At 47.0% G+C, this 250,435-nt stretch overlaps 3 protein-coding genes across 11 annotated transcripts; 2 read left to right on the top strand and 1 right to left on the bottom strand.

Moving 5' to 3' along the window:
- Window positions 1–7,057: 7,057 nt before the first annotated feature.
- LOC137438670 (uncharacterized) lies at window positions 7,058–69,393 on the top strand. Of its 2 annotated transcripts, none has more exons than XM_068133908.2 (9): window positions 7,058–7,164; window positions 28,627–28,676; window positions 31,278–31,352; window positions 31,709–31,846; window positions 43,764–43,858; window positions 46,245–46,605; window positions 47,983–48,072; window positions 52,310–52,399; window positions 68,654–69,393. In XM_068133908.2, exons 2-9 carry the CDS (start codon window positions 28,643–28,645, stop codon window positions 68,695–68,697), a joined length of 927 nt encoding a protein of 308 aa, XP_067990009.1. In that variant the 5' UTR covers window positions 7,058–7,164; window positions 28,627–28,642; the 3' UTR covers window positions 68,698–69,393. The 2 variants fall into 2 exon arrangements, with proteins under 2 accessions (XP_067990009.1, XP_067990011.1); XM_068133910.2 differs by having other exon boundaries at window positions 7,088–7,160.
- Window positions 69,394–72,522: 3,129 nt separating this feature from the next.
- On the bottom strand, window positions 72,523–218,028 carry LOC137438666 (F-box only protein 32-like). 8 transcript variants are annotated; one of them, XM_078767137.1, is made up of 11 exons: window positions 217,774–218,028; window positions 173,847–173,947; window positions 168,064–168,296; window positions 155,252–155,355; window positions 144,035–144,084; window positions 135,736–135,828; window positions 123,800–123,893; window positions 122,263–122,447; window positions 118,411–118,593; window positions 118,146–118,289; window positions 110,763–113,909 (listed from the first exon to the last, which is right to left on the bottom strand). In XM_078767137.1, the coding sequence occupies exons 3-11, from the start codon at window positions 168,165–168,167 to the stop codon at window positions 113,820–113,822; spliced, it is 1,047 nt and encodes a 348-aa protein (XP_078623263.1). In that variant the 5' UTR covers window positions 168,168–168,296; window positions 173,847–173,947; window positions 217,774–218,028; the 3' UTR covers window positions 110,763–113,819. The 8 variants fall into 8 exon arrangements, with proteins under 8 accessions (XP_078623259.1, XP_078623260.1, XP_078623261.1 ...); XM_078767136.1 differs by having other exon boundaries at window positions 118,411–118,596; window positions 217,774–218,017; XM_068133905.2 differs by lacking the exons at window positions 110,763–113,909; window positions 173,847–173,947; window positions 217,774–218,028 and adding exons at window positions 98,333–99,943; window positions 103,236–103,291 and having other exon boundaries at window positions 118,411–118,596; window positions 168,064–170,894.
- A 6,688-nt stretch (window positions 218,029–224,716) lies between these two features.
- On the top strand, window positions 224,717–241,807 carry LOC137438665 (epidermal retinol dehydrogenase 2). The gene is made up of 6 exons (XM_068133901.2): window positions 224,717–225,142; window positions 229,442–229,573; window positions 232,417–232,516; window positions 238,337–238,481; window positions 240,923–241,045; window positions 241,250–241,807. Exons 1-6 carry the CDS (start codon window positions 224,813–224,815, stop codon window positions 241,338–241,340), a joined length of 921 nt encoding a protein of 306 aa, XP_067990002.2. The 5' UTR covers window positions 224,717–224,812; the 3' UTR covers window positions 241,341–241,807.
- Window positions 241,808–250,435: the final 8,628 nt, after the last annotated feature.

Here is a 250,435-nt window from a genome sequence, read left to right as displayed (position 1 = left end):
ATCTCTACCACCTCTGACATCAACTCATCCTGGGAATTCTTCCAAAGTAAATTGCTCTCTCTCATGCACAGATTTATCCCATCTCGTCTTCAGTTGTCATACCCTTCCTCCCGTCCATGGTACACAGAATCTTGTGGTGAGGCTGTTGCCCAGAAACAACTTGCCTTCGTCTCCTGGAAAGCAAATCCAATGGAAGGAAATCTCATTTCCTTTCACAAAGCCCGAAACAAGTGTGTGTCCACCCTCAGGAGAGCCAGGAAACAATATCTCTCCGTTCTCAAGACCGAACTCTCTTATCTGTCTCCCTCTTCCAAATCCTGGTGGCGTCTGGTCAAATCCGTTTCTGGTGTTTGTTCCCCCTCCATCCCCTCCCTTACCTCAAACGGCTACACAGCTGACTCCGCACGTGAAAAAGCTGAATGCCTCAACTCTGTGTTTGCCTCTAAATCTTGTGTCCCAAACCCATCCCTCTCTGTACCCACCATACCCAGTCGTACCCTGCTGCTCCTGGACGCCGTGTCCTTTCCCCCTGACAAGGTGGAAAAGTTTCTGTCAACCCTCGACTCTGATTCTGCAACTGGACCCGACGGCATCAGCCCACGGGTCCTAAAATCCTGCTCTGCTGCTCTATCTCACCCTCTCTCTGTTCTCTTCACCCTCTCTTTTGCTCAAGGTCAACTGCCATCTGCTTGGAAATCAGCCAACATCACCGCTTTGCACAAAAAAGGTGCAAAAACAGATCCTAGCAACTACAGACCAATCAGCCTTCTCCCAATTATCAGCAAAGTCATGGAATCCATCATTGCTTCGGATATGAAATCTTTCCTCTTCTCCAATGGCTTGATCTCTGATCATCAATTTGGTTTCAGACCAGGTCACTCTACTCTGGACATGCTGCTTCTGCTGTCTCAACAATGGATGGAGGTCCTCAATGCCAAACAGGAAATTAGAGCTGTCTCCCTCGACATATCACGTGCCTTCGACACGGTCTGGCACCCCGCTCTGCTCACCAAACTCTCCTCCTTTGGTATCCATGGAAATCTCCACGCATGGCTGGCGGACTTCCTCTCTAGTCGTCGTCAACGTGTGGCCCTGAATGGGTTTCTCTCATCTCCTCTTCCTGTTCAGGCTGGAGTTCCCCAAGGCAGTGTTCTGGGCCCCGTGCTTTTTCTGGTCTTCATCAATGATCTCTCTGACTCTCTCGAAAATCCTCTCTATCTCTTTGCTGATGACTCCACTCTCTGCCGCTCCATTCCTCTTCCCTCAGATCGGCAGTCTGCTGCCTCCTCACTCTCTGAAGACCTGGACAAAATCACAGACTGGTCAAACAAGTGGAACATGTCTTTCAATCCTGACAAATCTCACACTCTTACTATGTCTCTCCGAAAAGATCGACTGGACAACCCTCCCATCTACTTTCTCAACAATCCTCTCCAAGAAGTTCTGTCGCTCAAGCTTTTGGGTTTCACTATCTGCCATGATCTTTCTTGGGAAAACCACATTTCCAAGCTGGCCTCCAAAGCCAGTCGCCGACTGGGCATCCTCCGTCGTGCGAAGTCCTTCTTCGGCACACCTGAGCTCCTCACCACATACAAGGCTTTCATCCGCAGCTCAATGGAATACTGTTCTCCCCTATGGGCCGGTGCTCCTGCCTCACACCTAGCTCGGCTTCACGCTGTTGAAACCAAAGCTTTCAGAATTATTGGAATCTCCCGCGATGAAGCTATCTCTGAGGGCCTTTCACTCACTCACTGCAGGCAGGTAGGTGGTCTTTCTGTCTTCTACCGACTCCTCTCCGGCCTTGCACCCCCAGCTCTCTCTGTGCTCTGTCCCCCAAATATTCCTACAGGTCGCACAAGATCTGCCAGCAACCCTCTGATGGTTAAACTGCCGAAATCTCGGCTCTCTGCTCACCTTCACTCTTTCATTCCTCTTTTCTCCCGCCTCTGGAACAAACTCCCTCACTCCCTTCAATCCCACTCCTCCCTCCAGGTCTTTAAAACAGCTGTTCACCACCATCTCTTATCTTCCCCCATCCAAAACCTTGATCTTTTCTACCCCCGCTAATTCACCCCAGATCCACCTTGTTTGAAATTCCAACTTCTTTCCTGGAAGTCCTGGCAGTGTCCATATGTTTTATACCTCTCCCACCGCCCCCTTCCCATGCCCCCCCCCCCCCAAAGCCCTCGCCCTCTCTCAGATCTCTCGATGTTTCCATGTCTCTCGGTCCCTGCTCTCAAATGTTGTGTTTGTGTCCTTCCCCCTCTCTCCCCATCTTGTCTACCGCTCCCGATGTTACTTGTTTTGTGTGTCTGTTTGTCTTTCTGTGTGATTAATGTTCGCTCTTTCACGAGCCTCGATCTTGTATAAAAAAATAAAAATAAAAAAAAATCTGTTCAGTTCGTGTTTGTTGTCAAGGGAGACATTTTCAGGCCCAACCATTTATTCAAAGAATGTACGGATGGTTTCTTATGATAGTTTCCTGTGGCCATCCATCCCTTGATGACAGATTTTTTTGCCATAACATCCCAACACCTTTTTACATTTTTAAAAATGTTTTTATTTATTGTTTCTTTTATTTTATTTTGATTGCACTATGAAATACCTCGTCATTAAAACTGCCGGTTGAACATGGACATAAGAACACAAAGGATGTGAAGACTGAACAGTAGACAGACTTGGAAATGGTTTTCTGTTGTACGATTGTTCGTACCCAGCTAACGCAACACCGTTGGGCCAACGTTGGCATTTGGTAAATTGGTCGCAAGCGCATTGTTGACGTCGGGGTAACGTTGCCTATTGGTTGTCATCGCGACGTCTATTTTTCCAACGTATGTGCTGACGTTGCTCCAACGTTGGCCCAACGGTGTTGTGTTAGCTGGGTAATATTCCACCGTTACCCACACACATGTAAGAGTGATTGGCTCTCAGTCAATTGTCACCACAGGCCCACCCTCATCAGGCTGATTGATAGGCATTGTCCTGCCCACCCCCTCTTGACCCTTCATTTCCCTCCACGTAGGTATGCAGAAATGCCTACTTTGTGGAATCCTTTAAATTGTGAAAAATTAGAGTAGTTATGAGCCTCCCCACTATAAAATGCAATACATTTGTGTTTAATTCAAATACTGAACTTGAACCAATTTTGAGTTAGGCTGTCTTGACATTAAAAAAAGAAGAAGAAGAAGGAGAGGCGGAAGCAGAATGAGAATTACAATTGGGCTGTTTTGGGTATGTCAGTTTTGTAGCTCAGTGATGCTGTCTTCATTAGTGTTGTTGAATGTGAAATCCTGCGCAGACACCTGCTAGGTACTTTATAGATTCATAAGTTTGTAACTTGGGAGATTTTTTTTGAAGATTTCTGTAGTAGTAAACATACGGAGTATCCATGCTATCCTTGCATAGGAAATCCTACCAACGATCCTTATAATGTTAATTGTGAGGATGGCATATACATTTAAAAAATGTCTTGTTACAGGATAGGGCCTGGGGATTCAAATCCCACTCCGAGGATACAATTGTAGGATTGACCGAGCGTTAGGGGCCTCACTGCAATTGAGTTGAGGTTTAATGAATTATAAATGTGGATTGAGAAATGGACAACAGGAAATGAGGAAATGCAACGGCAGGAGAAATGCGCTTATCTGAAAACCACTCGCCTTCTCGTCCTGAGCCAAATCTGACCGAAGGCAATTTCAATGCTTTCCAAAAAGTCCGGAACGCGTGTGTCCACTCTCAGCAGAGCCAATAAACAACATCTCAAAACCTCAAAAAAGAGCTTTCAAACTTGTCTCCCTCCTCGAAGACCTAGTGGTGCCTTGTTGTGTCTGTCTGGAGTATGCTCCCCCTTCATCCCTTCCCTCTCTTCAAATGGCACTTTTAAGGTGGAGAAGGTTCTTTCAACCCTCGACTTTGACTCTACAACTGGACCGGACAGCAACAGCTCACGTGTCCTAAAAACCTGCTCTTTTGCTCGTGCACATCCTCTCCCTGCCCTTTTCACCCTATCATTTGCCCCAGGTCATCTTCCATCTGCTCAGAAATCAGCATTACATAAAAAGGTGCAAAAACTGATCCCCTGAACTACAAACCTATCAGCTTACTTCAAATCATTCGCAAGGTCATGGAATCCATCATCACAGTTTACATGAAATCCTTCCTTTCTCCAACAACCTCATCTCAGATCACCAATTTGGTTTCATAACAGGTCACTCCACTTGGATATGCTGCTTCTACTCACCCAGCAATGGATGGAAGCCCTCAATATCAGACATGAGGTCAGGGCTGTCTCTCGTGCTTTCAATACAGTCTGGCAACTCGCCTCACTCTCCCACCTCTCTGCCGATGGCATCCAAGGCCAACTCCACGCTTGGCTAACTGACCTCCGCCACTCTTGTAGCCAACATGTGGCACTCAACGGAATCCTTTCATCCCCTCTCCCTGTCAAGGCTGGAGTGCCCCAAGGCAGTGTTCTGGGCCCAGTCCTATTCCTCATCTTCATCAATGATCTCTCTGACTCTCTGGAAAATCCCCTTCATCTATTTGCTGATAACCCCACCCTCTTTTGTGACATCCCTCATCCTTCAGACAGACAGTCTGCAGCCTCTTCTTTCTCTTCAGACCTTGACAAAATCACAAGCTGGTCAAACACTTGGAATACGTATTTCAATCCTGACAACTCTCACCATCTCACTCTGAAAGGATCATATAGCAAACCCTCTGATCTACTTCATCAACAATCCTTTTGAGGAAGTTCATTCATTCAAACTCCTGGGTCTCACTATCAGCCATGATCTTTCTTGGACAAAGCACATTTCAAAGTTGGCCTCCAAAACCAGCCGCAACCTGAACAAATTATAAATCCTATCTAAAGATGCCGTATCAAGCGATCTGGTCTTTTTGGGTATTCCTGATCACCAGGTTACCCTGCTTTGTCTCTCATTTGGTGGGGCTTGCCGGAATCAGCACCTACACTATAAACAAATACACACACCCAGGTGTTCCAATGTCACAAAGAAACGTCGTCTTCAGCAATGAAGGGCATTCAAAACAATGCCCTAATCTGGGAACTCCATGAAGCAGGTTTCTTACAGTATCTCATATAGAAGTGAAAATTGCTGGAAAGAGATAACAATGTGCAGGGTACGGGAGGCAATGGTGCGACTGGGCATTGTCCGTCCTTGGCACACCTGAACTCCTAACCACTTCCAAAGTCTTCATCCGCAGCTTGATGGAGTACTGCTCTCCCCTCTGGGCGGCGCTCCAGCTTCACATCTTGCTCAGCCTGACGCTGTGGAAACCAAGGCCTTCAAGATCATTGGAATCTCCCTATGGTTCTATCGCAACACCATCACCGACAGATTGGTGGTCTCTGTCTTCTACCGCCTCCTTTCTGGTCTTGCACCCTGCGCTCTTTCCATGCTTTGTCCCAACTCCCTCGCCCCCCAGCTTTCTACAAGGCTCACGCAGTTCACCACCAACCCCCTTCTGGATAACCCCCATAAAATCCAGGATAATTTCTCAACTCCACTTATTCATTCCTCTTTTCTCCTGCCTGTGGAATCAACTTCCATATTCTCTTGAATGTCATTTAACCAGCTCGAGCTCTGCAAGACAGCTGTTCAACATCTCAGATAGCGACCCTCTCCTCCTCCCCCTTCCCCTTCCCCAAGTCCCCTCGCAAGGAAGAAAATGCCAAGATGGGCAAAAAAATCTTCTTCTTTTTTCCAAAACTTGATGGAATCATACAAAACTTACACAGGTACAACTTCAGTGTGCCCCATTAATTCTTGAGAGTTTCAGCTTTCTAGGTCAACTCCTCTCGGAGCAGTAGTTGATACTTGCATACAACATACTCTCCCTTCATTATACAAATACGCACACCCAGATGTTCACGTCACGAGGGAACGTCTTCTTATCGACTCATAGATGGATATTTTTCCAGGAAATCATAATAGTTTTCAATCTGAGAACATATACATTCTCAAAGCTTGCCCTCCATTGGCTGTCCCTCTCAGTTGTCTGCAGGATGCACACGGTCTTCCGGTAACCTGTAACCCTCTTCTTGTGAAACTCCCAAGATCCAGGCTCACTGCTCACCACCACTCATTTCTTCCTCTTTCCTCTCACCTGTGAAACCAACTTTCCCATTCTGCCAAGGCTTCAATACAGCTGTACACCTCTATGTCAGGTCACCCCCCATCCTTACTTGTGATCTTTTCTACCCCAAATTACCCCATTCCCAAGCACTCTTTTCCAGGTTATTGTGACTCTCCCTGTCTCACCTCTTTTCGTTTGTCAGTTATCGATTGATTCGTTCCTTTAATGTTTCATCCCCACGTTTCCCTTTCTCCTCTCACTGTGTTTCATTCACCTTGTGAGGAGCTTGTTCACCCCCATATGTCCTTCACCCCTCCGCTTGATCGCACTCTCACTTATACTCTTCTGTTCCTGTTTCCTCACAAGTTTTATCAAATAGTTAAACTTCATTTTGACTAGATGTGCAGTCAAAAGGTTGAACTCTGATTGCATGGTTAACAAGGAATCTTTTTGATTCCCTTACATGGAAGTGTCCCCTCTTCAACCTTTTGAAAATGTTAGGGAGAACTAAAAACGTCACACCTGGCAGGTTTGGAAACCTGCACGATATGCGCATGAGTGGCTCATCTTAGAACTGAAGTTGCCTCACTCTACCTGCGAGACACCAGGATGGCAGTTTATAGCTGGGCCGAGATTTGAGTCAGATTCGAGTGTGCCCACCTGGAGGCCATCCTGCCATCCTCTCCCAGCATATTTCTTGATTAGACACTGCTCGGCGGTGACGATGCTCCGTAAAGAATATGGTATGTTGAGGATGTTGTTGAAGATGATGTACAACTATATTGTGACATTAATGGAACCCCAAACCAATTACATGCATTCTTGGTAAAACCGAGGACATGTTCTGCACAGTTGGCTAAGATCCTTCCCTTCAGGGGTATTTTTACTCAACAATCTGCAAGCAGGGACGTCACCAAAAATGATGCGTTGGAGTGGAGGTGCAAAGTCTACTCGAGGTGAGTACGTTTAACTCTCAGGTTTTCTTGGTTGATAATAGTTATTTCGCAACCGCAGGCTGAACCGAGCAGACCTCCAATCTTGTGTGTGAATTAGCACTCAAGGCAGGTAAGTTATGTCCCATATGTTTCCCCGTTAAAGTGTGAGGGTTTTTTGTTCTCATTTTTGGCGGTTTAACGGTTGATTAGCATGTGAGATGAGGTTTCGTTTTATATGTGTGCTCCATTTGCATGTGGTCCTTCCCAGAGGTCACTGCTAATGAATATGTGTTTGTTTTTTTCAATGGGCTTGTTTGTGCAATATCAAACAGCATTTGGTGACAAATTGCTGCAGTATTTGGCACTTTTCTTTTAAATATTGTTACGTTTATGGGGGTAGGCAACGAAATACCTTATTCCAGGTAGATTGTATAGGGTAGTGTGCTCCGACTGTCGCAAAGAAGAAGAAACCTTCCTGTAACTAACTCCTCAGTCACATTTGCTCTACGGCTAGGATACGGCGGCCATACCCCCCCTAAATTGACAGAAACGTGCGGCGGCCGCAGAGTTTCTGAGGTGGCCTCAGAGTGGCCCTAGGGCATATGGCTATCTTTTACAGGCCGTAGGGGTCGCCGTGGAATTATAGCGCGGAGTTATAACTTTTTTCATTTCTAGGTTGGCCGTAGCAATTCGACAAGCCATAGCCATGACAACTGTAAGTGCTGTTATACATATGAAAAAGAACTGGTATATATACCCACTCGTTACCGTCCGTCTGGCCGCACGTTCGCCTTAGGGCCCCCCTGCGGTCGCCTTGCGGGCACCTTGAGGCTACCTTGCGTCTGTCTTGAAAATTCTATGGCCGCCGCAGGGACGCCCTAAGGTCACCGTGCGACATCAAATCAAAGACCGTACGGCACCCCCACGTTTTCGGTCTCCACAATTTCTAAATACCCCGTGCGGCTACCCGAAAAATAAAAACATATGTGACTGCTACATTGTGTGACCATGGAAATACTGCGGCCACCCTATAATTGCTAGTGGCCGTAGATTTTTTAGACCCTACGGCCGCTGAGCCAAATGTGACTGAAGCATAAGTCAGGCCCGGATGTCGCATAAGTGTATATTTGTCTTCATGTGAGGGGTGGAACTATGCTAATTAGTCAGGGTATATGGGTAAATTCCCTGTGTGTAAATTGCCTCTGTGGATTTCCCTTTGTTCTTATAAAACACTTACAACACCAGCCATGCGATCAGCACCTACAATTAAATAACACAATCGACGACCTATATGTAAAGTCCTATATGTGTGGAATGGGGTAACAGTTTGGAACGACCACGTTGTTTAAGGTCTGCTAATCCCGCAAGGACGCCAATTCCCACGTGTCCTTTTGGGTATCATGCGCAGTGGTGAAGCCCACCTGCTGGACGATGGTCTGATGATCCCACGTTGTAACATTTTGTTATGGATCTTGCCTCTTGATAACTCCAAGAGTGCAGCGTGTCCCAAGAGACCACAAATTCCGAATGCAACCCTTTACTCGGGCCAGATCCTTGTGCCCAAAGTCACTTTACCATGCCAGTGAATTAAGCGTGGCAGACAGAGAATCGTGCCTGCGACTACACGGTGGATAATTATTTGACCAGGTAAACCAACGCCACATGCCGCATTATGTGAGCAACCATCACCATTAGGAACTCAGACCATTTGCCACTGTGAATGCTGTTCGGTCAGATGAGGCACACAAAAATGGCGGAAGTACAAGAAACATGCAGAGCAAGCAATTTAAAGTATTATAAACACTTTTTTTTTCTTTCTTTTTCTTTTTTGTATACTGAATCGAGGCTCATGAAAGAGCTAACATTTACTTCACAAACAAATCAACCAGACAAACAAAATATATAAAAAGAGGGAGCAGAAGGCAAGATGGGGAGAGAAGGGGAAGCACACAAACACAACATTTGAGAGCAGGGAGATGTGTGGAAGGGAGAGGGCTTGGGGGGAGGAGGCGTGGGAAAGGGGGGGGGGAGGGAGAAGTATAAAACACAAGGACACCAAGGACTTCCAGGACAGAAGTTGGTATTTCAAAAAAGTGGAATTGGGGTTAAATTAGCGGGGGTAGAAAAGATCAAGGTTTTGGATGGGGGAAGATAAGAGATGGTGGTGACAGCTGTTTTAAAGACCTGTAGGGTGGAGTGGGATTGAAGAGAGTGAGGGAGTTTGTTCCAGAGGCAGGAGAAAAGAGGAATGAAGGAGTGAAGGTGAGCAGAGAGTCTTGATTTTGGCAGTTTAACCATAAGAGGGTTGCAGGCAGATCTTGTGCGACCTGTAGGAATATTTGGGGGACAGAGCCCAGAGAGAGCTGGGGGGGGCAAGGCCAGAGAGGAGTCGGTAGAAGACGGAAAGACCACCAACCTGCCTGCGGTGAGTGAGTGAGAGGCCCTTGGAGTTAGCTTCATCGTGGGAGATTCCAATGATTCTGAATGCTTTGGTTTCAACAGCGTGAAGACAAGCTAGGTGTGAGGCAGGAGCACCAGACCAGAGGGGAGAGCAGTATTCCATAGAGCTGCGGATGAAAGCCTTGTATGTGGTGAGGAGCTCAGGTGTGCCAAGGAAGGACTTCGCACGACGGAGGATGCCCAGTCGGCGACTGGCTTTGGAGGCCAGATTTGAAATGTGGTTTTCCCAGGAAAGATCATGGCAGATAGTGAGACCCAAAAACTTGAGTGACAGAACTTTTTGGAGAGGATTTTTCAGAATTTTTTTCTTACATTTTCCCTTACTGTTTACCGATCATTCCTGATCCAGGAGCTTTGATGAACAATTACTTATCACGAAATAAATTAATGGATCCAGATGCAAAGAGGGATACATAGAGAAGGGTTAAGGGAGAAGAGAATGTAGAAGTCAATAATAAAATTAATGGGACTTTTTGTCATGTCCCAGCACACTGTCAACAACTTCCAGCAAGGTTATTGCCCATGGCATGATGGGCCAGACTTAGTGCTTTGGGGTTGCCCCTCACGGTTCCTCACTCCCTCCTGCGGCAGTGCCCCGGTCGTATAGGGAAACTGCGGGAGTTCCGGTCGCCCAATGTGATGACCTGCGTGGCTACGGGTATCTCGTTCCGAGGGTGAGAGATGACGGCGAAGGATCGTGAATTGTCTTTTGTGGTGAAAACAGTGTGCCAGGCCGTTTGAAAGTCAGGAAAGCCACGGAGAAGACAAACAGAGGGAATTGTGAAGAGGGGTAGGGTTGGTATGAGGATTAGGCCCAGGTAGGAGAGGATGGTTTTATTAGGAGAGGATGGTTTGTCGTTTGCTAGTTTCTGACTCACAAATTGTTTCAAGAGAACCGCACTCTGACTTTCTCTGTATTTTGTCGATTTAGTAACCATTATGATCAATCTGCAGTACTTCTGTGTCTTGGCCCGATGATTGTTTCTATCTGAGTGCGCTGTACATACGTCATCGTGAAGGATCCCAGGCTCAAATTGTCAAATCTCTCAAGTAGTCAAATTTGTTGTTGTGTTCATTTATCCATTGTCTACTCACATCCTTTATAATTCATGAAGAAGTCAATTGATGTCGCCTAATGTCCTCATCTTGTAAGATTAAATATACAAACTCCTTTCTGAGCCTCGCACACCACAATATGGCCAACATGGCGGACAATGTTATTGTCAGCATTTGCCTGAGGGCTGATAGGACAGGTACTAATAGGGATGATAACTAACATTTGAGTTGTCTGGTCTGGGTTCGATACCAGATGCCACCCACTCTTTCAACACGAGGAGCACCCAAGAGGTTGAAGTCCAGGAATAGTTTCCCTCTTGCTGTTCTGCAATTGCATCGTAACTCCACACGTCCACAGCTGCAGGATCGATTATCATAGTCAACACACGTGCAATCAAGACCCCACAAGCTGTCACTTGACCCTGACGAGGGAGACATCATGGCCAACCTGGCTCACAATAGGAGTTGGAGCCCTTGTGCAGAATTGGGGATATTGTAGCGTGGTGCTACGCACGCAACTTGTTTGCCAAAGAAGGTAAGCCACAACGCATAGGATCAAAAGAGTCTTTATTGTAAAGCTCAAACTGTAGCACTGACTTGCTCGGGGCTGCGAGTCCCGTGTATATCCCGAGGCCACGCCTACCCCTCGGGCGTGGCCGACACCCCATTGGTGCGCGGAATGATGTCACCGCGCCAGCGAGCCATCGTGTCCGCCACACGCCCCCCCCCCCCCCCCCCCCCCAGAATTCCCGCGCACCTGAAGGGTCAGTTTGCGGGGCAAACGGATGACCCGGCCGAAGCGCCCTCTGGCGACTGGCGGCGTTTGGGATGCCGGGATGCCATCTGGGATGCCTCTGGCGGCATCTGGAATGGGTGCAGGACAGGGGGGTGGCGTGCCGGCGGGGCTGGGCGGTGCCAGGGGTCCGCCCGCCGGGGGGCGGCCCCGACGCGGGGGCCGAGCCACTTGCGGGGGGTGGTCCACGTCGAGGTGGGCCGGCTTAAGGCGGTCCACGGAAACGCGGTCAGGAGTACCGCCGATGTCTAGGGTGAAATGCTTCGCCCCGGTCTCCAGCACGCGGAAGGGCCCGTCACACGGGGGTCGCAGCGGTGTCCGGTGGGCGTCGTGGCGGACGAAAACGTACTCCACCATATGAAGCTCCGGGGCGACGTGCGTTGGCAGGCACCCGTGGTGCACCGTCGGCACCGGGGCGAACCTCCGGGCGGTCTCCTGCAGTGCGGAGCACTGCTGCGCCGCGGACCATGGTGCCGTGGAGTCGGGTAGGAACTCGCCCGGCACCCGCAGCGGTTGTCCGAAGACCAACTCCGCCGCGGATGCGCGCAGGTCGTCCTTGGGCGCCGTCCTGAGGCCCAGCAGCACCCAGGGGAACCTGTCGACCCAGCCGCCGTCGCGGAGGGTGGCCCGGAGCGCGGCCTTCAAGGAGCGATGGAAGCGCTCGCACAGGCCGTTGGCCTGGGGGTGGTAAGCCGTAGTGCGGTGCAGCTGGACGCCAAGCCCCCGCGCTACCGCCCCCCAGAGCTCTGAGGTGAACTGGGGGCCGCGGTCGGACGGGATGTCCGAGGGGGCGCCGAACCGGGCAACCCAGGTGGCGATGAACGCCTGCGCGACGTCCGCCGCCGTCGTCGCCGCCAAAGGCACGGCCTCCGGCCATCGGGTGGTGCGGTCCACCATGGTGAGGATGTGGGTGAAACCCCGCGAGGGGGGCAGAGGTCCCACCAAGTCCACGTGAACGTGGTCGAACCGACATTCGGGCACAGTAAACGGGGCCAACGGGGCCTGGGTGTGGCGGTGCACCTTCGCGCGCTGGCACGCGAGGGCACGTCCTGGCCCATTCACGGACGGCCTTCCGGAGGCCATGCCAGACGAACTTGTTGGCAACCAGCCTCTGGGAGGCCTTCGTGCCCGGGTGGGACAGGCAATGGATGGCGTCAAAAACCCGGCGCTGCCAGCCCGCGGGCACGATGGGGCGAGGCCGGCCGAGGAAGATGTCGCACAAGAGGGCCGTGCCCGCGCCGTCGAATGGCACCTCGGTGATGCGGAGGCCCGTGACGGCAGTCCGCAAGGCCTGGACGTTAGGGTCGGCGGTCTGGTCCGCCACCATCCGGGCATAGTCGATCCCGAGGTGGACCGCGTGGGCGACGGACCGGGAAAGGCAATCCGCCACCGGGTTGTCCTTCCCCGCGACGTGCCGGATGTCCGTCGTATACTCGGACACGGCCGAGAAGTGACGCTGCTGCCGGGTCGACCACGGCTCGGCGACCTTGGCCATCGTGAAAACCAGGGGCTTGTGGTCGACGAAGGCCGTGAACGAACGGCCCTCGAGCAGATGGCGGAAATGCCGGACCGCCAGGTGAAGCCCGAGGAGCTCGCGGTCGAAGGTACTGTACCGCCGTTCATGCGGGCGGAGCTGCCGGCTAAAAAACGCCAGCGGTTGCCAAGCCCCCTTCACCCATTGCTCGTGCACCACGCCCACCGCGTAGTCTGACGCGTCGGTGGTGAGGGCGATCGGTGCATCGGGCGCCAGGTGCGCGAGCATGGTGGCATTAGCCAAGGCGAGCTTCGCGCCCGCGAACGCCGCGTCCATCGGCTCGGTCCAAGCAACGTCACCTTTGCCCGGCTTCCCCCGGAGGGCCTCGTGCAGGGGGTGCAGGAGCTGGGCGACACGGGGCAGGAAACGGTGGTAAAAGTTCACCATGCCCAGGAACTCCTGGAGCCCCTTGATCGTGCGGGGGCGCGGAAACCCCCTGACCGCCTCCACCTTGGCCGGTAAGGGGATGGCCCCGTGCCTGGTGACGCGGTGCCCCAAAAAGTCGATTTCGGCGACGCCGAACCGGCACTTGGCGGGGTTGACGATCAGGCCATGCCGGCCCAGGCGTTCGAAGAGCGTGCGGAGATGGCGGAGGTGCTCCTCACGCGACGCGCTTGCGACGAGGATGTCATCCAGGTAGACGTAAACGAAGTCCAAGTCGCGCAAGACGCTGTCCATCAGCCGTTGGAACGCCTGAGCCGCATTCTTCAACCCGAAGGGCATCCGCAGGAACTCGAAGAGGCCGAATGGTGTGATGACGGCCGTCTTCGGTATGTCCTCCGGCCTGACGGGGACCTGGTGGTATCCGTGGATGAGGTCCACCTTGGAGAAGAGGGACATTTTCGCCAACCGGGCGGAAAAGTCTTGGATGTGAGGGACCGGGTAGCGGTCGGGGGTGGTAGCATCGTTGAGGTGGCGGTAGTCTCCGCACGGCCGCCATCCCCCGCCAGGCTTCGGCACGATGTGCAGCGGCGATGCCCATGCGCTGTTGGAGCGCCGTACGATGCCCAGCCGCTCCAGCGTAGCGTACTCCGCTTTCGCCACCGCGAGCTTCGTCGGCTCGAGGCGGTGTGCCCAGGCGTAGACCGGTGGCCCGACGGTGGGGATGTGATGGGCCACCCCGTGCTTGACGGCCCCCGCCGAGAAGGTGGGCCGGGAAGCTGGCGAGGAGGCGGGTGAATTCGTCCGCTGCCGGAAGCGCCCGGGCACGCCTCACCGGCGACAACACGCGCTACTGCCACGTCGTCGCCTCCCTCGGGCCCGGCACGGCCGCTCGAGTTGTGTCCATCCTTCGCCACCCACCGGACGGCCACAAGTACGAGGCACTCAAGCGGCTGCTCCTAGCCACGTTCGGCCTCACGGAGGACGCACGGGCTGACCGCCTCCTGGATCTCCCCGAGCTCGGCGACACGCGCCCGTCGGTCCGAATGGACCATATGCTGTCACTGTTGGGCGACGAAGCCAATGGTTCTCTATTCCGGGCGCTTTTCCGTCGCCAACTTCCAGCACAGGTACACCTCGCGTTGGCCGGGACCGTGCTAACGGAACCCCGAGCATTGGCCGCCGTGGCGGACAGGTACTTCGCGGCTTCGGACACGCGGGCGAGAGTCGGTGCGGCCCACCTCGTGGATCCCAAGGCTGATGCTGATCCACAGCATCAGCTTCCACAGCATACACAGCATGCTGATACGCACCTCGTGGCCGCCGCCACGCCCCGCCCACCGCCGCGGCGAAAACCGCCACCGCGGGGAAAACCACCGGCTCCACCGGCCTGGCGGAGCCAGCCGCACTCCTCCAGCTCCACCACCTGGTGCTGGTTCCACGCCAGGTTCGGCCACGAGGCTCGACAGTGTCATCCGCCATGCTCCTTCAACAGGTCGGGAAACGCCCGGGCCGGCGCTCAATAGTGGCAATGAGCGCCGGCCGTTCAAGCAGCCTGCTGTTCATAACGGACACCTTATCCGGGCGCCGTTACCTGTGCGACACGGGAGCGCAGGTGAGTGTCGCTCCTGCCGGTACGTCGGACAAGCACGCCGCGGGCGGGGGCCCCGTGCTGCTTGCCACGAACGGGACGCCCATCCGTACGTACGGAAAACGCTGCCTGTCTGCGGTTCGGAGGGCAGGTTTTCCGATGGTCGTTCGTCACCGCCGACGTGCCCATGGCATTGCTTGGCGCGGACTTCCTGTGCGCCAATGGGCTCCTGGTCGACGTAAAGCACAGACGTCTTGTCCAGGCCGAGACGTTCAGCTCGCTCGCTTGTGCGCTGCCCAGCTCGTCGAGCAGCTCACCGAGCGGCTTGCCATGCAGCTTGCCGAACGGTTCGGTTCCGGCCACGTTGATCTGTACGCTTCCGGCAGCGGACGAATTCACCCGCCTCCTTGCCGGCTGCCCGGCCCTCACGCGGCCCACCTTCTCGGCGGGGGCCGTCAAGCACGGGGTGGCCCATCACATCCCCACCGTCGGGCCACAGGTCTACGCCCGGGCACGCCGCCTCGAGCCGACGAAGCTGGCGGTAGCAAAAGCGGAGTTCGCTACCCTGGAGCGACTCGGCATCGTTCCGCGCTCGGAGAGTGCTTGGGCGTCGCCGCTGCACATCGTGCCAAAGCCCGGCGGGGGATGGCGACCATGCGGGGACTATCGCCATCTCAATGACGCCACCACCCCCGACCGCTACCCCGTCCCCCACATTCAGGACTTTTCCGCCCGTTTGGCGGGAATGTCCTTCTTCTCGAAGGTGGACCTCATACGCGGCTACCATCAGGTCCCCGTCAGGCCGGAGGACGTCCCAAAGATGGCGGTCATCACGCCATTCGGACTCTTCGAGTTCCTGTGGATGCCCTTCGGTCTGAAGAATGCGGCTCAGGCGTTCCAGCGGCTGATGGACAGCGTCCTGCGCGACTTGGATTTTGTATACGTCTACCTGGACGATATCCTCGTCGCCAGCGCCTCCCGCGAAGAGCACCTACACCACCTCCGCATGCTCTTCGAACGCCTGGGCCAGCATGGCCTGATTGTGAACCCCGCAAAGTGCCGGTTCGGCGTCGCCGTAATCGATTTTCTGGGGCACCGTGTCACCAGGCACGGCGCCGTCCCCCTGCCGGCCAAGGTGGAGGTAGTGAAGGGGTTTCCGCGCCCCCGCACGATCAGGGGGCTGCAGGAGTTCCTGGGCATGGTGAACTTTTACCATCGGTTCCTGCCCCGTATCGCCCACCTTCTGCGCCCCCTGCACGAAGCTCTCCGAGGTAAGCCGGGCAAAGGCGACGTTACCTGGACTGAGCAGATGGACGCGGCGTTCACGGGCACGAAGCTCGCCTTGGCTAACGCCACCATGCTCGCGCACCCGGCGCCCGATGCACCGATCGCCCTCACCACCGACGCCTCGGACTACGCGGTGGGCGCGGTGCACGAGCAATGGGTGCGTGGAGCTTGGCAACCGCTGGCGTTCTTTAGCCGGCAGCTTCACCCGCCCGAACGCCGTTACAGTACCTTCGACCACGAGTTGCTCGGGCTTCACTTGGCGGTCAGGCACTTCCGCCATCTGCTCGAGGGCCGTGCGTTCACGGCCTTCGTCGACCACAAGCCGCTGATCTTCACGATGGGCAAGGTCAACGAGCCGTGGTCGGCCCGGCAGCAGCGTCACCTCTCGGCCGTGTCCGAGTACACGACGGACATCCGGCACATCGCGGGGAAGGACAACCCGGTGGCGGATTGCCTTTCCCGGGCCGTCGCCCACGCAGTCCACCTCGGCATCGACTATGCCCGGATGGCAGCGGACCAGGCCGCTGACCCCGACATCCAGGCCTTGCGTGGCCAGGTCACCGAGGTGCCGTTCGACGGCGCGGGCGCGGCCCTCTTGTGCTACGTCTTCCTCGGGCGGCCTCGCCCCATCATGCCCGCCGGCTGGCAGCGCCAGATGTTTGACGCCATCCACGGCCTGTCCCACCCGGGCGCGAGGGCCTCCCAAAGGTTGATCGCCGACAAATTCGTCTGGCATGGCCTCCGGAAGGCCGTCCGCGGCTGGGCCAGGACATGCCTCGCGTGCCAGCGCACCAAGGTGCACCGGCACACCCAGGCCCCGTTGGCCCCATTTACGGTGCCGGAACGCCGGTTTGACCACATCCACGTGGACCTGGTGGGACCTCTGCCCCCCTCGCGGGGTTTCACCCACGTCCTCACCATGGTGGACCGCACCACCCGGTGGCCGGAGGCCGTGCCCTTGGCGTCGACGACGGCGGCGGACGTCGCGCAGGCTTTCATCGCCACCTGGGTCGCCCGGTTCGGCGCCCCCTCAGACATCTCGTCCGACCGCGGCCCCCAGTTCACCTCGGAGCTATGGGGGGCGGTCGCGCAGGGGCTCGGGGTCCGGCTACACCGAACCACGGCCTACCACCCCCAGGCTAATGGCCTGTGTGAGCGATTTCACCGCTCATTGAAGGCCGCGCTCCGGGCCACCCTCCGCGACGGCGGCTGGGTCGACAGGCTCCCCTGGGTCCTGCTGGGCCTCCGGACGGCGCCCAAGGAGGACCTGCGCGCATCCGTGGTGGAGTTGGTCTTCGGGCAACCGCTGCGGGTGCCGGGCGAGTTCCTCCCCGACTCCACGGCACCATGGTCCGCGGCACAGCAGCTCTCCGCTCTGCAGGAGACCGCCCAGAGGTTCGCCCCGGTGCCAACGGCATTCCACGGGCACCCACCGACGCACGTCGCCCCCGGAGCTTCGCACGGCGGAGAACGTCTTCGTCCGCCACGATGCCCACCGGACACCACTGCGGCCCCCGTACGACGGGCCTTTCCGCGTGCTGGAGACCGGGGTGAAGCACTTCACCCTGGACATCGGCGGTACTTCTGACCGCGTTTCTGTGGACCGCCTCAAGCCGGCCCACCTCGACGTGGACCATCCACCGCCAGTGGCCCGACCCCCGCATCGGGGCCGCCCCCCTGCAGGCGGACCCCCAGCACCGCCCAGCCCCGCCACCACGCCGCCCCCCGGTCCTGCACCCATCCCAGGGGCAGCCAGAGGCATCCCAGATGGTATCCCTGCATCTCAGACGCCGCCAGTCGCCAGGGGGCGCTTCGGCCGGGTCATCCGTTTGCCCCGCAAACTGACCCTTCAAGTGCGCGGGGATTCTGGGGGGGCGCATGTGGCGGACACGAAAGCACTGACCTTGGTGACATCACCCCGCACACCAAGTGGGGGTGGGCCACGCCCGGGAGAGAGGCGTGGCCTCACGATATACACGGGGCGCGCAGCCCTGAGCAGCTCAGTATTACAGTGAGCTCTTGAATAAAGACTCTTACAAGTTACCGCGTTGTCCGCTTCCTCCTTGCTCACAAGCAGCGCGCGTAATACCGCGCTTTAAGATAATGTTAAAAAAAACAAAGCAATTTCACTTACATTTTCGGATTCAGCGTTCAATTCTATAGAAGTGAGTGTATTTTGAGGCATGTGTGACTTCAAATAAAATTGTAAGCCAGGAAAACGGTCGTTTCATTCCTTAGGGATACAACTTGTAAAACTGGCCCAAACGGCAAAACAAAACTCGCTCATTTGAAGTCGTACAAGCTAATGCGACCACTCATTCTTCTGGGAAGAATCCCGTGCACATGCTGGTCACACTTATAACTCACCTAAGTCTTTATAAGTTCATCAAATACTGACACCGCGATTGACATTCGCTGAGGTAAATGTTGATATCTCTTCGTAGGGAAAAAAAAAAAACCAAAAAAAGCAGAAGAAAAAACAGTTTTAAAGCATTATACGTAGCAAACGATAGATTTTATGAAACAGGGAAACGTAATACACACTTTTGTGGTTTTAAAATGACAGAATATGTCTTTTTTAGGGGGGGAAAAAAAGAACCTTGAACACGACGCTGCTAACTAAATACACCGCTCTAACGCATAACCACGAGTTTAAACTACATTTACAACAAATATGAAAACTATTTTCATATCACAATGTTAAATATAGAATATATAGAAGATAATGTTAAAAGAAAATGAGTCCTGTCTTCCAATGGTAAACAATCCTTCAAAAAATTCCTGGATCCGGAATAATATCCTGAGCTTCACCAAAAACTAATCAATTCTTGGTTATCCCAAGGGCAATCATCCCACCAACTTTCATCCATATCCGTTCAGAACTTTTCCAGATATCTTGTTCACAAACACACGAACACACACACGCACGCACACACACACACACACACACACACACACACGCACGCACGCACACACGGACACGATCGAATGCATTATTCCCTGGCGGGAGTAACAAATCCTCAAACAATGGATAATCTTCTAGAATGCCCGAGATGCTGCCAGAACCTGTTTTATCGTGGCTGGGAAAAGTTTAGCAACAAAAAAAGAAGAAGAAGATCAGACCCTACAACCACAATCTCTCACCCTGGTACCTTTCTGGAAGGTGTTTGCCAAAGGAGCACACCATGTGTTTTCAGGAGAGGTTGAGGTGATTCCCCTAACTCATGACAGCATTTTCTTGTCCATCGTAAAGATCCTGCAGTAACCATTTTGAAAATAGTAAGCTGTTGTGTGCTGGTGTTGTTGTCAATTCCTTTTGCCAAACTCTGCTGATTTGTCTGATCTGGGACCAGAAGAGGGATGCAAACCTGACTCACAAGAGCTAGAGACAGCACCGAGCTGCAGACAATAAATAACCCTTTACTGATATTCATTCCGACATGAAAACTTCACACACCGCTCTCCATCATCTTGCATTCATTCTTCTCCTACACTACAATTCACCACTCCTTTTGCCTTGTCTGCACTCACTCCACCTCCCGCCATGTATACGCAGTTGCAGCATTTAAATATTAACTACACATCATTACAAAGTGATTGTTGTCTCCAAATAAATAACAAATCCTTGTACCTTGGATAGGGGCACTTTGTATGATGTTTATGGACCCCATAGTAAATGGGCAATGAACATTTTGTCAAAAACTGTTTGTCTTATAACACTTAAACCTGGAGGTGAGTGTTATCTAATGTATAACTAGAACCGCACTTGGTCGAGCGCACACCTCCACCTCGCTGAACAGGTTACGTTTTGTATCCCAATGATAGGCCGGATCTGGATTCGGACCTGAACCAAAATCGAATCGGCTTGTTCTTGTCACCGACCCAACTCGTCCACCAAGTTTAGTCATAAACCGTCCACAACTCTTTTAAATATCATGTTATTTATCGCTTTTCACCCGATCTCTCAATGGTGAAGAATCACTTAAAAATTAAATAATTCTCCTATCCGAATCCATATTCAGATCTTCACCAAAATCGAATCGATTAGTCCTTGTCACACACACAACCGGTCCACCAAGTTTCGTCCAAATCCGTCGATAACTTTATGAGCTATCCTGCTTTGTATCATTTTTGGCCATATCACTCAATGGTGAAGAATCACTTAAAAACTTATACGAGCCGGATCCCGATCCGGATCTTCACCAAAATTGAATCGATTCTTCATTGTCGCACACCCAACCTGTCCACCAAGTTTCGTCCAAATCCATCCATAACTTTTTGACATATCCCGCAATGTATCGTTTTGGTCCTATCTCCCAATTGTGAAGAATCACTTAAAAAATTAAATAACTCTCATATCCGAATCCATATACAGATCTTCACCAAAATCGAATCTGTCTGTCCTTGTCAGACACACAACCTGTCCAACACGTTTCGTCCAAATCCATCCACAACTTTTTCAGACATCCTGCTATGTATCGTTTTTGGCCCTATCTCTCAATGGTGAAGAATCATTTATCTTCCGAATCCGGATCTTCACCAAAATCGAATCATTTCGTCCTTGTTACACATGCTACACACTGCCTTTCATTATTACTTTCGACAACAAAGGTGGATGGAGGTTATGTTTTCACCCCTGTCTGTTTGTCTGTCTGTCCGTTTGTCACACATGCTATTTCGTCCGAATCCGTCCACGATTTTTTGAGATATCTTGTTCACAAACGGACAAACGGACAGACAGACAAACAGACAGGGGTGAAAACATAACCTCCATCCACCTTTGGTATCGAAAGTAATAATGAAAGGCAGTGTGTCTGTCAATGTATGTGTGTCTCTCTCTCTGTCTCTCTGTCTCTGTCTCTCTCTCTCTCTCTGTCTGTCTGTCTCTTTCTGTCTCTGTCTCTCTCTGTCTGTCTGTGTGTGTGTGTGTGTGTGTGTGTGTGTGTGTGTGTGTGTGTGTGTGTGTGTGTGTGTGTGTGTGTGTATTAAGCATAACATATCGTTCTCTTTGCTAACCTCCGTCCTTTCCTCCGTTTTTTTCTCTATTTCTTCCCTACCCATCTCTGTCTCTCCCCATTTCCCCCCTTCTTCGCTAACCCTTCCCCTCCCCCTTACCTACCCTCTCCTCTTCCTTCCCTCCCACTCCCCTCCCTCTTCTCCTCCCCCTCTCTCCTTCTCCCTTTCCCTTCCCTCCACCCCCTTCCACTCAGCATCCCCTCCCCCGTCCCTCCCCTCCACTCTTCTCTCTCTCTCTATCCCCCCTCTCTTCATATCCCTGGTACAAAGAGTGTTGCCCAGCAATGCCGGATACCTTTGCTAGTACTATATATAAAACAGAGCGGTGTCTCTATGTATGTTTGCATGTTTGCCCAGTAACTATTCCAAGATCCTTGGGCTGATCGACACCACATTTTCAGGGTATACGCAAGGAGTCCATACTTAGGTTTTCCAAGAAATATGTTTCAAAAAATTTGGAATTTTTTTCTTTTTGCATATTTACTTTTTTTTTTCAGATTTCTCATAGGTCTTATTTGGATTATTTCTCCATCGTGGAGGACCAATGGGCCAAGAAGGGCACTCCCGTTTGGGAGGCAGAAGTACCCACTAGTCAACTATAAAGTACTCAGCTCCTGAATCGGTGCATACGTACTTATTGCAAATCCTTTAAACTTCAGAATTTTTTTTTATTTATTTTTTTAAATACAACATCGAGGCTCCTGTAAGAGCTAACATCAAACACAAAAAAAAAACGGAAACACAAAACATATAATAAAGGGAGCGTGAGACAAGATGGGGAGAGAAAGGGAAGCACACAAGTACAACAGCAGAGAACAGTGACATCGGGAGATCTGTGGGAATGAGAGGGCTTGGGGGGAGGAGGCATAAGGTGGGGGGGGGCGTGGGGGGGGTATAAAACACATGGACACTACTAGGACTTCCAAGAAAGAAGTCGGTATTGCAAAAAAGGGGATTTGGGGTGTATTAACGGGGATAGAAAAGATCAAGGTTTTGGATGGGGGAAGACAAGAGATGGTGGTGAACAGCTGTTTTAAAGACCTGGAGGGAGGAGTGGGATTGAAGAGAGTGAGGGAGTTTGTTCCAGAGGCGGGAGAAAAGAGGAATGAAAGAGTGAAGGTGAGCAGAGAGTCTTGATTTTGGCAGTTTCACCAGAAGAGGGTTGCAGGCAGATCTTGTGCGACCTGTAGGAATATTTGTGGGACAGAGCACAGACAGAGCTGAGGGAGCTAGGCCGGAGAAGAGTCGGTAGAAGACAGAAAGACCACCAACCTGCCTCCTGTGAGTGAGTGAAAGGCCCTTGGAGTTAGCTTCAGAGAGGAAGTCCACAAGTCATGCATGGAGATTTCCATGGATACCATAGGAGGAGAGTTTGGTGTGCAGAGCGGGGTGCCAGACCGTATCGAAGGCACATGGTATGTCAAGGGAGACAGCTCTGATTTCCTGTTTGGCATGAAGGACCTCCATCCATTGTTGAGACAGCAGAAGCAGCATGTCCAGAGTAGAATGACCTGGTCTGAATCCATATTGATGATCAGAGATCAAGCCATTGGAGAAGACGAAGGATTTGATATCCGAAGCAATGATGGATTCCATGACTTTGCTGATAATTGGGAGCCGGCTGATTGGTCTGTAGTTGCAAGGATCTGTTTTAGCATCATTTTTGTGTAAAGCTGTAATGTTGGCTGATTTCCAAGTAAATGGCAGATGATCTTGAGCAAAAGAGAGGGTGAAGAGAATAGAGAGGGTGTGACAGAGCAGCAGAGCAAGATTTTAGGACCCATGGGCTGATGCCGTCTGGTCCAGTTGCAGAATTAGAGTCAAGGATGGACAGAAACTTCTCCACCTTGTCAGGAGAGAAGGACGCAGAATCCAGGAGCAGGTGGGTTCGACTGGTTAAGGTGGGTACAGAGAGAGATGGGTTGAGGACACAAGATTTTGAAGCAAACACAGAGTTGAGGCATTCTGCTTTTTCACGTGCAGTGTCAACTGTGTAGCCGTTTGAGGTAAGGGAGGGGATGGAGGGGGAACAAACACCAGAAATAGATTTGACCAGACACCACCAGGATTTGGAAGAGGGAGACAGGTTTGAGAGTTCAGTCTTGAGAGTAGAGAGATATTGTTTCCTGGCTCTCCTGAGGGTAGACACACACTTGTTCCGAGCATGGTGGAAGGAACTGAGATTGCCTTCAGTTGGATTTGCATTCCACGAGGCAACGGCAAGTTGCTTCAGGGCAACTGCCTCACTACAAGATTCAGTGTACCATGGACGGGAGGAAGGGTATGACAACTGAAGACGAGATGGGATAAATCTGTGCATGAGAGAGAGCAGTTTACTTTGGAAGAATTCCCAGGAAGAGTTGATGTCAGAGGCAGTAGCGATGGGAGACCAGTCCAGATTATTGATGGCTGCTTGAAGACCCTGCCAGTTGGCCTGAGTGAAATTCCAGACTCGTCAGCGCTGAGGAGGCTCTCTGAGAATGGCCAGAGAGATGTCCACTTTAACAAGGAAATTATCAGAAGAACCGATTGGAGCAGAAGAAGAGCAGCAGACATTTGCAGGGAAGAACTTTTTCTGGAGCAATACTTGGTTCCTCCTAAGATCACAAGGGTAGTCCAGCATGCACACGATATTTTTTCAATGTCCCTTATTTTGTATTGTTTGGCATTTTCTACAAACTATGGAATGTCCCTTCTTTTCTATATGAATGTCCCTTTGTTTGCCACATGGCACATCCCATATAAAGGGGCCTTCTCTATGCCCCTGGCGTTTTCCCCAAGAATGTTCTTCATTTTCAAATGTCCTTCCATATAAAGTGGACATCACGGATGAAAAAATCCAAAAAATACACGAGACAGCACATACATCAATTAAATTACACTAATTAAAAAGCCAACCTATTTCCCTTGGTTTTTATACTGGGTCCCGCCCCTAATTTTTGGGGTTTATTTTGGGGTTGGGGGGGGGGGGGAGTTCTCCCCTAAGAGCCAAGCAAAAACTATGGCACTTCGGTGGAAGTTGTTTCGAAAGCCATTAATTAGACGTACTGGCCGATGTATATTCCAACTTTGAGCTAGTTTCAATGTATAGACTTTGAGATATGGGTGCTGACACATTTTTGGCAGACGGACAAACAGACACCAACGCTGATTCGAGTGTTTTCATCAATAAAACCCAAGAATGCGGAAACAGGTGTTGCTGAAATTTGGAACTTTTTTCCTCAACGTACAAAGGATTTACTTCTGAAATTTGCAGCCGATTTTATCCAGTAGAAGCCGAGAAACGAATTTTCAGTCCCCATGTTAAAGTTGCATTCAGAGAAACGATCCCATATATAAAGGGAGGGGCGCTATAGACCGATCCGAATAGGACGATCGGGCCCCCTTCGCCGATAGGCGGCGCTCTTGCGTCCGCCATTACTGGGAGGCGTCCCGCTCCAAACCTAACTCCAGCTGGCTGTGCCAGCACAACTATCATCGCGATCGTACATGAAAAGTGTCGGTGATAATCGTTCTCAAGTGTTTCTCTATACGTGTGGAGCGGTCGTGGACACCTGGCACCAGAAGGCACACGATACAAACCCCGTTTTCGGCGATATCGCCGGGCGCCGAAGGTGCACGGCCATGCCGCCCTGAAGGCACCTGGCACCTGGGGGTACCCGGTTTCCACTTCCACCTGCACCAAACCTATTTTGTTAGCAACTGCGTACCCTATGCTACGCCATGCCGAGCCCCCTTCCGCCTTAGCCCCGAGTTTCTCGACCACTACGATAACGACTCCTCTGACCGACCCGACTAGGTGCCCGTCCCTTCTTCGACTCCTCCATACGGCCAGGTCTTGGCGGCCGTACCAAAGCCGCCCCGCATGGATTCCTCCCTCAGAGTCCACCTCTGCCCAGGCCGGCCACCTCTGGCAACTATGGCTAGGCCCCGAGTGGCCGCTGCCGAGCCCCAAGTTCCTTCATCACTAGGGTCGTGACTCGTCTGGCAGACCCGACTGGGCCTCCGTCCCTTCGCGCGGGCCGCCTCACCGGCTCCTTCTCGCTTCATCGACCCTTCCATACGACCAGGTCACGGCGGGTGTATCACTGCCGCCCCGCATGGATTCTTCCCTCAGAGTCCACCTCCGCGCGGGCCGCCACACCGGCTCCTCACCGGTTGTATAGCTCGGTGGACCGGTCGTAGCGTCCACGATTCCATCTTCTCCGATGAATCTAACAAACAAATATATTTTGTATCGATATTCTTTCGGCAAAGTGAACTGAGACCGGTAACTGCATGTAATCTGAACGCTGGAGAGCAAGCCGAATGAAGCGGACGCCTCCCAACTATGGCGGCGTCTATAGAGGGCGCCCATCCATTGAACCCTCCGTTGGATCGGTCTATATGCACCTCCCTTGATATAGCTCGGAAAGATTCCAAATGCACTTCATACCAGAGGCCGTGATGTATCTTTATACACCGCCCAGGTTCAATTTCCAGGTCGATTGAAAAAATATAATTTTCCCGTAGGTTTGGAATAATTTCAAAGCAACTTTTACCTTGTAATTTTTTTCTCTCCGAGGAGTGTTTCCGTGTTTCAGGGTGGGACAGACAGACAGACAGACAGACGGCATTTATCTAATACAATAGTAATAGTACTATTATAATGTGGCCTGGCAGGATAGCCGAGACCTAGAGTGTTGCGTTCTCACCTCTGAGGTGTCTAACTTGGGTTCAAATTTCAGCATCTCCCTGGTGTTTTACAATCAGCGCGATACATCATTGTGTGCGCCGTCCTTGGAATGGAAGGTCATCTGGGTGTCCTGTCTGCTAGTATTAGTTGGTGGATGTCAAGTATCCCACGGTGTCCTTCATGAAGTCTAGGCGAGCTATCACTGACACCAGGCCTGTAGCTACGAGAAGGTATGAGGGTGAATCGCCCCCAAAGGTATAATTTTGCCACCTCTGGAGTCTGACCGACCAAAAACAACAATGGTTAGCATGAGAAAAAAAATCCTTGAGCCTTTCATAAGGACTGAGGCCAAACCATGGTCTCAGATATAAAACCTTAAAGTTCATTAACCTGAGGGAGTAATTTAATGTGATATAAGTGGTGTAAACTGTACAAGGTATCATCCTTGACACCAAGTTACACTGCTTGCTATCTCACATTGTGGTTGCTGTCTGGGCTGCAGTTTCCCGCACAATCAACAAATGGATCAAGTTGTTTGCATGTTTCATGTAAACGTCCTTTTTCAGATACAAAGGGCAAGAAACACACTGCACATGCATTGTATATAACATTGTACATAATCTATATATGCATTATAGGCTATGAGCCAGACCCCCCAAATTGACCGGTCGGTACCATACAGATGGAGTAAGGCTCATTGTGATTTTTAGCAAGATATATGTCCCTAGATATGAAAAAAAAGTGATAGCAGTGTATAACTCTCGGCCATCTCTGTGTTATCACCCGAAATATTATTATACGCCCGCTTCGCTTCGCCAAAAAATGTGATATTTGCTAAAATTGGAATAAATATGTTTTTAAGGACCACAGAGTGCCAATAATTTGCATACTGGATGCCAACTAATATAGTAATAGAAATATAGAACATTTGTGGGGGTTATTTATCACATTTTTGATATAATGACAAAAAATATGTTAAATTTAGTGAAAAGGTGGTCGAAATCGCTGCGAGTTCAGAATTCACATTGTACATTTTTGTCAATATTTCAAAAATGAAAACTCCCAGAGTAACATTTGACCCCTCAAAATCTTCGCAAGGAACCTTCAGTCAAGATGGTTGAACGGTTGGTTGAACGGTTAGGGGGTATGGTTGAACATATTTTGAACTTTGCCAAAATATGTGCCCCAAACAACCACCATATTACAAAGTAATGATATATTCCAATGCAGTGGTTCCTTGCGAAGATTTTGAGGGGTCAAATGTTACTCTGGGCGTTTTCATTTTTGAAATATTGACAAACATGTACAATGTGAATTCTGAACTCGAAGCGATTTCGACCACTTTTTCACTAAATTTAACATATTTTTTGTCATTATATCAAAAATGTGATAAATAACCCCCACAAATGTTCTATATTTCTATTACTATATTAGTTGGCATCCAGTATGCAAATTATTGGCACTCTGTGGTCCTTAAAAACATATTTATTCCAATTTTAGCAAATATCACATTTTTTGGCGAAGCGAAGCGGGCGTATAATAATATTTCAGGTGATAACACAGAGATGGCCGAGAGTTATACACTACTATCACTTTTTTTTCATATCTAGGGACATATATCTTGCTAAAAATCACAATGAGCCTTACTCCATCTGTATGGTACCGACCAACCCCCTTGGCTCATAGCCTATTACTATTAGTACTAGCAACGGTACCCGCCCTATGGGCGGGGCTTCAATTGGGAGGCCCAAATGAAAAGGCAAAATATCAGAAAATGAAGGTTTTTTTTATTTTAAACGATTCATATAAACATCAGTTGAATCATATGACACGCAAATCATCAAAATCTAAAAAGTATCTTTAGAATTTCAATAAAAGCCACATCACTGTTCATATCGGTAAATATTATTCCATCGTGTTTCAAATCGTGATCGATACACTATGATCGTGATGATCGTGATCGTGAATCGTGATCGATAATCGTGTTCACAATCGCTATGTCGTATGTACTCCCGATACGTGTACCAAATTCCCGATACGTGTAACTGTACCAAATCAACAGTTAAAAGGATTTTGAGCCGATAGGTGTTACGGCCTTGGCAAGATCGATGGAGACAGCGATCTGTTAGCGATCGATGGAGACATGTTGCTTTCCCGGGTGCCGCACAAACGGCTGCACCGATCGCGCGGCACCCGGGAAAGCAACATCGTCACAATGAGAACAATGAACGTTATGTGAACGCGAATGTTATGCGGGAGTCCAAACCTGAGAATTCTGGAGACTAAAGCTGAAATTGGGAAAACTAAATTGCCTATTTTACTCTTGGAGATCCCAGGATTACCCACCCAAAATATCTTTGCGATCGGTTCGGCGGTTTTTACGGTACCTTCGAACAGACAGACAGACGGATGGACATTTGGTGAATTATAGTAAGATTACTATTACTATTATTAGTAGGTCAACCCCTCCTGGTTAAAAAAAAAAACCACCTTTAGAGGCCATTTTTCCCCGCACAGCGGGGGTTGGCCTTTTTCGGGGACCGTGGTTGTTGTTGTTTTTCGGTCCCCTTTTTGAAGCAATGTTTTACGGCCGGATGCCCTTCCTGACGCCAACCCTTTTTGCCGCCTTTTACGACAAGCAGGGAATTACCAGTGAACTGGTACTCAATTGAACTGGTTAAACTCAAGTGAACTGGTCACTCAAGTGAACTGGAACTGGAACAAACCCTCCTGGTTAAACCAGGAAATTCCAGGCTTACCACACATCTTCACTCTTTTCCTCTTTTCTCCCATTTTCAGAACTACCTTCCAGAGGATGTTCAATCGCATTCTTCACTCCAAGGCTTCAGGCAAGTGGTGCAGCCATTTCATGTCATATCCAATCCTTTACCCCAAATATTTTCTACCCCCCATTAACCCTATCTAACCAACCATCTTACTTGCAGGTTATTGTGTTCCTCCTTGTCTCTATCTCTCTGTTCTACTTTACTGTTCTTTCTCTTCCTTGCTTGTTTTATCCATATGTGGCCCCACCATCAGAACATTGCCTTCTTACCCACTGTCAACTAGCTCCCTCTTCTATAAGTCTAAGATTTGTAGACAAATAAAGTTATAAACAAGCACACAATCCATCAGTCTTAGTTCGCAGCACAATGGATGTGTTGACCTCTAGAGCTCAAATAAGAAGTTATTACCTTTGCCACCTAATGTGGATGGAGGTTATGTTTTCACCCCTCTTGGTCTGTCAATTTGTCTGTCTGTGAGCAGGATATCTAAAAAAAGTTATGCACTGATTTGGACGAAACTTGGTGGACAGTTTGGATGTGTGACAAGGAAGAATTGATTCAATTTTGGTGAAGATTCGAATCTGTATCCGGATCAGATAATTTTTAAGTGATTCTTCACCACTCAGTGATAGGGACAAAACCGATACGGTGCCTTCGGAAAGTATTCACACCCCTTGACCTTTTTCCCATTTTCTTGTGTTGCACCCTGAATTTAAAATGGATTAAAATTAGATTTTTTTGTCAATGATCTACACAAATACCCCATAATGTCAAATTAGAATTTCCTTTTTAGAATTTTTTTACAAAAAAATGAAAATGAAAATCTGAAATGTCTCGAGTCAATAAGTATTCAACCCCTTCGCTATGACACTCCAAATTGAACTCAGGTGCATCCAATTTCCTTTGATCATCCTTGAAATGTCTCGACAACTTGAATGGAGTCCAGCTGTGGCCAATTCAATCGATTGGACATGATTTAGAAATAAACACACCTTTCTATATAAAGTCCCACAGTTGGCAGTGCATGTCAGAGCAGAAACTCGACCATGAAGTCCAAGGAACTGTCCATAGAACTCCAAGATAGAATTGTGAAGAGGCATAGATCTGGGGAAGGGTGTAAGACAATTTCTAGAGTGTTCAAAGTTCCCAAGAGCACAGTGAGCTCCATCATTGGAATATGGAACGACCCAGATTCTACCGAGAGCAGGCTGTCCGACCAAACTGAGCAACTGGGCAAGAATGACCTTGGTCAGGGAGGTGACCAAGAATGCAGTGACCACTCTGACAGAACTACAGAGTTCCTTGGCTGAGATGGGAGAATCTGCCGGAAGGACAACAGTCTCTGCAGCACTTCACAAATTTTGGCTTCATGGGAGAATGGCCAGATGGAAGCCACTCCTGAGAAAAAGGCACATGACAGCACACCTGTAGTTTGCATAAAAGGCACGTGAAAGACTCAGAGAGTATGAGGCAAAAGATTCTGTGGTCAGATGAGCCAAAAATTGAACTCTTTGGCCTGAATGCAAAGCGCAATATCTGGTGGAAACCGAGCACAGCTCATCAACCACCTAGCACCATCCCTACCATGAAGCATTGTTGTGGCAGCATCATGCTATGGGGATGCTTTTCAGTGGCAGGGACTGGGAGACTTTTAGGGATAGAGGGAACAATGAATGGAGCCAAATACATGTAAATCCTTGAGGAGAACCTGCTTCAGAGTGCAAAAGACCTTACACTGCGGCAAAGATTTACATTCCAATAGAACAATGATCCAACCATCTTGCTCGTTTCAGTGTTTCCTCCCCTCCTCTCTTTCCTCTTATCCTGGCATTCATTCTGCAGATTTTGGCCCACTGTTATATCTACCTTGATTTTCTATGAACCCGTAGCTACAGGAAACGTTAAGCGATTGGGCATGACCTGCAGAATTCAGTGTTCATTTGGAATAGTTATCAACACGTATGATTATATCGACTAAATGGCTTTTTCTGTTGGTTCACGAGTTATCAAACAGAGTGACCACTATATTCGTCATGGGTGTGTGTCTGTGTGTCTGTCTGTCCGCAGCATAACTACCCGATGATATCATCCGATCTTGATGAAACTTGGGTGGGAGGTTGATATCATGATCTAGTTGTGTATTTGGTTAGGCCAATGTCATGTGTCTAGCCCCACGGAGCTCGATTTTTCATTTTCGCCCCAAGATCAAGGTCACAAGGTCACAAAATTTAGAAAAGTCGATTTTTGATGGTTTTATTACATTGTTCGCTTCCTGATAGGGTGAAATGTCGTACATGATCTTATATTATCACATACATCATGAAATACAAGTTTTCAAACAAATTTCAGAATCTCCGACCTTTGACCTTTGAAGGTCACAAAGGTCAAATTTTCAAAGTTGTCGGAATCGAACCGAATTTTCGGTATTGTGTAGCTAACTAACCTCATAACTGATTATACATTATTTTCTATCTCATTTCAAGGTCAGTAACCTTCGTTTTGACATTTCCGGGCCTGGCCTGTCCGGGCCTGTTTCGGTTATAGTCCGTCCTTTGTCATTGAATACCGCTCGATCGTGAACCATCATCGTTATTTTATCTTTGTTATTAAATAAATTATTCAACTGAACTTTGCAGTTATTCATTATGAAAGATTTGTCTCCAGAAATGGCGAAATGGCAGAAGGTTGAGTGTGGACCAGAGGATGACAATGGGACATCTGCTGTAGCCTTCTTCTTTGGTAACTTCCCAATCACAACTTCCTTGTAATTTACACATTAATTATTGTTCTTGTTGTCAGGAATTGATGCATCTTGTTTAAGGTGTCGACAATTATCCTCTGTATTACCTAGTCTCGATGCCATTTTTTGTTATGTCACATTTTAACCTTCCTTGATTGATTAATTGACCTTCATGTGTTGATCCCCCTTGAAAACCTTGTTAAGTTCATGAACTTTTCACATTAATTGCCATGTAGCAAGCAACTGGGCTTGTGTTGATTGAAAATGTGACTGCGTTACAATAGTGAATGTTTTTTCTCATACCACATCGCCCCACTCCCCTCCTGACTGCCATTAATTATTTTCCAACTCGTAGCCTCCCAAAAGAACCGCAAAGGGGTCAGCACATCCATCCGACGACGTTCCTGCGGCATCACCTCCAGACCAGTGAAGATGGCAATTGGACTTTTGTACCTCCTTCTGCTGCTCGAACTACTTCTGTGGTTCTCATTTAGTAAGACTTCTCTTTCTGACATATTTGTCAGGAATGCTGAGAAAATAAGTAAACTTGGTTGACTCAACTGTTATTATTTAAATTAAGAAACAAAATCACTTCATTTAAGCAGTCCTTTACATAAATCACTATCAACAGCATCAGAGGCCATGTGACTTTTTTTTAAATAAATAAAAATAACAAGAATCATCGAGGACACAGCCCTCAACCGTACCTTAAAAATGGGATGCATAGATATTACATTTAAATACATGTATAAACAAGTCAGGAGCCGACGATGGTTCACGAGCGATCGGTATTCAATGACAAAGGACGGACTAGAAACGAAACAGGCCCGGACTAGGTGATGGGGGGCCCACGTAGCAGGTGTCGGCCCCCGACATGCGGTATACATGCCTATTTACAAAGGGCCCCAATGCGCTGCGTGCGCAGGCCTTTAAGAGCCAGCTGTATGTAATTGTGTGTGGTGCTGGCCTGGAAATGTCAAAAGGAAGGTTACTGACCTTGAAATGAGATAGAAAATAATGTATAATCGGTTATGAGGTTAGTTAGCTACACAATACCGAAAATTCGGTTCGATTCCGACAACTTTGAAAATTTGACCTTTGTGACCTTCAAAGGTCAAAGGTCGAAGATTCTGAAATTTGTTGTAAAACTTGTATTTCATGATGTATGTGATATTATAAGATCATGTACGACATTTCACCCTATCAGGAAGTGAACAATGTAATAAAACCATCAGAAATCGACTTTTATAAATTTTGTGACCTTGTGACCTTGGGGAGAAAATGAAAAATCGAGCTCCGTGGGGCTAGACACATGACATTGGCCTAACCAAATACCGAAACCCCTGTCATATTCCACCAAACCCCTCGGAGAAGATGTAGCTTGAACTCGATTACCCCCCTAAAAATACATCTTTTTCGAGCGTGGCTCCGCCCACAATGTGTGCAATACGCCCACTCTAGGCAGGACACAACTAGATCATGATATCAACCTCCCACCCAAGTTTCATCAAGATCGGATGATATCATCGGGTAGTTATGCTGCGGACAGACAGACACACACATGACGAATAAAGTGGTCACTTGATAACTCGTGAACCAATAATGACGCACTGCTAGATGGCCCCTCCGGAGCTTTGCAGGCAATGCGGACATGCGTGGCGATGACGTCATGACGTTCGCTCATTAGGTTGGCGCACCAAATTACAGATACTAATTAGTATCTGTAATTTGGTGGGCGTATTGCCCACCATGGGCGCTGCAGCATGACCTTTAGTAACTCCCAACCGCATACAGGTCGACTCCATATCGTGAGTGGATACCAGAGATAATGTTACCGTGTGGCAGGCGGTGCTTATCGCTCCCAGTAAGGTGCAGCAATAGCTGTATGGGACACCTTACTGGCGGTTCTCCACTGATGGTATGAAGTCGCATAATGACTGATGTGTGTGTGTGTATATATATATATATATATATATATATATATATATCAATTTAATGTTACATCAATATAATGTTACATCAATATAATGTAACATCAATTTAGTGTAACATCAATGTAATGTTACAGCAATATAATGTTACATCAATATAATGTTACATCAATTTAATGTTACGTCAATATCATGCGATGTCAATTTAATGCTTCGTCAATTTAATGCTACATCATTGTAATGTTACATAAATTTAATGTTACATCAATGTAATGTTACATCAATGTAATTTTACATCAACATAATGTTACATCAATGTAATGTTACATCAATTTAATGTTACGTCAATATCATGCGATGTCAATTTAATGTTACATCAATATAATGTTACATCAATGTAATGTTACATCAATGTAATGTTACATCAATGTAATGTTACATCAATGTAATGTTATATCAATGTAATTTTACATCAATGTAATGTTACATCAATGAGTTCACTGTCCATCAAATGAGCCATTTAGCTAGGATGTGTTTTTTAGCAGTGATGGTGGGTGCATGTTGAAGATCCCATGGTGTTTCTTCACAAGAGAAGGCAAGCAAAACAGAACAGATATATGAAGCAAAACTAGCATGCTCGTAAACAGTTGATTCAAAGATTATATGAATTACTCATCATGTAGGTTTCTATTCATGGATTTAGTACCTATTCCTCAGATTATAGTTGATGTTGTACAGTTCCTATAGAAAGTCAACAAACCTTTTAAAATGTTCACCTTTTGTTCCCTTATAGCCTGGAATTAAAATGCATTAAATCTCACTTTTTCCACCTTTATTTACATATCGTAACCCACAACTTCCAAGTGAAAAACAGATTCTACAAATTTCAGAAAATTAATTTAAAATACAAAGCAAGAATATCTTGGTTGGATAAGTGTCCACCCCCCAGAGTTAATACTTGGTGGAAGCACCTTTGCCAGAAATTACAGCTGTGAGTCTGTTGGGATAGGTCTCTACCAACTTTGCACACATTGATTGGGCAATATTTGCCCATTCTTCTGTATAAAATTGTTCAAACTCAGTTTTTTTTTGTTTTTTTTTGGTTTTTTTTGTATACAAGATCGAGGCTCGTGAATGAGCGAAGACCTTTCTCCCACAAGTCAAGTTGCATGGGGAATGTTGATGGACAGCAATATTCAAGTTGTGCCACAGATGTTTCATTGGATTTAAGTCGGGGCTCTGACTGGGCCACTCAAGGACATATATCTTTTTGTTGCTTAGCCACTCCAGTGCAGCTTTCACTGTGTGCTTCGGGTCGTTGTCATGATGAAAGGTGAACTTCCATCCCAATTTCAGCTTTCTTGCAGAGGGCAGCAGGTTTTCCTCTGGGATTTTTCTGTATTTTGCTCCATCCATTTTCCCTTCCACCCTAACAAATGCCCTAGTCCCTGCTGATGAAAAACATCCCCATAACATAATGCTGCCACCACCATGCCTCACAGTAGGGATGGTGTGCTTTGGGTGATGTGCTGTGTTGGATTTTCGCCAAACGTAACGTTTTTCATTCAGGCCAAGAAGTTCCATCTTGGTTTCGTCAGACCATAGAACTTTTTACGACATGACTTCAGAATCTCTGGAGTGGTTTTTTGCATACTTCAAACGTAATGGCTTCCTTATTGCCACCATACCATACAGGCCAGACGTGTGGGGTGCTTGCGATATTGTTGTCACACGCACACAGTGACCAGTCTTTGCCATAAAGGCCTGTAGCTCTTTCAAAGTTGCCATTGGCATCTTTGTGCCCTCTGATCAGTCTCCTCCTTGCTTGGTCATCCAGTTTGGAGGGACAGCCTTATCTAGGCAGGGTCATGGTGGTACCATAGGCCTTCCACTTCTTAATGATTGTCTTCACTATGCTCCAAGGGATATTCAGGGCCTTTGAAATATTTTTATACCCATCCCCTGACCTGTGCCTTTCCCAACCTTTCTCCCAGAAGCCTTTTGAAAGCTTCATGGTGCTCATGGTTTTAATGGCCTACACCTTTTTTTACGGCGTAGCCCATAGGGCAAAGCCATCTGGAACAGTGTTTGTCCGTCTGTATGTATGTATGCATGTATGTCCCCTCAAACATATACCAATCAGAGCTGAGAATCTGGTCACATGACAGGGTGATGTGATTACGTCTGATGTCATTACGGTGGTACCGCGGCTGACTCTCCACACTCCAGCATTTTGATTCCAAAAAACCCATTCAGGCCGAACATATCGTCGAACCTGTCGTATATCACAATCGCCATGCTCTACCTTTATGTTTTTCATTCAGTGTGAAACACAAACAAACCGATTGTCAAAATGATCATCAAATATCGAAAGCATCGGCGTTACGGCTCTTGCAACAATAAGGTATGTATAGGCCTTAGGCTTCATGCCTCACCTTTGGGCTGCTTTGGACAAATTAAACCCAGGTTTCTTAATACAGTAATACCCCGGCCTATGTCATTAATTGGTTCCATAAGCCGTGACGTAACTCGGTTTTTGACGTAAACCGGGCGTAATGCCTTTTACTCTTTCACGAGCCTCGATCTTGTATACAAAAAAAAAAAAAAAAAAAGCCTTAAAATGAAGACAAACACCGTAAAACTAGAGTAACTAACTCGCGAAAGTATATAACTATCGCTAAACCTTAAAGAACACTAAAAACACATTTTAGTCATATTCTTTCATGAGTAATGAACACAATTAATAAATGAATTTGTAAAGAATAATAAATAAAATTAATAAGATTATGTTATTCACCTTAAACATGGCATCTCTTCTGAACACAAACACACATTTTAGCAGTCTTATCCGGCGGCGCTTTTTCAGTGACGTATGCGAGAATACGTTCCCTATCATGAATGATGGTCGATACCGTCGACCGTGGCAGCCCTAAGGCATAGACCTTATCGCGAATCGGCAAATATCAACAGAGGGCGCTCCACCGCAAAGCATGATGGGATCGAAACGGGGGCAAAGGTAAACACGAACCCAGAAGAGGAAGCGTCTATCTACGATCGACGCTGTGTTTACGGAAAGGAAGATGGCTAATGTGAAAGAAATTCAGCGTTTTTTGGCATTAAAATCCAGCGATTTAAAGAAATATTTGAGGGAAAGGGGGGGGGGTTCCCATTGGAGAAGAGAAACAACCTGCTTATGCAAGGACAGTTCCGGAATGTTGAAACCTCGATCGGCCATACAAATATCGCCGGGCTGGAACTTGTCTACAACGTTCGTCATCTTTACAATTTTTTTGTCCGACGTGTTTCCCCCTGTAGGTTTGGAAATGTATGAAATTGTTCCGCTAGGTGTAATACCAACAAGGCACTTGAGAGTAGGTCTTGACTTATATTGGCTGTGCACTTGCGAACAAAACTTGCAGCGACCGCCGGCGGCGCTATTGCCCCTTTCCGATCCCATGATGCATTGCGGTTCCAAATCGCGATAAAGTCTATGCGCTATCACCGACACTTTTTCACCTTTTTCACACCTTTTAATCAGATTTAACTTATCTTCCATCGTAACCACATTACGCTTGGAAACACTAGCATTATCCTTCTTAGGACCCATGGCTAACACAGACACAGTAAAGGAATACTGTACGTCACCTCTGTTTTGAATGAGAACCAGCAGCTGCGTGTACATACATTTTTATATTTTTTTAATGTGCTTTTTATTGTATTTTAAATTGTTTTTTTTAGCTTCTTTTATTGTTAATTTATGTACTATTTTATTTATTTTAAATCTATTTTTAAGGAAAAAAAATTTTTTTCACGTCCGTAGGAGTGACGTAAAGTCGCACATAATGACGTTCGCTGAACTGAAATTTACTCTAGAAGAGTGGCGTAAAGTCGGATTTGACGTAGGTCGAAATGGCGTAAAACGGGGTATGACTGTACAGTAGTGTATCGTTTCAATAGTATCGTTTTCGTAATAATAATAATAATAATAATAATAATAATAATAATAATAATGTAGTAAATATCACCATAACACTTTAATCCCAATGTTGTGAATACAAAGTTAATGGATTGAAGCGGTGTATGGTTCATGAATCAATGATAAGCGGTGTATGGAATAACAACCGTGGAAGTAAGGAATTCGCCTCGGTTTTTTTTTATAGCAATATCATTTTCGAAATAATGACAACATAACGTTAATATCATAGTAAATCTAATCGTAACACCAAGCAGGAAGGGTCATTCCTCTTTGGTGTATACAGATTACAGTCGGTCTATTGTCGGGTCTCAAAAACATTGGGTGTGTTCATTTACCAAGTTTCCTGTGGAGAGATCGCCAAGTGGTTTAAGCATTTGAGCAAGCACTCCATTCAAAACTGTTAAGGAATGGCTGGCTTGGCAAGCGCTAGCTAGCAGTTTGGTAAATGAGCACAACCCGGTCTTCCTCCCTTTCAGTTTCGTGTTAAACAGCATGAAAAGTGGGTTTCAAAACAAAACCTTAATTGGTGGGTTTCAAAAGGCCGCTACGAAAAACGATACTTTAGCGACAGGAAGGGCCGTTATTTACCCAACCCTTGTGAGGTATATAGATTACAGTAGATCTACGTTCAGTTCTGGAAGTAAAACTTACCTCACTGATGTCGGGATTCCTCAAAATTTCTTTGTTTAATGGTATAAACGGCATTAGCAACTGTTAAAAAAAGCTAATCATATGTTTGTGGTTTATAATATTTTACAAACCCGGCTACGCCGCTGTTAGACTTTCAGTCTTGTTTATTACAAAAACAGGTTTAAAAAACCCAAAACATCAAAGCCATAATCAATACCAAATAAATGAAGAACAATTATCAAAGAAGCAAATAAATAAAAAACGAACAAGTAAATAACTATAAATCAAAAACCAAAATCAAGCAAGTAAATAACAACAAGTAAACAAATGTCCAACCATCAATAAATTGAGCCCATCAAAAGAAAACCCCAAAAGTCACTTTTCCCCCGTTCTACCCCTTTCTGTCTGCCATCCTGAGAAGGTTGGGAGGCACAAATGGGTGGGCCGGGAGTCTTTTCGCGGGAAGAGAGAGCAGAAGCGGGAGCTGATAAGGGAGATGGCGGCTGAGGGGACATGTTCCGCAGAACAAAGCCACGTCTGGATCTCCTCCACTGAACATCTGGAAGGCACGGAGCCTTTTGTCACCTCCTTCATAGCTATCGTACGTTTTTTATACACCGGGCCGGGGCCTTGGCTCTTCCTCAGGGGGGGGCTTTCCCTTGCCTCGGCCCCTCCGGCGCTTCACAGTGGTCCAGCCACGTGTGTCCACAACCACTTGTGATTGGTTACACCTGAGCTAATTTGCAATTGATATTATAAGGGAGGTGGACACATATCCAACCAAGATATTGTTGCGGATCTCCCGAAGCCCGTCCAAGTTACAAAGGGGGGGTTAAACCCCTTTTTCCCCCTTGGGTCTTCGTGTCCACGAGGCCGAATCACCACTTCCGCAGCGAGCGTGAAAAAGGGTATCGGGTCGACGCCGCACGTACCTTTGACTCACGCTGCCGCGAAAACGGGGACCGGACCTCGCACAAGACACGCTAATTGAGTACGCCCGAGTGGTGTGCGTATCATGTGACTCGTGGTGTGCGTATCATGTGACTCATGCCGTTACTTTTATTGAACCCGATTCGAGCAGTTCTATTCGTACTATGCTTGGCCAATGGATGGAAAGGACGGGAACGATCAAATAAGAGGAAGAACACAGGTTTATTATTAATGTACAGTGATCAGGCTAAAGGAAAGGGGACACAGAGCAGAGGCTTAACAGTTTTAACTTATCCCCAAACAAAGGGCCCACTCACTCACACGGGGAGAAGAAGGAAGGAAGTTCGCTCGCCAAACGCGCCTTGCCGTCGGTCGCTCCGGGACAGCTCGCCCGGCGTGGCCCTCTGGTGGTCACGGCACGTATGCAGGAAAATGCAGGCAGGAGGAGACCGCGCGTCTGTGGCCCGGAACGGGTCGTCTTCACAAGCACGATTTAATACAGGCAGCAGAGCGCAGGGCACAGGGCACGGGGGATTCGTGTACAACGAGGCTATTTGAAGCAGTTCAAGTCCAACACTCCGACTCGTTCTCTGGCTCTCGCTGGCTCTGACTCTCACAGGGGCTCCGACTCAACTCTCACTCCAGCTCAACTGAACTGGCTCTCAACTCAACACCAACTCCTCTGGCCTGCACTGCGCACGAACTCAACTCTCCAACTCCCCACGCCGAGTCTCAACTGACTCTCTCTCCACTCAACTTCGCGCCAGGGATGCAAGTGCTCTCGACCCTCAACTCTACTCGACTGAAAATGGCGTCCGGCCTCCGCTAATATCTCCGGCCGGTGATGTCAGCTTTGGCGCACTGTCCTCCCATTCGGTCTCCTCCACCGACTCGCCGGCTCGCTCAGGGGCACGCCCATTGCGTCACTCTCACTCTCGTCCTCTGTTCCTTGTTCATAGCACGTGCTATGCAAGGTGGGTAGGCCTCGCGGAGGTGCAAATGGTGGCGGCCATTATCGGCGGTGTCCTAGCCCGATTTCTTCCTAAGTCATGTCAGGGGGGAAGGGCGTCATTAATGTTGTACTAAGGGATCCTAACCAAGTGTCTGTGCGGTCTGCAGTGCCATAAGGGACAAAGGTTTGATTACCAGGTGAGACATACAAGGGCTCTACTCATTAACCCCTACACTACCTATCACTCGAATCTCCTGGTAGATTCACAATTATACACCTTAACCGACCAAAACGCCTACACATGGACTTATTACAAGGTGTTCCTTACCGTGACATCCCGAAGCATGGTACCTACTCAGATCTACTCTGCCCTACATATATCACTACCCAAATTCATAACAATAATCTAGTTTTGTATTTTTAATGAATTTTCTGAAATTTGTAGAATTTGTTTTTCACTTGGAAGTTCTGGGTTACGATGTGTAAAGAAAGGTGGAAAAAGTCTGATTTAATGCATTTTGATTCCAGGATATAAGACAACAAAAAGTTAAATTTTTAAGGGGGTGTAGACTTTCTATCCACACTATGTTTTGCAGAAATGCATTCAACCATGTCACATTGCCTTCAACTGAAAAGCACTTAATATTTTTAATTTATGGATTAAACTACATTAAAGGAAGAAATTATATTTGAAGATGATCAACAATACATGTCAGTTGAGTCAACAGCTCATTGTACCTTGAAAAATAAATTGGTATATGAATTATTATTAATGGCATCTTACGAAATGTATTTTTCCGAAAGTAAGGCCAATATTGCCATGATGTACGTTAAACAAGATATTATTACAACTGTAAAGGTTACGCCATGTTTTTTATTTTGAATACAGTATACAGTGCCCTCCATAAGTATTGGAACAGTGAAGTCAAATTTGTTATTGTTGCTATATACGCAAGAAATTTGGATTTAGGGTTCAAAAGATGAATATGAGGCAAGAGTACAGAAGGTCAGTTTTTAGTTCTTGGTATTTCTATGTATATATGTTTTTATGGCGTAGCCCATCGGGCAGAGCCGTCTAGAACAGCGTTTGTCCGTCCGTATGTATGTATGTATGTATGTATGTATGTATGTATGTATGTATGTATGTATGCATGTATGCATGTCCCCTCAAACGTATACCAATCAGAGCTGAGACTCTGGTCACATGACAGGGTGATGTGATTACGTCTGATGTCATTACGGCGGTGCGACTGCTGACTCTCTACACACCGCCATTTTGATTTATATGCCGTTCATGCCGAACATATCGTCGAACCTGTCATATATCACAATCACCATGCTCTACCTTTACGCTTGTCATTCAGTGTGAAACACAAACAAACCGATTGTTAAAATGACCATCAAATATCGAAAGCATCGGCGTTACGTACCTCTTCCAACAATACGGTACGTGTAGGCCTTAGGCCTCATCTTCAGACCACTTCAGACAAATTAAGCTCAGGTTTCTTAATGCAGTAGTGTATCGTTTCAGTAGTATTGTTTTCGTAATAGTTATAATAATAATATAGTAAATATAACCATAATACTTTAATCCCAATGTCGTGAATTGAAGGTTTATAGATTGAAGCGGTGTATGGTTCATGATCAGTAATGAGCGTTGTTTGGCACTAATCAGAGACTACACTAGTACTCTCTATGTAGGGATGGGCAGAAAAAAATGTCGGTCCATCTGCTACGTACAAAGCTAAAGTTGGATTATTATTAATAACCGAGGAAGTAAGGAATTCGCCTCGGTTTTTTTATAGTAATATCATTTTCGAAATAATGATAACGTAATGTTAATATTATAGTAAATCTAATCATAACACTAATCCCTTGGGAGTGACTGCAAACTTACTGGAAGTTAAAATATATCAGTTTTGCGTCCGTTATGTCATTACGTCTATGATGTCATTACGACGGCTGACTGCACCGAACGACATTTGAATTTACAAGTGGGCCTACATCCGCTCACTACGGGAGCTGCAGAAAGGGTCATTCCTCTTTGGGGTATATAGATTACAATCGATCTATCGTCGGGTGTCAAGAACATTGGGTGTGTCCGCTTGGTTCATTTACCAAGTTTCTTGTGGAGAGATCGCCAAGTGGTTAAAGCATTCGAGCAAGCACTCCATTCAAAACCGTTAAGGAACGGCTGGCTTGGCAAGCGCTAGCTAGCTGCTTGGTAAATGAGCACACCTCCACCCCTTGTGGCATATATAGATTACAGTAGATCTTCGTTCAGTTCTGTAAGTAAAACTTACCTCATGGATGTCGACATTCCTCCAAATTTATTTGTTTAATGTTATTGACAGCATTAGCGACTGTTTGAAAAGCTAATCATACGTGTTTGTGGTTTATAATATTTTACAAGCCCGGCTATGCCGCTGTTAGACTTTTGTTCTTGTTTTTCTTTGTTAATTTATTTTTTTTATGTTGAAGGCTCCAGTCACGGACTACATAGTCCTCATCGAGGCCAGTCATTTAAATAAAATAACTGCATTGATAAATGTGAGGAAAGAGAAATAAAAGAGAGAGAATGTAAAGGTGAGAAGTGAAAATGAGTAAGAAAATTGTATGATGGAAAGTGTATGATGTTTGTTTGCAAGAAAGAGATTGAAGCTTGCCCGGTAGATATAGTTTGAGTGAGACATAAAGTAAGACTTTGATTGGAGTTTTAGATTTGGTGGCCTTTGATTTTTCCCTTGGGAATCTGCCTTTGGAGTCAGTTGGCATAAACAAACATGAAAACCAGAGAACTGTCTATGAAAGAAAAGCAAGCAATGTGGAAGCTGGAAGAACACAATAATTCAATTAGAACCACAGCACAAACATTGGGGATAGAAAATACAACAATTTGGAATATCTTGAAAAAGGAAGAAATCACTAGTGCTGATTTGGGGGTCCCACCTGAGAGCCTCCATAATCCGAAATCATAAAATCGAAGCCTGCGAGATTGTGCGGACCATCGAGTAGAAGGTTTGTATCGGGTTTCACAGCAATTGGTTGATAAATAAGGGACGAGTAGGGATCCAAAGTTTCCGTTGGTAAACCGCTGGGAGCCTCCATGTTCAGAAAATCAAAAAATCCAAACCTGAGTGATTGCGTGGACTATTTTCTTGTATTCATGTGTCAAGTTTCAGAACAATCAGCTGGGAGATAAGGGAGGAGTTGGATTGAAGAGAGTGAGGGAGTTTGTTCCAGAGGCGGGAGAAAAGGGGAATGAAAGAGTGAAGGTGAATAGAGAGTCTTGATTTTGGCAGTTTAACCAGAAGAGGGTTGCAAGCGGATCTTGTGTGACCTGAAGGAATATTTGGGGGACTGAGCACAGACAGAGCTGGGGAAGCAAGGCCGGAGAGAAGTCGGTAGAAGACAGAAAGACCACCAACCTGCCTGCGGTGAGTGAGTGAAAGACCCTCACAATCGACTTCATTGCGGGAGATTCCAATGATTCTGAAAGCTTTGGTTTCAACAGCGTGAAGCCGAGCAAGGTGTGAGGCAGGAGCACCAGCCCAGAGGGTAGAGCAGCATTCCATTGAGCTGCGGATGAAAGCCTTGTATGGGGTGAGGAGCTCAGGTGTGCCAAGGAAGGACTTCACATGACGGAGGAGGCCCAGTCGGCGACTGGCTTTGGAGGCCAGTTTGGAAATGTGGTTTTCCCAGGAATAACCTAAAATATACAAATTGGTGCTCTCTTGAAGCATATTGTATCACTTTCAAAGAACATTTTGAAAGGCCATCGGATTTGATTCACAAAGTTTGATCAAAACATTTCTCACATCAATTTCAAATTGATTCAGCGCAGGACATTCAACAGGCAAAGATTCAAAAGACATACAAAATTATTTGACCAATTTGGGACGATTATTTGCAATGGACAATGGTTTGCAGATTGTCCCTAGAGCATTTGAAATAATTTGCTAAAATGGCAAATGAAATGGTGTGTTTGCAGCAATGTACAAGTGGACCCAACGTGAGGATCGAACTTCTAAGGTAGAGTATGTTACAGTCAGAGCAATGGATGAACTCAACAGGACGTTGTTTGAGGTATGTTTGTTCTTCATTCATTATTACAACCACTAACCTTAACCAGCAAAACTAGTTCTATATTTTATGTTACAGCCAACATGTGCATTGTACAGTGGCCTGCAAAAGTATTCACACCACTCCAAAGTTTTCACATTTTAATGCCACCTAAGCTTATTTCATGAGTTTTCAAATGAAACTTAATATATAGTCTTCACAAGCTAATCCAAAGTGATATAAAGCTAAAAGAAAAATGCAGATAAAATATGAATAAATTAAAACAGTGCCTTCAGAAAGTAATCACACCCATTGAATCACACCCCTTGAATCACACCCCTCCGCACCTCTGCCTGTGACTTACCATCCCTGGTCACTGTTCCCCCCAGATATTCAAAACGATTTCCTTGTCTAAGCTCCTTCCTCTTCTAACCTGATATTCATTTCCTTTTTCTGCTGCCAGACCCACATCACCTCATCTTCTCCATACTCATCTTCAGCCCATGTTTCCCAAATACCTTCTTCTACTTCCCTAGTATTTCCTGCATCTCCCACCCACTCTCCACCACAACCACCAGATCATCCACATATATCATCCTCCCCGTAATACCCCACATGTTTACTTTTCTGCTTACCATCACTATGGTAAACATGAGTGGGCTGGGCATGCTTCCTTGCCTCAAAGCGATGTTCGCACTGAACTCCTCCAGGACCAACCAAAACTCTTCCCTTCGTTCGCTTGCACATCCCTTCCACCAACCTAGCTTCTGCTTCCAGCACTCCCATCCATCTCAGTGTCCAGCACTCCCATCCAAAACACAATTTGTCACTCAAAGTCCAAGGAGATCCTCTCACCGCCGCTCACAAGACCTTGGTCTTTCAGATCCGAAGGCAGGAGAAGAAACCTTATCCATGAAAAGTGCAGATCAAAGACTCTCTCTCACTGAGACTGACAAGGCAGAGAAGTTTGGCCAGAAGGTAATCTTCTTCAACACATCCCAATTCTCCTAAGTTTTCCCGATTCCCAGGCCTCAACCCGCTGAACTTCTTGCTGTGGGGCTACGTGAAGAGCCGCTACGTGAAGGACATCCTCGTAACATCCAGCAGCTTGAGAGCTATTGACGAGTGTGTAACATCCACCTCACCTCTAACATACAAGAGGGTGACATAGAACTTAAACAGCCAAAACATCTCCCAAGTCTCCACTTTATGATGGGCGATTGTTAATTTTGAAACTTGTATACCTTTTACAAAATAAAGCATTGCAATAGTATCAATACTTTTGAAACACCCTGGTATATTTACAAAACAAGGGAGGTACCCGTGCCACACACGGGTGGGAGGCCAAAAGCAAACAGACAATGCAGAAACGGCGAATGCTAAAGCAAGAAACCAATAAATTCCACATTCCTGTAGCACCTTCAGTCGCTCGTCAGACATGGACAGCAAGTTCGTGAAGGACTTCCATGAAAAACGTACCCGTTTGCAAACAAACAAGTACGTGTGTTCCATTCCCAGTCAATGGCGAATCTGCATATGATGATCCGTGAATATCACGCTTAGAACGTAAAACCGTGACGGCATGTCGTCATTCACTTGAACTCGATATCTCTTTTTTCATTCCAAACAGCATAACTCCAATCACAAATTAAATAACATTAATATAAAAAATAAACTTTTAACAACATTCGTGACATAAACAAATATTTAAATCCTGATGTGAAGTTCCGACGGTTGGGTGAATACAATTACGAATTCAAAATCGTAATTGTATTCACTCAATTCCAATCATCAATTGATACTTTAACAAAACGATTAACACGATTAACGTTTAACAATTTAACATTACGAATGAATGACGGTTGTATTGGGATATTATCAAACCCGTGCATTGCCGTAATCTGTCCACTTCTGCATTCGCTGCAGGTTCGTAATTCTCATCAAAATCTAAACAGTATTTGTAGAATTTCAATAAAAGCCACATCACTGTTCATATCGGTAAATATTATTCCATCGTGTTTGGAAAAACTGGAAAATTGGAAAAATTGAAAAAATTGGAAAACCAATATGGCCTATTTTACTCCAGGGGGTCCCAGGATTACCCACCCAAAATATCGTTGCAATCGGTTGAGCCGTTTTTGCGGTACCTGGGAACGGACAGACGGACATTTGGTGAATTATAGTAAGATGGAGTATGTAACTGTGACACGTGCTTATTTTGGATAGCTCTCAACTTTCTAGATCTTTCTACTATATTTTGTCAGTTTCTGAAAGCCATTCCCACAGATGATGCATCACTCGATATTTTTGTGCAAGGGATGTATGAGGGATTGATGATGCCAGGATTACACATGAGTGTCTCAGCAGTGTGAGACTGGTGATGTGATGGTAATGATGTGAATTTGTACAGGTTGGTGTTCTCGAAGATCGAAGTGAATACTTGTACATTGCAACCAAGCAAGGACAGGCATTACTCCATCAACAACAGAACCGGCTGAGCCAGCTGGGCCTTGCCTCGCAGCAACTCTACTCTGTGCTGGTCTCCATCAATGAATCGCTATTTGGAAGTAGTATTAGCACAAACCAGGTAATACGAATGCTGCATGAGAGACTGAGGAGCCTGCGTCAAGAGGTTCAGGAAGCCGAGCGACATCAGCAAGGACTAGCACGTGGATTTTCCAGCCAACTGCGACGAGTCACGGCCATGATGGAGGACCTAAGAACCGCTTATTCGGAACAGATGTCGGGGCACCACGGCCTCACTCTTGCAGGTCTCACATCACGCATCTCTCCCAAACATATATTTAAGTTGTAATTATTACATAAGGTGTGCAAGTCAGGTTATAACGTACTCGAAACTGGTCACGCCAGAGTTAAACTCTGCAGAATAGTTTAGGATTAATATGTGGCAGGCCATGATTGGTGAGGAGGGCTGATGGACGTCTCAGGGGTGGGGAACTGGACAAGGAGGAATGTTCTCCTGGGCATAACAGGAAAAAGAGAGGGAGGCAAGAGAGGGACACTTTCTGTGTGGCTGTGGAGCTCTTGGGCAAGCGTCTGCCCCTGTAACGGAATGGGAATGTGACATCTTCCAGCTCCATTCTATCTTGCCCAGTTGTTGTGTGTGTGTGTGTGTGTGTGTGTGTGTGTGTGTGTGTGTGTGTGTGTGTGTGTGTGTGTGTGTGTGTGTGTGTGTGTGTGTGTGTGTGTTTGGACCCTTAGAGATTTTCGTTATTTCCCTGTTATTTAAATTAGTGTTTATTATTTATTACCTCCACCACCTAAGGTGCCTAATTTTCTAATACGCGTGTGTCTGCCTGCCATGCTTCTCGCCAAAAAACGGTTCCAGCTCTGTTGGTAGTCCCTGGATGGTAATTCAATTGGGATAATTGTAATCTGATCATGTTGTGTTTGGACACAATCGTTAAAACGTGGGGCATCCACCACCGCTCTGGATGTTCCGCATCGAATTCAGTCTTTAGGCGGCCATCTTTGCAGACGACAAACTCAACTTGTGTGATTTCCCCCTCAACATCACTTGCGTTCTTGTGTGGGGAGTGTCCACCCGACATTATATTCTGAAAGGTTTTAGGTGTTCACCCTCTAAAAATGCAGCAAATTGTCCTATGATGCGACAGGACTTTTCAAGTTAACTGAGGCTCGGAGAGTCCTTCATCATTGCTATGGGAACAGAAGGAGAGGTGCTGGGTGCAAGCTTTCTTCTCCTCCTATTGGAATATCCCATTACTTATTGGGGGATAGGAGAGTCCACTCTTTTACATCTGATTTATCATTCCTAATCAGCTCTCCTTTAACTCCTTTCCTTGGGACATGATGCTCTAAAACTGAGCAAGTCAGACTATTTCCTGTGTATACGTAACATCTTTTGTTGATATTCAAGGTCACCTAAACAGGTTCATGTCTGAACAATTCTCACAACTGGAAACAGGTGTCCCAAGATTATTGGTAGGGTACTGTAAAATGCTTAAGATTTCATCCTATCTATTGCCCCAAATTCCTACCCTGACCGGCTATGCAGGCAGTGGGGATCGACCCAGTGTAATGCTCACCTTGAGATTCCTTCTGCAGCAGATAACCTGTTCTCGGGCAGACTCCGAACAACAATAACAACCTTTGCCATCCTGCAGGGCTCTCTGGTCCCAAAGGAGGAAAGGGAGAACCTGGAGATGTTGGCCTGAAAGGATGGACTGGCAGCAAAGGAGAAAAAGGAGAGCCAGGTAAATGAGAAGTTGTCAATTGCATTTGTGCAATTTGTGCAATTTGTGCAACAACAACAACAACATTGTAATCTAGAACTATAAAAGTCTCGGTCTCGGTCTCTTTCTCTCTGTGTGTATGTGTGTGTGTGTTACATGCAAGGCCACATCTTAAAGTTACAAACTCCAAACTTGGGGTACAAATATAGCTATGTGTGTGTGTTGGAGGGGATGGGGGTAACATCGGCTATGTGGCCTCCCTCTCCCCCCTGATGTCCCCTCCCCTTCTCTACCCCCCCTCCCCCTCCATCCCCATCCCCTCTTCTCCTCCCCCACTCTACTCCTCCTTCCCCCCCCCCCTCTCCTCTCCACCTCCTTCCCCCCTTCTCTTCCCCATACCCCTTCCTGGCAATGCCAGGTACTTCAGGTAGTTTGACAATGTATGATATTGTCGCGCGGACCCTTCCGGTTAACACCAGGGACCGCGGATGGACCAAAACGGACTTACTTGAGGCGACGACTAAACACGGATTGTGCTATCAAACGCGGGAAGAGAGGAAGGGAAGAGGAAGAAGCGGGAGCACGTAACTGTGGAAGGGGAACGAACTCAAACGGGCACAAGATTTGCAGGGAATGGAAAATAATACAAGGGTTTATAAAAATAAAAGGTAGGGACAGGTAAACGCGATACTAATTCTAATTCTAAATTGGGATCCCACACACCAGACTGCAGATACGAGACGAGGGAATGAGTTACCAAAGAAACACGTTCGTCGTGCATTTGTGAAATGGTGTGTCCTTATCTGTCTTGTCGTCTTGCGTCCATCGACCAACGCGGCTGGTGTCCGGCCCCCGCTCATGCGCCACCAGGCTTCGAGCGATCCGAATGAGTGGCCTTGTCTGTTCAGCGGCACACCATGAGGTCCCTCGCTCCAAGTTCAAAAGCACCGAACACCGCTCCAAGCACCACGCGTCCAACGCCCTAAAAGCACCACGTGGCCCAAAGCACTGCCAGCGATCTCCACACGAGGACCACCACGAGGAGAGACAGGAGAGAGAACAGCGTCTTGACGAGGAAAGCCACAGGGAGGAATGCGACTGCACCGCTAAGAGCCAAGTCCAAGTCCAAGTGAGCTGCTGCTCCGAGCCAAGCGCGTCCTTTTTATAACCTTCCCGGTGACGTCAATCTTGGCGCGCTCCCCAATCAGCGTCGCGTAGCTTCCCGCCAGCCACCGAACCTTCCAGCGACTTCCCTCCAATGAACAACCTCCTTCTTAGTTGCGTCTTAGTGCCTCCCACACTGGTTGGCTGGAGGTTCGCGCCTACCGCGCTGACCAATCACAGGCCTCCTGGGTATGTTGCTATGCAAGTTTGTGATGCGACCGGCGGCAGCCATCCTCGGCGGTGTCCTGGCCTGGTTTCCTTTTCGTTTTCTTCCAAAGTCATTGTCAGGGAAGGGAATTTAATTACTGTGTGCAACAAAGGGCCTATCTAAGTGTCTACATGTGTGCGTTGCCATAAGGGACAAAGGTTTGATTACCATGTGTGACACACAAGGGCTGTTATCTTTAATCCCTACAACTACCTAGCACACGAACATCCTGGTATGTTCACAGGTATACTCCTTAACCGACAAACCGGACGAAACACACAGGACTTATTACAGGGCAGATTCCCTATCGTGACAGACGAAGCATGTTACCTATTCAGATCTACCTGACTCTAGATATTGCTCTACCCTACCGACATAACAATATGTTTGCGATGTCATATGAGTGCAAAACTACCACAATGAGTACATCTCGTGATAGAAGTATATAAATCATTTCCCCCTTTATTTAGTGGAAGTGATCATGAGCATGGATGAGGGATGACCTGACGTAGTGATTAGCAGTGGTCTTGAAGCCGTAGAGGGAAGAATGGATCTGACCTAACTGGCGAAGTTGGTTCCACATGTGAGAGAAAAGAGGAACAAATGAGTGGAGGTGAGCAGTGAGCCTGGATTCTGGGAGTTTAACAAGAGTGTTGCTGACAGACTGTGCGTGCCAGGCAGAAACCTGGGAGGGGCAGAGTCAAGAGAGGGCAGATGGTGCAAGACCAAAGATGAGGAGCTAGTATACCACAGAGCCAAGAGAGGGCAGAGGGTGCAAGACCAGAGATGAGGCACTAGTATACCACAGAGCCAAGAGAGGGCAGAGGGTGCAAGACCAGAGATGAGGGGCTAGTATACCAGAGCCAAGAGAGGGCAGAGGATGCAAGATGAAAGATGAGGCACCAGTATAGCACAGCGCCAAGAGAGGGCAGAGGATGCAAGACCAAAGATGAGGCGCTAGTATACCAGAGCCAAGAGAGAACAGAGGCTGCAAGACCAAAGATGAGGAGCTAGTATAGCACAGAGCCAAGAGGTGCAAGACCAAAGATGAGGAGCTAGTATACCACAGAGCCAAGAGAGGGCAGAGGGTGCAAGACCAAAGATGAGGGGCTGGTATACCAGAGCCAAGAGAGTGCAGAGGATGCAAGACCAAAGATGAGGTGCTAGTATAGTACAGCGCCAAGAGAGGGCAGATGGTGCAAGACCAAAGATGAGGCGCTAGTATACCAGAGCCAAGAGAGGGCAGAGGATGCAAGACCAAAGATGAGGCACTGGTATACTAGAGCCAAGAGAGAACAGAGGGTGCAAGACCAAAGATGAGGCGCTAGTATACCACAGAGCCAAGAGAGGGCAGAGGGTGCAAGACCAAAGATGAGGGGGTATACCAGAGCCAAGAGAGTGCAGAGTGTGGACGACCAAAGATAAGGCAGTAGTATACCACAGAGCCAAGAGAGGGCAAAGTGTGTAAGACGAAAGATGAGGCGCTAGTATAGTACAGCGCCAAGAGAGGGCAGATGGTGCAAGACCAAAGATGAGGCGCTAGTATACCAGAGCCAAGAGAGGGCAGAGGATGCAAGACCAAAGATGAGGCACTGGTATACTAGAGCCAAGAGAGGCCAGAGGAGGCAAGACCAAAGATGAGGGGCTAGTATAGCACAGCGCCAAGAGAGGGCAGATGGTGCAAGACCAAAGATGAGGCGCTAGTATACCACAGAGCCAAGAGAGGGCAGAGGGTGCAAGACCAGAGATGAGGGGCTAGTATAGCACAGCGCCAAGAGAGGGCAGATGGTGCACGACCAAAGATAAGGCAGTAGTATACCACAGAGCCAAGAGAGGGCAAAGTGTGTAAGACGAAAGATGAGGAGCTACTATACCAGAGCCAAGAGAGGGCAGAGGATGCAAGACCAAAGATGAGGCACTGGTATACCAGAGCCAAGAGAGAACAGAGGGTGCAAGACCAAAGATGAGGCGCTAGTATACCACAGAGCCAAGAGAGGGCAGAGGGTGCAAGACCAGAGATGAGGCATTAGTATAGCACAGAGCCAAGAGAGGCCAGAGGAGGCAAGACCAAAGATGAGGGGCTAGTATAGCACAGCGCCAAGAGAGGGCAGATGGTGCAAGACCAAAGATGAGGCGCTAGTATACCAGAGCCAAGAGAGGGCAGAGGATGCAAGACCAAAGATGAGGCGCTAGTATACCACAGAGCCAAGAGAGGGCAGAGGGTGCAAGACCAGAGATGAGGCATTAGTATAGCACAGCGCCAAGAGAGGTGAGAGGATGCAAGACCAAAGATGAGGTGCCAGTATAGCACAGAGCCAAGAGAGGGCAGAGGATGCAAGACCAAAGATGAGGGGCCAGTATAGCACAGAGCCAAGAGAGGGCAGAGGATGCGACACGAAAGATGGGGTGGTAGTATACCATAAGGTATTTGCTCCTGCATGCACAAATAGTGATGTAAACACTGAAGGTATTTTTATTTTTTTTGGATAATCTTAACATTACATAATTAGTGAAATCTCACGAGAGTTTAGAAACCTGCAGTATCAGAACAATTTCACATTTGGAAGACTCTCCCAAAATACCTGAGCAGAGCATACCACTGTGATACATAAAAGATACAGTTGTGGCTTGAAGGCCTAGATTTTCCTCCCACAACTGATACATTTGCCATGGATGGACCACCAATGTCTCATTTTGGGATCACTTGATGAAAATGTTAAACTTTCTGCACAATGTAAGATTATGATGAAACCACATACTCCAGACTATGTATAGTAAGCATGTTGATCATTAGAAATAAGATGCTATTCTAAAAGTCACCATTTAACCTCCATCTTATAACATCATCCATTTATAACATGGTGCCTCCCTATAACATCCACACAGGTGATGGTGGAAGAATAGGAATCCCTGGAATGAGGGGATCTGTGGGGGAACCTGGAGATATTGGCTCACGTGGAATGAAAGGTCGAGAAGGTGAGACCAATCGATCTGAAATGAACTCCAATTTTTGCGAATGTATGAGGAGCAATGATAAATTGTCAGCAATGATAAATAGGCATGTTCGGGGTAAAGAACAATATGCTGATCTCGACAGGACTGGAACCCGTTGATGCCGGAGTTAACACTTCGTAAGAAGGCCTAGGTGTTGAGGCCTAATTTAAACTGAAGCGCACAAAATGGCGACTCGGGGATAAAGTCCTTACGATAGACGTAAACGCACTGGATATAAACCATAAACCAATGGACACACTGGATAAAGTCCTTACGAGGTTAATGGCATCATAAATGGAGCGATTCAGGGACACAAAGCAAGCGAACAAACAGCGGTTTATTCCCGGAAGTCAAGACACCGGAAAAAGCACTCAGGGTGCCCAACGGGGGGCGGAGCCCGGAAAAAGGATATGACATCACAGTATGTTAAGCCTAGGTCACACAACACACATAGGCGGATTTGTCGGCGACTACTGGCGACTGGAAAAATCGCCACCACCCGCCGACAATCGTAATGAAACCGTAATGGACGGTCTTCTGTAGTCGTGGTTATCCTCCCCAGGTCGGCTGCAGTCGGCAAGAGCCGCAAAGGGGCCAAATATTTTTTTTAATGTTTAAAAACGGCGCGCTCAGTCGTCCTCGAAAAAAATCCGCCATGCTGTCATGATGGAACCGCCATGCTGTCGTTGGTATCCGTAATAAGACCGTAAAGCAGCCGCAACCCAGTCGCTCATAGTCTTCCGCAATCGCCCCAGCATCGCCCCACCAGCTAGCACGGCAGAGATGCGAATGCCATACGGCCTTCCTGCGGCATCTTCCCGACTACGGGCCGACACTGTTGCGGCTGCATATCGACTACAGAAGAACTGCCACGTCTCCCCTGCGGCTATGGGAGACTGACGACGACAGCAGTAGGACTAGTGGCGGCCGAGTTATGGCCATTGGCGACAGAGATACGACTGCCTGGCGACTGCATTACGACATACCACGATTCCATGGCAAGACAGGATGGTGTGAGGGTCTCCGTGGAGTGAGGTCCTGTGGTGCCGATAAGGATATGGCTTTATTGTTTGGACTTGGGACTTTTGGGAACTTTATTTTTGGGACTTTGGTCCTTTGGAAACTTTATTTATGGGACTTGGGACCAGTGGAAATAATTTGTTGGACTTTATTTCCATTCTCTCTCCCTGCAGAAAAGTTTGATTATTACATTACAATGATACATCTTTATTAACTTTCTTATTGTACATCAAACATCTTTATGCTTCATGTCATACATCATTGAAATGAATAAAGTGAAATGTAAAATAGAGAAATAAAGATTTAAAAAGTTGTGTGAAACGTCTCCAATCGCCGGCGGTCTTATTGCAGTCTTGCGGACGTCGGAGTAAACCGCCACCCGGGCGCAATGCAGTCGCCGCGATCCGCCATCGGTCGTAATCTAGCCGCCAGACTGTCGCCACGCTGCCGCCGTGCATCCGCAATGCAGTCGTCGTCGATCTTCAACAGTCGCCATCCCACTCGGGGCGATGTCGGTGCTTCGTCGCAATGCAGTCGCAATGTGGCGCCTGCAGTCGCCATACTGCCGCCTGACCATATTTGACCGCCCGAAATCGCCAGTAGTCGCCGAAAAATCTTGATCGCCGGCAGTCGCCAGTAGTCGCCAAAATATCCGCCTATGTGTGACTTAGGCCTTACAATTCCCGCCTTAAAGATCAAGGCGCGTCGGCGCACGACATTTGCGGCTCGAACGTCTACCAGCAACCGGTGGTTCGGTAATAACACCGCTCACAGTGGCTGATACATCCTCGACTGGAAGGCCATTGGTTGGGGACGTTTCTGGTAAGGGTTCTACAGGTACAGGTGTGGTTGCGAAGGGCGATAATTCTCGCGGAACAGGTAGCGGTATAAATACAGGTGGTTCTGCTGGTTTGGTATGACACAACCTGAATTGATCAAGATGCTTCCGCTGAAGTCTACCATCAGATAGTTTGACTAGGAAAGTCTGACGACCAACACTCTCGATAATTACCCCAGACAACCACTTCTCACCAAGGTCGGCATTGAGAACGAACACAGGATCATTTACATTAAGTTCACCATTCACAGACGTACGGTCGTGCTTCTGCTGGAATTTCTTCAATTCGACATCGGCCACCGTATCTGGGTGCACAAGTGACAACCTTGTCTTCAACTCGCGGCCCATTAACATTGATGCAGGAGAAAGACCAAGAGCATGATGCGGTCGTGTGCGACAACTCAATAGGACTCGGGCCAAGCGAGTTTGTGTGGTCCCTTCTGTAACACGCTTTAGTCCACTCTTCACGATCTGAACGGCCCTCTCAGCCTGGACGTTGCTGGCAGGTTTGTACGGAGCAGAGGTATAATGCTTGATGCCATTTTGCTTGCAAAAGCTCAGGAAGTCTGCATTGGTATAAGATGAGCCGTTGTCCGATACAATGCAATCAGGAATACAATTAATGGCGAACATACGGCGTAGGGCTTCGATAGTAATGACCGAGCCTGTAGGGTGTCGAGGGTACAACAACAGCCTCAATCCACTGAGTGGGCAGCAACGACGACAAGGAACACCTTACCTAAGGTCCAGCATGATCAATGTGTAACCTCGACCAAAGCTTAATTGGCCATGACCACATTTCAAGTGGTGCTTCCGGTGATGTATTTATGATATATATATATATATATATATATATATATATATATATATATATATATATATATATATATATATATATATATATAGACACACTACATGTCCAAAAGTATGCAGACACCCCTTCTAATTAGTGGATTCGGCTGTTTCAGCCACACCTATTGCTGACAGGTATATATAACAAAAGCACACAGCCATGCAAGCCGAAGATCACCATGCGCAATGCCAAGCATTGGCTGGAGTGGAGTGAAGCTCGCCGCCATTGGACTCTGGAGCAGTGGAAACGTGTTCTCTGGAGTGATGAATCACGCTTCACCATCTGGCAGTCCGACGGACAGGTCTGGGTTTGGCGGATGCCAGGAGAACGCTACCTGCCCGAATGCACAGTGCCAACTGTAAAGTTTGGTGGAGGAGGAATAATGGTCTTGGGCTGTTTTTCATGGTTTGGGCTCAGCCCCTTAGTTCCAGTAAAGGGAAATCTTAATGCTACAGCACACAATGACATTCTAGATGATTGTGTGCTTCCAACTTTGTGGCAACAGTTTGGGGAAGGCCCTTACCTGTTTCAGCATGACAATGCCCCCGTGCACAAAGCAAGGTCCATACAGAAATGGTTTGTCGAGATCGGTGTGGAAGAACTTGACTGGCCTGCACAGAGCCCTGACCTCAACCCCATCAAACACATTTGGGATGAATTGGAACGCCGACTGCGAGCCAGGCCTCATCGCCGAACATCAGTACCTGAACTCACTGATGCTCTTGTGGTTGAATGGAAGCAAATCCCCACAGCAATGTTCCAACATCTAGTGGAAAGCCTTCCCAGAAGAGTGGAGGCTGTTATAGCAGCCTAGAGGGGACCAACTCCATATTAATGCACATGATTTTGGAATGAGATGTTCGATGTTTGGGTGTCCACATACTTTTGGTCATGTAGTGAAAAAACAGTCACGTGAAAAAGTAAGTACACCCCATGTAAAGTTTTGACTTTTTCAACATATTTCAACATACAGCTTCTTGATCTTTATTTCAACAATATTGATTGATAAAGGTGATATAATATAACAAATATCATGAAACATTTACATTTTGTAGTCCATTGTATAATTTAAATAATCATAAATGCAAATTTCGCATGTGGAAAAAGTAAGTACACCCCTACATTTATCACTACTTCAAATACCTAAAATTAGAATCAGGTGCACCAGCTCAGGTGCAAATGATTAGAACATCGTTAGAGAGGATCTTGGAGGAACCTGTCTTATTGAAACCTCAGACATTTAGTTTGGTTTGCTCTTGTTGTTGAAGTGTGCGGCATCACCATGCCTCGATCAAAAGAGCTCTCTGAGGCCTTCAGAAAGAAGGTTATAGATGCCTACGAGTCTGGGAAGGGATTAAAAAATATCCGCAAACAATTTGAAATCAATCATTCGACTGTCCGGAAGATCATCTACAAGTGGAGAAGATTCCAAACAACTGCCAACTTGTTCAGGCCAGGCCGCCCCAGCAAGTTCAGCCCGAGAGCAGACCGCAAGATGCTGAAAGTAGTCTTTAAGAACCCCAGAATGTCATTACGGGACCGACAGCTAGCTCTTGCCACTGTTGATGTCAAAGTGCATGAGTCTACCATTAGAAAGAGGCTGCACAAATTTGATCTACATGGGTGGTGTGCCAGGAGGAAACCTTTGCTGTCCAGAAAGAACATCATGGCAAGTCTAAAGTTTGCCAATCGACACCTAGGTAAAGACCAGCACTTCTGGAACAATGTGCTCTGGACAGATGAGTCAAAGGTAGAGTTATTTGGCCACAGTACCAGAAGACATGTTTGGCGAAACCAAACACAGCATTTGACCACAAGAACCTGATACCAACTGTAAAGCATGGTGGTGGAAATATTATGGTTTGGGGCAGCTTTGCTGCATCAGGGCCTGGGCAGCTCACCATCATATAATCCACTATGAATTCTTCATTGTACCAGAGGGTGCTTGAGGATAATGTAAGGCCATCTGTCGGAAAGTTGAAGCTCAACCGAAGGTGGACCTTGCAACATGACAATGACCCTAAACATACCAGTAAATCCACCAAGGAATGGCTGAAAAGAAAGAAATGGAGGGTTCTGGAATTGCCAAGTCAAAGCCCGGATCTAAATCCCATCGAGATGTTGTGGAGGGATTTGAAACGAGCTGTGCATGCAAGCCCCTGGTGTTGGGCTAGCGGCTAGGGTGCCGGCTTAGGATCCTGGGTTCGAATCCCGGTCAATCGCTGAATTAACGCCAGGGGGGTTGACTCAGCCTGTCATCCTTCTGAGGTCGGCAAATTGAGTACCAGTTCACTGGTAATTCCCTGCTTGTCATTAAAAGGCGGCAAAAAGGGTTGGCATCAGGAAGGGCATCCGGCCGTAAAACATTGCTTCAAAAAGGGGACCGAAAAACAACAACAACCACAGTTCCCGAAAAAGGCCAACCCCCACTTGCGGGGAAAAATGGCCTCTAAAAGTGTTTTTTTTTTTTTTTTTGTGCATGCAAGAAACCCCTCAAACATCGCACAGCTGAAAGAATTCTGCTTGGAGGAGTGGGCAAAAATTTCTCCCAGTCGATGTCAGAGACTGGTAGACAGTTATAAGAAACGCCTACTTGAGGTTGTTTCTGCCAAAGGGGGCAATACCACCTATTAGAGCCAAGGGTGTACTTACTTTTTCCACATGCGAAATTTGCATTTATGTTTATTTAAATTATAAAATTGACTACAAAATGTAAATGTTTCATGATATTTGTTATATTATATCACCTTTATCTTTCAATATTGTTGAAATGAAGATCAAATAGCTGTATGTTGAAATATGTTGAAAAAGTCAAAACTTTACATGGGGTGTACTTACTTTTTCACGTGACTGTATATAGTGGCAAAAGTAACTATAAAGATTTTGGTCTCATCTAACTTGCTTTATCCTCATTGACACAGACTCACTCAAGAGGTACTTACACATGCGGAAGGAGAAAGATGGTTAGAATATGCCAATGGAATAAAATAAATAATGGGGTGGTTCAGGTCTGGTCGAGCTGAGTCTGGTCGAGAGGCTTTGCCTAGATTCGATGGGATGAACAAGCAGTGTTTTCTCCACGCATGCCGTTCTGTGAGGTGAGTCTCCGACCAGTCTGGAAAACGTGCAGCTGACGTTCCCAGAATCATGGGACCATTCCTCCTTTCCACTGAGGGTGGAGAATGGGGGATGTTAAAAATCCTTCGTGATGCTCCGATATAGAGTCCTGGTAACGACTTCTGTGGAGAGGCTCGGAGAAACCGTACGCGCGCCACACTCTCAAAACTGCCATTTCTCCCAGAAAACCCGGTTCAAAACTGTCCCTTACATGACGTCATCAGGCGTGATCATTGGTCGTCTGGCTCGAGCACACCATTGATTGACGTCATAAGACATACGTGTTTCCTTCGGCTCGATAGCCATTCATGGTTCGGCCGGTGAAGAGAAAGGGGAAATAGTATTAATCAAACTAGCGGGCAGTACCCTCCTCATTCCACCTGCAGTGAGCAAAGTGCTGTGGCACAGTCTTGGAAATTATCTTTATCATTTTTGTCATTTTTGAAAGAAATGTTATTGATCACAACACATTATACTCCACATCATTTAAGATAAAGGAAGAAGATTTGTAACACCAGCTCCACCGAAGGTGCCGCAATTTACGCAACATGTAATTTTGCAGTTTCGGTGCCATCCACGTTTGCTCCATTAATGTAAAGATAATTAAATAAATGAGAAATTAGGAAATATAACATTGAAGAATACAAACGGATGGAGGGGAGACAATGTTCTATTAAACACTGACTTGACAAACCTAAATTGGGATTTTCAATACATCTTGGTACTGAAAACATGTGAATTACGATATAACTAATCAAGTAATAAACCCTTTAACCTTTAGGGGTTAATTTTCATTACAATATCGAGTAAATTTTATTATTATTTAATATCGGAACAACTTTGTCAGCAACGGAAAATAAGGATGTTGCGGCATTAGCAAACGAATTGTAACAATTCACAAGATCATTTTACATAATCATAATACTGTCGCGCCCCCGGGGTTAAGACCCCTGGGTGAAGTATGACCGAACCGAGCTTTACTCCGTCCGAGGCGTATTTCGGACTTGGCGGTAGTGACCCACGTGGGAAGGACGGCAGCAACGGCTTACCTGCACGGAGTTCACTGGGCTTCCTCAAACCCACCACGAATAAACAAGACAGAACACAAAGTAACATGCAACAGGGTTTATTGAAATAATTGCAAGGGAACAACGAAAGGTAAGGTAAACTATAATTCCTAAATGAGGGTCCCTCCACTCCGACTCAGATACGAACAAGGGGAAAGTAAAAGTAAAAGAAAATAAATAATGTTTATGTCATGCAGCCACTTAGCTCCGGTCTCAACGAGGGCTTGGTGGGCATCACAGGTCCGGTCGGTCAGCGAAATGGCCATGCATCGACCTGCTCAAGATGGCGCCGAGCCGCGCTTTCGCCACCCCACGAATGTGAGGTAATTCGGGCCGGCATTCCCCTCGTGCTCTCCACTCTGTCCGAAACGCCACGAGCTCCACGAATCGCCGGCATATTCCCAGAAATGATGCAAACCCACAGCCATGTGCTGTACATTAATAAATGAATGAATTTGTGACCATTGTACCAAGCAGTCGATTGGCTTGGTAGTGCAAAATGAAAAAAATACTTTGACATCGAATTGTGTAAAAAATCAACGGGAAAAAAGGCATATCGAAATGCAAAGTCGACTTCTGCTTTGTAATCAAACTAAACTTGAAGAAAAAAAACGGCTGTCTCACGCAACACAGCGGTGGACAGGGGAAGGCCTATTTCTCCTCACTGTGACGCTGCTCTTTGACATTTTTTCATAGTTATTAATAATTTTCTAATTAATGAATGAAAATTTGACGACAAAAGCTCAAACGGCAAAAGGTTATGTCCTGGACACATACACACACCCACAACACACCAACGCATACACAACAAAAACAGAAACACAAAAACACACACACACACACAAAAATACACACACACACACATACGCACACACAAAACAAAAACAGAAACACACACAACAGCACACAAACACATACACACACACATACACACACAGCCACATATACAAAACAAAAACAGAAACACACAAACACACAACAGCACACAAACACAAACACACAACAACAAACATACACACACACAAAAACAAACACATACACACACACACAAAAAAAAAAACACAGACACACACACACAAGCACAGACACACACACAAAAATACATACAAACACAGACACATACACACGCACACGCACACATACACAAACACAGACAAACACACCAACGCATACACAACAAAAACAGAAACACAAAAACACACACACACACACAAAAATACACACACAAACACATACACACACACAAAATACACACACACAAACGGACACACACATACACACACACACACACACACACACACACAACACACACACACACAAAACAAAAACAGAAACACACACAACAGCACACAAACACAAACACATACACACACACATACACACACAGCCACATATACAAAACAAAAACAGAAACACACAAACACACAACAGCACACAAACACAAACACACAACAACAAACATACACACACACAAAAACAAACACATACACACACACACAAAAAAAAAAACACAGACACACACACACAAGCACAGACACACACACAAAAATACTGTTACAGACGCGGTTGTGGATGTTGGTTTACCGAGCGGTTTGGTATGACCACGTCTGCACAGTTTACCCGATTCCACCCGAACGTTGACTAAGTCGCGCTATGCTAAATCAATGATGGAAAAGGACACAACGGCTGGGACTAAAATGACACGACACCAAGGGTTCAGTTCTCAAGACCTCCGGAGGAGGTTATATTAGGGCGGAAGATTAGATTACAGGAATGAGAGGAACAGCATAGAAAGACAGGCACTTAGACACACTTATCTTATTCCCTGACAGACGACAGATAAACAGGACAAAAACTGACTCACACGGGGATTGATGGCAAGGAAAGCGGGCAGTCGATGGCTCAAGGTGCACCGTTCTCGGAGGGGGTGCACCGTTCTCGGAGGTACTGCAATACCAGGTCGATGCGTGGAGCTCGCTCAGCGCTTGGAGGTGGTGACTGGCTCTGTTCAAGCTGGGGGCGCATCTCACGTCACATCCGGTCAGTCGCTGCGTATATCCGGCGGGGAGTGACACGCCCTCGGCTCGTTAGCTCCGCCCCAGATGGAATCGGTCCGCCCTTCTTATTGGGTGCGGGGGGGTTACCAGGCTCCGCCCTTGACGAGGAGCTGACAGCCAGCCCCTTCGTGGTAAACCCGTGGAGCGCATGGGTAATGGCGGCTAACCGAGCCGGAGTGAGGACGCACTCTCCCCGCGCGCGCCGTTGTTGTAGTTGTTGTAGTTGTTGTTGTAGTTGTTGTTGTAGTTGTTGTTTGGGGAAGAAGATGGGAGGAGGTATGGGAAGGTCCTAAACTCACTACTGGTGCCATATAATCACATTCTGGTGCAACGAAGAGTCAGAATTAATGGAAACGAGTCCTTAACTGACATAGACTAAGAATAACTAGCAAGATGTCCGAAAGTTGTCTACGTGAGATGCGGTGGACCTGGGCACGACATTTAATGGGGGAAAAAGGGGAAGGTCGGTTCTACAGAGTGTTGTTTACAGACAATGGGACTAGGGAATGGGGGATTGGGGATAGTTGGGGAGTATTGGGGAAATAGGGGAATATTTACAAGCGGATATGGAGGCCAAATTCCATATTCGCAACATTGCACCCTTCTCTACCCTCGGGGCGTCCCGACCCGATAAATTTTTACCTATTTTAGTGTGGCACTCAGATGTAGTTCCCTCTACTATTAACTCTACCCTGAGTGCGACAGTTTTACAGATATTCACAAATGAGTAAATATGTCCCCCTGCGACGTTGCACCCTTCTCCTCTCAGAAACACACCCACAGGATAACCGAATCCGGAAAGAATTCGCAAACTAAACATACAGCCGGTAGGGAGCATTATTTACAAGACTACGCTGATATTTACACTACGATCCAGGACCTGTTTTTGGAGGAACACATGCTGATGTTATGCATAGAGAGAGCACGCATGCCAGCATCGATACACCAACCCACGAGTGCTCTGTGGCCTTACGGCCTTTAATAATGTGCAGAGCACCCCATCCAAGCACCAAAAGCACCACCCCAGCACCAATCGGTGCAGTCACCATTGTTCAATGAATAAAAATAATTCAACAACCCCTAACCCTGCAGGTGTCTCTTGCTCTTCGTGTGGTGCACTTGGCCTTCTGGCTTCTTTCAAAAATAAAGAAAGGCGCCAACCGCGTCCATTTCTGTATTGTGGCCTTCAGTGGTGTCAACTAAAAGTGGTTCACCTGTATGGCATAGGTGCCACGTTGACCCATAGGTCCATCCACGGGTGGTGCTTGGCCGCAAAAGAACTGCGGTCCATTGTGGGTGGCCACAAACATTGCGGTCCATATGGTGTATCGATCCCAGCAGCAAGCAGCGAAAGTGCAGGCCCACAACTGCGGAGCCAGCCCCTCTCTCTCCTCTCTCTCTGCCCCAAAGCCAGATCCTCGGAGGTGGGAGACAAAAGAAAAGACAAGTGAGTAAGGTGGTAAGGGCGCAAAAGTGCACTCAATGTAAGGTAATGCACACTGGGGGCACTTGGGAACCAGGTGAGACAGGTACGTTCCTATCGTACGCTCCCCCCCCCCACCAGGTAACCTACATGGCCCCTCCCTTACCCCTTACTGTATCCACAAAACACAACACTACCCATAAACATCTATTTTACTAATCAACAAACGTCCCTACTGTCTTCCCCGTTCCTCCCATAAACCAAATTCGTCTTCTCTCCCTCCTAACCAATCAAATTTGCCATTTTCAACTCTCATCAAAATTTGCCATCTCCAACTCAACATCAAAATTTGCCATCACCAATTGAACATCATAATTTGCTATCACCAATTCATCATCAGTCCCTCCTAGGGAGGGAGAGATGGAATCACCCCAATGTCTCATCCACGTCGTGATGCGTCTCACAAATCCACAGCAATCTCATTTCCTGCAACAAAACAAAGAAAACACAGGTGTGGAGTCATCATCATCACCACAGGTAAGTGGCTGCGTATGGTGCGACAGGTTCATCAATCCTAACTATTTCCTAAATGACTTTAACAACTTTACACTACCCGGGGTCTTTCTCCGGCCAAACCATTGGCCCTCTTACACTATGGGTTCTAAAAACCAATTCCCATTGGCCAAACTGTGGTGCTTTTCAATTTGGGGTCTCACTCCCCCGATTCATCTCCCGGTGCCCTCGCACAATTTCTGGGCTGTGGCGTGTTCCTCTCCCAGCGGGTCTACCCACCTGCACACCTCCACCACTGCAGTTGCCTCCGAGCTTACCTGCTCCTTACCCTAACCTAACTACCTGGGGAAGGCCCTCTGGCGCTCTCCCCACTCGGTGCCCTCTCTGGCACTGGGCTGCCCGATCCACACCCGGGATCCTCAGGCACCCACTCACAACTACCGGCTCCCAGAGCCCACCTGCGGCCTCACCTGGCCGACATCCTCACAGTGGTGGAGTGCCCAACCAACTACACACACTAACAGGCTACACGCCCAGCCATTTCCACAACACTAATGCACCCATTCACAACACCATTCTGCAACCGCACCACAGATGCCAATATCCAACCACAATTTACCTATACCCTCTACCTAACACTTACACTACCCGCCCCGGGTACTCGTGAAAGGGGTCCACTCTTCCCCCATCCACACCTTCGCACCATGCACACCACTCCGTACCACTTACTCCAACTCTCTCCACACACCTGTACTTGCACACCTGTGCTCTCACACCTGGTGCCACCTGCACCCTTCTCTCCCCAAGCGCATTCACGCTGATCCACACACTCACTACTCACACACTGCTCCACACACCTGTGCAATCACACCTGTTCAATTCTCACACAGCATCATCTCATCTAACTACTCCCCTCTGAAACTTGCGCTTCCCAGTCGTCCCTTTAAACTATTGCGCTCCCTCGTCATTATCATCCATACTAATCTACCTGCGTCCCCACTACAGGTATCAGTCACTAACTAAACTTAACGTCACCTAATGTCATCTTCTAGGGCCCTATCAATATAACCTAACCCACCCGGGCTAGTTTTCACTGCCATACACCCCATAAGCTATTGCTCCTTTGCCCCCCCCCCCCCATGGGAAGGATGGTGGATTTGCCATCCCACCACATCGGGGGTCTCTCACTACCAATTTTGCACATCAAATTTCAACAAATCAAAAATTTGGCCAATCCTACTCATCATCTGCCAATCACTACTGCCAATCCCTTGCCAATCATCAAATTTTGTTTTTCTCTAATTTTGGGGCCAAAACACTAACCTCATCACCCAGTCTACCCACTACTGCCTCTCGGTGCGCCAATTCCCGTCCAAAGCCCGGCTTCGTAAAGCCAAGCCATGAATGCGGGTTGTTCTGTGCCAGCGGCTGGATGCGTCCAGCACTCGGTGCAGGGACGGGGGCTTACCCGGGCCGAGATCCCACGCACCATCTCGGCGTGGAGCCATCCAATGTCCCGATCTCGACCTGCCGGAATGCCTCAACAAAAAGTGGTCGCCATGACGACTCTTTCTATCGGGCCGCCCGCTCCGCCTAGTGGAGCACGGACGCGGCCGTTCAAAGCGAGGCCCAGCACGCACCGAGGGCCCGATTCGGCTATAAGTCGTTCTAAACTCTACCCCGTCTAACGTCGATGCTTCACCTGGACGCTTACACCCCGCAGCCCGTTCCTTGCTCACACATCCAGCCGTTTCCATTCTCCTTGTACCGTTCCTTACACACCCAGGTACACCCATTCCACTCACAGCCTTGGTCACACACCTGACCACCGAACACTTTGGCACACATTCGTTGGTCGCACACCTCACCAACACACCTCTTCGCGCCCCCTCCTCTGTCACCTCCTCTGTGACAATCACAGGTGTGCTCTCATTCGCACACCCAACCACGTGCCTCACTACCAACTCCAGCGTGCATTCCCACTCACGCTCTACCATTCCAGGTGTGCATCCTTCCATCCCAGGTGTACATCCTCGCTCACCTGTCACAACCAACTCACTCTCCTTGTCACTCTCACTACTCTCACCTCCATTCTTGACAGCGCACTCACCCTTACTTTTGACAGCGCACTCTTTCCCCATGCACCTGTCCGTCACACACCTTTCTCGCGCACACCCTTGCGCACACTCTCCCGTCACACCCTCTGTAACACTTACCACACCGCGCTTCCATGTGCTCCCTCGCACACGCGCTACGACCGACTCACTCTCGCCAGCACCCTCACTCCTTGGCACGCACTTTTTCCTCACACACCCCAGAGTCGGACTTTCTCGCACACCTCCTTTTTCGCACACCAGACCTGTCGCACACTTCACCAACGGCCTCTCACGAACACCCGGGTCCATCTCGACCCCCAAGCTTCTTAAATCACCTGGCGCATCATACGCACGACCATATTGGTCACCACTTACACCGGGTCCTCTTCCTCTTCGCTTCTCCTCCATCACCTGCGAATCCCTCATCCGGTTAATGAGCACATCATCACGATCCAAACACAGACTTTGGACCAATTCTTTTATCTCCTCTTTTATCTCTTTGTTATCCCCTCTCCGTCGCTTCTTAATTTCGCTCACCCCTTCTTCCACTTCTTCTAATTTCTGCTTCACCTCTTTTATTCCCCGGTACGTCTCCTCAAGCTCGTCCTCCAAGGCTACCTTGACCGTTTCCATGTGCGTCCTCACCTGCCGGTCCGTCGTCTCCATTACCTCTATCACCTCGTCCAACCTCGTTGTCAGTCCCTCACGTACCATCTGACATTCCCTCTTCGTCGCTACCAAGTCATCTTTTAGTTCTTTCTGTGTCGCTTTTAACCCTCCTAATACCGCAGTGTTCCTTTGAACCTGCTCCGTTAGTCCTTTTTGTCCCTCCGTCAGCTGCTCCACCTCCTGCGTCAGGTCCTCTATGCCCCCTTGTAACTTTACAGTCCCCTTTCTCACCTCCTTCTCCATGTGCTCCTTACAGTGCCTCACCTCCTCGCGCACTCCTCCGACCTCCTCACTCACTCCTCTTCTGATCTCCTCTCCCATCACTTGCATCTCCTGCCCAGATGCCACCCTCATCTGCTCCATTTCCTCCCTGTGAGCATCCAGTTTGGTTTCTACCCCCATTCTGACCCCCTCTATCTGCTGCCCCATTTGGTTAACTTCCCTTTCCGCTTGGTCCCTCATGTCCCTCAATTTGCCTTCCATACTGTTTTCTAACCCCTCTAACCCATTTTTCACTCCCTCTATCTGATTCTCCTGGGCAGCCATTCTATTTTCTACCCCCTCTAACCCCTTTTGCATCCCTTCCATTTGATTCTCTTGAGCGGCCATTCTGTTTTCTACCCCCTCTAACCCCTTTTGCATCCCTTCCATTTGATTCTCTTGAGCGGCCATTCTGTTTTCTACCCCCATTAACCCATTTCTCACCTCTTTTATCCCGTTGTCTAACCCCTCAAAATTATTGTCTAACTTCTCACCGGTACCCCTCGCTTCGTCCCTCATTACCCCCATTTGGTTTCCCATTACCCCCAATTGGCCCTCCAATCGCTCACTCTGAGCATCCATCCGGTTCCCCATTACCCCCATCATTCTGCTTTCCATTTCTTCGCTATTCTTGTCCATAAGGGCCTTCATTTGTAGAAAAAAAAGGTTCAAATCCACCAGGGGCGCTGCCACGGTCGCGGGCGTGGGCGCCGTGGCCATGTGCGAGGCGCCATTTTGCGCCCCCGCAATGTCGGGCTTAACGACGCTAATTTGTGCGTCTGCTACCCTCGCTGCTTCGCTCTCCTCGCGTCCCTCAATTTGGTCCTGGACCGACCCTGCCTCACTCTCCTCTACCGGACCCCAGCTGTCTTGGTCTGCCATAGCGCGACTTTCAAAATTCGGGTTTTTATATTTTGTAAAACACAATCAAATTTCGCCTTTATAATTTTTGGGCGCGTGAAGCGCGCTCCGGGTCGATCTCACTCCCCGACACCAAATGTTACAGACGCGGTTGTGGATGTTGGTTTACCGAGCGGTTTGGTATGACCACGTCTGCACAGTTTACCCGATTCCACCCGAACGTTGACTAAGTCGCGCTATGCTAAATCAATGATGGAAAAGGACACAACGGCTGGGACTAAAATGACACGACACCAAGGGTTCAGTTCTCAAGACCTCCGGAGGAGGTTATATTAGGGCGGAAGGTTAGATTACAGGAATGAGAGGGACAGCATAGAAAGACAGGCACTTAGACACACTTATCTTATTCCCTGACAGACGACAGATAAACAGGACAAAAACTGACTCACACGGGGATTGATGGCAAGGAAAGCGGGCAGTCGATGGCTCAAGGTGCACCGTTCTCGGAGGGGGTGCACCGTTCTCGGAGGTACTGCAATACCGGGTCGATGCGTGGAGCTCGCTCAGCGCTTGGAGGTGGTGACTGGCTCTGTTCAAGCTGGGGGCGCATCTCACGTCACATCCGGTCAGTCGCTGCGTATATCCGGCGGGGAGTGACACGCCCTCGGCTCGTTAGCTCCGCCCCAGATGGAATCGGTCCGCCCTTCTTATTGGGTGCGGGGGGGTTACCAGGCTCCGCCCTTGACGAGGAGCTGACAGCCAGCCCCTTCGTGGTAACCCCGTGGAGCGCATGGGTAATGGCGGCTAACCGAGCCGGAGTGAGGACGCACTCTCCCCGCGCGCGCCGTTGTTGTAGTTGTTGTTGTAGTTGTTGTTTGGGGAAGAAGATGGGAGGAGGTATGGGAAGGTCCTAAACTCACTACTGGTGCCATATAATCACATTCTGGTGCAACGAAGAGTCAGAATTAATGGAAACGAGTCCTTAACTGACATAGACTAAGAATAACTAGCAAGATGTCCGAAAGTTGTCTACGTGAGATGCGGTGGACCTGGGCACGACATTTAATGGGGGAAAAAGGGGAAGGTCGGTTCTACAGAGTGTTGTTTACAGACAATGGGACTAGGGAATGGGGGATTGGGGATAGTTGGGGAGTATTGGGGAAATAGGGGAATATTTACAAGCGGATATGGAGGCCAAATTCCATATTCGCAACAATACATACAAACACAGACACATACACATGCACACATACACAAACACAGACAAACACACAAGACTGCAAAATCCTGTCTCCCGCTGTGCGAGGGACGGGCTAGCAATATTACTGTTAGAATGCTTGAGATGAAATACATAACGTGTGTGTGTGTGTGTGTGTGTGTGTGTGTGTGTGTGTGTGTGTGTGTGTGTGTGTGTGTGTGTGTGTGTGTGTGTGTGTGTGTGTGTGTGTGTGTGTTGTGCAGGTGGCAAAGGTCCCCTCAGCAGGGCATCTTCACGGTGGGGATAAAGCGTTCCTGAAAGTTGTCGTTTGTCGTGGTTTGTCTGACATGTCCAACCACGCGGTGTCCATAAGAATCGATGGTAAATGTTCCCGTGTAAATATTCCTTCCGAAAACATTTTCCTCGATGTTAATTATTCTAATTGGTGTGGGAACGTAAGCACTCCATGTTTTGATTTTTCTTTCATCACCAACCATATACACCCTCCACTTCCTCATACCTTTGATGTTTGTGCATTTCATAAATTCCTGAAATCTTTTTGAAATGTCTACGGACGAGCATGGATTTACAGTTTCCACCATGCAATTCCAATCACATCAGCAGCTCGGATGTAATGTGTGTGCGAGAGAGAGTACGTGGATGTAATCATAATTTTCACCAGGAATCAATAGCATCATCATTCCTTGTCAGTTACCCTCCTAGTGTTGGCCTGAGCTTCGCCTTCAGGTTTATTACTCTTACAATTCCACCTTTCATTGCTTTCCCAAATGCTTGCACATCTCATCATAACTGATCCACCTGGAACTTGGGAATGTTGATAAAACGAATGCACTATTTCACATTCCTGGTAATTCTGTTTCATATGTACAAACAATGTTGGCATTTCAGTAAAACCAGTGAAGACCATGAGGTTCAGCAGCTGTTGGAAAATCAGGAACAGCAGTGAACGTTTCTGCACAAAATTAAAGCTTTTATTCCATAACCGGTGTCCGTCTGGTTGGGCTTATCCGTGCGGAGTCCTGTCCATGTGGAATCCTGTCCGTGCGGAGTCCTGTTCGTGCGGAGTCCTGTTCGTGCGGAGTCCTGTCCGTGTGGAATCCTGTCCATGCGGAATCCTGTCCATCTGTGCGGAGTCCTGCCAATCCATGCGGAGTTCTGTCCATCCATGGAGTCCTGTCCGTCTGTGCGAAGTCCTGTCCGTCCATGTGGAGTCCTGTCCATGCGGAGTTCTGTCTGTCTGTGCGGAGTCCTGTCTGTCCACGTGGAGTCCTGTCCATCCATGCGAAGTCCTGTCCATGCGGAGTCCTGCCCATCCATGCGGAGTTCTGTCCATCCATGGAGTCCTGTCCGTCTGTGCGAAGTCCTGTCCGTCCATGTGGAGTCCTGTCCATGCGGAGTTCTGTCTGTCTGTGCGGAGTCCTGTCTGTCCACGTGGAGTCCTGTCCGTCCTTGCGGAGTCCTGTCCGTGCGGAGTCCTGTCCATCTTGAGTCTCTACTCCAAAATGACTGCATTTATTTCTTCCATACATTGCATTTGTATGCAATATCTGACCATGGGACAAATTAAGTTATTTTGGGATTGAAGCCAAAGTCATGGGGCAGACGATCTTATTTCCCTTTTTGGGACTTAAAAAAAATATATATATATTGTAACGAATGTGGAAACGTTACAATGTGAACGTTACAAAAGTACGGTGACACCCTGATAATGTAAATAATGGTCGCAGTCGGCGTCCTAGTTAATTGCATGAAACTTACACGCAGGTCACGATATATCTTTTAAATAGTGTATTTCCTTATTCCATGTAGGCTAAATATGTGTTTTCCCACTAGATTGACTTTGCATTGTATCAAACAAAATAAGCGTAGGCCCTTCCAATTTCCCCAAAACCTCCCTTCCAATTGCCTTCCGCATTTTGGCCGGTTTTCTTCAAACCACCATTGGCCACGAGGTAGGGTTGGGGAAGAAAGGCGTGTCTCCACCTCGTCATAAGAGGGAAGGAGTGAACCAGCCCTGACAGCCAATCAACACCGCGGTGAGTGACCTGGTAGGCGTGCCCTCGGAGCCGGCGGCTTGATTTCGCCCGAGGTGATAAAAGCGACTGTAAGGGACTGCTTTAAGAGATGACCCTGGGAGAGGAGCAAAGAGGCTGCACCAAGAAGGAGCGGTGAGATGCGAAACGCTCCGAGCAAAAGAGGAGAGGTGCTCGGCAAGGAGACCAGCTTTGGAGAGACGCGCTGAAAGGAGGGAGACGGCTCCACCCCCAAGAAGAGGAGCAGGTGTGCCGAACCAGCGCGTGACGTCTACCGCGGCGGATACACGACGGAGGGTTTCCCGCCAAAACCACGAGGAATTGCGAACTGCGGCCTCCCGACCTTGCCTCCCTCTCAAGCAATCCACCTCAAGCCTTACCTGCCTGCATTATCCCCTGTGTAAGTGTGAACGTCCTGTCCTACTCGTTGTCTTGGGGCTAAGTAAAAATGAATAGTGTAAGTTAATGATTCGCTGTGTTACTGCTTCTTCCATCCATTGCTTGTGTGTGTATAATAAAATCTGTTCTTCCTCCGTATTCTTCTTCTTCTTCTTTTTCCTTCTCTTTCGGTCGCTTTAGAGATTTCCCGATTGAATATCTGTGGGGCGATCTGGTCAACGTCGGGTGGAATCGGGTTTTAATCGGGGAGTAACTGTTCGGACGCGGTTAAATACACCACCGCTCGGTCAATATAACATCTAAAAGCCGCGTCTGTAACAATATATATATATATATTACCGTATAAACGGAAGAAAATAGTCCAGGGTTGTATATGTTTATGAGAACTATTATTTATTTATGTACACTTTAACATTTCAATGACCAACACACAACTTTGATTTATTTGTTTAGTTATACTTTGTCCACAAACAATCCATGATCGAGGAACTACTTAATATGACTGAGAAAAACCATTCAAAACAGGAAATGCACTGTTTTTAAGGACGTCATAAAGGGCACAAACAACAGGTACAAATAACGAATCGTGTTATATCGGGCGGTGAACACAAATCGCCTTGTTTGCACGCTGTCGTTGATGAGGACTTGCATCATTGTTTGAATCTTGCTTTGTTTAGATACATCTGGTTGCAGGGAGCATGTTTTTTTTGGTTTAGCAGAACACTTTTCAAGCAAGCCATGCTTTGCCTCAAATATCATTCTGACATGGGATGCTGTGAATATAATGCTGTACAGGAGCAAACTAGGTCAATCATCACTTAATCATTTATCCTTCCCAGAAAATCCACCTTAGCTAGGCCGCAAGGAGAGAGAACGCAAACGAAACGGAGAGAGAACGCAAGGAGAGAGAGAGAGAGAACGCAAGGAGAGAGAGTGAGAGAGAGAGAGAGAGAGAGAGAGAGAGAGAGAGAGAGAGAGAGAGAGAGAGAGAGAGAGAGAGAGAGACTTTTGACTTTTGAAGTCCTTTTATTATCAAAATAATACAAAAAAATATATATTTATATCTTTACACCAACCATAAATACATGAAAAAGCAATGAAACGAAAAGGTTACAGAAGTATCACGGCACACAATTTGCCAAAATAAACCATTAACTTTATACAACCTACAAAAAAAACTACAAAAATATTACCAGTTGGTTCTCACGAACCTCACACAACCCTTCATGACACCAAGTATTGGTGAATTCATCAAGATTGTTTGCATCCTTATAGAAACAAAACTCTAGTTTAAGTCTTGCTGACACGAGGGCATTGAAAAACAACATTACATTGCATTCTCCGGCAGGTTTACCGTTCAATTTCTCCCTTCTTGAGAGATATATTGCCAGCTTGGCTGTTGCGACAAGAAACCTCATTAACATATTTTCCTTGCTTGACTTGGCATTAAAGTCGAAAATAAAAGAACGCAACGAGAAAACAACATTCATTCTGTGTGCCACAAGATTAAACCACCGAAACAAAGGAACCAATCTCACACAATTAATGAAGGCGTGGAACACGTCCTCCGTACATATGCAGAATGGGCAACATGTGGATGTAGGAGAGAAATGGTTGATTAACTTATTGGAGGGGACTATCCAGTGGATCAGTCTCCATTGGAGATCACCAGATCTTTTACTTATGAGCTTGCTGTACATGGAGTTCCAACAGGTTCAGAGGGGGGTCCCACAGACAACAGTCTCTTCCACTGGATTACTCCATTTAGCGGCGTATCCCCCAGCAGTAACTTGACACATGACTTGTATAGCTCTTTACTGCTAGTCTCTTGAAAGGGGCTTATCCCCATGCTAACCGGGGGTAAGTCTTCCAACTTGAAGTGCACCAGTAACCCAGGAAAAACCCACTCATCATGCAATGGTTCGAGCTCGTGGGACCAGCATACTCTCAGCCGTACCCCCATTCGTATCACCTCTCTCAACACTTTTGCAGTCACTCTTTCGGACCGAATTCCTGCCAGCTCGGCTACTTCTCGAGCTGATTTCCACCCGCAACCTGAAACTTGCCGGAGGTGCCATACTTTTGTGATGCCGGCAATTATGAAATGCTGGCAGAGGTCCCTACTTTTGGGTATGTTTGGGAAAAGCCGATTGCAGAACAAAGGCTCTTGTGCAAACATATGGATGTCGTAGTTGTCTTCTTGACGGCACACTGTGAGGTTCTGCCAAGCATTCAACACACTCTGATAAAAAACAGGAAGAGGAGATGTGTCAACTTGTTGAAGCAGGACCAAGAAACATTCGCGGCCATATCCCAGCCCGCCAGCTTGCCGCAAAATGTGGGTGGCCAAAACATGGTTTGGTAATTGCTCTTTCACCAAAAGTTTTTGCACAGAGCATAGCCGAAAGGCCATTATACGGCTCCTGATGTCGAGCATACTCTGGCCACCCTCGGCCAATGGACGGCATACAATGTTTGGCCGTAACCAGTGATGCCCTCCCCAAAAGAACTCCAACAGTTGCCTTTGCACTTCCTTCACCAAACCTTCTGGTGGTTGGAGGCAGATTAATCTGTGCCACAAGAAGGAGGCGACGAGGTTCTTGACTACCAAAACTCGGCCCTTATACGAAAGGTGAGGCAGGGCTCTCCTCCATCTACTCAATCTCTTTTTTACGCGTTCAGCAACACCTTCCCAGTTTTTCTGGCCGCACTGTGGGGATCCAAGGAACACTCCAAGATAGCGAACACCTTCATCCACCCACTTTAAACTTGCAGGAAGGTGTATTGGTGGGTCTTGCACCATTCTAGATGCACTGTCCCTGACAGAGGGAACCCATAGCGCTTTGCTCTTTTCCCAGTTGCACTTCAACGAGGAAGCTAAACCAAACAAATGTAGGCACTTAGCCAGAGCTGCAATGTCGTTATTGTTTTTAACAATGACTGCAACATCATCAGCATACGCCGATACGACAACTGGAGGATGATCAGGAGATATACTCATTCCAGAAACGTTATTCCTTAGTAACACGAGAAGTGATTCCATTACAAGGGTAAACTGTAAGCCGGAGACAGGGCAACCTTGCCTTACCCCCCCTTTGAACCTGTATGGGAGAACAAAGCTCATTGTTCACCTTAACTAAACTGAATATATTGTTGTACAATAAAGCAATATAATTTCTGAAATTATCTCCAAATCCACAGGCTTCAAGCACATGATTCAAAAAGACATGATCGATGCTATCAAAAGCCTTTTCTAAATAAAGAAAAATTATACCAAAGTCATTATGCACACAGTTGCCATCTATCAGATCTCTAATGAAAAATATGTTATCACACATAGATCTACCTGGGATACAATAACTCTGATCAGGGTGAACCAACTCGCAAATTACCTTTTTAACTCGATTCGCCAGAACTTTTGAAAGGATTTTATAATCAGTGCATAGTAGAGAAACAGGTCTCCAATTCTTCATGTGTCGCAAATCGCCAGCCTTTGGAAGAAGGGACATCACCGCTCTTCTCAAACTTAAAGGCAATTCTCCATGAGTCAGTGAAGATTCAAGAACATGCATCAGTTCTGGACCTAATAGTTCCCAAAATTCCACGTAAAATTCAAGCGGCAGTCTATCGATTCCAGGGGCTCTTCCCGAGTCCATTCCAGCCAGGGCTTGAATTAACTCCTCGAGCGTAATTGGCGAGTCCATATCCAGCCGCTGGGGCTCAGTTAACAAGGATAGGTGAGAGGTTAAAAGTCTCATTGTTTCATCACAAACAACCTGTTTTGAAAACAGTTTGGAAAAGAAGTCTTGAACACATAACCGTCTGTCTCTGGGATTTACAACAACCGCTCCGCCAGGATTAATTACAGAAAAAATGTTCTTGGGTGCTTTACTGACAGAGTCCAGATGAAAAAAAGCTTTACTAGGGGTATCTAAAACCTTTAAGTTCTTAACCCTTAGTCTGAGCAACAACCCTGCTGCTTTCTCCTGGATTAACTCTCTCAACTGAGTTATTTTCCAGTAATAACTGGAAGTTTCTTGCATTATTATTTTTAGCAAGTTTACCTTCGAGCTGTACAATGTCAGCTTCCAAACAAGTCATTGTTACATTCTTAACATTTGTAATGTTTGCTCTAAACTGTTGACAAAACACCCGAATCTGGGCTTTCGTATTGTCCCACCAAAGATTAACTGAAGAAAAAGAGGGCTTTCTTTGGATTTGATTAGCCCAGAAAACTTGGAAGGCTTCTTTAAATAGACCATCTTCTAGAAGACTGGTATTAAATTTCCAGAATGCACTTTTATTTATTGACTGAGGAAAAAGAAACCCCATGGTTACTAAATGATGGTCTAAGAATATTGACGGAAAATAATCCAGAGAGACTATAGCGTTTCTAAAAGGTGAGTTTATATACCATCGGTCGAGTCTCGCAAAGGACACTCTTCCTCTGGTGATACGGCTCCAGGTAAACTGAAGTTCATTGGGGAAAAGTACCCTCCATAAATCCAGCAAACCAATCCGAGAAAAGAAAAGGGATAAATCAATACATGATCCAGGATGAGGTTCTGCCGAGTTCCTGTCCATTACAGGTTCAAAGGCACAGTTAAAATCACCCCCAATACACACACATTGGTTTGGATCAACTGTCTGCAGGTGATTAATCACAGACGCAAAGAAAGCTTTCCGTTCTGTACTCTCACTAGGTGCGTACACATTGAATAATGTGAAATGGAAATTATTAACCACGAATTCTCGAGAGCTGAACCGGCCTTTAACATCTCCTGGAAGAGGATTGACTCCGGTACTAGCCCTGGTCGAAGTACGAAAGCAACACCTGCCGAAAAGGAAGACAGGTTGCTAAAAAAGCACTGTCCCCCAAAAACGTGACACCAATCATATTCTACGTTTTGGGTGATGTGCGTTTCCTGCAGTAAAAGTACATCGACATTTTTATGCCGAAACAAACTTTGCACTTGAGCTCGGCGGTTTGGGTTTGCACCTCCGCCGTTAATGTTCAAGGTGCCAAAGGTAATTTGCTTCATTCCTTATCAAAAGGCTTGATTGGGTGTTGCGAAATCTCAAGACCGGCGTTTGTAATAATTTTCCTGAGTCGGTGAAATTGTGACCTTGTTAGTGGAAATTCTTTGCCCTTTCTAGTTATTTCCTTTGCTGATTGAATAAATGAACCTAAATCAGGAAATGTATCCCTGATAACTACATTTCGCTGTCTATAGGTTTCATTCAGAAAAGAGAGTACGAGTTGAGGAGATATCATTGGCTGACTCAACTGAGACTGAGACAACTCGAGCACCTCGTCATCCTCATCACATTCCGACAAGTCTGACAAGGTCCCTCCAGGATCGAGGATGTCAGCCTCCGTGGTCACTATGGGAATTGTCAGTATCTCTGGGGATTCACTGGAGAGCTCCACTGTGCGATCCACGATGCCATGGTGATCTTTGTATTCGTCAGAAGTTGAAACCTCGGGTTCATCCTCTTGTGGAGCACAATCTACTGAATCAATGAGCGACTCGGTAACACAGTTTTGAATCTGCATCGGTAGAGCAGCACTGTGGAGGGATGAGTCAGTCACTGTCTGCTCGTTCACACTGACTAATGATCGTAACGGTTCGTTCGAGGGTTTATCAACGTATTCAGCGTTGCCACTTATTTAACCCATATAGCAATTTATATCCACAGAGTTGGTACACAAACTTTCAGACATATTACCCTCAATTGCAGCACCCGATTCACCATCCTTTTTTCCAAACCCGATGGAAGCATGAGGAACACATTGAGGTGTGTGTTCAGCTATACTGACCTTCTCCAATACCACCTTTTTTGGATTACTGGTAGAAAAATTAGCAACCGACACCCTTCGTTTTTTAGAACCAATAATAGGATCCTCCTCCATTCCTTCACTACATGACATGAGGGAATCGCAGCAAAGGTTGTGCGAGTTGGGGTCGCTTCGGTTTCTGTAACAGGAACTGAAGTACGATCGTTTTCAAGACTCGGGATAGGCGCATCGATGCTGCTATCGTTCGTCTCACTGCAGGAGGGAACAGCAGGAACCGGTAAACTCACAGGATTAACTCCAGTCGGTTGAATAGGAACACGAGTATTCTTATCCTTTTTACATTCGGTGTCTACGTGACCATTTTCCCGACACTTTGAACACGAAACATTGGGACAGAAACGTTTAACGTGACCAAAGGCTCCACAGTGAAAGCACGTTAGTGAGGCTGATGAGGCGTACATTTGATACTCCCGATCGTCGGATTTTACTTTAAATGAAATATTTAACCCTGTATCATCACCACGATCGGGAAGTACCATGTAAACTTGGCGACGGAAACTCATAACGTGTTTTATCCTCTCGTCTCGGCTCTTCAGAGGGATCATGGACATTCTCGACACAACTGTTTCATCTATCTATAATTCCAGCAATCTCTGTGTGTCTGTGTGTCTGTGTGTCTGTGTGTCTGTGTGTCTGTGTGTCTGTGTGTCTGTGTGTTTGTCTGTGACCGCTGTTTCTCGACAACCACGGGTCCGATATACTTGAAACTTGCCAGGTATATTGCTGGGGACCCGAGGATGTGCCTTTTCAAGGTTTCATATTAATCGGACAATTACTTACCGAGCTATGTCCAAAAAACGCTTCAACCAATCAGAGAGCAGCGAGCTATCACGTGTGCCGAACGTGGCGATCAGACTCTGCCTCGGACGGCACATTTGACAGCGTATTCATTTATTTCACGTTGGAAAACTATGTTGCCGTTAAACTATGTTTTAAAACGAATTCAAACTGCGATTAAATTAAAACGATTCATCCTAACTGCGATTTGCGAACTTCCGGACAGTGACGACTTATCTTCCGGCAGCCAATCACAGAACGCTCTGTTGCGTAGGCGTGGCCGATGTGAGACGAGCGGAGCTGAGCGCGTTACGAGCTGACCGCCATTACGGTACGTAATTCGATTTCTTATGCGCATTATTTCTCCCAATTCAGTCAGAGCGAAGGGCGGAAGCGAAGAGCGTTGCTTTTTTTGTTTACGGGCGTACGGGCGGGGTAGAGCGTACGGGTAGCGTTTTTTTTTTTTTTTGGCCACGGAACGGGCACCCACGTACGGGCAATGCCCTAGTAACGAGAAAGGACTGACATCAGTTTGTCATTTGATATAAATGGTGGTACGTTTGATACGACGATTTTCATCGCTGGAGTATCCATGGGGGACGCTAACATAAAAACACCACACTCTGTGGTTAAACCTGCACTCACGACGTCGTGAACAAAGTTTTCTTCGGACACGAAAATAACAACTTTTTGATTCATTCGTGAGGCAGCTCGGACATGCTCGCACCCGATTATTTTCCCCACTGCGAGTACCACATCCTCAGTGAGGACTCCTTCTGGTGGAACACACACAAATGCATGCTTCCTCGTTAGGCTATCGAACGCCTCTAACCAAGCGCGTGCATTCGCCATACCAGCGAATTTAACACCCCCCACTTGTCTGAACCGGACAAGAAGGTATCAAACCTAAATAATCGAACTAAAGTAAGTAATAAACGTGCATTACAAGCACAAAAATGGCTTACAAAGCGCCGTCAAAGCTGGTAGGCCGCACCCAAAATGGGCCCACTCTCAATCCTCTCTCTCTCTCGAAGACAAAGGTGTAGAACGGATGAAAACAAAATGCCAAAGTACACAGGATGGAAAGGAGAGGGAGGGGGGGGGGGGGGACAGGAGAGGAGGAAATCTCACAACGGACTCACTACAACACAGAGCAGTTGCTCACAGCCGCCATGATGCCACGCCCAACACGAACGGCCTGCAGGGGGCGAGAAGGCGAGAGAGAGAGAGAGAGAGAGAGAGAGAGAGAGAGAGAGAGAGACTTTTGTGTCCTTTTATTATAAAGGTATAAAACCAAAGTATTCCAACTCCACTTTACATACAAATCACAACCTCATTTCCAATGCATTTGCACAAAACACCCCCCATGCCCCATAACTCTTCAAACACAAGAAGGTTCCCCATGTTTACATGATAAGCATGTTCGAGCTTTATACATGCTGACACCATCCCGATGAAACAAAAAAGTGCATTTTCATTTTTTCCACTACCTAATCTGGCTTTTCTGGTTTTATAAATTGCAAGCTTGGCAATTCCAAGCAAAAAATTCAAAAGAAAAATCACAGAGTTTTTCCTAGTATTACATGCAAGTCCATAAACAAAGATTGTAACAGAAAAAACAATTTTGAATTTACAAAAGATTCGGCTCAGATACAGAAACAGAGATGACAATCTCTTGCACTCAATAAACGCATGATACAAATGTTCAACATTACCACAAAAGGGACATAAATTAGACACAGCAGGGTTAAACTTCTGAACTAACACCTGTGTGGCCAGGGCGTGATGGACCAGTCTCCAATTTAGGTCTCCTGTACGTCCGACAGTAGGACTCCTGTACATTTCATCCCAATTTGGAGTGAGAAATGCTCCTGCAGGTAAAGACTCTTTCCACTTGTTCCTTAAGGGTGCTGCACAGCCCGGTAAGCACACCTCTAGACAAATTCTATACATTGCCCTTTTTCCCATGATGTGGAACACACTGGATTCTTCGCTGTGAGAGGAAAACACACCATGTTGTTCCTGGGCAGTGACTGAGAGTTCAGGGAATGTTAAACGAAAGTCTACTTCTTCATTTACCCCATTCCACCCAATGTTTAAATCTAAAAAAGTCTGGGATACAATCTTTATGACCCTGCTCACTATTCTAATTGAACGCAAGCCAATTTTTCCAAAAACAGTGCTGGCAGACAACCATCGCTTTAAGGAAAGCTCCATAAGATCTCGCACTTTATTAATCCCATTGTTCGTAAAATGTTCCATAAAAGCTCGGCTGGTAGATACTTCAGCGAATAGTGAGTTTTGGAACAATGGCTCATGCACAAACCTCCTGGGATCATACGAGATCTCCAACCGCTGCACTCCTAGAGCTTGCCAGGCGTTCAGGAGAGACCGATGAAATGCAGGGAGCCGAGCTCTGTCGACCTGCGTCAAGTCCATAAGGAAAAGTTCCCGGTCATAGTCCATTCCACCTACTTGCCTGAGCAACGTATTTGTGAGAGGACACCAGGGCACAACCTCGCTGTACAGCAGACGTTTTATTGTCATTAGCCGAAATGCCATTATTCGACTAGGGATGTGCACCAGGTTTTGACCACCTGAATTACGTGGTCTACACAACACATCTGGCTTAAGCCAGTGGTGGCCTCCCTAGAAGAAGTCAACTAGACCCCTCTGAATGTTGGTGATCAGAGCTTGAGGAGGCTGGAGTGCTATGATCTTATGCCATATGATTGGAAGCACCAGGTTGTTTATTATCGTTACCCGACACCCGTGCCTTAAGTGACAAGATATGGAGCATCCCTTTCCACTTTGATAGTTTCTGCTTAATGTTATCTAAGAAACCATCCCAGTTTTTCTTCATATAGCTTGCAGTTCCCAAATGGATGCCTAAGTATTTAAACCCATCCGTTTTCCATAACATTCCTCCTGGAAGAGTTGGGGGAACCATATGTGAAGCCTGTGACCCCGATCGGGTATCTGGGTACAGAGAAAGAGCTACACTACGCCCTCGGGATCTTTCATCGTGCCTTACCATTGACTGAATCAAATGTCTGCCAGCCGATTTGCTATTTTCAAAACAACCTGCAAAATATTTCAACATTAACAATGCAAGTTAATTTTAATTGGCTGTATTCAAGTTGATCAACAGAGCAAAAGTTGTATTTCAGTTAGTGATGTGTATTCTTGCACCTAGCGTTCGGGAAGACGAGCTCTCACAGGACATCTCATACTCCCATTGAGACATCTGACGAAGCCTTGTGGGATGTTCTTCCGAGTTGTGTTACGTGTTCCACCTATTTTGGCACCTCAAGGATGCGAACTTGATGGAGTGCTAGATATGGTGAAAGTACAGACGATTGCATTTACACAATATAATTTCAACATGCTGGATGTGGCCCTGTGGCCTCTCTTGTTCACTAACAGCCACTCTTCTCATAGCCACTCAACTCAAACATCACCTCTCTGTCAATAACCTGTATGAAACATTCCAATCCGGATTCCGCTCCAACCACAGAACTGAAACTGCTCTCCTCAAAATCACCAACGACCTTCTCCTCTCCTCTGACGCTGGCAACCTCAACATTCTCGTCCTCCTCGACCTCAGCGCTGCCTTTGACACCATCGATCACACCATCCTCCTCACCCGACTTGAATCCACCTTTAACGTTACCGGCACTGCCCTCTCTTGGATTAAATCATACCTCTCTGACAGACGCCAGTTCATCTCCATCAATAACTGCAAATCCCCCACTGCTCCCCTCCCCCAAGGTGTCCCCCAAGGTTCAGTTCTTGGCCCCCTCCTCTTCATCCTTTACCTGTCCCCCCTCGGTCACTTAATCCGCCGTCATGGTCTCCAATTCCACTGCTTCGCCGATGACATCCAGCTTTTCATCTCCACCAAGTCCGTCTCCACCGACACCCACTCTATCCTGACAACCTGCATCTCTGAAATAAAATCCTGGCTTCAAATCAACTTCCTCAAACTTAACTGTGATAAATCTGAAATAATCATCATTGGCCCAAAAACGCTCACAAAATCCACCCATAATTTTGCCCTCAACATCGACGGTATCCCAGTATCCACCTCCCCTCTCATCCGGAATCTTGGCGTCATCTTTGACCAAACCCTCTCCTTCGACAAATACACTAAACAGATCACAAAGACAGCCTTCTTTCACCTGAAAAACATCGCCCGTCTCCGCTCATCCCTCTCCTCCACGGCTGCAGAAACCCTCATCCACGCCTTCATCACCTCCCGTCTGGACTACTGCAATAGCCTCCTCTATGGTTCACCCTCAACAATCACCAATAAACTCCAATATATTCAGAACTCCGCTGCCCGTCTACTCACCCATTCCCGGACCCGTGACCACATCACCCCCGTCCTTTACAAGCTTCACTGGCTCCCCATCTCCCAGAGAATCCAGTACAAAATCCTCCTCTTGACCTACAAAGCCCTCCATAACCTGGCCCCATCCTACCTGGCTGACCTCCTCTCCAGCCACACTCCCACCCGCAACCTCCGCTCTGCTGGTACCAACCTCCTGACCCCCCCCCCCCCCCCCCCATCCGGACCAAATTCAGATCCTGGGGGGACAGGGCCTTCTCCATCGCTGCTCCCACCCTCTGGAACTCACTACCTCACACCATCAGAGACTCCTCCTCACTCACCACATTCAAAACATCACTCAAGACCCACCTGTTCAGCACTGCATTCAACATTCAACCCACAGCATTTAACCCCTGACTATCACTTCTCCTTCTCCCTCCTTTTGCTTTAAATATTTCCCTATTGATTCTTGTCTTTTTGCAATTGTTGTTTTCATGTTTTGTTATGCATTATGTTTTGCACTCTGTCAAAGCGCCTTTGGGCTTCATGAAAAGCGCTATACAAAATAAATGAATTATTATATATTATTATTATTGTTATTATTATTACTTTTGTTCCAATTTACTCTTGCTGATGAAGCAAGTTCAAATTTGGCAAAACACCGGGATAGCTCAAAAACATCTTCCTGGTTTTTAACCACAACACACACGTCGTCTGCATATGCTGACGTAACAATTTTGGAATTGTTTGACAAGGACAAACCAGATAAAGTGGTACGAAGGAGAGCCAGTAAGGGTTCGATGGACAGTGTGTACAACATGCCTGACAGTGGACAGCCCTGACGGATGCCACGCTGAAAGGGGAAAGGACGACACAGACTATTATTTACTTTTAGCAGGCATGATACATAGTTGTATAAAAGTTTTATGCAAGAAATGAATTTTTCTCCAAATCCTGCTTTAGTAAGAACTGCAAACAAAAATGAGTGATCCACACTGTCAAAAGCTTTCTCCTGATCAAGGAGTAATAACCCAAAAGCATGCGATGCAGTTTGACCGATAGTAATCAAGTCTCGAACCAAGAAAATACTGTCATGCATGGATCGTTCAGGTATGCAATACGTTTGGTCATTCCCAACTAAGAACGAGATGACCTTTTTAAGATGCATTGCAAGCATTTTTGACACAATCTTATAGTCCGTATTTAACAATGACACAGGCCGCCAGTTTGTAATTTGCTGCAAATCCCCTTTCTTGGGAAGAAGACATAAGACAGCTCTTCTGCAGCTCAAGGGCAATTCCCCCTGATTTAGGCTCTCGTGAAAAATCTCAATTAAAGCAGGACCCAGAACATTCCAAAAAACTTTGTGAAATTCAGCAGGAAGTCCATCAATTCCAGGGGCCTTGCCATCTTCGAGTTGTTTCACTGCTGTTGTGAGCTCCTCCAGAGAAATGTCACATTCCAGTTGGAGTTGCTGCTCTTCAGACAGAGATGGGAGAAGTTCAATCATCTCATTTGCCATCGTTTTATCCACCGTTCTTGGAGTAAACAAGTTTGAGTAAAACTCTTGCAGTGAATGTTTAATGTCACTTTGGCGAGTCAGAACACCGTCGGGAGAGCGTAGACTCTGAATCTGCTGAGAAGTGTTGGCAGCCTTCTGCATTTTGAAGAAATCTTTGTTTGGAGTCTCGAGGTGTATTATGCTCATCCGCAGGTGAATCATTGCTCCCGCCGCACGCTCTTTGACCAGTTCGGCCAGCAGGGTCTTTTTTTCTATCAGCTGCTGATATTGGTCACTTCCCCCAAGATGTTCCAGCTTCTTGTTCATATTTAAGTACATCTGCTTTTAGAGCACTTATCAACCCAGACGTATTACTAGTGGCATACGAGCAATATTGTTGGCAGAAAATCCGAATTTGTGACTTGGTACAGTCCCACCACTGTCGCATATTGACATAGGAACACTTTTTCTTTTCTAATCCTTCCCATACCAGTCTGAAGGCATTTTTAAAATGTTCATCTTGTAACAATTTCACATTGAAATTCCAGTGTGCACTCTTACAGCAATGACCAGGTAACATACAATCCATTGCAATCATATGGTGATCAGAAAAGCCAGATGGAGTTATACATGTTCTCTTAACCAGATTCACCATTCCTTGGTTCACGTACAATCTGTCCAGTCGACCCATGGTTAACTGGTTTTTTGCACAGCACACCCATGTATATTGACGGGTGTTTGGATTTTGTAATCGCCATACATCTCTAAGTTTGTATTTTTTCACAAGTTGTGCCAAGGACTTTGCACTGGGTGGATGTGGCTCAGGAGTGTTCCTGTCCAGTCGAGGGTTGAGTGTGCAATTTTAGTCTCCCCCCATACAAATTAAACAAGTCAAATCAACAGTGCTTAAACAATCCGCTAATTTTGGAAGAAATAGAGCTCTTTCAGCGCTGTCACTGGGGCAATACACATTAATAATGCTAACCTTTTGATTGCTGCTAATAAAATCCACCACCATCAAGAAACCCTTACAAATCTCTCTATAGTGAATCTCGGATGGTTGAAGGCGAGGATGCAAGATTATTGCCACCCCCGCTTTAGCTTCTTCAACCGCACTGGAGAAAACATGGCACCCTTTAAACATTCTGCACCACTCGTCTTCACAAGATTCGTTAATGTGTGTCTCTTGTAACATGAAAATATCAATCTTTTCTTTCTCAAATAGTTGTAACACTTCCAGACGCCGCATACAGCTGCGGCCTCCGTTTATGTTGAGAGGCGTTACCTTCATTTATTCTTTATTAATTTTCCTCCTCTTGGAGTTCTTTTCCTGCCTTAGTGGCACACTTTCTCAACCGCTGAAATTGAGGTTCTGATATCCCAACTTGCTGGGGTTCACGAATCATGTTTCTAGTAGTTTTTAGAAAAGCATGTAGGTTTGGGAAATAATCCTGAATTCTGACATTCCTTTTCCTGAAGGATTCATCGAGGAATTTTTTAACTTCATCTTCTGTAACTACAGTGTCCCCATCCCCATCCTCTTGGGCACAAAACCCACTACCTGACGAGGTAGAGTAGGGTTCATCAAAATCAAACGCATCATCTTTGTCATTCTCTTCCTGATGCAAACTTATTTCTGAGGCACAAATCTCCCCAGGATCAGAAACATGGATATCGTTTTCATTCATGTTTAGCTGCTCATCGTCATATGCAGCTTCCTTCTTATCATCCCTTTTATTTTGTTCGAAACGTGTAGGCTTACAGGTTTCCTCTGAGGGGCTGTCCAACTTATCTGTTTTATCATTACACCTGGCCATCCCTGCGCCCACCTCTGTGACCATTACATTAATGTCATATAAGACATCAGGGTTATCAATATCCCCACTTGTGTCCTCCTGAGATGCGCGAGGATTCTCGATGTCTATATCACACTCAGAACCCTCAAACAGTTCGGCAAGTGGTGCAAACGAATTGCTTAGATTTAAACCCGGTGCCGGTTCAGTTTGCAATCCCACACAGGTATTCTCTACACAAGCTCCATCTTGCAAGCTCGGCGACACGTTTGACACAACAAGTACCTTACTTTGCACTGTGCTTGCATCCTTCACGACGGGACATGAACGTTTATGTCCTTTTTTACGAACCACTGTTACGAACCCTTCCATATTGTCATCCGTACAGTCCTGTACAGTAGGAGAGGGATCAACCACGTTTGTCACACCAGCAGGTAGGGAGGAGTGGTCTACTGTTTCCTGTTCACCCATTGGTTGTGGGGAGGGGTCTACCATTCCACGTATCTCAGTAGGTGAGGGGGAGGAGTCAACTGTTTCCCGATCACCATTAGGTCGTGGGGAGGAGTCTACCATATCATCCGCCCCATTAGGTGGGGAGGGAGGAGAATCTACAATCACCTGGTCTCGATTTTCTAATGGTCTCACCAAACCGGGACAGGAACTCTTTACGTGTCCGTAAGCTCCACACCCATAACACGTCATGACGTCCGTGGAGGCATACATTCTATAAGTATGGCCATTAATCTTTGCATGCAAAACTACATTGAGCTTTTGCACATTTTCGGGCAATATCATGTAAACGACCCTTTTAAAAGTCATCACGTGTCGAAATTCACCCCTTGCCGAGTGTATCGGCACCATTGTCACTTTTGATACGATCGTACCGAACTTGCTCAATTGAGCACACAAGTCCTCACCTTTAACAAAGGGAGGGGCATTAGACACATTGACCCTCACCGCAGGTGTATCTAGTGGGGAAACCACTAGAAACATGTCGGGTTCTATGAGAAGGCCTTGCTCCACAACGGAGTTCACCATGTGCACCTCCGATACAAACACAACAACTTTCTTGTTCATTCGAGAGGCTGCACGGATATTATGTGAGCCGACGCTTTTTCCAATTGCTAGAAGCACTTGCTCCATCTTTACCTCACTCGGAGGGTCGCACACCAGCCCATGCTTGCGAGTGAGCGACTCGTACATGCTATTCCTCAAACAATCGTTTGCCATAGCGAACGTAAATTAAATAAATAAAGGGTGAGAAATCAAAAAAAAAGATACCAACCACAAGCAACACCGGCAAGTGGAGGTAAAACCAAAAACTAATGGACTAGGTCCAAGAACCGTTTAGAGCAGCGAAACACCGCTGCCTGGACTAGGAAAAACACGGCAAAATGGAGGCCAGGCCTCAACCCGGAGGTTCGAAAAGAGGCAACCGAACACCACCTACCGTGTGCGCTCTCTCCCTCTCTCTTGTCTCAACAATGAAAGGACACACAGGGGAAACTTTACAAGTATAAACAAGGACACAAGGGAGCGAAATGGGGGGTAGGAAAACCAACCAACACGACAGAGAACTCACAGCTCAACATGCACAGCCACCATGCTGCCACACCCACGCATGACTCACCAACGACCAGCAGGAGCGCACGAGCGAGAGAGAGAGAGAGAGAGAGAGAGAGAGAGAGAGAGAGAGAGAGAGAGAGAGAGAGAGACTTTTTGACTTTTTGTATCCTTTTATTATAAAAGTATAAAACCATTCCACAAAGCAGTGTTAAACCAAGCAACGAGTTTAAAGAAACATTGTATAAGGATCATAAACACACCAAAAAAGAACAAAGGATATTCAAAAGAAATCAGCAAGTATAAAAATTTTACCAACCAAAGGTGAGGACACAAACAGAAACCACAAACAATTTTAAAGGAAATGCTCACGCAAGAGCTATGAACACATCAAGAGCAAATTAAGCGTTTGATTAAATTAAGTGAAAAATTGAGAAAGGGAAAGAGAGGGGGGGGGAGAGAGAGAAGGGGAGAGAGAGTGGGGGAGAGAGGGAGGGGGAGAGAGAGAGAGAGAGAGGGAGAGGGAGAGGGAGAGGGAGAGGGAGAGGGAGAGAGAGAGAGGGAGAGAGAGAGAGAGAGAGAGAGAGACTTTTGACTTTTGAAGTCCTTTTATTATCAAAATAATACAAAAAAATGTATTTATATCTTTACACCAATCATAAATACATGAAAAAGCAATGAAACGAAAAGGTTACAGAAGTATCACGGCACACAATTTGCCAAAATAAACCATTAACTTTATACAACCTACAAAAATATTACCAGTTGGTTCTCACGAACCTCACACAACCCTTCATGACACCAAGTATTGGTGAATTCATCAAGATTGTTTGCATCCTTATAGAAACAAAACTCTAGTTTAAGTCTTGCTGACACGAGGGCATTGAAAAACAACATTACATTGCATTCCCCGGCAGGTTTACCGTTCAATTTTTCTCCCTTCTTGAGAGATATATTGCCAGCTTGGCTGTTGCGACAAGAAACCTCATTAACATATTTTCCTTGCTTGACTTGGCATTAAAGCCGAAAATAAAAGAACGCAACGAGAAAACAACCTTCATTCTGTGTGCCACAAGATTAAACCACCGAAACAAAGGAACCAATCTCACACAATTAATGAAGGAGTGGAACACGTCCTCCATACATATGCAGAATGGGCAACGTGTGGATGTAGGAGAGAAATGGTTGATTAACTTATTGGAGGGGACTATCCAGTGGATCAGTCTCCATTGGAGATCGCCAGATCTTTTACTTATGAGCTTGCTATACATGGAGTTCCATACAGGTTCAGAGGGGGGTCCCACAGGCAACAGTCTCTTCCACCGGATTATTCCATTTAGCGGCGTATCCCCCAGCAGTAACTTGACACATGACTTGTATAGCTCTTTACTGCTAGTCTCTTGAAAGGGGCTTATCCCCATGCTAACCGGGGGTAAGTCTTCCAACTTGAAGTGCACCAGTAACCCAGGAAAAACCCACTCATCGTGCAATGGTTCGAGCTCGTGGGACCAGCATACTCTCAGCCGTACCCCTATTCGTATCACCTCTCTCAACACTTTTGCAGTCACTCTTTCGGACCGAATTCCTGCTAGCTCGGCTACTTCTCGAGCTGATTTCCACCCGCAACCTGAAACTTGCCGGAGGTGCCATACTTTTGTGATGCCGGCAATTATGAAATGCTGGCAGAGGTCCCTACTTTTGGGTATGTTTGGGAAAAGCCGATTGCAGAACAAAGGCTCTTGTGCAAACATATGGATGTCGTAGTTGTCTTCTTGACGGCACACTGTGAGGTTCTGCCAAGCATTCAACACACTCTGATTAAAAACAGGAAGAGGAGATGTGTCAACTTGTTGAAGCAGGACCAAGAAACATTCGCGGCCATATCCCAGCCCACCAGCTTGCCGCAAAATGTGGGTGGCCAAAACATGGTTTGGTAATTGTTCTTTCACCAAAAGTCTTTGCACAGTGCATAGCCGAAAGGCCATTATGCGGCTCCTGATGTCGAGCATACTCTGGCCACCCTCGGCCAATGGACGGCATACAACGTTTGGCCGTAACCAGTGATGCCCTCCCCAAAAGAACTCCAACAGTTGCCTTTGCACTTCCTTCACCAAGCCTTCTGGTGGTTGCAGGCAGATGAATCTGTGCCACAAGAAGGAGGCAATGAGGTTCTTGACTACCAAAACTCGGCCCTTATACGAAAGGTGAGGCAGGGCTCTCCTCCATCTACTCAATCTCTTTTTTACGCGTTCAGCGACACCTTCCCAGTTTTTCTGGCCATACTGTGGGGATCCAAGGAACACTCCAAGATAGCGAACACCTCCATCCACCCACTTTAAACTTGCAGGAAGGTGTATTGGCGGGTCTTGCGCCATTCTAGATGCACTGTCCCTGACAGAGGGAACCCATAGCGCTTTGCTCTTTTCCCAGTTGCACTTCAACGAGGAAGCTAAACCAAACAAATGTAGGCACTTAGCCAGAGCTGCAATGTCGTTATTGTTTTTAACAATGATTGCAACATCATCAGCATACGCCGATACGACAACTGAAGGATGATCAGGAGATATACTCATTCCAGAAACGTTATTCCTTAGTAACACGAGAAGTGATTCCATTACAAGGGTGAACAGTAAGCCGGAGACAGGGCAACCTTGCCTTACCCCCCTTTGAACCTGTATGGGAGAACAAAGCTCATTGTTCACCTTAACTAAACTGAATATATTGTTGTACAATAAAGCAATATAAGTTCTGAAATTATCTCCAAATCCACAGGCTTCAAGCACATGATTCAAAAAGACATGATCGATGCTATCAAAAGCCTTTTCTAAATCAAGAAAAATTATACCAAAGTCATTCTGCACACAGTTGCCATCTATGAGATCTCTAATGAAAAATATGTTATCATACATAGATCTACCTGGAATACAATAACTCTGATCAGGGTGAACCAAATCGCAAATTACCCTTTTAGCTCGATTCGCCAGAACTTTTGAAAGGATTTTATAATCAGTGCATAGTAGAGAAACAGGTCTCCAATTCTTCATTTGTCGCAAATCACCAGCCTTTGGAAGAAGGGACATCACCGCTCTTCTCAAACTTAAAGGCAATTCTCCATGAGTCAGTGATGATTCAAGAACATGCATCAGTTCTGGACCTAATAGTTCCCAAAATTCCACATAAAATTCAGCCGGCAGACCATCGATTCCAGGGGCTCTTCCCGAGTCCATTCCAGCCAGGGCTTGCGTTAACTCCTCGAGCGTAATTGGCGAGTCCATATCCAGCCGCTGGGACTGGCTCCCATCTCCCTCCCATCACCCTCCCATCATCCTCCCATCACCCTGCCATCACCCTCCCATCACCCTGCTATCACCCTCCCATCACCCTCCCATCACCCTACCCTGTCGTTGGAGGTATTGACTTATTTAGGGTTGGTTTTCTAAGGCTGTAGGCCGCACCTCATTTTGTCAAATAAAGTGGTATTCGGGTGGTTCCGGTATTTGGGAGGTATCACCCTCCCCCATCACCCTGCCATCACCCTCCCATCACCCTGCCATCACCCTGCCATCACCCTCCCCCATCACCCTCTGCCATCACCCTCCCACCACCCTCTCGTTGGAGGTATTGACTTATATAGGGTTGGTTCTCTAAGGCTGTAGGCCGCACCTCATTTTGTCGAATAAAGTGGTATGCGGGTGGTTCCGGTATTTGGGACCGCAGGGACGGAAAGTGCAGCCGGCCCGCTCTGAAGGTTCGGATCGGGACACCGGGATTCATTCCGGTCGCCCGGTCGGCCCTGAGGTGGGGGTGCGGGGCCTGTCACGGAACGTCAAAACAAACGGCCTGCCGGGGCCACCCAAAAGTCGGGCGTGAGGGGCGCGTCCACTAATGGAACGCCTCTCGCTTCCCAGATCGAGGGCGACGTGGTCAGGAGAACCTCGTCCCTTCTGGTTGCCCTGCCGTCCCACCGGGAGCGCTGGCAGGGTGTACTTCAAACTAAGCTTAAGTGTCAAGTGTTAAGTTCCTCCTTGCCCTCGCAAGGGAAAGGCTAGGGTCAAGCTCTTCCAAATTTCCAAACACTAGAACTCGGACGTCTCAAATTAATTAATTATTTGTTAAAACATCTCAGTCACTCGCGACCTCTCTAGCGCGGGCGTCGAACCAGTTCATTTCCGGTGCGACCGGGCCGAATATCGGCCCGGCCGTGGCCGAAGCCGTTGATTCCGCCGTAGCACGCTAACGCGTAGGCTCGCGCGCCCCTGGTCCGCCGGGGCTCCGCGGGTGTCCTACCGTGCCTGGCTTGCCGGTGCCCGGGGACGGATCTCGCTGTCTAAACATGGTAGCGCTAGGCCAGTGGGACCGCCGGGACCCACGTGCACTCACATGGTGTTCTGCGCGTGGGCGGCAGTATCAGACCGGGGCGCCCAAAGGCGCCACGCACCCAAACGCTCCCCGGCTAAAGTTCATCCTGAAAGCGCCCACATTGTGCGGACAAACCAAGTCAAGGGCCACGTGGTCAGGAGAACCTCGTGCCTATCGGCCGGCCTCAAAGACGGAAATTGTGACGGTGTCACCTGTACGGGAGCGCTGGCAGGGTGTACTTCAAACTAAGCTTAAGTGTCAAGTGTTAAGTTCCTCCTTGCCCTCGCATGGGAAAGGCTAGGGTCAAGCTCTTCCAAATTTCCAAACACTAGAAATCGGACGTCTCAAATTAATTAATTATTTGTTAAAACATCTCAGTCGCCCGCGACCTCTCTAGCGCGGGCGTCGATCCAGTTCATTTCCGGTGCGACCGGGCCGAGTATCGGCCCGGCCGTGGCCGAAGCCGTTGATTCCGCCGTAGCACGCTAACGCGTTGGCTCGCGCGCCCCTGACCCGCCGGGGCTCCGCGGGTGTCCTACCGTGCCTGGCTTGCCGGATCTCGCTGTCTAAACATGGTAGCGCTAGGCCAGTGGGACCGCCGGGACCCACGTGCACTCACATGGTGCTCTGCGCGTGGGCGGCAGTATCAGACCGGGGCGCCCGAAGGCGCCACGCACCCAAACGCTCCCCGGCTAAAGTTCATCCTGAAAGCGCCCACATTGTGCGGACAAACCAAGTCAAGGGCCACGTGGTCAGGAGAACCTCGTGCCTATCGGCCGGCCTCAAAGACCGAAATTGTGACGGTGTCACCCGTCTATAGGGAGGCCCCATCACCCTCCCCCATCACCCTCCCCCATCACCCTGCCATCGCCCTCTCCCATCACCCTGCCATCACCCTCCCCCATCACCCTCCCCCATCACCCTCTGCCATCACCCTCCCCCATCACCCTCTGCCATCACCCTCCCATCACCCTGCCATCACCCTCCCATCACCCTGCCATCACCCTCCCATCACCCTGCCATCACCCTCCCACCACCCTGCCATCACCCTCCCACCACCCTCCCATCACCCTGCCATCACCCTCCCATCACCCTTTATTGGACCATTTGACTTCTGTAGGGTTGGTTTTCTAAGGTTTATATCAAAATATCAAATAAATCTTTAAAGGTGAAAGCGCGATGACGTCACCACGTCACGCGGCACGAATGCGCACCTGTGTCGTTGGAGGTATTGACTTATTTAGGGTTGGTTTTCTAAGGCTGTAGGCCGCACCTCATTTTGTCAAATAAAGTGGTATTCGGGTGGTTCCGGTATTTGGGAGGTATCACCCTCCCCCATCACCCTGCCATCACCCTCCCATCACCCTGCCATCACCCTCCCCCATCACCCTCTGCCATCACCCACTCCCACCACCCTCTCGTTGGAGGTATTGACTTATTTAGGGTTTGTTTCCTAAGGCTGTAGGCCGCACCTCATTTTGTCAAATAAAGTGGTATTCGGGTGGTTCCGGTATTTGGGAGGTATCACCCTCCCCCATCACCCTGCCATCACCCTCCCATCACCCTGCCATCACCCTGCCATCACCCTCCCATCACCCTTTATTGGACCATTTGACTTCTGTAGGGTTGGTTTTCTAAGGTTTATATCAAAATATCAAATAAATATTTTAAGGTGAAAGCGCGATGACGTCACCACGTCACGCGGCACGAATGCGCACCTGTGTCGTTGGAGGTATTGACTTATTTAGGGTTGGTTTTCTAAGGCTGTAGGCCGCACCTCATTTTGTCAAATAAAGTGGTATTCGGGTGGTTCCGGTATTTGGGACGGCAGGGACGGAAAGTGCAGGTACGGGGTGCTTGGCACTCCCCAGCCGGCCCGCTCTGAAGGTTCGGATAGGGACACCGGGATTAATTCCGGTCGCCCGGTCGGCCCGGAGGTGGGGGTGCGGGGCCTGTCACGGAACGTCAAAACAAACTCCTCCCTCCCATCCCATCACCCCCCCATCACCCTGCCATCACCCTCCCATCACCCTGCCATCACACTCCCATCACCCTGCCATCACCCTCCCACCACCCTCTCGTTGGAGGTATTGACTTATATAGGGTTGGTTTTCTAAGGCTGTAGGCCGCACCTCATTTTGTCGAATAAAGTGGTATGCGGGTGGTTCCGGTATTTGGGACCGCAGGGACGGAAAATGCAGCCGGCCCGCTCTGAAGGCTCGGATCGGGACACCGGGATTCATTCCGGTCGCCCGGTCGGCCCTGAGGTGGGGGTGCGGGGCCTGTCACGGAACGTCAAAACAAACGGCCTGCCGGGGCCGCCCAAAAGTCGGGCGTGAGGGGCGCGTCCACTAATGGAACGCCTCTCGCTTCCCAGATCGAGGGCCACGTGGTCAGGAGAACCTCGTCCCTTCTGGTTGCCCTGCCGTCCCGCCATGGGCGCTGGCAGGGTGTACTTCAAACTAAGCTTAAGTGTCAAGTGTTAAGTTCCTCCTTGCCCTCGCAAGGGAAAGGCTAGGGTCAAGCTCTTCCAAATTTCCAAACACTAGGAATCGGACATCTCAAATTAATTAATTAATTTGTTAACACATCTCAGTCGCCCGCGACCTCTCTAGCGCGGGCGTCGAACCAGTTCATTCCCGGTGCGGCCGGGCCGAATATCGGCCCGGACGTGGCTGAAGCCATTGATTCCGCCGTAGCCCGCTAACGCGTAGGCTCGCGCGTCCCCGGTCCGCCTGGGCTCCGCGGGTGTCCTACCGTGCCCACGTCGCCATGCTCCCTGAATAAGAGAGTCAGACGTGGTGCCCGGGGACGGACTTTCGCTGTCTAAACATGGTAGCGCTAGGCCAGGAAGACCGCCGGGACCCGCGTGCACTCACGAGTTGTTCTGCGAGTGGGCGGCAGTATCAGACCGAGGCGCCCAAACGCTCCCCGGCTAAAGTTCATCCTGAAAGCGCCCACATTGTGCGGACAAACCAAGTCAAGGGCCACGTGGTCAGGAGAACCTCGTCCCTTCCGGTCACACTGTGCCTATCGGCCGGCCTCAAAGACCGAAATTGTGACGGTGTCACCCGACTCCTCTCCGGCCTTGCTCCCCCAGCTCGGTCCGTAATGGATCCGAGTCAGTACAAGCTCGAATAACCTTCTGGTCCTCAATTCCGAGCTTGTCCATCACTGCTTGGGCTGTTTCTGCTCTCAGGCCTTGGGACTTGAGCCATTCCAAGAAGTTCTCCATTTCACCGATTACTTGCGAAAGGGTTGAAAGGGTTGAAAGGGTTACGGGTGACACCGTCACAATTTCGGTCTTTGAGGCCGGCCGATAGGCACGAGGTTCTCCTGACCACGTGGCCCTTGACTTGGTTTGTCCGCACAATGTGGGCGCTTTCAGGATGAACTTTAGCCGGGGAGCGTTTGGGTGCGTGGCGCCTTTGGGCGCCCCGGTCTGATATTGCCGCCCACGCGCAGAACACCATGTGAGTGCACGTGGGTCCCGGCGGTCCCACTGGCCTAGCGCTACCATGTTTAGACAGCGAGATCCGTCCCCGGGCACCGGCAAGCCAGGCACGGTAGGACACCCGCGGAGCCCCGGCGGACCAGGGGCGCGCGAGCCTACGCGTTAGCGTGCTACGGCGGAATCAACGGCTTCGGCCACGGCCGGGCCGATATTCGGCCCGGTCGCACCGGAAATGAACTGGTTCGACGCCCGCGCTAGAGAGGTCGCGGGCGACTGAGATGTTTTAACAAATAATTAATTAATTTGAGACGTCCGATTTCTACTGTTTGGAAATTTGGAAGAGCTTGACCCTAGCCTTTCCCTTGCGAGGGCAAGGAGGACCTTAACACTTGACACTTAAGCTTAGTTTGAAGTACACCCTGCCAGCGCTCCCGGTGGGACGGCAGGGCAACCAGAAGGGACGAGGTTCTCCTGACCATGTGGCCCTCGATCTGGGAAGCGAGAGGCGTTCCATTAGTGGATGCGCCCCTCACGCCCGACTTTTGGGCGGCCCCGGCAGGCCGTTTGTTTTGACGTTCCGTGACAGGCCCCGCACCCCCACCTCAGGGCCGACCGGGCGACCGGAATGAATCCCGGTGTCCCGATCCGAACCTTCAGAGCGGGCCGGCTGCACTTTCCGTCCCTGCGGTCCCAAATACCGGAACCACCCGCATACCACTTTATTCGACAAAATGAGGTGCGGCCTACAGCCTTAGAGAACCAACCCTATATAAGTCAATACCTCCAACGAGAGGGTGGTGGGAGTGGGTGATGGCAGAGGGTGATGGGGGAGGGTGATGGCAGGGTGATGGGAGAGGGCGATGGCAGGGTGATGGGGGAGGGTGATGGGGGAGGGTGATGGGGCCTCCCTATAGAAGTCAGTATCTCCAACGACACAGGCGCGCATTCGTGCCGCGTGACGTGGTGACGTCATCACACTTTCCCCTCAAAAGACCCATTTGATATAAGTTAATATTCTGATATAAGCTTTAGAAAACCAACCCTATATAAGTCAATACCTCCAACGATACAGGTGCGCAAAATACAAAATCACAAAAGATTTATTTGATATAAGTTAATATTTTGAATAACTCGGTCAATATCAGTCCGAATTTCGCCAAATAAAGGTTCCCGTTATCCACAGATACCCCTGTATCCTCCTAGAGGCGAAGTCAGGATGAATTTCGCAAAAATTAAAGTCCTTCGGCAACGAAAATTTAGCATGGTGTTTTCCTATGTAAATTTACCCTGAAGTAATTTTACCGAAAATCCTGGAGATTTCGCGGGGCCAGTTTCTGTCGAGTGTTAAGACGTACTAGCGACTGCGAAATCCGGAATCAGAATTAAAATCCGAGCCTCCGTTAGCTCTAAGGGCCCCCCAAAACAAATCGCATATATTCCCAATGAAAAGACCCCGGAGTTCCTAAATCCCAAATCCCATGCCATCCGATGTCAATCCATATATCTATACCTCACTACGAACGTTATGCATCTAATGATAAGCATAGGAACCATCAAAAAATATTTTAAAACCACTTTATTGGACAAAATGAGGTGCGGCCTAGCATCTAGTCGAGACCCAGTCACCCAGGCCGATCACCCATTCCGACCCCAAATTCCTCATCGACGATAACTAAACAATATATTATATGAATCGCACCGTACATACCTCCTTCTAGATCTTGTTCTTGTCTTGATATACTCACTCAGACTCACTCTATCACGTGAGCTGAGTCCTCTCAGCTCTTCCAAATGGCGCCCGCTACGCCTCGTGTCCAGTCCACCTCCGAGCTCTTCTTCCTCGATCTTCTTCGAATGACACTCATGGTGGGGGCGTGATGACGTAGTGACAGGGGTGACACCGTCACAATTTCGGTCTTTGAGGCCGGCCGATAGGCACGAGGTTCTCCTGACCACGTGGCCCTTGACTTGGTTTGTCCGCACAATGTGGGCGCTTTCAGGATGAACTTTAGCCGGGGAGCGTTTGGGTGCGTGGCGCCTTTGGGCGCCCCGGTCTGATACTGCCGCCCACGCGCAGAACACCATGTGAGTGCACGTGGGTCCCGGCGGTCCCACTGGCCTAGCGCTACCATGTTTAGACAGCGAGATCCGTCCCCGGGCACCGGCAAGCCAGGCACGGTAGGACACCCGCGGAGCCCCGGCGGGCCAGGGGCGCGCGAGCCTACGCGTTAGCATGCTACGGCGGAATCAACGGCTTCGGCCACGGCCGGGCCGATACTCGGCCCGGTCGCACCGGAAATGAACTGGTTCGACGCCCGCGCTAGAGAGGTCGCGGGCGACTGAGATGTTTTAACAAATAATTAATTAATTTGAGACGTCCGATTTCTAGTGTTTGGAAATTTGGAAGAGCTTGACCCTAGCCTTTCCCTTGCGAGGGCAAGGAGGAACTTAACACTTGACACTTAAGCTTAGTTTGAAGTACACCCTGCCAGCGCTCCCGGTGGGACGGCAGGGCAACCAGAAGGGACGAGGTTCTCCTGACCACGTGGCCCTCGATCTGGGAAGCGAGAGGCGTTCCATTAGTGGACGCGCCCCTCACGCCCGACTTTTGGGCGGCCCCGGCAGGCCGTTTGTTTTGACGTTCCGTGACAGGCCCCGCACCCCCACCTCAGGGCCGACCGGGCGACCGGAATGAATCCCGGTGTCCCGATCCGAACCTTCAGAGCGGGCCGGCTGCACTTTCCGTCCCTGCGGTCCCAAATACCGGAACCACCCGCATACCACTTTATTCGACAAAATGAGGTGCGGCCTACAGCCTTAGAGAACCAACCCTATATAAGTCAATACCTCCAATGAGAGGGTGGTGGGAGTGGGTGATGGCAGAGGGTGATGGGGGAGGGTGATGGCAGGGTGATGGCAGGGTGATGGCAGGGTGATGGCAGGGTGATGGCAGGGTGATGGGGGAGGGTGATACCTCCCAAATACCGGAACCACCCGAATACCACTTTATTTGACAAAATGAGGTGCGGCCTACAGCCTTAGAAACCAACCCTATATAAGTCAATACCTCCAACGATACAGGTGCGCAAAATACAAAATCACAAAAGATTTATTTGATATAAGTTAATATTTTGAATAACTCGGTCAATATCAGTCCGAATTTCGCCAAATAAAGGTTCCCGCCATCCACAGATACCCCTGTATCCTCCTAGAGGCGAAGTCAGGATGAATTTCGCAAAAATTAAAGTCCTTCGGCAACGAAAATTTAGCATGGTGTTTTCCTATGTAAATTTACCCTGAAGTAATTTTACCGAAAATCCTGGAGATTTCGCGGGGCCAGTTTCTGTCGAGTGCCAAGACGCACTAGCGACTGCGAAATCCGGAATCAGAATTAAAATCCGAGCCTCCGCTAGCTCTAAGGGCCCCCCAAAACAAATCGCATATATTCCCAATGAAAAAACTTCGAAGTTCCTAACTCCCGAATCCCATGCCATCCGATGTCAATCCACATATCTATACCTCCCTACGAACGTTGTGCATGTAATGATAGGAACAAGAACCATCAAAAAATATTTTTAAACCACTTTATTGGACAAAATGAGGTGCGGCCTTGCATCTAGTCAAGACCACTTGAAGGCCACGGCCCCCGCCCGATTCCTTCGAATGCCACGATCACGTTTTATTTTCACGTACTTGAAATCGACGGCTTTTTACCAAATAAAATATCCCATTCGATGCACGAATGTCACTTTTGTGGCAAAAGTGGACACAGATTCCAATTTGGAAATAAAACAAAGGCGTGCACGATGAAACCTACAACCCCTTCACCATCCAAACTCGTGCCGCGGAACGTGGTGACGTCATCGCGCTTTCACCTCAAAAGATTTATTTTATATAAGTTAATATTTTGAATAACTCGGTCAAACTTTGCCCAATCTTCTCCAAATAAAGGTTGCCGTTATCCATAGATAACCCTCTATCGTCCTAGAGGCGAAGTCAGGATGAATTTCGCAAAACATAAAGTCCTTCGGCGACGAAAATTTAACATGGGCCTTTCCCATGTAAATTTACTCTGAAGTAATTTTACCGAAAATCCTGGAAATTTCGCAGGGACAGTTTGTGTCGAGTGTTAAGACGTACTAGCGACTGCGAAATCCGGAATCAGAATTAAAATCCGAGCCTCCGTTCACTCTCGAGGGCCTTCAAGAGCAAATCGCATATATTCCCAATGAAAAAAGTTCCTAAAACCCCGGAGTTCCTAACTCCCGAATCCCATGCCATCCGATGTCAATCCACATATCTATACCTCCCTACGAACGTTGTGCATGTAATGATAAGAATAAGAACCATCAAAAAATATTTTAAAACCACTTTATTGGACAAAATGAGGTGCGGCCTTGCATCTAGTCAAGACCACTTGAAGGCCACGGCGCCAGCCCGATTCCTACGATTTGCCACGATCATATTTTATTTTCACCACTTCAAATCGACCGATTTTCACGAAATAAAATACCCCACTCGATGCACTGATATCATGTTTGCGGCAAAAACGAAAACAGATTCTAATTTGGAAATAAAGTGAAGCCGTGCACGATGAAACAAAAATCTCTTTTCACCATCCAAACTCGTGCTGCGGAACGTGGTGACGTCATCGCGCTTTCACCTCAAAAGATTTATTTTATATAAGTTAATATTTTGAATAACTCGGTCAAACTTTGCCCAATCTTCTCCAAATAAAGGTTGCCGTTATCCATAGATAACCCTCTATCGTCCTAGAGGCGAAGTCAGGATGAATTTCGCAAAACATAAAGTCCTTCGGCGACGAAAATTTAACATGGGCCTTTCCTATGTAAATTTACCCTGAAGTAATTTTACCGAAAATCCTGGAAATCTCGCAGGGACAGTTTGTGCCGAGTGTTAAGACGCACTAGCGACTGCGAAATCCGGAATCAGAATTAAAATCCGAGCCTCCGTTCCCTCTCGAGGGCCTCCAAGAGGAATCGCATATATTACTAATGAAAAAAGTTCCTAAAACCCCGGAGTTCCTAACTCCCGAATCCCATGCCATCCGATGTCAATCCACATATCTATACCTCCCTACGAACGTTGTGCATCTAATGATAAGAATAAGAACCATCAAAAAATATTTTAAAACCACTTTATTGGACAAAATGAGGTGCGGCCTTGCATCTAGTCAAGACCACTTGAAGGCCACGGCGCCAGCACGATTCGTTCACTCGACGATAACTTCGACAATAAAAGTCGCACAAATTCGTAACATACCTTTTTCTTGTCACGGTATACTCACGCTTCTCGATGTAGTGTGGAAAAAGAGGGATTCGCACTGAAACCGCGCTCAGAGTCTGAAACTGCTCAGCCAGACGCACGCGCCAAGTGTCTGAACCCGCGGTTCCTCTCGTACCTCGAAAACCCCAGTCTCATTGTTTCATCACAAACTACCTGTTTTGAAAACAGTTTGGAAAAGAAGTCTTGAACACATAACCGTCTGTCTCTGGGATTTACAATGACAGCTCCGCCAGGATTAATTACAGAAAAAATGTTCTTGGGTGCTTTACTGACAGAGTCCAGACGAAAAAAAGCTTTACTAGGGGTATCTAAAACCTTTAAGTTCTTAACCCTTAGTCTGAGCAACAACCCTGCTGCTTTCTCCTGGATTAACTCTCTCAGCTGAGTCTTCTTTTCTAGTAATAACTGGAAGTTTCTTGCATTATTATTTTTAGCAAGTTTACCTTCGAGCTGTACAATGTCAGCTTCCAAACAAGTCATTGTTACATTCTTAACATTTGTAATGTTTGCTCTAAACTGTTGACAAAACACCCGAATCTGGGCTTTCGTATTGTCCCACCAAAGATTAACTGAAGAAAAAGAGGGCTTTCTTTGGATTTGATTAGCCCAGAAAACTTGGAAGGCTTCTTTAAATAGACCATCTTCTAGAAGACTGGTATTAAATTTCCAGTATGCACTTTTATTTATTGACTGAGGAAAAAGAAACCCCATGGTTACTAAATGATGGTCTGAGAATATTGACGGAAAATAATCTGGAGAGACTATAGCGTTTCTAAAAGGTGAGTTTATATACCATCGGTCGAGTCTCGCAAAGGAAACTCTTCCTCTGGCGATGCGGCTCCAGGTGAACTGAGGTTCATTGGGGAAAAGTACCCTCCATACATCTAGCAAACCCACCCGAGAAAGGAAAAGGGATAAATCAGTACATGATTCGGGATGAGGTTCTGCCGAGTTCCTGTCCATTACAGGTTCAAAGGTACAGTTGAAATCACCCCCGATACACACACATTGGTTTAGATCAACTGTCTGCAGGTGATTAATCACAGACGCAAAGAAAGCTTTCCGTTCTGTGCTCTCACTTGGTGCGTACACATTGAATAATGTGAAATGGAAATTATTAACATCCAGTTCAAGAGAGCTGAATCGGCCTTTAATGATCTCCTGGAAGAGGATTGACTCAGGTACTAGCCCTGGTCGAAGTACGAAAGCAACACCTGCCGAAAGGGAAGACAGGTTGCTAAAAAAGCACTGTCCCCCAAAAACGCGACACCAATCATATTCTACGTTTTGGGTGATGTGCGTTTCCTGCAGTAAAAGTACATCGACATTTTTGCGCCGAAACAAACTTTGCACTTGAGCTTGGCGGTTTGGGTTTGCACCTCCGCCGTTAATGTTCAAGGTGCCAAAGGTAATTTGCTTCATTCCTTATCAAAAGGTTTGATTGGGTGTTGCGAAATCTCAAGACTGGCTTTTGTAATAAATTTCCTGAGTCGGTGAAATTGTGACCTTGTTAGTGGAAATTCTTTGCCCTTTCTTGTTATTTCCTTTGCTGATTGAATGAATGAACCTAAATCAGGAAATGTATCCCTGATAACTACATTTCGCTGTCTGTAGGTTTCATTCAGAAAGGAGAGTACGAGTTGAGGAGATATCATTGGCTGACTCAACTGAGACTGAGACAACTCGGGCACCTCGTCATCCTCATCAGATTCCGACAAGTCTGACAAGGTCCCTCCAGGATCGAGGATGTCGGCCTCCGTGGTCACTATGGGAATTGTCAGTATCTCTGGGGATTCGCTGGAGAGCTCCACTGTGCAATCCACGATGCCATGGTGATATTTGTGCTCGTCAGAAGTTGAAGCCTCGGTTTCATCCTCGTGTGGAGCACAATCTACCGAATCGATGAGTGACTCGGTAACACAGTTTTGAATCTGCATCGGTGGAGCAGCACTGTGGAGGGATGAGTCAGTCACTGTCTGCTCGTTCACAGTGACTGATGTCAATGATCGTAATGGTTCGTTCGAGGGTTTATCAACGTATTCAGCGGTGCAACTTATTTCACCCATATAGCAATTTGCATCCACAGAGTTTGTACACAAACTTTCAGACATATTATCCTCAATTGCAGCACCCGATTCACCATCCTTTTTTTCAAACCCGATGGAAGCATGAGGAACACATTGAGGTGTGTGTTCAGCTACACTGGCCTTCTCCAATACCACCTTTTTTGGATTACTGGTAGAAAAATTAGCAACCGACGCCCTTCGTTTTTTAGAACCAATAATAGGGTCCGCCTCCATTCCTTCACTACATGAGGGAATCGCAGCAAAGGTTGTGCGAGTTGGGGTCGCTTCGGTTTCTGTGACAGGAAGTGAAGTGCGATCGTTTTCGAGACTCGGGATATGCCCATCGATGTTGCTATTGTTCGTCTCACTGTAGGAGGGAACAGCAGGAACCGGCAAACTCACAGGATTAACTCCAGTCGGTTTAATAGGAACACGAGTATTATCATTTTTACATTCGGTGTCTACGTGGCCATTTTCCCCACACTTTGAACACGAAACCTTGGGACAGAAACGTTTAACGTGACCAAAGGCTCCACAGTGAAAGCACGTTAGTGAGGCTGACGAGGCATACATTTGATACTCCCGATTGTCGGATTTTACTTTAAATGAAATATTTAACCCTGTATCATCACCACGATCGGGAAGTACCATGTAAACTTGGCGACGGAAACTCATAACGTGTTTTATCCTCTCGTCTCGGCTCTTCAGGGGGATCATGGACATTCTCGACACAACTGTTCCATAACGAGAAAGGACTGACATTAGTTTGTCGTTTGATATAAATGGTGGTACGTTTGATACAACGATTTTCATCGCTGGAGTATCCATGGGGGACGCTAACATAAAAACACCACCTTCTGTGGTTAAACCTGCACTCACGACGTCGTGAACAAAGTTTTCTTTGGACAGGAAAATAACAACTTTTTGATTCATTCGTGAGGCAGCTCGGACATGCTCGCACCGGATTATTTTCCCCACTGCGAGTACCACATCCTCAGTGAGGACTCCTTCTGGTGGAACACACACAAATGCATGCTTCCTCGTTAGGCTATCGAACGCCTCTAACCGAGAGCGTGCATTCGCCATACCAGCGAATTCAACACCCCCCACTTGTCCGAACCGGACAAGAAGGTATCAAACCTAAATAATCGAACTAAAGTAAGTAATAAACGTGCATTATAAGCACAAAAATGGCTTACAAAATGCCGTCGAAGCCAGTAGGCCGCACCCAAAATGGGCCCGCTCTCAATCCTCTCTCTCTCGCAGACAAAGGTGTAGAACGGATGAAAACAAAATGCCAAAGTACACAGGATAGGAAGGAGAGGGAGGGGGGGGGGCAGGGGAGGGCAGGAGAGGAGGAAAACTCACAAAGAACTCACCACACCACAGAGCAGTTGCTCACAGCCGCCATGACGCCACGCCCACCACAAACGGCCTGCAGGGGGCGAGAGAGAGAGAGAGAGAAAGAGAAAGAGAAAGAGAAAGAGAAAGAGAGAAAGAGAAAGAGAAGAGAGAGAGAAAGAGAAAGAGAAAGAGAAAGAGAAAGAGAAAGAGAAAGAGAGAGAGAGAGAGAGAGAGAGAGAGAGAGAGAGAGAGAGAGAGAGAGAGAAGAGAGAAAGATGACTTTTAAACTCTTTTTATTATAAAAGTATAAAACAAGAGTACCACCAAAAGCAATTCATCCAGGAAAATCAGTAAAATCATAGCAATCCCGGAAGGAAAAAACAATCGGTGCACTGCAAACCAAGCGACAGAAAAGGTGGCAATACCAAAAAAACACGAGGAGAAAATCTAGGCATAATTTCTAAACTAGGCATAATTTTACATGTACAAATTTACAATCGCATCTGCAACCCTGAGGAGAGACTTAAGAAAGAAAGAGTAGGTGAAGACCAAGGGGAGAAAAACGCCGGCAAGGAGAAGCATGGAACAGTGTATAAGAAACACCCTCACTGTATTATACAGAAATTAACAATTTGTTATCTTGGACCTCACAAATCCCTCCAACACACCAGGTCGCAACAAAATTTGCAAGGTTGTTTGCAGTTTGGACACAGCCAAATTCAAGCTTGAGCCTTGCTGACACCAACGAACTAAAAAACACCATAATACTGCATTCCTGCATGGGTCTGCCGCCCAGCTTCGCCTTCCGCAACAGGTATACGGCCAGTTTAGCGGTAGCGGTTAGGAACCCGAATACAATAGATGTGGTTCCCTTTTTAGGAGGAAAGCCAAAGATGTAAGCTTTCAAAGAAAAGGTAACCTGCAATCTATGGGAAATAAAATTTAACCAATGAAACAAAGGAGAAAGTCTTTCACAATTAATGAAAGCATGAAACAAATCTTCCCTCACCGGACAAAAGGGGCAACAGCCGGAAATGGGGGGGAAAAAACGAATGACAGCATTGGAAGGAACAATCCAGTGGGCCAAACGCCACTGAAGGTCACCTGTTCTTTTAGAAATAAGTCCAGCATACATTGTATCCCATAAAGGCTCAGAGGGGGGACCGGGAGGCAAGAGTCCTTTCCACCGGGTAACCCCAGCTAGAGGTGGGTCCCCAAGAAGAAGTTTCACACAAGACCTATAAATACTCTTGCTGCTCATAGCATGGAAGGGGGGTGACCCTGCGCTCATGGGGGGCAGCTTGTTTGGGGTAAAAGCGACACCTACTTTTGGGACTGTGGGCTCAACCTCTGCGTCCTGCGTCCAATGTAGGCCTAGCTGGTAGCCCCTTCGGCTCACCGCTCTTAGTATGTTCCCGATTTGCCTCCTGGACCGAACACCTGTTAGGTCCGCCAGCTCGTTCGCAGGCTTCCATCCCTGTCCAGAGTCGTGCCGGAGATGACACACTTTCAGGATGTTGGCCACTATAAAATGCTGGCAGAAGTCGCGACTCCTCGGGATATCGGGGAAAAGTGGGTTGAAAAATAAAGGCTCATGTGCATACATGTTAGTGCCATACGAGTCTGTTTGGCGACTTATCTAAACGCCCTGCCAGGCATTCAAGAGGCTCTGATAAAAGACTGGGAGCAGAGATGTATCGACGTGTTGAAGGTTGGTCAGGAAATGTTCCTGTCCGTATCCGAGCCTCCCAGCTCGTTGAAGAATGGAGCAGGCTAAGGGCTTTCCTGGTAGGTGTTCTGCATAAAGCAAGCGTTGGATGGAGCGGAGCTGGAAGGCCAACAGGCGGCATTTCACATCGACTAGGCCATGACCACCCTCGGCCGAGGGACAACATATGGCGCTGGGTCGAAGCCAGTGGTAGCCTCCCCCAAAAAAATCCACCAGTTTCCTCTGGATAGCTTGGAGCAAAACCTCCGGTGGTTGCAGGCAGATGAACCGGTGCCACAAAAGGGTAGTGACAAGGTTGTTGACAACTAGCACGCGACCCTTATAGGAAAGGTGGGGTAGAGCTCTTTTCCATCGGCTCAAACGCCCATCTACCTGGTCAATGATCCTGTCCCAATTGTTCTGGGCATACTGAGGGGGACCGAGGAAGACACCCAAATACTTGATGCCATCGTTTGCCCACACTAGCTCTGCAGGCAGGGGAGGTGGTGGTAATAACGGTGGCATAGGTAAGTCATTTTTTGGAAAGGGGATCCACAGAGCCTTGCTTTTTCCCCAATTACACCTTAGTGATGAGGCAAGGTTGAAGTCCGACAAACACTTTGCCATGGCGTCACTGTCGCATTTTCTTTTTATAATGACACAAAGGTCGTCGGCATAAGCTGACAGGGTCAAAGGTGGGTGTCCTGGAGAAAGGACAAGTCCAGGGATATCCTTTCTGAGGGCGATTAAGAGGGGCTCCAAGGCGAGGGCAAATAATAGACCTGAAAGTGGACAACCTTGCCTTACCCCTCTCTGAACCTTTATGGGTGGGCAAAATTCGTTGTTAACTTTGATCAAGCTGGAGATGTTTGCATATAACAAAGCTATGTAGGCTCTAAAATTAGTGCCAAGCCCGCAAGCTTGTAACACATGACACAAAAACTCATGATCAATGCTATCAAAGGCCTTTGTAAGGTCAAGAAACACCAATCCAAAATCCTCTTTGACACATTTACCAGTTAACAAATCTCTGACTAGGAATATGTTGTCATAGATGGATCTGCCAGGGATGCCGCAACTTTGATCAGGTGACACCAGGTCCCCAATAACTGTCTTCAACCGGTTCGCGAGGACCTTGGAAAACAGTTTGTAATCCGTGCACAACAAAGAGATCGGACGCCAGTTTGACAGGTGTCGGAGATCGCCAGTCTTGGGTAGCAGGCAGAGTACTGCTCTTCTAAAACTGAGCGGTAATTCTCTGCATAAAAGAGATGCATCCAGAACATTGAGCAGCTCTGGGCCCAAAATGTCCCAGAATGCCGAAAGAAATTCGGCCGATAGGCCATCGATGCCAGGGGCTTTTCCCGACTCCATCTCAGCGAGTGCACCGGTTAGCTCTGGAAGGGTAATTGGAGCATCCAGTTCCAGACGTTGGGCCTCAGCCACGGAAGGAAGATGAGAGGTCAAAACATTCATCATTTCGTGAGAAACTGTTTTGGCCTTGAAAAGTTCAGAAAAGAAATCGATTATATTTAATCTTATATCACTCGGATTTGTTAGGATGTTCCCCCCTGGGTCCAAAACCGAAGATATAAGTCGTGCTGGTTTCTCTACAGTTTCTAGGTGAAAGAAAGCCTTAGTTGGGGTATCTGAAACCTTTATATTCTGTATTCTTAGCCGAACTAGTGTGCCCGCTGCTTTTTCATGGATCAAATCCCTTAATTGGGCCTTCTTCTCGAGTAGCAACCGATAGTTCACTGGGTTGCTCTCATTGGCCAACTTGCTCTCTAACCTTAAGATGTCTGCTTCCAAGCAAGCCATCGTGATATGTTTTACATTGGTACAGTGTGAATTAAATTGTTGACAAAATACTCGAATTTGGGCCTTTAGGTTATCCCACCAGAGACTAATTGAGGAGAAAGAAGATTTTTTTAGTACTAATTTCAGCCCAGAAATCACGAAAGGAGTCTGTAAATAAACTATCTTCTAAAAGTTTAACGTTAAACTTCCAGTAACTATTTCTGCATGTGGGTCGAGGAAAAGAAAGATCTAAGGTTACCATATGGTGGTCTGAAAACAATGACGGAAAACAACCTGAAGAGGCCGCGACGTTCCTAAAGGGTACATTAATGTACCAGCGGTCGAGTCTTGCCGAAGACACCCGGCCATTGGCACATCGACACCAGGTAAACTGGACTATGTTGGGGTGATGCAATCGCCAAACATCCAGTAGACCGGCCGTCTTAAAGAAATGGGATAGGTCCGCATGGGACTCGGGGTGGGGTTCTGCAGAGTTTCTATCCTTCGAAGGGTCAAAGGTGCAATTAAAGTCACCACCAATGCACACACATTGGTCGAGATCAACTGATTTCAGGTGGTTTACCATGGAGGTGAAGAAGGCCTTTCGGTCCCTGCTCTCACTAGGTGCGTACACATTGAAAATGGTACAGCGGAAGTTTTGATGTGCAAGCTGAAGGGAAATAAGCCGGCCTTTTATGACTTCCTGAAAATGACAAGACTCAAAAGCTAGACCTGGCTTTAGAAAAAACCCAACCCCAGCAGATGAGGCTGACAGATTGCTAAAATAGCATTGCCCTTTGAAAGTTTGGCACCAGTCATGTTCCACGTTAGGTGTGATGTGGGTCTCTTGTAGTAAAAGAACATTTGCCTTTTTACGGTCAAACAAGTTTTTGACTTGGGCCTGACGGAGGTGACTTGCACCCCCACCATTCATGTTTAAGGTCGCAAAGGAAATGTTTTTCATTCCGTGGTAATGAAATCGCCCTGTGCTTGGGAACACTCCGTACCTGCTCGGGTAACAAACTTTCTTAACCTGTGGAATTGAGATTTCGTCAGGTCAAAATCCTCACGCGCTTTGATTATTGACTTTGCGGTGCACATGAATGCAGCCAAGTCAGGGAAATTGTCTTTAATGACAATGTTGCGGTGACGATACGTTTCGTTAAGGAAGGTAAGAATGAGTTGAGGGGATACCTGCGAGTGACCTGTCATCGCTTGTGACAGCGCGGTTGCCTCAATGTCATCTTCGGACTCAGACACGTCAGATAACATGTCGTCAGGATCTGGGGTATTACCCGCTGCCCCCGCGGTCTTGTCTGGAGGCACCTTCACAAGTTTCCCAAGGTGTTCCCGAGAGCACTCATTTACACTTTGGTGGATATTTGTATCTGGGGTCGGAGCTTGGGTTTGAGATCCCAGCAAACTCAGATTTGCCGGCCCCGTTTGTACAGTGGGAACGTTTATTGAATCCTTAGTCTGCTCGGTATTTAAAGGGGGGACAAGCGGAAAAACATTTCCCAGCTCGGAAATGGTAATACTTTCACTGGAGGTTTCGCACTCGGAACCTTCCAGGTGAGAGGTACAAATTTTATTTTTGGGCTCATTTACATAATGAGACTCGCTGGTGTCATTGACAACGGTATTCATGTACTCAGTTAGTGAGGGAATGTCAGAGGGACACTCGGACACATGTGCACCGGAAATGGTGCCGCCCATGACCGCCTTCTTTGCAGCACCAGCGAAAATGCTTGGCGCTGGTGCTCTTCGCTTTTTAGCATACACTATGGATTCTTCGTTCATGGGTTCGGGAAAGGGGGCAATGCTAGTTGTGTCAGTCACATCGGTGGGTGTCATCACATTGGAATCGGAAAGCACCGGTGTGACAGACGACTCAGTCGGGGTGTCAGAAGGTACGGTCGGGGTGTCAGAAGGTACGGTCGGGGTGTCAGAAGGTACGGTCGGGGTGTCAGAAGGTACGGTCGGGGTGTCAGAAGGTACGGTCGTGGTGTCAGAAGGTACGGTCGGGGTGTCAGAAGGTACGGTCGGGGGGTCAAAGGGTACAGTCGGGGTGTCAGAAAGTACGGTCGGGGTGTCGGAAGGTACGGTCGGGGTGTCAGAAGGTACGGTCGGGGTGTCAGAAGGTACGGTCGGGGCATCCGAAGGTGCGGTCAGGGTGTCAGAGGGTACGGTCCAGGTGACGGAAGGTACGGTAGGGGTGACAGGAGATACGGTCCGGGTGACGGAAGGTACGGTAGGGCTAACAGGAGATACGGTTCGGATGTCAGCGAGCACGGTCGGGGTGTCAAAAGGCGCGGTGGAGGGATTGGCCTTTTTACAAACCCTTTCGTTATGTCCCGGTTCACCACACTTCGGACAAGAGGCCTTAGGACAGAATCTTTTAACGTGTCCGAATTCTCCACAATTAAAGCAAATTAAGGAGGCTGAGGAAGCATACATGTGGTATTCCCGATCATCCAACGATACTTTAAAGGATATATTTAAACCTGTATCGGCTCCGCGATCCGGGAGAATCATGTACACTTGCCTCCTAAAGCTCAATACGTGTTTAACACGATCGCTGCGACACCCGAGCGGAATCATTGAGATTCGGGAGACAATTTTACCATAACGAGACAGGACTGATAGGAGTTTCTCGCCTGGCATGAACGGTGAAACGTTGGATATTGTTATCTTGGTCGCCGGCGTATCCATAGGGGATACCGTAATATAATGACCCCCTTTTATGGTTAGACCGGTACTAACGACGTCATGAACGAGTTTTTCTTCTGACACGAAGACAACAAATTTCTGGTTCATTCGTGATGCCGCGCAAACATTACCGTCTCCTATGATGGATCCCACGGCAAGGATAATGTCCTCAGTAGGAGCTCCTTCGGGCGGAACACATGCGAATGCATGCTTACACGTTAAATTTTCGAAGCGTGTATTCGCCATACCAGCGAAATTCCCCCGCTGTCCGAACCGGACAAGAAGGTATCAAACCTAAATTATCGAACTAAAGTAAATACTAAACGTGCATTATAAGCACAAAAATGGCTTACAAAGCACCGTCAAAGCCAGTAGTCCGCACCCAAAATGGGCCCGCTCTCAATCCTCTCTCTCTCGAAGACAAAGGTGTAGAACGGATGAAAACAAAATGCCAAAGTACACAGGATAGAAAGGAGAGGGAGGGGGGGGGCAGGAGAGGAGGAAATCTCACAACGGACTCACTACAACACAGAGCAGTTGCTCACAGCCGCCATGACGCCACGCCCAACACGAACGGCCTGCAGGGGGCGAGAGAGAGAGAGAGAGAAAGAGAGACAGAGACAGAGAGACAGCTCCTGCCTCACACCAAGCTCGGCTTCACGCTGTTGAAACCAAAGCTTTCAGAATCATTGGAATCTCCCGCGATGAAGCTGATTCCGAGGGCCTTTCACTCACTCACCGCAGGCAGGTTGGTGGTCTTTCTGTCTTCTACCGACACCTCTCCGGCCTAGCTCCCCCATTTCTCTCTGTGCTCTGTCCCCCAAATATTCCTACAGGTCGCACAAGATCTGCCAGCAACCCTCTTATGGTTAAACTGCCAAAATCTAGGCTCTCTGCTCACCTTCACTCTTTCATTCCTCTTTTCTCCCGCCTCTGGAACAAACTCCCTCACTCTCTTCAATCCTACTCCTCCCTCCAGGTCTTTAAAACAGCTGTTCACCACCATCTCTTATCTTCCCCCATCCAAAACCTTGATCTTTTCTACCCCCGATAATTCACCCCAGATCCACTTTTTTTGAAATTCCGATTTCGTTCCTGGAAGTCCTATAGCAGTGTCCATGTGTTTTATACCTCTGCCATCCCCCAACCAAGCCCCCTCCCTCCCACAGATCTCCCGTTGTCCCTGTTCTCTGATGTTGTACTTGTGTGCCTCTCCTCTATCTCCCCATCTTGTCTCCCGCTCCCTTTATTGTATGTTTTGTGTGTCCGTTTGTTTTGTGTGATTGATGTTAGCTCCTCCACGAGCCTCGATCTTGTATCCAAAAAAAAAAAAAGAGACACGCAGTTATTATTTCATTGTCCAACTCTTTATTAAACAGTACAAAACTGTGTTCTTTAAAAAAAAATCCTTGAAAAAGTGCATTGTATGACAAAGTCATGACACCATTTGTACAAAATACAATAAAACTCACAATCGTAGCTCACAATGCAGAATGCGCTCACAATCGACCCGCGAAGTCTCAAGATGTGCATGAAATGCCATTTGCAATCGCAGGTTCAATCGTTTTAAGTTTGCATCAAATGTTACGTAAGCAGGCAATTTGATGATCAAATGCAAAAGGAAATATGCAAACCAATGTCTCATTTGTAAGATTAAACTATATGTAACCAGAAACCAGAAATATTATATGTTGTATGAAATTTGCGCTTTGATGGATTAAAATGCTGTCTCTCCACAATATGTAATACGAGGGGCGTTCAAAATGTTCTCGGGAAGACGACGTCGCAATGCTCCAGGAAAATTCCCATTACACAAGTTATTTGTCATTATATTGGCTCGGATGGTGGATACTGAGTAGCTCAAGAATATCCAGGTGTGATTGAGTCGAGATGTCCGATTATTCTCAGCGTGCATCGTCTCAATGTGGAATTGAAGTTAGGTCGGAAACAAAGGGGTACAAGAAGAGTTCAGGTACATATGAATTATTTAAAATATTTTTCTCACATAATTGTTGGAGTTTCTGCTCCAAGTCTGTTCGAACTCCGGCCGAGTCATACCAAAGATTTTGAAAATTCTGCTTCCTTGCTTGATGCTCAAGAGGATCTCAAGAGGATTCAAAAGAGGATGTCTTGGCTTAGCGGTTAGGGTGCCGGCTTGGGATCCTACGATCCTGGGTTTGAATCCCGGTTGATCGCTGGATTAACACCAGGGGGGTTGACTCAGCCCGTCATGCTTCCGAGGTCCGCAAATTGAGTACCAGTTCACTGGATAATTCCCTGTGTGTCGCAAGAGGTGACCAACAGGGTTGGTGGCAGGAAGAGCATCCGGCCATAAAACATTGCTTCAAAAAGGGGACTACGGTGCACAAAAAAGGCCAACCCCTGCTCTGTGGGGAAAAAATTGCCTCTAAAGGTGGTTCTTCTTCTTCTTGCTTGATGCTCAGCATTTAAAAAAGACAGAGCACGAACAATCAAAGAACCAATTTGTTTTTTTAAAAATGAACACTGTATAGTACCAGTGGACCTGATGGGCAATAAAGAAATCAGATGGACTCCATTTTAATCAATAAAAGATGGAGAGTTGTTGTGCAATCTGCCAACCTGGTGCGAATTGTATGGACTAGGACGTGCCCGTACGTGGGTGCCCGTTCCTTGCCAAAAAAAAAAAAAAAAAAAGCGAAAGAATCGCAAATTAGTTTTAATTAGTTTTAAAACATAGTTTAACGCCAACATAGTTTGCCAACGTGAAATAAATGAATACGCTCTCAAATGTGCCGTCCGAGGCAGAGTCTGTTCGCCACGTTCGGCACACGTGATAGCTCGCTGCTCTCTGATTGGTTGAATCGTTTTTTGGACATAGCTCGGTAACTACTTCTCCGATTAATATGAAACCTTGAAAAGGCACATCCTCAGGTCCCCAGCAATATACCTGGCAAGCTTAAAGTATATCGGACCCGTGGTTGTCGAGAAACAGCAGTCACAGACACACAGACATACACACAGAGATTACTGGAATTATAGATAGATGTGAGTCGTGGACAGTGAAGAAGAAAAGAAAAGAAGATCAACAATTTGGGATGTTTTTTTGGAGACTAATTTGAAAAATTCCTGAGACCACCATGTACGGAGTAAGTGCTGATGACAAAGCTGAAACCGTCATAGTTTGGACAAATCGTGGTGCAGAAAATGAGAGTCGGGAGAAATCAACGATGGACGACGTCACCAGAAGTCGGACACGTCTGGACTGAACTAGATAATTATAGATGTTATTTTTTCGAATTTTCACTCGGAGAACCTTTTGAACACTCCCTCGTAATACAGAATATCTTTTATGAACATAATCTAATAAAGCAAGAAAAATAGAATGAAAAAGGGATCTTCAATGTACTTGTGAGAAATGACGGTTTAAACAATAATGATGATTCATGACGTTTTGCCATTCATACAATACATTCAAATACCTGTCCATTCGTCAATCAAGTATGTGCTTCGCAAACTGCATTTATAATGAAAAATGTCACCACGACAAGTTGAGCTTAAGTTATAAATAATCAAATTTTAAAAACATTTCATAAATCCTTAATCAAAATTGGATTCTTTTTTTCATTTAAACCACACAACCACATCCGACAACCCGCCAACACTCTCTTACTCGTTTCAAAATCAGAGTTTCTCATTTATTCCCATCTTATTATCAAACCAATCCTAACTGTACGTTACGATTCATCGTGTAACCTTTTTTGACCATTTCGTGAATCTCAAATCAAAAAAAACATCACATGCATTGTGTAGTAATACAACTACGACTACTAGGCCAACTTCTCTCACTGCTCCATTTATTACCACCTTCTTGTGGGATCCGCTCGCGAAATATTTCTGGCTCGAGTCTTTCACGAAGCGGCTGGCCAGGGCTGGCGTTCTCTTGTTTTTTTTTCTTTTTCTTTTTTGGGGTAGGAATTTGACTTTTGAAATCTGGTAGGGATTTGACTGGTAGCAATTTGAATTCGACAGTTTGGGTAGGAATTTGTAATTATTTCAGCCTACCGGCGATAACTTGCCTATTCTTCGTGAAACGCACTGTGGGATCTTTAAAGTCCACAAACGGCCGACGCTAGCAAACAAGTCCTTCTGGTGGACTGAAAGTAATGGAAGCACATTCCAATTTTCAAAAACGAACATCAAATCTCTTTAACTTACTATTTACTTTTTAGAACAACGATGAGCAGTCGGATCTTCATAACAACAGACTGCATCAAACTCAGCATCACCCGAACTCTTCACCATCATTGGGACTTCGTCTGAACAACCTTTAGCACTTACTGCAGGTGAAAGCTTCCTTCTCAAACATGTCATCCTCTTGATGTAAAAAAAACAAAAAACTTTCACACTGTTTGTTATCTTTTTAAAATCTGAAAAGGTTTATAAAGGCTTGTGGGGACAGTGCGACGCACATTTCTTCTGCGTTGTTGGCTGTACAAGGGTGTCCTGTGTCCTGAAATAACATGGATCAATCGCCGGCATTAGGTGTTTAACATCAGTGGATGCAAAGAGCGTGTAATACGTTAAAAAATTCTGGAAATTTACATTCTCGAAAGTGCTCATGGTATTAGTGAACTGTTACAAACTGCAAGATGGAAGGAGGTGAAAACTGGTTGTATTACTCAGGGTGGTCTTAGGGTATCAAAACATTCATAGTCCTGAGGGATTTAGGTTAAGGTTGTGCAGGGTAGGGTGATCGCCAAATCCCTCTATGTAAATAGGTCTGGCATCTCAATACTCCCTGTGGGTATTACAACTCCAACTAAAATACGCCAATTCTAGGGGAATTACCCCATGCGTAAGGACGGGTTCTTCGCTAAATAATAAAACTATATGATTGATGACAACAAACATGGCATCGTGAATCCAGGAATAAAGCAAACCATTTATATCATCATACTAAAATACGCAATTTGGTGTCTGTCTGTCTGACTGTTTTTTGCCTGCGATACATTCGTTAGCTACCTATCCAATCACAACAAAACTTGACAGGGGGTGAGGGGTTAAGGGCCACACGACAAGGGAGGTGTACGCCTTGGACGAACTCCATGTTGAGGTGTACTGTATATCCGCATTAAGATAGCTTATCGCAGCATTTTTCCAAAGCCGCTTCTAAAAACACAAGCAATAACAACACTACAGTTAATCACATAATATTAATGTTATTACAAAACAATGCTGTATTAATACTAACTACTGGGGTCACCCATGGGAATCCCATGGGCATGGAGGTGTATCGTTGCGTTCGGTGCAGCCGTTTTTGCGGTACCCGGGACAATAACGTTAGGCAGGAGTCTAAACCTGAAAGTGCTGGAGACCAAAGCTGAAATTGGAAAAACAATATGGCCTATTTTACTCCAGGGGGTCCCAGGATTATCCACCCAAAATTTCGTTGCGATCGGTTCACCCGTTTTTGCGGTACCCGGGAACGGACGGACAGACGGACGGACATTTGGTGAATTATAGTAAGATAGTATCTCTCTCCCCCAGGGGTTTCCTCCTTGAACAAACGCCATGTCAATGTGTATAAATAGCTTACCATGGTATTTTATGGAAAACCCTTACCGGAAGTAAAAAATATTATAAACCAAAACTATGTTTTTAAAACTAAAACAAAACTAAACTATAAACCAAAAACCAAAACCAAAACAAAATATAAACAAAACTATAAACCAAAACCAAAACTTCCTCAAACTTAACTGTGATAAATCTGAAATAATCATCATTGGCCCAAAAACGCTCACCAAGTCCACCCATAACTTTGCCCTCAACATCGACGGTTTCCCAGTATCCACCTCCCCTCACATCCGGAATCTTGGCATCATCTTTGACCAAACCCTCTCCTTCGACAAATACACTAAACAGATCACAAAGACAGCCTTCTTTCACCTGAAAAACATCGCCTGTCTCCGTCCATCCCTCTCCTCCGTGGCTGCAGAAACCCTCATCCACGCCTTCATCACTTCCCGTCTGGACTACTGCAATAGCCTCCTTTATGGTTCACCCTCAACAATCACCAATAAACTCCAATACATTCAGAACTCCGCTGCCCGTCTACTCACCCATTCCCGGACCCGTGACCACATCACCCCCGTCCTTTACAAGCTTCACTGGCTCCCCATCTCCGAGAATCCAGTACAAAATCCTCCTCTTGACCTACAAAGCCCTCCATAACCTGGCCCCATCCTACCTGGCTGACCTCCTCTCCAGACACACTCCCACCCGCAACCTCCGCTCTGCTGGTACCAACCTCCTGACCCCCCCCCCCCCCCATCCGGACCAAATTTAGATCCTGGGGGGACAGGGCCTTCTCCATCGCTGCTCCCACCCTCTGGAACTCGCTACCTCACACCATCAGAGACTCCTCCTCACTCACCACATTCAAAACAGCACTCAAGACCCACCTGTTCAACACTGCATTCAACATTTAACCCATAGCATCTAACCCCTGACTATCTCCTCTCCTTCTCCCTCCTTTGTGCTTTGAATATTTCCCTATTGATTCTTCTTTTTTTGCAATTGTTTTTATGTTTTGCTATGCATTATGTTTTGCACTCTGTCAAAGCGTCTTTGGGCTTCCTGAAAAGCGCTATATAAAATAAATGCATTATTATTATTATTATTAAAACATGTATGATTACTTTTTGAAACAGTCGCTCCTGCTGTTTAACACTTAACTGAAAGGGAGGAAACCCGGGGTGTGTTCAGTTACCAAGCAGCTAGCTAGCGCTTGCCAAGTCAGCCGTTCCTTTATCAACGGTTTTGAATGGAGTTCTTGCTCGAATACTAAAGCCTTTTGGTGAGTGCTCTCTTCAAGAAACTTGGTAAATTAACACACCCCCGATGTTCTTGAGGTCCGACCATAGATCTACTGTAATCTATATACCCCACAGAGGAATGACCCTTCCTGGCGCTTCCGTGGGGAACGAGTGTTCCAGTATAAATTAAATATTGCTGTATATCTGTCCATGTGTTTCCTTACTCCTCTCTATCAGCTTCCTCCAGTCACCAAGCTTTATAAACATTATTTAAAATGCCTTATAATTCTGCTTAAGGCATCGAAATTTAGATTTACTTAGAACTCCCACATTTATTCCATTTGGCTGAGTGTACCTTTCTCAATGTGTTCGCCATGCTGAATGACAACTTGACATTCAGATGAGCAATGCTAATGATGTCATTCCGTCAAAAGATTGTTGTTATTTGGTTCTACCGACCTAGCATTCCCATCGCCCATTCTTGACAGGTATATCACCCCCGTAGGTTGTGCTTCCACCACCATTCTGTCAGAGGATAATGATGGATGATCGTTGTGTTCCTCCTGTCCTATCAAATCACATACCATCACATCAACCATCCTTGATGGATGCAGCCCCAGTTGTAAAATAATTTCACAAAAAGAAAAGATTACAGACTGAACCACCTTTAGAGGCCATTTTTCTCCCGCAGAGCAGGGGTTGGTCCTTTTTTGGGCACCGTGATCCCCTTTATGAAGCAATGTTTTATGGCCGGATGCCCTTCCTGCCGCCAACCCTGTTAGTCGCCCGCCAACCCTGTTAGTCGCCTCTTGCGACACACAGGGAATTACCAGCAAGCTGGTACTCAATTTGCCGACCTCGGAAGGATGACAGGCTGAGTCAACCCCCCTGGCGTTAATTCAGCAATCAACTGGGATTTGAACACCAGGATCCTAGGATCCCAAGCCGGCACCCTAACCGCTAAGCCAACACCAGGCTTTTCCAGGGGGGAGAGGGAATCCTGCCCTGACTGACTTTTCCAGGAAGCCAACAGACTGATTTTAAATAATTAAAAAATCAAATTAAATTTTGTTTTTAATGTTTTACTGGACAAATCATATGAAATCCACCCAAAACAACTCTGGTTGCTATTCCAATGGCTCAATAAGGGGAAAATATTTTAGTAAATTTGATATATAAAAAAACAAAAAACAGCTGCCTGTTTCATCCAGTTTCCCGGCTGAATCCCAATGAACTGCGTTAAAGCGGTAGCGACGGCCTACTGATTTGATCATTCCGAGTCAGATCACGGGACAATACCGTACCCCAATGAAACCACCAACCCAGTCAATGCCTCACGCTGATCGGTGCCGTATCCCGTATCCCCACTAGTATGGCAGATAGGTGCAGGAATTGTGCCTTTGATGATACAAACATGGCATTTGGCACACAGTCAGAGTATGTCCTAAGAAAGATATTTGGCTATAGGGTCATCGCAGATTTGTCCTTTTTTGAAAAATGGCCGCCATTGTTGTCACAGGACAAATCTGCGATGGCCCTATAGCCAAATATCTTCCTTCAGGCATACTCTAACTGTGTGCCAACTCTCGTGCGTGTATGATCAAAGGCACAATTCTCCCAAATACTTCACCTATCGGCAAATTCATTCGCTTATCTCCGCTTATCCCCATTTAACCCCATACACCCCAAGTAGTAGGTCATTCCCCAAAACAACCTCATACAAATCTAAACATGCACAGACAGACAAGGCAGGTGAAGTGCGTGGTAACGCATGTTCTCCACACAATAGGCTGAAAATATGGTGAAGTTAACCCAGTTTACAATATTTCTAGGATTTTGCCTGTTTCTGACAGATTTCTCGAGGAGTTTTTGGTGGAGCAATTGGCACCTTTTGCTAAGCTGCACTTGACTTAAGTAGGTTGAACCCTCACCTGCCAGAAGAGCACATGGCAGTGACGGCAGAAGCGAGGAGTGTCGCCATATTCCTCCCGCTGTGGGTAACAACGCTGAAGCTTGAAGTACATCGTCTGCCAATCCAGCTGACCATCCTTGTGCAAGGTCAACCGTTTCCGGAACTGCGGGTCGACCATAAAGTTCACTTTGCATGAGCAAAACTGAATAACTCAGCAAAGTGGTGGAAAAATCCTTTTAAGCTATGGGTGAGGTCATCAAGGAGCCAAACAGTCCGCAACATACCTGGCGCTCGGTGAAATGGTACTGGCAGAGTTTCCTCCAAAGTAGATGATCCTGGCTCATGGTGAGAAATTGCGTTGACGTCTGACCCAGGTTATTAATGTCCAGACCATCAGGCAATCGTCGAAAAATTTCCATCTGCATGTCACATGGTAGATCCGTGAGGGTTGGTCCCTGTTCCTCCTTCTGCTGGAGTAATAGGAAAAAGAGGAGTAAAGACTAAGCAATTTGTTGTTTGTTGCTATTTAGCGTACAAGATCGTGTGGATGTGAGTGCACCTTGGACTGAACAACATGTGATCAATTTCTAATCAAGTAAGAATATTTTTAAAACACCAAAACAATTTTAGGACAACTCATAATGTGCTACAACATAATTAAGGTGCGCATATGTCAACAAAAAAGCCATATGTGAGATACCTGCATACTACCTACCCAGGAAGCTTGTGTCCTCCGACACATGACAATACCAGTACCAATCTCAATCAGGACCTGGAGTGTGATGAACTGGGGAAAAGACTGAGTTGTTACTTTCAACCAAAGAACGACCCACCTCGTATATGGATTCTTCACCTTTGAGAGGAACTTCCTGTTATCAGCTTGGATTGGATATCAGCTCAAACTCCAGCTGGGAAAGGTAATCTCTGCAACAGCTAAAAGAGCCTCCCAGCACCTTGGCTGCTTATTTCGTGCTCGGCGATACCTCTCTCAAGCTGCTATGCTCCAACTATACAAGGCCACTGTACTTCCTGTTATGGAGTATCATTGCCATATTTGGGCAGGTGCTCCAACCAGTCACTTATCTCTTCTTGACAGAATCCAGCAACGTGCTGCCATTCACGTGGGACAGGAGTTGGCATCATCCCTGGAACCTCTCCCAGTCTGCCGCTCTGTTGCTTCCTTGAGCCTCTTCTACAGATATTACCACGGAATGTGCTCTGAGGTCTATCACAGGTTGTTCCACCTGAGCATACTTGGTCGCTCGACGCGCGTTTGGTAGTTTCATCCCATCCATACACTATCTGTCCAGCCTGGTGTTGGCTTAGCTGTTAGGGTGCCAGCTTGAGATCCGAGGATCCTGGGTTTGAATCCCGGTCGATCACTGAATTACCACCCGGGGGGTTGACTCAACCTGTCATCCTTCCGAGGTCCGCAAATTGAGTACCAGTTCACTGGTAATTCCCTGTGTGTCGCAAGAGGCGACTAACAGGGTTGGTGGCAGTAAGGGCATCCGGCCATAAAACATCGCTTCAAAAAGGGGACAATGGTGCCCGAAAAAGGCCAACCCCTGCTCTGTGGGGGAAAATGGCCTCCAAAGGTGGTTCTATACATTGTATCTGTCCCAAGGAGTAAGACTATGAGGTATTCTTCCAGTTTTTTTCTGGAACAATTTACCTGCTGCATCCTGCTTTCCTCTCTATCCCAACCTATCTCAATTCAAGAGAAATGTCAATAGATTCATCCTTTCTGTCTAATAGCTGGCGAAGCCGGTGTTGTGAATGAACGCATACGTATTATGTTGAAAAGCCAGATTTTGCTGAATCCTTTCAGAATTTCGAAGCTTTGACGCACCAAATCGCTCCATGGAGGCCGCCATCTTGCGGATGTGGAAGTATGCATAAAAAATTGCGAAAAAGTTCAATAGGAGTTTGTTTCACCCGTCTTTTTTTGATTCACCATCTTATGCACCTCTAATTTGTAATTAAAATACTTTAAGACCAACCTCGTTCCCCGGGCCCTGGTTATCTTCAACGAAAATCGTCACCAAACACCGGAACCCATGAGATTCGAGCATTTGAAAAAATATTTCAAAAAAGTTTATTACCGCGTTTCGGAGGCTAAAAACGGCGTCAAATATTCCAAAATTGACGAAGATTTATTTTTTTTTATCTCGCGGCCATAGGGGATAGTTTTTCACGGCCGGAAATATCCGAAGTTGAGACGGAATTCGCCGAATTAATGAAGAAGGAAATTTTATAAATTTTAATCTCATCCAGAATGCAAATGGTGTCATTTTGAACGAAGTACGGTACCAACTACACCTACCTAACCTACTGATGCCATAGTGATGGGTAAAATAGTGGCAAGAGGCTTTGGCTTCGCCGGCTCATTGCGGCTTTGCAGTCGGATACTAGGTCTATACTTTCCTTTGTGTAGCCCCACCTCTAGTGGCGTCCAAGGTTTTGTGCTGGGCGATATCTCATGAAATATATATATATATGTAAGTTACGTACATAATAATCGTACTCAAGTAGTAGTAAAGACCATCTTTGGTCTAATTAGACCATCTTTGGTGTCATCCGTGGGCTTCCATGTTGTGATCTTATATTTATCAATATCTTGCTGTGTCCTCATCCTCATCATTTATTAAACCGTTTATAGTCAGGTCGGGGATTGAACCCGGTCTAGACAGCTCAGAGGTAACTGCGCTACATGTGCACCATCCTGGGGGATTTTACACCATGTAGAATAGGTCTTCCTTTGTACACGAAGAAGAGTGTTCACATGAAAGGTGAATTACCTGGTCAATTTGTTTATAGTGCAGCAGCTGTTACTCCAGACATCAATCACACCTTCATTTAAAATGATTCTCAAAAAGTTGTGGACGGATTCGGACGAAATTTGGTGGACATGTTGGTTTGGTGACGAGAACAAGCCAATTCGATTTTGGTTCAGGTCCAGATTCAGATCCGACCTATCAGTGAGATACAAAACAAACTGTTCAGCTTGGTGGAGGTATGTGCTCTACCGAGTGCAGTTGTGGTTAACCACACTCTTACGATGTCTCTCTGAAAAGACCAACTGGACAACCCTCCCATCCACTTTCTGAATAATCCTCTCGAAGACGTTCTGTCACTCAAGCTTTTGGGTCTCACTATCTGCCGTGATCTTTCCTGGGAAAACCACATTTCAAATCTGGCCTCCAAAGCCAGTCGCCGACTGGGCATCCTCCGTCGTGCGAAGTCCTTCCTTGGCACACCTGAGCTCCTCACCACATACAAGGCTTTCATCCGCAGCTCAATGGAATACTGCTCTCCCCTCTGGGCTGGTGCTCCTGCCTCACACCTAGCTCGTCTTCACGCTGTTGAAACCAAAGCATTCAGAATCATTGGAATCTCCCGCGATGAAGCTAACTCCAAGGGCCTCTCACTCACTCACCGCAGGCAGGTTGGTGGTCTTTCCGTCTTCTACCGACTTCTCTCTGGCCTTGCCCCCCCCTCCCCAGCTCTCTGTGGGCTCTGTCCCGCAAATATTCCTACAGGTCGCACAAGATCTGCCTGCAACCCTCTTATGGTTAAACTGCCAAAATCAAGACTCTCTGCTCACCTTCACTCCTTCATTCCTCTTTTCTCCCGCCTCTGAAACAAACTCCCTCACTCTCTTCAATCCCACTCCACCCTCCAGGTCTTTAAAGCAGCTGTTCACCACCATCTCTTATCTTCCCCCATCCAAAACCTTGATCTTTTCTACCCCCGCTAATTTCACCCCAAATCCACTTTTGTGAAATACCAACTTCTGTCCTGGAAGTCCTTGGTGTCCTTGTGTTTTATACTTCTCCCACCCCCCCCCCCCCCCACTCCTTCCCACGCCTCCTCCCCCCAAGCCCTCTCCCTCCCACACATCTCCCTGCTCTTAAATGTTGTGTGCTCTCAAGTGTTTGTGTGCTTCCCCTTCTCTTGTCTTCCGCTCCCTCTTTTTATATATTTTGTTTGTCTGGTTGATTTGTTTGTGAAGTAAATGTCAGCTCTTTCACGAGCCTCGATTCAGTATACAAAAAAAAAAAACCAAAAAAAAAAACCGAGCTGAGTCGTAAACATCAGGTTGAATTTGGAGCACATGACCCGAAGTGAATTACCTGCTTGATTTGGAGATCAGCAAGCCTCATATTCCAGCGGTTGAGGCTCTCCAGCCGCTCAGCCCAGACATTGATGTTCCCGACAAGGACAGACTTGCCCACATCCCGCACGAGGTGAAAAGCGACCGAATGCAATGCAGTCAGCAGTTCTCGCACCTGTCGTCCATTTTCTTTGTCTCGCAGCACTAAAGGTCAGGAAGAGTGTGTTTTTAGAAATGGACGATTCATCTTGCAATAAGAATTCTGAATAGTTTAATGTCTGGCAATAATAAGTGATCAGGAGTTAAAGTGAAGGGCTCGTTTCCTCCACCTGCCCTCTACCTCCTGCTGCCCATTCCCAATCTCACTAAGAAAAATTGCTAAGTGGCAACGATAAATCTGGGTGGTTTACCTTCGCCTTCGAAGCAATAGTCAGGGCAGGAACTTGTAATTTGTTCAGGTCTGCTAGCGATAAATACCGTGGGATATTTAACTTCCATCAACTAATGCCAACGATGAGCTGAGGCGAGACAGCTCAGAGAGGAGTGCGTATACGTCGTGGGCCAAGGCTATCCTGCCATGCTCACAACCACAATTTAGAACAAGAAAAAGAGCAATCAGTGATTGCAAACCCTTGTCAGGATGTGTTTTCAGTGGTTTTTAAGGCTTTTGTGTTAAAACAAATATGGCGGCCGAATCACGTGACCGATGACGTCATCAATATTTTTTTTCTAAACTAATTTATTCCTAGATTATGCTCAAGAAATTTCATCTTGATCGGATGAAGTTTTGTACTTGTCAAATTATGACGTCATAATGGAGGCACCTATGACATCATCATTAACATATTTTATTCCCCATGGAGTTCTTTACAATGAGCCATGTCTCAATTTTTTCTATTCAGCACTTTCGGAGATATAGAGGTGCAAAGTTTTTCGGTTTTTCCAAGATGGCGGCCGAACCACGTGACCGATGACGTAATCATTTTTATTTTTTTCCCACCAGTTTATGACGACATGGCGCTCAAGAAATTTCATCTTGATAGGATGAAGTTTTGTATTTGTCGAATTATGATGTCATAATGGAGGCACCTATGACATCATCAACATATTTTATTCCCCATGGAGAGTTCTTTACAATGAGCCATGTCTCAATTTTTTCTATTCAGCGCTTTCCGAGATAGAGGTGCAAAATTTTTCGATTTTCCAAGATGGCGGCCGAACCACGTAACCTATGACATCATAATTATCATTTAAAAAATTCTACAGGTGGAGCTGCACCTCTGGTGAAAATTTCCTGTCAATCGGACCAACGGTTGCAGAGAAAATCATATTTATTCTGTGCGGACAAACAAACAGACAAACTAACAGACAAACAACAACAACAAACAAACAGACTCAAATGCAATACCCTCTCCTCTGGCGAAGGTAACAAAGTCAAACACCGAATCAACGCTTGCCAAAATGCGTTTGGCAAGCGTTGATTTGTTAATCTGACTCACGTATTGGCTTTTAATCGTTAATCGTTAATCGTTAATCACGTATTGGCTTTTGCTCACCTTTATCAACAATCTTTTCCAAGATATTGAAGTAATTTTTCTGTGCCGCTCCGCTCAGAGAAGGTAGCTGGCTCTGTGCAATGAGCTGCAAAAGCTGTGAGAAAACAATGGCAGGAAGTCATAAGCAAGTACTTCCTCAATGACTACGACATAGCTTCCTGGTTCTGATCAATTGAACCTCCTCTTGAATCTATTCAAACATGTCAAAACATGTCAAACTTATGACGTGCAATGAACTCCAACCTGGTCACGACAAACATAGTTGAACAACGTGGCCTGCACTACTTACTGTGTGTGGCCTGTTGTTGAACATAGGTATGTATACGTAAGACCCATTGGTAGTGGAATAAAATCTATAGTGCAGTCAGAAAGTATTCAGACCCCTTCACTTTTTTCACATTTTGTTATGTTGCATCCTTGTGCTGAAATCGTTTAAATTCATTTTTTCCCTCATCAATCTCCACTCAATACCCCATAATGACAAAGAGAAAACAGGATTTTAGAAAGTTTTGCAAATTTATTAAAAAGAAGAGGTGACCAAGAACCCGATGGTCACTCTGGCTGAGCTCCAGAGATCCTGTGTGGAGATGGGAGAAACTTCCAGAAGGACAACCATCACTGCAACACTCCACCGATCTGGGCTTTATGGCAGAGTGGCCAGACGGAAGCCAAACAGTTCAATCTTGGCTTCATCAGACCACAGAATCTGGTTTCTCACAGTCTGAGAGTCCTTCCGGTGCTTTTTGCAAACTCCAAGCGGGCTTTCATGTGTCTTTCACTGAGGATAGGCTTCCGTCTGGCCACTCTGCCATAAAGCCCAGATCGGTGGAGTGTTGTAGTGATGGTTGTCCTTCTGGAAGTTTCTCCCTTCTCCACACAGGATCTCTGGAGCTCAGCCAGAGTGAACATCGGGTTCTTGGTCACCTTTTCTTTGTAATAAATTTGCAAAACTTTCTAAAATCCTGTTTTCTCTTTGTCATTATGGGGTATTGAGTGGAGATTGATGAGGAAAAAAATGAATTTAAACGATTTCAGCACAAGGATGCAACATAACAAAATGTGAAAAAAGTGAAGGGGTCTGAATACTTTCTGAATGCACTGTACTTGCGTGGAGAGTGGGAACCAGTAAGAGGAGGTGTATCGTGGCTAAACTTAGCTAATGGGGAGATGGTTTCATGGAAAATCACTTTTGTGGCCTTCCAGATAAAGCGTTCCAGATTCATACTGAATCCCCACCCCGAGCCACCCACTTGTCACGAGGGAGGGCTTTTATTTACACGGAGATAAACCCAGCTGCTGCTGTCAATGCAGCTTTGTGTAAATAATCTTCAGGGCCCTTTCTCTATTTCTCCATGTGACCATGACGAACTTGGCTCAATGTGCTGATCCTAAGGCATTTGTAGTATCTCTTTGTGCCACAACTTTTGGAATAATTTCAAAACTTTCAGATAATGTGGTGAAAATGTAAGTTGAACCCAGGTGTGACGCTCACTTAAACCACTGGGCGGTGTCTATAAGACCTCGGGACGTCCGCGACTCGAGGCCACTCCTGCGACTTTATACAATGACATGTAGAATTGAATGGTACGTACCCACTTATATTCTAGGCTTGCTTGCATTGACTGATATATCCAATCTTTCTCATATGATGCCTTGATCCTGACATATATGTTGCATGGTGTATTTTACAGGATGATGTTACGATCTAATTGAAATTAAACCTATCTATGGGACGAGTTGTGGATTTGGTTGATTTTCACAACAATCATGTCATTGGCTTGGGCTGTAGGAACCGTAGAAGCACTGCAGGGGGCGCTGGATGGGGTGATTCCATTTTTCCCTAGAGATAGGTGTGCTAACCAAACGTTAGAACTCACAATAAGCGATTCATGATCTGCATCAGGCATTCATGCATGTGGGTTACCATGTCGGAAAAAAAGTGAAAAAGCCTGATTTAACGTATTTTAATTCCAGGCCATAAGGCAACAAAAGGTGACAAAAGGTGACATTTCGAAAGGGGGTGTAGACTTTCTATAGGCACCGTAGCTCGAAGGTAACTGTGCTACCTTTAAGCTATCCTACGAGCCCAACAGCGAGTATTGTATTGTATAATCAACAGGACAACATGCTTGTGAAATGAGAAATGAGCACTGTGGATCTTTCCATTAATTGGTCGATGCAATCTGACGTGAATAACAATGTGTTGGATCATGCAAATGAGACATGCTCCTTCATTTTGTTACCTCGTACCCATCAGTCGTAAACAAGATGTATTGGAGCAAGTCCTACATTTAAAGCTGATTTATCTTGCTGATGAAGCCTAGACGCAGAAACAATGGTACAAGAGCTCCGATTAAAATGCACACTCGCACACCTGCTCATGTTATAAAACCTTGAGAGTTTTGAAGTAGGCCGGGATAAACTTTCACAAAACTTTTTGGAGATGTTAAGAAAATAAGAATTTAGACTTCATTTCGCCAGACGGTGATACCTTATCTCGTGTTTCCCCTGATTAGACCAATCTGAGTGAGAGGGCAATGCCAAGTCTTTCTATAGACAAAGATTTTTGAACGTATTTTTTTGAAATTTTTGAAAAGATTTTTTTAAAAATTATTTTAGAAATTTTGTGAAAAAAACAATTGAAAATTTTCAAGTTTTTTTCCAATTTTTATTTTTACTTTTTCTAAATATTTTTTTCAAAATTATTTTTTAGATTTTTGAAAAGATTTTTTTCAAAATTATTTTTGAAAATTTTTAAAAGATTTTTTTTAAATATATTTTTGAAAAACAAGCAAAGATTTTCTATTTCTCAAATACTTTTGGATGTTTGACTAATTCATATCTATCACAAATTTAACTAGAGCTAAGTCAGTGTGCCATACCACAAATCCGCTTCCCACCGAAAGCAAAGTAGAAAGATGGCAAAAAGTTCCAGCAGGAATGCCCCAATATCAAATTTTGAGTTAATTTTTTTTATCTGTTTCGACCCCTGTGATCCTAAGTCCCCCTCGGTCCCACCTCCTGGCGCATGAACCGAGGGTCAAATCAAAAAAATCGTTGCATATTTCATGCGTCGCCCAATGTTGACTGCACATTCAAAGTTTCATTAAAAATGTGCCCGTAATTGCATTTTTTGGTATTTGACCTTTTGACCCCACCTGGTGGAGGGGCGGGGGGAGCGGGGGAGAAGTGATACAACTCTCACACCTTCATACCATGTGGTCATCATAACTACCAAGGTTGATGAATTTCTGCACAACTGTTTAGGAGGGGATAGCGTGACAGATGGACAGACATACAGAGACAGACAGATCTTTTGTCAAAAAGCATGGGAATAATGAAGTACATAATCCTTTAGAGTTGAAATAAGCTGTTCAAAGAGCTTGGTTGTTGTCGTTGTTGTCGTTGTTGTTGTTGTTGATCAATTCTGCTCGAACATTTCCCATGCGCGACCCAGAAATCCCTCGCATCTACCATGTTGTGTTCTTGTCTTAGTGAAGCCAGGGCCACATAATCTTCCATGACAGCTTGGTTGTAACATCCGCTTGCATCCAGTAATGCAGGTTAGATTTCATTGGGAGTCTTACAAAGAATATCCACCATCGCATGGCATTCCCTGGGGTAGATCCAGATCCTTGTGTGTCATCCATAACGCTCAAGAGCTCATCAGAGTGGAAATTGGGAAAATCATTAAACCGGAAATGAAGTCTGCTGCCCCACATGCTAACATCGGTTTGGAGAAGGTGAAGATCCCACCGTGTGTTTCCAAAAGAGTCGACCATTGTATCCTGACATCCCAGACGAATTCTGCATTCCTGTCCTAATCTATGGAGTTCTGCAACAGCGATTCATAAGAGGATCAGTACTCCAAAAGTTATCGTGCAGAGGATGAAAATATCCTTGGCAAAATCCCTGCACCATATTTTTCCATTGTCTCTAAGCAAAGTCTTATTTCATGTCCCACCCACATGCTCGCTCTTTCTGTCACTGCATAGAAATCATGTCCTTGCTTTTGCCTGGCAAGGCTTGTTCGAGAAGGGAAGATGAATGGGAATGGGGAGGCAGGGCTGGAGCGGAGGGGGGATTTTTCCTTCCCCGACAACAGCTTGCCTACCCACGTTTGATAAACACACAGCTTCCAGTAGCTTGTTACAGTTTGTGATTCAGTGTTTTATTACACAGCTGCTCCAGCGGACATTATGCTGTTTAACTCTTACCCCATGTGTTGTATAAAAACAATTGTTTTGTGTCATGTGAGGCAAAGCTTGCCAAGGTATGCCGACCCTCAACAAGTCAAATAAGGTATGTCAGGGACAATTGGACAGGTTTTCTTTCACCATATCATGTCTGTCATTTTTGGTCAATGGGTAAATACAATACAAGCTATACAAGCCATTGGCCAATGCGTTAATATGAGAAAATCTATTGGCCAACGGCTAAATGCTATACAAGCTATTGGCCAATGGGTAAATACCATGAAAGATATTGGCCAATGGGTAAATACCATGAAATGAAAGATATTGGACAAATAGGTAAGTAAATGCTACACAAGCTACTGGCCAATGGGTAAACACGATACAAGCTATTGGCCAATAGGTAAATACCATGAAATCTATTGGCGAAATAGGTAAACACGATACAAGCTATTGGCCAATGTGTAAATACCATGAAAGCTATTGGCGAAATAGGTAAACATGATACAAGCTATTGGCCAATGTGTAAATACCATGAAAGCTATTGGCGAAATAGGTAAACATGATACAAGCTATTGGCCAATGGGTAAATACTATGAAAGCTATTGGCGAAATAGGTAAACATGATACAAGCTATTGGCCAATGTGTAAATACCATGAAAGCTATTGGCGAAATAGGTAAACACGATACAAGCTATTGGCCAATGTGTAAATACCATGAAAGCTATTGGCGAAATAGGTAAACACGATATAAGCTATTGGCCAATGTGTAAATACCATGAAAGCTATTGGCGAAATAGGTAAACATGATACAAGCTATTGGCCAATGTGTAAATACCATGAAAGCTATTGGCGAAATAGGTAAACATGATACAAGCTATTGGCCAATGTGTAAATACCATGAAAGCCATTGGCGAAATAGGTAAACACGATACAAGCTATTGGCTAATGTGTAAATACCATGAAAGCTATTGGCGAAATAGGTAAACATGATACAAGCTATTGGCCAATGGTTAAATACCATGAAAGCTATTGGCGAAATAGGTAAACACGATACAAGCTATTGGCCAATGTGTAAATACCATGAAAGCTATTGGCGAAATCGGTAAACACGATACAAGCTATTGGCCAATGTGTAAATACCATGAAAGCTATTGGCGAAATAGGTAAACATGATACAACCTATTGGCCAATGTGTAAATACCATGAAAGCTATTGGCGAAATAGGTAAACACAATACAAGCTATTAGCCAATGGGTAAATACTATGAAAGCTATTGGCGAAATAGGTAAACATGATACAAGCTATTGGCCAATGTGTAAATACCATGAAAGCTATTGGCGAAATAGGTAAACACGATACAAGCTATTGGCCAATGTGTAAATACCATGAAAGCTATTGGCGAAATAGGTAAACATGATACAAGCTATTGGCCAATGTGTAAATACCATGAAAGCTATTGGCGAAATAGGTAAACATGATACAAGCTATTGGCCAATGTGTAAATACCATGAAAGCTATTGGCGAAATAGGTAAACATGATACAAGCTATTGGCCAATGTGTAAATACCATGAAAGCTATTGGCGAAATAGGTAAACACGATACAAGCTATTGGCCAATGGTTAAATACCATGAAAGCTATTGGCGAAATAGGTAAACATGATACAAGCTATTGGCCAATGTGTAAATACCATGAAAGCTATTGGCGAAATAGGTAAACACGATACAAGCTATTGGCCAATGTGTAAATACCATGAAAGCTATTGGCGAAATAGGTAAACATGATACAAGCTATTGGCCAATGTGTAAATACCATGAAAGCTATTGGCGAAATAGGTAAACACGATACAAGCTATTGGCCAATGTGTAAATACCATGAAAGCTATTGGCGAAATCGGTAAACACGATACAAGCTATTGGCCAATGTGTAAATACCATGAAAGCTATTGGCGAAATCGGTAAACATGATACAAGCTATTGGCCAATGTGTAAATACCATGAAAGCTATTGGCGAAATCGGTAAACATGATACAAGCTATTGGCCAATGTGTAAGTACCATGAAAGCTATTGGCGAAATCGGTAAACACGATACAAGCTATTGGCCAATGTGTAAATACCATGAAAGCTATTGGCGAAATAGGTAAACATGATACAAGCTATTGGCCAATGTGTAAATACTATGAAACCTATTGGCGAAATAGGTAAACACAATACAAGCTATTAGCCAATGGGTAAATACTATGAAAGCTATTGGCGAAATAGGTAAACATGATACAAGCTATTGGCCAATGTGTAAATACCATGAAAGCTATTAGCGAAATAGGTAAACACGATACAAGCTATTGGCCAATGTGTAAATACCATGAAAGCTATTGGCGAAATAGGTAAACACAATACAAGCTATTAGCCAATGCGTAAATACTATGAAAGCTATTGGCGAAATAGGTAAACATGATACAAGCTATTGGCCAATGTGTAAATACCATGAAAGCTATTGGCGAAATAGGTAAACATGATACAAGCTATTGGCCAATGTGTAAATACCATGAAAGCTATTGGCGAAATAGGTAAACACAATACAAGCTATTGGCCAATGGGTAAATACTATGAAAGCTATTGGCGAAATAGGTAAACATGATACAAGCTATTGGCCAATGTGTAAATACCATGAAAGCTATTGGCGAAATAGGTAAACACGATACAAGCTATTGGCCAATGTGTAAATACCATGAAAGCTATTGGCGAAATAGGTAAACATGATACAAGCTATTGGCCAATGGTTAAATACCATGAAAGCTATTGGCGAAATAGGTAAACACGATACAAGCTATTGGCCAATGGGTAAATACTATGAAAGCTATTGGCGAAATAGGTAAACATGATACAAGCTATTGGCCAATGTGTAAATACCATGAAAGCTATTGGCGAAATAGGTAAACATGATACAAGCTATTGGCCAATGTGTAAATACCATGAAAGCTATTGGCGAAATAGGTAAACACGATACAAGCTATTGGCCAATGTGTAAATACCATGAAAGCTATTGGCGAAATCGGTAAACACGATACAAGCTATTGGCCAATGTGTAAATACCATGAAAGCTATTGGCGAAATAGGTAAACATGATACAAGCTATTGGCCAATGTGTAAATACCATGAAAGCTATTGGCGAAATAGGTAAACACAATACAAGCTATTAGCCAATGGGTAAATACTATGAAAGCTATTGGCGAAATAGGTAAACATGATACAAGCTATTGGCCAATGTGTAAATACCATGAAAGCTATTGGCGAAATAGGTAAACATGATACAAGCTATTGGCCAATGGTTAAATACCATGAAAGCCATTGGCGAAATAGGTAAACACGATACAAGCTATTGGCCAATGTGTAAATACCATGAAAGCTATTGGCGAAATAGGTAAACACGATACAAGCTATTGGCCAATGTGTAAATACCATGAAAGCTATTGGCGAAATAGGTAAACATGATACAAGCTATTGGCCAATGTGTAAATACCATGAAAGCTATTGGCGAAATAGGTAAACATGATACAAGCTATTGGCCAATGTGTAAATACCATGAAAGCTATTGGCGAAATAGGTAAACATGATACAAGCTATTGGCCAATGGTTAAATACCATGAAAGCTATTGGCGAAATAGGTAAACATGATACAAGCTATTGGCCAATGTGTAAATACCATGAAAGCTATTGGCGAAATAGGTAAACACGATACAAGCTATTGGCCAATGGTTAAATACCATGAAAGCTATTGGCGAAATAGGTAAACATGATACAAGCTATTGGCCAATGGTTAAATACCATGAAAGCTATTGGCGAAATAGGTAAACACGATACAAGCTATTGGCCAATGTGTAAATACCATGAAAGCTATTGGCGAAATCGGTAAACACGATACAAGCTATTGGCCAATGTGTAAATACCATGAAAGCTATTGGCGAAATAGGTAAACATGATACAAGCTATTGGCCAATGTGTAAATACCATGAAAGCTATTGGCGAAATAGGTAAACATGATACAAGCTATTGGCCAATGTGTAAATACCATGAAAGCTATTGGCGAAATAGGTAAACATGATACAAGCTATTGGCCAATGGGTAAATACCATGAAAGCTATTGGCGAAATAGGTAAACATGATACAAGCTATTGGCCAATGGGTAAATACCATGAAAGCTATTGGCGAAATAGGTAAACATGATACAAGCTATTGGCCAATGGGTAAATACCATGAAAGCTATTGGCGAAATAGGTAAACACGATACAAGCTATTGGCCAATGTGTAAATACCATGAAAGCTATTGGCGAAATAGGTAAACATGATACAAGCTATTGGCCAATGGGTAAATACCATGAAAGCTATTGGCGAAATAGGTAAACATGATACAAGCTATTGGCCAATGTGTAAATACCACGAAAGCTATTGGCGAAATAGGTAAACACGATACAAGCTATTGGCCAATGTGTAAATACCATGAAAGCTATTGGCCAATGTGTAAATACCATGAAAGCTATTGGCGAAATAGGTAAACACGATACAAGCTATTGGCCAATGGGTAAATACTATGAAAGCTAATGGCCAAATAGGTAAACGCGATACTAGCTATTGGCCAATGTGTAAATACCATGAAAGCTATTGGCCAATGTGTAAATACCATGACAGCTATTGGCGAAATAGGTAAACACGATACAAGCTATTGGCCAATGGGTAAATACCATGAAAGCTATTGGCGAAATAGGTAAACAGGATACAAGCTATTGGCCAATGTGTAAATACTATGAAAGCTATTGGCCAAATAGGTAAACGCAATACTAGCTATTGGCCAATGTGTAAATACCATGAAAGCTATTGGCCAATGGGTAAATACCATGTAAGCTATTGGCCAATGGGTAAATATGATGAAAGCTATTGGCCAATGGGTAAATATGATGAAAGCTATTGGCCAATGCGTAAATATGATGAAAGCTATTGGTCAATGGGTAAATATGATGAAAGCTATTGGCCAATGGGAAATTTTTTGAAAGCTATTGGCCAATGGGTAAATACCATGAAAGCTATTGGCCAATGGGCAAATACCATGAAAGCTATTGGCCAATGGGTAAATATGATGAAAGCTATTGGCCAATGGGTAAATACCATGAAAGCTATTGGCCAATGGGTAAATACCATGAAAGCTATTGGCCAATGGGTAAATATGATGAAAGCTATTGGCCAATGGGTAAATACCATGAAAGCTATTGGCCAATGGGTAAACATGATGAAAACTATTGGCCAATGGGTAAATACCATGAAAGCTATTGGCCAATGAGTAAATATGATGAAAGCTATTGGCCAATGGGTAAATACCATGAAAGCTATTGGCCAATGGGTAAATATGATGAAAGCTATTGGCCAATGGGTAAATATGATGAAAGCTATTGGCCAATGGGTAAATACCATGAAATACCATGGTAAATAAAATAGCTTTAATGGTATTTACCCATTGGCCAATAGCTTTCATGGTATTTACACATTGGCCAATAGCTTGTATCATGTTTACCTATTTGGCCAATGGGTAAATACCATGAAAGTTATCGGCCAAATAAGTAAATGCGATACAAGCTATTGGCAAATGGGTAAATACCATGAAAGCTATTGGCCAAATAGGTAAACGCGATACAAGCTATTGGCCAATGTGTAAATACCATGAAAGCTATTGGCCAATGAAAGCTATTGGCCAAATAGCTAAACACGATACAAGCTATTGGCCAATGTGTAAATACCATGAAAGCTAGTGGCCAATGTGTAAATACCATGAAAGCTATTGGCCAATGGGTAAATACCATGAAAGCTATTGGCCAAATAGGTAAACGCGATACAAGCTATTGGCCCATGTGTAAATACCATGAAAGCTATTGGCCAAGTAGGTAAACGTGATACAAGCTATTGGCCAATGGGTAAATGCCATGTGATGACATCTCCAACAACATTATGTGATGGCATCTCCAACAACATTATGTGATGACATCTCCAACAACTTTATGTGCTAACATCTCCAACAGTGTTATGTGCTAAAATTCTCAACATTATGTGATGACATCTCCAACAACATTATGTGATGACATCTCCAACAACATTATGTGATGACATCTCCAACAACTTTATGTGCTAACATCTCCAACAGTGTTATGTGCTAAAATTCTCAACATTATGTGATGACATCTCCAACAACATTATGTGATGACATCTCCAACAACATTATGTGATGACATCTCCAACAACATTATGTGATGACATCTCCAACAATGTTATGTGCTAAAATTTTCAACATTATCTGATGATATATCCAACAACATTATGTGATGACATCTCCAACAACTTTATGTGCTAACATCTCCAACAATGGTATGTGCTAAAATTTTCAACATTATGTGATGACATATCCAACAACATTATGTGATGACATCTCCAACAACTTTATGTGATGACATTTCCAACAACATTATGTGATGACATCTCCAACAACATTATGTACTAGCATTTCCAACAACATTATGTGCTAACATCTCAAGCATTTACAAAAAAAAATCTATGTATAAAAGGAGCTGAGTTTCTCCATCCGTAACGCTTTCTTCAAACGAGTTTTGCTGTCATACAATAATACAAGTGGTACCGTTGAAAAGGTAAGCTAATAATCCATTTACTTGAAACAAAGAATTGTTGTTCCTTTAATCACAAACTTGCCTGTTTTAAAAGCCAGTGTTTCTGGAATTGAGGAAGAAGAAGCAGGACCTCGAGCTTTAATATCGCGGTTCCAACAGTAACATTTATTATTCTACGCCAGCAGGAACTTTTACAAGGGCACAGAAGGAGCACACAAAAGGAAATATAGTAATACTTCTCGAAGCATAGAAATACTGCTTCCTTACTATAATGCACGGTGCAGTAGTGTGTGTGTGTGTGTGTGTGTGTGTGTGTGTGTGTGTGTGTGTGTGTGTGTGTGTGTGTGTGTGTGTGTGTGTGTGTGTGTGTGTGTGTGTGTGTGTTTGCTTGTTTGTCCTGCTACTCCGACAGTTCTGGGTCGATTTATTATAATTTACAGACCGTTGTGTGTTTGTTTGTCTGTTTGTCCTGCTACTCCTTCTACAGTTCTGGGCTGATTACATCCAAACTTGACATAGGATCAGCATGACTCCAATTAGTGTATACGGGTGTTTTATCTTTGCCAGTGGTCTTAAAGATCCGGGAGAGGAGTGGCAGGGGGAGGTGGAAGATAAAACGATGCAACTCTACGTAAACGTGCATGGTGTAGTGCCGCCTCCAGGTGGATGAAGGTATTACAAGTCCCCACCTTTTACAGTACAGTATTCCTGTCCGCACGTTTTCCAGTGCAGTGAGGTGTTTGAATTACCAATTTGAATAAGAATAATAACATAACCCCTCTGGACACTAGTAGGGAGCGGGTCCTTCAAGTGCATAATAGTGCACGGAAGGAGCACATAAACAACGCCAACCACAGGTATGACAACAACAATTACATATTATTTATAAATAAATACTTTTTTTCGTGTTTCACTTCATTTTACATCCTCATTGACATTCGCAGATAGACATGCAATATGTTTGTAAAGTACAAATTCCGTCTTTTGATTAAACCAGTCAGCGAAGTGAAGGAAGGTGCTATGGCAGACACGACTAGTATCACTAAATTCAGCTCAACCCAGAACTAGATACTTACGCGGACCACATAGGCGTAGCGACGGCGGTCATGGATAGCTGTCGATAGATCCAGCTGGCTAAAAGCTTCTCCAAGAGTGCAGTATCCATGACGCTGGAAAACAAAATGGGAGAGTCAAGATCAAAAAAACGAAGCTTATGAATAAATGTCTGTGATGATTGCATAGTGCGGCATGCTGGTCATAAGATATGAAGTTCAATTTGTGCTGATTTGTTTCTTTATTTATTTGTATATGCTTCAAAAAAATAATAAACTACAGAACAAAATCCAAACAGCTTTTGCATGTTGCCAAAGGGTCCCCAAGTATGGTTTCTGTCAGAGTAGCATATCTGGCGGATTGGGGGAAGACCCCAATTCTATGTATATGTGTATCATATAGCACCACCTGCTGGCATCCTGTTTTTTAAATCTTCTTCTTCTTATATAAAAAAAGTTTAATCAACTTCATAGTAATATGCATGAAGGTGATGAAATGTGAGTGAGAATAATTCAAAAAAATTTTTTTACGTTTAATTTCACTCTTTTTAAGTGCAGGTTCAAAGCAAAGCAAACAACACTGAGCTTCACAGTGAAGCGGAAGTGATTTTTGCTCACTCCATGTATAAGCAACAAGGATGGTTGATGAAGATGATGTTCGCTGATTTACAAGCAGATGGAAGATGACCTCCGGCAAATGATGGAGTGAATACAGCTGAATGTTTGTGAAGTACATGTCTTGTGATTAAATCTGTCAGCAATGCATCAGCTACTCAGGCTAGTTATTTATATATACATATATATATATATATACATATATACATATACATATATATATATACAGTCACGTGAAAAAGTAAGTACACCCCATGTAAAGTTTTGACTTTTTCAACAAATTTCAACATACAGCTATTTGATGTTCATTTCAACAATATTGATAGATAAAGGTGATATAATATAACAAATATCATGAAACATTTTTTAGTCCATTGTATAATTTAAATAAACATAAATGCAAATTTCGCATGTGGAAAAAGTAAGTACACCCCTACATTTATCACTACTTCAAATACCTAAAATTAGAATCAGGTGCACCAGCTCAGGTGCAAATGATTAGAACATCGTTAGAGAGGATCTTGGAGGAACCTGTCTTATTTAAACCTCAGACATTTAGTTTGGTTTGCTCTTTGTTGTTGAAGTGTGCGGCATCACCATGCCTAGATCAAAAGAGCTCTCTGAGGCCTTCAGAAAGAAGGTTATAGATGCCTACGAGTCTCGGAAGGGATTTTAAAAGATCTCCAAACAATTTGAAATCAATCATTCGACTGTCCAGAAGATCATCTACAAGTGGAGAAGATTCCAAACAACTGCCAACTTGTTCAGGCCAGGCCGCCCCAGCAAGATCAGCCCGAGAGCAGACCGCAAGATGCTGAAAGAAGTCTCGAAGAACCCCAGAATGTCATCACATGACCTACATGTAGCTCTTGCCACTGTTGATGTCAAAGTGCACGAGTCTACCATTAGAAAGAGTCTGCACAAATTTGATCTACATGGGAGGTGTGACAGGAGGAAACCTTTGCTGTCCAGAAAGAACATCAGGGCAAGACTAAAGTTTGCCAATGAACACCTGGGCAAAGACCAGCACTTCTGGAACAATGTGCTCTGGACAGATGAGTCAAAGGTAGAGTTATTTGGCCACAGTACCAGAAGACATGTTTGGCGAAAACCAAAGACAGCATTTGACCACAAGAACCTGATACCAACTGTAAAGCATGGTGGTGGAAATATTATGGTTTGGGGCAGCTTTGCTGCATCAGGGCCTGGGCAGCTCACCATCATAGAATCCACTATGAATTTTCATTGTACCAGAAGGTGCTTGGGGATAATGTGAGGCCATCTGTCGGAAAGTTGAAGCTCAACCAAAGGTAGACCTTGCAACATGACAATGACCCTAAATGTTACATATTTATGTGAATGTATGTGAATTACCATTCAGGTCTTTGCTTATCCGTGTGTAGTATATTAAGTTGTGGTGTAGTTGTTGTGGTTGGAGGGTCAGGAGCCCTTCGGAACCAGTGGCCGGAAACGGAAGTGGCCGGAAACGGAGGAAGAAAAGACACGAGGAGAGAAAAGGACGGTGAATCTTCTTCCTCGCCCCGCGACGACAGAAGGTGGAATCGACCTTGCGCTGCGCGGAAAACAGCGGCGTTCCGAAACCCGTTTGGTGAGAGAGGAGTTACCTGGACGCGTAACTACCTGTTGACACGTGAAGTCCCCGTGAGTTCATGCACGGAACCAAGCGGTCGCACGTTGGGCCGCGCGCGCGTTGCAAACCGCGCCGGGTTCTGCCCCGTCTACAAGGCCGCGTACGGGTCGCACGTCGAACCTCGCACGCGGTGAAAAACCGCGTTTGGGTTTCGCCCCGTCTACAAGGACGCGTACGGGTCGCACTTCGGGGCCTCGCGCACGTTGGAAGCCGCGCTGGGTTTTGCCCCGTTGCTTGGCAAGGAGGTGCGCTGCAACAGCTGTCCCCGGTACGAGACGGCACGTTTGGAGCACGTCCGCCCGGGGTTCGTTCAACCACCCGAGTGCGGAGACGCCGAGTAGCAGTATCTTGGTCCGGAGGGGCCCAGAGACATTGTGAGGAGCAGAGACCGAAAGGGGGTGTGAGTACTCACCGGGACACACATGTATAAGATGGCCATCTTAATCTTAGGGAATTGATTGTGAATTGGGAATTGGTGATGATTATGTATTGTTGATTGCTCGGGGAAAATCTCCGTGGTTGTGTCCTTGAAATATTGTTGATGGTTGTGTCATTGAAATTGTTTGGTATCATTACCATTGAAATATATCCTTGAACGTCAGTTGTCTCTTGGGTGAAATTCATATGGCTTGCGTGGCGAAAGCGCATATATAATACAGCTTTCTGGCGAAGTTCCTCTCACGGTCCGGGGGTCACTGAGACCAGGTATTCACCGAGGGGACCACGTAACAGAATTGGGGGCTCGTCCAAATTACGATTTGCGGTTTCGCAATTGGGTCTACGTCCGGGATTTAAAATTGTATAAAATAATAAAATAATAATTTTTATTAATTAAAATTTATTAATTAATTATTAATTGGTAATTTTTTTTTTTGAGAAATTGGGGTAAAATCTTGGTTGAAGGTTAACAGGTGTTAACGATAGGCACCATGGCGTTTGTGGCACAGAACTTTGGGGTAACACCGAGTGAGGCACAGTTCTGAGCGTTGCTAAAGTCGGACCTCTTGAAATTGGCCAAACATTTTAACTTGGAGGTCCGAACTAATTTGAGGAAGGCAGAGTTGCAGGCCACGGTGATACAATCTATGGTGGGATTAGGAAAATGGGACGAGTTAGCCTGGGAGTGGCTACCCGAAGAACCAGAAGACGTTGAGCTCCGGAAACTGGAGTTGCAGTTACGGAGCCAGGAACGGATTAAAGAAGAAGAAAGGAAAGCAGAAAAGGAAAGAGCAGAAGAAGAAAGGAAAGCAGAAGAGAGGAGAGAAGAGAAGCAAGCAGAGGAAAGGAGAGTGGAAAGAGAACTCCAGGAAAGGTTAAAAGAAGAAGAAAGGAAAGCAGAAAAGGAAAGAGCAGAAGAAGAAAGGAAAGCAGAAAAGGAAAGAGCAGAAGAAGAAAGGAAAGCAGAAAAGGAAAGAGCAGAAGAAGAAAGGAAAGCAGAAAAGGAAAGAGCAGAAGAAGAAAGGAAAGCAGAAGAGAGGAGAGAAGAGAAACAAGCAGAGGAAAGGAGAGTGGAACGAGAACTCCAGGAAAGGATGAAAACAGAGGAAAGGAAAGCAGAAGCAGAGGAGAGAAAAGCGGAAAGGGAATTAAAGGAACGTGACATGGAGCTTCAGCAAGAAATCAAATTCAAGGAGCTGGAGTTAATGAGAGAACGGGGAGAGGCACCACCCTTGCTGACGGGGTCGACACCTAACCAGAAAACCTGGGATGTGGGCAGACATGTGAGGCTGGTTCCACCGTTCAGTGAAAAAGAAGTCGCAAAATTTTTTCCACACTTTGAGAAAGTGGCTCGACAATTAAACTGGCCGGAGGAGGCATGGACCATACTCGTGCAAAGTGTGCTGGTGGGGAAAGCTCAGGAAATTTATTCGGCGCTACCAATGGACCAATGTGCAGATTATGAGGTACTGAAGAAGCACATCCTCAAAGCCTATGAGTTGGTTCCGGAAGCCTACAGGCAAAAATTCAGGAATGCCAGGAAGAGGGAGAGTGAGACCCATGTGGAGTTTGCCAGAGTGAAAGAAAACATGTTTGATCGGTGGTGTGAGTCAAAAGGAGTCGGGAAAGACTTCGAGAAATTGCGGGACTTGATCCTGGTGGAGGAATTCCAGCAGTGTGTCCACGAGGACATCAAAGTGTACCTGCAGGAAAAGAAGGTACCAAAGTTGTGGGACGCAGCCACCATGGCAGATGATTATGCCTTAACCCACCGAATAGGGGTCCACGAACCTAACTCCTCGCCTAGATCTCCGCAGGGGAGGTGGGGAACAGCAGGTGCGGAGAACGACCATACATGGCGGCGGCCTCGAGAGGATTATGGGGACAACTATGATACCCCACCGGTTCGAAATCGGAGGGATGAGGGCCCAAGACAAACTTATAGTTCGGGGGGCCCGAGGCAGACCACGAGTTTTTCCTCCGGGCCTACTTGCGCTTTTTGCAAGAAACCTGGACACTTGATGTCCAGTTGTTACCGCAGGAAAAGCGAAGACCCAGAGCGGAGTCCGACTACTACGACTCCAAACGCAATGGCCATTGTGAGAAATCGCCATCAAAAGGGTTACCAACCATTTATTTCAGAGGGGTTTGTGTCACGGGATGGAGCCTCGACTAACCGGAAACCGGTTAGGATATTGAGGGACACAGGGGCACATCAATCTTTAATGCTTGAAGGCATTTTGCCATGGTCCGAGGAGACGGCAACGGGGGATAGTGTTCGTTTACAGGGGATCGGGGGCGGTGTTAGTGCTCCCCTTCATGTCATCCATTTGGAGTCCGATTTGGTGTCAGGACCGGTCACCGTCGGTTTACAAGCCACGCTTCCTGTAGAGGGTGTATCTGTGGTTATCGGGAATGATTTGGCCGGGGGTCAAGTTTATGGTAACCTGAGGGTTGGTAAAGAGCCCAGCAGGGAAAATAACGCCACACCAGCTCGGGATGGCGACAAAAGTGCCAAGCTATTTGTAGGGGGACTGAACTTCAAAACAGAGGAAGAGGTTCTGACCTCTGTCTTCAACAGATATGGGCCGCTGGTGGAAGTGCGGTTGGTAAGAGACTGGGAAACGCAACAGTCAAGAGGGTTCGGCTTTGTCACGTTTGCCAGCACAAAAGACGCCAGAGAGGCAGAGAAGGATTGGAATGGCAAGGATTTGGAGGGTCGGACCATAACAGTAGGGAAGGCATTTCGTAGGCGTCGAGAGGTCTACAGGAGAAGACAACTGGGCGGTAGTTTTGGTGGTGGCCGAGAAGGAGACCGCTATTCATGGGACTACAGGGACCAGTGGTCCCACCCTAATTATTAGGGAAGTTCTGAGAAGTGGAAGCACTGAAGGCGGCGGAGCCGCCGAGCCAAGATTCCTACACGAATTAACCGTGAACGCCGTTCCTAAAGGCGTCCAGGTAGTGAACTTTCATGCACGGACTAACCGTGAACTCCACGTTCCTCAAGGCGCCCATGTAGAGAACTTTCCTGCACGGACTAACCGTGAACTCCGCGTTCCTAAAGGCATCCATGTAGTGAACACTCGGCTTGGCCTCCCGGAAAAAGTGCTATCGAGTTGCTTAACTTTGGATCTTTGATCAACCCTTAACCTTCATTCCCAAGATACGGACGGTCAAAGTCAGAGGGTCATGAGATGGAGTTTGATTTGGCAGGGACAATGTCGTTGTTGGTACTTAGTCCAGAGGGAGTAATCTGGAGGGGTTGTGGTGACAATTTGGTTGCTTTATTTTTAAGTGATAACTGGGCCCGGGGGGAACTGATAATGTGGGGGGGGTTGAGTTATCTGGTTTGTTTCTCCAAATTGGCCGGCAAAGAAAGTTTTCGCTGGGTTCAGACTTTCTTTCTTGAAGGGGGGGAGTGTTACATATTTATGTGAATGTATGTGAATTACCATTCAGGTCTTTGCTTATCCGTGTGTAGTATATTAAGTTGTGGTGTAGTTGTTGTGGTTGGAGGGTCAGGAGCCCTTCGGAACCAGTGGCCGGAAACGGAAGTGGCCGGAAACGGAAGAAGAAAAGACACGAGGAGAGAAAAGGACGGTGAATCTTCTTCCTCGCCCCGCGACGACAGAAGGTGGAATCGACCTTGCGCTGCGCGGAAAACAGCGGCGTTCCGAAACCCGTTTGGTGAGAGAGGAGTTACCTGGACGCGTAACTACCTGTTGACACGTGAAGTCCCCGTGAGTTCGTGCACGGAACCAAGCGGTCGCACGTTGGGCCGCGCGCGCGTTGCAAACCGCGCCGGGTTCTGCCCCGTCTACAAGGCCGCGTACGGGTCGCACGTCGAACCTCGCACGCGGTGAAAAACCGCGTTTGGGTTTCGCCCCGTCTACAAGGACGCGTACGGGTCGCACTTCGGGGCCTCGCGCACGTTGGAAGCCGCGCTGGGTTTTGCCCCGTTGCTTGGCAAGGAGGTGCGCTGCAACAGCTGTCCCCGGTACGAGACGGCACGTTTGGAGCACGTCCGCCCGGGGTTCGTTCAACCGCCCGAGTGCGGAGACGCCGAGTAGCAGTATCTTGGTCCGGAGGGGCCCAGAGACATTGTGAGGAGCAGAGACCGAAAGGGGGTGTGAGTACTCACCGGGACACACATGTATAAGATGGCCATCTTAATCTTAGGGAATTGATTGTGAATTGGGAATTGGTGATGATTATGTATTGTTGATTGCTCGGGGAAAATCTCCGTGGTTGTGTCCTTGAAATATTGTTGATGGTTGTGTCATTGAAATTGTTTGGTATCATTACCATTGAAATATATCCTTGCACGTCAGTTGTCTCTTGGGTGAAATTCATATGGCTTGCGTGGCGAAAGCGCATATATAATACAGCTTTCTGGCGAAGTTCCTCTCACGGTCCGGGGGTCACTGAGACCAGGTATTCACCGAGGGGACCACGTAACACTAAACATTCCAGTAAATCCACCAAGGAATGGCTGAAAAGAAAGAAATGGAAGGTTCTGGAATGGCCAAGTCAAAGCCCGGATCTAAATCCCATCGAGATGTTGTGGGGGGATTTGAAACGAGCTGTGCATGCAAGAAACCCCTCAACCATCGCACAGCTGAAAGAATTCTGCATGGAGGAGTGGGCAAAAATTTCTCCCAGTCGATGTCAGAGACTGGTAGACAGTTATAAGAAACGCCTCCTTGAGGTTGTTTCTGCCAAAGGGGGCAATACCACCTATCAGAGCCAAGGGTGTACTTACTTTTTCCACATGCGAAATTTGCATTTATGTTTATTTAAATTATACAATGGACTACAAAATGTAAACGTTTCATGATATTTGTTATATTATATCACCTTTATCTATCAATATTGTTGAAATGAAGATAAAATAGCTGTATGTTGAAATATGTTGAAAAAGTCACAACTTTACATGGGGTGTACTTACTTTTTCACGTGACTGTATATATATATATATATATATATATATATATATATATATACATACAGTATATACACTAATATACATATATTTAAGTGATTATTCGCCATCTGTACAGTGTCTGTGATGTGGTGTCATTGAACTACTCCCTCAACTTTTGTGAAATCGTATCAAACGTCACGATTTCAAATGTCAAAACGTCACGATTTTTCACGTCTGGTGAGAGACCTTAATGTAGAAATACACCTCCAGTGTGTATGTCTTGGGTGGGTTTGAAATTATTTTTTTTACTTAAATTACATAGAAAATGGACAATTAAAAATAATTGAAATACATTTGTATAAAACAAATGTTTGTATTATGATTGGTGTAAATCATGACAACACAGCAACTCAGGTACAGCCATTATCCTCAGTTAAAACAAGCCCGCTCCTCAGTAACGACGCTTGGTGAGGAGCGCATTTTGAGCCAAACCACACTAGTATATATATGTATGTATGTATGTATGTATGCATAAATATATATATATAGTTTTATGGAATGACAAGATTGACTCTCACAATATACTTTAAAAGAGTGTGTTGGCATTAGAATCAAGTTCTACATGAGCTAACATTTTGCCTCAATATTAGCAAAAGGACGATATCAGAGAGTATGAGGATATAGTGACACACCTCTCTTGTGCTGGCTTTGTGAACATATATCCATTTGTCCTTGTGGAAATCTAATGGAAAAATGTTGCAAGGGAAAAACAATCATTAGCTAATGCAGGAGAATGCAGCCAAATATATTTTTGTTTGATAACACCACAAATGCCGGTACGGTAACTTAGTGATAAGGACACTGAATTCAGAGATCGTGGATTCAAATCTAGGTGCAGACAACATAATTAAAGGGGTACTCTTACTGTCACATGTCACATGCTTTTTACAGCCAATCAGGACCCGAACTGGAAAGACTGTTGTTTCAACAAAACTACTGGGAACTTCTCTGTTTTTAACTTTAACTTGAGTTTTTTAGATGCTAAGTTTCTGGAAAGAGAGCTTATCTTAGGATAATTACCATGTTCTGGAAAGAGAGCTTATCTTAGGATAATTACCATGTTCTGGAAAGAGAATTTATCTTAGGATAATTACCATGTTCTGGAAAGAGAGTTTATCTTAGGATAATTACCATGTTCTGGAAAGAGAGTTTATCTTAGGATAATTACCATGTTCTGGAAAGAGAGCTTATCTTAGGATAATTACCATGTTCTGGAAAGAGAGCTTATCTTAGGATAATTACCATGTTCTGGAAAGAGAGTTTATCTTAGGATAATTACCATGTTCTGGAAAGAGAGCTTATCTTAGGATAATTACCATGTTCTGGAAAGAGAGCTTATCTTCGGATAATTACCATGTTCTGGAAAGAGAGCTTATCTTAGGATAATTACCATGTTCTGGAAAGAGAGCTTATCTTAGGATAATTACCATGTTCTGGAAAGAGAGTTTATCTTCGGATAATTACCATGTTCTGGAAAGAGAGTTTATCTCAGGATAATTACCATGTTCTGGAAAGAGAGCTTATCTTAGGATAATTACCATGTTCTGGAAAGAGAGCTTATCTTCGGATAATTACCATGTTCTGGAAAGAGAGCTTATCTTAGGATAATTACCATGTTCTGGAAAGAGAGCTTATCTTCGGATAATTACCATGTTCTGGAAAGAGAGTTTATCTTAGGATAATTACCATGTTCTGGAAAGAGAGCTTATCTTAGGATAATTACCATGTTCTGGAAAGAGAGCTTATCTTAGGATAATTACCATGTTCTGGAAAGAGAGTTTATCTTAGGATAATTACCATGTTCTGGAAAGAGAGCTTATCTTAGGATAATTACCATGTTCTGGAAAGAGAGCTTATCTTCGGATAATTACCATGTTCTGGAAAGAGAGCTTATCTTAGGATAATTACCATGTTCTGGAAAGAGAGCTTATCTTAGAATAATTACCATGTTCTGGAAAGAGAGTTTATCTTAGGATAATTACCATGTTCTGGAAAGAGAGCTTATCTTAGGATAATTACCATGTTCTGGAAAGAGAGCTTATCTTAGGATAATTACCATGTTCTGGAAAGAGAGTTTATCTTAGGATAATTACCATGTTCTGGAAAGAGAGCTTATCTTAGGATAATTACCATGTTCTGGAAAGAGAGCTTATCTTAGGATAATTACCATGTTCTGGAAAGAGAGTTTATCTTAGGATAATTACCATGTTCTGGAAAGAGAGCTTATCTTAGGATAATTACCATGTTCTGGAAAGAGAGCTTATCTTCGGATAATTACCATGTTCTGGAAAGAGAGCTTATCTTCGGATAATTACCATGTTCTGGAAAGAGCATATCTTAGGATAATTACCATGTTCTGGAAAGAGAGCTTATCTTAGGATAATTACCATGTTCTGGAAAGAGAGCTTATCTTCGGATAATTACCATGTTCTGGAAAGAGAGCTTATCTTAGGATAATTACCATGTTCTGGAAAGAGAGCTTATCTTAGGATAATTACCATGTTCTGGAAAGAGAGTTTATCTTAGGATAATTACCATGTTCTGGAAAGAGAGCTTATCTTAGGATAATTACCATGTTCTGGAAAGAGAGCTTATCTTCGGATAATTACCATGTTCTGGAAAGAGAGCTTATCTTCGGATAATTACCATGTTCTGGAAAGAGAGCTTATCTTCGGATAATTACCATGTTCTGGAAAGAGAGCATATCTTAGGATAATTACCATGTTCTGGAAAGAGAGCTTATCTTAGGATAATTACCATGTTCTGGAAAGAGAGCTTATCTTAGGATAATTACCATGTTCTGGAAAGAGAGCTTATCTTCGGATAATTACCATGTTCTGGAAAGAGAGCTTATCTTAGGATAATTACCATGTTCTGGAAAGAGAGCTTATCTTAGGATAATTACCATGTTCTGGAAAGAGAGCTTATCTTAGGATAATTACCATGTTCTGGAAAGAGAGCTTATCTTCGGATAATTACCATGTTCTGGAAAGAGAGCTTATCTTAGGATAATTACCATGTTCTGGAAAGAGAGCTTATCTTAGGATAATTACCATGTTCTGGAAAGAGAGTTTATCTTCGGATAATTACCATGTTCTGGAAAGAGAGCTTATCTTCGGATAATTACCATGTTCTGGAAAGAGAGCTTATCTTAGGATAATTACCATGTTCTGGAAAGAGAGCTTATCTTCGGATAATTACCATGTTCTGGAAAGAGAGTTTATCTCAGGATAATTACCATGTTCTGGAAAGAGAGTTTATCTTCGGATAATTACCATGTTCTGGAAAGAGAGTTTATCTTCGGATAATTACCATGTTCTGGAAAGAGAGCTTATCTTCGGATAATTACCATGTTCTGGAAAGAGAGCTTATCTTAGGATAATTACCATGTTCTGGAAAGAGAGTTTATCTTAGGATAATTACCATGTTCTGGAAAGAGAGCTTATCTTAGGATAATTACCATGTTCTGGAAAGAGAGCTTATCTTAGGATAATTACCATGTTCTGGAAAGAGAGCTTATCTTCGGATAATTACCATGTTCTGGAAAGAGAGCTTATCTTAGGATAATTACCATGTTCTGGAAAGAGAGCTTATCTTAGAATAATTACCATGTTCTGGAAAGAGAGTTTATCTTAGGATAATTACCATGTTCTGGAAAGAGAGCTTATCTTAGGATAATTACCATGTTCTGGAAAGAGAGCTTATCTTAGGATAATTACCATGTTCTGGAAAGAGAGTTTATCTTAGGATAATTACCATGTTCTGGAAAGAGAGTTTATCTTAGGATAATTACCATGTTCTGGAAAGAGAGCTTATCTTAGGATAATTACCATGTTCTGGAAAGAGAGCTTATCTTAAGATAATTACCATGTTCTGGAAAGAGAGTTTATCTTCGGATAATTACCATGTTCTGGAAAGAGAGTTTATCTCAGGATAATTACCATGTTCTGGAAAGAGAGCTTATCTTAGGATAATTACCATGTTCTGGAAAGAGAGCTTATCTTCGGATAATTACCATGTTCTGGAAAGAGAGTTTATCTTAGGATAATTACCATGTTCTGGAAAGAGAGCTTATCTTAGGATAATTACCATGTTCTGGAAAGAGAGTTTATCTTAGGATAATTACCATGTTCTGGAAAGAGAGCTTATCTTAGGATAATTACCATGTTCTGGAAAGAGAGCTTATCTTAGGATAATTACCATGTTCTGGAAAGAGAGTTTATCTTAGGATAATTACCATGTTCTGGAAAGAGAGCTTATCTTAGGATAATTACCATGTTCTGGAAAGAGAGCTTATCTTAGGATAATTACCATGTTCTGGAAAGAGAGTTTATCTTAGGATAATTACCATGTTCTGGAAAGAGAGCTTATCTTAGGATAATTACCATGTTCTGGAAAGAGAGCTTATCTTAGGATAATTACCATGTTCTGGAAAGAGAGTTTATCTTAGGATAATTACCATGTTCTGGAAAGAGAGCTTATCTTAGGATAATTACCATGTTCTGGAAAGAGAGCTTATCTTCGGATAATTACCATGTTCTGGAAAGAGAGCTTATCTTAGTATAATTACCATGTTCTGGAAAGAGAGCTTATCTTAGGATAATTACCATGTTCTGGAAAGAGAGTTTATCTTCGGATAATTACCATGTTCTGGAAAGAGAGTTTATCTCAGGATAATTACCATGTTCTGGAAAGAGAGCTTATCTTAGGATAATTACCATGTTCTGGAAAGAGAGCTTATCTTCGGATAATTACCATGTTCTGGAAAGAGAGCTTATCTTCGGATAATTACCATGTTCTGGAAAGAGAGCATATCTTAGGATAATTACCATGTTCTGGAAAGAGAGCTTATCTTAGGATAATTACCATGTTCTGGAAAGAGAGCTTATCTTCGGATAATTACCATGTTCTGGAAAGAGAGCTTATCTTAGGATAATTACCATGTTCTGGAAAGAGAGCTTATCTTAGGATAATTACCATGTTCTGGAAAGAGAGTTTATCTTAGGATAATTACCATGTTCTGGAAAGAGAGCTTATCTTAGGATAATTACCATGTTCTGGAAAGAGAGCTTATCTTCGGATAATTACCATGTTCTGGAAAGAGAGCTTATCTTCGGATAATTACCATGTTCTGGAAAGAGAGCTTATCTTCGGATAATTACCATGTTCTGGAAAGAGAGCTTATCTTCGGATAATTACCATGTTCTGGAAAGAGAGCATATCTTAGGATAATTACCATGTTCTGGAAAGAGAGCTTATCTTAGGATAATTACCATGTTCTGGAAAGAGAGCTTATCTTAGGATAATTACCATGTTCTGGAAAGAGAGCTTATCTTCGGATAATTACCATGTTCTGGAAAGAGAGCTTATCTTAGGATAATTACCATGTTCTGGAAAGAGAGCTTATCTTAGAATAATTACCATGTTCTGGAAAGAGAGCTTATCTTAGGATAATTACCATGTTCTGGAAAGAGAGCTTATCTTCGGATAATTACCATGTTCTGGAAAGAGAGCTTATCTTAGGATAATTACCATGTTCTGGAAAGAGAGCTTATCTTAGGATAATTACCATGTTCTGGAAAGAGAGTTTATCTTCGGATAATTACCATGTTCTGGAAAGAGAGCTTATCTTCGGATAATTACCATGTTCTGGAAAGAGAGCTTATCTTAGGATAATTACCATGTTCTGGAAAGAGAGCGTATCTTAGGATAAATACCATGTTCTGGAAAGAGAGCTTATCTTAGGATAATTACCATGTTCTGGAAAGAGAGTTTATCTTCGGATAATTACCATGTTCTGTAAAGAGAGTTTATCTTCGGATAATTACCATGTTCTGGAAAGAGAGATTATCTTCGGATAATTACCATGTTCTGGAAAGAGAGCTTATCTTAGGATAATTACCATGTTCTGGAAAGAGAGTTTATCTTAGGATAATTACCATGTTCTGGAAAGAGAGCTTATCTTAGGATAATTACCATGTTCTGGAAAGAGAGTTTATCTTAGGATAATTACCATGTTCTGGAAAGAGAGCTTATCTTAGGATAATTACCATGTTCTGGAAAGAGAGCTTACCTTAGGATAATTACCATGTTCTGGAAAGAGAGCTTATCTTCGGATAATTACCATGTTCTGGAAAGAGAGCTTATCTTAGGATAATTACCATGTTCTGGAAAGAGAGCTTATCTTCGGATAATTACCATGTTCTGGAAAGAGAGCTTATCTTAGGATAATTACCATGTTCTGGAAAGAGAGCTTATCTTAGGATAATTACCATGTTCTGGAAAGAGAGCTTATCTTAGGATAATTACCATGTTCTGGAAAGAGAGCTTATCTTCGGATAATTACCATGTTCTGGAAAGAGAGCTTATCTTAGGATAATTACCATGTTCTGGAAAGAGAGCTTATCTTAGAATAATTACCATGTTCTGGAAAGAGAGTTTATCTCAGGATAATTACCATGTTCTGGAAAGAGAGCTTATCTTAGGATAATTACCATGTTCTGGAAAGAGAGTTTATCTTAGGATAATTACCATGTTCTGGAAAGAGAGTTTATCTCAGGATAATTACCATGTTCTGGAAAGAGAGTTTATCTCAGGATAATTACCATGTTCTGGAAAGAGAGCTTATCTTAGGATAATTACCATGTTCTGGAAAGAGAGCTTATCTTAGAATAATTACCATGTTCTGGAAAGAGAGTTTATCTCAGGATAATTACCATGTTCTGGAAAGAGAGCTTATCTTAGGATAATTACCATGTCGCTAATGGGAACCCCCTTTAGAGGCCATTTTCCCCGCAGAGCAGGGTTTGGTTCCCTTTTTGGGCACCGTTGTCCCCCTTTTTGAAGCAATGTTTTATGGCCGGATGCCCTTCCTGCCGCCAACCCTGTTAGTCACCTCGTGCGACACACAGGGAATTACCAGCAAGCTGGTACTCAATTTGCGGACCTCGGAAGGATGACAGGTTGAGTCAACCCCCCCTGGTGTTAATTCAGTGATCGAGCGGGATTCGAACCTTTTTGGGCACCTCGGATCCCAAGCCGGCACCCTAACCGCTAAGCCAACACCAGGCTACAATATCGCTAATAGGTTGTCAATAAAAACCAAGCTCTCTCACTAATGACCTTCAGGACTCGGGTATTCTGCTTTCTCTGAATGGTCAAGCCCACATGTGATGCCAGCCAACACTGAGAGGTCGACTCTAAAATACCCTGAGGGCAACTTGGGATTGGCATTTCCCATAACAAGTGTTTTCTTTCCGTGTTGCTCGCAGCCATCTTTAGAATGGAAATCATCTGTCGGAGATGGACCACATCTTCATAGAATACTAAAACATGGGTTCAATGAACAGACACCATAGGCACAGTGATATCAAACGGATTACAATCAGCTTCAGGCTATATTCATCATCATTAAAATAATTTAACCACCATTTAAGTTCTTCTTGTTATCATTACCTCCACAATCGAAGGTGGGTGGAGGTTATCTTTTCACCCCTGTCTCTCTGTCTGTGAACAGGATATCTCAAAAAGTTGTACACGGATTCAGACAAAATTGGGTGGACAGGTTGGGTGTGTGACAAGGACAAAAAAATGAATTTTGCTGAAGATCACCGATAATGTTTTTAAGGGATTCTTCACCATTGAGAGATGGGACCAAAAACGATATATAACGTGATGTTTTTAAAAGTTGTGGACAAGCTATGACAAAACTTGGTGGATGAGTTGGTTAGACCACAACCACAAGCCGATTCGATTTTGGTTTAGGTCCGAATCCAGATCCGACCTATCAGTGGGATACAACAACACAACAACAACATGCATTTTAAGGCCATGTTCCCTGCTAGAGCGGGGGTTAGCCTTGCGGTCCCCATGACAATCTTCTCCATTTTGCCCTATTTTCTGCATCTCTCCTTGTTAACCCCCTTGCCCGCATTTCTTCTTCCACCATCTTTAGCCAAGTCCTTCTCGGTCTTCCCCGTCCTCTACTTCCTTCTACATTAACTTCCATCACTCTTCTCAACCAGTCACTTTCATCCTTCCTCAATACATGACCAAACCATCTCAACCTGTTCCTCTTCACAGCATCAATCACAGGCAATATTCCCATCATCTTTCGCAATTCATCATTTGTCTTCCTCTCTCTCAACGATACTCCGCACATCCATCGAACCATTCGCATTTCCACCCTTTCCAGCCTTCGTTGCTGCTCTACGTTCATTACCCATGTCTCGCTCCCATAAATCATAACACTTCTCACACATGCAGCATACACCTTTCCCTTCAGCTTCAGCGACACTCTCCTCCTCATCAGCACGCCACTCAGTTCCCGAAACTTCTTCCATGCACATCTCACTCGAGCAACCGTTGCCGAGTCTGATCCACCTTCTCCATTCAGCATGTCTCCGAGGTAGCAAAATGTTTTCACACCTTCCAGCTTCACGCCGTCTCCAAGATCCAACTCAACATTTCCTCCATCTGCAGCTCCCTCTGTGCACACCTTACATTTGAATGTAGCTGCCACACTGGTTAATGACCCTCTCAGACAACTACATTTTTGATGAACCCACTCAGCACACATTGTACATTGAATGGAGTTCACTCCGACACCCTTCCTCCACACAGCACACGGCCACTTCCCAGTTCTTTCCACCTCACCACATGCTTTACCACTTGCCATCACCTTTGTCTTTCCGATATTCACCTTCAGACCTTTTGTCTCCATACATTCCTTCCACTTGTTCATCTTTTCCTTCAGTCCATCCATACTTTCCGCAATCAACACCAGATCATCTGCATACAACAACTCCCACGGTAAACCCTCCTTTACGGTCTGAGCCAGCACCTCCATCACAGCTACAAATAGTAGTGGACTTAGTACCGACCCCTGATGCACTCCCACCTTCACCTCAAACTCACCACTGTTCCCGTCCTTCGTCCTTACAGCTGTGCGTGCTCTTTTGTACATTGCCATCACTACTCTGATCAACCATTCCTCCACTCCTAACTTCCTCAATGCCCATGTCAATACTTTGCGTGGAACCCTATCGAATGCTTTCTCCAGATCAACAAACCCAAGAAACAACTTCTTCCCCTTCTCCATGTACTTCTCCTGCAACTGCCTCACAATGAAAAGCGCATCTGTCGTTCCTCTTCCTGGCATAAATCCAAACTGCATTTCGTCGATCTTCACTTTCTTCCTTATCCTCCTCTCCAACACCCTTTCCAATACCTTCATTCCATGCTCCAATAACTTTATCGCTCGGTACGAGCCACACTCCAGAGGGTCACCTTTCCCCTTGTATAGAGGGACGAGGGTACTCAGTTCCCAATCCACTGGAATGCGGCCTTCTTTCACCACCAGATTACAGATCTCTGTCATTCTCTTCACACCCCAACTTCCTGCTGCCTTCAACATATCTCCCACAACTCCCGTCGGCCCTCCCGCTTTTCCACTCTTCATTGCTTTTATCGCTTCCTCAACTTCCTTCTCAGTTATCTTCTCTGCCGGTCCTAAAACTGGGTTACTCTCTATGTTGCCATCCCATCCATTCTCTGTATTCAACAGCATTTCCATATATCTTTTCCATCTTCCTTTAATTCCATCTGGGTCGACAACGATTTGTCCCACTTCATCCTTCAAGCAACTCACCCCCATCACATCACACCTCTCTTTCGCTATCTGCTTTGCAATCCTGAATACTGCTTTCTGACCCTCTTCCGAATCCAAGCGTCTCCGAACATTTTCCTGCATGCCTCCTGCACCTTTGCTACCTCTTTCTTTGCAGCCTTCTTGGCTGCCTTATAACTTTCATGCTCTGCTGTTTCTGCTCCCGTACCCTTCGCCTTCGCCTATCAGTGGGATACAAAACGTAAACTGTTCAGCCTGGCGGAGGTACGTGCTCTACCGGGTACCGTTCTGGTTTCTATGGTTTTGCTGTGATTTTACATTTTCATTGTTCATTAAATTCCTGGTCACCATAGGCCAAAGGTCAACAACACTTTCAAATTTCAAAAATCCTCAATTTTCATCCGATTCACTTGAAATTTGAATGGCATTTTCATATCAGCTAACTGAATTCAACCACCAACTATTTTTGAGATCAACATAAGCCAAAAGGTCACCATAGGCCAAAGGTCAACCACTTTCTTCAAATTTCTAAAATCCTCAATTTTCAACCGATTGACTCAAAATTTCAATAGGATTTTCATGTCAGTGAACTGAATTCTACCATCAACTATTTTTGAGATCAACATCGGCCAAAAGGTCACCATAGGCCAAAGGTCAACCACTTTCTTCAAATTTCTAAAATCCTCAATTTTCAACCGATTGACTTAAAATTTCATTAGGATTTTCATGTCAGTGAACTGAAATCTACCATCAACTATTTTTGAAATCAACATAGGCCAAAAGGTCACCATAGGCCAAAGGATAACCATGCCAACCACCAAAGGATAACCTAACCACCATGAGATAGGAAATTCACTTGTAGTAAAAGTGTAACAATACATTTTTAGTAACAAATGGACATCAACCAATCTGGATTCTTATATCTTGGGGCTGTCCTTATGTCCGTCCATCCATCCAGAGACTCCACTCTAAAACGACATGACGAATTTCTTTAATATCTGGCAGGTGTGTGCACGAGGCACGTCAAATTATGGGACAAACGGTTTCATTTACTAATTTTCAAAATACATTTATGCAAAAGAGTAATACCGGGTTGTACATGCCTTCTGGAGCCATTATTTATATATTTATACACATTTTACCATCTCCACTGTGGACGTACAACCTTGAATTATTTATTTATTTGCATGCACCGACTTTCTGCAATACCAACACAGCTAAATACCATACTATTTGGGTACATTTGTTTTACTTGTATGCACTCCTAAACCGCTGGACGGGCTCAGTTGGAAAATGGTTGTTGGACCCGTGAGGTCCATGGGGGTTTAAAAAAAAAAAATCCCAGTGGTTCAGTCTGAGTAGACGACCCAAGTCTCTCTATGTAAATGTGTATCATATACCGCCACCTAGTGGTATTCTGTAGTACACTTAACTAATTGTAAAACTGGTGGAATTAACCTCTATATAAGGATAGGTTATTTGTTAGTGTCCACCAATTAATTGAAATCATTTGAGGTTTAAAAAGCACATAAAGGATTGAATGGCAGAGTAGTTGGGAGTATGCTTGCCCGTTTCTGGGTTCGATCCCCGGTATGTTGATGCGTATCGCTGCCTCGTAAAGCTTGCAGTACTTCGGAGCGGACATGAAGCCGGCCAACTTGCCTCCATCATTTGAACATATAATATGGTCCCTCTTTAACAAAGAAGATGTCTTTTGATTGGTACCATAAACCCTTATATCCAGCCATTAGAGAGTATATGGGAAGTAAATGTCTGATGTAAGTTTATAGAAAATTGTGTAAATTACAAGTCTATTGTAAGTTGATAAAAAGTATTGCAGTTCAAAACCAGAAGAAAACTTTTTACTTTATATACTCGAGCCAATGAAAACTGATCGCAATCCTTTCTACGCAGTTGAAAAATCTTCCAAGCATTAGAATCTTCCAAGGTTTTTTCCAAAATGGCGGCCGAAACACGTGACCGATGACGTCATCATTATATTTTTCCTCCACCAGTTTATTCCGACATGGCACTCAAGAAATTGCATCTTGATTGGATGAAGTTTTGTACTTGTCGAATTATGACGTCATAATGGAGGCACCTATGACATCATCATTAACATATTTTATTCCCCCTGAGCTCCCTCTGCTCCCCCTGAGCTTTCCTGCTAGGCATTGTACATGTCACAAGTATCAAAATCAATCTTGAATACTGTACTTACACTGGGTTTTTATGGTGTTGTTCATAACGTCTTTCCGTCTCTTTTTTGTGACGACTTCACAATGCAAGTTGTTTGTAGAATTCTCCTTATTTTCTTCTGTAGGGCTGAAAAACACATACCAATGCCAATTATTGGTAGGCACAGGTACTTCAGTTATATTTCAATCGTGCATCTCAAAATTTAGAAAAAGTCTGTAGTTCAGGGTAGATTTCAGGCTGGTAGGATGGCCGAGACTAGATCAGGTACGCACACTCACCTCGGAGGTGTCAAGGCTGGATTTGAATCCTGATCCAGGTATAAAATGTCACCTTTGTGTTTCGCATCGGATGGACCTCGTGCGGTCCCATCAATGTGTGTTCCGTCCCTCGGATGGACGTTAAACTGGATGTCCTGTCTGCCAGCATCAGTTGGTCGGTGTGATCCCATTGTGTCCTACACCAAGAGTAGGCGACCTGTAGCCAGCACCTGGCCAAATTCCAAATTCCTGTTCTACCTACAGAGGACATTGCATCAGCAGCAGAGCAACGCCCTCAGCCAACGAAGCTACTCTCAAACTTGTGCTGTATTGGAAGAAGAAGAAGACGTATAGACACGAATATGAAATGCACATGAAAGTGAGTGATTTATTGACGATGAATTATCCAACTGAAAACCTACCAGATAGTTTACATGTTTGCATTCCCAGTATAAAAAGCTGTTGTTGACTTGTTCACAAAATCACAACTTTCTTTGAGCTCAAAAATGTCATTTGAGATGTTTTTACTGTTTTCAACAAACTCAACAGACTGCACTGGCTCACCGGAATCTAATTATATAGTTAATGGTATTTAGATGTAGGACTGGGGTGTTTAAAAGTGTTTTAAACTTTCACTCATAACTCTGTTCAGTATTTTGAAAATGTAGTTCAGGTCGATATGATCGGTGTTCAAAACGTCCAATGAATGAGTTTTAGAAAGTTCAACGATGCTCACAATGGTCCAAGATGGACGTGCTTCCCTGTGTGCTCCATGCATGCAAATACCTCCACCTCACTCCTCGCACCATCTACCCCTTCCCCTCCATCACTCCTCCTCCTCCCCATCACCTCGCCTCCTCACTCCCCATCCCCACCATCACCCCTCCTCCTCACTCCCCATTCCCACCATCACCCCTCCTCCTCTCTCCCCATTCCCACCATCACCCCTCCTCCTCCCTCCCCTCCCCTCCATCAGTCCTCCTCCTTCCTCCATCACTCCTCCTCCTCCCTCCCCACCTCCTCCATCAACCCTCCTCCTCCCTTCCCATCCCGTCCATCACCCCTCTTCCTCCCTTCCCATCCCCTCCATCACCCCTCCCCCTCACTTCCCATCCCCACCATCACGCCTCCTTCTCTCTCCCCATTCCCACCATCACCTCTCCTCCTCTCTCCCCATTCCCACCATCACCCCTCCTCCTCCCTCCCCTCCCCTCCATCAGTCCTCCTCCTTCCTCCATCACTCCTCCTCCTCCCTCCCCACCTCCTCCATCAACCCTCCTCCTCCCTTCCCATCCCGTCCATCACCCCTCTTCCTACCTCCCCATCCCCTCCATCACTCCTCCTCCTTCCTCCCCATCTCCTTCATCACCCCTCCTCCTCCCTCCATCATTACTTCCCCTCCTCCTCCCTAAATAATCCCTCTTCCGACCTTCCAAACCCCCACCCTCCTTCCACTGGATGTTCATCCATCACTCCACTACCTTCCATTCTCTCTAATATCTTTCTTCTTCCTCTCCGTTTCTGAAGTTGAATTTGTTTTCCATTTAGCCACCCTCGTGCGCAGGTAATAAATAGACAGTCCTATCACGTTTAAATACATTTTGTGCTTTGGAATGTTTTGAGTGCAATGACATATTGTGTTCTGTTGGGACCTCCTGAGCCTCTTTCCCTCATACCACATCCATTTTTTGTGTGCAGGTGTTGGGGTTCATACCAATGATTTTTTATAGGGGATTTTTTTATTTTTTTTGATAGGGGAATCCCCACATAGGGGATTTTTTTTTAATGTTGGGGTTCATCTACAAATTACACAGAAAAAATGTGTATTTTTATATTCCCACCGCCCTCTCATTAATTAACCCCTTTCCCATATCAATTATTACCTTTTCCCTCTTTTCTCCTGGTTTCCCTCCTTCCCTTTTCTTTTCCCTTCCCTCTCATCTCCTCCCCCAGCAATTCCACATACATTGCACATGAGTTGCCATTGCCATACACATAAGTGATTCCTTAACAATGTAAAAACTTCAAGATATTGTGCTGTTACAGGATGAAAAGGAGACAGGTGCACATGGAGATGAATGCAATGTGGTGCCGGATGCCCGGATTGGGGAACAACTCGAAAACTTCACAAAGGGAACAGTTTTATCAATAAAAAGAGGGGAGGAACATGAGCAAGCTTAACATTGTGGAGCCAAAAAGCTAAAATATTTTCTCGTGAAGTTAATCTCATTCAGCCGAGCCCAACTGTTACCCTAACATCGTGGTACAACTGTGGACTTTTTGGACAAGTTTAGCGTGCGTTTGGATAACCTCTGGGAGTGAAAAGGAGAAACCGATAGCTCCGTTTTCCAAGGAGACCGAGACCGGCTCCAGATACCGTTTCTAAAAATACATTCATAAACATTCTCTATTTTCCCTTTCGTCGTAGATTCAGATTTTTAAGCAGGCATAACTTCTGATATATATATATATATATATATATATATATATATATATATATATTTATTTATTTATTTATATATATATATATATATATATATATATATATATATATATATATATATATATATATATATATATATATATATATATATATATATATATATATATATATATCTCAGTCATTATGATAACATCGCGAGAAAATTTGCCCTGTTCTTATTAGGTTGGAGAACTAAAGAATTATATTCTGATTGATATATATATATATATATAATCGTTAGATTAAATAAGACGCGGACGTAGCTTCAGGACTACGTCCGCGTATATATATATACTGTATATATATATACAGTATACTGTATATATATATATATATATATATATATATATATATATATATATATATATATATATATATATATATATATAATTATATACATATATATATATATATATATATATATATTGTTACAGACGCGGCTTTTAGATGTTATATGGACCGAGCGGTGGTGTATTTAACCGCGTCCGAACAGTTACTCCCCGATTAAAACCCGATTTCACCCGACGTTGACCAGATCGCCCCACGGATATTCAACCGGGAAATCTCTAAAGCGATCGCAAGAGAATGAAAAAGAAGAAGAAGAATACGGAGGAAGAACAGATTTATTATACACACACAAGCAATATTTTAGAGCGACCAATATTATTTACAGCAATAGATGGAAAAGAGCAGTCACACAGTGCATTGTTAACTTATTCTATTTCATTTACTTAATCCCCAAGACAAACGAGTAGGACAGGACGTTCACACTCACACGGTGGATATTGCAGGAAGGAATAGCTGAGGTGGACGCGTGGAGGAAGGCAAGGTCGGAGGCCGCAGCACCCCTCGCGGTTTTGGCGGGAAAACCTCCGTCGCGTATCCGCGGCCGTCACGCGCTGGCTCGGCACACCTGCTCCTCTTCCTGGGGTGGAGCCGTCTCCCTCCGTTCAGCGCGTCTCTCCAACGACAGGGGGGTATTGCAGGCAGGCAGGCAGGTAGGTAGGTAGGTAGGTAGGGCTTGCGGTGGATTGCGCTCCTCTTCCAGGTCATCCCCCAGCGTATCTCTCAAGGCCTCTCTCCAGTCATCTCTCATCTGGACTCAACTGGTAAAGCAGTCCCCTGCAGTCGCTTTTATCACCTCCAGCGAAATCAAGCCGCCGACTCCGAGGGCCCGCCTACCGGGTCACTCACCGCGGTGTTGATTGGCTGTTAGGGCTGGTTCACTCCTTCCCTCTTACGACGAGGTGGAGACACGCCTTTCTTCCCCAACCTTACCTCGTGGCCAATGGTGGTTTGAAGAAAACCAGCCAAAATGCGGAAGGCAATTGGAAGGGAGGTTTTGGGGAAATTGGAAGGGCCTACGCTTATTTTGTTTGATACAATGCAAAGTCAATCTAGTGGAAAACACATACTTAGCCTACATGGAATAAGGAAATACACTATTTAAAAGATATATCGTGACCTGCGTGTATGTTCTATGAAATTAATTAGGAGGACGGCTGCGACCATTATTTACATTACCAGGATGTTACCATACCAAAACCATACTCTTCACATCCGTTACCCTTCCTCCAAAATTGTTACACTCCTCAAAATCCGTTACACTTCTCAAAACCCGTTACACTTCTCAAAACCCGTTACACTTCTCAAAATCGTTACACTGCACCCTCCTTTCTTCAGGCACGTCCTCGGGCCTACTAGACTTAACTGAGTGTGACATGTAGGTGTAATTCCCTCTACAATTAACCTGACCCTGAGTGTGACAATTTTAAAACACAAATAAGTATGTCCCCCTATTGCATTGCATCCTGTCTAACAGACTCAAGCCCACAGCTAACCGAATTACGGAATTATTCTGAAACTATACATTTACGGTGGGGAGCATTATTTACAATGACGTGATTTCTTATTTACAACGCAACCCAGGACCTGTGTGTTTTTTTTCTTTTTTTTTTTTTTCTTTTTAGGGAACAAGAAAAAGAAATTCCTGTTGGGAGGGAGGAGACAGCACGCATTGCATCGATGCACCAGTACCAATACCACCAAAGCACCCAAAAGCACCCAAACACCACAAAGCACCCAAAAACACCATCCGGTGCGGTTACCATGGTTCATAATAAACACAACAAAACAACTGGTGGTGGTCTTCTCTTTCTCTGCTGGGCCGATGTTCTTCCCGACGTCTTCAGGCTTCATGCGGCCTATTTGGACATAATAAAAAGCACAACTTGTGTCCATTTTTATTTAGGGCCTCAGGGGCCAACTAAGGGTGGTCCACCTCCTTGGCATAGGTGCCACCTTACCGAGGTCCGCAAGCAAGATTCCCTGGCCACTATGGCCGGTTTCCAACAGAGGTGCCCTGCCCCAGAACCTGGGGTCCATCAAGTGGTACTTGGCCGCAGAACAGCGGTCCATAAAGTGGTACATCAACGCAATGCATGCTGGTTCTGGGAATCTCGGGCGCACAATGGCCACCTCACGCACGCTCCCATCGGCACCCAATGGCGCACAGGTCATGTGGGAGACAAAAGAAAGACAATTGAGCGAGGGGTAAGGTCACAAAGGTACACGTCAAACAAGGCAATGCAAGGTGAAATGCGTACGGAGGGCGAAGTGAGAAAGCTCGTCCCTACCGTACGTCACCCCCCTGTCACCTACCCTACCCTTGTTCCCACCCCATATGTACAAAAATCTACACATTTACAAATTCGTCACTACTGTCACGTCTTCCCCATATTTCCCTTATACCAAATTCGTCACCACAATCCCTCTACTTCAAAATTTGCCATCACCAAATTCATCACCAATCCTCATAAGGAGGCAGAGATGGAACATCAAAGCACAATGTCACACCCACGTCATGATGCGTCTCACAATCCAAACATTTGCATCATAAAAAATAATCAAAACATGGCATGGTGTGGAGTACCTGTCACCTCAGGTGAGTGGATGCAGATGGTGTGAGGAGATCCTTCATCCTAACTATCCTCTAAATGATTTTAACACACTTTACACTACCCGGGGTCTTTCCCTGCCAATTCATTGGCCAACTTACACTATGGGTTCTAATAACCAATTCCCATTGGCCAAACTGTGGTGCTCCTCAATTTTGGGGTCTCACTCCCCCGATTCATCTCCCGGTGCTCTAGCACAATTTCTGGGCTGCGACGTGTACCTCTCCCAACAGGTCTACCCACCTGCACACCTCCACCACTGTAGTTGCCACCCGAGCTTACCTAGCTCCTCACCCTAACCTATCTAACTGGGGGCAGCCCCTCTCCTGGCTCTGTCACCCCTTGGTGCCCTCTGGCACTGGGCTACCCGGGTCCGTCCTCCGGATCCTCGGGCCCCATCCACAACAACTACTACCGGCTCCCAGAGCCCACCTGCGGCCTCACCTGGCCGACATCCTCACAGTGGTGGAGTGCTCAAACAACTACACACACTAACAGGCTACACGCCCAGCCATTTCCACAACACTAATGCACCCATCCACAGACCATTCTTTCACCCGCACCACAGATGCCAATATCCAAACCACAATTTACCTGTATCCTCTACCTAACACTTACACTACCCGCCCCGGGTATCCGTGATGGGGGTCCACTCTTCCCCCATTCACACCTTCGCACCATCCACTCCACTCCACAATTTCCACCATACTCACTCCACGACCATCCATTCCAATACTCCATACCATTTATTCCATACACCTGCCCTCCATTCACCTGTCGTTGCACACCTGTGCAATCTCACCTGGTGCCACCTGCACCCTCCTTTCTTCCTGGACCACTTGGTCATCACAATACACAATCACCATCACTCACTCATACACTGCTCCATCCACCTGTTCAGTTGCACACCTGTGCAATCACACCTGTTCAATCACTCCCACACACGGCATCATCTCAGCTAACTCCTCCCCTCTGAAACTTGCGCTTCCCAGTCGTCCCTTTAAACTATTGCGCTCCCACGTCATTATCAACCACACTAACCTACCTGCGTCCCCACTACAGGTATCAGTCACTACCTAACCTTATCGTTACCTAAGGTCATCTTCGCTAGATCCCTATCATTATCCAAGCCCTCCCTGGCTCGTTTTCACTGCCATAAACCCCATAATCTATAGCGCATTTGCCCCCACCTGTGAGGGATGGTGGATTTGCCATCCCACCACATCGGGGGTCTCTCACTACCAATTTCGCCCGTCCAAATCCAACAATTCAAAAATTTTCCATTTACTGCCAATTCTATTCACTTTTCTAAATTTCGTTTCAAATCACTACTATCACTATCACCATCACCCGTCTACTTATTACATCCTCTCGGTGCGCCAATTCACATCACCCGTCTACTTATTACATCCTCTCGGTGCGCCAATTCACATCTCCAGCCCGGCTTCGTACAGCCGAGCAATGAACGCGGGTCGTTTTTTTTTTGCCAGCGGCTGGATACGTCCCGCATTCGGGGCAGGGACGGAGGCTTACCCGGGCCGAGATCCCATGCACCACTTCGGCGTGGAGCCATCCAATGTCCCGATCTCGACCTGCCGGCACGTCTCAATAGAAAGTGGTCGCCATGACGACCCTTCCTATCGAGCTGCCCGCTCCGCCTTGTGGAGCCCGGACGCGGCCGCTCCACGCGAGGCCCAGCGTGGATCGCGCACGGCGGTCCTTTCGAACCCGCCGTGGCTCGGATCTCCGCTGGTTCTCGCGGCACGCGAAGCCCGGCACGCACCGAGGGCCCGATCCGGCTAAAAGTCGACCTAACCTTTAACCCGGTTACCGTCGACGCTTCACCTGCAGGCTTACATGCATACGCTACCTCTTTCTTGCTCATACATGCAGCCGTTCCCATTCTCCTCGTACCTTTTCTTTCACACCTCGGTACACTCACTCCGCTCACCGACTTGGTCACACACCTGACCACCGAACACTTTGGCACACATTCGTTGCTCGCACACCTCACCAATACACCGCTTCGCGCCCCCTCCTCGGTCACCTCCTTTGTGACAATCACAGGTGTGCTCTCACCCGCACACCCAACCACGTGTCTCACTACCAATTCCAGCGTGCATTCCCACTCACGCTCTACCATTCCAGGTGTGCATCCTTCCATCCCAGGTGTACATCCTCGCTCACCTATCACAACCAGCTCACGCTCCGTTTCACTCTCACTACTCTCACCTCCACTCTCAGTCGCGCACTCACCCTTACTCTTGACAGCATGCGCTTTCCCCATGCACCCGTCCGTTACACACCTTTCTCGCGCATCCTCCCGCGCACACTTCTTCGTTACTTCCTCCGTAACACTCACCACAGGCATGCATTCTCCCTTACTCTTGACAGCATGCGCTTTCCCCATGCACCCGTCCGTTACACACCTTTCTCGCGCATCCTCCCGCGCACACTTCTTCGTTACTTCCTCCGTAACACTCACCACACCGCGCTTCCCTGTGCTCCCTCGCACACGCGCTTTGACCAATTCACTCTTGACGGCACACTCACTCCTCGGCGTGCACTTTTTCCTCACACACCCCATGGTCGGACATTCTCGCACACCTCTTTTTTCGCACACCTGACCCGTCACACACCCCACCAACGGCCTTTCACGAACACCCGGATCCAAACCAATCCCCAAGCCGACTGAATCTCCCCTCACATCATGTACATTGCCACTCACCTCCGTACCTCGTCGCACCTCCTCCGCCACCTGCAAACTTTCTACTTGGTTAGTGAGCACTTCATCATGATTTGAACACAGACCTTGTACATATTCCATGACTTCCTCCTTTGTCTCCCTCTTAGCTTCCCTCCGTCTCTTCTTAATTTCACTCACCCCTTCTTCCACCTCCTCTAATTTTTCCTTTACCTCTTTCAGCTCCCGGTGCGCCCCCTCGATTTCTTCCTCCATTGCTACTTTAACCGTTTCTATGTGCGTCCTTACCTCCCGGTCCTTCGTCTCCATTACTTCTGTCACCTCTTCCAACCTCTTCGTCAATCCCTCATGTACCATTTGACATTCCTTTTGTGTCGCTATTAATTCATTTTTAATGTCCTTTTGTGTTGCTTTTAAACCCCCGATGATTGCAGTGTTCTTTTCCACTTGGTCCGCTAGTTCTTTTTGTCCCACCGTCAGCTGTTCTACTCCTTTCGTCAGGTCTTCTATTCCCCCCTGTAACTTTACCGTATTATTTCTCACCTCTTTCTCGATACGCTTTTCGCCTCGCTTTACCTCCTCGCGTAGCCCCGAGACCTCCTCACTCACCCCTCGTCGTATTTCCTCCATCTGGTTCCCCATCTGTTCGATTTCCCGGGCGGATTGTTCCCCTATTTCCCGCAATTTGTCCTCCATCCTATTTTCTAACCCCATTAACCCATTTTTCACCCCCTCTAACTGATTCTCCTGGGCAGCCATTCTGTTTTCCACCCCCGTTAACCCATTTTTCACCCCTTCTATCCCATTGTCTAACCCCTCAAATTTCTTGTCTAACTCCTTAAAATTATTGTCTAACTTCCCAAATTTCTTGTCTAATCCCTCAAAATTATTGTCTAACTTCCCAAATTTCTTGTCTAATCCCTCAAAATTATTGTCTAACTTCCCAAATTTCTTGTCTAATCCCTCACCGGTACCCCTCGCTTCGTCCCTCATTACCCCCATTTGGTTTCCCATTACCCCCATTTGGCCCTCTAATCGCTCACCCTGAACATCCATCCGGTTCCCCATTACCCCCATTTGCCCCATAATGGCCCCCATCATTCTGCTTTCCATTCGTTCCATAATGTCGTTTTCTTTCTGCATTTCCACCATGAATTGGGCCATGAAGGCTTGCATTTGGGCCACCGTTGGTAGTACCAAGGGTGCGGCCGCAGCTGCCCCAACCTCGTGCGCAAGAGCGCCATTTTGTGCGTCTGAAACCTCCGCAACCACATTGCCATTTTTCTCCTCCTCCCTTTCCTCCACATACATTTCCCCGAGGTCCTGGGTCGATTCCACCCTGTCTATCTCTCCCACCGACATCCGATCGCCTTGATTGTCCATGGCGCGATCTCAAAATTCGGGTTTTGCTTTATAAAACAAAATAAATTTCGGCAGCTCGTAATTTTGACCAAAAATTTTTTTTTCTAGATGTTTTTAAAAATTTGGTTCGGGACCCGAATTCCACTCCCAACACCAATTGTTACGGTACTAACACAATTGGTGTCCAAAATTTGGGCTAAATAAATTTAGTCCCAGGTTCGAATCCCACCTCCTGACTACCAATTGTTACAGACGCGGCTTTTAGATGTTATATGGACCGAGCGGTGGTGTATTTAACCGCGTCCGAACAGTTACTCCCCGATTAAAACCCGATTTCACCCGACGTTGACCAGATCGCCCCACGGATATTCAACCGGGAAATCTCTAAAGCGATCGCAAGAGAATGAAAAAGAAGAAGAAGAATACGGAGGAAGAACAGATTTATTATACACACACAAGCAATATTTTAGAGCGACCAATATTATTTACAGCAATAGATGGAAAAGAGCAGTCACACAGTGCATTGTTAACTTATTCTATTTCATTTACTTAATCCCCAAGACAAACGAGTAGGACAGGACGTTCACACTCACACGGTGGATATTGCAGGAAGGAATAGCTGAGGTGGACGCGTGGAGGAAGGCAAGGTCGGAGGCCGCAGCACCCCTCGCGGTTTTGGCGGGAAAACCTCCGTCGCGTATCCGCGGCCGTCACGCGCTGGCTCGGCACACCTGCTCCTCTTCCTGGGGTGGAGCCGTCTCCCTCCGTTCAGCGCGTCTCTCCAACGACAGGGGGGTATTGCAGGCAGGCAGGCAGGTAGGTAGGTAGGGCTTGCGGTGGATTGCGCTCCTCTTCCAGGTCATCCCCCAGCGTATCTCTCAAGGCCTCTCTCCAGTCATCTCTCATCTGGACTCAACTGGTAAAGCAGTCCCCTGCAGTCGCTTTTATCACCTCCAGCGAAATCAAGCCGCCGACTCCGAGGGCCCGCCTACCGGGTCACTCACCGCGGTGTTGATTGGCTGTTAGGGCTGGTTCACTCCTTCCCTCTTACGACGAGGTGGAGACACGCCTTTCTTCCCCAACCTTACCTCGTGGCCAATGGTGGTTTGAAGAAAACCAGCCAAAATGCGGAAGGCAATTGGAAGGGAGGTTTTGGGGAAATTGGAAGGGCCTACGCTTATTTTGTTTGATACAATGCAAAGTCAATCTAGTGGAAAACACATACTTAGCCTACATGGAATAAGGAAATACACTATTTAAAAGATATATCGTGACCTGCGTGTATGTTCTATGAAATTAATTAGGAGGACGGCTGCGACCATTATTTACATTACCAGGATGTTACCATACCAAAACCATACTCTTCACATCCGTTACCCTTCCTCCAAAATTGTTACACTCCTCAAAATCCGTTACACTTCTCAAAACCCGTTACACTTCTCAAAACCCGTTACACTTCTCAAAATCGTTACAATATATATATATATATATATATATATATATATATATATATATATATATATATATATATAGATATATATAGATATATATATATATATATATATATATATATATATATATATATATATATATATATATATATATATATATATAATATATTTTAAGAAACAGGAAGTAAATTCCTGCGTGGGGCTAGTGTGAAAAAATTCTGACTCATCCTGGGACTGACTCAATGTATATATTATATATATAATAATAATAATGCATTTTTTTTATATAGCGCTTTTCAGGAAGCCCAAAGACGCTTGAATATATATATATACATATATATATATATATACAGTATATATTTTATTATATTTATATATATATTTATATATATATATGTATATATATATATATATATATATCTATATATATATATATATATACAGTATATATATATATATATATATATATATATATATATATATATATATATATATATATATATATACATATATATATATGTATATATATATATATTTTTTTTTTTTTTTTTTTTTTTTTTTTTTTTCTTCTTTACAAAGTAGAATCTCAGCTATCTGCACCTATTCTTGGGGGACACCTGTCTGGCTGAGTCAGCTCTTTCTTGCCAAAATGACAAGGTAGCTTCAATTCAACTGAAAAAGATACAAGTTCACAAAAACACAAAAAATTACTTATAAACAACGGAATGTGCAATTACTGAAGTCTCATTGGTGCTTTGCAAAAGGTTAATGTGCACCACACTTATCATCCCCCATTCTTACCCACACTTTTTTACCCCCATTACCTAGCCGAGCCCTCTCACTTGCGTGTCCCTTGCTCCTCTAACTCCTCTTTTCCCATTCCTTCATTCCCTTGCTTATTGTGTCCGACTGTCGCCACTCCTGCTCACATCCTCTGTCCTGCTCAGTCAGTTCGCTGCTGAACTGGGGCCGTGATCTAGCCGAGGATTTACTGTAACATTGTATTTTTAACTTAGTCAACAGGACTTAGTGTAGACAAAGTTATTTTAAGTTGAACCCTGACCTCATTGTATCTAGGCAAACATTGGCACCGATTTCTAAATGGTTTCAGAATTTCTTTTCGAACACTCCAATATTACTCCTCCTCATTCTTCAAAGAACTGATTTCAATTGAAGATACATAAGGGGGATTGAAATAAAAGCCCGAGCAATGCATGACGGGTAGAAATAGCAGTTCCACCTGCTCTAAACAAAGCACATCAACCACTCAAAAATCACACTTTAGCATAAAGTTTCCTACACAAATTGTAATAAATTAACTTTCAGATATACAATATATATTTATCATCAGGAGCACAGGTAACCTTCTATACATCCCTTCGTGAAATCCATTCTTCGGACGCGTATTACGTCCCACGGGTATTTGTGATGTGCCACCTTTGCCCCCAATTTTCCTGGCTAGTAGTCGCGTCGGCATTGCCTTGACACCCTCGACGCACAGAAAACTTGGAAAAAGCTCAGGACACCAAAGGCAAGGGGTGGGACTCGGTTACCTTCAGGTAACTATAGGGGCCTCAATCAAATGGAAAAATTCTCAAAAGCAGTAGGTACTCTCACTTACAGGTAGGAAGATGCATTGATGTTGCTGTTGCTCCGTTTCCAGGTGTCTCCTGCTTTCACCCACGTGTCACCGGGAGAGCGCCAATCCTGCCCGAGGAAAGGCATCTTTATTACGTCTTCTCGGAGGTCCGCTGCACAACACAGGCGGATGTAACCTGTCGTCGCTCGATTCTGCCCGATTTGGCCTCGGCAGGTTCTTTTTGTACACTCGCTGGTGTTTGTTGTGGGAAGGCACTGCATTCCAGGCATACGTCACAGCATGTCAGGATTGTTTTCATTGCGATTCTCCACCTCCTCTAAACCCGCTTTTCCCCTCTCCCTGCCCCCAGCTCCACTTTTAGTTCCTCGCCTCCCAGATATTTGTTACCCAAAGCCCTTTCCAATGACAAACTCCATCTTTAAACTCTACTTCAACTCTTCAAACTATAACCGGGACAAAGTTACACCGTCTCTGGATTCTTCGATATTTATTCCAACTTGTATCTACTTGTATCCATAGTTACGTCATCCTGAGTGCTAATAATGCCGATACATCTGTTCCAACCCGGAATTACTGGAATTTTTGCACTTTAAGAGTGCACAAAACCACATTCCAGTGACCTTGTTATATTTAGAACCAGCTACGGTTTTTCAGGAGTTACTTGACTTCGTGTTCTTATAGTTGCCTTGAGCTGCGAATGCTTGCAAATGAGGCCTCATGGAGTCATGGTTCTGGCCTGGCAATCCGAGGAGCTTGTAGAAAGTCCAAGATAACAGGCTCCGGCCAGAGATACGAACAAAGCTGCTGTTCGGTGTGTTCTGATCCGAAGGATTTATTACAGGCCTCAATTGCTCGTGTAAAAAACGATTTCACGCCTCTTTGAACAAACATTGGGGAAGAACCACGTGATTCATTCTTACACTTACACCCAACCAATCGAGCACTATATGATCCATAGCAGAAGCTTTACAGTGCACGGAAGTAGAAAGGTCGTCCGGTCCATTGTGCGACGGTGATCCTAGAAAGAACTAGAACGGCACTCGATAGAGAGCATACCTCCACCTGGTTGGCCATATCACTCAATGGTGAAGAATCACTTTAAAAATTCTACTACCTGGATCTGGATCTTCACCAAAATCGAATCGAATCGTCCTTGTCAGACACCCAACCTGTCCACCAAGTTTTGTCCAAATCCATCCATAACATTTTGAGATGTCCTATTATGCATCGTTTTTGGCCCAATCTCCCAATGGTGAAGAATCACTTATTAAATAATTCTCATATTCGAATCCATATTCAGATCTTCACCAAAATCGAATTTATTTGTCCTTGTCAGACACCCAATCTCTCCACCATGTTTTGTCCAAATCCATCCATAACATTTTGAGATGTCCTATTATGCATCGTTTTTGGCCCTATCTCCCAATGGTGAAGAATCACTTAAAAAATTAAATAAGTCTCATATTCGAATCCATATTCAGATCTTCACCAAAATCGAATTTATTTGTCCTTGTCAGACACCCAATCTCTCCACCAAGTTTCGTCCAAATCCATCCATAACTTTTTGAGATATCCCGCAATGTATCGTTTTTGGCCCTATCTCCCAATGGTGAAGAATCACTTAAAAATTTAAATAATCATCATATCCGAATCCATATTCAGATCTTCAGCAAAATTGAACCGATTTGTGCTTGTCAGACACACAACCTGTCCACCAAGGTTCATCCAAATCCGTCCACAACTTTTTGAGATATCCTGTTATGCATCCATTTTGGCCATATCTCCCAATTGTGAAAAATAACTTTAAAAATTCTAGTAGCCGGATCCGAATCTTTACCAAAATCTAATCATTTCGTCGCTGTAACATACGCTATGTAACACTGGTGTAACATCTCTGCCAAAAATCATCCGAATCCGTCCACAACTTTTTGAGATATTCTGTTCACAAACAAACAAACACACAAACAGGGGTGAAAACATAACCTCGTCCACCTTCGCCAGCAGAGGTAAAGAGATGTGGAAAAGTCCAGTTAGTCGCATTAGGAATTCTGTCACATCCTCTGTTCCAGTCATTCATATCCATGGAGTCAATCCCATACTCATTCAAGACTCCCACCCAACATACCATCTTTCATTTGGCAGATTATCACAGCATCCTCGCCCCATGGGTACCTGAACAATCATTCAATGAAACATAAAATAGATCCATTTTGTGCCTAAATATTCACCTTGCCTCCGGGTTTAACATACAATCTTTCATTATTTATTACCTGCACCTGCACTACCCGATTTGGTAAAACATTCTACAAACCAGGTATACAGTGTAAATAATTATTTACCACCACCAAAATACCATCTTACTATAATTCACCAAATGTCCGTCCGTCCGTTCGTTCCCAGGTACCGCAAAAACGGCTCAACCGATCGCAACGAAATTTTGGGTGGGTAATCGTGGGACCCCCTGGAGTAAAATAGGCCATATTGTTTTTCCAATTTCAGCTTTGGTCTCCAGCATTCTCAGGTTTGGTCTCTCGCCTAACGTTAGTTTCCCACACCTCTGGATACGCTTCGTTTTCTTTCGACCTTTCTGGTTGTGACGTGAAACGCAATCGGTGGATAACTCATGGCACCCAGGAACATATCGTGCTTGCCGACTCCGTTCACATCACTTCGGGGTACACGTGACATTTTACCTCTGGGTACACTGACACCATATCGTAAGCCTTATTCATATCATATCATATTTCATTATAATAGAGCAAACGTATGTGGTTATGTAGTTATGTCGTTATGTATGTTTGTTTATATGCGACGCAAACGTCTTCTTCTTCTTCTTCAATAAAAATTAACACCCTCTTAATTAACCCTATTAATTATGTTTAGACTGCTGAGAAGTGAGACCCCTCAGACCTTTGATGACCGTTTAATTACCCCAAGACCCTTAAGACCACCAAGACCCCTGAAGACCCAAAATACCCTTAAAGACCCTCAAGACCCCGAAGACCCAAAACACCCCAAAGACCCAAAATACTCTTGAAGGCCCAGACTCTCAAAAAGACCCTCAAAACCCAAATGGCCCCGAAGACCTAAAATACCTAAAAGACCCTGAAGACCCAAAACACTCCAAAGACCCAAAACACCCTGAAGACCCAAAACACCCTGAAGACTACAAAGACCCTTAAAGACTCTGAAGACCCAAAACACCCCGAAGACCCAAAAGACCCGGAAGACCCAAAATACCCAAAGACCCAAAACACCCCAAAGACTCAAAAGACCCCAAACACCCAAAACACCCCAAAGACTACAAAGACCCTTAAAGACCCTGAAGACCCAAAACACCCCGAAGACCCAAAAGACCTGGAAGACCCAAAATACCCGAAGACCCAAAAGACTCCAAAGACCCAAAATACCCTGAAGACTACAAAGACCCTTAAAGACCCAGAAGACCCAAAACACCCCAAAAGACCCGGAAGACCCAAAAGACCTTGAAGACCCAAAAGACCCCGAAGACCCAAAACACCCTGCAGACTCAAAACACTCAGAAGACCACAAAGACACTTAAAGACCGTGAAGACCCAAAATACCCTGAAGACCCCAAAGACCCCAAAGACCCTGTAGACACAAAAAACCCCAAAGACCCAAAATACCCTTGAAGGCCCTGAGGCTCAAAAGGATCCTGAAGACCCAAATGTCCCTGAAGACCCAAAAGACCCTGAAGACCCAAAAGACCCTGAAGACCCAAAACACCCCAAAGACCCAAAACACCCCGAAGACCCAAACCACCCCAAAGACCCATAAAACCCTGAAGACCCCAAAGACCATTAAATACCCTTTAGACCCCAAATACTCTTAAATACCCTGAAGAACCAAAATACCCCAAAGATTCTTAAAGACCCCGAGGAAACAAAAGACCCTTAAGACCCAAAAGCTCCTGAAGAGACCGTAGACCCAAAAGACCCCGAAGACCCAAAACACCCCAAAGACCCAAAATACCCCTAAAGGCCCAGAGGATCCAAAACACTCTGAAGACCCAAAAGACCCAAAAGACACCGAAATGGTCAAAGATGCCTATCCCTCTGAAACGACGTGTGGTGAGGTTGGCGGAGAGCGCCGAGTCACACTAATAGTTACTAATGGGCGTAGTGTATACTATCCTACAAAATTCAATATGATGATGAACCGAACTTCTCAAATACCTACATTACCTTTCAAACACTACGTAATGTTATCATAACAAATACTTTATTATCTACCTATTATGTACATTCAGTAGTTGAAAACAAGGGGGAAGAAACTGAGAAAAATGTAAAAAGTAGACACGGAAGGTGAAGAGAAGCAAAACAAAATGGAGGTGTTAAAAATTCTGCGTTTTTTTGCAAAACTCAGTAGGAATGAAGAATGAAGGTCACAATGTAAAAGTGGTAGATCTTGCTGACCTCACGTGGAAAAATAACCAAGTGAACCCTGACACCATGTACGAGGAGAGTTTCAGACGAGAAAATGTTTCCTCCAAATGAAACAATCTCATGTTGACTGGAATCAAGGTGCCACCACCATAACGCGTCCCACCATACATCCACTGCATGTCCAACCACCCCCAACACGTGTCCCACCTCATGTTTAACCACTCCCACCACATGTTCTGTGTCTGTATATGTATGTGTCTGCGTCTGTCTGTGTCTGTCTGTCTCTGTCCTTCTTCATATAAATCTCTTGCTGGCAATGCCCAGTTGTTGCTCCAATACTTTTTCTGCCATGATCTTTCCTGGGAAAACCACATTTCCAAACTGGCCTCCAAAGCCAGTCACCGACTGGGCATCCTACGTCGTGCGAGGTCCTTTCTGGGCACACCTGAGCTCCTCACCACATACAAAGCTTTCATCCGCAGCTCAATGGAATGCTGCTCTCCCCTCTGGGCCGGTGCTCCTGCCTCACACCTAGCCCGGCTTCACACTGTTGAAACCAAATCTTTCAGAATCATTGGAATCTCTCGCGATGAGGCTGATTGTGAGGGCCTCTCACTCACTCTCCGCAGGCAGGTTGATGGTCTTTCTGTCTTCTACCTACTCCTCTCCGGCCTAGCTACCCCTATTCTGTCTATTCTCTGTCCCCCAAATATTCCTACAGGTCGCACAAGATCTGCCAGCAACCTTCTTCTGGTGAAATTGCCAAAATCAAGAGTCTCTGCTCACCTTCACTCCTTCAATCCTCTTTTCTCCCGCCTCTGGAATAAACTCCCACCCTCTCTTCAATCCCACTCCTCCCTCCAGGTCTTTAAAACAGCTGTTCACCACCATCACCCATCCAAAAACTTGACCTTTTCTACCCCCGTTATAACACCCCAAATCCACCTCTTTCATTCTCCAACTTCTTTCCTGAAATTCCTAGTAGTGTCCATTTGCTTTTTCTATGCTCCCGCTCCCTTTATTGTATGTTTTATGTGTCCGTGCATGTTTTCGTGTTTAATGTGTTTACTCTTACATGAGCCTTGACTCTGTAAACAAAAAAAATAAAAAAATACTCCACCACCACTTCAAGCTTGTTCTTCCCTGAGCCTCACTCTTGTATGAAATAAAAACATGGTAATGAGGAGGGTATGGGGGAGTGTGGGGTGTACACCCCTTCATCCCATCCCCATTCTTGAATCCATTCATTGTACAAGTATCCCATTAGTTACATTTATGGGAAGTTATCAATTGGAAATACGTTTGCAGTGGATGGAACCTTGTAGTTGTGGGAGACGAGGAATACAAGAAGTAAAAACGTAAACAACGTGTAATGAAGGCCTCACCATAAATACTTACAAAACGTGATGTACATAAAACCTGATTCCAGGCTCCATGTTCAGGGCAGCTTGTCTTGTGATGTTTGCTTCATTCTTTGAATTTGTGCCTCCCAAAAATAGCTGACGAGCACAGCCAAAGTACGAGGATTGGTGTATTGCCCCCACATGCCGAGCCGTGCCAAACAACACGTGCAAAGCTCAACAATACATGAATCATATATGTGCATGCAATGTTTTCCATTAACTAGAGCTTCCAGGGAAGCAGAACTCAACTGAACTGACTGGACAACTTTGAAGTAGGTCAGTTGTCTGTACTAGATTTGACTTAAATGAAAAGCCAACAACCTTGTGTAATAATTTTAGCTCGAGAGCCAGCGCTTTCACTGTGCTCTTGCTGATTTGTCAATCCAGAGCCAATATCATGCACTCTCAACCCACTCATTCCGTGCGCAGCAGCAGCACGTCTCTGACTAGCACTCTTCTTCTTCACCTTCGGCATCCTGAAATTAAAAAGATTTTTGTCAATTTCTATATATACATTTCACTTCCGTAAATGTTGTGTTCACTTCTTCCTCAGTTTCAGCATCCTAAATTCTTGTGCTTTTCTTAAGAGCTGAAAAAAATATGCCGGCCTATGGCGGCCATTTTGTAACAGATCGGGTTGACATGCGATAGCAACCTACCTTGTGTGGTAAGAGTCTCACACACTAAGTTTGATCAAAATCCATAAATATTTGTGGACGTTAAAGTCTTAACGTCGTTTCGGAGCTGAAAACAATACGCCGGCCTATGGCGGCCATTTTGTGACAGATCGGGTTGACATGCGATAGCAACCTACCTTGTGTGGTAAGAGTCTCACACACCAAGTTTGATCAAAATCCATAAATATTTGTGGACGTTAAAGTCTTAACGTCGTTTCGGAGCTGAAAACAATATGGCGGCCTATGGCGGCCATTTTGTGACAGATCGGGTTGACATGCGATAGCAACCTACCTTGTGTCATAAGAGTCTCACACACCAAATTTGATCAAAATCCATAAATATTTGTGGACGTTAAAGTCTTAACGCCGTTTCGGAGCTGAAAACAATATGGCGGCCTATGGCGGCCATTTTGTGACAGATCGGGTTGACATGCGATAGCAACCTACCTTGTTTGGTAAGAGTCTCACACACCAAGTTTGATCAAAATCCATAAATATTTGTGGACGTTAAAGTCTTAACGTCGTTTCGGAGCTGAAAACAATATGGCGGCCTATGGCGGCCATTTTGTGACGGATCGGGTTGGAATGCAATAGAAACCTACCTTGTGTGGTAAAGGTTAAACATTATAAGTTTGATCAAAATCTGTTAATATTTGTGGACGCTAGAGTGTTAACGTCGTTTTCATGACCAAAAACAAAATGGTCGCCTAAGTCCGCCATTTTTCAACGGATCGGGCTGAAATGTAATACCAACCTGGTCCTTGGGGTAAGGATACTGCATGTCAAGTTTGATCAGAATCGGTTCATATTTGTGGACGCTGGAGTGTTAACGTCGAAAAGTTAACGGACGACAGACGACAGACGACGATGACCACGATGACGATAGACGACGGACGCCGGAGGGTTCAGTATGTGATGAACTCAACTGGACGGAAGTCCAGTTGAGTTAATAAACTGAACGTTGAAAGTTATGAAATGACATTGATGTCCAAGATATTGAAATCCCTGACCTCCCTGCTGTCTCGAGAACTGTGTATACATGTTGTTAAATATTCATACATGACATGAGGTTTGGGTGGTGGGATTCATATTGAAAGAGGTTAATAATAAAGGCCGAACAAACCAAGAAAGAAATCCACTAAGTTCAAAGAAACTGATTTTGTAACAAGCAGGACATTGCAGACCTAGAATCAGGCGATATGTTGCATTGGTAACCCAGGCACCTGGGCCTGAGGAATTCTATGAGTTACCATCAAATGGCACTGGAAGACGAAGTCTGCTCTGTCCTGTTTCTTACAAACCCGGTGGAGTTATACTTGGCTTTTTTTTGAAGACCCTTTAAGACTATTTAGAATCTGTTTGACATTTACAACCTTTAGACCCCCTCTATACATTTAGACCTCTTGACACCTCAAAGACCCCTCAAGACCCTTAATATTCCCAAGACCCTTATGACCCCTAAGAACCATGAAGACCTCCAAGACCCTTACACCCCCTCAGACCCTAATGACCCCCAAGATCCTGAAGACCCCCAAGTGCCCTTTTGCCTTTAAGACCCTTTCGACATTTTAGACCCCTTTCCCCTCTATATATTTTAGACCATTTGGACCCCATGAACCTTTTGACCTTTGCACCCCTTATGTCCCTTGATTCCCTTTGGACGTGTTAGACAGCTTGGACCCTTAACCATTGAAACCTTTAGACCACTGAGAACTTTTTAGACCCTTTTTACATGCTGAAGAGATTGGACCCTTTCCATCCATTAGACCCAAACTACTACTGGAACGTGCCCTTCAATCCGTTAGACCATCTATAACCCTTTCGTGAGGGTGGTGTTCTTTGGGTGATGTGCTGTGAGGGGTTTGCGCCAAACATAACAATTTACATTTAGGCCAAAAAGTTCCATGTTGCTTTTGTCAGACCACAAAACTTTTTGCCGCAAGCCGTCAGAATCTCCGGAGTGGTTTTATGCATACCTCAAACGGGACTCAAGGTAGGCTTTTTTGAGTAATGGCTTCCTTCTTGCCACCCTACTTACAGGTCAGACTTGTGAATGCTTGGGATATTGTTGTCACACGCACACAGTAGTCTTTGCCATAAAGGCCTGTAGCTCTTTCAAAGTTGCCATTGGCCTCTTGGTGGCCTCTCTGATCAGTCTCCTCATTTCCTGCTCATCCAATTTGGAGGGACAACCTGATATTTGATCTCATGTTGACGAGTAGTGTGGACGATTACCGTATTATAAACTTAGTTGTTTGTTGCAGGTATCGTTCTTCAAAATGTGCCCAGGGTTTCTGGACCAGTGTGTGTGTGTGTGTGTGTGTGTGTGTGTGTGTGTGTGTGTGTGTGTGTGTGTGTGTGTGTGTGTGTGTGTGTGTGTGTGTGTGTATGTGTGTGTATATATATACATACAGTGCATTCAGACCCCTTCACTTTTTTCACATTTTGTTATGTTGCAGCCTTATGCTGAAATCGTTTAAATTCATTTTTTTTCCCTCATCAATCTACACTCAATACCCCATAATGACAAAGAGAAACAGGATTTTAGAAAGTTTTGCAAATTTATTAAAATTCAAAAACTGAAATATCACATTTCCATAAGTAAGGTTCATCTCTCTCCAGACATGGCACCTCAGCAAAGGACTTCTGCGACTCATTGGGACTGACACAATCTGTCAATTTCCCGACCCGGATCTCAGTCAATGGAGTATCTTCTCTTCTGGACTTGGTTATGACAAACTTCCCTGCAAATGTCTGCTGCTCTTTTTCTGCTCCAACCGGTTTTTCTGATCATGTGCTTGTTAAAGTGGACATCTCTCTGGCCATTCTCAGAGAGCCTCCTCAGCGCCGACGAGTCTGGCATTTCACGCAGGCCGACTGGCACGGTCTGCAAGCAGCCATCAATCGTCTGGACTGGTCTCCCATCTCTATCGCCCCCGACATCAATTCTTCCTGGGAATTCTTCCAAAGCAAACTGCTCTCTCTCATGCACAGATTTATCCCATCTCGTCTTCAGTTGTCTTACCCTTCCTCCCGTCCATGGTACACTGAATCTTGTGGTGAGGCAGTTGCCCTGAAACAACTTGCCTTTGCGTCTTGGAAGGCAAATCCAACTGAAGGCAATCTCAGTTCCTTCCACCAAGCTCGAAACAAGTGTGTGTCTACCCTCAGGAGTGCCAGGAAGCACTATCTCTCCACACTCAAGATTGAACTCTCAAACCTGTCTCCTTCCTCCAAATCCTGGTGGCGTCTGGTCAAATCCGTTTCTGGTGTTTGTTCCCCCTCCATCCCCTCCCTTACCTCAAATGGCTACACATCTGACACCGCACGTGACAAAGCCGAATGCCTCAACTCTGTGTTTGCCTCAAAATCTTGTGTCCCAAACCCATCTCTCTCTGTTCCCACCTTTCCCAGTCGAACCCAACTGCTCCTGGACTCTGTGTCCTTCTCACCTGACAAGGTGAAGTTTTTATCAAACCTCGACTCTGATTCTGCAACTGGACCAGACGGCATCAGCCCACGGGTCCTAAAATCCTGCTCTGCCACTCTATCTCACCCTCTCTCTGTTCTTTTCACCCTCTCTTTTGCTCAAGGTCATCTGCCAGCATCTTGGAAATCAGCAAACATTACCGCTTTACACAAAAAAGGTGCAAAAACAGATCCTTGCAACAACAGACCAATCAGCCTGCTTCCAATATTATCAGCAAAGTCATGGAATCCATCATTGCTTTGGATATCAAATCCTTCCTCTTCTCCAATGGCTTGATCTCTGCTCATCAATTTGGATTCAGACCAGGTCATTCTACTCTAGACATGTTGCTTCTGCTGTCTCAACAATGGATGTCCTCAATGTCCTCAATGCCAAACAGGAAATCAGAGCTGTCTCACTTGACATATCACGTGCCTTCGATACGGTCTGGCACCCAGCTCTGCTCACCAAACTCTCCTCCTATGGTATCCATGGAAATCTCCAATCATGGCTTGCGGACTTCCTCTCTGGTCGTAGGCAACGTGTGGCCCTGAATGGATTTCTCTCATCTCCCCTCCTGTTCTGGCTGGAGTTCCCCAAGGTAGTGTTCTGGGCCCTGAGCTATTTCTGGTCTTCATCAATGATCTCTCCGACTCTCTGGAAAATCCTCTATCTCTTTGCTGATGACTCCACTCTCTGCCGCTCCACTCCTCATCCCTCAGATCGGCAGTCTGCAGCCTCCTCACTCTCTGCAGACCTGGACAAAATCACAGACTGGTCAAACAAGTGGAACATGTCTTTCAATCCTGACAAATCTCACACTCTTACAATGTCTCTCCGAAAGGACCGACTGGAAAACCCTCCCATCTACTTTCTCAACAATCCTCTCCAAGAAGTTCTGTCACTCAAGCTTTTGGGTCTCACCATCTGCCATGATCTTTCTTGGGAAAACCACATTTCCAAGCTGGCCTCCAAAGCCAGTCGCCGACTGGGCATCCTCCGTCGTGCAAAGTCCTTCCTTGGCACACCTGAGCTCCTCACCACATACAAGGCTTTCATCCACAGCTCAATGGAATACTGTTCCCCCATCTGGGCTGGTGCTCCTGCCTCACACCGCGCTCGGCTTCACGCTGTTGAGGCCAAAGCTTTCAGAATCATTGGAATCTCCTGCGATGAAGTTAACTCCGAGGGCCTTTCACTCACTCACCGCAGGCAGGTTGGTGGTCTTTCTGTCTTCTACCGACTCCTCTCCGGCCTTGCTCCCCCAGCTCTCTCTGTGCTCTGTCCCCCCAATATTCCTTCAGGTCGCACAAGATCTGCCTGCAACCCTCTTATGGTTAAACTGCCAAAATCTAGGCTCTCTGCTCACCTTCACTCTTTCATTCCTCTTTTCTCCCGCCTCTGGAACAAACTCCCCCACTCCCTTCAATCCCACTCCTCCCTCCAGGTCTTTAAAACAGCTGTTCACCACCATCTCTTATCTTCCCCCATCCAAAACCTTGATCTTTTCTACCCCCGCTAATTCACCCCAGAGTCCTTGCAGTGTTCATATGTTTTATACCTCTCCAACCTCCCCCCAAGTCCTCCCGATGTCCCTGCTCTCAAATGTTGTGTTTGTGTCCTTCCCCCTCTCTCCCCATCTTGTCTGCCGCTCCCCTTGTTTTTTGTGTTTTGTGTGTCTCGGTTTGACTTTTTGTGTGATTAATGTTAGCTCTTTCACGAGCCTCGATCTTGTATACAAAAAAAGAAAAAAGAAAAAAGAAAAAAAAGTATTCAGACCCTTTGCTATGACACTTGAAAATTAGCTCAGGTGCCTCCCATTTCTCTTGATCATCTTTGAGATGTTTCTACACCTAGATTGGAGCCCACCTGTGGTAAATTCAATTGATTGGACATGATTTGGAAAGGCACACACCTGTCTCTCGAAAGTCTCACAGCTGACAATGCATATCAGAGCAAAAAGCAAGCCATGAGTTCGAAGGAACTGCCTGCAGAGCTCAGAGACAGGATTGTGTCGAGGCACAGATCTGGGGAAGCCGACAAAAAAATCTCTGCTGCATTGAAGGTTCCCAAGAGCACAGTGGCCTCCATAATTCTTAAATGGAAGAAGTTTGGAACAATCAGAACTCTTCCTAGAGCTGGCCTCCCGGCCAAACTAAGCAATCGTGGGAGAAGAGCCTTGGTAAGAGAGGTGACCAAGAACCCGATGGTCACTCTGGCTGAACTCCAGAGATCCTGTGTGGAGAAGGGAGAAACTTCCAGAAGGACAACCATCACTGCAACACTCCACCGATCTGGGCTTTATGGCAGAGTGGCCAGACGGAAGCCAAACAGTGCAATCTTGGTTTCATCAGACCACAGAATCTTGTTTCTCACAGTCTGAGAGTCCTTTAGGTGCTTTTTTGCGAACTCCAAGCGGGCTTTCATGTGTTCTTCACTGAGGAGAGGCTTCCGTCTGGCCACTCTGCCATAAAGCCCAGATCGGTGTAGTGTTGCAGTGATGGTTGTCCTTCTGGAAGTTTCTCCCATCTCCACACAGGATTTCTGGAGCTCAGCCAGATTGACCATCGGGTTCAGCCAGAGTGGCAAAAGGTATTACAATTTTCTTCTTTACCTGGGCAACACTGAGGTTAAAGCACTCTTTGTACAGGTAAATTTGTCCTCCTTCCCTACCCACTCCCCAAAAATGGAGGGACGTGTCAAAGCTCACCCCCCTCCCCCCCCCCCCCCAAGGATGTGTATGCAGCATATCTCTCCCTCTGCCCCCTCCTTTCATCCGCCTCCCCTACCTCTTCTACCAGCAAGAGACGTGACGACCAATTGGTCCTTGAGCAAAATGACAGGTAGGCTCTTCTTGTTTAAAATAAGTATAAATGTGTGCTCAGTTCCTTTTTATTTATACATGTTGGGTTCTGACTTCTGATTTACAGTATATATTCAGTCAGAGCACAAAATATATTTGGCCGACCTCCCTCACCATCCCCCCAGCACCATGCACCACAACCCCCTCCACCATCCACCACATCCCCCTCCACAATTCCCCCATCCCTCCACAACCTCCGATCCACCATCATCTCCACTAACCTACACTCTCCATTCCTCCCCCCTTCCCTCACTCCCAGAGAAAGCAGGCATGGTCAAAGATGCCTATGCCTCTGCAGCGACATGCAGTGAGGTGTGCATAGCGCACCGATCCACGCTAGTGTAATTAATAAACATACGTTCTGTGCGGAATATTAATAAACGTTCTGTGCAGACAAACAAACAGACAAACGGACCCAATTGCAATATAGTGGGGCGGCTTAGCCCAAATATTCAAAAGAATTGTGCATTTTGTGATACAAGCACCAAATTTGGCACAAATGTACATTAATATGTTGCGAACATTTTCAGATATTGGGCCACTTGAAATTCTCTCTTTATGTCCGCCATATTGGATTTCAAAATGGCCGCCACTTGAAATCTACATTTCCTATTATCTCTGGACGTAATGCAGCTATTGACTTGATTCTGGTATCTAAATGTATGTTTTTGGGGGCAAGGAATCCAATGGTACCATTGTCCTGCACGCATCTTGCAATATATGTACCTGCCTGTCCATGAGGGTGAAGTAATTGAAAATCAATCCTGAAAACACACTTTGACCCATCATTGGAGATTTATCACACAACTAGCAGGAGTACCCGGCGTTGCCGGGAGGATGGGGTGAGTGAAAGGGGGAGGGGACGGAGAGGTGAGGGGAGAGGGAGACTTCAAACAGCAGACTGATGAAGAATACCAATGGCTAGGCAATGCAAAGCGAGTCCTGGAAGACAACACTGGTACAGTGGACAATGACAACACATCTTGGGCTGCATTTCATGCCAGCCGACAGCCACCAGATGCTCGAGTCATCTGCCCCACGTCGCTGCTTCCACTCTTCCTGGAGAGTGCCCACACAGTGGCCATGATCCGGCACTCAATGGACGTCGTGAAGAATGCTGTGGAACACCTGAATCCTGGACAGACACCAGTGGTCACCGTTGATCAGCCACTGTTTGCTTTGGCCAAGCAGATACAGTGGAAGTGGCCAGAGAGCTATGGTGAAGACCAGATAGTGGTGATGTTTGGTGGCCTCCACATAGAGATGGCGGCACTGAGGACACTGGGGGACTGGCTGAAAGGGAGTGGTTGGGTGCAAGCACTTGTGCAAGCCGAGATTGCGACAGCAGGGACAGCAGACTCATTCCTGCGAGCATCCCATGTCTTGCGCACAAGAAGAGCACATCAAGTGACTGCAGCAGCACTGTACATCCTGCAACACCGTGCCTACAACCACTACTGTCTGGGAGAAACCAGGGATGCAGAGGACCTTCCGGAGTTTGAAGACTGGTGTTGCCAGAGAGGAGAAGACATCCCCCAGTTTCACTACTGGGCAACCGTGCTGGAACTAGAACTGTTGGTTCTAGTGTATGTGCGTTCTCTCAGGCAGGGATCGTTAATGATGTACCTCGATGCTCTGACAGAGATGGTCCCCTGGTTCCATGCACTGGATCACACCCACTATGCTAGGTGGATACCAGTGCACCTGAAGGACATGGCCGAACTCACCATCAAACACCCAGATGTAGCCAGGAAATTCAGGGAAAGCCACTTCACCGTTCAGAAAACACAGAGGGTGTTCTCTTCAATCCCGATTGACCAGGCACATGAGCAGAATAATGCCTGCATCAAAGGAGACGGTGGAGCAGTTGGGCTCACTGACAACCCTAGTGCCCTACGTCGCTGGATGGTTGCGGGACCAGAAGTTGCCAGGGTGATCGAAGAATTCCAGGATGGGAACCAACACTGGAGACGGCAAACAGCAGACACACGTCATCATGATCAGACGCCAAGTGTACAGGCCTCATTTGTGAAAGATGTTCGCTCTCTCGTCGGTGTCATAGAGGAGATGGGCAACCCATTCGAGGAGGAGAGTCAGGATGTAGTCAAACTGGACACAAAGGAGATCGCAGATCCTGCTGCTGTGGAGACCGTGATGAATGCCAAGAGGATTGGCCAAGAGCAGTTCGAGGCTTTCACCAGAGAGTGTCTGTTGGACAGAACAAAGGCAGTGGACGCACCCATTCCTCGTAACAAGCTGAAGGTGTTCAGCACTTCCACTCCAAGAAGCCAGAGCAAAGGTCAGCAACAGCTCGCCTCCATCAAGAATGACCGTGAACTCTTCGCACGCCTGTACATTGGCTGCCAGACGAGGGATGGAAACCTTGAGGAGTTCTTTTGTCACGAGAATCAGGCATGTCCTCCTGCATTGTCTGATGGTGGAAGCCTCTGCACTGGTACCAAGAGTGATCTCCTCACATGCTTGGAAGAAGTCTCCGACGCAAAGACAGAGACTCCTGTCACGACCTGTATTGTGCTTGATGGAGCAGCCATCGTCCAGATGCTGAAGCCGGTTGCATCAAAGACCTTTGAAGAGTATGCACAACAGATCTTCATCCCATATATGTCCACGAAGCTGCAAACAGTGTCACGCCTGGATCTGGTCTGGGATACTTACCTTGCTGATTCACTGAAAGGTAGTACACGTGCAAAGCGGGGACAAGGTGTGCGGAGACGTGTGGTGGCTGCCGCAGCCATACCAGGAAACTGGCAGAACTTCCTACGAGTGGACAGCAACAAGACCGAGCTGTTCAGGTTCCTCTCAGCAGCTCTCATGGAATGGTTTGACCAGGAGGACAAGCAACTCGTCATTACTGATGGAGAGGCAGTGCTCAGCAAGCCACTACTGCCAGATCTGACCTCACTCGCCCCATGTAACCATGAAGAGGCTGACAGTCGGATGTTGCTGCATGCATCTCACGCAGTCCAGCATGGACACCATGCAATACTCATCCGGACTGTAGACACCGATGTTGTGGTGCTGGCAGTGTCCCTGGCACAGGAGTTGCAACCAGAAGACAAACTGTGGCTGGCATTCGGAACAGGCCAGAGTTTCCGATACCTAGCAGCACACGAAATAGCAGCTGGATTGGGATGAGAGAAGGCTCGTGCACTGCCAATGTTCCACGCTCTAACTGGATGCGACACTGTGTCTAGTTTTCATAGACATGTCAAGAACACTGCGTGGGCAGTCTGGACGGTACTGCCAGAACTCACTGAGGCGCTGCTGCTGCTGTCCTCTGCACCTCGTGACATACCAGACGATGCAATGCGCATCATCGAGAGGTTCGTGATCCTGTTGTATGATCGAACCAGCAAATGCACAGACATTGACAAGGCCAGGAGGAAACTCTTCGCAAGGAAGAACAATGTGCAGCTCATCCCTCCAACGAAGGCAGCTCTGGAGGAACATGTCAAGAGGGCAGTGTATCAAGGTGGACATGTGTGGGGTCAGATACTGCTGCCAGCACCAGAGCTCCCTCCACCAACCAACTGGGGTTGGTCAAGGACTGGAGAAGGACAGTACACACCTTACTGGACCAGGCTAACTGAGGCAGCTCACAGCTGCATTGAGCTGGTTTCTTGCAAGTGCAAGAAAGGGTGTGTGAGGCACTGCAAGTGCAAAAAGGCTGCCCTTCAGTGCACAGCCCTCTGTGTGTGTGAAGGGGACTGCACATGACGATGAGTCAACAACATACATGTACTTGTGGCAATGCTGAACTTGTTAACATGACACTGTTTATGTACACGTATCTTCAGTACCGGTATATACCTAGCCTCAGATACCAGTACACCTAGCCTCAAATACTAGACCATGTAGCATGTCAGTATTATACCTAAGACATTTACAGAACTAAGACATTCTTTTCAAAGTATTGTGTTGAATCCAATATTTGCCTAGATAATTTCCAAATAAAATTATATAACAGACTGTGATAGATAATATTAAGTTGAAATTGGTACCATTGGATTCCTTGCCCCCAAAAACATACATTTAGATACCAGAATCAAGTCAATAGTCATAGTCAATAGTCAATCACATCAATCAAGTCAATCTTGACCTACAAAGCCCTCCATAACCTGGCCCCATCCTACCTGGCTGACCTCCTCTCCAGACACACTCCCACCCGCAACCTCCGCTCTGCTGGTACCAACCTCCTGACCCCCCCCCCCCCCCCCCATCCGGACCAAATTTAGATCCTGGGGGGACAGGGCCTTCTCTATCGCTGCTCCCACCCTCTGGAACTCGCTACCTCACACCATCAGAGACTCCTCCTCACTCACCACATTCAAAACATCACTCAAGACCCACCTGTTCAACACTGCATTCAACATTTAACCCACAGCATCTAACCCCTGACTATCTCCTCTCCTTCTCCCTCCTTTGTGCTTTGAATATTTCCCTATTGATTCTTCTTTTTTTTTGCAATTGTCTTTATGTTTTGCTATGCATTATGTTTTGCACTCTGTCAAAGCGTCTTTGGGCTTCCTGAAAAGCGCTATATAAAATAAATGCATTATTATTATTATTATTAATAGCTGCATTACGTCCAGAGATAATAGCAAATGTAGATTTCAAGTGGCGGCCATTTTGAAATCCAATATGGCGGACATAAAGAGAGAATTTCAAGTGGCCCAATATCTGAAAATGTTCGCAACATATTAATGTACATTTGTGCCAAATTTGGTGCTTGTATCACAAAATGCACAACAGGTTTGCTATGCTGCTACACTAATACACGCTCCTCTCACTAGGGTAATAATAATATGTTGTTTCAATAATAGATCGACAAACACTTTCCATTACCATTGACAATTTTTTAATACATGGTCTAGGCTCATGGAAGAGCTAGGATACAGAACATCAGAACACAACATAACAAATGAACATCATAAGGAGACGGGGGAAATGCCAATAGCAGGGTGGGGGGAAGCCGAAGAGGGTAGACGGAGATGGACAAACAAGGGATGCAGGTAACGGTGAGGGGTAGCCAAGATGGATACATAAGCAAAATTTTGAGAAAGGTGGGGGTTGTTTAACAGGTGTAGAAAAAAAAACATGGCTTTAGATGGTGGATGACTTGAGATGGTGGTGAACAGCTGTCTAGAAGACCTGAAGGGAAGAATCAGATTGAAGAATGGGTGGAAGGCAGTTCCACAGGCAGGAAAAGAGAGGAATAAATGAGTGTAGGTGAGCAGTGGTTCTGGATTTAGGGACTTTCACAATAAGGGGGTTGATGGTGGACCGTGTGTCCTGCAAATACAGGGGGAGTCAAAAGTTGCGCCCGATTTCTGTTTATATATATATATATATATATTTCTGTCAGTTGATTGTTTGTTTGCCATTTGTATTACAGTGTAAAAGAAGGTAGAAATAAATGAATGACATGTTTATCTAACCATTTATTCGGGGGAAAATTATTACGGAACTCAAAGAAAAAGGGTCCAATTATCCCTAATGGAGATATGGCTGCCCAAACTGTCACGCCAGGTAAATTTACCTCCTTCTCAACTGTCACTCTTGGGTTCTCTGCAGCCCAGTAGACACAATTGTGTCTGTTAATTGTGCCGTTAAGCTTAAAACATGCCTCATCTGACCACCAGATGTTGTCTAGCATTGTGTCCTCTTCGTCAAGTTTAGCTAAGAACTCTTCGCAAAATTGAAGACGGCGGTCGTCATCTCCATCATGAAGGGCATGCAGTAAGCGTGGAATGTAAGGTTTCCATTTTTTCTGGTGAAGGATATGGATAACACTTGATTGGCTCACTTCCAACTCTGCAGATAAACGGCGAGTTGACTTTTGCGGACTTTGTTCCAGTCTCCTGATGGCTTCTTCAGCCTTAGCTACATTCGTTGCCGTTTTCGGATGACCGGACTTCTTTGCATTTGCTACCGACCTTGTTGCTTCAAATTCTCGACAATCAATCGTATGTTTCTTCCCTGGGGTGGGTTAATATCGAATTCCTGTGCCAAACGGCGTGCCGCCATCGTTGGTTGTTCATTACATTTGTAGTAATGTTTCACGGCCGCAATGCGTTGATTCATTGAAAGGTAATTCATGGTTCAATTTGGTGCAAATTCAGGAACTTTCCAAACTCGCAGCAATAACCTGCAAAACAAAAATAAATAAATTAAGAAAAATAATAATCTGCAAGACAATTATTAACAACATGACATCCCAGAAAGAATCTGACAGCCGAAAAAACAGAAATCGGGTGCGGGCGCTACTTTTGATTCACCCTGCAAGACCAGAAATGAGGCGGATGAAGACAGAGAGACCACCAACCTGTCGAAGATGATGAAGTGATAGGCCCATAGACTCAGGCTCATTCCAGTGATCTTGAAAGCCTTGGTTTTTATGGCGTCAAGCCGAGCAAGATGTGAGGCAGGAGAGCCAGCCCAGAGGGGAGAGCAGTACTCCATCAAGATGTGGAAGAAAGCCTTGAGGTGGATAGAAGTTCAGGTGTGCCAAGGAAGGTGTGCATTCTGAATATATGTTCATAACGACCCTGCTGCTACATGATGAGCCTTTGTTTACCTTTGTTTTCTCCAGTGAGGGAGTAAAACGCAGTGAAATTGAGTCTCAGACACTGCTGGAAAGAAGGAAGAATAATATCAGAAATTAAGTGAAGATGTAAATATTATCTAATTGATCATTGTTTAATATCTTGATATTGAAAACCTTAAAATGAACATTAAACATCGAATCAGTCAATCTCGTCCTACTCTCGCTCTAATACATCTTTTGGGTTCAAACGTTTAAAGGTTTGTCGGTGCAATCCGATGCAGGTTGAATTTACGATGTTTTGCCTGGAATCCCTCCAGGAAATCCACGTGAAGAAACCAAACACTCTGGAATCATGTGACGAAGAACACTTTTACCTACAAGGATCATATTCCTGGCATTGAGGCTTCGGGTTATATTGCCTTCTTGAATTTTTATCTGAAATATTCCAAATAGAAAAATCAAAAATAACAGTTAAAAAGTGGTGGTGGCAACAATTGTTGTTTCGTTTGGCTTTGCTCGATACAAATGGAGACACTTAAACATCTCCTCCATAAGATGGCATGTTCCATGGTGCAGCACCACCTGTTGCATCCCTGTTTAAATACCTTAAAGCGCGGTGTTACGCGCGCTGCTTGTGAGCAAGGAGGAAGCGGACAAGCGGTAACATATAAACGTCTTTATTGTAAGAGCGCACTGTAACACTGAAATGCTCCGGGCTGGTCGCCCGGTGTATATCATGAGGCCACGCCTACCCCTCGGGCGTGGCCACCGCCCACTTGGTGCGTGGAATGATGTCACCACGCCAGTGGGCTTTTGTGTCCGCCACACGCGCCCCCCCAGAATTCCCGCGCACCTGGAGGGCCAGTTTGCGGGGCAGACGAATGACCCGGCCGAAGCGCCCCCTGGCGATCGGCGGCATCCGGGGTGCAGGGGTGCCAGGTGGGATGCCCCTGGCTGCCCCTGGGATGGGTGCAGGACCGGGGGGCGGCGGGGCGGCGGGGCTGGGCGGTGCCGGGGGTCCGCCCGCAGGAGGGCGGCCCCGACGTGGGGGTTGGGCCACTGGCGGTGGATGGTCCACATCGAGGTGGGCCGGCTTGAGGCGGTCTACCGAAACGCGGTCAGGAGTACCGCCGATGTCCAGGGTGAAGTGCTTCGCCCCGGTCTCCAGCACGCGGAAAGGCCCGTCGTACGGGGGCCGCAGTGGTGTCCGATGGGCATCGTGGCGGACGAAGACGTACTCCGCCGTGCGAAGCTCCGGGGCGACGTGCGTCGGTGGGTGCCCGTGGCATGCCGTTGGCACCGGGGCGAACCTCTGGGCGGTCTCTTGCAGAGCGGAGCGCTGCTGTGCCGCGGACCATGGTGCCGTGGAGTCGGGGAGGAACTCGCCCGGCACCCGCAGCGGTTGCCCGAAGACCAACTCCGCCGCGGATGCGCGCAGGTCCTCCTTGGGCGCCGTCCGGAGGCCCAGCAGGACCCAGGGGAGCCTGTCGACCCAGCCGCCGTCGCGGAGGGTGGCCCGGAGCGCGGCCTTCAATGAGCGGTGAAATCGCTCACACAGGCCGTTAGCCTGGGGGTGGTAGGCCGTGGTTCGGTGCAGCCGGACCCAGAGCCCTTGCGCAACCGCCCCCCAGAGCTCCGAGGTGAACTGGGGGCCGCGGTCGGATGAGATGTCTGAGGGGGCGCCGAACCGGGCGACCCAGGTGGCGATGAAAGCCTGCGCGACATCGGCCGCCGTTGTCGACGCCAAGGGCACGGCCTCCGGCCACCGGGTGGTGCGGTCCACCATGGTGAGGACGTAGGTGAAACCCCGCGAGGGGGGCAGAGGTCCCACCAGGTCCACGTGGACGTGGTCAAACCGGCGTTCCGGCACCGTGAACGGGGCCAACGGGGCCTGGGTGTGCCGGTGCACCTTGGCGCGCTGGCACGCGAGACACGTCCTGGCCCAGCCGCGGACGGCCTTCCGGAGGCCATGCCAGACGAACTTGTCGGCGATCAGCCTTTGGGAGGCCCTCGCGCCCGGGTGGGACAAGCCGTGGATGGCGTCAAACACCTGGCGCTGCCAGCCCGCGGGCACGATGGGGCGAGGACGCCCGAGGGAGACGTCGCACAAGAGGGCCGCGCCCGCGCCGTCGAACGGCACCTCGGTGACGCGGAGGCCCGTGACGGCGGTCCGCAAGGCCTGGACGTCGGGGTCAGCGGCCTGGTCCGCTGCCATCCGGGCATAGTCGATGCCGAGGTGGACTGCGTGGGCGACGGCCCGGGAAAGGCAATCCGCCACCGGGTTGTCCTTCCCCGCGACGTGCTGGATGTCCGTCGTGTACTCAGACACGGCCGAGAGGTGACGCTGCTGCCGGGCCGACCACGGCTCGGTGACCTTGCCCATAGCGAAGATCAGCGGCTTGTGGTCGACGAAGGCAGTGAACGCCCGGCCCTCGAGCAGATGGCGGAAGTGCCTGACCGCCAAGTGAAGTCCGAGCAACTCGCGGTCGAAGGTACTGTAACGGCGTTCGGGCGGGCGAAGCTGCCGGCTAAAGAACGCCAGCGGTTGCCAAGCTCCACGCACCCATTGCTCGTGCACCGCGCCCACCGCGTAGTCCGAGGCATCGGTGGTGAGGGCGATCGGTGCATCGGGCACCGGGTGCGCGAGCATGGTGGCGTTAGCCAAGGCGAGCTTCGCGCCCGTGAACGCCGTGTCCATCTGCTCGGTCCAGGTAACGTCGCCTTTGCCCGGCTTACCTCGGAGAGCTTCGTGAAGGGGGCGCAGGAGCTGGGCGATACGGGGCAGGAACCGATGGTAAAAGTTCACCATGCCCAGGAACTCCTGCAGCCCTCTGATCGTGCGGGGGCGCGGAAACCCCTTCACCGCCTCCACCTTGGCCGGCAGGGGGACGGCTCCGTGCCTGGTGACACGGTGCCCCAGAAAATCGATTGTGGCGGCACCGAACCGGCACTTTGCGGGGTTCACAATCAGGCCATGCTGGCCCAGGCGTTCGAAGAGCGTGCGGAGGTGGCGTAGGTGCTCTTCGCGGGACGCGCTGGCGACGAGGATATCGTCCAGGTAGACGTAGACAAAATTCAAGTCGCGCAGGACGCTGTCCATCAGTCGCTGGAACGCCTGAGCCGCATTCTTCAGACCGAAGGGCATGCGCAGGAACTCGAAGAGTCCGAATGGCGTGATGACCGCCGTCTTCGGGACGTCCTCCGGCCTGACGGGGACCTGATGGTAGCCGCGTATGTATGAGGTCCACCTTCGAGAAGAAGGACCTGCCCGCCAAACGGGCGGAAAAGTCCTGAATGTGGGGGACGGGGTAGCGGTCGGGAGTCGTGGCGTCATTGAGACGGCGATAGTCCCCGCACGGTCGCCATGCCCCGCCGGGCTTCGGCACGATGTGCAGCGGCGACGCCCAAGCGCTCTCTGAGCGCCGAACGATGCCAAGTCGCTCCAGGGTAGCGAACGCCGCTTTTGCCACCGCCAGCTTCGTCGGCTCAAGGCGGCGTGCCCGGGCGTAGACCGGTGGCCCGACGGTGGGGATGTGATGGGCCACCCCGTGCTTGACGGCCCCCGCCGAGAAGGTGGGCCGCGTGAGGGCCGGGAAGCCGGCGAGGAGGCGGGTGAATGCGTCCGCTGCCGGAAGCGTACAGACCAACGTGGCCGGAACCGAATCGTTCGGCAAGCCGCTTGGCAAGCCGCTCGTTGAGCTGGGCAACGCACAAGCGAGCGAGCTGAACGTCTCGGCCTGGACAAGCCGTCTGTGCTTGACATCGACCAGGAGCCCATTAGCGCACAGGAAGTCCGCGCCAAGCAGTGCCATGGGCACGTCGGCGGTGACGAACGTCCATCGGAAAACCTGCCCTCCAAACCGCAGAGAGAGGCAGCGTTTTCCGTACGTACGGATGGGCGTCCCGTTCGCGGCAAGCAGCGCAGGGCCCCCACCCGCGGCGTGCTTGTCTGACGTGCCGGCGGGAATGACACTCACCTGCGCTCCCGTGTCGCACAGGTAACGGCGCCCGGAGAAGGTGTCCGTTATGAACAGCAGGCTGCTCGAACGGCCGGCGCTCATCGCCACTATTGAGCGCCGGCCCGGGCGTTTCCCGACCCGTTGAAGGAGCACGGCGGATGACACCGCCGAGCTTCGTGGCCGAACTTGGCGTGGAACCAGCACCAGGTGGTGGAGCTGGAGGAGCGCGGCCGGCTCCGCCAGGCCGGTGGAGTTGGCGGGTTTCCCCGCGGTGGCGGTTTTCGCCGCGGCGGTGGGCGGGGCGTGGCGGCGTTCACGAGGTGCGTATCAGCATGCTGCTGAACATCAGCGTGCTGTAGAAGCTGATGCTGTGGAACATGCTGCTGAACATCAGCGTCGAGGGCCGTGACGGCCACGCCGACGCTCGCCCGCGTGTCCGAAGCGGCGAAGTACCTGTCCGCCTCGGCTGCCAATGCTCGGGGTTCCGTTAGCTCGGTCCCGGCCAACGCGAGGCGAACCTGCGCTGGAAGTTGGCGCCGGAAAAGCGCCCGGAATAGCGAACCGGGGGCTTCGTCGCCCAACAGTGACAGCATATGGTCCATTCGGACTGACGGGCGCGTATCACCGAGCTCGGGGAGATCCAGGAGGCGGTCGGCCCGTGCGTCGTCCGTGAGGCCGAACGTGGCTAGGAGTAGCCGCTTGAGTGCCTCGTACTTGTGGCCGTCCGGTGGGTAGCGAAGGACGGACACAACTCGAGCGGCCGTGCCGGGCCCGAGGGAGGCGACGACATGGCAGTAGCGCAGGTCGTCGTTGGTGAGGCGCCGAAGCTGAAATTGGGCTTCGGCTTGAACGAACCAGACTTCGGCCTGGGCCTCCCAAAATTCGGGAAGTTTAATCGCCATTGCCTTGTCGTTGGCCATTGCAATGGCGTCGTGTTCGGAAGGATCGCTACGGCAGATCCAACGTCGAGGGTCACCAGTAAAGCGCGGTGTTACGCGCGCTGCTTGTGAGCAAGGAGGAAGCGGACAAGCGGTAACATATAAACGTCTTTATTGTAAGAGCGCACTGTAACACTGAAATGCTCCGGGCTGGTCGCCCGGTGTATATCATGAGGCCACGCCTACCCCTCGGGCGTGGCCACCGCCCACTTGGTGCGTGGAATGATGTCACCACGCCAGTGGGCTTTTGTGTCCGCCACAACCTTTTACTTCTTCATCAGAATTGAACCCAGAACAACGAAAACCCCAAACAAAGCACATTCATGTCTGATAAAAGTGATCCAAGAAAGTGCAGGAACAACTTTACAATTCCATACCGATGGAACAGGTAAAGTATTGGAGGTTAAGTTTGAAAACAGTGTTTAAAGGTAAATTTGGTTGTAAACGACACAGATATTGGTCGTTTACAAACTCCTTTACAGACAAGATGCAGAATTTAAGATGTGTGTTTTTACAAGGATTGTACAGTTGGCTGAGGGCAGTTCTGACCACATATGGCGATTTGTTGATTCAACGATGTTATCTTATTTTCATGAGGACGGACATTAAATAAATGAAATGTATTTCTTTGAGTTTTGATGTTTATTCAGCCCGAGTCTGTTCCACTGGGTGAGTATTTACATAAGTAATCGGAGGAGCTAGGGAAGACAATTTTGCCGAAGCACCACTGATGCTATGATGACGACTGTGTACAAAATAACCTCGTGGGAGAGCGAAGGGACGGCGGACAAAAAGGCAATGCGCCGACAGTGGGGTAGCGGGACAAAGAGGCAGACACGAGTAAGGGAATGAACAAACGGGGAAAAGAGAGGAAAGGGGATGGGAGAAAATAAAATAATGTAACCTGCAAGAAGTGGTGGGGTTGGGGGGTTGAACTGGGTTAGAAGAATCAACTAGTAGAGTATTGAATGACGTCACACCTACACCATGCCGTGTGGGATACTCTTCTCTGAAGGTCATTAGTGAGCCAGATTGGTTTTTATTTGAATCAGATATTTATATTGTTATTCCCCTGAGAGAAGCTTTCTTTCCAGAAACTGATTAATCAAAGTTATTTGTCATTGACATATTAAGGATTTTCAAAAGATGAGAGTGAAAGGAGAGATATTTGGCTTAAAAACTACTTTAAAATACCTTATCTAACACCATGGTGATGATTCTTCGTTTGTATGAAGCACAAGGCTGGGGATGACATCATTGGACATCATTGGCTGATGCAGTGCCCCCTATAGGTTAGGGCAGGAATTTGTCATTTTTTCAGGGTTTTTCCTTTTTTTGTGTACAGGATCGAGGCTCGTGTAAGAGCGTACATCAATCGCGAAAAAAAAACGGACATACAAAACATCAAATAAAGGGAGCGGGAGACAAGATGGGGAGAGAGAGGGAAGCACATAAGTACAACAGCAGAGAACAGGGACATCGGGAGATCTGTGGGAGGGAGAGGGCTTGAGGGAGGAGGCGTGGGGGTGGTAGAGGTATAAAACACATGGACACTGCTAGAACTTCCAGGAAAGAAGTCGGTATTTAAAAAAAAGTGGATCTGGGAGTGAATTGAGAGGGAGCTGGCGATAGCTCGCCAACTCTTAGCAAAGGACACCATTGGATCTTTAACGTCCACCAACTAATGCCAGCACATGTGGGACGCCAGTATAACGTCCATCAAAGGACGGCACACACCTTGATGAATCACCATGCCTGTGAAACACCAGGATGACAGTTTATAGCTGGGTCGGGATTCAAACCCAGGCAAGATAACTTAAAAGCGAGTGTGCATACCTCTCAGCCATCCTGTCAGTCACTTGGGTCATGATAATTTTAGGTCTTTCACCATAATTCCTGCAGAAAGAAGCATTAAATGCTCTTGGACTTAAGACATTAATGTAAAAAAGCAGGGTTTGGACCACCTCGACCCAGCTCCCTGAATCCATTTACTGCATTGTTCGGTGTGTTCAATTTGCTGTTTTCTATTTTCTCCATACGAGATTGAAGGTCACTGAAGAATGCGGTGACAGAGGTTAAAAAGGCAACAAACTGACAGTGGGGCCACAGGTGGACACAACAAGGAAGAGAATGAATGAGAGAACAGGAAACACAGTAATTTGCAAGTAAGAGGGTTGGCTAAGTTTAGGTTGGGTTAATGGGGGTGGAAAGATTGTGCAGTGAATAGGTGGGGTGCCATGAGATTGGACTGCATCACGTGCTTGAAGCCCTGGAGGGAAGAGTGGGATAGAAAAGCCTCAGGAAAGGAGTTCCACAAAGAGGAGAAAAAAGGGACGACAATGTTGAGGTGTGCAGTTTTGGGAGTCTAACCAGGAGGTTGCTGGGAGACTGTGTGCATCCTGCAGTTTATGGGTAGTGGCCGGGACCGAGAAAGCAGATCGAGCTAGATCGGAGGAGGAAGGAAAAAAAAAGGAGAGGTCACCGACCTATCTGTGATGTGAGTGCAACAGGCCTTGTGCTTCGGCCTCGTTGCAGCAGATGCCAATTGTAATATTCCTTGTTTTGCTGGATAGAAGACTCATGGACAACTTGTTCGGGTTCACATACACGGAGCAACCTTTATTCCTCGGTCCGCATTCCTCGACAAGATGGAGCTCAGCTCCTCGCCGACACCCGCACTCGTTCTCTAGCGCCCCCTGGCGCTATCCCTCTTACATCCCTCCTTTCATAATTTGTTCCAATATGTTCACTCTACTGAGACCCATCTGCATTTACCAAATCACAAGTTCGTATTCACTACTCCACCCCGACAACAACATACTTCTGCGCCAATTGATCCCTTTGGATTATTCCGTGGATACAACAAAATGATACACTACACATTACTACAGTATGATATACTACACTTTCCCACAACCCACAGTATTCTTTACTCTTGCACGTAATCCATGAGGTACTTGGGTTGACGAACTTCTCTCCCCGATCTCGTTGTCACCGGCTGTTGTCCTCTGGAGGCCTCCTGTCGATCTGCCATGTGTTCATTCTGCTGGGCCTGTGGCAAAACCTCCGATATCCCCCGTCTGACGAGCCGTTTCATCTGTCTTTCTCAGATGTCTTCTGTTTCTCCTGTACCTCGCACCCTCCTCGGTCATCACTTCATATGATCGTGGTTGTGAGGATTGCCCAGTTACTACTGCTTTCTGCCATGTCTGATGTCTATCCGATGTTGGCCTCATCCTCACTGTGCCTCCAACTCTCAGTGGCGGTAGGTCTTTGGCACCTCTGTTATAGTAGTATGCCTGTCTGCTTTTAGTTGATTTAAGTTGACCTCCCACACCTTTCTGCACCTCTTGTTTTAGGAGCTTTTCAGAAATTGGAAGTAAGGTCCTGGTTCGTCTGTTCATCAGTCTTTGTACAGGACTGCTCCACATTTCTTTTGTCGGTGTGTTGCGGAAGGCAAGCATGCTCAAGTAGGGATCTGAATTTGCTGCCTTTGCCTTCCTCAGCAGTGACTTTGCAATCTTCACTGCATTCTCGGCCTTTCCATTGCTCTGAGCGAAATGAGGTGACGATGTACGGTGATCAAACTGCCATTTCTTTGAGAATCTCACAAATTGTGGCCCATTATCTGTGATCAGGATGTCTGGGATTCCATATCTCACAAATTGTGGCCCATTATCTGTGATCAGGATGTCTGGGATTCCATATCTCGCAAATTGTCCTTTAAGTTTGTGAATGATGGTTGATGAGAGGGTGTTTTCTTGGAAGTCAATCTCCCAGAAACTTGAGAAGTGGTCCACTATCACTAAGTACATTTTCCCATCCAAGTGAAAGAGGTCTGCTCCTACTTTTGACCATGGCCGCTCTGGAATGTCATGGGGTTGAAGTGTTTCCTTTGGCTGGTCTCTCAAAAGACCTGCAGGTCTCGCACTTCTGAACAAAGTCTTTAATTTCAGCATTCATTCTGGGCCAGTAAATGCATTCTCTGGCTCTTAGTACACATCCGTTCACACCCAGATGAGATGAGTGAACTCGTTCCACCATGTCCTTCCTTTTTGATGTGGGAATCACAACTCTTTCTCCCTTGAAGATCAGGTCACCCTGAGTGCTCAGTTTGTCTCTTTCCTGGAAGTATGGTTTAAGGACTGGCTCAACCTCATGTTGTGTCTCTTTCCATCCTGTCCGCATCATTGGTTTGATTTGTTTCATGATACCATCTCGTTTGGTATGATCTTCAATCTCCCTCATTAATGGTTGAGAGATTGGGACATGTCTTGCCATGTTTACCATCTCAAACTCGGTTTCCTTGTCGACTCTTGGGTCCTTGAGGTAGGCTCTACTAAGCGTATCAGCCAGTTGCATGTCTTTGCCTGGCCGATAGTGAATCTCAGCATTGTATGTTTGCATCCTCACAAGCATTCTCTGCAGCCTCGTTGGTACTCTGTGGAGAGGCTTTGTTGCAATGATCTCCAGCGGTTTGTGATCCGATTGCACCTTCACCTGTCTCCCATACATGTACAGATGAAACTTTTCCAAACCAAACACAATTGCAAGGAGCTCCTTCTCTATCTGTAAATACCTGGTTTCTGCATCCGATAGAGCCCTGCTGGCATATGCTATGGGATGTCCTTCTTGGATCAGTGCAGCCCCAAGTCCAGTGTCATAAGCATCCACCTGCAGTGTCAGCTCCTTCGATGGGTCATAGTACTTGAGCACTCGTTCGGCAGTAATCAGCCTCTTGATCTCCTGCATAACTTTATCATGTACTTCTGACCACCACCAGGTGACATCCTTCTGTGTCAGTCTGCGTAGGGGCTCACACTTGTCACTAAGGCCTGGAAGGAACTGGCTAAGATAGTTGACAAACCCAATGAATCGCTGTACCCCTTGCACATCAGTTGGGTTTGGCATTTGCACAACTGCTTTCACCTTTTCTTGGTCTGATTTCAGACACTCTGAAGTGACGACATGACCAATGAAGGTCACTTCTTTGAGTTTGAATTTCACCTTTTCCTTGTTCAGCTTCAGGTCTCGCTCCCTACATCTCTCCATCAATTCTCTCACCTTCCTGTCATGGTATCGCTCTGCCTGTGTCTTTCCTTTCCCAAACACCAGGATGTCATCTGCTACTGAACCCACTCCCTGCAAACCCTCTAGTGTTTGGTTTTGTCTCCTCTGAAATTCTTCCGGGGCCATCGAGAGCCCAAATGGCATCCTCAGCCATCTATATCTACCATATGGGGTGTTGACGTGGTCAAGTATGAACTCTCCTCATCTAGTTCAATGTGCCAGAAACCATTCTTGGCATCAAATACGCTGAACACCTTCGCCTCATTCAATTCTGTCAGTATGTCCTCAATTGTAGTCATTGGATAGTGACATCTCTTCAGTCTTTGATTAAGGTCTCTCGGATCCAAACAAACTCTCAATTTCCCATTGGATTTCTCCGCACACACAAGGCTGGATACTCAGGGAGTCGGCAAGTCCACAGGGGCTATTATCCCAGCCTAAGTCAGCTTCCCAGCCTAAGTCAGCTTGTCTAATTCTGCTTTCAGCTTTCCTTTCAACGCAATTGGAATACGCCTTGGTGGATGCACTACAGGCCTCTTACTCTCCTCGAGCATCAGATGGTATTTCCCTTCCAGCTTTCCAGTCCCCTCGAACACATCTGCAAATTCGTCCAGCATCTGTCTCATGTTGAGAGGGAAACGTTCTTCCTTTCTGGCATGTACGCTCCTCTGGTTCTCTGTGTGCACTGTTAGTAACTCCATTTTCTGTGCTGCCCTGCTTCCAAGAATTGGTATGCAGTCCTCTCCTATTACTACAAATTCTGCTTTGTATTTTCTTCCATTTTTTGGATTTTTTAAATCTTGAGGTTGGATTTCCTCAGTGGGACTACCGTCGTGCCATTGTACATGGATAAAACTTGGTTAGTCTTCCACAGCTTCCTGGCATACTTCCTTGGAATAATATTGCATGTTGCACCACTGTCAGCCTGAAAGCGGACCTCTCTTCCTTCGACTTCCATTGTCACATAGATCTGCCTTGGGTATTTTGATTCCTCCAGGCTGTTAATTTGCTCCATGTCCACTCTCTCTGGATCTGTCATGACCGTTATCTGTTCATACTCCAGCATCTCACTAGAGCTGTCGTCTGCTTTATCCACAGTGTGGACTGGTCTCCCTCTGCGTCGAGATGAGAAGTGGTTCTTCTTACCACATTTGTGGCACTTGCGTCCATGCGCTGGGCACTTCTCTTTGACAAATTCATGTGCGGTTCCACAATAGCGACACTTGTGTAACTTTGAGCGAGCTTCATCATCCGATGAAGATGGTTTCTGTGTGCCATTACCTTTCCTCCTCGTGGGCATATGATTCACTGTATTCACCGCCTGTCCATTAATGATCCCAAGCAGGTTCTTTGACAACTCCGATGCGCGACAAATCTGCATGCACTTCTCCATTGTGAGGTCAATTTCTCGGAGGAGCCTCTCTCTCAATGCTGACTCCCTGATTCCACAGATCACTCTATCCCGAATCAGACTGTCTTGCAAATTTCCGAAGTTGCAATTTATTGCCAGTAACTTGAGCTCTGTGAAGTATGCCTCGAATGATTCTCTCTCTTCCTGATTCCTTGTGAAGAATCTGTAGCGATCCACCATCTCATTCTTGGGTGGGTTACAGTGTGTATCAAATGTCTTTAACATATTGTTACAGATACGACTTTGATGTTAAGGTGGGCCGAGCGGAATGGCCGTCGTGTCCGCACAAATTACCACAAATTACCCGACTATACTCGACGTTGACGAGCCGCGCTATGCTGGCTCAATAGGAAAGAGAAGACACCCGGCTGGGTTATAATGACACAATACGACACCAGGGGTTCAGTTCTCAAGTATATTCGTACGGAAAAAGGTTAGATTACAACTACAAGAGGGACAGCATAGGAAGACAGGCACTTAGACACACTCTTATATTAACCCTAGACAGACCACAGATAAACGGGACAACGCTGACTCACACGGGATTTGATGGCAAGGAAAGCGGCAATCGATGGCTCAGGTGCACCTGGCTCAGGGACAGAATCACGTACGGTGGTGTCCAGCAGATGCGGGGAGGTCGCTCAGCGCTCGTGGGTCGCGACTTTGGTCTCAAGCTGGGGAGGTCGCTCAGCGCTCGGGAGGGTGGCGTCTTGTCCTTCCAAGCTCGGGGCGCATCTCTCTTCACGTCCGGCGCGGGGCCGCGTATATATCCGGCGGGGAGTGACACGCCCTCGGCTCGTTAGCGCCGCCCCAGATGGCATCGGCCCATGGCTTCTCATTGGGTGCGGGGGTTACCGGCTCCGCCCTTGACGAGGGGCCGACAGGGAGCCCCTTCGTGGTAACCCCGTGGAGCGCGTGGTCAATGGCGGCTAACCGAGCCGGAAGGAGGACGCCCACTCCCCATGCCGTCACCGCGCCGCCCCCCTCTTTTGTTGTTGTTGTTGTAGTTGGCGCTTCTTCATGGGGAAGAGATGCGGAGAGGTATGGGGAGGTCCTAAACTTCCTAACAGGTGCCATATAATCACATTCTGGTGCAACGAAGAGTCATAATTAATGGAAACAAGTCCTTAACTGACATAGATTAAGAATAACTAGCAAGATGTCCTATAATTGTCTACGTGTGGTGCGGGGGACCTGGGCACGACATTTAATGGGGGGATGAAGGGGAAGATCGGCTCTAATGGGTGTTGTTTACAGACAATGGGACTAGGGAATGGGGTAAGGGAGAGTTGGGGAGTATCGGAGAAAATAGGGGAATATTTACAAGCGGATATGGAGGCCAAATTCCATATCCGCAACATTGCACCCTTCTCTACCCTCGGGGCGTCCCGACCCGATAAATTTTTACCTACTTTAGTGTGGCACGCAATGTAGTTCCCTCTACTATTAACTCTACCCTGAGTGCGACAGTTTTACAGATATTCACAAATGAGTAAATATGTCCCCCTGCGACGTTGCACCCTTCTCCTCTCAGAAACACACCCACAGGATAACCGAATCCGGAAAGAATTCTCAAACTAAACATACAGCCGGTAGGGAGCATTATTTACAAGACTACGCTGATATCTACACTACGATCCAGGACCTGTTTTTGGAGGAACACATGCAGATGTTATGCATAGAGAGAGCGCGCTTGCCAACATCGATACACCAACCCACGAGTGCTCTGTGGCCGACGGCCTTTAATAACGTGCAGAGCACCCTTTCCCGAGCATCAACAGCACCACCCCACCACCAATCGGTGCAGTCACCATTGTTCATTGGAATAAAAATAACTTCAACAACCCCTAACCCTGCAGGTGTCTCTTGCTCTTCTTGTGGTGCACTTGGTGTTACTTAAAAGTGGTTCACCTGTATGGCATAGGTGCCACGTTGACCCATAGGTCCATCCCCGGGTGGTGCTTGGCCGCAAACGAACTGCGGTCCATCGTGGGTGGCCACAAACATTGCGGTCCATATGGTGTATCGATCCCGGCAGCAAGCAGCGAAAGTGCAGGCCCACAACTGCGCAGCCAGCACCTCTCTCTCCTCTCTCTCTACCCCAAAGCCAGATCCTCGGAGGTGGGAGACAAAAGAAGAAACAAGTGAGTAAGGTGGTAAGGGCGCAAAAGTGCACGCAATATAAGGTAATGCACACTGGGGGCACATGGGAACCAGGTGAGACAGGTACGTTCCTATCGTACGCCCCCCCCCCACCAGGTAACCTACATGGCCCCTCCCTTACCCCTTACTGCATCCACAAAACACAACACTACCCATAAACATCTACTTTACAAATCGACAAACATCCCTACTGTCTTCCCCGTTCCTCCCATAAACCAAATTCGTCTTCTCTCCCTCCTAACCAATCAAATTTGCCATTTTCAACTCTCATCAAAATTTGCCATCTCCAACTGCACATCAAAATTTGCCATCACCAATTCATCATCAGTCCCTCCTAAGGAGGGAGAGATGGAACCACCCCAATGTCTCATCCACGTCGTGATGCGTCTCACAAATCCTCACAGCAATTCTCATTTCTGCAACACAACCAAAGAAAACACAGGTGTGGAGTCATCATCATCACCACAGGTAAGTGGCTGCGTATGGTGCGACAGGTTCATCAATCCTAACTATCTCCTAAATGACTTTAACAACTTTACACTACCCGGGGTCTTTCTCCAGCCAAACCATTGGCCCTCTTACACTATGGGTTCTAAAAACCAATTCCCATTGGCCAAACTGTGGTGCTCTTCAATTTGGGGTCTCACTCCCCCGATTCATCTCTCGGTGCCCTCGCACAATTTCAGGGCTGCGACGTGTACCTCTCCCAGTGGGTCTACCCACCTGCACACCTCCACCACTGCCGTTGCCTCCGAGCTTACCTGCTCCTTACCCTAACCTAACTACCTGGGGAAGGCCCTCTGGCTCTCTCCCCACTCCGTGCCCTCTCTGGCACTGGGCTGCCCGATCCACACCCGGGATCCTCAGGCACCCACTCACAACTACCGGCTCCCAGAGCCCACCTGCGGCCTCACCTGGCCGACATCCTCACAGTGGTGGAGTGCCCAACCAACTACACACACTAACAGGCTACACGCCCAGCCATTTCCACAACACTAATGCACCCATTCACAACACCATTCTGCAACGCACCACAGATGCCAATATCCAACCACAATTTACCTGCACCCTCTACCTAACACTTACACTACCCGCCCCGGGTACTCGTGAAAGGGGTCCACTCTTCCCCCATCCACACCTTCGCACCATGCACACCACTCCGTACCACTTACTCCAACTCTCTCCACACACCTGTACCTGCACACCTGTGCTCTCACACCTGGTGCCACCTGCACCCTTCTCTCCCCAAGCGCATTCGCGCTGATCCACAACACTCACTACTCATACACTGCTCCACACACCTGTCCAGTTGCACACCTGTGCAATCACACCTGTTCAATTCTCACACACACGGCATCATCTCAGCTAACTACTCCCTTCTGAAACTTGCGCTTCCCAGTCGTCCCTTTAACTATTGCGCTCCCTCGTCATTATCATCCACACTAATCTACCTGCGTCCCCACTACAGGTATCAGTCACTAACTAACCTTAACGTTACCTAAGGTCATCTTCTCTAGATCCCTACACACCATATCCTAACCCACCCGGGCTAGTTTTCACTGCCATACACCCCATAATCTAGTGCTCCTTTGCCCCCCTATGGGAAGGATGGTGGATTTGCCATCCCACCACATCGGGGGTCTCTCACTACCAATTTTGCACATCAAATTTCAACAAATCAAAAATTTGGCCAATCACTGCCCATCATCTGCCAATCACTACTGCCAATCCTTTGCCAATCATCAAATTTTGTTTTTTTCTCTAATTTTGGGTCCAAAACACTAACCTCATCACCCAGTCGACTCACTACTGCCTCTCGGTGCGCCAATCCCTGTCCAAAGCCCGGCTTCGTAAAGCCAAGCAATGGATGCTGGTTGTTTTGTGCCAGCGGCTGGATGCGTCCGGCATTCGGGGCAGGGACGGGGGCTTACCCGTGCCGAGATCCCACGCACCATCTCGGCACGGAGCCATCCAATGTCCCGCTCTCGACCTGCCGGCACGTCTCACCAAAAAGTGGTCGCCATGACGACCCTTCCTATCGAGCTGCCCGCTCCGCCTAGTGGAGCCCGGACGCGGCCGCTCCACGCGAGGCCCAGCGTGGATCGCGCACGGCGGTCCTTTCGAACCCGCCGTGGCTCGGATCTCCGCTGGTTCTCGCGGCACGCGAAGCCCGGCACGCACCGAGGGCCCGATTCGGCTAAAAGTCGACCTAACCTTTGACCCGGTTATCGTCGACGCCTCGCCTGCAGGCTTACATGCATACGCTACCCCTTTCGTGCTCATACATGCAGCCGTTCCCATTCTCCTCGTACCTTTCCTTACACACCCAGGTACACCCATTCCACTCACAGCCTTGGTCACACACCTGACCACCGAACATTTTGGCACACATTCGTTCGTAGCACACCTCACCAAAACACCTCTTCGCGCCCCCTCCTCAGTCACCTCCTCTGTGACAATCACAGGTGTGCTCTCATTCGCACACCCAACCACGTGCCTCACCACCAACTCCAGCGTGCATTCCCACTCACGCTCTACCATTCCAGGTGTGCATCCTTCCATCCCAGGTGTACATCCTCGCTCACCTGTCACAACTAACTCACGCTCCATGTCACTCTCACTACTTTCACCTCCACTCGTGACAACGCACTCACCCTTACTCTTGACAGCACACTCTTTCCCCATGCACCTGTCCGTCACACACCTTTCTCGCGCACACTCTCCCGTTACACCCTCTGTAACACTCACCACAGGTGCACACTCTTCCTTACTTCTGACAGCGCACTCTTTCCTCATGCACCTGTCGGTCACACCCCTTTCTCGCGCACACTCCTGCGCACACTCTCCCGTCACACCCTCTGTAACACTTACCACACCGCGCTTCCATGTGCTCCCTCGCACACGCGCTACGACCGACTCACTCTCGCCAGCACCCTCACTACTCCTTGGCACGCACTTTTTCCTCACACACCCCAGAGTCGGACTTTCTCGCACACCTCCTCTTTCGCACACCAGACCTGTCGCACACTTCACCAACGGCCTCTCACGAACACCCGGGTCTATCTCGACCCCCAAGCTTATTAAATCCCCTGGCGCATCATACGCACGACCATATTGGTCACCACTTACACCGGGTCCTCTTCCTCTTCGCTTCTCCTCCATCACCTGCGAATCCCTCATCCGGTTAATGAGCACATCATCACGATCCAAACACAGACTTTGGACCAATTCTTTTATCTCCTCTTTTATCTCTTTCTTATCCCCTCTCCGTCGCTTCTTAATTTCACTCATCCCTTCTTCCACTTCTTCTAATTTGTGTTTCACCTCTTTTATTCCCCGGTACGTCTCCTCAAGCTCGTCCTCCCAGGCTACCTTGACCGTTTCCAGGTGCGTCCTCACCTGCCGGTCCTTCGTCTCCATTACCTCTATCACCTCGTCCAACCTCGTTGTCAGTCCCTCACGTACCATCTGACATTCCCTCTTTGTCGCTATCAAGTCGTTTTTTATGTCGTTTTGTGTCGCTTTCAAACCTCCTAATACCGCTGTGTTCTTCTTTACCTGGTCCCCCAACTCCTTTTGTCCCACTGTCAGTTGTTCTACTCCCAGCGTCAACTCCTCTATACCACCTTGCAATTTTACAGTCCCCTTTCTCACCTCTTTCTCCATGCGCTCCTTACAGTGCCTCACCTCCTCGCGCACTCCTCCGACCTCCTCACTCACTCCTCTTCTGATCTCCTCTCCCATCTCTTGCATCTCCTGCCCAGATGCCACCCTCATCTGCTCCATTTCCTCCCTGTGAGCATCCAGTTTGGTTTCTACCCCCATTCTGACCCCCTCTATCTGCTGCCCCATTTGGTTAACTTCCCTTTCCGCTTGGTCCCTCATGTCCCTCAATTTGCCTTCCATGGTGTTTTCTAACCCCTCTAACCCATTTTTCACTCCCTCTATCTGATTCTCCTGGGCAGCCATTCTATTTTCTACCCCCTCTAACCCATTTCTCACCTCTTTTATCCCATTGTCTAACCCCTCAAAATTTTTGTCTAACTTCCCAATTTTCTTGTCTAACTCCTCAAAATTATTGTCTAACTTCCCAATTTTCTTGTCTAACTCCTCAAAATTATTGTCTAACTTCTCACCGGTACCCCTCGCTTCGTCCCTCATTACCCCCAATTGCTCACTCCGAGCCCTCGCTTCGTCCCTCATTACCCCCATTTGGTTTCCCATTACCCCCATTTGGTTTCCCAAGTCATTCCTCAGGTCTTCACTTGTCTGGACCATGAGCGCCTTTATTTGTATAAAAAACAAGTTCAAATCCACCGGGGGCGCTGCCACGGTCGCTGGCGCGGTGATCAGCGAGGCGCCATTTTGCGCGCCCGCTTCTTCGTGCGTGACGGCGCTATTTTGCGAACCTGCCGCCCTCACTGCTTCGCTCTCCTCCTGTCCCTCATTTTGGTCCTGGATCGACCCTACTTCACTCTCCCCTACCGGACCCCAGCCGTCTTGATCCGCCATAGCGCGACTTGCAAAATTCGAGTTTCGTAAAACAAAACAAATTTCGGCCGCTCCAAATTTTGACCAAATTTTTTTTTTTTTTCTCTATTCGTTTTTTTTTTTTCCTTCAAAATTTGGTCGGGCCTCGAATCTCACTCCCGACACCAATTGTTACAGATACGACTTTGATGTTAAGGTGGGCCGAGCGGAATGGCCGTCGTGTCCGCACAAATTACCACAAATTACCCGACTATACTCGACGTTGACGAGCCGCGCTATGCTGGCTCAATAGGAAAGAGAAGACACCCGGCTGGGTTATAATGACACAATACGACACCAGGGGTTCAGTTCTCAAGTATATTCGTACGGAAAAAGGTTAGATTACAACTACAAGAGGGACAGCATAGGAAGACAGGCACTTAGACACACTCTTATATTAACCCTAGACAGACCACAGATAAACGGGACAACGCTGACTCACACGGGATTTGATGGCAAGGAAAGCGGCAATCGATGGCTCAGGTGCACCTGGCTCAGGGACAGAATCACGTACGGTGGTGTCCAGCAGATGCGGGGAGGTCGCTCAGCGCTCGTGGGTCGCGACTTTGGTCTCAAGCTGGGGAGGTCGCTCAGCGCTCGGGAGGGTGGCGTCTTGTCCTTCCAAGCTCGGGGCGCATCTCTCTTCACGTCCGGCGCGGGGCCGCGTATATATCCGGCGGGGAGTGACACGCCCTCGGCTCGTTAGCGCCGCCCCAGATGGCATCGGCCCATGGCTTCTCATTGGGTGCGGGGGTTACCGGCTCCGCCCTTGACGAGGGGCCGACAGGGAGCCCCTTCGTGGTAACCCCGTGGAGCGCGTGGTCAATGGCGGCTAACCGAGCCGGAAGGAGGACGCCCACTCCCCATGCCGTCACCGCGCCGCCCCCCTCTTTTGTTGTTGTTGTTGTAGTTGGCGCTTCTTCATGGGGAAGAGATGCGGAGAGGTATGGGGAGGTCCTAAACTTCCTAACAGGTGCCATATAATCACATTCTGGTGCAACGAAGAGTCATAATTAATGGAAACAAGTCCTTAACTGACATAGATTAAGAATAACTAGCAAGATGTCCTATAATTGTCTACGTGTGGTGCGGGGGACCTGGGCACGACATTTAATGGGGGGATGAAGGGGAAGATCGGCTCTAATGGGTGTTGTTTACAGACAATGGGACTAGGGAATGGGGTAAGGGAGAGTTGGGGAGTATCGGAGAAAATAGGGGAATATTTACAAGCGGATATGGAGGCCAAATTCCATATCCGCAACAATATTCTCAAACGTTTCCACGCTTGGCTTTATAGTCCGATACAACTGCCACCCTTTACTGCCAACCAGATACAATAACATCTTGATTTTAGTGTTATCATCTTGAGCAACCATGCCTAAATTGAGGTACAATAACAGCTCTTCCTTCCACAGCCTCCATGCCTGTGGTAGGTTTCTGGCCTCCAAATCAAGTTGTTGTGATGGCTTAAGCGACTCCATAATCAATTCACCAAACCTCTAACATTCAGTGATCAAGATAAACACCTCTACTCTGGGTACTTACTCTCCAAAAAAGGCTTTTACACCCAATTAATGAGAGGGGTAAAACCCATCCTCCAGAGAGAAACGTCTACTCAAACACGAGTACCTCAGAACAAGGCCGGAGAAGGTTCTCACCCTTTTGTTTGGTATCCAACGTTGACGCCACTCGACATGATTGCTCATACCACTTCTGACACCATGTCATATTCTTCGTCTTGCTGGATAGAAGACTCATGGACAACTTGTTCGGGTTCACATACACAGAACAACCTTTATTCCTCGGTCCGCGTTCCTCGACAAGATGGAGCTCGCTCCGCCCCGACACCCGCACTTGCTCTCTAGTACCCCCTGGCGCTATCCCTCTTGCACCAATGATGTTGAGATGTTTACATTCCACAAAAACCAAGAGACACCAATATGATTCTGGGGTACTGGCTTTTAATGGAGAACAGTGCTCCATTGGGCGAAAGATGAAGGCCTTCTTTGCTGTGAGGAGTTCTAATTTTTAGAGTAATGGCATATTGTAGCGGTTACCGGAAGCATGACACAATCACCTTGCACCGGCCGATGACGTAACCGGCGGGCGGTTACTTGCCCGGACTGGCCCGGACGTGTCCGGACATGCCTTGACCGGGCGGACTCTCGATTTGCATACCACGCCCCGTTGAGAGGCGTGGCTGACTTATTTGCATACCACGCCCCACCTGAGAGGCGTGGCTTTTGTGTGGTGAACCTTTGATATAAATTGCCGCCCGTGTTAACGGGCTATTCAGTGCTTTTGAGTTCTTTTGAGTTGAGCTAGAATAAATAGCTCAGTGAAACTTCGTTCCTGGTGTCGTCCATTTTGTCCGGCTTTATCGTGCGAGCATAGCTCCACAATTGGTGACCCCTTTTCGAGAACACGGCGATGGAGTCATCTGTAGCTTTGAAGCTCCCTGGCTTCTGGGAATCACACGCAGCCGTCTGTTTCACCCAGGCAGATTCTCTCTTCGCCCTGCGGAACATCACGGAGGACACGACGCGCTACCACCATGTGGTCTCCGCGCTCAACGCCTCCACTGCAGCCCGGGGCCTGAGCTTCCTACAGAACCCACCGAACGCTGACAAATACGGCGCGCTCAAAGGCCTACTCCTCGGTGCGTTTGGACTCATGGAGACCGAACGCGCGCGACAACCGCTCGACCTCCCGGAGCTGGGTGAGGCCCTTCCATCCGAGTGCATGGACCACATGCTGGCTCTACTCGGCGACCACAGCCCGGATTTCCTCTTCCGTGAGCTGTTCCTCCGGCAGCTACCCGGGCAGGTACGGTTAGCTTTGGCTAACTCGCCCATCACGGACCGTCGCGCCCTGGCCAAGGAGGTCAATAAATTTTTCTCGGCCAGGCGACACGTCGGAGCGGCCGCCTGGAACCCTGAGCCGACTGAGGCAACGCCCGCGCCACGACCGGCGCCACCTCCGGCCGAGTCAGCGCCACTGGCGGCAGCGGCCGCCGCGACGCCCCGCCGACCGAACCCGAAGCGACCGCCGGAGCCTCCACCAGAGCGGACCATGTGCTACTACCACGCCAGGTTCGGGCAGAAGGCCAGAACGTGCCGCCCACCGTGCACTTTCGGCAGGTCGGGAAACGACCAGGCCGGCGCTCGCTGCCTGCCATGAGCGTCGGCCATTCAGGCAGCCTTCTGTTTATCACGGACACAGCATCCGGGCGGCGTTTTTTGTGTGACACCGGCGCTCAGCTGAGCGTGATACCCACCTCGTAGCAGGCAAACAGGCCGCGCTTTGCGGCCCCGCCTTGGTCGCCGCAAACGGCTCCTCCATCTGCACCTTCGGTTCGCGCAGCGTTGCACTCTGCTTCGGGGGCCAGCGCTTCAGGTGGGACTTCATCACGGTGAACGTGCCCATGGCCTTGCTGAGTGCAGATTTTCTGTGCGCGCATGGGCTTTTGGTGGACGTCAAATGGCGTCGGCTCATCAACGCGGAGACCTTCAGCTCGCTCGCTTGCTCATTGAGTGGCTCCGCACCAACCGAGCTAGCCTGCGTGCTCCTGGCCGCGGACGATTTCACCCGCCTGCTCACCGAGTTTCCTGCCCTCACACAGCTGACGTTTTCGGCCGTCACCATCAAACACGGCGTCAAACACCACATCCCGACCACAGGTCCACCGGTCTACGCCAGGGCGTGTCGCCTCGACCCGACCAAACTCGCCGTGGCGAAGTCGGAATTCGACGCGCTGGAGCGATTGGGCATTGTGCGGCGCTCGAATAGCGCATGGGCCTCGCCCCTGCACATCCTGCCCAAACCGGGTGGCGATGGCGACCATGCAGCGATTACCGCCACCTCAACGACGCCACCACCCCCGACACCAAAGATACAGGACTTTTCCGCCCATTTGGCGGGGCGGGTGATCTTTTCCAAGGTCGACCTCATTCGGGGCTACCACCCAGGTACCCGTCCGGCCGGCCGACGTGCCGAAGATGGCGGTAATTACACCTTTTGGCCTCTTAGAGTTCCTTCGCATGCCGTTCGGCCTTAAGAATGCGGCCCAGGCCTTCCAGCGGCTGATGCACAGCGTGCTGCGCAACCTCACCTTCCTTTTCGTCTACTTGGACGACATTCTCGTCACCAGCACTTCCCGGGCGAGGCACATCATCCACCTGCGCACGCTTTTTGAGCGCCTCGGCCAGCACGGTCTCATCATCAACCCGGCGAAATGCCAGTTTGGCGTAACGGCCGTCGACTTCCTGGGGAACCGCATCACGAAGCGCGGGGCCGTCCTGCTGCCTACCAAGGTGGAGGCAGTCACAAGTTTCCTGCGCCCCCACTCCATCAAGGCCCTACAGGAATTTTTGGGGATGGTAAATTTCTACCACAGGTTCGTGCCTCGCGCCGCCCAACTCATGCGCCCCCTGTACGAAGCCCACCGGGGCAAGCCGGCCAAGCACGACATCGCCTGGACCAAAGAGATGGACGAGGCGTTCACGGGCGCTAAGCTGGCCCTCGCCAACGCGACCATGCTGGAGCACCCGGCGCTCGACGCACCCATCGCCCTCACCACGGACACTTCCGACTTCGTGGTGGGCGCCGTCCATGAACAGTGGGTGAACGGGGCTTGGCAACCGCTGGCCTTCTTCATCCGGCAGCTTCGCCCTAATGAGCGCAAGTATAGCGCTTTCGACCGCGAGCTCTTCGGCCTTTACCTGGCCGTTCGCCACTTCTGCCATCTTTTAGAGGGCCGTCCATTCACGGCATTTGTGGACCACAAACCCCTGGTCTTCGCCATGGCCAAGGTTGCAGAGCCGTGGTCGGCCCGCCAGCAGCGCCACCTCTCCGCCGTGTCCGAATTTACGACGGACATCCGGCACGTCGTGGGCAAGGACAACGCTGTGGCCGATTGCCTCTCCCGGTCCGGCGCGAACGCAGTCCACCTCTGTGTGGACTTTGCCCACATGGCGGCCGACCAGACCGCCGACCCCACGGTGCAAGCCCTCCGGACAGCAGACACAGGCCTGTGGTTGGCCGACGTCCCCTTCGAGGACACAGGCACAGTTCTCCTGTGCGACGTTTCCCTGGGCCAACCTCGCCCCATCGTGCCCACCGGATGGCAGCGGCACATTTTTGACGCCCTCCACGGCCTTTCCCACCCGGGCCGGAAAGCGTCGCAGACGCTCGTGGCAGCAAAGTTCATCTGGCACGGGCTCCGTAAGGACGTCCACGACTGGGCCAACACCTGTGTCGCCTGCCAGCGCGCGAAGGTCCACCGGCACACCCAGGCCCCGTTGGCAACATTCGACGTGCCTGCGCGGCGCTTCGACCACGTCAATCTGGACCTGGTGGGACCCCTTCCCTCCTCGTGGGGCTTCACCCACCTCCTCACGATGGTGGACAGGACCACCAGGTGGCCGGAGGCCATCCCGTTGGCATCAACAACATCCGCCGACGTGGCGCAGGCCTTCATTGGCACCTGGATTGCTCGTTTCGGCGCCCCCTCGGACATCTCCTCCGACAGAGGCCCGCAATTCACCTCCGAGCTTTGGGGCGCGGTCGCCCAGGCCTTGGGGTTCAAGCTACACCGCACCACGGCCTACCACCCCCAAGCCAACGGCTTGTGCGAGCGGTTCCACCGCTCGATGAAGGCCGCGCACAGGGCCAGCCCCCAGGACGACGGTTGGGCCGACAGGCTCCCGTGGGTCCTATTGGGCCTCCGAACGGCCCCTAAAGAGGACCTCCAGGCTTCCACCGCCGAGCTGGTCTACGGCCAGCCACTGCGCGTGCCGGGCGAGTTCATCCCTGATGCCACCGGCCCCTGGTCCGCGGCTCGCCAACGCTCAGTCCTCCAGGAGGCCGCCAGGAGATTTGCCCCCGTGCCCACGTCCCACCACGGCTGCCCCCAACCCCACGTCCCCCCAGCACTTCACACTGCGGAGTACGTTTTTATCCGGAACGACGCACACCGGGGACCGCTCCGGCCGCCGTACGATGGACCTTTCCGGGTCCTGAAGAGGGACGACAAGTCGTTCATCATTGACATTGGCGGCAAACCGGACCGCATCTCCGTGGACCGCCTCAAGCCGGCCCATTTGGACCTCGACCAACCTCCACGGTTGGCCCTTCCTCCACGACGGGGCCGTCCCCCGTCAACCAAGCCCCCCGCCCGACCATCCACCGCCACACCACCTGCCACCCCCACACGAATCGCCAGGGGTCGTTTCGGTCGGGTCATCAAGACCCCCCTCAAACTGACTCTCCCAGTGCAAGTTAATTCTGGGGGGGGGGGGGCGCATGTAGCGGTTATACCGGAAGCATGACACAATCACCTAGCACCGGCCGATGATGTAACCGGCGGGCGGTTACTTGCCCGGACTCGCCCGGACGTGTCCGGACTTGCCTTGCCCGGGCGGACTCTCGATTTGCATACCACGCCCCGTTGGGAGGCGTGGCTGACTTATTTGCATACCACGCCCCGCCTGAGAGGCGTGGCTTTTGTGTGGTGAACTTGTGATATAAATTGCCGCCCGTGTTAAGGGGCTATTCAGTGCTTTTGAGTTCTTTCGAGTTGAGCTAGAATAAATAGCTCAGTGAAACTTCGTTCCTGGTGTCGTCCATTTTGTTCGGCTTTATCGTGCGAGCATAGCTCCACAATATAACATTTAAGAGCAATTTCGATATTAGATGTCATTGCAGGACAGTACTAGACCAGCACTTGGTGGAGCACGTCCCTCTGCCAAGCTCAACAGTTTACGTTTTGTATCCCACTAATAGGCCGGATCTGGATCCAGACCTGAACCAAAATCGAATTGGCTTGTTCTTGTCACCTAACCAACTCATCCACGTAGCTTTGTCACAAGTCGTCCATTGAAGGAACTGCGCTCCAACGCGAGTCGAATGAATTGACGCGACCAAAGACGGAATTCGTCCGAGTTGCTTTATTGAAACAAAACAGCTCAGGTATTCTGACCAGCCCGTTTATTGGGCAGCAATATATATACACATTTATGTCGGGAAGTTTGCCCGGCAAAAGCTATACCGGGCATGCCCGGGTGTCAAGGGCGAACCTTGGAAAGGCGAGTCTGGACCTGCCCGGGCGTGTTTGGCTGCGGCCTGGCAAGTCGAGGCTGGGCGTGCCCGGGCACCCTGGACGAGCACTGGAAAGGCGAGAGCGGGCATGCCCGGACGCTCTGGGCGAGCCCTGGAAAGGCGATAGCGGGCATGCCCGGACGCTCTGGGCGAGCCCTGGAAAGGCGATAGCGGGCATGCCCGGACACTCTGGGCGAGCCCTGAAAAGGCGATAGCGGGCATGCCCGGACGCTCTGGGCGAGCCCTGGAAAGGCGAGAGCGGGCATGCCCGGGAAAGACGAGACCGGGCGTGCCCGGGAGGTTCGGGCGTGCCCGGGAACAGTGAGTCCGGGCATGCCCGGGAGGAGGCGCGTCTGGCCGTGTTCTGGCCGGTGCAAGGCGATTGTGTGCATCCAGCGGTAACCGCTACACACGCCCCTCCAGAATCGACCTGCACCGGCAGGGTCAATTTAAGGGGGGTCCGGATGACCCGGCCGAAGCGACCCCTGGAGGGTCGTGGGGAGGGGTCCGACGTGGTGGTGGGTGTTCGAGCGGGGGGAACTGTGGACGGGGGGCGGCCTCGCCGTGGAGGAAGGGCCAACCGTGGTGGTCGGTCGACGTCCATGTGCGCCGGTTTGAGGCGGTCCACAGAAATCCGGTCCGGCCGGCCGCCGAAGTCGACGATGAAAGACTTGTCGCCCCATCGCAGGACCCGGAAGGGCCCGTCGTACGGCGGCCGGAGTGGCCCCCGGTGCGCGTCATGACGCACAAAGACGTACTCCGCTGTGCGAAGCGCCGGGGGGACGTAGGACTGGGGGCCACCGTGGCGGGACGTCGGCACGGGGGCAAATCGTCGGGCGGCCTCCTGGAGGTCCGAGCGCTGGCGAGCGGCGGACCAGGGACTGGTAGCGTCGGGCACGAATTTGCCCGGGATGCGGAGCGGCTGGCCATAGACGAGCCCGGCGGCGGACGCCTGGAGGTCTTCCTTGGGGGCCGTGCGAAGGCCCAAAAGGACCCACGGCAGCCGGTCGGCCCAACCATCGTCCTGAAGGCCGGCCATGAGTGCGGCCTTCATGGAGCGATGAAACCGCTCGCACAACCCGTTGGCTTGGGGGTGGTAGGCCGTGGTGCGGTGCAGCGTGACCCCCAACGAACGGGCGACCACGCCCCAAAGTTCAGACGTGAACTGTGGGCCGCGGTCGGACGAGATGTCCGCTGGTGCGCCGAAGCGCGCGACCCAGGTGGCGATGAACGCCTGCGCCACGTCGGCGGTGGTGGTGGAGGCGAGGGGCACGGCCTCCGGCCACCTGGTGGTCCTGTCCACCATGGTGAGCAGGTGGGTGAACCCCCGTGAGGGGGGCAGGGGACCCACCAGGTCCACGTGGACGTGGTCGAAACGCCATTCAGGCACGGCGAAAGGTGCCAGCGGGGCCTGGGTGTGGCGGTGGACCTTGACCCGCTGGCAGGCCGTGCAGGCGTTGGCCCAGTCGCGGATGTTTCGTCGAAGGCCGTGCCAGATGAAATGCGCCGGCACCAGCTTCTGAGAAGCTTTCCGGCCCGGGTGAGAAAGGCCGTGGATGGAGGCGAAGATGCGGCGCTGCCAGGAAACGGGCACGATGGGGCGAGGCTGGCCCTGGGAGACGTCGCAGAGCAGGACGGTGCCCGCGAAGGGAATGTCGGCCAGGCGGAGGCCCGTGTCCGCCGCACGGAGTGCCTGCACCGAGGCGTCGGTGGTCTGGTCGGCCGCCATGAGCGCGAAGTCCACGCCGAGGTGGACCACGTTCGCGCTGGCCCGAGAAAGACAGTCGGCCACGGCGTTGTCTTTGCCGGCGACGTGCCGGATGTCCGTGGTGAACTCCGACACGGCGGAGAGGTGGCGCTGCTGGCGGGCCGACCACGGCTCCGTGACCTTAGCCATTGCGTAGACCAATGGCTTGTGGTCGACGAAAGCCGTGAACGGGCGGCCCTCCAGGAGGTGTCGGAAATGGCGAACGGCCAGGAATAGCCCGAGCAGCTCGCGGTCGAACGTGCTGTAGTTTAACTCGTTCGGCCGGAGTTGCCGGCTGAAAAAAGTGAGTGGCTGCCAAACCCCGTCCACCCATTGCTCATGGACGGCGCCCACCGCGTAGTTGGAGGCGTCCGTAGTGAGGGCGATGGGCGCGTTGAGCACCGGGTGAGCCAGCAGCGTTGCGTCGGCGAGGGCCCGTTTGGCGCTGGCGAAGGCCGCGTCCATGGCCGCGGACCAAACAATGTCATGCTTGGCCGGCTTGCCCCGGAGGGCCTCGTAAAGGGGCCGCATGAGCTGAGCAGCGCGGGGCACGAATCGGTGATAAAAATTCACCATGCCGAGGAACTCTTGGAGGGACTTGATGGAACGGGGACGCGGGAACGTGGTGATGGCCTCGACCTTGGTCGGCAACGGCACGGCCCCGGTCTTGGTGATGCGGTGGCCCAAAACGTCAACGGTCGTCGCGCCGAAGTGGCATTTGACCGGGTTGACAATTAAGCCGTGCTCGCTGAGGCGACCGAACAGTGTTCGGAGGTGGAGGAGGTGCTCGGCGCGGGACGTGCTGGCGACGAGGATATCGTCCAGATAGACGAAAAGAAACGGCAGGTCGCGCAGCACGCCGTCCATCAAGCGCTGGAACGCCTGGGCCGCGTTCTTGAGGCCAAACGGCATCCGCAAAAATTCGAACAGGCCGAACGGCGTGTTGACGGCCGTCTTCGGGACGTCGGCCGCCCGGACAGGTACCTGGTGGTAGCCCCGTATCAGGTCAATTTTCGAAAAGATGACCCGTCCCGCCAAACGGGCGGAAAAGTCCTGAATATGCGGGATCGGGTACCTGTCGGGGGTGGTAGCGTCGTTGAGACGGCGGTAGTCGCCACACGGGCGCCATCCACCCCCCGGCTTTGGCACGATGTGCAGTGGCGAGGCCCACGCGCTATCGGAGCGCGGTACGATGCCGAGGTGCTCCAACGCGTCGAACTCGGCCTTCGCCACGGCAAGCTTGGCCGGGTCGAGGCGGCGGGCCCTGGCGTAGACCGGCGGGCCCGTAGTGGGTATGTGGTGCTCGATCCCGTGCCGCACCGCGACGGCCGAAAACGTCGGCCGCGTGAGGGCCGGGAATTCCGCGAGCAGGCGAACGAACTCGTTCACTGCCGAGAGGGCGCACGCCAGTTCGGTCGGCGCGGAGCTGCTCATCGTGCACGCCAGGGAGCTGAAGGTCTCGGCGTTGACAAGGCGACGACGTTTGACGTCGACCAGCAGCCCGTGCGTGCAGAGGAAGTCGGCGCCCAGCAAAGCCATGGGGACGCAGGCGGTCACAAAAGTCCATTGAAAACGCTGGCTGCCGAAGCAGAGGGTGACGACGCGTGGGCCGAAAGTGCGTATGGCCGAGCCATTAGCAGCGACCAAAGAAGGGCCGCAAACGGCGTCCCGCCTGTCCTGCTCGGAGGCGGGTATGACGCTCAGTTGGGCGCCGGTGTCACACAGGAAATGCCGCCCAGACGCTTTGTCCCGAATAAACAGCAAGTTGCCCGAGTGGCCGGCACTCATGGCTGGGAATGAACGCCGGCCCGGCCGTTTCCCGACCTGCCGAAAGTGCACGGGGGCCGGCACGTCCGAGCCTTGTGTCCGAACCTGGTGTGGTAATAACACCACGCCCGGTCAGGTGGAGGCCCCGGCCGTCGTGTCGGAAGCGGGCGGTGCGGCGTGGCGGCCGCCAGTTGCACCGGCAGTTCGGCCTCCAACCGCGCAGGGCACTCGGGCGTCGTGGGCGTCGCCTCGGATGGCGGCGGGCTCCAGGTGACCGCGCCGATGTGCTGGCCCGCCGAGGAGATCTTATCGGCTTCCCTGGCGAGGGCGCGGGAATCCGTGATCAACGTGCCAGCCAGGGCGAGGCGTACCGGGTGAGGCAGCTGGCGAAGGAACAGCTCGCAGAACAGAAAATCCGGAGAGTGCTCACCGAGCAACGAGAGCATATAGTCCATGCGCTTGGACGGGCGCGTGTCGCCGAGCTCGGGCAGAGCGGGCAGGCGCCGTGCGCGTGCTGCCGGTGAGAGGGCGAAAGCATCGAGGAGGAGTGTCTTCAGCGCGTCGTATTTGTCAGCAGCTGGCGGGTGCTTGAGGAGGCTCAAGGCGCGGGCAGCGGTGGCGGAACCGAGCGCCGCCACAACATGGTGGAAGCGGGTGTCGTCCACGGTGATGCCTCGCAGGGCGAACTGAGAGTCCGCCTGAGCGAACCAAACAGCCGCGTGAGCCTCCCAGAAGGTAGGCAGTTTAAGCGTCACTGCCGTATCCATGTCGGTAGGTCACCAATGAAGGAACTGCGCTCCAACGCGAGTCGAATGAATTGACGCGACCAAAGACGGAATTCGTCCGAGTTGCTTTATTGAAACAAAACAGCTCAGGTATTCTGACCAGCCCGTTTATCGGGCAGCAATATATATACACATTTATGTCGGGAAGTTTGCCCGGCAAAAGCTATACCGGGCATGCCCGGGTGTCAAGGGCGAGCCTTGGAAAGGCGAGTCTGGACCTGCCCGGGCATGTTTGGCTGCGGCCTGGCAAGTCGAGGCTGGGCGTGCCCGGGCGCTCTGGACGAGCACTGGAAAGGCGAGAGCGGGCATGCCCGGACGCTCTGGGCGAGCCCTGGAAAGGCGATAGCGGGCATGCCCGGATGCTCTGGGCGAGCCCTGGAAAGGCGATAGCGGGCATGCCCAGACGCTCTGGGCGAGCCCTGAAAAAGCGATAGCGGGCATGCCCGGACGCTCTGGGCGAGCCCTGGAAAGGCGAGAGCGGGCATGCCCGGGAAAGACGAGACCGGGCGTGCCCGGGAGGTTCGGGCGTGCCCGGGAACAGTGAGTCCGGGCATGCCCGGGAGAGGCGCGTCTGGCCGTGTTCTGGCCGGTGCAAGGCGATTGTGTGCATCCAGCGGTAACCGCTACACCATAACTTTTTGAAATATCATTATATATATCGTCTTTGGTCCGATCACTTAATGGTGATGATTCACTTTTTTTTAAACCTCAGATCCATATCCGGATCTTCACCAAACTCGAACCATTTCGTCCTTGTCACACACCCAGCCTCTCCACCAAATTTCGTCCAAAATCCGCCCACAACTTTTTGAGATATCCTGTTTACCATCAGACAGACGCACAGACAAACAGACAAGAAAACATAACCTCCACTCACCTTCAATGGTGTAGGTAACTAAAGTAGAAGTATCTTCTCCAAAACGTTGCCTGGGCTATTTATGAGAGGCTACCTGGTTTGTTCAGCTGATTATCGAGGCAGGGATCACTTTTCAGTTCTCCAGACCACGGCAAAAGCAAAAAAACCGAGATCGGTCAACACCGGAAAATCCTCCTCTCGTTCATCATCATAATATTCTTCAGGCGGTGTATTTCCGAGATGCCTCTCTCAGCGGCAATGACTCTGTTACCATCCACCAGAGTTTTACTTGGTGCAGCAACGTTTGATGTCATAATTTTAATAGTTTGAAAGATTCCCCAAAAGTACAAAAAACTGCATTCCTTTGCAAGCGAACAGGAAGGGATCAGAGGGGTGGGTGGGACTATAACTATCAATCAGCCTTATGGGGGCGTGGCCACTAGACACATGTGCCCGAGGACCAATCAGACCGACATGGTGTGGTTAATGGTGGAACATTATCACGAAGTCAGTGGCAGCAAATGCAAATCGTACCTGACAGGAGTAAATTCCCTGTCAGTGGATTAAGGGGTCTTACTCCTATTGAGAGGGTGGTCCCAATTCTATGACCATGCATTGTGGCCCTTCGGGGGCATGATGCATGCGTTTGAATGACCATGTGCTTCAGCCTTGGGGTTGAGGCGCATGTGTAATGTTATTGCGACAGCCTTGTTGACGTTGTGCCTTGGCCATGGGGTCAAGGTGCACGTCCAAGGCTGTTCAAATGTTTGACTTTTTACCTTTTTTCATCGTAAAAAAGGCAGGCCTTAGCTATGGCCTCATAACAGTCAGTGGCAGCAACAACCCACACCTATTTCTGTAAAGTATGCACTGTTGAGAATGTTAGATTGTCCATAAAGTAAGTCCAGTACCATTACAATGCGTGCATGTCCATAAACTTTATACGACGACATTTGTAAATCAGTAGTAGAATGTCCATATCTATTTCAAAATAAAAAAGTAAACAAACAAGTAAAAAAAGCAATTTAAAAAATGTAAAAGGAAGTTACTCCAAAAAGTGTGTAAGCAAGGTAGGGATGATCACAAGAAATAATCATGTGAAACGATCCCTCCATCTTTCTTTGAATAATTATAATGATTGTCCCTAGAAAAGACAAAGTTATATCCAACTTGCATACACACACACACACACACACACACACACACACACACACACACACACACACACACACACACCTACACACCTACACACACCTACACACACACACCTACACACACACACACACACACACACACACACACCTACACACACACACACACACACACACACCTACACACACACACACACACAAACACACCTACACGCACAGACTTCCACACAAACACACACACACACACACACACACACACACACCTACACACACCCACAGACACACACAAACACACACAAACACACAGTGTCTTTTCTCGGTACAACCATTATTCAAAGAAAGATGTCGGGATGGTTTAACGTGATCATTTCTTGTGATCATCCCTAGGTTGTTTACAAACTTTTTGGATCCAGATCCCCAGGTCCTTTTACATTTTAAAAATGTTTTTATTACTTGTACATTGAGCTTCAGTGTGTTTGCTCAAAACCATAACTTTTTTTTCTTTTTCTTCTTTACCAAATATCCCTTTATTATGAGAACATGGAGCATACAAGTTAATAAAATGTGCAATTTATTTAAGCTGTCATTTTTGTCAACTTCAGTTTGAGTACAAAGCGGAGGCTACATCGTGTGGACGCTATGTAGTTATAACTAGGATTTGCATTTTCAGATGTTTTCGAGTTATACTGCACTTTGAATTTGGATTGTGTCCAAGTCGTTCCCAAGGGTATGTTTGTCCGCACAGCAGCACGTGGTTTGAGGCAAGCTGTAATGCTTATGGGCTAGACTACCATGCATGTTGCGTGAGGAACCGCTGGACAATGTTGTACAAGTTATAAGTACCACATCTTGATGCCTAATTTAACCACAAGTTCATTTTCTACCTTGTATGTGGATTATGTCCAATAGTAAGGGAAACATATGAAAATCTGTTAACTAAATTGTTACCAAAAAATTTCTTCACCAATATGTTTGTAAAGGTGTGTAATGACATGTGTTAAAATGTTGAAGGTCAACTCCCGTGGGAAACCCAGAAAAAAAGCTGTTGAATTCGGGTAGCGAAAAATTATTTTCGAGAATTTTTATTTTTTTTAATCGGCCCTTAAGTAACTTATGAGGGGTCAAATAAGGGTTTTTCATGATTCTGAGTTGATTGTTAACATTTATATTTCACCACAGACACTCCTTTGTGGAAAAATAATTTCTAAATATATCTCATTTTCTACTTTGCAGGACATGGAGTCTAGCAATATGGATGAAGACGTTACTCCACCTGTGCTCAATTGCTTCATCTGTGCACGCTCGGATACACCAGCTGAAAGGCTCATACAGGCAACTCCAAAGGGATACTCAACTTTATTGAAACAAGCAGAAACTGCCGAAAATGTTACTGTTGTGGAACGTATGAAGGAGGCTCAAAATGAAGGAAAACTGAGGTACCACCAGAAGTGTAAAAATGATCTGTACAACAACTTTGTTGCAACCACCAAGAAGTCAGCTCAAGCATCAAAGGCAGCGAAAGAGTCATCAAAGTTGAAGAGAAGACGCACTACTTGTGAGTTCAGTTCATCAACTGGCTGCAGTTCTAGAAGATCACAGTCAGTTGACCTCCTGTATAAGGATGTATGCATTCTTTGCAACCAACCAGCCCAGCTCTACAAAAATAATCCAGCACAAGCTAGAAAGAAATACAGAGTGCCAGATAATTTGACTGCAGATACACTGAAGGCAAGCTTGCTGAAGACAGCACGGAGTCGCGGGGATGACTGGGGCACTGAAGTCACTGGACGCCTGGAAGGGATCAACGACTTGGTAGCAGAAGAAACACTGTACCATTTGCGATGCAAACTTATGTTTGCGAGAGGTGACAGTTTGTCCAAGACTGATGAGGAAGGAAAAAGGAAGAGAGGACAGAGGAGTATTGATGAGGGGCGAGAGGCAGTTTTTATTGAATTCTGCGAATGGTTAGACTCAGAATTAGAGCATGGGGTAATGAACATGGACCAAGTCCATGAAAAGCTGCAGGAGTTTGATCAGTCACCAGAGAAGAGCCTTTCTTATTCAAAGCATTGGCTAAAGATAAAACTTCTAGAGAAATACGAAGACACCTTGTATTTCACAACACAGGAAAGAAGGGCAGATGTACTCTGTCTCAAAGATGGCACTGACAATATTCTGCGAGAGCATCATGCTAATCTTGGCCATGGAGATGAGAAGACTCAGATCATAAAGACGGCACTCAAGTTCATATCCAATGATATTGCCTTGATTGATTTAGGTCCAAAGTCATACCCCACCATCCACTCTTCTTAACCACATCAAACGGCTCTTATGACGTCCGAAAGATCAAAGAATCTCTCTCCGAAACACAGAAGAGCTACCTGCTCTTCTGTCACGCCTTCACGGGGTGTGATACGGTTTCTGCAATCGCTGGTCATGGGAAAACAATTCTATTTGCCAGGTAATAATGATAATACTACTATTACGTCGGCAAATAATACTAATACTACTAATAATAATAATTATAATCATTGTCATCATAGTATAAATGTTAAAAATAATAATTATTTTATTTCTGTTTTACATTATACTTTACTTGACATAGACCTGGTGCTTTTTTAAAGGTTTTGCGAAGGGGACGCGGCTGAGTACATCAACATCTTCCTTGACACAGAAGCCACCAAGGAAACAGTGATTCAGGCTGGTACTGCGATTTTCAAGTACATTTACCATGGACGAGATACTACATTGGGTGAAATTCGGTACAACATGTTCTCAAGGAAGGCAGCGGCAGGAGTGATCAAACCAGAGACTCTACCTCCAACAGAGGGTGCAGCTGCACAACATTCACTCCGTGCCTACCTGCAGACCCGGGACTGGATCCTTCTACGGAGCATGTCTCTGAACCCCAGTGACTATGGATGGACAATAGGTGTGCATGGGTATGAGCCGGTTCCAACACTGGACCCCACGGCTCCTGAGGAGCTAATGCGGTTCACGAGCTGTAATTGTCATGGAGATTGCAGCAACCGGCGATGCAGCTGCAAGAAGAATGGGGTCACGTGCATCTCGGCCTGTGGAGTCTGTAATGGCATTACATGCAGAAACTGCAGTCATGATGTTGTTGAGTCTGAAGAAGACATAGACAATGACTGTTGAAACTTCTGACATTGTGAATGAGAAATAACTCTTGAGTATTATATATGTATGTGAAATAAAAGCTACTTTGTGTGTAAATGTAAAAGTGAAAATATAAATGTTAACAATCAACTCAGAATCATGAAAAACCCTTATTTGACCCCTCATAAGTTACTTAAGGGCCGATTAAAAAAAATAAAAATTCTCGAAAATAATTTTTCGGTTCCCGAATTCAACAGCTTTTTTTCTGGGTTTCCCACGGGAGTTCAACTTCAACATTTTAACACATGTTATTACACACCTTTACAAACATATTGGTGAAGAAATTTTTTGGTAACAATTTAGTTAACAGATTTGTGAAATATCTCATAAAATGCCCTTACTACAAGTTATGCATTCAGATTTTGCTGGAACGAGCATGTTCGACTCAGGCAAGTTCAAAATTGTGCTGAAACTTTCCTCTTGACTTCCTTTGAAAAGTTTCATTAATTTTTCACAGAGTTGTGCCCTTTTTGGACTTAGCGGTTGGGGACAACTATTACAAATCATTTCTCGCTCTTGTTTATCATCTTCATCAAATGCAATTGGTAATTTTGCTAACCTGCATTGGAGGTGGTTCACCCACAGGTAGTTAATTTGTCATTCACGACCAAACACCGGAGGGCACGATACATCTGGAGGGCAATATACACCGGAGGACCACCGACCGACCAAACACCGACAAAACACCGAAGGACCACCGACCGACCAAACACCGACCAAACACGGAAGGACCACGGAAGGACCACCGACCGACCAAACACCGAAGGACCACCGACCGACCAAACACCAACCAAACACCGGAGGACCACCAACCGACCAAACACGGAAGGACCACAGACCGACCAAACACCGACCAAGCACCGGAGGACCACCAACCGACCAAACACGGAAGGACCACACACGGTCCAAACACCGACCAAACACCGGAGGACCACCAACCGACCAAACACGGAAAGACCACACACGGTCCAAACACCGACCAAACACCGGAGGACCACCAACCAACCAAACACGGAAGGACCACACACGGACCAAACACCGACCAAACACCCTCCAAACACCCTCCAAACACCCTCCAAACACCCTCCAAACACCCTCCAAACATCCTCCAAACATCCTCCAAACATCCTCCAAACATCCTCCAAACACCCTCCAAACATCCTCCAAACACCCTCCAAACACCCTCCAAACACCCTCCAAACACCCTCCAAACACCCTCCAAACACCCTCCAAACACCCTCCAAACATCATCCAAACCTCCTCCAAACCTCCTCCAAACATCATCCAAACATCATCCAAACATCCTCCAAACACCCTCCAAACACCCTCCAAACATCCTCCAAACACCCTCCAAACACCCTCCAAACACCCTCCAAACACCCTCCAAACACCCTCCAAACACCCTCCAAACACCCTCCAAACACCCTCCAAACACCCTCCAAACACCCTCCAAACACCCTCCAAACACCCTCCAAACACCCTCCAAACACCCTCCAAACACCCTCCAAACACCCTCCAAACACCCTCCAAACACCCTCCAAACACCCTCCAAACACCCTCCAAACATCCTCCAAACACCCTCCAAACATCCTCCAAACATCCTCCAAACACCCTCCAAACATCCTCCAAACATCCTCCAAACATCCTCCAAACACCCTCCAAACAGCCTCCAAACATCCTCCAGACACCCTCCAAACATCCTCCAAACATCCTCCAAACACCCTCCAAACCCTCTAAATGGTGAAGCTAACTCCAAGGGCCTTTCAATCACTCACCGCAGGCAGGTTGGTGGTCTTTCCGTCTTCTACCGACTCCTCTCCGGCCTTGCTCCCCCAGCTCTCTCTGGGCTCTGTCCCCCAAATATTCCTGCAGGTCGCACAATATCTGCCAGCAACCCTCTTATGGTTAAACTGGCAAAATCAAGACTCTCTGCTCACCTTCACTCCTTCATTCCTCTTTTCTCCCACCTCTGGAACAAACTCCCTCACTCTCTTCAATCCCACTCCTCCCTCCAGCTCTTTAAAACAGCTGTTCACCACCATCTCTTATCTTCCCCCATCCAAAACCTTGATCTTTTCTACCTCCGCTAATTTCACACCAAATCCACTTTTTTGAAATACCAACTTCTTTCCTGGAAGTCCTTGGTGTCCTTGTGTTTTATACTTCTCCCACCCCCCCCCCCCCCCCTTCCCACGCCCCTTCCCCCAAGCCCTCTCCCTCCCACACATCTCCTGATGTACCTGCTCTCAAATGTTGTGTTTGTGTGCTTCCCCTTCTCTCCCCATCTTCTCTACCGCTCCCTCTTTTTATATATTTTGTTTGTCTGTTTGATTTGTTTGTGAAATAAATGTTAGCTCTTTCACGAGCCTCGATTCTGAATACAAAAAAAAAAAATACAAAAAAAAAACAAAACAACAACACCCTCCAAACATCCTCCAAACAACCTCCAAACCCCCGACCAAACACCGACCAAACACCGAAGGACCACCGACCGACCAAACACCGACCAAACACTTGAGGACCACCGACCGACCAAACACCGAGCAAACACCGAGCAAACACCGGAGGGCACCATACATGTTCCAATCAATGCAAAGGATTCCTTCATGTTCCGCCCCAAACTTTTAGCCAATGCCCTTCTCCCTCCAGCCACAAAATCACCCACACTGCGTTCATCGAACCCAACCCTCCAGCTTCCCCGGTATCGTCCCCCTCGGTGAACGTGCACCATGGCCTTCCTGGGAACGCTGCTCGAGACCTTCGAACTGATCGTCCTTTCCTTCTTCTACTCAATTGAAGCGCTTTTCCGTCTGCTCGTGCCACCGCGCAGCAAGAGTGTGGAAAATGAAACGGTCCTCATCACGGGAGCGGGCAGCGGGATCGGACGCTTGCTGTCTCTGGAGTTTGCGCGTTTGAAAGCCACCTTGGTCCTGTGGGACATCAACGAGGAGGGAAACGAGGAAACCGCGCGAATGTCACGTGACCAGGGGTCGCCACGTGTTCACGTGTACAAGTGTGACTGTGGACGGAAGGAAGACGTTGCCCGGGTGGCCGCTCTGGTGAGAAAAATTCACCCTTTTATATTTAATGGTGTCAAAAAAAAACCTGCAAACCGATCAATAATTGAGGGCGACAAGTATTGTTATGGACACAGAATGACAAGAACAATTATAAAACTTCAAAGCTAAAATTAAAGCTGTCTGATAACTTGCTCTACGAGTTCTTAAAAAAAACAACTTCCTCATTGAGCAGGTTTTTCTTTTGAGAAACAGTCAACAAATGACAAACTTTACAGTAGTTCCCCAAGGCAGTGTTCTGGGCCCCGTGATTTTTCTGATCTTCACTAATGATCTCTCTGACTCTCTGGAAAATCCTCTATATCTACATGCTGATGCCTCCACTCTCTGCCGCTCCATTCCTCATCCTTCAGATCGGCAGTCTGCAGCCCCCTCACTCTCTGCAGACCTGGACAATATCACAAACTGGTCAAACAAGTGGAACATGTCTTTCAATCCTGACAAATCTCACACTCTCACTTTGTCTCTCCATAAAGACCGTCTGGCCAACCCTCCCAGTTACTTTCTGAGCAATCCTCTTGAATAAGTTCTGTCACTCAAGCTTTTGGGTCTCACTATCTGCCATGATGTCTCCTGGGCAAACCACATTTCGAAGCTGGCCTCCAAAGCCAGTCGCCGACTGGGCATCCTCCGTCGTGCACAGTCCTTCCTTGGCACACCTGAGCTCCTCACCACATACAAGGCTTTCATCTGCAGCTCAATGGAATACTGCTCTCCCCTCTGGGCTGGTGCTCCTGCCTCACACCTAGCTCGACTTCACGCGGTTGAAACCAAGGCATTCAGAATCATTGGAATCTCCCACGATGAAGCTAACTCCGAAGGCCTTTCTCTCTCTCACCGCAGGCAGGTAGGTGGTCTTTCTGTCCTCCACCGACTCCTCTCCAGCCTTGCTCCCCCTGCTCTGTTTATTCTCTGTCCCCCAAATATTCCTACAGGTCGCACAAGATCTGCCAGCAACCCTCTTCTGGTGAAACTGCCAAAATCAAGACTCTCTGCTCACCTTCAGTCTTTCATTCCTCTTTTCTCCCTCCTCTGGAACAAACTCCCTCACTCTCTTCAATCCCACTCCTCCCTCCAGGTCTTTAAAACAGCTGTTCACCACCATCTCTTATCTCCCCCCATCCAAAACCTTGATCCTTTTTACCCCCGTTAAAACGCCCCAAATCCACCTCTTTGAATCCCCAACTTCTTTCCTGGGGTTCCTAGAAGTGTTCATTTGCTTTATACCGTGTACACCTCCCTCCTCCTCAACCTCCCCCTTCTACAGATCTACCGACTTGTGTTCTTCCCTCTCCCTCCCCTCTTGTCACCCGCTCCCTTCACTGCATGTTTTATGTGTCTGTGCATGTTTTCATATTCAATGTGTTAGCTCTTACAGCCTCGATTCTGTATACAAAAAAAAAAAAAACCCCGCCCTCTTTCCACCACAACAGCCAGATCGTCCACCTACAATATAATATTCTCCCCAGAATATCTTTCATGTTTACCTTCCTGCTTACCAGCTCCATCACCATGATAAACAGGAGTTGGCTGAGAGCACTTCCCTGCCTAAAACCGATGTTCACGTTGAACTCCTCCGACATCCCAGCAGCAACCAAAACTCTCCCCTTCGTTCCCTTGTATCAACCTAACTTCTGCTTCCGTCACTCCCATCCATCTCAGTGTCACCATGACTATCTCCCTCGAGAGTGTTGTAGGCTTTCTCCAGATCCACAAATCCCAATGTCATTTCACCTTGCACCTCCAACCTCTTCTCCAGCAGCTGTCTCAACGTGAACATCCCTTCTGTCGTTCCCATATCCCTTCTGAACCTCTGTTGCTCTTAACGATCTCCGTCTCCACACTCTTCCTTAGCCTCCCATCCAGAACCCTTCCAGCACCTTTGTGAAGGAGTGTAATGCTCCTGTACTTCCCCAGATCTTGAACATCCCCTTTCCCCTTCATATCAGCATAATTAACCCTGACCTCCACCCCTCCGGAATTGACCCATCTTTTGTACAAACATTGAACAACCTCTTTGTCCACCTAATTTCCGACTTCTCCTGCTGCAATTATCATCTCTGTAAAATGCAGATAGCTATTGGTCGTTTTTTGGCCCTATGACTCGATGTTGAAGAATCATTTTTTAAATTATCGGATCTGGATTTGTATCTTCACCACAATCGAAACAATACATCATTGTCACATGCCCAACCTGTCCAGCAAATGTTGTCCAAATCAGTCCATAACTTTTTGAGATATCCTGCTCACATACAGACAGGCAGACAAACAGATATGGGTGAAAACAGAACCCTCTACCTTTGGTGGAAAAAGTCGGAATGTATGTCCACAAATAGAGAGTGGATCTGGGTTGCGAGTGGAGGGACTGCGGGGAGGCAAGCGCTACCGGGCTTCGGTGGAACATCTGAGCCGGATATGCGACTTGCAGATAGGCCCTCAAACCCAGCACCCAAATGGCGGTTCGAGCGGTGGGTGGTTCGTGTGCGGCCACCCGGCTGCTGGTTGCATCATTTTTCTGGGGGCACATCTTCCGCTGATGCAATGCTTCTCTATAACCAGTTATCTGGTACTCATTTTGCCGAACTCGGAAGGATGACAAGCTGAGTCAACCCCACCTGGCGTTTATTCAACGGTATTCAAACTCAGGACCTCAGGATCCCAAGCCCACCGCCCTAACCATTAGGCCAACACCAGGTCAGGACCTTAAGATCCCAAACCCACCTCCCTAACCATTAGGCCAACACCAGGTCAGGACCTTAAGATCCCAAGCCCACCGCCCTAACCATTAGGCCAACACCAGGTCAGGACCTTAAGATCCCAAATCCACCTCCATAACCATTAGGCCAACACCAAGTCAGGACCTTAAGATCCCAAACCCACCTCCATAACCATTAGGCCAACACCAAGTCAGGACCTTAAGATCCCAAACCCACCTCCCTAACCATTAGGCCAACACCAGGTAAAGCACCTTAGGATCCCAAGCCCACCTCCCCAACCATGAGGCCAACACCAGGTCAGGACCTTAGGATCCCAAACCCACCTCCCCAACCATTAGGCCAACACCAGGTAAAGGACCTTAGGATCCCAAGCCCACCACCCTAACCATTAGGCCAACACCAGGTAAAGGACCTTAGGATCCCAAGCCCACCACCCGAACCATTAGGTCAACACCAGGTAAAGGACCTTAGGATCCCAAGCCCAACTCCCTAACCATTAGGCCGACACCAGGCAAAGGACCTTAGGATCCCAAGCTCACCTCCCTAACCATTAGGCCAACACCAGGTAAAGCACCTTTGGATCCCAAGCCCACCTCCCTAACCATGAGGCCAACACCAGGTCAGGACCTTAGGATCCCAAACCCACCGCCCTAACCATGAGGCCAACACCAGGTCAGGACCTTAGGATCCCAAGCCCACCTCCCTAACCATTAGGCCAATACCAGGTAAAGGACCTTAGGATCCCAAACCCACCTCCCTAACCATTAGGCCAACACCAGGTCAGGACCTTAGGATCCCAAGCCCCCCTCCCCAACCATTAGGCCAATACCAGGTAAAGGACCTTAGGATCCCAAACCCACCTCCCTAACCATTAGGCCAACACCAGGTGAGGACCTTAGGATCCCAAGCCCCCCTCCCCAACCATTAGGCCAACACCAGGTCAGGACCTTAGGATCCCAAACCCACCTCCCTAACCATTAGGCCAACACCAGGTCAGGACCTTAGGATCCCAAGCCCCCCTCCCCAACCATTAGGCAAACACCAGGTAAAGCACCTTAGGATCCCAAGCCCACCGCCCTAACCATTAGGCCAACACCAGATCAGGACCGTAGGATCCCAAGCTCACCTCCCCAACCATTAGGCCAACACCAGGTCAGGACCTTAGGATCCCAAGCCCCCCTCCCCAACCATTAGGCAAACACCAGGTAAAGCACCTTAGGATCCCAAGCCCACCGCCTTAACCATTAGGCCAACACCAGATCAGGACCGTAGGATCCCAAGCCCACCTCCCCAACCATTAGGCCAACACCAGGTATAGTTATCGGATGAATGGAAGGAAGTGCGCTGTACTTAAAAAGTTTGAACGATGTTATATCGGACTCTGTGACTTAAATCGAATATTGTTCCATAATGTGTTAACGACATTCTTTGACAAACAGTAAATCGGCATCAGAGCTGATAATCAAACAAGCCATCTGCAAGACCTGATTTTATTGACTGCAAGACGTGAAAACCATCATTATGTGTTATTCCTATGAGTTGCAAAGTGGTGATGTCGTTTCAGGTAAAGAAAGAGGTTGGCGATGTGACTATGCTCGTCAACAATGCCGGAATTGTCATCGGCAAGAATTTCATCGACACGACGGAGTCAGAGATGCAGAAGGTTATGGATGTGAACATCATGGCTCACTTCTGGGTGAGTTACGCCGTTTGTGAGGTCCTTCCATGAGACCAATGTCTGGATTCCTAAGTAACCTTTGATCAATTCCTCTTGGGAAGGACAACACAAGAACTCTTGGTAACACTCTTCACTAAAATATCAATAAAGCTTGTTTTTAAGTTCAATGATTCTTCAAAATTGGTATTGTCCAACTATGTGGTCTTATCAATATCTCAAAACGTTATGGACAGTTTAGGATAAAACTTCGTGGACAGGTTGGACGTGTGAAAAGGACGAATCGATTCGATTTTGGTGAAGATCTGGATCTGGATACGTAAATTTTTTCAGCGATTCTTCACCATTGAGTGATAGGACCAAAAACGATACATAGCATGATGTTTCAAAATGGTGTGGACCTTTTATGACAAAACTTGGTGGATAAGTTGGGTAGGCGACAATAACAATAGCATTAGATTTTGGTTCATATTCATATGCAGATCCGGCCTATTAGTGGGATACAAAACCTAAACTGTTCAGCCTGACGAAGGTATGCTCTCTACTGAGTGCCATTCTAATTGTTCTTCTTCTTATTATTATTATGATTATTATTATAATTCGTGAACACTTACTTGTAAGGTCAGAAATCCTTTTTTCCTTTCTTATTCTTCTTCTCCTTGCTCCCATATTTTTGCAGTGGACTCTCCATTTAATATAAGAAATAGTTTTCTTTGTTGTTGTTTTTTGTATACAAGATCGAGGCTCGTGAAAGAGCTAACATTAATCACACAAAAAGTCAAACCGACACATAAAACATATAACATGTGGAGCGGTAGGCAAGATGGGGCGAGAGGGGGACGGATACAAACACAACATTTGAGAGCAGGGACATTGTGAGAAATGTGGGAGAGGGAGGGCTTCGGAGGGGGGGTGGGAGAGGTATAAAACATATGGACACTGCAAGGACTTCCAGGAAAGAAGTTGGAATTTCAAAAAAAGTGTATCTGGGGTGAATTAGCGGGGGTAGAAAAGATCAAGGTTTTGGATGGGGGAAGATAAGAGATGGTGGTGAACAGCTGCTTTAAAGACCTGGTGGGAGGAGTGGAATTGAAGGGAGTGTGGGAGTTTGTTCCAGAGGCGGGAGAAAAGAGGAATGAAGGAGTGAAGGTGAGCAGAGAGTCTTGATTTGGCAGTTTAACCATAAGATGGTTGCAGGCAGATCTTGTGCGACCTGTAGGAATATTAGAGGGACAGAGCACAGCGAGAGCTGGAGGAGTAAGGCCGGAGAGGAGTCGGTAGAAGACAGAAATACCACCAACCTGCCTGCGGTGAGTGAGTGAAAGGCCCTTGGAGTTAGCTTCATCGTGGGAGATTCCAATGATTCTGAAAGCTTTGGTTTCAACAGCGTGAAGCCGAGCTAGGTGTGAGGCAGGAGCGCCGGCCCAGAGGGGGGGGAACAGTATTCCATTGAGCTGCGGATGAAAGCCTTGTATGTGGTGAGGAGCTCAGGTGTGCCAAGGAAGGACTTCCCACGACGGAGGATGCCCAGTCGGCGACTGGCTTTGGAGGCCAGCTTGGAAATGTGGTTTTCCCAAGAAAGATCATGGCAGATAGTGAGACCCAAAAGCTTCAGCGACAGAACTTATTGGAGAGGATTGTTGAGAAAGTAGATGGGAGGGTTTTCCAGTCGGTCTTTTCGGAGAGACATAGTAAGAGTGTGAGATTTGTCAGGATTGAAAGACATGTTCCACTTTTTTGACCAGTCTGTGATTTTGTCCAGGTCTGCAGAGAGCGAGGAGGCTGCAGACTGCCGATCTGAGGGATGAGGAATGGAGCGGCAGATAGTGGAGTCATCAGCAAAGAGATAGAGAGGATTTTCCAGAGAGTCGGAGAGATCATTGATGAAGACCAGAAATAGCACAGGGCCCAGAACACTACCTTGGGGAACTCCAGCCAGAACAGGAAGGGGAGATTTGAGAAATCCATTCAGGGCCACACGTTGCCTACGACCAGAGAGGACGTCCGCAAGCCATGAGTGGAGATTTCCATGGATACCATAAGAGGAGAGTTTGGTGAGCAGAGCTGTGTGCCAGACCGTATCGAAGGCACGTGATCTGTCAAGTGAAACAGCTCTGATTTCCTGTTTGGCATTGAGGACCTCCATCCATTGTTGAGACAGCAAAAGCATCGATATAAAGTTGATTGATATAAAATTGATACAAACTTGATATAAAGAACCGTTTATTTGGGGGTCACCAGCATCTGAATGAGTTACATTTTTTACACAAGATGTATCGGCACAGGGACAAGCGAGGCGACAGAGGGAAAAAAGCAATGAACTGATGTCGGGGCAACAAAATTGGATATAAGCAAGGAAATGAACAAAGAGGAAAACAGGAGGGGAGTAAACATTTTCACCTGCAAGCAACACAGTTTTATTAAGTAGAGTTAATGGGGGTACAAAATATCACAGGTGGAATGGGAGTGAAAGGGCATGGATGGAGGATGACTTGAGCTGGTAGTGCACTGCCTGCTTGAAGCTCTGGAGGGAAGAATGCGATGGAACAGCCTCAGGAAGACCGTTCAACAAACAGGAGAAAAGAGGAAACAAAAGAATGGAGGTGTGCAGAAAGCACAGGAGAGCACATTCTTGAATAGATCCCCTAGAGTTATACGATTTGTTTTTACATTATCTGTTCATTCATAAATTTACATTTGTTTTGTGAGGGTGGCACAACTTGTTTATCTCTATATTTGGTCAACATCATATCAGATGGATTTATTAAGTTGGGAAAATTGGCTGGAGACAAATAAATTAAGTTGCAAAACCAGCCTTGTTTTTACCTTTGAAGCTGATAAATTGATTTTGTTTTCACTCTCAGACATATAAGGCATTTCTCCCTGCGATGATTGCCAGAAATCATGGACACCTGGTGAGCATCGCAAGTGCGGCTGGATTCCTCACTGTAAACGGTTTTGCAGGTTTGGCCGAATTACAATTACTCTAACACCAGAAACATCCATTCCTGGCAAGTGCAACAAGGGAGGAAACTTTAAGTTGGAGGTGGTCATCCCAACATTTTTTTTTGTATACAGAGTCAAGGCTTCACTTCCGGGTCACTCGCCCAGCAGGCTGAGCTGAGTCGGTCGTCCTGTGTATTTCATTGATTCCGTTGGATTTAGCGTGTGCTGTCGTGTTGTCCTTTGTGTGAATGACTGTGATGGATCACTGTTTCGTTTCCTGGCTTCTGGCGGCGTGTCTGCCCGTAAGATTTGCAATACTTTGGATTTTACTCACCACCAAGTTGACAATTTCGAACTGTGAGTACCCGTCATGTTTTTTCGCTGCGCCTCACGCATCCCCGGTGTGCGCCTCTCAACAAGACAGTTCTTTTCCCCATCTCACCCCATCGCTCGTCCCACCGCTCGCCCCACCGCTCGCCCCACCGCTGCATGTACCGAGCTCGACTATCCGCTCTAACTCCTCTGTCCCGAGGCCTATTCGCTACACTCGGCAAAAACTTTTGTCTTTAAACAAAACAACTCGATTGACTCCTGGACTCGTCTCAGGCCTTAGAGAACTTGAAATCGGCGTTGGTCTCCCGACAAAACGCACAAAGTGAGGCGTGAGGAGAAAGCAGAGAAAAATACCGATTGTGATTTCTCTTCGCGACCAGCGACGGCCCGACCCACATTTTAATAATTCCTGCGAAAAAGTGTCCCCTGTCAACTTCAATAACCTCATCTATCCCTGTAGAACATACACAGCACCAAAACAACACACCGTTCTGACCTGTATCTCGCCTTATTCAACGCTCAGTCTGTAAGTAGTCCTGACAAGCGAACCGAAATTACCTCTTTTATTCAAGATAACGATATCGACGTGCTTTTTCTTTTTCTGACTTTTTCCGACCCAGTGGTGACGAAGCGAGATGTGCTGATCTCACCCCACTTGGATACACCCTGCAGTCATTTCCTCGCTCCTCTAGAGGTGGGGGCGTGGCTGTTATTTACAGAGACAACTTCTCTCCCTTTGTCTCCTTCACCACGACTTTTTCGTTCGACCATTCATCCTACGAGATAGCCCACGTCACCTTCACTCTGTCAGAAAACACTCTTCATTTCTTCTGCCTCTACCGACCTCCACCTAACCGGAAAAACAAGCTTACTGACTCTATGTTCGTGACTCAGCTTCCTAATCTGCTCGACCACTGCAATACTCTTCCTGGTTTCGTCCTGATTCTTGGAGATTTCAATGTCCGCTACGACCAACCACAACATCCTCTCACTTCAAAGATCATTGACCTCCTTTCTACTTTTCGTCTGTCTCAGTCTGTCTCCCAACCTAAACACGTTAAAGGACACATCCTGGATTGGTTGGTGCACAGATGCGATGATCAGTTGGTGCAGTCCACGTCAGTGACCTGTGCTATCGCCTCGGACCACTTCTGTGTCACCAGCCACCTGAGTATTGCTGTTCCTCGTCTTCAGCCCACCTTCATCACCGCCCGCAACATCCGTGCCATCGACCGTTCTGCCTTTAAAGAGGACCTTCACACCCGTTTCTCTGGCCGTTCCTTCGTCACTGCAGAAGACCTCGACTCTTGCCTCCGCACAGCTTTGGACTGCCATGCTCCAGCAACACGGCGTGCCGTTTCCAGACGCAGGAGTACTCCGTGGTTCAGCGCAGTCAGCGACGAAGTCAGGGCTGCCAAAAAGGAACGACGACGTGCCGAGAGACAGTGGCTGAAGACTGGCCTCGCAATCCATAAACAGTTGTATAACATAGCTAAAAGACTCGTCATAAAAATAATTCTGAAAGCAAAAACGTCATATATTTCTGATCGGATTACTAGGAGCTCCTCCTGCAAGCAACTGTTCAGCATTACCAACCGCCTGCTTGCCACCAAAAATAAATCCGTTATTCCCACTGTATTTCCTCAAAACGAACTACCCCAATGCTTCCTGCATTTCTTTCACAATAAAATTCAGTCAATAAGAAACAATCTTGACAAGCAGTCACTCCTTTCCCTGGATGATGCTGAACACTGCTTTCACGGGCGACCTCTCAGTTCGTTTACTCCTGTTACTGAGGAAGTTGTCAAATGTACAATCCTCAAGTCAAACACAAAAACATGTGATCTCGACCCCCTTTCCCACCGATTTGTTTACTGAGTGTTTGGACAACCTCCTCTCATTTATTACTGCAGTTATCAATGATTGTCTGACTACTGGTTCATTTCCGCTTCTCTTTAAGCAAGCTCTTGTTAAACCACTTCTTAAAAAGCCCAACCTTGACCTTAACGACATGAAAAATTACCATCCTATCTCCAACTTGTCTTTCCTGTCAAAGATCACAGAAAGAATTGTGTTATCACAGATGAATGACCATCTAGTTTCAAATAATCTTTTTAATTCTCACCACTCGGCATATAGACCAGGCCATAGCACCGAGACAGCTCTCCTAAGAATAACCAATGATCTTCTGACCTCTCTTGACTCTGGTAAGGTTTCCATTCTTGCTCTTCTAGACTTGTCTGCCGCCTTTGACACGATTGACCATAGTGTCTTAATTCGTAGTCTTGAACTCACATTTGGTATAACTGGTGCCCCCCTTTCTTGGCTGATGTCCTATCTTACTGATAGAGTGCAAACAGTTGTTGTCAATGGCCAGAAATCAGCCCCTTCTCCGCTTTCCTTTGGCGTTCCCCAGGGCTTAGTCCTGGGACCTATCCTCTTTCTTTTGTACACTCAGCCTCGATTTGATCTTGTTGCCAGACATTCAGTTGATTACCACGCCTTTGCGGACGACAATCAGCTGTACAAAGGAAGCACGATTCAACAAATCGTGCCCACTGTTGAAGTGTTAGAAGGCTGTATTGCCGACGTGAAGGCATGGATGACCCAAAATAGCACCAAACCACTCTCTAAAACTCTCTAAAACTCTCTAAAAACTAAAAAGTTAAAAAGTTAGTCTCTGTTTTAGAGACTCTCTAAAACAAACTTCAGCTGAACGATGCTAAACAGAGTCTATGATTGTAAGATCGCACAGATGTCCTCTACAATGTTTACTTCCTACCACTATTCATGTTGGTGAAACCGATGTAAACTTTGTTTCGTCGGCCAAGAACCTTGGTGTGGTTTTCGACTGTAACATGATATTTTCCCAGCAAGTACTTCAAACTTGCAAATCAGCATACTTTCAGCTGCGAAAGATCGCATCCATTGGCCACTTTTACTCCTCAGGCTGCTCTAACTCTGGTCTGTGCCCTTGTCCTCTCAAGGCTAGACTATTGTAATTCTTTGTATGCTGGCTGCCCTCAGTTTCTCTTGGATAAGTTACAAAAGGTTCAAAACTCTGCCGCTCGTCTTGTCTGTAAAGCGAAGAAGTCTGACCATGTTACTCCGCTCCTTGAATCTTTACACTGGCTGCCTGTCTCTGCTCGTGTGCAATACAAAATTTGCACACTATGTTATAAATCATTGTGTGGAGCGGGACCTCACTATCTCTCCGATTTGCTCACTCTCTATGTACCTCGGCGACGGCTTCGTTCAAGCGACGACTCTATGACCTTAGAGCCACCGCGCACCAGCACCAAGTCATTTGGCGAGAAATCCTTTTCCTTTGCTGCACCTCTGCTCTGGAATGACTTGCCTTCCTCTGTTCGACATGTTGACTCTCTTCCTGCCTTTAAAACCTCCCTCAAAACCTATCTGTTTCACAAGTCTTTCAAAGTCTAAGTCCTGTTTTCCCTTTGGTTTGAGGTGGGACGGAGATCGAGAGTATGTCTGTGTACGTGTGCGGGGGAGGGAGGTGAAGGAGGAGGAGAGTACACATCTGTGGGTTTTGAATGGGGAGGGAGAGGAATAGGACAAGAGTGAAGGTGTGTCTGTGTGTGTGTGTGTATGTGTGTGCGGTGTGTGTGCGTTCGCATGACAATGTAAAGCGCCACGAGGGTCGTTAACTCTGCTTGATGGGGCTATATAAGACTCCTTTATTGTCCCCCGTCGCACCGCGGAGCGAAAGGGGGACTATGGTTTTCCCCTCCGTCCGTGTGTCCGTCCGTCCGTGCGTGCGGGCGTGTGTGCGGGCGTGCATGCATGCGTGTGGGCATGCGTGCGTGTGTAAGCGAAGGACCGCATTCGAATTTGGTGTGTGGGTGCAACCCACGTCAAAATACAAGATGACCGCCACCATGTATGTCTGATGCCATGTATGTCTGAACCTTGTGAGCTGAATATCTTGAAAAATAAGCGAAATACCAACTTCTAATCTGGTGTGTGGGTGTATCTAGGCACAAGGAAGAACGCTATTGAAAATTGGGTCGCCACGTCAAAATCCAAGATGGCCGCCGCCATGTATGTCTGAACATTGTGAGATGAATATCTTGAAAAATAAGCGAAGTACCAACTTCTAATTTGGTGTGTGGGTGTATCTCGGCATAAGGAAGAACGCTATTGAAAATTGTGTCGCCACGTCAAAATCCAAGATGGCCACGGCCATGTATGTCTGAACCTTGTGAGCGGAATATCTTGAAAAATAAGCGAAGTACCAACTTATAATCTGGTGTGTGCGTGTATCTCGGCATAAGGAAGAACGCTATTGAAAATTGGGTCGCCACGTCAAAATCCAAGATGGCCGCCTTGCGTCTTCCACTTTGTCAACTCACATCACTTCACCGACGGGGGACCTAGGCGTAACGCTTGTTATTATTATTATTAAGGCTTGTGTAAGAGCTAACACATTACACACGAGAACAAGCACAGACCCATAAAACATACAATAAATAAAGGGAGCCGGAGACAAGAGGGGATTAGAGGAAAACATACAAGAAGCATGAAAACAGCAGAGAACAGGGAAGTCGATAGATTTGTGGAAGAGAGAGAGGACCAGTGGGCGGTGGGGGGGAGGGGGGGGGGAGGAAGGTGTACACGGTATAAAACAGACACAACTAGGAATTTCAGGAAAGAAGTCGGAGATTGAACAAGGTGGAATTGGGGTGTTTTAACAGGGGTAGAAAAGATCAAGGTTTTGGATGGGGGAAGATAAGAGATGGTGGTGAACAGCTGTTTTAAAGACCTGGAGGAAGGAGAGGGATTGAATTTTGTCCCTGTTCTCTGCTGTTGTACTTGTGTGCTTCCCTCTCTCCCCCCATCTTGTCTCCCGCTCCCTTTATTGTATGTATTGTGTGTCCGTTTTTTTGTTTTTGTGATTGATGTTAGCTCTTACACGAGCCTTGATTTTGTATACAAAAAAATATATATATCGAATCAATTTTGGTGAAGATCCGGATTCGGATCCAGCTTGTATAATTTTTTTAAGTGATTCTTCATCATTGAGTGATATGGCCAACCAGGTAAAGGTATACTCTCTACTGAGTGCCGTTCTAGTCTTTTGATGTTTTTCTTTTGAAGTTGCTTTGCTGTGTGTTACTTTTGTGCATCAAATGTGAATACAGTGTACATTTACACAGGTAGAAGTCGGAATATTTATTCAATGGACTTAACTTTCACGGAAATTACTTGACAGCGAAAAGCATGAAAGTCAGATGCACATGAAAGATACGTACCTTGCCGTATGTAAACATGCAATACTTAAAATATGCACTGTGACACTTACCACTGTATACCGACTAAATTATAAAAACCCACAGGCACTACTCAAATCATACCGCAGCAAGGCCTAGAAACACCAGCTCCTTCGGGGAGGGATCGCACCTCTGCAAGATCATGTGACGTGGCATAAGCAATTTGTTGATAATTTTTCAACAACAATGGTGATGATGATGAAACTTCCTGCAGATTACTGTAGCAGCAAGTTCGCTGCAGTGGGTTTTGCGGAGTCTGTGGCACTGGAAATGATCGCGATGAAAAAGGATGGAATAAAAACGACCATCGTCTGTCCATCCTTCATCAACACGGGCATGTTTGATGGCTACAAACCACAGTAAGGAAGTGGAAAGGTGATTCGTTGCCCTCCACCCCCTCTTGGAGCTGCACATTGTGCAAATAATGTCAATGTCTTCACCTCCTGGGAAGTCATGATGTAACTTGTTTGTTTGAAATCATCTTCATTCTTAAAAAACATTCCTCACTGTTGTTATTTTCTGATTTGGTTTATTTATTGTTCGCTGTGATTTTTTTGAAGAATAAAGTGTTGCTTTCCATGTACATAAACCTCCAGGTGAAGGAGATCAGCTCTGTTGTTGGGAAATCTACATCTTTGACTTGATTTGCCAAAGATGGAAAGATTTTGCTCATATTGGGCTCATGGCATTTGCAAATACAAGGCCTTTCGACTTAACTCCACTTGGACCACTTAATGGCATCCGCATTCCAGGGCAAACCTACAAAGGAGATAACACTATCCGTAGAGTGACGTTTGTTTAAATCGAAGTGCTAATCTATCTATATATATATAAAAGAAAGTTTTTGTTTGTTTGTTTGTTTGTCTGCACGCACTATTCTCCTGAACAGTGAAAGATAGGAGGAAACCTCTGAAACAAAAAATGTCGGGATGGGCCCCGGGAAGGTTATGGGCAAGGTGACGAGGCCGGTCGAGGCTGCCTCGGCCGGGCTGGGCCCATTTCGCAATGAAAAGCTGAGCTGAATTATAGTAGTCAATCTTCTGCATTCGCGAGTAAAAGCTGAATTATAGTAGTAAATTCATTCAAAAAGAACCCGGGCAACGCCAGGTGCATTCGGCTAGTCTAATATATGAAGAAGAATGTTTGTATTGTTATGTGTGTGTGGGTAGATGATGAAATACCATAGTACAGATAGGATTGTATAGTAATAGCATGGACCTTGAACACGTAGGAGACATCTCGGTGTATTTAAGTAGGGAAACTGGAGCTTAAGATTGTTTATGTGTCTTCACATGGGGGTGAAGCTGTGTTAAGTAGATAGGGGTTAAGGTTAGTTTTCCCCCCAGTATGTGATTCCCCTTGTGACTTTTCCCTAAGTTTTTACAACTACAACAAAGCCGGCCACACAAAAACTCCATTAACCAACAATAACTGACATAACTGCCGACAGACACAGAAGATTCCCGATCGGGCTAAACCCCGCCTCCATGAGGAGATCATAACCGGCAGGCCGCACCCAGAGCTTCGTCATTGGTCGTGGAGACATGGGGGGTGGAGGAGGGGGGGGTTCAGTGGAGCTCAGTGATTGGACAGTATGACGTCATGGAGTGGCTTTGAGAAAGAGGAAGAAGAGCGCGTCTCTCTCTCTCTCTGCTGGTTCTCGCTTGAGCAAGATGGGCATGATATTTGCTCTTGTGCATGGTGGATTTTTGGAGCTTTGAAAGAACAAACCTTGGTGCCTTCAGTGTGAGGAGGCTGTTGCTGCCGTTGAGGAGGAGCTGGAGGTCACGTTTTTCCTCCCCGACAATGGAGGAAATCATCTTCGGGATTCACCCGTGGACCCAAAAAGCGCGCAACATGTTTGGGCTGTCGCCATTTCTTGAGCATTTCCCACGCGAGCGGCTCCGGGCCACCTTGTACTACCGACCTCACGAAAAGCACCATTTTGAAAGCAGAGCTGAGTTCCGGCCGACTTCTTTATCTTTCCCCTATGTGTCGTATTTGTGACTGAATGGAGACGTCTCAAAGAAGAATTTTCGTTTTTACTTCACCCTTTATTTCACCACTTTAGCCTTGCATTTATTTTTTATTAAATCATTTAATTGTGGCATTTTTTTATTTGTCGTGTCTGTTCTTTGTGGGTTTCAGATTAAACCCATGTGCTTCGTCCAGGTAAGCACTCCGTTTCCTTCATTCCCGTTCGCGCCAAAAGCAACCGCCATTTTTCGGGCAGTCGCCTCGGAATTGAAGACCCTCCGGCTATTCGTCCAAGGCTGGTGTTCATCGGCTATGGACTTGACAGTATGTTTGTTTGTTTGTTCAATTATTGCTTGTTCTTTTATGCATTCGGATCCTGCAGGAACAGTGCAACAAAAGTTTCATCCAGAAGAATTTCGAGCACCATGTTTGCATTAAAAAATGACCCTGGATAAAACCAAATAATTGCCTTTGCGACCTCGATCAGGTCTTGTGCTAATACACTGCCTCAGTTTTTTCCTGAGAGCAATCAAGTAACATGCATTCTGAAGATCGTATGTTGAGATTGTAGTGATTTGTTGTATTCAAAGATTTAAAATTAATTAAAAAGTTAAAAGAAGGGACATTGCATATATTGCAATGCCCAACATTGGTAATTCATACGAAACCATAAGGCCACCATTCCCCAATTTATCATGCAGGAAATACTTGAATCCATATTTCATTGAAAAATTTCCCTGGGAAATGCCGGATACTTTGGCTGGTGATCAATAGAACAATATTTTTTTAAATGTTTTTTCATTTCTGAATGATATTTCATTAGAAGTCGAATGCTTCCAATGCTGGACGCAAAGCACGTTGCAAAGAAAATCATCAATGCCATCAGACGAGACCAGCCAATCATAATGATACCTCGTTCTGTTTACTTCCTGGTATACATGAAAAGGTGGGTTCATGTCAACTTTTCATTACAGTTAAATTGGTCTTCGTAGCACTCTGAATACTATTCCAATAAAGTTTGGGATTGTAATTGATTCTTTTGTCATTGTCCGTTTAGTTCATGTAAGATTGTAATCAGTGACATGTGTAAATCTAGAATGATCTCTTGTTTATTGGCCTTTTTGTTTTCTTTTTCACGACTGATTTGCAGCTGGATGCCAAAGAAGGTTTCGATTCTGCTTGCCCATTACACCAGACTATTTGATGTGATGAAGACATTTGTGGGACGAAAGTACAATTGAAAAATATTGTCGAAAACGTAGCATCATGTTTGATTATTCGTGGTTATAGATTTGGAACGGTTAAATTTTTTTTAAACCAATTTTATCTCATTATTACAGCATTTTACTATGTTCAGGATGAATAAAACAATTCCAAAGTTATGATAAAATAAACCAGCCCTGCTTAATCGTTAGCATAAAACAAAAAAGTGTGATGCATGTGGATGATTACGTATTCGGAGGAAAATATTGGAGAACAGGGTTGTCCAGGCCCTCGATTTCAGCGGAAGGAGGGGAGTGTGGGGGGTAAAAGTACCAACAGCAACGTGAGGATCCCTGATGGGGAGCAAAGGGAAAAAGCCCCCAAAAGGCTTGGCATTCAAGTGGTTTTGATAAGAAAATATCAATGATGATGACTCTCTATCTACCTACATATTCTAGGATAGATCAACTCAAATGCCAATAAACTTTCACGAAATAAACTTTCATCGCCTTTGACTTCCTCCAAGATCATTGGCCACGTGTGTCTCGTCTAATGGTCCTGTGTTGTCTCATGTATTCATCTGCATGTCATTATATATATATTATATATATATATTGTTACGGATCTCAACGTCGGCCCCTCTTCCCCTTATCAAGGGGGGATTAATCCCCTTGTCTCTGACTGACCGACGTGGTCCTCGAAGTTACAACGTCCTTACCGGACCAACGGTAGGTAGGGTACGTAGGCCTAAGGGTTCGCTACTTACCTAATTACTGCCGCCAGCCGGGAACAAGGGAATAACTTCTGCCCGAGCCGCAGCGTTAATGGATTACGCCGAGCGAAGCGGACTGCGGCGCGAGCCGTTTATCAAGGGACTAACCCCGATTCATATGCGTTTGGCCAAATCGTGCCACAGGTGTTCAATGATGGAAAAGACAAGGACGATCGGACGAGGAAGAAGAAGAAGGCAAAGGTAGGAAATAACAGGATTTATTATTATTTACACAAGACTAAAGGAAGAAAAGAAATCAAAGTAATATACAGAAAATGGAAGGAGCAGAAGGACACAGAGCAATTTCTAGCTTATCTATACAGGCTTAACTTATTCCCCAGACAACACAGACAGACAGATGACAGTCAGACTTACATGAATGGGGGTAGATGGATGCCAGAGATCGATGGCATGGGAAGGCAGAGAAAGGGCCAGGCAGATGGTAGGCGTCGAGGTCCGGCTCCAAGCGCGCGCTCCGATCCACGCTTTTGGGGTCGAGGCGAAAACCCGGCAAACAGCTCCGCGTGTCGTTGGACATGACCAGACAATTATATAGCAGGGGAAAGTTGGTATGTTTCATACGCAATTCTTGGCCGGGCAATCCCCGTGGCCCTCTTTCTGCCGCTCGCCCCTGCTCGCTCCACTCGACCTCAACAGAACTTGCAATTCGTCCTCCCTCTCTCGTCTGGCCCCTTACAAATCTCTCCCCCTCAATCATCTGAGGTGGGGGCGTCGTGCCGCGGGTTATATGACATGCCCTACCAAGCCATACCCACTGATTTGTGGTTGGTCGTTCGGGGCTCCACCCTTGATGACGAGGTGCGGGCCACGCCCGTAATGTAGCTCCTCCCCCTTCTTCTCCGAGGCTTGACCACGTGCGTAATGGAGGTTTTGGGGCGATTCGAGCGAGCCCCAGCCAAAGGGCAGTGAACGCTGCCGGCAATTGCGTTTTGGTGGCAATTGAAAGGGGATTCTACCTTATTTTATTTGGTGCAATGCAATGTCAACTAGTGGAAAACAGAGCCTTAACTAATACACATAATAAAGAAATAACTATAGAGAGGTTCTATGATTGGCTACGTGCTTGTACATGGACTAGCTAAAGGGACGACCGTTGACCTTTACAATTAATGGAGGTATTTACAAGGAATTACTATTATTTACAGAGGGTGATATTTACAATTATCAACGTGCAGGATTCTCAAATCCACAACAATATATACAACTTTCTCATCTATGTCAATTTCAACTGTCACCATGTCAGCTGGCTGGGGGTTGGCTCAGCAACAACCAAACATTGCATTGCAGCAAAGGTCTCCTGTGACTCCTTAAGTTTGACCCAATCGATAAACTTCCCAACCCGGATTTGTACTCCTAACACCTCCACTCTGGACCGAGTAATGACTTCCTTTCCATCTAATCTCTCTTGTTTATCTTCTTACGATATTGGCTCTTCTGATCACTTCCTTGTCAAGGGCCACATGTCTCTGATATTGCAAGTGAGTAACCTCATTGACGCAGGATATTGTTTGTGCACAGGCCAACTGGTAGGACCTTCAATCAACCATAACAAAAGCATTGCACTACAATCGCCATAATACCCGATATGGATTGCACCTGGGAATACTTTTTACAAAAGTCTACTCTCTATCATGTTTTTCCTGTCTTGTTTGCAACTTTCCTATCCATCATCTCGACCCTGGTACAATGAATCATGTGGGCAGGCACTTGCAGTTATCAAGCAGCTTGCTTTCTCAGCATGCAAAGCTAACATGAGTAAGATTAACTTTTGTTCTTTCTGTAAGGCTTCTTTCCTGAGATTACCGACTTCTTTCCTGGAAGTCCTAGCAGTGTCCACGTGTTTTTGTTTTTTTTACCTCTCCCACCCTCCCCCCCCCCCCCCCCCTTCCCATACCTCCTCCCCCCCCCAAACCCTCTCCCTCCCACAGATCTCCCGATGTCCTTGCTCTCCATATCAAATATGTTTTATGTGTCAGTTTGTCTTTTTTGTAATCAATGTTAGCTCTTACACGAGCCTCGACCTTGTACACAAAAAAAAAAAAAGGTTCGCAACAACTGCGTGTCTATCCTCAAGCAAGGCAGAAAGCATCCTCTTTTCTAGTATCAAAGCTGAACTGTCTAACCAGTCTCTTTCCTCCAAGTCATTGTGGCACCTTCACATTCTGTCTCGGGTTTGTGCTCCCCCTTTCTCCCTTCCCTCAGCTCAAACAGCAGCACTGCAGACTCTGCTTGAGATAATGCAGAATCTCTAAATTATGTCTTTGCCGACAAATCTTGTGTATCCAACTCATGCAAGCACGCACGGATTTTGGGGCCCGAGGGAAACCTGCAACATATTATGAATTTAATGGTTTTCCTATTGGGATTTTCGAACGGTTCTTGCAGATCGAGGAGTGCTTGAACCTTTACCTGCCATTGGTGTGTTTGCGACTTCTGGAGTCCCAGGAATTTGTGGAGGTGGCATGCTGGGTGAGCTGCATGGCGGACCAGAGAGGAACTGTGGTCGGCTGTGCCCCCAGTGCCGCGAGCCGTGGAGCCATGAGCAGTGACTTCGAGGGATTTATTCGCTCCGCTTCCTTCCAAGATGGCATTTCGTTATTTGAACAGCAATACTAATGTGTCACGGCTTTTATGAGCTGACTTCTACAACAGTTATAGGAACAAGCTATACCAGTTATGTTTTGAACTTCTGTGTTTACTTCAGTTTGTAAGATCCGCAAATGTTTCTCATTTCTCATTTGTGGATATGAGCCTTTGTAAAAAATCTTGGGCATACCTATTCAACGTATTTCATTTCATCTTCGTCTTATTATACCATGTTCTTCATAATTCTGAATGCAAGATTCAAAACGTATTTACAGTTTACCCACTCGGTTACATTCATTTCCTGAAACATTGTGCCCACATTCTCAAAACAGTTTACACAACACTCAAAACTGAAACATAGTTTGCAGAATAATACATTTAGTTGCAAATTGCTCTCATGCTCTCAAAATCTATAATCTATAGCAATAAAAAGGTAATGTGTGTCCGTGCAGGCATGTGTGTACGCATGTGTGCACGTCTCCTCCATAACTCCAAAACCATGAAACCTAGGCAACCTCAAACTTTGCATGCATACTTATCCAATTCCAAGGGAATGCATGAATGAAAACTGGGTGTTTGGGTGTGTTAAAACACCCTTTTGAAAATAATTAACTGTTTTATTTAATTAAAACAAAAAACAGGCGTTATCCTTGGTCAGCCGGCTTATGAGCCTGGTGCTTATAGCCTGGTGTTGGCTTACCGGTTAGGGTGCCGGCTTGGGATCCGAGGATCCTGGGTTCGAATCCCGGTCGATCGCTGAATTAATGCCAGGGGGGTTGACTCAGCCCGTCATCCTTCCGAGGTCGGCAAATTGAGTACCAGCTTTGCTGGGATGAATGATCACGGTGTGTACCTCGGTTTAGAATAGGTACACCGTATCCCTGCGCATCGTAAAAGCGTGACCAAGGGTTGGCGTCAGGAAGGGCATCCGACCATAAAAACATTGCCTCAAACAGGGCACCATGATTGTCATGGGGCCCGCAATGAATATTCATTCATTCGTTCATCCTTTATCAGCCGGCTGTCCCTCATAGGGGTCTTCAGCTTTTTCGGCCTGCTCAAAATGCCTTGCCTTGGAACAGGTTGCATCAGTTTCTGCACAATCAAGTGATCAACATTTATTTTTTCACTTTCCTCACTCATGTCATCGTATGTCTGATCTTCATACCTACGAATCGCTGTATACATCACTTTTGTAAAAATCGCGTTTTATGACTTTGTGGAGAATTTCCTTTAGTGAAAATGTAGTTTTACTTCCCGATGGCCTCAATTATCATTTTAACTCAGATTCAATTCCTGTTCTCATTTATGGGAGTCGTTAAAGTAGATTAAGACTCAATGAATACAAATTCTGTGAAAATCCATTCAGTTTTGATTAACTTATGGAATGAAATGATCTTACATGGTGCATGTTGTATAGGCTTTGCCAACTGTTAGGCCTTGCCATTTTCTGCTCATGAAGGTGAAACGTTTCCTTTATCTGTTAATGTTCCCTCTACCGTGTCCGAACACCATATGTGTGCACTGACTCGACAGCACGCTGATTCTGGGTGTGCCGAGTGTCGAGAGTACTGATGGGAAGGAAGAGGGGGGAAGGAAGGGGTGAGGAGAGGGGGAGGAAAAGGGAAAAGGGGAGGGGGAAAGGGGGAGGGGAAAATGGAAGGGGGGAAGGAGAGGGGATGGGAAGGGAGGGAGGGAAACGGTGAGGAGAATGGAAGGGAGGAGGAAGGAAAGAGAGGTAGTGGAGTTGGAGGGGTAGAGAAAGGAGGAAGAAGAGAAGACGGGAGGGTGGATATTGGTTAATCATCTATCTATAATTCCAGTAATCTCTGTGTGTATGTTTGTATGTTTGTATGTTTGTATGTATGTATGTATGTATGTTTGTCTGTGACCGCTGTTTCTCGACAACTACCGGTCCGATATACTTTAAACTTGCCAGGTATATTGCTGGGGACCCGAGGATGTGCCTTTTCAAGGTTTCATATTAATCGGAGAAGTAGTTACCGAGCTATGGCGATTTCTTTACCAAACTCCGCAAGCCGTTCGCTTTGGACCAAACCATTTCATGTAAATAGAGGGGGGGGATTGTCACCGTACTCGCAAGCCGTTCGCTTTGGACCAAACCATTTCATGTAAATAGAGGGGGGGGATTGTCACCGTACTCGCAAGCCGTTCGCTTTGGACCAAACCATTTCATGTAAATAGAGGGGGGGATATAATTTTAGATATATATATAGTACGGGCATGCCCTAGTATTCAAAAATATATGCAATCTGGGTCCATCGTAGAGAGGGAATTTTAAAAACAGATCCAGGTACAATGGAGCAGTGGCGTCTGAAGGAAAAATGACGCTTGGGGCGAGATGTCAAATTGCCGCCCCTCATACCTTCCCACAAGTCTTTGAATGGTGGGTGTGTGTGTCCGTGTATGTCCGCAGTTTCCGTCAGGGCTGTAACCTTTTTACCATTTGAGTTTTGTCATCAAACTTTCACCAAATCTTTATTATGAGAATATGGAGAAGGCAAATTAATAATTTTGTCAAAAGGTCAAAGGGCAGCATCACATAAAATCATCAATTTTCATGCGATTGACTTGAAATTTTAAGAATTTGCATATTGGGTCAATTAATTTGTGGAGAGGACAGATGAAGTACACAAAAACGGCAACACAAACATTTAACTTTAAATAGTCTTCTATAAATGTGAAAATCAAGCAGCAAATCAATGAAATGTGGAAACCACTGAGAGCAGACAAAATGTCGACTTCACATTTGCAATGAAATAGTTCGACATGGCAGACGTTTGATTTGAGTTCCAAATACGACGTTTGATTTGTTGTTTTTTTAATAAGTATATTTTTGTAATTACATTAATATAACTATCTATTAATACAATGAAAGTATATCGCACAAAAATGTGAGTTCTGTCTACTGTAACGCCATGGCTTGCAAAAGCAGCCTGAATAAAAATTAAAAGGGAGCTCTGTCTACTGTAACGCCATGGCTTGCAAAAGCAGCCTGAATAGTGTTCACCAAGTGGTGGTACTACAACCCACATACTACTACAACATACTACTACTACTACATACTACTACTACTACATACTACTACTACAACATACTATGACTACAACATACTACTACTACAACATACTACTACTACAACATACTACTACTACTACAACATACTACTACCACTACTACTACTACTACTGCTACTACTACCACTACTACTACATACTACTATGACAACTTGGCACTACAACTACAACTAATACCACTACATACTACTACTATCACTTCATACTACCACAACATACTATTACTACCTACATACATACTACCTACAAACATACTACCTACATACTTACTACCTACATACTTACTACCTACATACATACTACCTACATACATACTACCTAAATACATACATACTACCTATAAACATACTACCTATAAACATACTACCTATAAACATACTCCCTACAAACATACAACCTACAAACGTACTACCTACATACGTACTACCTACATACATACTACCTACATACATAATACCTACATACATACCACCTACATACATACTACCTACATACATACATACATACAACCTATAAACATACTACCTACAAACATACTACCTACATACATACTACCTACATCCTACATACATACTCCCTACATACATACTACCTACAAACATACTCCCGACATACATACTCCCTACATACTTACTACCTACATACATACTACCTACATACATACTACCTACATACTAACTACCTATAAGCATACTACCTACAAACATACTACCTACAAACATACTACGTAATACATAATACCTACATACATACCACCTACATACATACTACCTACATACATGCACACCACCTACATACATACTCCATACATATTTACTACCTACATACATATTACCTACATACTTACTACCTATAAACATACTACCTACAAACATACTATGTACATACATAATACCTACATACATACCACCTACATACATACTACCTACATACATAATACCTGCATACTTACTACCTACATACATACTACCTTCATACTCCCTACATACTTACTACCTATAAACATACTACCTATAAACATACTACCTACAAACATACTACGTACAATCGTACATACATAATACCTACATACATAATACCTACAAACTTACTACCTACATACTTACTACCTACATACATACTACCTACATACATACTACCTACATACTTACTACCTATAAACATACTACCTACAAACATACTACCTACAAACATACTACCTACAAACATACTATGTACATACATAATACCTACATACATACCACCTACATACATAATACCTACATACTTACTACCTACATACATACTACCTACATACTTACTACCTACCTACATACATACCACCTACATACATACTACCTACATACATAATACCTACATACTTACTACCTACATACATAATACCTACATACTTACTACCTACATACATACCACCTACATACTTACTACCTATAAACATACTACCTACAAACATACTACCTACATACATAATACCTACATACTTACTACCTACATACATAATACCTACATACTACCTACATACATACATACTACCTACATATTACCTATAAACATACTACCTCCATACTACGACTACGGTACCACTTCATACATACTACCTACATAAATACTACCTACATACATACTACCTACATACAAGATACATATTAGCTGCATACAACTACTACCACTACATACTTACTATCTACATAATTACTATCTACATACTTACTATCTACATACTTACGACCTTCATACTATATACTACCGACATACTTACTACCTTCATATTTATTATCGACATACTTACTACCTTCATACTACATACTACCGACATAATTACAAATGTCAGAACCAGGCTTGCCCACATGAAAACAAACTTACCTCCACCCTGTAAAATTTCTTCTTCATTGAAGCCTGCACAGTTCCCTGTAGGCCTATGGCTCCTGTTTGGACATTCACTGCACTGACACGGTTGGAATTATACGAATTTAATCCCTTTTTCACGCGTTCGGGGTCAGAAGAAAAGAAGTTGGTCAGAGTGAAAAGTGTCACAGTAAAGCGCGGCGTTACGCGCGCTGCTTGCGAGCAAGGAGGAAGCGGACAAGCGGTAACTCATAAGCGTCTTTATTGCAGGAGCTCACTGTAACACTGTACCGCACCGCTCCGGGCTGGGCCTGGGGCCTGGGCGCCCGGTGTATATCATGAGGCCACGCCTACCCCTCGGGCGTGGCCACCGCCCACTTGGTGCGCGGAATGATGTCACCACGCCAGTGGGCTTTTGTGTCCGCCACACGCGCCCCCCCAGAATTCCCGCGCACCTGGAGGGCCAGTTTGCGGGGCAGACGAATGACCCGGCTGAAGCGCCCCCTGGCGATCGGCGGCGTCCGGGGTGCAGGGATGCCAGGTGGGATGCCCCTGGCTGCCCCTGGGATGGGTGCAGGACCGGGGGGCGGCGTGGCGGCGGGGCTGGGCGGTGCCGGGGGTCCGCCCACAGGAGGGCGGCCCCGATGTGGGGGTCGGGCCACTGGCGGTGGATGGTCCACATCGAGGTGGGCCGGCTTGAGGCGGTCTACCGAAACGCGGTCAGGAGTACCGCCGATGTCCAGGGTGAAGTGCTTCGCCCCGGTCTCCAGCACGCGGAAAGGCCCGTCGTACGGGGGCCGCAGTGGTGTCC

The sequence above is a fragment of the Myxine glutinosa genome, chromosome 13 (genome assembly GCF_964187855.1).
Source record: "Myxine glutinosa chromosome 13, kmMyxGlut1.1, whole genome shotgun sequence".
In the NCBI taxonomy this organism is placed as follows: Eukaryota; Metazoa; Chordata; class Myxini; order Myxiniformes; family Myxinidae; genus Myxine; species Myxine glutinosa.
The sequence above is the reverse complement of the archived record's forward strand: the minus strand, read 5'-3'. Positions and strand labels throughout refer to the sequence as shown.

Coding starts and splice junctions, on each gene's coding strand:
- LOC137438670 (XM_068133908.2), top strand. CDS start 28,643: ATGTTCAATCGCATTCTTCACTCCAAGGCTTCAG. Junction 28,677..31,277: donor TCTTCACTCCAAGGCTTCAG/GCAAGTGGTGCA, acceptor ATTTGTCTCCAG/AAATGGCGAAATGGCAGAAG. Junction 31,847..43,763: donor ACTTCTGTGGTTCTCATTTA/GTAAGACTTCTC, acceptor GTGTGTTTGCAG/CAATGTACAAGTGGACCCAA.
- LOC137438666 (XM_078767133.1), bottom strand. CDS start 168,311: ATGCCTGGAATGCAGTGCCTTCCCACAACAAACACCAGCGAGTGTACA. Junction 123,894..135,735: donor GCTACGCCTATGTGGTCCGC/GTAAGTATCTAG, acceptor GTTTTCTCACAG/CTTTTGCAGCTCATTGCACA. Junction 122,448..123,799: donor GGAAAAGATTGTTGATAAAG/GTGAGCAAAAGC, acceptor CCTGACCTTTAG/TGCTGCGAGACAAAGAAAAT.
- LOC137438665 (XM_068133901.2), top strand. CDS start 224,813: ATGGCCTTCCTGGGAACGCTGCTCGAGACCTTCGAACTGATCGTCCTT. Junction 225,143..229,441: donor TTGCCCGGGTGGCCGCTCTG/GTGAGAAAAATT, acceptor ATGTCGTTTCAG/GTAAAGAAAGAGGTTGGCGA. Junction 241,046..241,249: donor TTCCTGGTATACATGAAAAG/GTGGGTTCATGT, acceptor ACTGATTTGCAG/CTGGATGCCAAAGAAGGTTT.